The sequence below is a fragment of the Pipistrellus hanaki genome (assembly GCF_964339955.1).
Source record: "Pipistrellus hanaki genome assembly, chromosome: 3".
NCBI classification, from domain to species: Eukaryota; Metazoa; Chordata; class Mammalia; order Chiroptera; family Vespertilionidae; genus Pipistrellus; species Pipistrellus hanaki.
In genome coordinates this window covers 34,387,810-34,631,602 of record NC_140505.1, presented here as the reverse complement: position 1 = coordinate 34,631,602, position 243,793 = coordinate 34,387,810, and the positions used below count along the sequence as shown (strand labels likewise).

At 37.5% G+C, this 243,793-nt stretch overlaps 2 protein-coding genes across 5 annotated transcripts in view; one reads left to right on the top strand and one right to left on the bottom strand.

Annotated features, from left to right (window-relative positions):
* The first annotated feature begins 3,058 nt into the window (after positions 1–3,058).
* ITGBL1 (integrin subunit beta like 1) lies at positions 3,059–202,165 on the top strand. The gene is made up of 11 exons (XM_084880277.1): positions 3,059–3,376; positions 4,215–4,432; positions 92,492–92,638; positions 99,702–99,824; positions 103,717–103,857; positions 108,013–108,153; positions 115,855–116,001; positions 180,254–180,370; positions 192,815–192,961; positions 199,943–200,056; positions 201,016–202,165. Exons 1-11 carry the CDS (start codon positions 3,279–3,281, stop codon positions 201,105–201,107), a joined length of 1,485 nt encoding a protein of 494 aa, XP_084736403.1. The 5' UTR covers positions 3,059–3,278; the 3' UTR covers positions 201,108–202,165.
* A 4,400-nt stretch (positions 202,166–206,565) lies between these two features.
* Positions 206,566–243,793, bottom strand: part of FGF14 (fibroblast growth factor 14) — a 549,760-nt gene continuing 512,532 nt past the window's right edge. For all 4 annotated transcript variants that reach the window (XM_084880301.1, XM_084880300.1, XM_084880299.1 and 1 more), the window contains exons 4-5: positions 213,410–213,608; positions 206,566–208,693 (exon numbers count right to left, since the gene is read on the bottom strand). In XM_084880301.1, the coding sequence (XP_084736427.1) occupies positions 208,557–208,693; positions 213,410–213,608 (336 nt within the window). In that variant the 3' untranslated portion in view covers positions 206,566–208,556. The remainder of the gene's footprint in view (positions 208,694–213,409; positions 213,609–243,793) is intronic.

Sequence of the window (243,793 nt, the reverse complement as noted above, 5' to 3'; positions counted from 1 at the left end):
GTCAACAAATATAGTTTTGAATTAGATAACCTTTTGTTTTATTTTAATTTTCAATTTATTGATTTTTTTTTTCGAAAGAGAGAGGAAGGAAGAGAGAAAGAATATTCAATTTGTTGCACTTATTTATACATTCATTGGTTGATTCTTGTATGTGCCCAGAAGGAGTTCGAAATCAAAACTTTGGCATATCAAGATGACACTCTCACCAACTGAGCTAACTGCCCAGGACAGATTAGATTACCTTTTATCTTAAAAAAAAATCCTTTGAAACATCCTTAGATTCTGTGATTTTGTGACCTGTGGAGTCAAAGAATACAACCAAGGACTAAGATGTTTCCAATTCCTTTGAGTTTGGTTCCAGAGGCTGGGCGTCTACTAACCTGGCTTCTCTTCAGAGCTCTCACAGGGTCTTCAGAGTCCATGAGAGACGTGGGGCCTTCCATTCAGCAATGGAGCTCAACATCTGCTCTCACTAGAATGTGTGTTCTTGAAGTTTCTGCAAACAGGGAGATGGGAGATAGTAGGTATCTAGGGCTTAGGCAGAAGAACAAAAACACCAACAAAAAGTTTGCTAAAAGGAGAGGATTTAAGTTGGTCTTTTTATTTTGAGAGTTTTCATGGATCCAATACTTTCTACTGAGTCAGCCACAATGAAACTATTTCAACTTACTGGGAATATTATTTCTGAGTCACAGTAATATAATGATCAGGACATTTAAATGTTTTCAGTCACTAGTACATACTATCTTTACATCATAGCAGCATACTCTTAATGATAATATTTTTTATTGCACACCACTCTATGAAAATACCACAAGTTAAAGAAATTTCTTTTAATTCATGAAAGAAACGTTCCAACATCAGGTCTCAATTTCACAATGATTCTTTTTTTCCCCTCAGAAAATATGCAAACAGTAAGTAATTCATGACTCATTTATTAAAAGTCCCATGATTTCAGTGTAAATTCCTAGTGAGGCTTTGGAATTGAGGCTTCCTTTCTACTATTCCCATATTCTCTGAGTCACCAAGGTTTTTAGACATTGGCAGGAGAGCCTGTTCCTACGTCCTTGTAGTGTTACACGTGGCTAGAAAGGAATATAATGTCAGAATTTGAACTGTGAGTATAAATACCATGCATAGATCCAGGCATCTGTGGCCCCAGCCCTCAGCCCTGGGCTTTGCAAGGCTCCTCCAATGGTGATGGGCAAATAGATTTCTCAGGATCTTGTTAAAATACACCTCGTGATTCAGGAGGTCTGGGGTTGCGACCTGTGAACCTGCATTTCTAACAAGTTCCCAAGTGCTGCTGCTGCTGCTGCTGCTTCAGGTTCACAAATCCACTTTGAGAACTATTGGTTTAATGAGTCCCTCTGTCTTTCCTCCAGACACACCTCCTCCCTATAAGGTGAGTCTTTCATGCAATGCAGGAAACCTGCCAAACCAAAGCCTATGTCATTCCTTCTGAAGCAGGACTCCAAGAATTCCCTTCCCAGATCACTCTCTGGCCTATGCACACTTTTCCTCAGTCTATATACTCTATGATAGATCCAGCCACCAGCCTGTACATATCAGGATCTGAGGGCTGATGAAGGGAGAGTTATTTGGAGGAGGCTTAGCTGTGTGCGCTGGGATGTGCCCGGAGAGAGCTCCTCCTGGTACAGACTGAGGCTGAGGAAGAGAGAGGGGAGGGGTGGGCTCCAGCAGGCAAATGCTGGGATGGTCTTATGTCTGTTTATATAACTGACAAGGAGAAATTCCATCGTGTTATAGCTTAGTCCAATTTTAAGGTCATAGAATCACAACTTGGATAGTTCTGTTCATGAGGATCCTTGCATCCAAAGTGCTCTTCTGAGAAGATGGGAACAATCTTCCCTTGCATATAACCCTCCACAGCAATTTTCCCCAATGACGACACAATTTAGGGGACAGTGTGTAGTGTGTGGGGTTTGAGATTCCACAGATTTTAGCTGAAATCTCGCTTAAACTTCTTGAGTGATTTTGAGAGTGTCAGTTACTTTTGCACAAGAGGCCATTCTTTGCCCTCAGTTTCTTAATCTTTAAAATGAGAATACAAAATGAGAATAAAATGAGAATACAAATGCTTTCCTACTCTTTTGAACTACTTATCCTTCATCCATTAGCTCAAATGCCACCATATTGATTAGATCAGGTGCCTCTAGATAATCTGGAAGTCACTGCACTTTTTCATTGCACTTGCAAACCTTTGTCCTTTAATATTTGTCTTTTTGTCTTGTTTAATGTCTATTGACCCACTGGATATTGAGAGCAGGGGCCGTGTCTCCTTCATTTCCTTAATTGTGTCCTCACTATCTGGCACACAGGGAGGCCAGGACCTAATAGATGCTAAACCCATGCTTGCTAAATGAGCAAACAAGTGTTTGGTTATTGTCACAATTAGAGATAAAATATACTAAGTGACTGGCACATAGTAGGTGCTTCATAAATGACATGGGTGAGCTTCAGTGCAATGGATATTATAATTAGACATTTTATCTTGTTTCCTTCTACTTGACTCACGGAGGAAACTGGGGTGAATTTGGGACAACCACGATTTGAACTGTCCAAGTCAAGGAAAAAATGTGGTGTGATAAACTACTGGCTTGAACAACTAGAATCAGGATACTCTTTTCAAAGGCTCAAGAAATGAAAAAACCACAACTTAAAACAAAGGGAAAAAAGTACAAGTAAAAGTTTTGCTTGTCAATTTTGCTAGTTCCTCAGAGCTCATGCCCCCAATAGTGAATCTTCTTAAAAGACATGCGGTGTATAACTCCTTTGCCCAAGTCCTCACGCTGACATTCTCTGCCTCCTCCACCCCCACTCCCCTCACTTCTTGGGGATTATTTTATCTGTCCCTTCCGTATCAGCCAGCCCAAATATTATCCTGTCAAATATTTCTGGGGCCTCTACTTGAAGAGACATTTCTTTTTTTCTTTTTAATGTCAAAATAAACCATCTGCTTGTACAACTGTTTCTAATTACTTTCCTGCCTAAACTCTCCACTTGAGGGGTTTGGCACCAGCACCCCGCCCAGAGCGGTGCTGCTGCCCAAATCTTCGCAGGCATCTCATCAACTGCACTTGCAGCTCCCGGCAGAGCCCGGAACCTGCGCGCCTGAGTGTCCGTGTGTCCGTCTGCCCTGCCTTCTGCTGGTGGCACCTCGCCCTCCTGCAGCACCCCCTTCACCCCCCTCGCCCCCCCGCGGTGAGCCCCTCCTTGCAGAAGCACAGCTCGCCTCCACAGCCCTGGAGCTCAGCATGCGTCCCGCAGGCACCGGGAACTTCTTGCTGCTGGCGTGCTCCCTCCTCCTCGTGGTGCTGTCAGCTGTTCCTCAAAACTTCTCGCCATCTCTGAGGTGAGTTTGGTTTGTTATTCAAGACGGGCTTGCCCTGCTTTGTGTGGCTGCCCCGCGGAAGTTTGGGCACGGGATGAAGGATTTCAACCTGCTCCAGTTCCTTTCTTCCTATCTATGCCGCGTGTGGCTGCTCTTCTGTTTTTTTGCTTGTACTTTGGGGGGGGGGGGGGGGGGGAAGAGAATCATTGAATAAATAAATAAGTTCCTCCTGCGCCAATACATATCTGGAGGAATTTCTGCCATGAGTTAAAGGTGTTGCATTTTGTATTACATTTATTTGTATTTGTAAAAGACTGTGAGGCACATTGCAAAGCTAAGCTTTTAAAAAGCATTAGTGTATAAGCACTGCTTCATGCAACTTTTTAAAAAGCTGTTTGTCTTATGCCATCATAACGTGTTCAGCTCTCTCTCTATATATTCATTTCTTCCTTTTCATAAAATAACTGTCCCTGGCCACCAGGGCGTAATGGGACTTTTCAAAAGTAACTGAAAAGTCAGCTAAGTGTCAGACTTTGGATTAATTTGCATTTAATCTTAATGTGCATGTAGGATTCGGGTACAAACTTCCAAGGGGCAGGCTGGGTCACCTCTAATCAACCGGAAGATGGTCCTATTCCCAGGTTGGGCCGGTCATCGCTTAGACATTTTGGGTCAGGGTCATTTCTCAGGTGATAGCTTCTGGGGGGTGCCTAGAGGAAGCCTGGCCCCCAGAGCAATGTGGGGCCTCCTGGGGTTCTGCCTGCATCTGGGTGGGCACTGGGAGGAAACGTGGGCTGGGAGCAGCAGGAGCAGCGTCTGTGCTTGACCAAGGCCCTGCTGTGGTTTGTCGCCCATGCAGGAGCGGGCCAGGTGCCACGTGCAGGCTGTCCCGGGCCGAGTCCGAGCGCCGGTGCAGGGCGCCCGGGCAGCCCCCAGGGGGCGCTGTGTGCCACGGCCGGGGCCGGTGCGACTGCGGGGTCTGCATCTGCCACGTGAGCGAGCCGGGCGTGTACTTCGGGCCCCTGTGTGAATGCCACGAATGGGTGTGCGAGACCTACGACGGGAAGACCTGCGCAGGTAAGGGGGCAGAGGGGGCGCTGTCTCCTCCCTCTGAGTCCCCAGCACCCGCGGGAGCCAGGACACACTTCCTTCTGGGGCAGAGAAATGTAGGGAAAGACCTCTGTTGACAGCCCTCCTGGAAGTCACTGCCATCCCAAATGGATCCTTTTGTTAGGCAATTCCGGAATTATGCATGATAATACTCTCCTCCACCCTAGAGATCCAACTCAAGTAGGAATAGTATTTGCAAAACTCATCCACTTGACTTATCTCACTTGTCTCTATTTTTAGTTTCTTATTACAGACTACACCTCCCAACTTCCTCACAAAAGGAGTTCTTTGGCTGGGTCCCCCACTAACGTTAATCATAATATTTGCAGAACATAAGCCTGAGTTTTATTTTTACTAGGGCAATACAGGGAAATAATATTTTTCCTAAATTCCAGGGTGGGGCAGGTAGTGTCTTTGAACTCTGATTTGCCCTCTCAAACTTAGGATATCATTCACAGCTATAAGTGCATATCAGGAACTGTGACAAGGAAAACACAAGTCGTCCATATTTACTTAGAAGCCACTGCTTTTGTACTGTTTTAGCTGCTTGAAATTTTTAGCTGCAATGAAACTTGTTATTTTGTGAGGGTGGAGTGAAAATAAATTCATTACCTTGCACATTTAAAAAAATATATTTTTTTTATTGATTCAGAGAGGAAGAGCTAGGGAGAGAGAGAAACATCAATGATGAGAGTGAATCATTGATCAGTGCCTCCTGCAAGCTCTATACTAAGTATCGAGCCTGCAACCCTGGCATGCGCCCCGACCAGGAATTGAATTGTGACTTCCTAGTTCATAGGTCCATGCTCAACTACTGAGCCATACTGGCTGGGCACCTTCTACATTTTTAAGTGATTTGGGCCCTGATTTCAGAAAGGGTCAAGGTATTTATAGAGAACACCCCACCCTCTACCAGTTTCACCTAAATATGCCATTTACTTAAGGCCAAGAACCTCAATTAGGTCATTGTGAATGATACAGGCACTCTGTTAGTATAAGGACAACACAATGCATTCCAACCAGGGATTGGCATATTTGTAGGGGGGGAAAAGTCACAATTTATTTACCCACAATATGTCTAAGAATAGAGTCCAATGCTAACATATAGAGATCAAGAATATGTTTATAGCAAAATGCTTTTTTTCTTGGCACCTGGGCCCCGGAGAGCATAGAGGGAATACTTAATATGCAGGCTGCTTGGCAGTGGAAAAAATAGTCATAGAAGTAATTCAGATGGGCACAGGTGCTTCTATGTGATTTGTTTACGCTAAGAAGACTGCAGCTCAACCCTTTAAAAATAGTGAATGCCACAGCTTGTTATTTTAACTTCATCACTCCCATAAGCTTCAATGCTTAGCTTTGGAATGAAAGCTAAGTATTGTCTAATATTTCATTCCAAATTCAACTTCTACCCTGCTTTTCTGGATTTTATTGCCTCTGGCAAGGCCTCTTCAATATCATGAGCTCTGAATACTTTTTTTTTAAAGGACATTTTCTATTGCTCTTTCATTGGAAAAGAAGAGGTAAGATGCAGTCTTCAACCAGTGAAATAGTCATCAATTCATCTGCTAAAACCAGAAGAAGTTTCTCTGGTTCCTATCTTTAAAATGATGCAGACGGAATGCTGTGGTATACTGCGTTCTTTTTTATATCCCATGGAAAGTGATTTGTTGTTTAACCATAACATCTTAGTCACTGCATTCCTTCCTCCCTGGTATAAAATGCAGTAACTGCGTCATCCATGGCATTGCTTGTATGTTCATTTCTGCAGAAGGCAGTCTGTGTCTCTTCATTTCAAGGTCGAATGAAATAACTGCTCATTTTCCATTCCCATCACTCTGACTGACGCCCTCTGAGGCCTGTGCTACAGGGCCTGGTGCAGAATCTGCCCCTGCAGATGCTCTGACTATCTTTGCCCGGTCCAAGGAGGAAATCCTTACATACAGACCATAGGACTGCCTTGCCAGCTTGCCCACTTGTTCTTTGCTTTAAATTTAGCTTCTCAATTTCACCTTCGATTGTTCCCCCCTAGCCCGTTTGCTCAGTGGATAGAGAGTCGGCCCGTGGATTGAAGGGTCCCAAGTTTGATTCCAGTCAAGGGCACATGCTTGGATTGTGGGCTCAATCCCCAGTAGGGGGCATATGGGAGGCAGCCAATCAATAATCTCTCTCATTATTAATGTTTCTATCTCTCTCTCTCCCTCTCCCTTCCTCTCTGAAATCAATAAAAATATATTAAAAAAAAAGAAGTAGTTCCAATAGTATAGCTAATAACATTGAAACACACAGGTTGTCTTTTTAAAAAATATATGATATGCATTGCTGTAATAGTATTATGTTTTATACAGGCCAGGCTGAGGGACCTCTAGTAAAATGTAAAAGACAGCCTGCTGCCCTAGCTGGTTTGGCTCAGTTTGGCTCAAATGGATGGATGGATGGATGGATGGATGGATGGATGGATGGATGGATGGATGGATGGGTTGGCTTTGTATATGTTGGGCATTTGACTCAGTGAAGCAATTTAGTTTTCTTAGTGTAGTCTGGTCCTGTTGTTATTGATCCAAAACTCAAAAGGTCGAGCAAGGATAGTTATTTTGGCCCAGTCTCACAGCAGCTGTGTGAGATACACCATGCCCTTTTAAAGTTAGGTCCATTGGGATTCTAATACTGCGAATCACAAGAAACGTAGTTATTTTAGTTTGAGCTGGTTGAAAGTCATTGCATTTACAAGATCACAAATGGTCTATTTCTTCCAGTATCCACTTGTTCCTGGCCGTGCATGTTCCTTAGACTTTAATAGTATGAAGCCTGGCCCAATGATTGGTCATATGGGTATTATATTCTAATAAGGAGTAACTTAATTTTGATGAAGTATGTTTTGAAGAATAGTAAAATGTTTGGTTACATTAAAAAAAACAACAACACCTTTTAGTTAATATTTCAAAATATCCCTGGAAACACCTAATAGCTATGATTATACTTAAATAAAATAATTGGTTTCTTAAAAAATATTTTCTGATCACTTTTAATATAAGTAGATCTACAGTTGTATGTTAAACAATTTATTCTTATATTATTTTTTTAACTAGAGGTCTAATGCATGAAATTCATGCACTGGGGTGTGTGTGTGTCCTGATCTGGGACCCCTCGGGGATGTCCTGCACCCTCTCCAATCTGGGACCTCAGGGGGATTGGACCTAAACTGGCAGTGTGACATCCCTCTCACAATCTGGGACTGCTGGCTCCTAACCACTCATCTGCCTGCCTGCCTGCCTGATTGCCCCTAACCACTTCTGCCTGCCAGCCTGATCCCTCCCCTGCCAGCCTGATTAACACCTAACTGTTCCCCTGCCAGCCTGATTGCCCCCAACTGCCCTCCCCTGCCAGCCCAATTACCTCCAGCAGCCCTCCCCTGCTGGTCTGGTCCCCCCCACCTGCCTTCCCCTGCTGGCCATCTTGTGACAATGTGAGAGAGGCCATCTTGTGATGACATGGGGCAGCCATCTTGTGAAGACCATCTTGTGATGACATGGGTGCAGCCATTTGTGAGGGTGTGAGGGTCAATTTACAAATTATCTTTATTATATAGGATTATTGTATTATTTTCCATACTAACAACTGTAAACCTACTTTTGCCATACTGCGCGTGCGTGTGTGTGTGTGTGTGTGTGTGTGTGTGTGTGTGTGTGACTTAAAAGAGTTTCAGTTTTGCATAGCTTGTGTGGCTCAGTGGTTGAGCATCAACCTATGAACCATAAGGTAATGATTCAATTTCTAGTCAGGGCACATACCTGGATTGTGGGCTTGATGCAGGAGGCAGGTGATCAATTATTCTCTCTTATCATTGATGTGTCTCTCTCTCTATCCCTCTCCCTTCTTCTCTGAAATCCATAAGAATATATATTTTTAAAAGAATATATGTTTTTAAAAAAGAGTTTCAGTTTTAATAAATGGGAAGAGCTAACTGAATTTAGCAAACACTTTTGATGTGCTGTACATCTCTGTTTGCTATTGAAGGGGGGCAGAAAGTTGAGGAGAGCTTCCCATTGAGTAGGGAGGTCAAGAGGAATATCAAATACCTATAATTCAGCACAGAATATAATTTCTACACATATTTTAAGGATTCCTTTAAGGCAAAAATTAAATGTGATATTTTGGTTAGACATTCTGGAGAATGTGGTAGCACATACATCTTTAAGTTTAAGAAGGTTTTTAGTCCAAAAGGTTGATTGTAGGAATTCTGAGTGAAAAAAAGTTCAAGCAAAGACATAGAGGCAGAAAAGTATGTGGGTATATTTGGGGAATAGTGATGGACTCTAGGTTTGGCTTGGCTGGATCCAGGGCTGTGGGGAAAGTAAGGATATATTGAGAGTTATAGATGGACATATTGTGGAGGACTTTGAACCTGGATATGATGTTTGTGCTCAGGTAAACAGTGTACGGGAGCCATGAAGTGGGTGAACATGGGAACCGTGGTTAGTGCTCAAACTCATGACAGGTAATGTGGTGCCTGAGGACACAGCAAATTGGAGTAGACACTCGAGGGGAGGAACTCCGTTTAGATGCCACTTATATTGTAATCCAACTGAGAGAGAATAAGGTTTGAATTATGATGAATTTTAAACACTTTGAAACCTGCTCCTTAACACCCTCTCCAGTAAAGGAATGTATTGAACAGATGGACTCTGATTGCCTCCTTTCTTGTAGTAAGTATTTTCATCATGGTCCTACTATCTCCTGTTGTTTCTATTTATTAATTTTTTTTAATTCTCATCCAAGGATATTTTTTTTTAAATTCTCATCCAAGGATATGTGTGTGTGTGTGTGTGTGTGTGTGTGGTGTGTGGTGTTGTTGTTTTATTTTTAGAGAGAGAGGATAGTACAGAGAGAGACAGAAATATCAATTTAAGAGAGAAACATTGGTTGGTTGCCTTCCATATGGGATCCTACTAGGGACTGAGCCTGCTCACCTTTTGGTGTATGGGGTGACACTCCAATCAACTGAGCCACCGGCCATGGCTCCTGTATTTTTGGAGAACGCATTCAGGAGTCTTCCACTACTAGCTCATTCACCCACTTAATGCAGTCCTCTTGTTTGAGCTCTGCCCTCCCTAGGTTCATCCATTTTGGATAAGTGTACCTTTTCTTATGCCAAATGACACATAAAATTTGAAGGTTTCCATCTTCAGGAAAGTGCCAGACCTGCACACCACTTTCTCTCAACTGCACTGCTTTCTGTGCACACCACTCTGCAGCTCCACCACAGACACCAAAATACATTGGCTTTGAGCCAGGCCATTCCCACACTTTGATAATCTAAGAAGCATATTTATAATATGATGGTACTTAGGACAAATAGTGCCACTGTGACAAGTTCAGCAGTTATTTTTTTTATTAAAATTTCCCCAGAAAGAAAGAGGAGCATATGGGAACAAAATTATTAGTGTTACAGGTTTTACATTTGCAAAGCATAAGCCTCCTTCATAGGGTCCTCAAAATTCTATATATTTGGAGACATGATGCTAAAAGTGACATCCCATGTCTCTTGGAATCCTCCTCCCAAAACAAACAAACAAACAAACAAACAAACAAACAAAACAAAAAAAACCTGCTCAGCTCTCTGGGCCTCAGACACAGATGTTAAATCAGACCAGTGACTCATGCTGCTCAGGGTTTGGACGTGGGTAATCAATGCCATAGAAACAGAGATCACAGATATAGCCCTTTTGTCTGAAGAATTTCCTGTCTGAGGAGTTATGAAGTAAGACAAGACATTTTCCTAAGTTCTATTTCCTCTTTCATGGGTCAATGCTCAACCACTGAGCAACACAGGCCAGACCCTTCCTCATTCTTAAAGCTAAATATGGACATGGAATAATATCCTGGCCAAAAAGTTGTAAACGAATGGAGCTGACTTGCAGAGGTATTTGTTTTGCCTGTGCACCTTTCTCCACCTGGAGTTCCAGCAGTCCTTTGAATCAAGAGATGAATAAGGTGACCACCTGTGAGGATGGCTTAGCCACAAAACAGGAATCTGGCTTACACTGGGGAGCTGCCAGGCCAGTCCTGGACAGCTTGCTTCTGGACTGCTTTTGCACATAAGAATAATAAAACTATCGAGAACCCAGATATCAACCCAAATCACTATGCTCAATTAATATTTGACAAAGGAGGCATGAATATACAATGGAATCAAGACAGTCTCTTCAATAAATGGTGTTGGGAAAATTGGACAGATACATGCAAAAGAATGAAACTAGATCACCAACTTACACCATACACAAAAATAAACTCAAAATGGATATAGGACTTAAACATCAGACGGGAAACCATAGAAATACTAGAAGCATCCACAGGCAGCAAAATCTCAGACATATGCCAAAAGAACTTCTTCACTGATACTGCCCCTAGGGCAATGGAAGCTAAAGAGAAAATAAACAAATGGGACTACATCAAAATAAAAAGCTTTTTTTACAGCAAAAGAAACCATCAACAAAACAACAAGAAAGCCCACTGTATGGGAGAACATATTTGCAAATGTTACCACTGATAAAGGTTTAACCTCCAACATCTACAGACAGCTTATACAACTAAATAAAAGGAAGATGAATGATCCAATTAAAAAATGGGCAATGGACCTAAATAGAATATTTTCAAAAGAAGACAGAAGGAAGGCCAAAGGGCACATGAAAACATGCTCTAAGTTACTAATTATCCGAGAGATGCAAATCAAAACAACAATGCGGTAGCATCTCACACCTGTCAGAATGGCCAACATCAACAAATCAACAAACGACAAGTGTTGGCGAGGTTGTGGAGAAAAAGGAACCCTCGTGCACTGCTGGTGGGAATGCAGACTGGTGCAACCACTGTGGAGAACAGTGTGGAGTTTCCTCAAAAAACTGAAAATGGAACTCGCATTTGACCCAGTAATCCCACTCCTAGGAATATATCCCAAGAAACTAGAAACACCAATTAAAAAGGATATATGCACCCCTATGTTCATAGCAGCACAATCTACAATAGCTAGAATTTGGAAACAGCCTAGGTGCCTGTCGGCAGATGATTGGATCAAAAAACTATGGTACATCTACACAATGCTGCCATAAAAAAGAAGGAATTCTCATCATTTGCAGCAACCTGGATGGAATTGGAGAACATCATGCTGAGCAAATAAGCCAGTCAATGAAAGAGAAACACCACATGACCTCACTCATTTATGGATAATAAAGAACATTATAAACTGATGAACCAAAAAATAGATATAGAGATAGTAAAGCAACAAGTAGACTGTCAAATTACAGCAGGTAGGATAGGGAGATCTGGGGGAGATAATAGATCAACCGAAGGACTTGTATACATGCATATAGGTACAACCAATGGACATAAAACTCTAGGGAGGGAGGGTATGTATGGGAGGGGGGGGGCAATGTTAAAATATGTACACAGATAATAATTTAATAAAAAAAAAAAGAAGAAAAAAGAACAATAAAACTTTCATCTTGTTTGCCCTGTCATTTTGGGTTTTCTGTCATTGGCAGCTAAGTATAAACCTATTTGAAACAATGGTTTTATTCAAGAAGTTCAAAACCATTAAAATAAAGCAAGAGTAGAGTATGCATAGTGATTGAGAGCTTGAATTCCTGAGACCTAAAGGGCTGGGCTTCACACCAATTTACCTTATATTTAGACTTCATTAGTTTGGATAAACTCCATGAGACTCCGTTTGTTCATCTCTACAATGGGGTATAATTAACACCCTGGGGAGGGTTATTGTAAAGTTTAAATGATAAGTGAAGGACTTAATAAAATAACTGACACATAATCATCATTCTAAATGGTAGCAATTATGACTGTGTTATTACTACTAAACCTAGAATCTCAAAGAGGATTATTCTAAGAAAAAAGGGAAAACATCTATGCTTTAAATGTATAAGTAACAAGTAACTAAGTGAACAGTGATGGGCGTATATTCCCTGTTTATATTGGACAGATACATGCAAAAGAATGAAACTAGATCTTTTGTTTCATTTAAAAACTTTATTTGTATTGATTTTTTTAAAAACTTTATTTGTATTGATTTTAGAGAGGGAGGAAGGGAAGAGAAAGAGAGAAATTGATGGCTGCCTTCTGCACAACCCTACTGGGGATTGAGCCTGAAATCTGGGCCTGTGCCCTGACTGGGAATTGAATGGTGATTTATGGTGCCCAAGGTAACGCTTCATCAACTGAGCTGCATAGGCCAGGGCCCTTTACTTCTTAATATGCTTTATATATACTAATTTTTTGCTTAGCAGTGTTTAGAGGTTACTATTTCTAGGAAATTGTGATGTAATATTTTAAAATTTGGTTACCAGAAATGAAATGACCAGAAAGAAATAATTTATGTATTTAAATGCTTAAATTTTTAAAATTTATCTGTATATTTAAAAAATTATTAAAACATGTTTGCTACAAAAAGTCAAACAATATATATGTGCATGAATAAAAATTAATACAGTGGAGATGAATTTTGTGTAGAAAACAGGTTCTACATCAGGACATTTGAAGTTTTGTGGATTGTTTTTTTTAATGTGTTTTTATTGATGTTTTCAGAGAGAGGAAGGGAAAGGGTGAGAGAGAGGGAAACATCGATGTGAGAGGAACATTTACCAATTGCTTTCTATTAGGCAGGGATTAAACCTGCAAACTAGGTCTGTGCCCTGACCAGGAATTGAATGGGTGACTTTTTGGTGCATGTGGCAATGTACAACTAATTGAGCCATACATGCCATGGTTAGACATTTGAAATTTAAATTTTACCCTGACAAGTATCTAAATAAGGCTCTGTGTTTGAGTTCGTTAAGCTGTCTCCAGCACAGGAAACACTAGAAAATGACTGGAAGGCCATTGTGGTTTGGGGCTGGGTATTAGATAAGCATCAGGTGGATTGTTCTTTTGGGGCCCCTCAGCCTGGTGAGATGCTCAAAGTAGGAGATACACACCAAGCACCTCAACCCACAGAGGGGACATCCCTTTCACACTCCCATTTTACACCCACTTGGGGCCTCTGCCCACCAAATGGAATGGCAGAATGTCTACACCACATGTGTCAAACACAGGGCCCGCGGGCCAAATCCAGCCCGCCAGGCCTTGCAATGTGGCCCGCACCGCGCTGTCATCACTGCACTCCGCTGTCAGTTTATGACATTGTCAGTTTATGACTGTTCAGTAAACCAGCGTTTTTCAACCGCTGTTCCGCGGCACACTAGTGTGCGGCGAAATGTTGCCTGGTGTGCCGTAGGTGCAGACAAGACAAGAATTTTATAATTTTTCACTATTTTGTTTACTTAATATTTCATAATAAAGTAATTATAAAATACTTTCTTTGTGTTTATTTGATTCCTATTCAAGAGAATTACTTTATATATAGTCAATATAGGCACAGAGTTAAATTTTTTAACATTTTCTAATGGTGGTGTGCCTCGTGATTTTTTTCATGAAACAAGTGTGCCTTTGCCCAAAAAAGGTTGAAAAACACTGCAGTAAACCATTCGGCCCGCGATTTAGGCAAGATTTTAGATTTTGGCCCCTTCTCTGATTGAGTTTGACACCCCTAGTCTACACAGTTAAAATTGTTATTTCACCTCCTTTTATTGCCAAATATATACCTTAAATCCCTAAGCTCATATAATTGAATTCAGGTAAGTTAAATATGTATGTGTGAGACTCCCCTTTAACGTCCCTCTTAATCGTAACCTTTGGAAATAATCAACATTAAATTTAGGATGTATACTTTCATATTTACCATAGTTATATAAATACTAGGGGCCTGGTGCATGAATTTGTTCATGCACCAGTGGGGTCCCTCTGCCTGGTCTGCAGGATCAGGCCCAAACTGGCTCTCTGACATCCCCTGAGGGGTCCTGGATTACAAGAGGGCACAGACCAGGCGGAGGGACCCCACCAGTGCACAATTGGAACCTGAGAGGGATGTGGGAGCTTGGCCAGCCATGGAGGGATTGTAGGAGGGTTCCAGGGCATGTCCAGCCCATCTTGCTCAGTCCCAATTGGCTGGACTCTAGCAGCAAGCTAACCTGCTAGTCAAAGCATCTGTCTCCTGGTGGTCAATGCACATTATAGAGAGTAGTTGAGTGGCCTTAGCATATACTAATAATTAGCATATTATGTTTTGATTGGTTAAATAGGTGACCGGATGACCAGACACTTAGCATATTAGGCTTTCATTATATAGAATGTGTGTTGAGCACATACACACACATATACACACATACACACAGCTATGTTTTTCTCTCTCTTGTTTTTTCCTTTAAGAATATATAATATCATGGCCATCATTCTTGTTTAATGATATGTATAATTAGGAATTTTAATAGACATATAATGTTTTATAGTATGAATGTATTATTTTGTTAAACAGTATTACTGAACATTCTGGTTTTTGTTACTTTTTAAATAAATAGGTAGATAGATGATAGATAGATAGATAGATAGATAGATAGATAGGTAGTAGATAGGTAGTAGATAGATAGATTTTAAAAAGTATTTTCAAGTGCCAATTTAACATTGTACATACCTATTCATACAGATACATGTACACAGTTCTGACTCTTGCAACTACATGTAGACATTTCCACCAGGGGATGTTGGGTTCGAAGGCACAAAGGAGGAAGGAAGGGAGTCACCAGCCAATAGATATGTTAATAAAAGTGTCTTCAAACATTGCTGATCTCAGTAAAGGGAAACTTCAGATGAGGTGTACTGGGATATCTGAAGCCTTTTTCTTTAGGAAAATTTAGATTCCAAGCCTGGTGTGGGATTCAAGGTCAAGAGTCACATCTGAGAAGGGGAGAAGTGTAGTATTGCTGGTGCCAAGAGAACCAGAGGGATTTTCCATAGCATTTTCAGGCCTCCACACAGGTAAATTCTCAAGATATTTCCATTAACTCTTAAATTGTTAAGAATAGAGAGCTGCAAGAAGGTTGCAAATCTCATTTTCTTTGGAAAAGAATACTTTGTCTTTTCAAAGATCATATTTCCTGGCAAATAAGAAACTGTATTTGTAATAGAACTCATTCTTCTGTCTGCTCCAAATAATCTTAGTTAAGCCTGTGTAGAAGAATGACGGCTTTATAAAGGGGCAACAAAATAAGACCTTTTATAAGGTCTGACCTTGTGTCACCCCAGGCATAACTTGTGAGGTAAGATAATTTTCTATGCCAAGAGACCTATCATCCTAATTGTACCTAGGCTAGTTCAAATACGTAATTATTCCAAGTGGATAGCTACCCACTCTATTTTCCTGTTTTATTATTGTATCCACATACTTCCTAGGGAATGGCAGGCTAAAAATATATATTTTTTTAAAAGTCAGTGAGTTTTGGTATTGCTCAAAAACTTGTATGGCAAGGCAGTAATTGTAAATTTGTGAGTCAATTGGGGTGGTAAGAAGCAAAATTGAAAGTTAAAACATGGTAAATATATTTCCCAATTGGTTACTACTGCTCTTTCAAAACTCATTTTCTGCTGTGCAAAATAGTTAAACAAAACTAATTATTTTTCTAAACAAAGTGACTTGGCCATTTAAATATTTTCCTCTTCAAAACACAAAAACTAATTTTTTTTCTTGCTGTTTTGGTCAACACCATTAGTTATGTAAACTCCAAGAGCAATCTTGACATGGAAATAATTTATTTGTTTTAAGAAAGAAAATGTTTGATTTATTAGCTATGTACTGGATAGACTTCTCTCAATTGCTGCTTGGATGGATTTGAACCTTAAAATTAATGCCACATTATCAATGCAAAAGAATAATGGGAAAACGTCTACTTATATTTGAGTGTGCTTTGCTAGAAAATATTTTTGTACATATGACTTTATTCAATTCTTAAATGTCTTTTAAGAGATAGTCAAAATTATTATTCTCCAACTATCATACTATGTAATTGAGAAGAAATCATTAGAGGGCTGCTCTTCAAGCACATTAAAGTTGTTCTGAAAACACATACTTAGGTAAATATTTTCATAAATTTGAAGTTCTAAAATGACAACATAATTGGAGAAACCTTATTTTTACATTTAAAAATATATATTCTGTTGACATTTTTTCCATGGAAAAGCATATTTGGACCCTCATTTTTGTCTTATGCCAGAGAAGTACACATCGAAGCTCAAATAGTGAGCAGAACACCTTACTCATTTAGCATCAAAAGAAATTCAGGTAACAAAAATCACTTACATTTTTTGTCATACCAACAAAGAGCATTTTTCTTAGCTGCAATTGAAATTCTTAGAGTGACTGCATTTAGCACCAACTGTTATCCAAATAAGGATTCTCTGGAGTCAGCAATTGGAGAAATTTTTCCATAAACTTTGGTTTTCTTTGTCTATAGAAGTGAAAGAAAAAATAGATAGGAGAGTTGAACATATACGTTTGTTATTTCATGGATATTAACTACTGTTATTTTGTGTATTACATATTTGGCTATTTTGAATAGATCACATTAGATATTATCTTTTGCACTTATGAAATCTAACTATTTATAATATGAAATCTAAAAATTCAAATACATGGGTATTTTAATATGTATAGCCTTTTTGAGAACAAAGAGATGCAAATGAACAGAAATGCATGATGAGGGAAGAAAGGTATCTATATAGAACTGAACAACTTTGATTGGACCATCATGAGAGTTTACTTTGTACTTTGAAAATGAGTGTGTCAATCTTTGGGTTGTGACATGAAAGCTTCTGGGGACATCCTACAAATGTCACTCATCAATCCGCTTGGGATTCCTGAGATCCTACTGCTTCCAAATGTCATTCCTGCTACTTTGTCAGATGTAGGATTCTAAGAGTCATGAGTGGCAATGCCCTGATCTGTTATGAATATAATCTTCATTGAATTTAGTAATCTTCCCTTTGAGAAAGCTAAGTGAGCAGGTTTGGATAGGATGGAAATGCAGAGGCCGAGAGCTCTAATTAGTACTTAGGAACTGGAAAGAAAAACAAACTGTTCGATCTCCACTAAAATTACTTATTCTGTGACTTTGTGCAATCACTTGACTTCGCTGAACTTCAGTTATTAAATTTAGCAATAATTTATTAAATAGTTCCAAAATATGTCTAGAAGAGGACGGGGTACTGGTAGATGGGGAACTAGAACCATCAGAAAGAAGCAGGAGCTGAATCCAGTGAAACTGCAGGTTTAAGAAAGAGGTGGAAGACTTCCCTTGCCTACGGGCGGTCACTAAAGAGATAAGCCCTGTTACCTTCAGCTCACCTTCAAAACTCTACTATTTTTGAGAAATTTCAGAACTTTAATTTCCATCAATTATTATTTAATGAGTGCTCAATGTGTGCCTGGTATTGTAATATAGGCATTAATATTGTATAGAGTGGGTTTGGCATTTAATTCCCAACTATCTGCACAATTATTAAAGTACAATAAAATAATATTTATGTGCATATTGAAATTTGTACCCTGAGTGTGTAGGTATCAAAAAATTGTAGTATCTGCTACTCTTTCCATAGACAAGTTAACTAGTCAAAGCATCATGAGTTTGAAGAAAAATTAGTAAATAATAAGTATGGGGTATTGGGAGGAGAATAGCAAGGTCTAGAAAAAAATTCTTTGGAATACAGTTAAAAGTTGTTTAATTCTAATAATGTATCTCATATTGTTATGAAATTGAGACATGGTAATGATAATACAGTTAACATTGCTGCATGCTTCTTGTGTGGTGTTAAATTCTCACAGTCAACCCATTGGTTAGGTCATCTTGCCATTCTAGAGATAAAGACTTGAGCCAGAGAAAGATTAATGGAATATTTAGGATCACATTTTGTTTGACATCAAAAGCTATGCAGTCACTTATATTTAGCACAGTGCCCAAGAACATTGAATTCCTTTTCTGCAATTTTGAGTTAACATATGCAATATTAATACACAATAATTAAATGTGTGTGTTTTTCCAAATGTGGAAGTGTGAGAGGCAGGTTAGTGAGAAAAATTCAAAGGGAAAAATTCTGAGGGTTCAAAAATTGACTCTGCCCATTACGAACTATATGATCTTGGGAAGTTAATACACTTTCTTGTGCCTCTGTTTCCCCATCTCTGTGTTATTGTGAGAATAAGGACTAAGGAAAATCCCTGTATAACAAAAATAACCTTACTTTTTTTATAGATATTACTAATCTATTTCCATATAACTACAATTCTGTACTCCTCAAAGGCAGGATGAATTTTATCTAATACTCTGGCTTAGTTAGGGTTTTATTGTTATTGATATAAGAATGCTCCATTACAAACCAGCCCAGAATTTGGTGGCTTATCAAAAACAAAAACCAAAACTAATACTTATGCCTTATTCTTGGGTGTGCAGTTCAGCAACAACTCTGCTGGGCAAGGCTGGATATCAGGCTCCAGGTGGGACTCAGGTCTGGTCCACATTATCCTTATGCTCTTCGGGGTAGGCTTATATCACAGTTCACAGTAACACTGGAGGGTGAGAGAAAATACTGGATATTTCCTAAGGCTTTGTGCAACTGTACTTTATAATCATTTACCATTAAGCAAAAGGAGCCACATGGCCAACACTAGTATCTATACTGTGCCTTCCTTCTCCTGTGCTCTGCAAGATGGCATGGTTGGAGGGAGTCAAGTTGTTGACAGCAATACTTCTATCAACCACAGGATTTAACATAGGCTTCAAATATGGTGGCTTCTCAGTGAAATTAGTTGATTGATGTGATTGTGAATATCTGACTGACACTTAAATTTATTTTGGAGGTAAGAATGTTTTGTTTTTAAGTGTAACTAAATTAATTACATAGAAAATTATATTGGCATCCTGAGGATCTTTATGAAGAGGCAAGAAAACTAAGAAGCAAAAATATATCCTTAGCTAATATACATTGAGGGAATTTATCTTAATCTCATGAAAATGAATGCCTTAAACATAGACTTAATATATTAAGGGTCAAAGGTTAAGTGTTCATTTCTACTGTACTTAAATTTACTCAATATGTCATTTTATGGCATCTTCCAACTGATCTTTGTATAAATGTGTGTGCCAAATTCCATAAAACTGGTTTGGTCAAAACCAAACTCTTGACGCATGTCAATGAGAAAGGTTCAATAATTTTTGTTTTCATATGAACATTCAGTAAGCCATTATCTATCATTAGTTAAATTACTATCTTTAATTTTCACATTTTTCTACCTTAAAAGAATATTTTATGGTAATCATTGATGTATGAGGATTTCCTAACACCCTTTTATCTGTTGTTTCTGGTAACTCTGTGCCTCAGTTGGTTCTTTTCCTTTGTGTTGTATGTGGCTCGTATGGATCAGTTGATTAGAGCACCATCCTGTACATCAAAAATTGGCAAGTTTGATTCCTGGTCAAGGCACATACCCAGGTTGCAGGTTCAATCCCTAATCCAGAAGAGGTGGCCCATCAATGTTTCTCTCTGTCTCAGAAAAAAAAAAATCAATAAACATTTTAAAAAGAATATTTTATGTAGCATATCTTTGATTCCTTCAATAAGTTATTTTTGAAATTCCTTTTGTCTTCTGTGAACCTTTAAAATGCATAGGAATAAGTCAACATATTTCATATTATTTAGATTTCTCTTTTTCAAATTAAAAAAAAAAGAATTTACTTAAGAATAAAGGAGAATGTAAAGAGTTTTAAATTGTGTGAGCTGTCAACAAAATAATTAGTTGGCTAGCCAACCAGTGTAAACTAATTGACAACACTGTTAGGTAGTTAATTAACTGATTCAGAATGTATTTCCTGTATCTAATGAGGGACTGTAGGTCCTTTAGGGAATACTTTTTCATAATGTTTGATTAGTTTTGAAATTTAAAATACTTGGTTTTATTTGAAGCTCATAGGACTATAAATATTTTTGACAAAAATGTGTGTATTAATTGTTAGAAAGGTTGTATAAATTAGCCACCATCTTTAAGAGTTGAAATTCTGAAAATGCCCTGTTTTCTTATATATGAAGAGCCAAAGACTTATATACAGATATAAAATAAGAGATGTACATATTTGTGTTGTATGTGTACAATTTTATGTCATTTGTTTATGTCAAAGACTTATATACAGATATAAAATAAGAGATGTACATATTTGTGTTGTATGTGTACAATTTTGTGTCATTTGTTTATTCAAGCACCATCTATTTACTAGGCAACTGTTGTGGATGAGACCCTGCATTGGTAGCTGTAGGGATTATAAAGATTAAAATATATGATTATTTTTCTTGGGAAATGTAGTAATAGGTTTAAATTATAGTATACTGAATTATTAAAGAGGTAAAAGTGCCTCACACATGGGGAGTTTGAGCTATTTTGAAGATAAATAAGATATTGACTAGTGGGTGTGAGAGTACTGACATTCTAGTTAGGGGGCAAAAATAAGCAAAATTTGAAGGTAAACAGAATGGGTAGTAGTCTTGATTGTTTACGTCATTGGATTTTTTCTGAGAGGTTATCCAAAAGAAGCCTGCAAAGATAGGTGGGAACAGCTCATAGAGAGCCTTTCAGTGCAAAAATAAATAAATAAATAAATAAATAAATAAATAAATAAATAAATAAATGATTGGACAGCCCTTGGCAGGCAATGGTGAGCGGGTAATTTTCTTTTCCAGACAGGGAATTGATCTTGGGGTAAATGGAAAGAGAAAAGCCTTTAAATGGAGGGAACAATGAGAAAGTTATTTTAATAGCCAAGAGTGAACACTAATAATGTTATGAATGATGTTGTTCATAGAAAGAAAATAGAAAGAATGATGTTAACTACATCGTTATATGATGGAAATGACAGAGGTAGGAAACTGTACTGGGGAGGTGGTGGCAAGATTCAATTGGTAAAAGTAAACTATTATAGTCATTCTGCAACCTCCCAGGACTTCCTCCGGAGTCCTGGGACTATTTATCATTTGAAATTAAAGGGCTAAATCTTTGCATATGTAAAGCAATCTTGCCCTACTCTAGGGCTAAGTATTTCCTCATTCAAATACCAGCCACTTGAGGGATTGGAGGAAGCTATATTGGGGTTAGAAATAGGAAGCTGAGAAGGCAGTGTTTTTGAGAGCAAAGGGATGAGGAGCAATTGTTCATAATATAGCCCTCTGAAGGTGACAAGTGGTGGCCAAAAAATATATAAATTCCCAAAGATTGCCAATTTATCACATAATGAGCATGTCCTAGAAGCTGAGAAATTTTAAGAAGTTAATGACTGATCCCAACTCATTTTCTCTCAAATTTTACATCTAGATAAGTTTTTAGTTATTTAGATACATATTTTTATGTGTGGATGTCTAGTACACTTTGACTCTTTACTAGTAGATATGACCATATTTTTTTTTTTTTTTTTAGGATTTTGAAAGATGAATGAGAAGTGAAATTATAGATTGTATGGGAAACAATAGTTACAACTCTTAAGTATAGTACTCAAAATAAAACAATATTTCTCTTAATTATTTCATTATGTAAAAATAGCTTCAATTTTAAGTCATCAGCAATTAAATTCCTTACGGAAATATCAGAAACTTACACAATTTTCTATGGAAAAGAAATCTAGGTATTTTAAATTTTTTGTGTGTACCTCTAATATTTCATTACAAGATGCTATGAAATTTAATTTTAGAATATCATGAAGTATGAAAAAACCTAAATATACTATGAAGTCTATTCTGTGTAATAATTTCCTTGTGACTTCCCTTCTTATACTTTTAAATCTACAAGCACTAAATATGATGGAGTAATTTATGCTTATTTGAGAGTAGTTGTCTTCTGGATACTTAGGTATTGGATAGGACATTTTTGGGGGTCCAAGTACTAGAAAACCCAACCCAAACATGTGAAAGACAAAAAAAAAAAAATAATAATAATAATAAAAAAATCACCATTTATTGGCCCACTTAATTGAAATAGGCCAGTGATTTCCAAAATGTGGTTCTTGAGCCAGCATCAATTGGGGACTTGTTAGAAACACAAATTCTGAGGCCCCAACCCAGATTTACTGAACCAGAAAGACAGACTGTGAGGCTTAGCCATCTGCTTTAATAAACCCTCTGGGTTGTTCTGATGCATAGTACTTTCAACAATGAAGATACATTTAAAATTTTTCATTAACTGAGCATTAGTGGTCTAGGACTAAATCTTTAGGTGCAACTCAATTTAGGGCTCAAAGGATGCCACCAGGTTATAAAAGTGGGCTCTGTTACTCCTAGGATAGCCCATTTCCAGGTTTCACATGGTGGCCAGCGACAGCTTTAGATACTTGTTAACCCAGCACCCTGCTCAGTGGACAAGAGAAATTATTTCACCTTGAGTTGGGTGTTTAATACCAGACACAAATCTGGTTCTATGCAGAGATGTGAAGAAAACTAGAAATGATCACTACAGTGGGTCAATATATACAATATATTTTACTTGTATTCAAATCTCTTTTAAACAGAGCCAGAAATATGTGACTGAAGAGGGCCAAAGTCTGGGGTAAGATAGTGAGAAAAAAAAAAAACACAGAGATTAGGTTAGTGGGATAACAAAGACTATTGAGAAGTAGGGAGAAGTGTAAATAATGCAATATGCAACATTGGTTTCACATTTTAATAGACTTGCAGCTTTAAAACTTCATAAGCTATTTAAATGTCATGTTTAATATTATAAAGTAATGATAATTTTAATTATTCATGAAAATTGCTATTCTTCATGACTATATTACTATTCATTTATTTAATCAATGCATGTTTATGTAGCACTGTAAGGGACAAAGGCACACTCAGTATTCCATATTACACTTAAGTGAGTTTTACACATAAAACATGACTATATTAGGTTTTTTTTAATGCTTTCTAAATTGCATCAGTCAAATGGCCAAAAAATCTAGAAATATGTAAAGAGATACCAAAATATATTCTTAAGGTCAGTATTTTGTAATAAAATTTTCTTTATAATATGTCTTTTTAAACCTTGAATTTGTTTTATTGCTCTCAGGTACACCCAGTGTTTTTAATAACCTATTTTATATTTTGTTACTGTATCTTTATTGGGTAAAAATCCCCAGGTTTATCATATTATTTTAGTACATTAAATATTACAAGAGAAATCTATACTAGTACTTATGGCTCCAAGGCAGGTGTTGTGATCCTGTCAAATCACTCAAGCTAATTTCAAGCCATGTCAGGTCAGTTGCTGGGAGATGTTTAAGCAGCACAAAAAGTCATATGGAGCCTGTTGATAACAGCTTATCTTGTACTGTGACCCAAAATAATACCAAACCTGCAAATTTACCAACCCTCTCGTTCAAATAGGAGGCCGTTTTGGAGGTTTATAACATCACTAAAAGAAGAAAATTAGGATGGTTTTAAAATATGGTTGCAATTATTGAAAAGTTGGCAGTGAAAATAAAATTAGCAATCCTATCAATAAAAGTAATATGCAAATTGACCATCACTCCAACATACAAGATAGCTGCCCCCATGTGGTCAAAATTGGCTACCTCCTTGTGGACACAAGGTGGCCACCACAAGATGGCCAGCAGGAGAGGGCAGTTGGGAGGTACCAGGCTTGCAAGGGAGGGCAGATGGGGGCAATCAAGCCTGCAGGAGAGGACAGTTAGGGGTGACCAGGCTGGCAGAGGAGGGAAGTTGGGGGCAACTGGGCCTGCAGGGAAGGGCAGTTGAGGGGGACCCAGGCCTGCAGGGGAGGCCAGTTAGGGGTGATCAGGCTGGCAGGGGAGGGCAGTTAGGGGCAAACAGGCTGGCAGGGGAGCAGTTAGGCATCAATGAGGCTGGCAAGAGAGCGGTTAGTGGATGATCAGGCTGGCAGGCAGAAGCGGTTAGGAGCAATCAGGAAGGCAGGCAGATGAGCCGTTGGGAGCCAGCAGTCCCAGATTGTGAGAGGGATCCCAGATTGGAGAGGGTGCAGCTGGGCTGAGGGACACCCCGTCCCCACCCCATTGTGCACGAATTTTGTGCACTGGGCCTCTAGTCCTATGTAATAAAAGCCTAATATGCAAATAAACCAAATGGTGGAATGACTGGTGAAACAGCCAGTCGCTATGATGTGCACTGATCAGCAGGGGGCAGATACTCAATGCAAGAATTGCCCCCAGCCCATCATCCCCAGGTCAGCCAAGGCAGGGGCCTCCTGATCACCCCACCAGTCACCTGCAGATCAGTCCTGATCACCAGCCAAGCTTAGGAACCCTACCGATGAACAAATTTCATGTACTGGGACTCTAGCTGTAATTATATTTGCAAAAACATTCTTTTAAAATAAATATTGTATGTATAGCTAAATTACTTCAGTTGTATCTTACAAGCTTGGGTGATCATAGGAATTAACTGTGATGTTTTTCTGTCATCAGTTTCCTAAGCCCTTATTCTGGAGAAGTGCATTTCATAAGTGTACCTTTTTAACCTGTGTCCCAGGTAACTGAATGCTCAGATAGAGTATGTTGGCAAATCAGTGGCCTAAAATAAGGAATTTGTATACTTTTCAAGTAAATGAATGTGGGGAGCTCATATAAATATATTTCCTTTTCATGTTGTTTCCCTCAATATTTCCAGTACCCCAACTGGCACCAAACATAGGGAACACTATGTAAAGTATGTGATTTTCTAACCACTAAGCTGCATACCCGAAACCAGTAGAAATTAAATTTGAAAGAAAAAAATGCATATCTTTACAGTTCATTTAGGTCAGAAAGAAGGGTCAACCTTCCTGGCTCAAATAACACCTAGAAAGAAGGATGAAGGATTAACAGGTCTATGTTCAGTTGAAATTTGCATAGAAGGAGAGCTGTACACAGCCATGCAGAAAGATTGAGGCCAAGGAAGTGGTGATAATAGAAATACTGGGGTTTTGAGGAGAAGATCAAGTGGGCCACAGTTCATGATGAAAGAGGGGATAAAGAGGAGAAAATTGATCAGGAGCCCTAGTAATTGGAGATATTGATATTTCCCAAAGAATGTTTAGATTATACATGCCATACCTTTCAAACCAAAGAGCCAGCCCTTGCATTGCCATTTCAGGGGAGTGAACAATCCAAATGAGGCTGGTGTCAAATGAGTCATTGCTGTCTGTATTAGAAGTCATGGTTCTACAGGTGACCCACAGGTTGAGAACCACTAGCAGGGTTGCCTAAGACCTTCGGAAAACACAGATATTTACATTATGATTCATAATAGTAGCAAAATTACAGTTATGAAATGGCAACGAAAATAATTTTATGGTTGGGGGTCACCATAACATGAGGAACTGAATTAAAGGGTCATGGCATTAGAAAAGTTGAGAACCACTGTCTTAGAGGGATTGTAAAAAGTTAGATTATATTTTAAATGAAATATCACACTTGAATGACATTGTATAGAATAATTCTGTGTAAGTGCAAGTCTATCAGGTATCAGGTATCATATCTGAGGCAAAAAGAAAAATGTTTGTTTTCTGAAGTGTGAATGTAAGTAATGTTAGAATAGCATGTTTTTATGCAACATTGGATAAGATTAATTCTGAGTGAAGGAAGTTAATGAACTTTTGTTTTGTTTTTTTTCCACACTGCTAGGGATGAGGCCATGGACCTCAAAGGACTTTGAAAATACTGATGCATGCTGATAAAATAGATGTCAGTTTGCCTGACTCATTGGTCAAAAAATAGAAACCATTGAGAGGTGGACTAAAGGTCTAGGTGTTGGAATTGCTAGCTTTTAGAACAAGTGAAAAACAAAATGTTTTCATTTTAGACTTTGTCTCAAGAGCTTATGTACAGTGATGGGAGTACGCAATAAAGGTAATTGTTTTTTATTCGAATTAGTTAGCACTTTGTTATGGACTGAAAGTTTGAGTTTCCTCCCTTAAATTCATATGTTGAAACCCTCACCCCACATATGATGGTATTTGGAGGTCGGGCCTTTGGGAGGTAAATAGGGTTATTATATGAGGTTGTGAGATGGAACCCCCATAATGGGATTAGTGCCTTTATAAGAAGAGGAAGAGATAAGAGTTTTCTTTCTCTGCCAGTTAAGAATATGGAGGCAGCTGTTTCTAAGCCAGGAAGTGGGCCCTTCCCAAGAAGCAAATCTGTCTCTTGGATCTCTTGGATTTTTTTAGCCTCTAGAACTTTGAGAAATAAGTGTCTGTTGCTTAAGCCACCCAGTCTATGGTATTTTGCTGCAGCAGCCTGAGTTAAGACACACCTGATGAGCAGCTGCTATGCACAGAGTCCTTCTAAACAAAAAGGAACAGTCCAACCCTGAAACCAAGGAAGTCCAGAGTGATTAAGATAATGTTATAAACAGAGATATGAGTAATTTGCTGTTCAGGTTCAGTGTGGGAAGCCATTCATCAAAGGGAGGCGCCCTTTGAGCTGGGCCCTGAAGAATGAGAGGGATTTGTATCTTTGGGGTGTGATAGCTTCCGAGGGGTAAAAAGTGATAAATGAGTAAAGAAAGGAGGCTAAACTGCAAATAAAAGTATTGGCAATGTGTGCCAAAGCTAACGAATGTAGGTCCACCCAAATGTAATCGCTCTTGCTCTGTTTATCTCCTTGTTTCAGATTCTAGTTTAACAGATTTGCAGAGAGAGGGAAGAGGGTTCCTTAGTCATTAGATAAGTCGTCACTGAATAATATGTTGTTGTTGTTTTTCAGTTGGTGAACTGGGAATCCCTTAATATTCCCAGCATCAGTGTTGCCCAAATGCAAAAGACATTTATTGACATTCAGTAAAGACCTCTAACATTTCTTCTTCATACTGGCTTCATTGTTAATAAGTGGTAGGCCAACATATTGTATGAGTAAGATCTTTCTAGGTTTCTGGGTGAACCATTTGGCTCAAAAGTCAATAGGAGTGGTTTTTTTTTTTTTTTTTTTGGTTTTTTTTTTTTAGGTTTTAATGACTCTTTTGCTCTATAATTTGTAAGTGCCAATATCTCCATCTTACAACTATATAAATAACTGTGAGTTAAATGAGTTTGAATTTTGTTGTTAATAAAACTGTCTGGCTCCCTGTCTCCTCTTAAAGGTTGCAAATAAAATGTTCTTGTCTCGTTTGTAGCCAGAGTCTCCTCTTCCAGGTCAGCAGATGGCCGAGCTTGTTAGGGCCAGCCTCTCTTTCTGACTGGCTCCTTCGGTCACCTTATCTTCCCATCTCAACAACGTACCTTGTAAAGCTGATAGCTTCTAAATTAACCCACCTTTTGCCTTCTCATCCTGAGGAAGTTTATATAAGCAGGTATAAACTATGAATTTGTATCCACATTTTACACTTGAAAAGATTTTAAGATTAGACAGACTCATAGAGGGGCCCTGTCTATGCTACACTCATTCTAACACATTTCCCTCTGTCATGCTTTGCCATTTCCTTACACCTCACATTCCTTGATGATTCTACCTATTACACCTAGTCTTAAACTGACGAATAAGATGACAAACCTGAATCACTGGGATGAACGTTTTTTTTCCCCCTACAGGAGAATCTGGAATGTGGAACTTCTTTTTGAAGTTCAACTTCAAATATAGGGATGTATTGGTGGTCACGCTCAGCAGTCACACATTTTGTAGGTGGTTTTGCTATTTTTGGAGAAAAGGGAAGTGGAATAAATGGGGTTGCTTTTCGAGCCCAGAAATCCATTTGGCTCAATGGGGCTGACACACCTTATTGCAGTATTCAGGGCCTCTTTGTAATTTACAGTGGATGCTAAATTCCTGCTCAGGTTTCCAAGGGCAGCTCCTCTTGAGTTAAAAAGGAGGCCATGGCTGGTAGTTTTATGTGGGACAGCACCTTGAGAGGGGCTGTAGGTCCAGATTCATTCTTATGGCTCTATGCCCTCTATTTCCCCTTCTGGTCCCCTGTTTCTTTGCCTTTCTTTTCTCAGAATTCCTCAGAGCTTGAAAGGATGAGATTTTATTTTACTTCCCCTTCATGTGCTCCTGGGATCCATTACGTAAAAACACTAGGATTAACTTCACCAGCCTCAGATGCTAATAAATTAAAAGGAATTTAGAAAATCCTCTCTTCACAGAGCCTGGCTCTCACATTGATTGTCTTGCTGTACAATCCTCTTTTGGATGTCAGGAGCTAAATAATAATCCTAAACTTTCTCATTCCCTTTTCACCCTCCAAATTCCAATGGAGAAGCCTCAGGCTGCCTGAGGATAAATGCATTTTTGAAGAGAACAGTAATTCCTCCAAGCAGGCATTTTCTGGGAGTAAGCCCCAAGGATTCTGGGAACAAATCCTTTACTAAGCACTTGGTAGATGGTCTATAAAGTTTATTGCACAAATAAGTAAACAAATAAGTATATAGGTGATTGAGTGAAAGGGGAGGTGGAACTGACAGTTTTTGTAGAAAGAGCAGATTTCACCTAATCCTTAGAATTTTCAAAATTTGACTCAGGAGAGTTGCTATTTAGAGCTAAGAAAACCTCTGCTAGCTCATAAATAAAGGGTTATTTGAGTTCTCTAATTTCTTACCTAGTGAAAATGGTACTCATGCCTTTTGATCTTTTACCTGTATCCCAACAATTTGACAAAGGATGATGAATCCAAGGAGGACTGGGGAAACTTTAAGATGATACCAAGTTTCTCTTTTTGGAAAAAAAAAAAAAAAAAAAAAAAAAAAAAGCTATTTCCTATTAATAATTTTAATGTCCCTCTTGTTCTCCTTTTCACCATATGATTTATTGAGTTGAGCAGAGGCTGTAAGGTGGTCTTTTCCAGGCCTCCGAGGTGCCATATGAGCCCCAGCTATCTAATGAGGACCTGCCACCGAGGGAAGGAACGGGCCTCCGCCCCCAGAGGACTCCTGTTCTGAGGAGTCAGCAGCTGGAGCTCAGTGGCCGGTCCTGTCCTCCTCTGTCCTCACGAAAGCAGGGCCCTTGGAAGGTCCTTAGAAGCTGTGAGGACGCTCTGTGCTTTCTCTGTTGGTGCTCAGAGCTGTGCAGTGGGCCGATGGGCCGCCAAGGAAAGTTCAGCGGCCTCCCTCCTTCTCCTCCTCCGGCTGAAGAGACACCCACGCGGGGTTGGGGGTGGAGGGGTTGGATGAGTGGTTTTCGGATTCGCGCTCTCTGAGGCCCTTTCCTTCCCCAGAAACCAGCTTCTTGCTCAGAGTCCCTGGCAAGGCTTTCTGATGTGCTCGTGTTTGGGTTGGCCAATATCTCGCTGGTCCCATCTCACCAGATTGGTTACTGCGAATGGCCCAGTAGCTCTTTATATATTGTCCAGCTTCTAACCTGGGGGCAGGCAGGCCCTACTTGGTGCCCCGCCCCTGCCCCATCCCAGGGTGAGGGATGGAGTTTGGTGTATCCCTGGGGAGACCCAGGCTCCACTGGTCCCTTGAGGGTGGGGTCCAGCTTCCTTTGTGGTGGGAGCCGGGCCATGATGTTCGTTATATTAATCCCATCTTCTAGATGGGAGATTAAATTAGTTTGCATATTTAAGTTGGAATTGAAAAAGTTTAGGTCCAGTGTTTGCGTACCCTTCTGAAGAGGGTGAAGAGTGGGAGCCTAGAGAGAGAAATGGATCTCTTTGAAGTCAAACAGCTTAGCTCTAATGACGGCAATAATAGTCCTTGCATCTGGTTGGCCTGCAGATCAGTGTCTAACCTAGGCATCCGTCAGTTCCTCTGGAATGAATGACTGAATGGCCATTTGCTCTGATCACTTGAACATCAGCAGTGGGGCCTGACTCAGATCAGACCTATGCCCTCCAAGTGTTGTTGTTCTTCGTCAATATTTATTGTTGAAAGTATACATAGGTCTTCCTTTTCCCCCATTAACCTCTTCTAGCCTGCTCCCGTTCTACCTCCTCCACCCCAACCCTCAAACCTCTTCCTCACCACCCTATTGTCTGTGTCCATGGGTTATGCAAATATGCATACAAGTTCATTGGTTGATCTCTTCCCATCCACCTTCCCCTGTCTTGCCTCTGAGGTTCAACAATCTGTTCATGCTTCTACCCTGTTTCCCCGAAAATAAGACAGTGTCTTATATTAATTTTTTCTCCTAAAGTTGCGCTAGGTCTTATTTTCGGAGGATGTCTTTATTTTCGGGGAAACACAGTATGACCCTGGGTCACTTTTTGATCATCATATTATTTGGTTCACTAGATTCTACATAACCTCATGTACTCTTTATTATGATTCTCAATATTGCAATAAATTGTGTTTTGGGAGTCTTTGACTAAAATTTACATTTTGCTTTCACTTACATGTGGTCTGGAGTGGTTCTGATCTGTGGGTGCAAAAATGACATTGGAAACCAGCTCCTCTTTGTCCAGGACCTGCTTTAACTACACAACTCTCCTTTTGAGTGATGTGTGAGTTTGGCCTTCATCACCTGTTCATTCATTTTCCACATCTGTCCTCCCAGTCACTCGAAGATTTATTCTCTATGCCCTATGGCAAAATGTCCTTGTACCTGGGGGATGGAAGCCAGTAGAACATCCATCTCATCTTCTTTCTTTGACACAAGTCCATTAGCTACATCTGTCTTGAGGACAATCCCAGCTAAGAGCCTATCTTATTTTTCTTCTTTGGAGACCTTTCAGAATGTCAAGGTTATAAAGAAATTGGCTTTGTGCAAAGTATGTTACCATCTGTTGCTAGTTTCTAATCTCAGATCCATTTAAGAGATTTGCCAGGTTAGATTTATATAGACATTTTAACTAATTATATTTCATTACACTTACATCAAAAGTACATATTAGATTTATTTTTGCATTATCATTTACCTAACTATTCTATTATGCCATTTTTGGGGGGGATGGGTGGGTTTGGACATAGTGTTTACCTGGAAATAGTGTTGTGATAAGACATTATATATAGCATGTGCCTATTTGGTAATCATAAAATAATAATAAATGTGAATAGAGAGCCAAAAAGTAAGGTGGAGATTTAGATGTTTCTTTTTTATTAATGAGAAAATTGAAACCTACAGAGTTTATGTGGTTTCCAGTCAAAGTCTCAAAATTAGCTCATGTTTTGGATGAAATTTGCCTTGAAGTTATAAATAAACTATAATACTGAAGTTTCGTGACCATTTCCCCCCTCAAATTTTGTTTGATTCCTTGATTAATAAATGATTCCTTTAAGAGTTTTGGAAAGTATTTTCTAGTAAAAATGAAAGAGGCTAAAAAATATGACAACACTGTGGTCAAAATATACGAGTATAGTTTCTCTCCACACTGATATTGCTATATGTAGGGGGCTTTTCTGGGTACACATTTGTTGGGGGGTATAAAGTAGTACCTAGCAGAAGGAAGACTCCCCCCTCCCAGAAATGACTTTTGGTTTTTCCCAATCATCCCAATATATGAAAACCCTGTGTCATAATGACCAATAACTACCAGAAGCTGACCAATCAGAAGTCAGAGCTGGCCCGCCCCCAAGCAAGCATTAGGGGCAAGCAGGCAGCAGGCGGAGTGATTAGGAGTGATCAGGTAGACAGACCAGTGGTTAGGGGTGATCCGGCAGGCAGGCAAGTGGTTAGGGGAGATCAGGTAGGCAGATGGCCCCTCACAGGGCTGGTCCCACGCTCCAGCAAAGAAAGAGGGAGGCCCAGGCCAGCCAAGCCATTGCACCCCAGCCTGTCACCTGCAGAGGGAGGCCACCAGTGGAGGAAGTGGGGGGCAGGCCAGGCCTAAGGACCCTACTGAGGGGTCCCGGATTGTGAGAGGGTGCAGGCCTGGCTGAGGGATGCTCCCCCCCACCCTGCCCCCGCCTCCGAGTGCACGAATTTTCATGCACCGGACCTCTAGTACTGAATAAAGGGCCTACTTCACATAGGGTGGACCCAGGTGGGGTGAGGGTGGCTGGGGGGGGTGGGAGGGGGAAGAGAGAATTACAAAATCTTCACTTGTAGCAATCAGAGAGATATGTGGGATTTCTTTTCCGTTTGGGTAGGTAATTTACATTGCTTAACTTGCATAGCTTCTCTTTATCTTCAGACAGTGATTCAAGGTAAAAGGAATTCATTGAGATGAAAGTTTATTTTCTATAGTTTATATTTCATCATCAAGTAGTTAATTTGTAAAACTTTATTTGTGCTGTGTTGGTTTTCATAATACTCTAATTTTTTCCAGCAGCCTATTTCTACAATTTATCTGCAGGTAGACAACCCCCGTTCCAAATCTATATTTCCCAGCCTGTATTACTCCAGGTTTTCTATTTTTTTGCAAAATATTTCTACTTGGGTGATTTGCTAATATCTGAAAATGAACATATTAAAATCAGGGTTCAAAAGGCATTTCTGTTGCAAAACAACAGGTAGTACTCAGTATAGAAATTCACACTCTAATCAAACCTCATTTACTCCAAAGGTAGATAAGCTCCCAGCAAGGACACAGCCTGGGCTGGGAGTCAGGAGACCTGGGCTAGGTTTCTCTCTGCCTGAGGACAGCTCTGTGATCCAGTAAATCATTTAACTTTTGATATTTCAAACTCCCTGTTCGGGAAAGGAGTGGTTTGACCTATGTAATCACAAAAGCCTCTTTAAGCTTAAAAAAATCTGGTTGATTTTAATATTTAACAATACTCATAATTGTGCTTGTGTTGCATGATAATCAGGAATGAAGATAAATGGCTCACATGAATGACTATAATTAGTAATAATCTACAGAGAACAAATCTATTTTTAAATCTTTCCTCTTCTTGCTTGATTGGTTTTTCCAATATCAATAACCAGTATTAATGGCCTTTGCTTTTTCCCTTCAAACCTTGCACCTTTAACCATTACCATCCTCAACTTCCTTCTCTCCATTATTTTCTTATCATTATAGTCCTTGTGATCAGACATGGAGACATATGTTAAGGACTTTTGCATTGAATATTACTTCCACACTGCTGAATTCTCCCTCTTCTGATTCTATGGTATGTGGTGCTGTCCCATGCCCTTCATTCTCATTCCATGAAGATACTATGTTGGTACCTTCCTGTCCTAACCTGACAAGTGTGTCCTTAAACCCCTAGAGATGGAGGACTTAAGAACAGGACACTGAGGGTTGGAGTGTCAAGCATCTGGAACACTGTGGCCAAGGAACATGGTAGAGAGCAACACCCACAATGAGAAAAGCTTTGGAGCCTGCCTTCTTATGTCAGAGGGGAAGGAGATGAAGAGATGGCCTCACAGGATGGGAGAAGCTAGAATTGAGGCCACTACAGTAGCCTTCTGACTCTCTAAGTAAATTTACTTGACAAGCATCGTATTAATTATTATAACAAATGTTAATTGAGCACCACAAATATGGAAGGCACTATGACATGTACTTATTATTTTTTCCCTTCCTTTATTACTTGTAGGTAAATGATTTTGTAACCCCTAAATCATAGGTCAAGTTCTAAGGCCTAGAGAGTTAGGGTTAGGTTTAGTCACATGGGTAGGAGGTAACAGTGCCAGCTTTAGAAAATAGATGCTTTAGAAATGAGGAAAAGACATTTTCTTTCCCTTTCTCTTATCTCATGGTACCTATTCCTGTTCCCATAATGTATAATTGATATATTGATTTTTTTTTCTTGTTGAGTTGAGCAAAGACATTTAAATAAGGTAGGCTTTGAGACTCTGAAAGTTCTGTGTAATTGGATAAATTAGTCAAAAAGTAAATCTAAAAATAAAAGAAAAACTTTGATCACATGTGCTATATTTTAATTTAAATTGGCTACTTGGAAGTGCCTAACAAAGGTGGTCCATGTTCTGCATGGCCTGGTACTTGTCTTCTTGAGCTGGAAGAGCATCATGCCTCCTACTTCCTCTGTGACTCTTTTAGGTCCCCTTAAGGGCCGTCCCTTTGAATGAGGACAAGTGGTCTTGAGAAATCACCTGGAAATTGATTCTGGTGCTAAGGAGTCCTTGAGTGAAATAGTGTTTGTCTCTTTTGTCTAAGTAATTCAGTTGAGATATACTTCCCTCTCAGGAAGGTACAAAAGTCCTTGCTGTCAGGTTCAAGGATGAATGTTCCTTCTGTAGGGTTTAATTATTTGACAGTTTCAATAGAGGAGTGGGAGATTTTTATGTCAACCTCTGTTTGTGATGTTCTTTCAATAGTAGTATTTGGTTCTGTGGTAGGATTTCAGTCAGCAAGGTTTCTGTTCAGTTATATGATGTGGTATTTCCTGGTATTTACATCTTAATTTAATACATCTGACCCACCACTTAATTTTTTTTATTGCACTTTTATTTTTCTTTTAATTTGGAGCTGAAAAATAAAATGTTCTCTCCTTGAGACCTCATATGGTTTCCATTGGGAGTCGTCTTCATACTTTCAACTTGCATTTCCTTTGAAATTTTACTAGCTAGTCTTAGTTTCCCCGTGTAATGCTGAGAAGTCTCTCATCTAAAGCCTGGTCATTGATGTTTGCTCTTTTAACTTCTCAAATAAGATGTGTAGCCAAGACTGTTAAAATAATCTGTAACTATGCCCTGGCTGGGTGGCTCAGTTGGTTGGAGCATCATCCTATACACCAAAAAAGGTTGCCAGTTCGATTCCCAGTCAGGAATCATACCTCTGTTTCAGGTTTGATCCCCAATCAGGGCACGTACGTGAGGGAACCCATCAATGTTTCTCTCTCACTCTCTCTCTAAAATAGATAAAAATATATTCTTGAGTAAGAATTAAAAAATAATAATCTGTAATAATGTGTTTTAGGGTAGAAATATGCAGCATATTTTTTATAAACATATATATTACAACCATTTTTATATAAAGATACATATTAAAATCATATCATTTAGTACCTGTGAAATACCTTTATAAGTTGATTTGCTTCCTTAGGACATTTAGAAAAGGGTGATGTTAGCGTTGGTGTATGTCTAGAGATTAGTAGCAAAGTATTCAGTGTAATTCATTTAGGATTCAAGTAATTTGGATTCCTCATGGCTTAGTATTTTATAAAAACAAGAGAATTAGTTAAGAAAATGTCCTAGCCAATTTTCCACAGTGGATAGAGTGTTGACCGGTAGACTGAAGGGTTCTGGGTTTGATTCCGGTCAAGAGCACATAACTTGGTTGCAGGGTCCATCCCTGTCCCTGGTACAGGTGCATGGAGAGGCAACCAATTGATGTCTCTCTCTCAGATTGATATCTTCTTCCCCTCCCTTCCACTCCCTCTAAAAATCAATGGGAAAATATCCTAGGGTGAGGATTAACAACAACCACCACAAAATCCTCAAAACACACACAAAAAAAATGTAAAACATAATTCAATTTAAAAATATACAGGTGACCTAAATAATTTATTCAAATGTATACTTGTATACATGAGCATGATATACCGTGTTTCCCCGAAAATAAGATCTACTTACAGGTTTCCTTCTGAGTGAAATATAAGTCATCCCCCGGAAAATAAGCCCCACCCCCTCCCCTAGGCTAAACATGAGAGATTTGGTCCACTGATTCTGAAAGAAATGGAGTCACAAGAAATTCACCAGGAAATTCAGGAATTGGATTGTTATGATGATGTTCCAGAAGATGATGACATGATTGTCATTGAATAAATGAGTAAATTCTTGATACTATAGGATTCACAGTTTGTCTGGTTTGTGTTGACAACTACCGTACTACCGTACCATATACAGGTAATAAATTTCCTTTATTTTCATTTGACAATAAATGTGTATTGTATTCTTCTTCATGGAAAAATAAGACATCCCCTGAAAATAAGACCTAGCACATCTTTGGGAGCAAAAATTAATATAAGACACTGTCTTATTTTCGGGGAAACAGGGTATGTATGTCAGCTTATTAAATCACCAGTCCTATCTCCTTGAGCCTGGTATCAGGAATGGCCTGAGATGGGGATTTCACCTTGATTCACAAATGTTCTCTTTCATCACAATTTTGCCCTGCATTGTCTGTGTCTTTAACTTTTTTTCTGATAATTTCTTAACTATCTATTAAAACAAGCAAACAGCCCAAACCGGTTTGGCTCAGTGGATAGAGCATTGCCTGCGGACTGAAAGGTCCCGGGTTCAATTCAGGTCAAGGGCATGCACTTTGGTTGCAGGCACATTCCCAGTAGGGGGTGTGCAAGAGGCAGCTGATTGGTGTTTCTCTCTCATTGATGTTTCTAACTCTCTATTCCTCTCTCTTCCTCTCTGTAAAAAAAAATCAATAAAATATATATTAAAAAAAAACATACAAAAAAACCCCCCAAAAAACAACAACCTTCAAAGTCCTTCTGCATTTACCCCATGTCCTTTTATTGTGATATGCAGCCTCTACTCATGTAGGAAAGACAGCTATTGATGGACATTTGCCTTTGGTTCCTACTTTTCTCTCAGCTCTATCACCCCTGATCTCATGTCTCTGTATGTACACTTACAAAGCTGTACTTCATATAAAATGTATTGTACTGATGACACAGATGGCTGCAGTAGTGATTGCTTTACAGTGGAAGGTCACGTAATATTTTATGGTTTTATCTGGAGAAAGGAGACTGTTTACTAGCATTGAAAATATTCTTTTCTCTGTGTTCTTTGTGTTCATATTTTCCCTTTAACCTTCATTATAAAATGTCCTGACTCAATTCTGGAACCAGATAAAAGAGAGGAAGAAAAGTTGTCTAAAGTTGCAACTTCTGGTTTGGACAAAAAAGTTCTCAGATTGGCCCTGTCCCCTTAATGTGAGTCACATATAAATAAACAGACTTTGGCAAATGAGTTTTCTACTTGTAATCAGATGCCCACATAGGGATTGTTAATGGATGACTCTGAAAAAGGAACCCACATTTCTATGAGTTTGAAAAATTTTATAACAATATTTGGAGAAAAGAGAAATGAGAGGTGGTTCAAGGCTTGGGTGACTCCTATTTTGCTCCTCAGATGGAACCCTGGGCCTAGAACCCATTTCTGCCTTCTGCTGTTTCAGCTGCCTCTCCCCCACCCAACCCCCATTGCCGCTTAGTCTTCCTTCCCCTCAGTTTGGCTTTCCCCAGAGCCACTGACTGATGTGGTCTGCCTGCCCCTGCTTCCTTCCTCAGGTGCCATCTCCTATTGCCTCTGTGGCCTACAGGCTTATCCCGCAGCACCAATTACACTCAACAAATGTGGCCCACATTTTCAATTTATGTGGTCTCTCAGGGTAAAATCAGAAAGATAAATACAGTAACTTCAAAATAGCCTGGGGTTGATTGGTTGTGGTTAGGATAATTTTTGATCATTGCCTGCAAGCTTCAACCAACAAGCATAAAGTCCAATAAAATGTATCATGAAGTATCTCTTTATAAATTATTTTTAATAGTTATGAACAAAGTTCATTCCTATTGGATTTTTATGTATAACAGTGAGTTTATAGAGTTAAATTCCTGCTGGTTGATATTGGAAATATAAGTTTCATTTATAAGGATGCAGTGAAAACATTGCCAAGTTAAAAATGTCATGTCGTCCTCTGTCAATGAGGTTCCTTGTGCTAAATTAGTTTATTTGTCTACATCCTTTCTTCTAGGGAGCTGATTATTCTCTCTGAATATTAAAGAACTGGCAAGATTATTCTTCCAAATGACATAAAATTTAAAAAGCATTTCCTTATTAATTCTTCCAAATCTCTTAAGTGTAAGGAGAACTCAAACAGATATATACCCATTGAGAAAGGGGATATCCCCTTTTCCAGTGTTGTGTTCTTATTGCAGTATCCCCACAGTTATCTTTTTTTTTTCATTTTTTATTAAGGTATTATAATTGTACATTTCTTACCATTGTGCCCTCCCCCCTATACATGCCCTCCCTCCCCAGAGTTTTGCGTCCATTGGTTATGCTTATATGCATGCATACAAGTCCTTCGGTTGATCTCTTATCTCCGCCATATCTCCCTACTCTCAGTTATCATTTATGTAAGCAGTCATAGAAGCAGAAGAGGCATCCTAGTGGGTAATGGCATTTTATATCCTTCAAATTGCTTTCCCCAAACATATAATAATAAAAACTATATAGCCTCAAGGATTAGTTCTTGGGGAAGCCTGTTTGAATGGACTAGCAGAAGAGTTTGAATGGATTCCAATATCCCATCTGGAAGTGCCCGGGACTTTTCACACAAAAATAAATAAAGTTTGGAATCCTACACCAGTGTAAGTCACTCATAATTTATCTAACCTAATTGCTCTTCCTGCTTCCTCATGACAGCAAAAAATAATGAAAAGATATTTTTAAACATCAAAGTGGCATATATTTCAGTGGTTATTACTATGATTATTACCAGACACCACCTGTGCTGTTTCACTGTGGAAATGGTGCTTGGTTTGATATGGTTTCACCTCTTGGCTCCTGCTGCTTGTTTGATGTCTTCAACTTGTCCTGCCTGGCTTGTATTGTAGGTCCTGGAATCTGTCCTAATTCAAGTAGCTGGGATATAATTACTCTTCTGGAAAGAAAGTGAGTGAAACAGGGAGGTGGTAGGAAGTTCCCCCCATAAATCCTGTGGCAGCCAAACTTCTGGAAACTCCTGAATCACACTCCTCTACTGAGCATTTACAGCAGTGGTTGTACCATGGAATGGTGAGTTGTCAGCTGTCTCTGCCACTGACTGCTAGTGCGTGCTGCCAACTGTACTTGGCCAGCTCATCCTGTAGTTCTCAGGGTCCTGATGAGGTATGACAGTGTGGCATGCAGTGCCCTGTCACCCTTCTAATGATTTAGTTTCCAGGCAAAACTAAGGAAGAACTTTCCCATTGAGAGTCCAGCTGCCTGACATTGATATTCTCACTTGAAATATTGACTGCAGTAGACCGAATTGAAATCATGTGAAAGGACAAATGATGTTAGATGTTGTCTGGCAAGGAAACCACAGTGTTTCAGAGAATCGCAATGCCCTACAATAGCCCTTAGGGTCACTCACCTTAAGTTTTCTAGTTGAAAACTCTGTAAGTGGTGTATGACCTTAGACTCAACTCTCCAGGGGAGTTAGTTTCTTTCTTAAAATGTATTGGACTTTTCATTGTTTGGTTCTCATGAGGTCAAGATTTTCTCCAAGGTCTGTCCCCTGGGGGTAGGGCCATATGCTGCCTAAACAGCATTCTGAAGTTGCTCACGATCTAATTTTTGAAATCCCCAATGAAGAAATTGAGGACCAGAAGATCAGATGTAAGCCAGATTTGTTCTACTTAATCTATGTCTATTCCTCCCACCAAAGACTCTAGTGATTGGCCTGATCAGGAAGGGCTACTGGGACTAGCCCCATTACAGAAGGAACGGATGCAGGCATAGTAGCAAGAATGTGCACTGATATAAGAATTAATTAGGAAATGCTTTTTAAATTTTATGTCATTTGGAAGAATCATCTTGCCAGTTCTTTAATATTCAGAGAGAATAATCAGCTCCCTAGAAGAAAGGATGTAGACAAATAAACTAATATAGCACAAGGAACCTCATTCTTGCTACTATGTTTTTCCTTAGGAAAAACCTCAATTTAAGGGCCAAATGGATTTCATGAGTATTAAGTATATACGTAAAAAACAAACTTGATGCTCTTTGAAATATACCATTATATAAGTAAGAAAAGCACTTTAAGCTATTAAAGATCCTTAATTTTTATGCAGATTCATATTTTTATTCTTTAATTTTAAAACAATGTATCATTAAATAAAACACAGGTCAAGAAAATCACACAAAACCATGTCTGACATAGTGAGTGATTAGAACACTCAGGCCAAGTAATTGAAATCTGTGGCCATGCCAGAATTCCACCACTCTCTCTCCCTTCCAAAGTAATCATTGTCATGGTGCTCACTTCCTCATCTATTCATTTACTATTCAACAAGCATCGATGAAGGGCCTGGCATACATCAGCCTATTCTCTTTCATCTCAAACAGATAGAATGGCATTCTAGATATCTAAGACACAATTCTTAATAAATTTGAGTCTTCTGGCCTAGAAACGCATTCTCAAATACTGCTATTTATATGGTTGCTCTGATTATTTTGGCATAGAGAGGCTGGTTCATATAGTTACTAGTTAAATATGCTTTTATGGTAACTTTACACATTTGACACCTTATGTTGGCTATTATGAGAGATAAATATGAATAAACCACAATATTTGTTTCTATAATATTTATATTATAAGGGCAGCAGACATAATACAAAGGAAATGTTACAGTGGTGCCTCGCATAACGAACGCATCGCACAGCGAACTTTGGACAGGTTTTTCATGAAACCATCGGCCAAAAAGCAGAAAATGGATGAAGATGTGCAAGATTCAGTAGACTCTACTTAGTCTGTCTTAAAATTAAAAAAATGTGTGTTTTTTTTAAAAAAAAATTATGTTTTTAGATGTATCTACATAAAAATATGTCATCTTAGCATATTTTTTTTATGTCATCTTAGCATATTTTATGCTACAGAACGAATTATTTTTTTAACATGTATTGTTATGGGAAAATGATTTTCACATAAGGAACTTTTTGCATAACAAGCTTGCTCCTGGAACGAATTAAGTTCGTTGTGTGAGGCACCACTACTAGTAAAAGTATCAGAGAAAGAAATGATTTGGGATATTTTTTTTCCTCCACTAGCTATTCCCTGGGAGAGAAGAGAATAAGGCAAGATGAATTGGATTGTTCTTCATTCTTTCAATTATACTTCTCCATCTGCAGATTACATCCTCTAACACATCCTTCCTCTAATCTAAATGCAGTGCTCCTGGGAACTTATTTTATATATATCCAGTAAAACAGCATTAATCTGATAGTACTTTGTTCGAACTGGCACAAAATTCGAAGCAAGTGCTATTTTCAACTGTCCAGATGTCTTATTTGGTAAAAGAAATAGGGAATAATTGATTTTAAAGTCTCCAGGGTCTTTCTATACTGTGAAATTTAGGGGATATAAAACTCAGGATTCAGGCAGAAGGATCCAGGACACCAGAAGAAATAAAATTGTGTGTTTAGCCACTGCCCCCATGCATTCTTCCCCTGCCCCCCAAATATGAGACTATTTGTAGTGAGGGTGAGGAGTGAGACTCTCATCTCAAGGCCCACTTCAGAAACTATGGGATATAATAGGGTTTCACCATGTGTCTATTCCCTGAAGAGGTTGCTGCACCTGTAAAGAAATGATGATAAGAATTTGAGCTAATAGTCAAGGATAAAGAGGCTCAATAAATATACTTTTATTGGTAACTTTTAATATTCAATACCTTGTGCTTGCAATTATGAGAAAAAATAAATATGAATACATCACAGTGGAAAAAATGAAATGGAAAATACTATCTATACTAATAAAAGAGAAACATGCAAATTGACCATCACTCTGCTACACCCACCAGCCAATCAGAGCGAGTATGCAGAGTATTCACATTAACCTAACTAAGATGGCAGCTGCCATGGAGCTAGAGTGAGCAGGAGGCTTGGTTTGCCCCCCACCATGGAGGAAGCCAAGCTTCCTGCCTTCCCTGGCCTCCACTTAAGGCTACAAAGTTTCAATTATAGAAGATAAATAAATCCCAGATACCTGCTTCCAGCCAGCCCTGGCCTATGCTTGGGCTGCCAGAGGGGATGGGGGGGGGGCATGTCCAGCCTACAAACCACCACAAGTCCCTTGCCCAGGCCAACCTATGTGCCAAGGGAACCCCCTCCCTGATCCCAGACACCCTTCAGGGCAAACCAGCCAGCCCCCACCTGTGCACCAGGCCTCTATCCTATCTAATAAAAGAGTAATATACAAATTGACTGTCACTCCAACACACAAGATGGCTGCCCCCATGTGGTCAAATATGGCTGCGTCCATGTAGACATAAGATGGCTGCCACAAGATGGTTAGCAGGGGAGGGCCATTGGGAGGGACCAGGCCTGCAAGTGAGGGAAGTTGGGGGTGATCAAGCCTGCAGGGGAGGGAAGGTAGGGGTGACCAGGCTGGCAGAGGAGGGAAGTTGGGATGACTGGGCCTGCAGGGAAGGGCAGTTGTGGGGGACCCAGTACTTCAGGGGAGAGTAGTGGGGGGAACCCGGCCTGCAAGGGAAGGAAGTTGGGGGCAACTGGGTCTGCAGGGAAGGGCAGTTGGGGTGGACCCAGGCCTGCAGGGGAGAGCAGTTTGGGGGGACCAGGCTTGTAAGGGAGGGCAGTTGGGGGTGATCAAGCCTGCAGGGGAGGGCAGTTAGGGGTGACCAGCCTGGCAGAGGAGGGAAGTTGGAGGTTGACCAAGTTGGCAGGGGAGGGCAGTTGGAAGGGGACCAGGCCTGCAGTGGAGGACAGTTGGTGGGAGACCCAGTAGCCAGGGGAGGGCAGTTAGGGGCAATTGGGCTAGCAGGGAAGCAGTTAGGCATCAGGCTGGCAGGGGAGTGGTTAGGGGGTGATCAGGCTGGCAGGCAGAAGCAGTTAGAGGCAATCAGAAGGTAGGCAGGCAAGCAGTTGGGAACCAGCAGTCCTGGATTATGAGAGGGATGTCCGACTGCCCATTTAGACCCCATCCTACAGTGGGATGGGGCTTAAATGGGCAGTCGGACATCCCTTGAGGGGTCCCAGATAGGAGAGGGTGCGGGCTGGGTTGAGAGACACCCCCCCTACAGTGCATGAAATTTGTGCACTGGTCCTCTAGATTGGAAATAATGAAGGAAAACACATCATGATCCTACTACAGGAACTGGGATCAAGGCAAGATCTCCAGTGGGATCAAGGCAAGATCTCCAGGTGAGTCAAGAACTCACCCTTTAGCTGGACAGATGCACCTTGTTTGTTCATGGTTAGGGGAGAACATACCTGTGAATGTGACACTGACAAGCAGCTTTAAAATTACTTCCAACAGGCCCCTCGGGGAGTGTACCTCACATTCCTCCTAAAGTGAGGAGCCATTAGACTGAAAGAACTAGTTTCTTTTGGAGCAGCTAGGTTCCTGCTGGGAAAAAGTCTTACTTTGCCTCAACAGCTAAAACTTCCTTGCAAGCTAACAAGTTAGTCTGAAGGTTTCATGGATGCTGACAAAAGACATGAGATTCTTGGGTTGAGACTTTCCTCTTTTTCTGTTTAAAGTGACTAGATAGAGTCTTTGGACATTAGAACAATTAATAACTGAGCAAAAGCACATGATATATGGTGGTGGATAGTCAAGTCTGGGTAGCTGTAAATCCTGAATTATATTACTCTAATTTTGGTGGTCATTTTAGTTTAATGTGACCTGGTAAAGCAAGTATGAAAAACTCATACTTGCTTTACCAGGTCACATGAAAAACTCAGGATAATATGTGAAATAATGTCCTTTCCTTTAATCTATAAAAGATAAAATCAATTTTTTAAAAAAGCACTAAAATACCATTAATAAATAAAGTAAATGTTCTGTGCATTTCCTTAAGTATCCATGTATTCCTCAAGGATAGCAAATGCTATTATGCTTACATCACATAGTGTTTGCAATCAGTAATCTCACAAATTCACTTTATATATACAAAACACATCCTGTACATACATTTTATGTGGAAGAAGAGTATTCGTAAAACAAATACCAAAATAAGAAACATTGCATGAACATTCCACCTTAGCCAGAATTTTTTTTTGTACCTATTTTGGGGGAAAGTAATTTGAAGAAGCTAAAATAGTACATGGCAAATGATAGCTGGCTAGCTGACTCATTGCTTTAACTTGCTCTGGTGGCTGCTGCTTCTTTCTCTTCTATGTTTAAAGGGAAAAATATACCTAGCAAATTTCTCTAATGTGCATTGCACTCTACTTGAAGAAAATGACATAATGTCAATGAAAAAAGCAACATCGTGCAACCTTTTGTACAATTAGGGGTAATTCTACGTAAGTGGAAGAAGGTGAGGGCAAAATAGAATGTTCAGCAGGTCATCTCTCCAGGAAGTGTCTAATACCAGGACATTTTGGGTGTCCACGCTGTGCTTTAAGCTGTTACCAACTCTCAAGCTTGCCTACTTATTGGTTATAAACATTTAAACCTGAGACCTTCACAAAAGGCCAAAATTAACAGTGTGTGTATTCACACTAAAAAAATGAACTTGAATTAGATTTTTCTACTGTTAGATGGGTTGTCAGTAGAATTGTCTAAAACACATGTGTCAAACACAAGGCCCGCGGGCCAAATCCAGCCCGCCAGGCCTTGCAATGTGGCCCGCACCACGCTGTCATCACTGCACTCAGCTGTCACTTTATGACATTGTCAGTTTATGACTGTTCAGTAAACCATTCGGCCCCCGATTTAGGCTGGATTTTAGATTTTGGCCCCTTCTCTGATTGAGTTCGACACCCCTAGTCTAAAAGGATATTTGTGCTTATCTCCAAGTTGTTTGGCTTTGACAATCAAGAATATGAAGATAGTTATCGTAGGAATGTGCACATACATGGCTCTTCTTTAGGAGCCTACTATGTACTGGATATGTAGGTGTTTGAAGAGCTAGTCTAGCAGAAGATATCAATAAGTGGATACATATTTATTGTGTCACATGATAAAATATTTGAGGGAAAGGTGTTCTTTGTACTGGGAACCCTATGTAGGTTGTGGCTAACTCTGCCTAGAGGATTTAGGGAAATAATAATACCTAAAATAATGAATATTTTAAAGATGATATTTTTATGATATTCATAACTTAATTCAATCTTTATTTAGTGCTTTATTGTATGTAGGGCATGGTATTTGATGCAGGGAAGACACTAGTGACAAACATAACTGTGTCTAGAACATAAAGGGTCTGAGACTTTTACCCCTCTTGTGTGCTAACAAATTAGTTTGGTAGTTTCACAGGCTCTGACAGAAGACATGAGATTCTTGGGTCAGAGACTAAGCACTTTACTTATTATTCATGTCACAGCAGGCAGCATAAATTTCATATTCATATAAGTTTCTCTAGCTCTACAAATCATATGGGGAATTGAAGTGTGGGTCCAGGTGGATGTGTGTATACAAGTAAGAATTCATATTTTCTAATTCTTGAGTAAATCTTAACAATTTATACTTCATCTCAAAATTACTTGGTACATTTAAAAATTTTTAAATTGTATTACCACTTAATTATATATAGTTCTTTATTATTAGTAAAAATGTTTAAATTTTTACTTATTTTTTATTTTCAATAGTAATTTTATTATGTCATATGACCTTAGCTTTTTTTCTTCATAAATGTCTGAGTTTTACCTTTCTTTTGGTTAGATTTTAAAGAATACGCTATTAAACTTATTGATCAATTTTACTAATTTTAATCAATTTAATTCTTTATATTTATATTTTCTTCTTTTGTCTTTACTAAGACTGTGTTTATACTTTTTAAATGTAGAGCTTAATTTTTTCTATTCTTTTACTTTTAATTCATAATTATTTAACACCATGAATCTAATTGTATACTGATTTGTTAGTGTGTATATTAGGCCACAAGAGATTTATGAAATATCTGTCAGACATTTATGTATCCAAACAGATAAATTTAAAACATTGGGTGCTTAGAATAGCATTTCTAACCTACCTTTTGCCCTGAAGAGTAGGCTTTTATGATCAAGACTACTTGATCACAAATGACCTTCTTCTTTTCCCAGAAAGGTCATTCTCAGTAAAAGATGATAATAAATTGAAAAGATATAATAAATTGAAAATATTAATGTATAAAATATTATTATTCTTGTATTTTCTCTTAATCATAACAAATAGATCACTCTTATAAAATGGAATACAGTAGTATCTATCTATCTATCTATCTACCCACCTATTATCTATCTATAAAAGCCTAAGCTATCACCAGGGGGCAAACATTCAATACACAGGCATGGAAACATATAATAGAACAGACTGATGGATCTGGGTTAGTGCACCAGTGGGGTCCCTCTGCCTGGTCTGTGGGGATCTAGCTGAAACTGGCAGTCCGACACCCCCCGAGGGGTATAAAGAAAAAAGTGAGAGGTTCCCCCCATCACCACCACCATGGTGTCCTGAGACTCACAGAAGAAATCATATTCTTAATTCCCTGTTACCTCCCTTAACCATCTGTGATACCAACGAAATATCTGATCTAGGGGCTTTTTCTGGGCCTTAAGAACCATCAGTAGCTGACTTTACCACCCTCTTCCTGCTTGCTAGCACTCAAAGAAGCAATTATACCTCAGCTTTACCCAGCTACTGCACAGATGGACAAGGACAATTTGGGGTGGCAGATTTTTAGTTCTTCAGAAACTATTAAAAAAAATAAAGAAAGAAAGAAATTGGACTTGCTGGGACCAGGTCACTAGATTTGAAAGTTGTTTTTGCAGCAGAGCACCAGTGTCTGAGTTTTCTTTTTTTTGGCTGCATGTCATCCCCAGGATGACAGTGCAGTAGTGACATGAGAGAGCTCTATTACCAAGAGGCTCAGCTACTTCTGAAGAGGTAGGTTTTCCTGCCAAGTGAACATTCTTTTGATGATGAACCTACTGCAAGATGTTCAATGTGGAACTAACCTAGGGACATTTGAGAATATTTCTGATGTGCTAACATGTGATAATGCACTGCTGAGCTAAACAAGCCATTCCTGATGTGTTGAGTTTTACTCCTTAGATTGATTCAGGACAAAATACCAAGAGGCATATCTTTCTGTTTTTATATAGCTTCTGTGACATTGAAGAGAGAAGAAATGTTAAATGCGTTTTATTGTTAAAGACAAAAGTAAAATATGTCAACTATAATGCTGTATTTCCTTCATTTTGTTTATCCTGGGATAAATTTCTAGAGTTATGTGTAACAATAGCAATGAGGTTTTGGTGAATGGCAATTTTTCCATAGCAACCAAGAAAAGACCACAGGCAGCAGGATATGGGAACATGTGCCAAATCTTCCGGGTGAAGTATCCAGAATATGTTTAAAGAGTAATCCCGCTCCATTCCCCAGTTGTCTTCCCACACAATATACCATAAATTAACCTGTTTTTTTCTAACCTCATCACATCTTTAGGAAGGCATTGGTTTCTCATCCATCTGTTATGAATCAAAGCTAGCTGGTAGTGTCTTTGTTGTTGTTGTTTTTTCTGCTTTTCTCATTGGAAGTTCTTCCATGGGAGAAGGATGGCCTGTTCTATTATCTGCTTTAACATCACACTTAGGATAATGCTTGACATAGAGTGAACAAATAATTTTTATTTTATTTTTATGATTATATTGAACAAATAAACTATCTTTCCTTATTTGTCACCCCACTTCAAATAACACCGATTTTCTTGTACATATGCTTCAAAATTTTTTTTTTCATAGGATAAAAAAATGTAACAATTCTTTAATAATTTTAAAACAGAAAAATGTGAAGTAGGAAAAGCATAATTTCACCTACCTTTGGAAACCATTAGTTCTTTACATACTTCTTTATAGTAATCTTTGTACATCTATCTAATAAAAGCCTAGTATGTTCAGTGTCCAATCGTCTGGTCCTCCATTCAACCAATCAAAGCATAATATGCTAATAATATGCTTAGACCACTCAACCACTCGCTATGACATGCAGTGACCACCAGAAAGCAGACCCTCTGACCAGTAGGTTAGTTTGCTGCTGGGGTCCAGCCGATAGGGACTAAGCAAGATGGGCCAGACATGCCCTGGAGCCCTCTCACAGACCCTCCCCGACTGGCCAACCTCCCATGTCCTTCTCTGGCCCTGATCGTGCACCGGTAGAGTCCCTCAACCTGGCCTTCCCCCTCTCATTATCCGGGCTGTGGGATCCTTCTCCCCCCCCCCCCACACACACACACACACACCAAGTGTATGAATTTCTTGCACTGGGCTTCTTGTGTTGTTACATAGCTTTCTATTAAATGTAGCATCATTCCTACAGTCAACTCAAGCTAGTGTTTCCAGGAGAAATAGACATAACAAGCTCATTAGCATAACCAAGCTTTTATAAATAACTTCCATTAATCCTTTCATCTTTCCATATCTGCTTCATAAAACTGAGGTCCCCTGTGAGATATTGCTTTCAAGGGAGTCTGAGAAATATAGTTCTTATCCCATAAAACTCTTTCCTGTATATTGATTCTTGCACTTTTATTTTGCTTTTCTAGAATACTCTTCTTATTGCTATTCACAAAACTGACCCATTGACATATTTCAAGTTTCAGCTCAAAAGTCTAGTTCAGAGAAATCTCACCTGCCCACTTGGTCTCTCTCCTTTCCTCCACCCCTCCAGCCAGTTCATTTTCTTTGTAGCATTTCTGACAGTCTATAATTGCTCACGTGTGCCTCTTGGCTCTCTGCTCCACTCAAATGTAAGCTCTATGAGGGCAAGAGCTTGGTTTCACTTACTACCATACTCATAGTACCTAGTGCCTTGTCAGGCTTTACATACTTTTATACAAATTTGTTATGTAATGGATTTACCTAAAGTTGTATCTTCAGTTTCTTTTCAACTTTCCAACATAAGAACTGCAATGATGAGCATCTTTGCACAAAATACTTGGTCTACATTTCTGATAATTTCCTTGGATCGATTAATGGGATAGGAGCTATTGGATCCTCAGGACTGGAACATCTCACATTTTCCAAATTGCTTTATAAGAACACTGTTCCAGTTCATTTTTCTGCCAGCAATATGTGAGGACTTCCATCTTATCACATCACCACTGGAGCTGATTTTTTTTTTCTTAAATCTTTGCTAAACTTTCCCCACTGAAATTTAGAGGTGCATTTTTTAAAATAACTATCAAGTTTTTGTATATTATCAATATTTATTCTGGTCATATTTTTTGAAGTACAGTTTACACTGTTGTGTTCTATGTTAGAAGTATTTAGCATCTATGTGGTCAATCCAATTTGATTCTTTCCTTTGTAATTTCTTTCATTGTTAAGAAAGCCTTCATTCAGAGACCAGATGAATATTCTATTTTAAATTTTTTGATGTATTCATATTTAGATTTTGGGTATAATTTCTTTATCTAATTTATTTTCACAATCTATCTTTTAAGAGCTTTTTAAGTTGTCTTTATCAGATTTGAAACTGGAGCATAATAGTAGGTAATAAAAAACATGGCTCAGAAAACTAAACATAAATCACAGACAATAAAGACCATAAAATTGAAGTGTTTATATCTTATATATTTGTCTATTCTTATACCAGTATTAAGCAACTCTGAAAATCACAACCATGCATTCTCATTTTAACTATATTTACAAATATAAATTAACATTCTGTTCTTGTTCTAAATGGAATGATGACATCAAGTCTGGTTTGCACAATGTTGTCATTGTTCTAATATTAATTGTTATTGGATGGTATGATTATTAGATGGTAAGTTTTGTACATTGACCTCATTGTAGTTTTGAAACTGCTCACAGTGATGCCCCATAAGCGACAGAGGGAGAAATTTGATTTTGTTAGTGCAGGAAGCCAGTCACCCTCTGTGTCTGACTCTAGAGTAGAGGAAATAACATGCACTCTGTAATTCTTTTAAGGTACTAACCTATCAGCTGCCCTTAAGACTAATATCTTTGACAAGCACTCTTCTCAAATTTTCTGTTGCTAATTGCAGGTCAACCTGAAAATAGCCAATGTTTTATAACTGTGATTAGTTACTGCAATAATTAAATTTAGCAGCATGCCCTCCTAATCATAGATTATGAAGTGACCTTGAAAGAACAAAGAACATTAGACAAATTAAATCTGCCATATGCTGATTACATAGTTTTCCTTATTTATTGGCTTTTTGTTTTGAATAATCCTTCTCTTATACTCTATTTTGAAACAAAACAAAAACAAGTTAGAATGGGAGGAGATCTTAATTTGCAGAAACTATGGGTTTACCTATTTAGGCAGTATAAGTGAGTATTGTGAAAGGAATTTTAGAACAGAGTATAAAGGAATAGTGATTGAATATAAAGTAGTGTGGAGACACAACCTAAGGGGACCCCAATGAGTCATCCCCTTATATAATATATTCCCCTTGAATGGAACCTGGAGTTTCCTATTACCAACAGAATATATCCTAAGGGAGAAGTTGTCACTATAATAATCATGTTAGTTTATATGGCAAAAGAGAAAGATATTGCAGATGTATTTGTCACTAGAGTGCTGTCTTGAGCTCATCAAAAGGAAGATTATACTAAGTAGAACTGACCTTATCAAATCCTATATAATAAAAGCCTAATATGCTAAGTGTCCAGTCATCCAGTTGGCTGTTCAGCCAATCAAAGTGTAATATGCTAATGATATGCTAAGGCCACTCAACTGCTCATTATGATGTGCCCTGACCATCAGGGGCAGATGCTCTGACCAGTAGGTTAGCTTGCTGCTGGGGTCTGGCCAATTGGGATGGACAGGCTGGACACTTCCTGGAGCCTTCCGACAGTCCCGCCCTGACTGGTCAACCTTCTATGTCCCTCCCCTGCCCCAATTGTGCACCAGTGGGTCCTTGGCCTGGCCTGTGACCTCCTTTAATCTGCGACCCCTGGGGGGGATGTCAGAGAGCTGGTTCCAGCTTGATGGCAGAACGATTGGTTGTTATGACATGCACTGACCACAGGGGGCAAACACTCAATTCAGGAGCTATCCCCTGGTGGTCAGTGCGCTCCCACTGAGGAATGCAGCTTAGCCAGAAAGCTTATAGCTGGTGAGCACAGCAGCTTTGGAGGGAGCCACTCCCCACTTTGGGGAAGCACTAAGGATGCCATCAATCAAACATCCCCCAGACTGTGAGAGACTTCCCCCCCCCCCCCCCCACAGTGCATGAATTTCGTGCACTGGGCCTCTAGTGAGTATTATAAAGGAAGGGTCAGGCTTTCCTTGAAGTTAGAGATTCAAAGCAGCAGCACTCTCTCCCTTCCTCACTGGCTTTGAAAGAGAAGGTGTCATCAACTCTGTATCACCAGGAAATAAAGTTCACCAACAACAGAGAAGACTTGTAAGTGGAGCCTCCTTATTTGAGCTGCCAGATGAGAATACAGCCCAACATATTCCTTCACACCAGCTTTCTGAAACTGACCCGCTTATTCAGACTTTTGATGTACCGAGACTGTGAGATAATAAAAGGAATAAAGGGGTATAGTTTTAAGGCTCTCAGCATGTGGTAATTTGTTGTGTTGTAACAGAAAACAGAAAACTCAAAATTTCCTTGAGGTCATCAGCTAAAGGAGAGAGAGTTTCTTCTCTCAGACCAAAACGTGCAATCCCTCTCTCTATTTGTAGCTTAATTTGTATGTTGCCATTCTAATTTACTATGTCCATGCTGAAGAACTGGCCGTACTCCACTTCCTTTTTTGTGGACTATTTTATTAAGGGATATTGATAAAACTGCCAAAAGAAATATTCTTGAAATAATACTCCCTCTAATAGTATCACTTATTCCCGTGAATTTTGAGTTTCCCTGCAATTGTACTACTCTTCTAAGCTTGTCTATTTTTAGTTAAGTCATTTTACTTTTAAGTTCAAGTGGACACTCCTTTTCCATTTGCCATTGTGTTTGGTTTCCTGATCTCTTCTTCCCCGTGTTATTTGAACCTTGTCTTTGCTGGGTGATTCTGCATTTCCTTTTAGTTCTACAGGGTCAGGATGTTCTTTCCATTTTCATTCTGGGTCTACTCTTGACTCTCCGTGCCACTCAGCACCCAATAAAATTTCTGTCTCAAATTTTCCTCCTTTAAGATTTACCTCCACTGAAGAATTTCCATTATCAGCTTGACAGGGTTCAAATTTGGAAATATGGTGTTTAGGCCTATTCCTTTGTGAGATTCATGTTTATTTTCCTTGAGGAAAAAAGTGAACAAATTGGTATGCAACTTTGAATGAGTGTGAGGTTTTCATCATTATTAGATATGAATCACATATCAGCATTTTGCCTGAGCTCTAAAATTGTGGGACTACTATTCAAAGGCTGTTAGTGAACGTGAAGACCATTCCCCATGGATGCATGACCCCTTGAGAGCCAGAAGCACTGGAGGAAAAATGGTTATTTTTAACCAGAGGACATGTGCTATAGGCTGCGTATTTATGCCCTCCCCACCCCCAATATTCACATGGTAAAATTCTAATCCCCAATGTATTTGGGGGTTAGGCTTTTGGGAGGTGATCAAGTTATGAAGGTGGAGCCTTGCGAATGGGATTAGTGTTGGCCAAGCAAATTTGCTCCTTCTGCCACCTGAGGACCTAATGAGAAGACAGCCAGGAAGTGGGCCCTGAGCAGATACTAAATCTGCTGGCACCTTGATCTTGGACTTTCCAACCTCCAGAAGTGTAATAAATACATTTAAAAAAATATGTTTTATTGATTTTCCACAGAGAGGAAGAGGGAGAGATAGAGAGCTAGAAACATTGATGAAAGAGAGACCCCCTTCCCGGGATGTGCCTGCAACCAAATGCCCTTGACCGGAATCGAACCTGGGACCTTTCAGTCTGCAGGCCGACACTCTATCCACTGAGCCAAACCGGTTTCAGCAATAAATACATTTTTATTGTTCACAAGCCATGCAGTCTGTGGTATCCCACTATAGCAGCCTGAAAAGACTGTGACAACCCTTTTTATGCTCTGAGGTATATATATTCCTAGCTATAACTGATTACCTTCCCTTAAGCTTATCTGTGTGCCAAGGTCTCCCTCAGTTCCTGTATCTGTGCCTCATTCTCTCTGAAGCTGGATTCAGAAATGTTATAACAGAGTATGTTGTAAGGATTGCTTGGGTGTTTTCTACACCAGGACATAGCAGTGGCTTGGTGTCCTGCCCGTTTGTGTGGCAGGAAATACTTTTATTTGTTCTGGTGAACCCATTTGTCTGGGACTTATTCCCTCACTAAAATATTTTGCATTGTTTAATTGAAGAAACACATAGTGAGTAATTATGTTTTCCAGGGAGTGTGCAAAGGGCTGTCGAGGGTATAAAGATGGCCCTCTGAGAGGTAACAAATGTAAAATATACTGGGAAAATGACACATATGTGGTGGGTGCACATCTGGCATAAGGTCAGTACATGGTAAGACTTACTAAATCTTTTGGGTAAATTTCTGGCTATGGAGCTTAGGGATTCTTATGCTCACTAAAGTTTATTATTACCTGGTGGCAAGATAATGTCATTGCTGATAAAATACCACAAAATTCCCCATTTCTTATTATGTCTTTAAGAAAATATTATAATTTCAAAAGAGAAATCTAAATATTCTTCAAAATTGTTTTTTCTTTAATCAAAATTAGCTCTTGGGTTAAGGCTGTGCCTTTATGGTTCTCTTATACTTGTAAGTCTAAATCTTTTAATATGCTTTTTCATAATTATATTTCAGATTAATGGAGAACCATTGACCCTGTGAAATCAAGTTCTGAAATTGACTTACAAGTAATGAATTTTTAATCAGGATATATTATTCACATCTGTAGTAATTATTTTGGACTAATAATAGTTTTCTTTTATTTCTTTTATTATTGTTTAAAGTATTACAAATAGTAAATTCCCCCAACTGACCTTCCCTCAGCCTTCCCTAATCCCCAGCACATGCCCTCAACCCCCTCCCATTGTCTTGTGTCCCTTGGTTATGCTTATATGCATGCATACAAGTCCTTCGGTTGATCTTTTACCTCTCCTCACCCTCAACCCTCCCCAGCCTTCCCACTGTAGTTTGACAGTCTATTTGATGCTTCTCTGCCTCTGTATCTATTTTTGTTCATCAGTTTATAAAGAAAAAGGAACCCTCCTTCACTATTGGTGGGAATGCAGACTGGTGCAGCCACTGTGGAAAACAGAATGACGTTTCCTCAAAAAATTAAAAATGACACTGCCATTCCACCCAGTAATACCACATCCAGGAATATATCCCAAGAAAACAGAAACACCAACCAGAAAGGATATATGCACCCCTATGTTTATGGCAGCATAATTTATAATAGCTAAGATTTGGAAACGGCCTAAATGCCCATCAGCACATGAGTGGATTTGAAAACTATGGTACATCTACACAATGGAATACTATGCTGGACTAATAATATTTTAGATTGCAATGATCTTAGAAAATATTTCACAAGCAATATTTCCTGATCTCAAAGCACAACTTAATAAGGGATGATGTATAGTTACTTCTATTTTCCTGTGATAACTGGGAATGAGGTACTTGCCCTGGACATATACAGATGTATATATGTAGCATTCATTTACCCATTGTTTGAATGTAATTATATTAACTGTATTTATAGATTACTTTCTGCATTACTAACTACTGCTTTGTATCATGAGATTAAAAACATGTATAATGTTTAACATGTGGTGTTTTCATGTGATGATATGTAAATGAGGACACATTCTGAAATTAGAAGCAAAATAGCCTACATCTAAATATTCCATCCTACATATCACTATCCTTTTGCATTGTATGAAGAAGTGTGTTGATTAGTTTATACAAACTTAATAAGTAAATATACATTTATTTCTGGATTGAATATAAAGGGCAACATGTATCTATAAGTGGTCAAAGGTTGGCATTGGTATAAAAATTGCTAAGTTTTATCATTGAAATGGCCATGACATAAAACCCTCCAGTGAATAAATACCTTCCTTGGAAAAAAAACTATCACTTTTAGCACATTAACACTTCCAGGTCATAAGGATGCTATACATCTAATTTTTTTTTTTTAGTGAGGAATTAATTTTCTACAGTCTTTCATTCATATTTTGGATGTCATGTGTGTAGTGAGAGATAAATGTTTGTGTGATGATAAACTAAAAACAAAATAATCATATCTATTAATATTATGCATTTTCTATTTTTCCCTGCAATTGTTGTCAAAAGCATTTTATATGAAAGTTTAACCTTGAGTTTTAAACAGCCAAAAATATTATTTTAAAAACCTGTAGACATGTGAGCGTGGTGTGTGCACTCCCTCACTTACCTGAACTTGGGTGACTTCAGTTCCTTCCCACCCTCTTTGCTCCTGAGCCCTAGGCCAGGTGAATCTGGGTTGTACTAACAAGCCTTTAATATTGGCCACCAGAGGGCTCCCATATTCCTTCCATCTAAGTATAAAAACAGTGCAATTATCATAAAGTTCACTAAGTAAAAAGTATGTCAGTCAGAGAAAGATAAATATCACATGATCTCACTCATTTATGGAATATAATGAGCAACATAAACTAATGAACAAAAACAGAGACAGAGAAGCATTGATCAGACCATCAAACTTCAGAAGGAAGGTAGGAGAGGGTGAGGGTAAGGGGGAGAGATCAACTAAAGGACTTGTATGCATGCAGATAAGCCTAAACAATGGACACAGACAACAGGGGGGTGAGGGCATGAGTGTGTGTGGGGAGGGGCAATAGGGAGATAAGGACACATATGTAATACCTTAATCAATAAAGAAATTATAAAAAGTAAGTATGAATTTATAATATAGTTATCTATAAGGGGAAATATTCCAAATACACTGTGTTCTTTTTACACAGTGCTTTTAGTGGACACATGAGAAACTAAACACTTCTATTAAAACAAAGAAATTAAATTGTGCGGTTGATTTTGTTTCTGGAAGCCATGGCACAGACTTATAATAATACTTGGTGACTCCATTTAAAAACTATTTACATTAGTTAATTTGGATGTAAATCCATTATATATTTATGAGTGATGTTAAATATAACTGGTTCTAGCCATTAGAGTACAGTTGCTATTTTTTTTTTTTTATCACAAGCTAAGCTATGTACACTGAGTGGCCAGATTATTATGATATCTGAATGCATAATAATCTGGCCACTCAGTGTAAATCCTATATAATAAAAGGCTAATATGCAAATTGTCCCCTCGACCAGGAGTTTGACCAGCAGGCAGGCTGGCCAACTGCCCATGTCCTTTATCCCTGGCTAGGCTGGCTGGACACCACCCATGCATGAATTCATCCATTGGGCCTCTATATATACCAAGTGACCAGATTATTATGCGTTCAGAGATCATAATGATCTGGCCACTCAGTGTAGATTATCCTGAAATAAAACATTGGGTATTTTTATTACCCCAGCGTTTGATATTACACAAAGTTTTATAGAACAAGATGGTGGGTATCTTGGGGGAGGGGTATCAGTGGTAAGAAGAATAATGTCATGAGCTATAGATATTTCCACTGGAGAGTGAGGGAAAGATTGCTTCCTTTGTGGGTCTTTCTAGTGGTTCTTACTCAGCTGTGTTAGCCAAAAACCAGTCTCAGGAGCTAGGCTTGCCAGAGTAACCAAGGGATTCTAGAAGCAGCAGAAGTATTTGTCATTTTTCTTTCTTATTGTGGTCATTAGTCTGGGTTGGACAATCCAGGTGCTGTCCATAGAGTTTATGTATGCAGGGATATTTCCACCGTGAGATAGAATGTGGAGTCAGCTATTAATGGAAATGTTATAATTCACAGCAGAACCAACTCTGAAACCAGCATCTTTAGGAACTCTTTGGATCGAGGTGAAACACTTCAAATGAGTCATGACATTGCTCTTCTCTGTGATGTGTTTAAGCCACATTTCATTTATCATCAGTAACTGAAAATGCTATTTAGCCATTCCACATTTTTCAATTACTTCTTGTGGAATACATTAGTTATTATGCCTGCACTTAAATGTGCATCAAAGAGAATGACAACACGTAAGGCCTGATTAGCTCAATTATACTCCCACACCTACGTGCTGTCTTTTTTACTGTAAGACTGAAATATCATGTTATAGAAGAAAATAAAACAATCTGTTCCCCCTTTTATCCATTATGTTCTTCTGGTCTAAGAATTGTTTTGAGTATGTTTTAGAGAAAGAATTTAAAAATAGAGCTAATTTTGGTGTATCTTGCACTTGCTGCAATACTTGCAAAGCAGTGTTATGAATTCTGTTTTAATCTGTTTGTATTTGAAATGCTATTTTCCAGTGCAGGCTTTCTTTGAATCTTCCTGCATTTCAACCATTGCCTTTTTTCCGTAAGACAATGGTAAATGAAAAAACACTCTGGTCCTTAGACTTTGATTACCATGTCTAACTGAAATTTAGATGTGAAATTATCAGAGTATAAAACCTGTCCTGGAAGTTCAAGTACAGTAATAGTTGCAACTAGTAGTAACCAGTCTAGTCCCTATGATTCACTGAATTTAGATTTGACTCCATTGCTACTCAAGGAAATCCACAATATTGCAACTGAGAATTCACTGCATTTTAAGATCATTGCTAAACTCTAGTTCAAAACATGCACAAATAAAATAAAAAATAAAAAAAAACTTGATAGTGACTATAGCACCTAGCTTTTGGCTAATTATGTTTTATATTTCTCATGAAAGCCTTTGAATTAAAATCCAAGGAAAAATTTTCTGGATTAGAGAAATTTTGTTCAGGAAAGTCTTTGCTAAATACTATACTATTTCTAAGATCCTATTATTTAGTAATAAAAATATCAGAAATTTTTAAATTAGTATGTCCAAACAATTTCATGTAAAGTGATTGCTTCCTAGATTTCTGAATAATTTCATCAATTCTGAAATTTAGTATGTTTAGATACCGCTCCAATCGTATGTATTTACCATTTAGAAATAATTATTTTTTCCAATCTAGACCAGCGTTTTTCAACCGCTGTTCCGCGGCACACTAGTGTGCTGCGAGATGTTGCCTGGTGTGCCGTAGGTGCAGACAAGACAAGAATTTTATAATTTTTCACTATTTTGTTTACAATATTTCATAATAAAGTAATTATAAAATACTTTCTTTGTGTTTATTTGATTCCTATTCAAGAGAATTACTTTATATATAGTCAATATAGGCACAGAGTTAAATTTTTTAACATTTTCTAATGGTGGTGTGCCTCGTGATTTTTTTCATGAAACAAGTGTGCCTTTGCCCAAAAAAGGTTGAAAAACACTAATCTACTGTCTCAAAAGCGTCTCCTGACATTTATTTGCAAAGGTTTCTATGGCCAATTCTTGCTACCAAGGTGATATTAAGCCTTGTCGATCACCAAGGAAATGTAACTTTTCTCTTTGCTAATTCTGAGTGTGAGAAGAAAGGCACTACTTGAGGATATGCCAACCATGACTTGCCTCTTTCTGCTCCTAGCAATACATTTCAGGCATAAAAACAAAAATCTGAGTTCTCGGCATAGGTAGACAGTGATCAGGGAGAGACCCTGCATTGCTCAGCTCTTAAAAGCTACAGACGTACCTATTTCTAAGCCACTGGTGGTACCCAGAGACTTTTCTTTCTCAAGATGTTGATGCATATTATTCTTTACCCAGGATTTTGGGATCCCTTTAGCAAAAAAATAAAATGTAAGCATTATCTTAGAATACTGGTGCTCAATCTTGGCGACACACAGCAGTCTCCTGGGACTGCTTTGTAATTAGCAATGCTCAGGCTGCATCACAGACCAGCTACAGCAGAATGTCTGCAGCTGGAACCAGGCTTCAGTTTTCTTAAGTCTCCAGGTGACCACGACGTGGAGCCAAGTTCTCAAATCACAGTCTTATAAACAGACATCTCCCACTGATTTCATAATTATATATCCTGGCCTGCATGGTGGATGGGAATCTTAGTCTACAGGTCCATATAGTCCAGAAATACAGGTTATTTTTTTATAGCCTAATTTGATTTTGATTATGAGCTAGTCACACACTCTAGCTTTAGTAATTCAGCCAGTGTGGTGAAGAGCTGATTTTGGCCATTTAGGATTCTTTCTTTCTCTAGATTTGCAGGTGGGTTCCAAGTTATTTCTGTGATACTAAAGTGTTTGAGAGTGGGACTGGAGAGGGCTCTGTATTACCTGTGCTAGTTGCTGAAATGCACTTGAATGCATCTGTCCCACGATAGGCCGGTGGCACTCTGTCTCCCCACAGCACTGCCCTTCACCCAGCTTCCTCTCACCTGAAGGGCCTTTTCCTTCTCCCATGCAAATGATGGTGTGCATGAGGTGAGCTGACTCCAGGCTGCCTTGTAGTACCATCAATAGTTTCGCCTCCCCCTCTTCCCTATTCTTGAGACAATGGCTATGCATTTGCTGTTTCTAAGAGACTTAGTGTGATGTTGAATAAAGTGTTAAGAAATGGACCAATATGAAACTAGAGCTTCTTTCAGCAAAATCATTACAGATATCTTCCGTTACCTCTCCCACCCCCGATCCTCCCGCCATGCCCTGCCTGGCCCTAACTATTTTGTTGTCTGTGTCCCTGGCTATGCATCCATGCATATATATTATTTGGTTAATCTCTTCTGTTCTTCCCACCAGCTTCCCCTCTGAGACTGTTTTTTCTTCTTCTTTATGCAAATGCCTATAAATTCCATTTAAGTTTATAAGGAACCATAAATCATGCCACTTTTCTTGAAATGATTTTTTATTTTTTAGCAAGGGATCGTTGGATTTATAATTATTATTTAAAAGAATATTGATATAAATATTCAACACAAAATGGTTTTGCTAGATAAATCTGTGTCTGTCTTCTTCAGGTACTTTTGTAATCTGCCTAAACAGTATGAATCATCTTTAAAATTGTATTGACTGGTGCCACCTCCAACAGAACAGGGCAGAGTTACCTTAATTCTGTTAGGGCTATCTATTTTGTCACTCAGAACCTCTCCTTAATTTTTGATTTGAATTAACTACTGCATTTTAGTGATCCAAGGAGAGAAGAAGAACAGTTTATTGTTAGTACCAACAGCGAATGCATCTGTTCAGTTTGTCTAATTTAGGGAACCTCCACATTTGTATAACCTTGGCCTCAAGAAAGTATGATTCCTCCTTATAAAGTCCAAGTCAAATACAAGTAGCATTTATGTCACTATCATTGTAAAGACAATATGCATTAATCATGTGCTTATTATATCTTGAAACCACACTTATACCTTATAAACATTGCCTTGTTTAATTGGACAATCTCCATTTCACAGATGAGGGGATTACTCGAATCGCTTGTCCAAGTTCACTCACCTCATTAATTGCAGTTAGGACTTGCTTCATGCTCGTGCTCATTATACTTAGGCATATGAATTGAAGGCAGTTCTTGATGTTTGAAACTGATTATTTTAAACACACACATGTACACAATGAAGTGCTCCTTTTTTTCCCCCCCTAATAGGTACTCAGCTGAGAAAATAAAATTAGTGCCATGCACTAAAATAAATATGTCCGGATTCATAATGGAATATGAAGAGAAGCTTGGAAATAGTTGGGGAATAAACCTTTCGAAGGTTATGTTATAATGTTCTACTCAGGCTTCCACAGAAAGTGTCTAGATACCCATGTATGATACAGGGTATTGTGCTGAGGGGGCCATGATCTGACCCAGAGCCACCTGATAGAACTACATGCAGTGATGGAAATGTCCTGTATTTTTACTGTACAATATGATAGCTTACTGAGCACTTAAAATAAGGTTAATGAAAATAAGGAACTCAATGTTGAATATTGTTTGATTTAAAAATTATTGGACACTATTATCAGAGCTAAAACTTGACAGGAAAACAGAAGGCTGCATTACCAAATCCCATAAAAGAGGTTACTAATTAAAACACACAAACAAAAACCCCTTAAGACAATGTCCAATGTACAGAAAATGTGGCTCTTTTTATGTTAAGATGGTTGAAGTTGCCATACAGTGATTGCTGGGGTGGAGCGGGGTCAAGGTGTGGCAGGAACTTTTATTAAAGTAGCTGGTGAGGAAGATCCAAAATCTTATTTGAACATAATGAACCTAAATTTAAGTCGCCATATGTGGATAGTGGCTGCTATATTAGAAAGTGCAGGTTAACCTTCACTGAGCTTTTCTCTCTCATCTCTATCTCTATCTCTATCTCTATCTCTATCTCTATCTCTATCTCTATCTCTATCTCTATCTCTTTTTTTCTTTTTTTCTTTTGAAAAAACTTTGGAGTTAGACAGACGAAAGGTTAATTTCTAGTAATAATCTCCTAAATGCAAACAGACTTACTATTTGTAGGATGAGTGAGATAATCTACATGAAGCATCTAGTAGAGTTTCTGCTATAAATGATGACCTGATGATTATGATGGCAATGCTAATAATAATGGTCAAATGACTGGGTACCTTATGATACATTACTGTCTTATGCTAAGTCATCTATTTCCTCAGTAACATAGCAACATTTCCCATGATGTTAGCAATGTCGTGTGCTTTCAGTGGTTTATGAGTATGAAACAATTTGTCACCCATGAGATGTAAATGTTCTTTTGAGATAAGAGTTGAAATATTAGGCTTATATTGTTAGTGATAACATGAAAACATGGCAAGGGGAAGATTTGCAATAAGTTACTTAGAACTTTCACTCAAATTCCCATCTTCTGTTTCTGTCTACTTCTCTTACTGCACTAATATTACCTCTTTAAAAAAAATACTGTCCAATCGTTTGACCATCTGCTGGTAGCTATGATGCACAATGACCACCAGGGGGAAGATGCTCAATGCAGGAGCTACCAAGCTGCTGTGACTTGGCAGCCGTGGTTCTTGGGTGACGCACCCAGAACCAGAGAGAAAGGAGCCCGATTCTGGGGTGAGCCACCCAAGAACCACCCTCAGGCAATCTGGGACCCTTTGAGGGATATCAAAGAGCAGGTTTCGACCTGATCCCTGCAGTCCAGGCCAAGGCACCCCACCGCTGCACAAGTCTAGTAATAACATAAAGTGCATTGAAAAATATAAATACTTGTGGGATTATACTAAAGACTTTTGATATGAAATAAAACAAAAATGTATTAGAATCAGTGGTTTAGCAAGATCAAAATTCCAGATGAAATTATTTTTCAGTAATTAACAGACCACTAGCACTGCTTTGTAGAGGTAGTATTCCTTTTGTTTAATCCTGCATTTGGAAAGTTTCAACTACTTGAAATGAATGCAGTAGTGGTAAGTGGTAGAGGAAATCCAGTGTTCTTAGGGGATAAAAATTAAAGAAGTAATATTTTAGCCAGGAAACTTGCCAAGTCATGTATCATCTTCCATCTTCCACATTGTCATAGCTCCTTGGAGGAGACAGCACCTCATCATGTTTTTAAAAGATAATCATTGTTCTGCACAGGATGTCCTGCCGACTTCATGGGGACTCTAGCAGCATGTGAGAGATACCGCAAGGCTGGTTCACTGGAACCCAGGGATTTAGCAACTGTCAGGAAAGGATAAGTTTAAGCGAAAAATGCAAGTGATTTGCTGAGATACCAAAGCAAGAATAATGAAACCAGAGAATGGCTGGGCACCTTGCACATCTATGGGGCTTGGGGAAAGTTACAGGTCAACATATGTTTCTGATCAAACACTAGTGGCAAGGGCTTAAGACAGAAGTGGAAACCTCATTTATTAGTTCATTCATTCTTTCACTTTTTCCATTCATTTCTTGGGACTGTTCTAGAATTAGGAAATACAGAAAATAAAAACCTACAAAAATCTCTGTTTATAGACAGCTTTCATTGTAATATGGAGAAAACACAATAAGAACAAAATAAGCAAAAAATAAAGTATGTTAGGTGGTGATAAATACTACAAAAAATGTATATAGGGAAAGGGAATAGGGGCTGTTGGGCTGAGGAGAGCTGCAATTTTAAATAGAGTAGCCAGAAAGGCTTACAAATGTACAAGACCTTGCCTTCATATTCAAGGAATAGGAAGAAGACCATATGGCCGGAATGGAAGTATTGGGGGTAGAGGAGTAGGAGATGCAGTCAGAGGAGCAGTTGGTGGTAACGGGGATACAGTAGAGACTCACAGACCCGCACCAGAAGGCCTGGGCAGGATGAGTTCCCCGCCACCCACAGAAGCATCATCAAGGCCTCCTAACAATGCAGAAGAGCTTCCCATTCCCTTTTCCCAACATTATTCATCCACAGTGAGCACAAGTGAAATCATAGTCAAACACTGTACTAATTCTATCTGTCCTTCTAGTTATTTTTTTTCTAGATAACTACACTAAAATAAATAAAGAAAGGAAGGGAGGAAGGGAGAGAGGGAGGGAGGGAGGGAGGAAAAGAACCATCTATTATGCCATCCAACTTAACTCTATTGTTCCAGCTATGGAGGTTACAATTTCTCTTCTAATACATATCCAAAAAGAATTTGAGTTCAGCTGTGTGATGCCATTAAAACCCTCTCAAAAGTGAGAAGAGAAATAGCTTCGTCAGAACCATGATTTAGGGGGAAAAAAAATACAGACAACTGCTTCCTGGTGGAGGCAGAACCATTAGGAACGGGAAGACCAGCCCACCAACTTTTTGAGTACACTGAGAAAAATATGGTGAGGATCTTAAGTGAGACACTGATGGAGGTTTATTTAGTCAGCAAATATTTATTGAGTGTCTGCCATGTCCTAGTATGTTTTATGTCCCATCTGCGTAGTTGTAGGTGCCAGAAACAATTCAGGACTCCTTCACTCATGGTATTTACATTTAATGAAAAAAAATTTTTGAGAAGTTTTCAACACAGACACAGGAAAACATATTTTTGAACTAGGTAGACAAGTGTCAAACAGCAAGAGCAAAGATTAACAATGGCATAAAATGTCAAAGTTGGAAAAATGAAACATCTTCAGAGGTGAAGAGGGTGGTTGGTTATACAGCTAAAGGCAAAATAGTGCTAGTGGACAGACATCTCCATTCTCATTCATTTCTCATCCAATGGTTTCATCTCAGGTCATTCAGGGATTTTTTGTTTGTTTGTTTAAATTCAAAATGTAAACTAAATGGAAATAATGCTGCTTTATGAAAAGCCACTCTTTAGCTACCTTTCATAGAGCATATCAGTCTGTTAAAAACACACACAACAGATTGCCCATCCCAGTTTCTTTGTTCTTGAAATAAATATTTGATCCCAGATCCAAGATTTCTTAGGAAATTAATTTTATTGTTGGAAGTGTTTCAGTAATCTGTGAATAACCCTAAGTTACCTATTTATAAGAAGAAAAATGCCAGCCCTGTGTGGCAAACAAAGTAGCCTTTTCATTTTTATCATGCCTTCCTGTCCTTGGCAAACCATCTCAGTGTTCTTTGTGGAGAGCCCAACCCTCTGAATTTCTGGCCATTGAAGTTGGTGCCCACAGCACACTACCCACTGTATTGGAAGCTGTAAGTGTTTTTGTTAGCTGAATGTCAGATTAACTAGATTTTACTATCTAGAAATTATCTTTCGACCAAGATACTCTGTATGTGAACCTTCTGCTCTGGATTAATGCTAATTCAAGATTGCTTATTTTTCACCTCAGAAAACCATAGACTTGTTTTTAATGCAGGTGACTTCTAAAATGTCAAAAACTAAACACGATGTTGTTCGCATTTGGGGTTACTTATTTTTATTCTATTGACAGCACTTTGAACTTAAAATGGAAGCATATGAGAGAGTTTCAGAGAACCCGTGCCTGAGACTAGTAAAAGAAAATAGAACCATGTGCTCATGTGTCACTCTATCACAGTAATCTTTGATTTTTGTCCCAGACTCAGTGTGTGTCACTTCCATAATTCAGAACCAGCTTGTGGGAGGGACCATCACTGCACATTGCCAAGAGCAATTGCCACATCGACCATGATGACTTTCCTAAAAGCTTTACTCATTACTCCTCAGACCAAGTCTGTCTGTTGCAATAGAGGCAACATGTGATGGCTGAGAATTATGGACTGTGGCCAAATGAATTGTCAGTCCTCAGTCTTCATGTGGGTTCAAAAGAGAAGGTGACAGAATTGTTTCACTGCAGTTAAGGGTGATTTATCTATGCCTCCTAATGCGACTAAGGGAAAAGAAACTATTTCTCTCTCTCTCTCTCTCTCTCTCTCTCTCTCTCTTTCTCTCTCTCTCTCTCTCTCTCCCTCCCTCCCTCCCTCCCTCCCTCCCTCCCTCTCTCTCTCTCTCTCTCCCAGCTCTCCTCTACACTGTGAGGTAAGCAACATATTCTGCTGAAGTTATATAGTAGGGAACAATGGTTCCTTTATTGGAAATTTTCCCAATTAAAAGCATAGCTTTCCTTTCAAAAAACAATTAATACTATTGATGATAGTACTTCAGGTTATATACAATCCTTTTGCATGGCTACTATTGTGATTTATTTTATGTAGGAAGTAATTCAGTTCTTTTATTAGTGAGAGATAGATTATAGAACTCAACATTTTCTTACTTATTCTTTTTTGCAGTTATCCTTAAATCAAAAATTTAAAATATGACACCAGAGCTTGATACCTAAAGTAGCGATTTGTCAAAAAATGAATTCAATATTGTGTTTGGGAAGAATATGGTCATTAGACCAACTTACTTATATATATATCTATCATCGCTAATGTAATTTTACATGCGTTTGTATAATTTCTTGATTAACATCTGACTCCTCTACTTGTGTATAAGGAATATGAAGACAGGAGTCATAGATGCGCAGGCTTACCCCTACTTTCAGATACCTAATAGAGCCTTTGGCCCTCAGTACCTAACACAGTACCTTGACCCAGAGTCAGCACTCCATTTGAATATTAAGTTAAAGAAGGAGTGAAACAACCACCTCCCTCTAACTAGAGTTTTGTGCAGTTTTTTTTTTTAAATAATATTGTATATATTTATTGATTTCAGAGAGGAAGAGAGAGAAATATCAATAATCCGAGAGAAGCATTGATCGGCTGCCTAATGCACGTACCTTACTAGGGTTGAGCCTGCAACACTAAGCACATTGCCCTTGACTGGAATCAAATATGAAACTTTTCAATCCACAGGTCAATGTTCCATACACTGAGCCAAACCAGCTAAGGCTGTGCAGTTTCTTTTTAAAGAGATTGTCTAAACTATTTTGAACACTTTCAGCAATAAGAGAAACCCTTTCTTCACAAGGATACCCAATGCATTTTAAACAGTTTTGGCCATTAGATTTTTCTATTATTGAGCTGAAATATGCTGATGTATATAGTCTTTATTATACAAAAATAGAATGTGGTATTGTGTAGAGCAGAATGACTGACAGTGCTAATGTAAAAAAAGAAAAAGAATGTAAAGGCATATATTTGAAAGCACCCTGGAGATTTATTTTTCTTTTTTTATTTCCTCTATATTTTTCCCCTTCTCCTTTTAAAAAGGGGGATTGGCACTGCAATACGAGTTCCAATTCATTTAGGAATTCATTTTACAGGAAAATTCTGTTGATTTTCAAAACTTTTGGAGGTATATGGATAAAATTTAAACAGTCAAATTTATTAAACTTATTAAATTCATTAAATGCCTAAACCATATATTTAGTTTTACAGTCTAATATTAGTGTGTTTAATTGGGGGGTTTTAATATTCATGTAATGAAAAAATGACCAGGAGAGTTACTGAACAGGAAGTAGCATCATTGCTTACAGGAGGAGCTCAGTGCTCTGACCTTTCTGCTACTCCACCACTGGACTGGAATTCCTTCTTGTAGCTTAAAGCTGGTTTGAGCTTTTCACAATCAATAAAGTTTATTCACTTATTTAGTTGTTAAGTATTATCTAAATCCTATTTTACTTGAGTTAGATACTGGGCTGTTTTATAGCAATACAATCAATATCATGTGAAGTCAAGCTCATTGAGTGAGTTTTCACAGAATTGAAAAGATGACATGTGTGCTGAAACTCAGGGGCTGCTAGCCCTGCCAGTGACTCAGTGGTTAAGCATTGACCTATAAACCAGGAGGTCATGGTTTGATACCCGGTCAGGGCACATGTCCGGGTTGCAGGCCTCATCCCTAATAGGGTGTGTGCAGGAAGCAGCCAATAAATGATTCTCTGTAATTTTTGATGTTTCTATCTCTCTCTTCCTTTCCCTTCCTCTCTAAAATCAATAAAAATATATTAAAAAACAAAACAGGGTCTGCTAGTATCTGGAACATGCTACATCATTATGTGCCATAGCTTTGTTGAAAAAAATAACTTATCTATTAAGTACTTTAGGTGCTTTGTTCATGAGGTGGTCATTTCTAGAGGGTTTCATACATTTTTATTTGCTCTAAAATAAAATCCCAGATTTTATAAATAAAATGTACATTTAAATATAGGGTCTCTATAATAACAAACGCATAATATGCTAATTAGACTGGAAGTCCTTCCGGATGTCTTCCAGATGACCTCCCAGACAAAGCCTGGGCTTCAAGGGAAGCCCAGGACCCGGGTGCCAGAGGGAAGCCAGTGCCAGGAGCCAGGGGAAGAAAGGCCTACTCATATGTGGATTTTGTGCATTGGGCCTCTAGTACAATTATAATTAAAGAACTAATCTCTTTTTTTGTTAATTCTCACCTAGGAGTATTTTTTTCCTTGATTTTTTAGAGATAAAGGATGGGTGAGGTAGAGACAGAATGAAACACCTATGTGAGAGAGACACATTAATTGGTTGCCTCCTGCATGGGCCCATTCAGGATCGGGGATAATGCCTGTTGCATGCCCCTAACTGGATTGGAAACTTAGACCCTTCAGCCTGAGGGCCAGTGCTTTAACCACTTTGCAAAACTGGGTAGGGCTAAAGGAATAATATTGTCAAATTATTACCTGAAAGTAACTATTTGTTTGAAGAGATGTTAATTTTTTAAAAATGATTTTTGATACAATAAAGTGTATTTATATAAGCAAAAAGTAAATACATACAAAACTTGTTTGCAGTAATTCTCTGCTTATCTAAAATGCTAATTTCTATTTTAAGATCATACAGAAAGTAAATATTCATACACAGTCTGGCAAGTGATGGGTTTATTCATTGCAAATTAAAAACTTAGTTCATAATTGCTCTGCTTAATAGATGCTTAAGTAAATTCTAGCAGATTTCAAATATATGTTAATGTATATTTTTGGAGTTCAATATCAGCATATTTAGATGCTAATTCCCCATTCATCTTTCTTTTAAAATTTTAAGTTCCATTTATTATAAATAGCATCCCTATTAAACATTTTGTAAATACTGTTTCTTCCAGGAAAGTTCTTTTTACTACCTGATGCTTAACATTAGAAAGAGGAAAGGAAAGCAGGTGAACATATAAAATCTTTTTTTCAACATGAAGTTATAATAAGGTGAGAATGTAGAAATGCAAAACAGTTTTAAACTGTCAGTTTGAAAAATGTTTTGTTTTATGCAACATCTATATATATATATATATATATATATATATATATAAAACCCTAATATGCAAACAAACCAAATAGTGGAACAACCAAATAATTGAACAACCAAACAACTGGTCGCTATGACATGTGCTAACCACCAGGGGGTGTGCACAGGACATGGTGGGTGTCAGCAGCAGGCAGCAGAGTGAAGAGCATGATGGGCGTTGTCATCAGCAGGATGGTGGAGCAGGTGAGCAGGGTGCCATACCAAGACGGGGCACCAGTCACTGTCATGGGGCCAGCCTCTGGTGGTTACTGAAAATTTTTTGCTTCTGCATGCCAAAGTCCCACCTGGCACTCGAACCTGCTGCAGGCACCAACCCCACTCAGACCCACTGCCAACACCCCCCATTTGCACCCACAGCCAGCACTCACCCCATGTGGTGCTTGGCCCTGGTCCTGATCCCTCAGCACCATCAGCAGGTGTGAGCAGCAACTGTTGGCCCCAATTGTCCCTGAGGGCTTCTCCACCTCCCACTGCTTCTGAGGGGCAACTGGGGCAGCAGCTGCTGCTCACAGCCACTGCTCATACCCACTGATGGCACCGGCCCCAGTGGCTCTGAGCCATAAGCGGGTGCAAGTGGGGCTGGTGCCATCAGCGTGTGGGAGCGTTGGTGGCAGACAGGGACCAGGGGCAGTGGTGGGAGAGGCCAGGCGGGAACACAGAGGATGGGCCAAGACGTCAGCCCTGTGCCCACAACAGTCTCGAGGCTCACAGTTACTTTCAAGGTGCACAAATTCATATACTGGGCCCCTAGTTATTTTAATAAATTAAGAAGATTAATTAAAGTAACAAATCTAAATACTGTAATAGCCTATCATAAGGATGATTGTGGTTATCAGTGGAAGCTTAGAAACATTAGTCCCTAACTCCTAGGTGCAATTTTTAGAGCATGGTTATTTAAAAACATATAATGAAACCAACCTAAAATTCTTTGGGGAAAAAAAACAAAAAAACAAAACAAAAACGATTGGAAGCAATATGAACAATGTGATCAATACCACATTCTAAATGGCTGTGTTCATATCAACATTCAACTGAGTTTAAGTCAAAGCTGAATACCATAACCAAAGAACAAACTTCTATAATTACAAGAATAAATCTGGAAATTGATCAATAGTTTAATTGTATTAATTTTACCATTGAAAGGCTTAGTGGTCAAATTTCAAAAGTTATCTGGTCAAAGTTTGGTTTGAACTTTCAGCCTCTTCTAAGAACATTTTCGAACCCCTATGAAAATCATGATTGGAGACATTTTTCTCAACTTCTTTTCACTTGCTGGAATTTGATTTTGTATCTCCATATAGAAGTGGATGTTTTCCTATGCTGATGAGCAAAATCTACACTTCAATAAGTTATTCCCTAAACCTATTCTAGCATCCGATGTTTTCTCCCTGATTATGATCACACAGATGTTACTAGAATGGTGAGCATATAGAGGGGACAGTGTTCATATGGTATCTCCTGCCATATTCCATGATCAGTCTCTTGAGATATGGGAAATCATGATATTCTAATACAATTGACTAGTATGGCCCTGACTGCAGAAATATTACACCAGCTCTTCTGGAAGCACATCTTGGCGGTCAGACTGACTCTCAAGGATATCCTATGTTTTTATTTGGGAAGAAATAAAAGAGATTCTGGCCAAGTAACTTAGGCAATATATTAAACTAGAATACATAGCTTAAGTAACATAAATATATTAGATTAAAATAATTTCATATACAACTTAGTCTTTAGTAATACATAACATTTTAAAGAAAAGTTTTTATTTCAACTATTAGGACTGACAAAATGGGGCAGCTTGGAGATGCTGTGATGTGGCTTTGGCAAAAGTTAAGTTGAAGTGAAAATACAAATTCTGACAGCTGGGCAATTTATTTCATTCAACACATAACATTACAATAATCTCACTGAATTTCATAGATTCAAGGTTGATTCAATAATCCTAAATAAATACATTTTTAAAAATGTATTTTTATTGTTTAAGGTTAAAGCACACATTGTTCATATAAATCAGAAATGTTTGTCTTCCTTCATAGAGAATTAAAGTTGTCACGTAGATCAAAACTTTATGGCCATTATGAACATTATGGCCATAACTATTCATCTTAAATATACATATAACATTTAACTCATCAAGTTTACCTTTAGAAATTAATAATAAAATATTTGCACATACGTACAAACGAATGTTCATAGGGAAGTTCACTTCTCTTTTTCCTCTCCACATTATCTTTTCAAATATAATTGTTCCAGAAAAAATCCCTTTCATTTGTGATGAACAATAATTAATAAATTAGCATAAGAAAATATAACACAAGAAAGAAATATAAAACACGAACACAATAAACAAAACTCAGGTAATAAATCTACACCTGAAAGATCTTACTATAGAGCTGATAAAAATTATGAACCAGTTTTGTTATGAAATTAAAGAGTCCTTTATAAGCAGAATATATATATATCACTTCCAGCCAAAAGAGTTAAAAGGAAAGATGCAAATACTCTAGGAGGAAAGTACAGGAAAAGATAGAATTTTTATAATAATTTAATAAATACTCTTATAGTATTTATTAGGTGATAGTCACTGTCTTAAGCACTTTACAATTATCTGAATTAATCCTTATATTAACACTTTTATGTAAATACTAGAGGCCTGGTGCATAAAATTTGTGCACGGGGGTGGGGGTGTCCCTCAGCCCAGCCTGCACCCTCTCTAATCTGGGACATCCCTTTCACAATCCAGGACTGCTCGCTCCCAAACACTCACCTACCTGCCTGCCTGGTTGCCCCTAACTGCTTCTGCCTGCCAGCCTGAGCACCCCGTAACCACGCCCCTGCCAGCCTGATCAATGCCTAACTGCTCCTCTGCTGTCCTGATTGCCCCTACCTGCCCTCCCTTGCTGACCTGGTCATCCCTAGCATCCCTTCCCTGCCAGCCTGGTCACCTTCAAATGCCCTCACTTGTTAGCCTGGTTGCCCCTAACTGCCTTCCCCTGCAGGTCTAGTCCCCCCAAACTGTCCTCCCCTACAGGCCCATTTGCCCCTACTTGCCCTTTTCTACAGGCTTGGTTCGCCCTAACTGCCCTTTCCTGCAGACCCGATTGCCCCCAACTGTCCTCCCTTGCAAACTTGGTCCCTCCCAAATGCCTTCCTCTGTAGGCATGGTAATCCCCAACTGCCCATCTCTACTGGCCCAGTCACCCCTAACTGCCCTCCCCTGCAGGGTTGATATCCCCCAACTGCCCTTCCTTGCTGGCCATCTTATGGCAGCCATCTTGTGTGAACATGGGAGAAGCCATCTTTGACCACATGGGGGCGGCCATCTTGTGTATTGGAGTGATGGTCAATTTGCATATTACCCTTTTATTCTTTAGGACTACCAAGTTCCCATTTTACAGATGGGTATTCTGAAATTAAATAACTCAAGTTCACACAGCAAAGCTATATCGTGAGAATTTGCACACCAGCAATACAAAAAATACTTTAAACTTCATGCTATGCTGCCTATAGAAAAGTAAAATGAACTGATGTGTGCGTCGGGGAGTATATAAGAGTCTTTTAGAAAGTCACAGGAATGAATGCAGAGAAAAGAAGAATTAGACACTTCTTAGGTCAGTCAGGAACAAGAAACACAGGCTTGAGACTATTAAAAATCAAGTGAAAAATAACCAACCAAAGATTAGAGAGAAAATGACACACGAAGAGGAGGGAAAGGAGATCTAACATAATTGTAATTGGTGTACATACATAGAATTTGTATATCATAGAATTGGTATACAATAGAATTGACATGTAGAAGAGAAACAATAATATGAAACTGAATTATTTCAGAGATATAAATCAGGATTACTCAGTTTAAAATATGTTCACTTTAACCTCTAGTAAGGGAACAACATGTACCAGAAAAACATACAAATCGACTAACAGTAAAATATAATGTGGTAAAATTACTGAGTTGAAAAAGAAGGAATCCTGTGGGAGAATCAGGCTAAATACAAACAAGAAATCAAAGTCACTTAGTTCAGGGACATTTATATAACAGCCAGCACTTCTAGGTAGTATATATGCAAAAGACATATTTTCAAATGTGCAAAAACTGAGAGAATATATATAATCATAACTTTTTTTTTTTTTTTTTTTTTAAGAAACATCTAGAGAAAAAATTCTGTCAAGGAAGTAAGAGATGAAAGTGTTTAGTAAATTCCTTTCCTAAGTACTTTGAATACAATCATGAATAAGACAAAACTGTCTTGGTTCTCATTGAGTCAACATTCTGGTTATATAATGGTATGGAAAGAAAAAATCATAGGAAAGAAATTCTAGAGTATGTTCAAGAATATTTATAGTCAGTGTAGTAGTATACAGCTTCTATGTGCTGATTAAATTAGACTAGTTCTTAATTTTGAAATACTGCTAATTAGTGCATAGCAGGTGATAAGAAGATGTGGCCCCTGGGTTCCTAAGATCCTCCAGCCATTCTCTTCACTGCCAGACTTCAGCTGGATCAGTGGTTCTCAGCCTTTCTAATGCCACGGCCCTTTAATAGTTCCTCATGATGTGACCCCCAACCATAAAATTATTTTCGTTGCTACTTCATAACTGTAATTTTGCCACTGTTATGAATCATAATGTAAATATCTGTGTTTTCCGATGGTCTTAGGCGACGCTGCTAGTGATCCATAGGTTGAGAACTGCTGCTGCAGAGCCTAAGACCATCGGAAAACACAAATATTTACATTATGATTCATAACAGTAGCAAAATTCCAGTTATGAAGTAGCAACGAAAATAATTTTATGGTTGGGATCACCACAACAAGAGGAACTGTATTAAAGGGTCGCCACATTAGGAAGGTTGAGAACCACTGACCTGGAGCCTCAGAACTGACAACTAGGGTGATCAGGAAGAAGCTACTTGGGAGCTCCTAGGCTGGCCTGTGTTTAGACTTGTTGTTCATAGTTGTTAAATACTTCCAATATTTCTCCTACTTATAGTCACATTATTGGTATTGACACTACTGGAAACAAACCCAAAGTCCAAAAGCAGATGAAAATATAATTTTCGAAAATAATAATGCAATGAGCTATATTAAATGAAAATGAATAAAATACAAGTACATGTGACAAGATAAATGAATCTTACATACTATTAAGTAAAAAGTTGTTATAAAATTAAATATAACTTTGAGTGACAGAGTATTGTTATAGTATTTTATAAAAGAAAATATGTAAAGTTAAACCAGTACTTATGCATGTATACAAATGCAATAAAATACAAAGAAAATCATAAACAACATTCAACATAGTTTGCGCAGTTGCAGTTGCAAACAGGGGTTCAGTACTTACTGTGATCTTATTCTTCATTATCTGGGTAGTGAGTACAAAGCCATTCATGATTGAGTGTTAAATTGAAATTGGCAGACTGCTTTTACATTACACATTAGTGTATATCTGTTGACTTTTTCCTAAATTAATTTTTATATTTAATGTGATTAATACTTCTTTCCCCAGAGTTCCAAAAAATTATTTTTAGTATTAAGCTGAGTCTAAAGATAAATACTGAAAACAAAGGACACAAAAGAGACACTAAACCTACTACATATTTTTAAAAACACATTATTACAATCAAGCATGTAAAACAGGTTGGCATTCACACATGAATTAATAGAGATAGTAATATAAAATTATGCAGATTGAGAAAAAGATATGTAGTACTGATGAAGGTGATGTTTTAAATCAGTGGAAAAATAAACCATGTATTAGTTGTGTTGGAAACCATATATCACTACATGGAAAAATAAATATAGACACTTACCTTCTAGCACCAAAAGAATTCCAGATTTATACATAAAATCAGACTTTCAAGAAAAAAGCATCAGAGAATTTGATCATGTGATTTAGGATTATGAGAAACTACATATGTCATAAAAATAATTCCAATATAATGGTAGTCAGAAAACTAACTTCTTTAACATAGAAAACCTAGTTATGCTCTTAAAAATAATGAAAATGTTCAACAAATCCATAAAAAATAGGCAAAATACATAAGCATAAAATTCTAAGAAAATGAGACAAAAATATTTTTTAATAAAAAATTATTTGTAATACAATGAAAAGATACTGATCCTCCCCCACAGTTGACACATGGCCAACAAAGCTATCCAGTATGGTTTTTAACACTTAGATTGACACAGATTATTTCATAATATCCTGAGTTATTTGTTGGCAAGTGTATACTCACACATTGTTTGTGGGAGTATATTTAGTATAGTTTTGGAAACAAATTTGTCTATATCCATTAAAATTTTAATATGCATACTCTTTTATCCATAAACTTCACATCATAATAATTCCCTCAAATCTATTCACACTTCTGTACAAAGATACATGTGTAAGGAAGAAAAATTATGGACACATTGTTTGTAGTGGCAAATGATCAAAACTACTTAAGTGCATACCAATAAAGGAAAGCTAAGTTATTGTGGTTATTATATACAATGGAACATTATGCATCTGTCAGAAAGAGTAACAGAGGTGTTACTCTTTGAAGAGGTGTTAGGAGATAATTTCCCATGGGTCTCTTCTGTTTCTGTAATTTTTTGTTACACAGGCACTCATATTTCTTTTCATGGATGTTTGTACAGAGAGTAGCCTTGGAAGTTGGACCTGGTGTTTCCCTCTGGAGCAAAGGAAAATTTATTTACAATTGAGTAAAATAAAATAATGCCTCCTTCTGGGACATGTTCAGGCATGTTTAATGCCCATTATACAAGAATTGGGATCCCTGTCCTAGGGGTTCCTCTCCTGCATACAACTCACCATGTGTGCAAGCATCCCTGGCCCTTGCCATGTTGTCCTGTGGGAATTGGGGGTGAGATAACTGACTCAAATTGATTTTTCAGTTACTGCCATTGATATGAGTAATAAAATCCTTTGACTATAACCCAAGACTCTCCTGTCTTCTGCCAGAAACCAGGGAACTTTGGCAGGTTAATTTATTAGTTTCAAATGAGGGGAAATTGTATCTCAGTTCCCTTTCACAGTTCTTGACAAAAGTTCCCCAAAATACATTCTACTTGGCAAAATAATTGTCTCAGAACAATTCATATGCCATATTGATAATTATAAGAAGACTGCTAAGTGTGTGTATGTGGTAGATTCAACTATATTATCTTGAAACTTGGATATTTAGATATGCAAAGGAAATTTTGCTTTTAATCCTCCCCCCTTTTTTTTCCTGATGTTCCTTATGAGCTTTCTTCCCTACCCTTAACTGCTCATTAAGTACCAGGAGGGAAAATTAAACAAAACAATAAAACATAACCATTTAAGCCTGCTTAAAACCTAATATGATTCAATAATATAAGGATTATCTTTGTTTAATTAAATCTCTTTGGAATAAATGCTCCAGTCTTTTTTATTCTACTTGTTTGTCTTATCTTTTCTAAGATGCATTGGGAAATATGGATTTTATTGATGCTATGCATTTAGACATTTTGGGAGAAGCCAAGGAACCAGAGAAGAGTAAGAAAAGGGGTGAGGAAAAAAAAATAGATGTCAAAAAATAGAGAAGTAAACAATATGGCTATGACTTAAATATCAATTGAATTAAGGAATAAAAAGCATGTTAGTTATCTTAGTAAGGAACATATTGATAGAATTGTGGAAATGAAATCCAATTGTAGAGAAAAGGTGAGACTGAGAGAGAGAAGTTCCTTTTTGGAGATTTGAAGGAAAAAAGGAGAATTGAGTTGGAATAGAGACTAAAAGTAGGGCCATGTGTTTAACAGAGGAAGTATTGATTCTCTTCTGTAAAGACCAGGTGACCCTTATTCAATTTCATGGTATAAGGTGAAGGTGCTAATAATAAGGCCTTGCTTGTAATAGAGGAGATAAAGGAAGTAAGGCCCCCAAAGAACCAGAAGGCAAGGAAGTCAAGGCTTCTTGAAAGGATGGACCTTGATGTAGACTGGAGAGAAGGAGGCAAAGTGTAGGAGGGTAAGGTAAGAGGATGGAAGGACAGGAAGTTGGGAATTTCATTGCTCCTGAGTCTGAGGGTACCCAAGCTGAGTGGATGACTTGGGAGCTTGGTTAAAAATTTGGAGGAATCATTTAAAGATATTACCTGTAGGACTCTCTTTCATGGCCCCAGTAGAAAGAGTTCCAATTCAGGGTTCAGGTTCTGGAGAAGGGCTGCACACAAATGAAAATACTTGAGACTTGAAGAAATTCAATATGGGAGAACTACTACTGCTCTGGCCCTGCCATCCCCTTTTATTGAGGCTTTGGGGAAAACATCTTAGGCAGGAAATAACAGAAATTTACACGGGACAAAACAAGGTGGAGGCTGCTTCAGCTAACAATATCTCAACTAATGGTAGAACAATTAAGGTTGTTGACCAGCCTTCCTGGCTTCCTGTCAACATCTCTTTGTTTAGTGAAACTGACTTGTTTTCCAGCAATTACCAAGAATTTCATCTTCTATAATGAGACTGATAATACTTGTTTTCTCTCTCTTTTTTTTTTTTTTTTTTTTTGTGTGTGTGTGTGTGTGTGTGCATCATTTGTATAACCACGTAAGATAATATAAATTGAAGTGATTTGTAACTCAGAAGTTGAATGTATGTTTTATGCATTAAGGTGTAGCTTGGTAATGCTATTTTCCAAAGTAAATACCTGTATGCCAATGGAAAAAGAAAGACAAGATACATTATCTAGAATTATGTAAAAATGTGTTACCTACAAAATTTAATGATAGGTGAAGCATATCTATCATGAGTTATAATAACTATAGACTTCCAGAATGGGGAATGACATAGCTCATTAGTCAAAAACAGGAAGAATATCCTGGACAGGGATTTTTAAATTTTGAACTGGTCTTATTTTCATATGAAGATGTTCCTTTTCTTTGGAGCAATGACCACTACTGTTATGTCCTTTTCTCCACCTCCAAATGCCTTGGTTTAAATGGTTTCATGACTACTGAGTACACTGGCTGTTATAGAACCTTTTCCTTTCTATTTTTATCACCTAAATGCACACCTAAGTGTGGTTTGCTCTCCTCTACAATATATGTGATTTCAGTAAGAGTGCTACTTCAGGCGACTGATCTTTGTATTGTAGAAAATGTCATGACTTAAAGTGCTTTTACCTGCTTGCAAGAGAATTATTTCATTCTTTCCAATCAAGTCAACCAGATTGTCAACAACTTTTATTAACTACCCACTTTAGAACAGCTGAGAGCAGAAATCCCCAGGGAGTTACTGAGTTAATAGAAAAGCCATTGCAATTAGAAAATTTACAATAAAGTTAACTGAACATACAAGTGTTTGTTAATTTTTGAACCTAAGTGAGAAGGAAATAAAAAAATAAATCATTGCCATCTGCTCCTTTTTAGTTGGAATAGGAGAAAATAACATTCCAAAGAATTGCTTGATCATAATATTTGAAGATCAGGAGATGATCATAGATGATGTTCAGTTTAGCGATTGCAGAGACTTAATTAAGGAACAATAAAAGAGTTTTTTCTTAAAAGTACATTTTATAAAAAGTATGCTTTATAAAAACTCTCAGGCTTATTTTGGAACCTTTGACTAAGGAGCCTTTACAAGCCGATCGGAATTTAGTAATGGAACTCATTTTAACCACAGTCCTCTTTAGCTAATGACCTTGCCTCTCCAAAATTTTGTGATTGACCTGCTGTGCCTGGCTGGGTCTGTAGGACACTTCAAGGCCTGTGTCAGATACTTGCTGCTTTCGAAACCTTTTCTGTTTCTATTGAAACTGTTTCAAGCTGGTCCAGAAAAAATTGGCAAAGCTCTCCAGAGATGCACAGTTGAATCTCCAACCTGTCTCTCTGTGTCCTCTACTCCACCGCTACTGCAGAGGGCAATGGACAGACCCCTTCCCTGGAGACCCACACAGTTTATTGCTCTTGCTAGCACCTTGCATACAGCATGTATGCATGTATTTGTATGAACAGCTGTGTCCTCCCAGTCAGACAATCAAGTACATTCTATCATCATAGGCCCTCAGGCTATGAAGATTTATATTACACAGTCTGTCCCATTTAGTGTCTTTTGGTCATGATTCAAGATTGTGACATCTCCTGAATGCCACTGAAGTTCCTAAATGTAACTCTTTGACATCATTACTTATATGAATGTTGATTCTGACAGATGTATTTTTTTCTTTTTAATTTTTTGAGTTGAAATAGTATCAAGAAGTGTAAAAGGTGACAAAAATGATATTCTCTACCACCTTGCTTAAGAATCTTCCTTATAACTTTACTAACCTATTGCTTTAAATCAGTTGTCTCAAAACCCTGATCATACATTTAAAAAATGAGTTTGTCCATATATATGTATACTAACTTATAAATTATATAGACATTTTTCATATCAATATATTACACATTTAAAAATCTATAAAATTATTTTAAAGACAACATGAAAATAGCATAAATATTAGTTTTAGATATGTTCTTGCATCACAAATATCATCTTGAATGATAGCTGTCACATTTTGGAAACTACCAATTTGTCAGGAGCTTTGCTCTGAAGCTGAATAAAAAAAGACAAACATTTTTGCTGCTTTTTGTATTTTTGGTGCTTTCCCAAAGGCATGTAATGCCAAAGTGTGGTATGAATGTGGGGAAGTTTTAGGACCTTATAAAAATACATAGATGCACATACATAAAAATAGGTATGTATTTATAATATATATATATTTGAAAGCACATTAGCACTTTGAAGTGTTTAAATTATTATTCAGCCACCATTAGCCATTCACTTAGCTTGTTGGTCAGTGTGCCTATTAGTTTTGTAAAATGTGGACACATCCAGGAAAAGTTCTTTTCCCTGTAATCCAGAGGCACTATCAATATGGATCAGGGATTTTTCTCTGCAGTATGGGAGAGGAAGAAACATGAGTCAGAATTTGTACTTAGCATCCACTTTTTACTCTCTAAGTTTAAAATTGCAATAATCACGACAGTTGTGTTAGGGTGACCTGCTCTCCCATATCTTCAGTATAGATTGTAATAGCTAACATTTTATTGATGGGCAATGTTTTAAATGATCTGTGGGAGTGAACTCATTCTATCCCCATAACAACCCTGTGAAATAGGTGTTATTATTTTATCCACAATTTACAGATGAAGCAGAGATAATGAGAGGAGTTATGGATTGAATTGTGTCCTCAAAAAAGATAATGTTGACAAATCCTAACTCCCAGGACTTCAGAATGTGACCTTGTTTGGAAATAGGATCATTGCAGATGTCCTGAGTTAAGATAAGGTCCCACTGAAGTAGGGTGGTTCCTAATTCAATATGACAGCTGTTCTTATAAGTAGAGGAGAGGAGACACAAACAGACACCTGGGGGAGAAGTCCAGGTAACAACAACAGAGGCAGAGATTGGAGCAATGCAGCTGCAAGGTAAGGCTCTCCAGATGTTGCTGGCTCCCACCAAAAACAGGACAAGGCAAGAAAGGGTTCTATTTAGAGTCTCAAGCGGCTTTGATCCTGCTGACACCTGCATCTAGAACTCCTAGCCTGAAGAATTTGTAAGAGAATTAGTTTCTGTTGTTTGGGGCCCCCCAGCTTGTGGTACTTTGCTAAGGCAGCCTGGGAAACTAATTAAATATTTGCCAAAGGTTAACTAGGTAGCAAGTCATAGAACCTAGGCAGTCTGTCTCTGGAGCCTGCACACAGAGGCCCTGCATTATACAACCTCATGGAGGAGACAGTTGTCTCCATTTTGATGCACAATTCTTTAATGCTATCAGGAATAAGGACATATGCAGAGTTTGTACTATGGACAACCAATAGAACTTGAGATGAAGGTTAATATAAATATTATATAATATTTATGAAAAATTCTGGAGAAACATTTCAACATTGGGATGGGTACTAAATGCCATCTTATTTGGTACTTTCACTTTTGAGAACCATATTAAAAAACAAAGTTTAGAGTCTTATATATGCATGTATTTACATATGCATATGAACATACACACATATATATAACACAAACACATAATATTCCCAAGACCTGCATTGTATCCTATTTCATAGTAGATTCAAACGTGCTCATTTCATAACAGACACATTCAATTTTTCTCCTAGTTTTTCTGAGCTACTGTAGATTCCCCAGCCTTTTATAGATACAAAGACATTGGTTAGATTATTCATTGGACATTTATAATGTGGGAGGAGTAAATGGTAAGGGTGGAGCTTCGTTTTTAAAATTTTTGTGTGTTCATTTATTTTGTTCTTTAAATTCCACATATAAATTATATCATATGGTATTTGTCTTTGTCTGACTTATTTCACTTAGTATAATATCTTCTAAGTCCATTCACACTGTCACAAATGGTAAGATTTCATTCTTCTTATGGCCAAGTAATATTCCTCTCTTTCCCCGATACAACTGAGAAGATTTCACTAGTTCAAGGTCCCTGCTCTGGTTACCATATTCTGAGGTTCTTATATTCCAGTTTGAATAAATTCATTTCCACTAAGTGTTGTGGAGTGGATGCAAGTGAATGACCACTGCAGCCCAGACCAAATTAAAATTTAGGGAGCCTTTATTAGTTAGCCAGCTGACCAGGTGACTGCTCTGCCATTTTCCATGCAGGGAGACCAGAGAGCAGCAGCAACCCTTTTTTTTTTTTTTTTTTTTTTTTTTTTTTTTTTTTTTTTTTTTTTTTAGCTACTAAATGAAAGTTTCTTTTGCTGCTGGTGTATATTTACTCAGAGTACTCAGACTTGGCTGCACCAGACTTTACAGAAGACTGGCAGCTAACCAATGCTAGCATAACCAGAGACATGGTTGAAGAAGTAGCTTCCACTTCTTGCTTTTCTACTTATCAGCTGAGCTTCAGTCATTAATTTTTCAAATGACCCTATGTTGGGCACCTCAGTCCCTTGCGTAGCCTTTCAATTCTCAGTCTTTTTTAATGAAGGGACAAGGAGCTTCTCTGGGTCTATTGTGGTGACACACGTAAGGCTCTGGCACCCACATTGGCTGGGCTGCTCCTTCTTCCTTGCCCTTGGTCCTGGGCAACCTGCATTGATGCTCAGCTGCCGACTGCTTGCATGGCAAGGCATCTTCACCATCTTTATTTCCAGAATGTTTCTCCTCCATTGCAAGCTGGGGGGGGTGGGGAGGAAAGGGGGAGCGCACTGCTTATTCTGTGGCTGGAACAGTCCTATCAGGTCCTTTATTGTTGCAGGAATCCATATGTTCTTGGGAGTTTTCTGGAAATATAAACATATTCTCGACCAAAGGTTAATAAAGAAATCTTTTCTATAAATTAAGACTTAGGATCCTTTTGATTTTTGCCCAAACGATTTTCCTTTGGCTTATTTTGACACGATGTGTGTTTTCATGGGTGTCTTGCCATCAGTATTACATATGAAAATTTAATTTTCCAAAGTAAAAAATTTTCTTGATGTAATGTACTTACAGGATATTATGCTACTATTCCCCCTCTTTTTTTGATTTAAATATTAGGAGGCTTTTGGAAATTTATAATGCAGTCTTGATAACTCTTAATTTTAATTTTTTGCACCAAAAAATATGACTGCTTTGGATTTATTGCATGTCAAGCAAGTTCACTGAGGTGAATTATCAATAAAATTTTTTGTTAATACTTCAGGAACAGTTTTTGTCCAGTACAATTAAGTTTTTATGAATATTCTCTTATTTCAATTGGCCAATTTAAGTTAGTCTCAAATAAGATTAACTTATTTACTACTTTAACTTTATTTGTCCTGGGTTATGGACAGTAAATTACATTAATTAAACCTGCAACCAACCTTTGAGTAATTTTACACAAACTTTGTCAGGATGGCATAAAAACACAAATCATTTACTTCAGTTTAAGAGGCCAAATATATTGACTTTTAACTACAGTTTTCTTTTTTTTTTTTTTTTTTTAGTTTTTTTATTTTTTTATTTTTATTTTTTTTAAATCAATCTTTATTGTTCATATGATTACAAAGGTTCCTCATTTCTTCCCCCCTCCACCAGGTTCCCACCCCACCCACTGCCCCCTCCCCATCCCCCATTGTCCTCATCCATAGGTGCACAGTTTATGTTCAGTCTCTTCCTCCCTCCCTTTCCCCAATAGTAAATCCCTTTTCAGATAGTAAATCTGTTACTTAGCATTTTCTCATATCAATAATACCTCCACATGCCCAATGATACACTTCACACAAAAGACATTTTCAAATAGGTCAACCAGCCTCATCCAGGCCCCACCCAAGGCACTCACAGATCAACACCCCAGCGCTATACTAACTCAACACATCCAGATCTAAGCCTTCATCACTTGATTCAGCAAATCCTCAAGTTCCCGCAAAAGTTTCCAGCCATGTCTGAGAGGCAGCCGTGGGCAGGTACAGGCGAGGAGCGAGCTGTTTCGGGCCTGGCTGCTCCGGGCCTGGCCTCTGTTGCTCTGGTTCGTTCCACAACCAGCTGCTCCGGGTCTGGTCACTGCCGCTCCCGACCTAGTTGCTCTGGACTTGGCTGTTGCTGCTCCGGGCCTGGCCGCACCCGACCCGGCTGCTCTGGGCCCGGTTGCTCTGGTCCCGGCCGCTCTGGGCCTGGCCGCTCCCAGCCTGTCAGCCGCTGCTTCGGGCCTGGCCGCACAAGACCCGGCTGCTCCGGGCCTGGCCGCTTCCAGCCTGGCAGCTGAGCAGCAACCCTTTGTGTAGCACCGCTTTTAAGCACATTAACCACATCCTGATCTTGCAGAGCAAGCAACCCAAGACAAAACAGCTTTTCTTAAGCTACGTCAGGATCATGCCATTGAGGACCATGTTATTCACAGGGTCATCCTGTTCTTCAGAAAGCTGATAGTGTTTTGTGAAAGAAGTCCTACGTGCTGGGAGGGGGCCATGAGTCCCTATCTAAAGGCCTGGCCTGGTGTCAGCACGGACAGCTCTGTCTGGGGCATAGTCCACGGCCTCTCTGGAGTGCTCAAAAATTTCCACTCTCTAACACTAAGAAGTATCATTGGTGGATGTCAAGTTTCGAAGGCTTGAGTGGCTTCTATCAGTTGAAGTATTTGACACTGACACTCCTGAATCAATAACCCAACAGAGGAAAAAAGGCCAAGGCAGAAACAAAAGGAAAAGAGGGCTCTTTATGCATATTTTAATCAATATATTTTTATTGATTTCAGAGAAGAGAGAGGGAGAGGTAAATAGAAACATTGATCAATAAAGAGAATCATTGATCAGCTGCTTCTTGCATGCCCCCTACTGGGGATATAGCCTACAACCCGGATATGTGCCCTTGACCTGAATGGAACCTCGGACTGACTTCATTGGGCTGATGCTCTATCCACTGAGCCAAGCCAGCTAGGGCTGTATTTTTTTATTGTAGAAAAAAGTAAAGGAATCTCTGTAAAGCTTTCTGACGAATGAAATTTTACTAGAAGCTAGAAGAGGGAAAGAAAATTGAGCACTTATGTCATTTAGTCAAATGGTCTTTCCTCTTTCTTTCCCTTCTCAGGACACTGAGAAATGCAACTTAGGCTCTTAGTATCATGGATTTTCAGATAGGGAAGGGAGTACCAGCTTCCTCGGAAATGTAGATAAAACAGGGTCTAGGAGACAGGTCTAAGAATGCCCCCTTAAAGAAACACATCTTGCATCCCTTGAGAAATACTGAGAAAGATGTACATTTTTAATTTACCAGACAAAAAAAAAAAAAAACGAAGCCAGAAAAATTCAAAGATTAACCGGTGAAGGTGACAAAACCAGCTGTAGAAGAATTATAACAATTAGGTTTCCTAAATCCACAAGTGTGTGTGTGTGTGTGTGTGTGTGTGTGTGTGTGTGTGCGTGTGTGTGTGTATAATTCTTGCAAGAATTTGATATATAATTTTATGGTTAACTTCATAAAATGGGCTATCAAACAGTCAGCCAAAATATTATACAGAGTTTGCTATATAAGTTTGTATTGTTTGCTATAATTTATATTTTATACCCCCTTCTAAGTTACTACAATTTTAATTTTAAATCCATTAATTTTAGCAGTACTGAATGATGCCAAACCCACTTTAAAAATAAGCATATCATGATAATCTGCAATATTGCAATGGGTGCATTTAAAAACAAATAGGATTTTAAATGCTCATGATTGTTTTCAGTAGCAAACAAGATTTGGCAACAATTAATATCCACTGCCATTACCTTGTACTGATATATTGAATGCCCATTTGAAGAAACCACCTTGCTTTGTTTTGAGACAAAGAAACTAATTGAAGCTATCTTATGGGGTTTTTGAGATGAAAGGAATCTTGGAGTTAGTCAGACCAATTTTTACTTTTGCAGATAAGCACACTGAGGTTTAGATTCCTGAACTCTTTTACCTGACGCTGTGGCATTCTTTCATCTTAAACACTAAAGTGAGATAATTTCACTGTTAGAGTTCTTTAACCAACTACGATGAATAATCCTATTCCATGCTTGTGAGTCCCGAAAGGAAACCACCAAAGCTCAAGCAGTGTTGTCCAGTCACCAGTCGACACTTTTACTGACATCACCTTTCCGAGAACAAAAGTCCTCTCAAGTCCATTGTAGTGCAACTAAACAGATAATGGGTGTAATGGTGAAAACATAGCTGTTCCATTTACAAACTATTACTTTGAGCAAGTAAATTATACTTTGTCCTCTTATTTGTATAACTTGGAAACAAAATCCATCTCACTGGCTCCTTATAGAAATTAAATAGATCAAAAAAAAAAAAAAAAAAGAAATTAAATAGATCATCCTGTATAAAATACAATCAAGTACGTAAAAGCCTGTTATTACTGGGCTTCCTGTTTTTTCTTTTCCATTTTCCTGACCAAGGTCACATGACTGATTAGTGTCCAGACAGGAGGAGAGAACAGACCATTTAATTTCTTAAGGCAAATGTTCCCTCTCCACAGAATTCTTCTATTGTCCATATTGTAATGTTCTTAGGATTGACAAGCAGATATGTTTAAGTCCTTTTTTGTTAGCCTGAGAAGCAAATGGGACTGATGCCCCATCTTGAAAATGGTCAAGTTGGTATCACAAACTATGATATTGTAATATTATTTAAGGGATCATTTCACAAACTTTTCATAGAATTCTAGATGTGGCATAGTTGTTAGTTAGTTTGTTTGTCTTTGTATCTATAAAAGGCTAGGGTATCTATAGAAGCTCAGAAAGAATAGGAGAAAATTTGAGTGTGTTTGTTATTAAATGAGCATGTTTGAATCTACTGGGAAATAGGATACAAGGCAGGTCTTGGGAATATACATATTTGACCAAAGCCAATAGATTTGTAGGGCCAACAGGGTGCTCAAATTTCAGGGGTATCACAAGGCTCCACCAGTGGTATATGTTGATAATTTAATACCTAGAATCTTCCATATGATAAAATTGTTGTCAGTGGTAATGAATCATAATTAATAATCAGAACTTTTGCTGTTTTATTGAGATATGATTGACATACAGCACTGTGCAAGTTTAAAATATACAGGATAATGACTTGACATACCTATATTATGAAATAATTTCCACAATAAGTTTACTTAATATCCATTATTTCATAGATATACAAAGAAAAAAAGAGCCGAAACCGATTTGGCTCAGTGGTAGAGCGTCGGTCTGCGGATTGAAAGGTCCCAGGTTCGATTCCAGTCCAGAGCATGTACATTGGTTGCGGGGACATCCCCAGTAGGGGGTGTGTAAGAGGCAGCTGGTCAATGTTTCTCTCTCATCGATATTTTTAGCTCTCTATCTCTCTCCCTTCCTCTCTGTAAAATATCAATAAAATATATTTTTTAAAAAAAGAAAAAAGAAAATAACCACTATTTAAAAAAAAAAGAAAGAAAAAGTTTTTTCCTTGTAATGAGAACTCTTAGAATTTACTTTTTTTTTCTTTTTAAGGAATTAGTAGTTTTTTTTTTGTTTTTGTTTTGTTTTAATATATCTTATTGATATTTTACAGAGAGGAGGAAGGGAGAGAGATAGAGAGCTAGAAATGTCGATGAGAGAGAAACATCGACCAGCTGCCTCCTACACACCCCCTACCGGGGATGTGCCTGCAACCAATGTACATGCCCTTGAGCGGAATCGAACCTGGGACCTTTCAGTCTGCAGACCGATGCTCTACCACTGAGCCAAACCGGTTTCGGCTAGAATTTACTTTCTTAAAAACATTCAAATATACCAGATAGCAGTGTTAGTTACAGACCATGTTGTTCATCATATCCTCAGTGCTTACTTACAACTGGCAGCTGGCACTTTTTGACCACCTTCACCCATTTCACCTACTCCTCACTTTTTGCTACTGATAACAATCTGATTTTTTCTATAGTTTGCTTTTGGTTGTTGTTTGATTATTTTTTAAATTCTACACATAAGTGAGATCACATAGTTCCTGTCTTTCTCTGACTTACCTCTTTTAGCATAATGAGGTCAATCCAGGTTGTTCTAAGTATTATAGCAGGATTTCCTTCTTTCTAGTGGCTGAATAATATTATCTTCTTTATCCATTTACCCTATTTCTATACCTAATCTACCAATTATCTATCTATCTACCTACCTACCTCAATACCTATCCATCTACTTTTTACCTTTTAAGACTTCAAGAGGACATATAGCTAATCCAATAAGCACATTCATTTTGGCAGTTTATTTCCACCTAAAATATCAGTAAATTTGAAAAGAGAGATAAGGGCTGTCTCTATTTTTTTTTCCTATATATTTTCCAAAGAAAAGTATAACTTTTTTTTAAATTTGTATTTAGTGAAGGCTGATTGATTTTTAAAAGTTTTCCATACTGGTAAAGTCTTTATTTCCATTTTGAAACAGCTTGTTTTCATTTAAAAATAGTGTCAACTCCCCTCCATGATGCACTAGTGGATTTTAATGAGTTCATCACCATTGCCTTTGCATTACCCAGGTGAAAGGTGATATGAGGAATGGTGATGCTGCTGCTGTTGCATTGTTTAATTTAAAATTGCAAATTTTTATTCAGTGTTTGTTGAAATGTCTTTCCTATATCAGTGAAGATCAAGGCCTCAGCTTACTGGGAAACACTGGAGAAAGCCAACCACACCTCTGCCTTCTTATTGAAAATGAGACTAAACTATTGGATTTTACTTTCCACAGTGGTTTGTCTTCCCTCCACCACTGAAAGCCCTGGAAACAATAGCCTTTTACTTTTCCATCTTCATTATTTTGGCTGCGAGCTGTTTTGGCATTTCTCTGACATTCTTGTTTTGTGTGCTTGTTTTCTTTTGATTCCTTAGGCAATTTATTTGAAGGGTAACAGATTTATTGTCAAGCATGTTGGATTGTTTATTTTAAGACCACATTTTGTGGAAATTGACTTATCTGGAGAAGAACCAGACTGGAATGATCTTGACCAGCGATTTTCAACTGCTGTGCCACAAAAATGTTTAAAACATGCAATATTTGATTATTTAGTCAGGGGCACTGACCTCTTTTCCTTTGGATTGTGAAATAAAATTTAAAAATGACAACAGTGAACACAACAATAGCCTTCCAGTGTGAATGAATCAAGATTATACCCTTTTTATCTGAGAAGCAAAAAATATATTTTCAGTGTGCCACAGAATTTTAGTAATTTATGTGTGCCATGGATGAAAAATGTTGAAAATTGTTGGTCTAGACAGCCAGGAATGATGAATGCTGTGCTGGTAAGGATTTCATGTAGCCCTAGGCAAGGGCAATCCTTTTATATAAATTAAAGGTCCGGGGCACTAAAATTCATGCACTGGAAGTGGGGGGGGGGGGTCTCTCAGCCTGATCTATACCCTCTTGCAGTCTGGGACCCCTCAGGGGATGTCCCTGGGGGAGCAGGCCTAAGCCTGGGAGCTCTTGGGGGATGTCCAACTGACAGCTTAGGCCCACAATCAGTCGGACATCCTTAGTGCTGCCATGGAGGTGGGGATGCTACTGACCCTGTGCTCCCAGCAGTCAGCCCAGCTCGTGGCTGAGTGTAGCTCCCCCTGTGGTTGCACACTAACCACAAGTGGGCAGTTCCTGTGTTGAGCATCTGCCCCCTGGTGGTCAGTGTGCATCATAGTGACCGATCATTTGTGGTTATTCTTGGGTCAATTTGCATATTACCCTTTTATTATATAGGATTATTATATAAGATTTTTTAAAAATTGATTTTAGAGAGAGAAGAAGGGAAAGAGAGAGAGAGAAATAGAGAAACCTGGATGTGAGAGACAGACATAGATCTGCTGCTTCCTACACACCCCTTACTGGGAAATAGGCACATGCCCAGAAAGGAAATTGAACCATGATCTTTGGGTACACTGGAGAACATTCAACCAACAGGTCAGGGGCCATCCTTTGGCCAGTGCAATGGAGCCTTGTTCTCAGGCTCATGATTTAGGGGTTCTGCTCTACCTCTTCTTGGTCCTTTACTCCCAAGGCCAGGATGTGGCCACCTGGAACCCTGGACACCTGCCACCTTTGCTCTCCTAGGTTGAGGTGTTGGGGACCTGGGTCCCTTCACCCCAAAGGTTCCCAACTTTCTTTGAGAGCTGGTTGTGTCTTTTCCCTGGTCTATGGCAGTTCACTTGTCTTTAGGCTGGCTGGTGGTTAAGGAGCAAGTATTGTGGCAGGAACAAGAGAGGGGAGGGACTGGCAAAGCAATGGAATAAAATATGGATTTAACAATGGGTATCTGTACAAATTTTCAGGCCCCTCCCAATGTAGGACAGGAGGGAATTGCTGCCAGCCCAAGCCAGTTTGCTTTCATACATAGGAGAAAAAAATTGCCCCATCTTTTACATGAAATAAAGTTAGGAAAGAAAATAATTAGGATATATTATTTGCAACAATTATAGTTTGAACTACATACCCCTAGAAGATATGTAAAGTCCTAGCACTGGGAGCCTGTGACTCTGACTTTTGAAAATAAGGTTCTTGCAGATGTGATTGAGTTAAGATGGGCTCTAAATCCAATGACTGCACTTATAAGTAGAAAAATGTGAAGACACAGACACAGAGGCAAAAGGCGTGTAAATAAACAGAGATTAGAGATAAGCTGCCAGTGAACACCAAATTTGTAGGAATAGACCAGTATGTAGAGAAAGGTGTGGAAGAGTTTCTTTCTAAGATCCTCCACAAGCAACCCATTTGCCAACAACTTGTTTTTGGGTTTCTGGATTCTGGAATATAAAAGAGTTATTTTGATTGTTTTATTCCATTCAGCTTGTGGTACTTTGTATGGAAGCCCCAGAAAGCTAATATACAATGTATATATATATTTTTAAATGTGATATTTTTAAAAACCATGTTATTGATATTTTAATGGATATTACCACAATAATGTCATCACCTTATTCCCCGAGGTTTTCCAAAGCTCTTCCTAACTGTGAATAAAGAGTAAAAATCATCTGAAGATAATTTTCTTTCTAAAAAATGTATATGTTTATCTCCAAATATGGTGTCCCGTCCGATATAAAATGAGCAATGACTATTCTTTTATTCCAGATTTAGCAAATCATAGCTACCATATTTCTTGTTCTTCTAAATTATTTCTATTAACATTGCTGTTGATGTGAAGACTTTCACATATGGAGATGAAGATAAGAAATAGCTGATATTCAACTTAGAAAAGTGATAATTTCATGTGGTTTAACCTAATACCAAGAGTCCTTACAGTTACCAACACACTTTGCTTATCAAAAAGGCTTAGCTCCTTCAAGAATGTGGCTTAATACATTTATAAATAGACTGAACGGTTGGCAGGAGAGATCACTTATGTTTGTGAATGATACCAAGTTGGTGGAGATTAACATTATCATGTAGGACCAGACAGGAATGCGAAATGATACAATCAATTTGAAAGAGTAATGTGCACTGGATGAAGTGAATTACAATTACGGTGCATGCAAGATTTTGTTTGTGGAGTAGAATAATTAATTTGAAAAATGCAACAGGAATAGAAACATTTACATGGACTGGGTCACACACAGAGGACTTTTAAAGTCACAGCCAATCACAGATGAAGGCTCTGTTGAACTTGCCCAAATGGGACCTCTGAGCCATTCAATCTGACGGACCATCTGGACCTCATCAAGTGGATTTTGGCAGCCACACTGAAAAAAATGTTAGCACCAGATCATTGATTCCATTCCATTGTAGTCTATGAATTTCAGACATTAAGACATCCTATATAATAAAACCCTAATATGCAAATTGACTGAATGGCAGAATGACTGGTTGCTATGAAGCACACTGACCACGAGGGGGGGGGGAAGATGCTGAACACAGGAGCTGCCCCTTTATGGTCAATATGCTCCCACAGGGGGAGCACCACTCAGCCAGAAGCCAGGCTCATGCCTGGCGAGTGCAGCGGCAGTGGTGAGAGTCTTTCCAGTCTCTGCAGCAGCACTAAGGACCCCTAGAGGGTGGACTGCGAGAGGGTGCAGGCCAGGCTAAGGGACCCCTTTCCTCCCCAGTGCACAAATGTCCTACACCAGGCCTCTAGTAATATTATAATACAAGCCAGTCAGAGAAAGATAAATGTCACATGATCTCACTCATTTGTGGAATATAATGAACAACATAAACAGATGAACAAAAACAGATCCAGACAGAGAAGCATACATCAGATCGTCAAACCTCAGAGGGAATGTAGGGGAGGGTGGGAGTAAGGTGGAGAGATCAACCAAAGGGCTTGTTTATAAGCATATAAGCCTAACCAGTGGACACAGACACCAGGGGTGTGAGGGTATAAGTGGAGGGTGTGTGTGGGGGGGCATTGGGGCGATAAGGACACATATGTAATACCTTAATCAATAAAAAAATAAATAAAATAAAAAAGAATACTATCCCTGCAACCCATTCAAGCTCTCCTCACCTTTAAAGGCCTATTTAAAGGTCAATAAGTCCAGAAAGTCTCTTCCTTATTATTTCTATAGGTCACAAACGGTATTGCTCAAACTTAACAGAAAGTCTCACATCAATTCTCTTCACAAGTCAGTCTCAATTTTGAATTTGTAGATTCTTCGGGCGAAGAGCCAAGAATTATACAATTTTGTTCTTCAGTCTAATTAATATGTAGCCAATAAAAAACATTAGTAGCCGAAACCAGTTGGCTCAGTGGATAGAGCATCGGCTTGGGGACTGAAGGGTCCCCGGTTCGATTCCGGTCAAGGGCATGTATCTTGGTTGCGGGCATATCCCCAGTAGGGGGTGTTCAAGAGGCAGCTGATCGATGTTTCTAACTCTCTATCTCTCTTCCTTCCTCTCTGTACAAAATCAATAAAATATATTTTAAAAAATGGTTAAAATGAAAAAAAAATGGTTAAAATGGTAAAGTATATATTAAAACAAACAAACAAAAAAAAACATTAGTAGGTTTCATTAAGCAGATTTAGTAAAGTTAATGATCCCAGCAATAAAAACAGCAAAATGTAGGTTTGGGAGCATGAAAGGTTGAGAAACCTGTGTGGCAATAGATGAATGTGGGTCTTATTCTTTTGATTCTTGAACCAAATTTCCTCAATGGGAAACAAGCTATATACTTAACTTTCATGTCAATCTTACCCAAGGTGATATTTATATATCTACACAATTTTATTATGTTAGATTCAAATTAATAGAAGGCCAAAGTTTAATTCAGTGGAGATTCATGTAAAATTCCTTACTCATAATTTGTAGTTTCATGTGCTATAAAATGTACTTACATAAAAATGATTTTTACTGGGCTTTTGTCTCTGCAATGTGGAGTTACTGAGGTGTTTTTGTTTTTTTTCTATGCTAGATTTCTTAATGTTTATTACACTTCTGATTTATTAACTATCCTAATGTCACTATAAATTAATGTTTTAGCATGATTTCTCAAAGTTGGTTATTTAAATAAATTTTACATACTCCATTATACTGTATATAATATCATTACCCTTTAGTCACTATAATGTTTGAATTTATTATAGCTCAATCTTGAACCAACATTACCCATAAGTCTTTTAGTTATAATAATCTGTGGTTTTTTTGTCTTTTGGAAAACAATTTGAGTCTAACTGGATGTTGTTAAATCATTAGGCCATGGTAAATGTGACTGTGGAAAGTGCAAATGTGACAAAGGATGGTCTGGGGATGCTTGCCAGTATCCAACTAATTGTGATCTGACAAAGAAAAAAAGTAACCAAATGTGCAAGAATTCTCAAGATGTCATCTGCTCTAATGCAGGTAAGAATTTGATTCTATGAAGATTCTTAAGTGAAATAATCAAATTTGGGTTTGTAATTGAAGTACTTATGCATTTTGGAATATTGAACCTCTGAATGAGACTGCTTCTGAGTATATTTTTTAGAAATGAAATTCAGATAAATCAATAGAAAAAAAAATGCCATCTTGCTGAGACTGGCAAGTTTGATATTCGCCAGCTGTTCCAAATGCCTCCTTCAAGTAGGAAATTCACTGGAAACAGCACCCCATAACATTTGATGTACATCATCAGCCCTGATTTTGAATGGTGAAATAAATCTTTGAAAAATTATTTATATAAACTAATTATTTTCTGTTACAGATCCAGAGTTGTTAGCCATAAAATAAAACCAAACCTTTTTAACTGAATAGAAGTTTTTGATGCACTATGTGACACTCATTAAAGAATATAGTGACAGCAAGCTTTTTTGTTTGGTCAAAATATTTTTACCTCTCACAGAAATCATTTAAAAATATTTTTTTTTGAAATTTATAGAAAAACTGTTACAATTAATAATCCAAGCCCTATTAAAAAATAAAATAACTACAGTTTCAATTTCAATGGTTTTCAGCCAATCCTATATAATAAAAGCCTAATGACTATTATGGCATAACGACCAGAACGACCAATGACCAGACCAACAGCTGGTAGCTATAAGGAGCACTGACTTAGACCTTGCTGTCGGCACCTTGGCAGCCCCAAATCCCATTCATCTGCACCCCTGACCCTGACAGCAGGGAGGTGGGAGCCCCATTTCTCCCAGAATCGGCTGTTGGTCAGCTTGTTGTCCATGCTCTGACAGCCCCAAATCCTGTTCACCTACACCCTGAACCCTAACAGCAAGGAGGCAGGAGTCCCATTCCTTGCAGAATTTGTGTTGGTCAGCTTGATGTTGATACCCTGATGGCCCTGAATCCCAGAAGATTCACTTCCCAAACTGTACCATGAGAAAAAAATAGGATTGACCCCCTATCCATCTGGGATAACATCTGATCCAGAGCCCATTATTCAAGAATGGACAGAGGTGATGAATAGTGATGTAGCAAAATATGATAAACCAAAGCATTTCTCATTAGAAAGGCCATCTCAAACCTAATCTTTGTCATCAATACATTAACATTTTACTGAGGACAGAAAAAAACAACTATTATGCTCATTTTCCATTGTTCAATGATCAAAACAAGTATCCTAGAGCCAAATTGTCTAAGTTCAAATCCCACCTCCTCATTTTATTAGTTCTGTTACATTGGGACAGTCAATTAATCCCTCTATTCCTCATTATTAATATTTTTAAAATGAAAATAGTAATAGAATCTGTCTTTGATTTTTACAATACTAACTTTTAGATTTCACAGACGACTACCTGACACAGATTAAACCTTACAAGTAAAATATCTCCATTGGCAAGTTGTATAATATACAATTCTGTTAATGTTTATTTAATAAATTGAATTGATAGTATTAAAGAAGCAAGGTTGTTGTCCAAAACTAAACCCTAAAGGCTTTAGTGTTTCTTGTCTACATTATAAAAAGCCAGTGGCCATAACACTGGAAGGCTGGAACAACCAAATGACAGGTGACCAGGAGATGCATGGAGCACCTCTTGGTCCCTCCCCCATAGCCCACAGGTTCTGATCGCACAGCAAGGCTGCCAGTCTGTGGGCGGGCAGGCGCAGCAAGGCATGTGCAGGTGGGCGGGACTGCCAGCAGGGAGAAGTGTGCATGGGTGAGCGGGGTCACATGACTTCATGTGCTGGGCCTCTAGTATTACTATAATTAAATACTCATAACATTTGGTCACTTGGAGCCTCAAAGTCAGCTTTTTTGCAACCTGATTAAACTTGAGAATGTTGATGTCTTAGGGAGGCTGTGATTCAGTTGTCTCAGGGTATGGTCTGGACTATCATTGATTTTTAAAACTCTTGTGTAATTCTTATGTACTTCCAGTGATCTGAGCCTTTGCTCTTCCTGTTATAAGCAAGGATTTGACTACATGCATGAATATCTTCCCTCCTGAAGCTCACTTTGTTGGTCGAGTCCTGCAATCAGAGATAAGACTTTCCCACAGTTTTTTGATTTGCAACGAATTGCTCTTGTGCAGCCTAAGTGCAGTGAGGTTGTTTTGCTCCTGCTCCCAGGAATCAGAGCCATATCCAATGCAAGATGTGAATGGGCCAATCAGAGGCCATGACTAATGGTCTCAGCAGCCAGGCCACTTTCTGTGTTTACAGATATTCTTGCTTCTTTTAGTCTTTTTCTTTTCTCTCAATCAGATTTCTCTACTTCCAGTTCATAATATTCACCCCTCCAAGTGTGTGTGTACCCAAACACTCAGCCCTCACATCCCCACATAGCTTATTTTGTTTTGAAAACTTTATGCTTTCCAAACTTCCTTAAATAATAATACTTGAATTTTGTTTGCTTCTTTGTTCTTATTTATTTTGTTTTCAAGTTAAATTTAAGATATTGGGGTGTTTTTCCCCTTCTTTTTAATAATATACTCAACAAGTAGATTTTAGCTTAGGAATCCAAAGAAGTTTCAACATAAGAAATCTAAACATGTGATGCAATACATTAAGATATCTTTAAGGAGAAATTTTACATAATTCTTTTAATAGATAAAAACATTTAGTGAGGTACAAAACATATTTCTCGGGTATCTGTATCCCTATATTTTTTAACATTAATACAATTATTTTATGCAATCTGCCATTCATATTCCAGTGTTTTCAATTGACCCAACAATGTTCTTTATAGCCTAGAGTCCTATTTTGACCAGCCTAGTTCAGGACCACTCCCCTCAAACTGCATTAATGTATGAGTTCTTTCTACTCATCTTTCTTTCTACTTCATATTACAATGTGGTTTTCTGGAAGTAGCTTGGAGCAGAAGGGGGAAAAGAGGTAAATGGAGTGGGGCATAAGACTGAAGGGCAGGATGAAATGAAGCTGGGGACTAATGGAGTTCCAGAATCTTCTGACTCTGTAGGGGCCCAGAAAGGCAAGCACAGTCTGCAGGGTGAAGTGAAGTGTGATGCCATTGCACAGGGGTATAGGCCAATATTCAAAAGTGGGAAGCTATCCTACTAGAGATAGACAGCTATATTAGTCAGAATATGACTGTGCTAAAATAATCTAACATAAAGCAGAAGACCAGTCTTAGACCCCGAGTTAACTGGCAACCAAGAGAGAGAGAGAGAAGCAGTATGACACAGCATGAACACCAGAGTCTGGCACTTTTGCCTAGTCTTCCATATGCCATATCTTGGAGCCTCAATTGTGATTTCTACTTGGTAGGTGAGACAGGAAGTCTTTGAGCTGTTGTAAGCTTCCTGCATCAGCCAGGAATGGTTCCAATGTGTGGATGGTAGTGAGCCTGCCTGTGGGAGATGTCAGTGAGAAGTTGTAGAATTCAGAGGAAGAGACTGTTTCCTCCCATCTTTCCTGAAGATAACTCATACATTCCTATGTTATACCTCTTTCCAAAACCACAAAGACCCCCAGAATTCCAACAGATAAATTCTAAATTTTCACTAGCAGTCTTGATCCTCTACTATCTGGCTTCAACCTACCCTTTTCTCCATACTCAGGTCAGATGCTTCACTGTTCTTTAATTCCCCACTCATAATCCTTAGCACAAGTTCTTTCCTCAATATCACGTCTTTTCTTCATTTTCATGTGTTGAAATTCTATCCATGCTTAAATGCCAACTCTAGAACTTATTCTTTTATTGTGCCTTTCCTTCTTCACAGAGCCAGACTAGGGTTTAAGTTTATACTTTCTATAAAGTGTTTGTCACAAATCTATTGCAAATGTCTTTGCCACATCTGGTTTATATATATATATATATATATATATATATATATATATATATATATATATGTAAAATATTATACATTTATACATATACACATACACACACATACACAAAGATTAACTAAAGTAAGTTTACAGTTGTATATGAAACAGAGTTTATTCTTGTATTACTATTTATTATCTTTTTGTTACAACTATAAGCCTACTTTTGTGCACCCCTGTATAAATTATTGATCATCTAGCTCTTTCTGCCTGGTCTATGATTTACTTAGCCTTAATTTTATCCATCTTATTATCTTCTATAATTTTATTCATCTCATTATCACCTATAGTTTTCCATCTTATTATCTCCTATAATTTTCCCGTAATGTAAAGGGAACAAGAAAATTTAATGAATTCATATGTGGATGGTTGAAAGACAGCATAAATGTGACAATAAAAGAAAATTAAAGAAAAAATTGAAATGAGGCAGTACCATGAATTATAGAATTAGATTTGAAATGAAATTTTATAAGTTAAAATCATTTTCAGAAAAAAGCACACAAGAATATGAAGTTTAATAAAAGTAAAATTCATACATGCATTCTCCAGGAAGAAAAATAACAAGCTCAAAATCTACAAAATAACACATTTATATGTGACTGCAAGAAAAAATGAGTATTATAGCTAATAATAAATTTCAAGTGACTAGAGTAATAGCATCATCCAGAGGGTATGAAAATAGGGGTGCATAAATGTAAAGTGTACCTGGAGAAATATACCAAGTATCTTAATGGGAGGAGAGGAAAAACCAAATTTTTCTGAAAAACTACTATATACTAGACATAGTAGTGTTTTTAGAAAGATGACTGGGTGATATTTATCACTTGATCCTCACAGCAGCTCTAGGAGGCAGATATAATTTGTATATAAGGAATTTTGAATTAAAGATTAAAGTAATGACCTCAAAAAGGTATAGCTAGCCCTGGCCAGTATGACTTATTTGGTTTGTCATTGTGCCATGCCCCAAAAGGTTGCTGGGATTGATTTTTTGGCAGGGCACATGCCTAGGCTGTAGGCTTGATCCCCAGTAGGGGGTGTGCAAGAGGCAGTGGGTTAATGTTTCACTCTCACATACATGTCTCTCTCTCTCCCTTTCTATTCTCTCTCTCTAAAAATCAATAAAAGGTATACTTTTAAAAAATATAGCTAGTGAGGATTAAAACCTGGATTTGCCTAGACATCTACCTAAATCCAAAATCTTTCAAGTAGGTCACATATAGAATCTCTAGTATCGAGTGGCTCAAGTCAATTATCAATATCATCTCTAGTTCTTCCCTATTCTTCACCAAGTCAAGCCCAATCAGTCACCAAGTTTTGTCTATTCTCCTACAGAAGGTGTATTTGTTTCTTTCTAAAGTCCTTGCCGTCACCTCAGTCAGCTTCTACCTTCTATACAATAATTATTTCCTCATATATACTTTTTCCTCATTTCAGTTTATTTTTCATATGACAACTAGAGTAATCTGATAAAAATTCATAAATTACCAAATGACTCCATTGTTGTAAATATATGTTTGGCTCCTTATTATTCTTGGATTACAGTTCAAAATTTTAAATATGACATACTAGAGGAGGAGTCCCTAATCCCAGCCTGCCCCCTCTCACAGTCCAGGAGTCCTCAAGGGCAGAAGGTGACCCAGTGATCAGAGAAAAGCAATACTCCATCACACCTCTGCTGCTGCCACTGCCAGCAGCGCAAGTCTTGACTGGCCCTGGTTACCTGAGCCTCAGGCAGCCCTGGGTGGTTGGGCAGCTGCCATCTGAGGTTTGCCTGTGCCTCAGGCCGGCCCTGGGAGACTAGGCCGGCTGAGGGAACTGGGGGACTCCAGAGGCTGACACAGGGAGCAGCCAGGCCTACCTTGGATTAGGCCTGGCCTTGCCATGCACCTGCTGCCCTGGCGGGACTAAAGGGACTGGGCACTACCATCTTATGGTTGTGGACACCGCCATCTTTGAGGGCAGGTCAGTCAATTAGCATGTCCCTCCTTATTGGCTCTGGGTACCACCATCTTTGCAACAGCATCAGGTTCAATTAGCATATTCCCTCTTTATTAGATAGGATAAGACTTCCATAAATTGCAACTTTAATTGCCTAATTCTTTTTATGCCACTTTTAACATTGTTGTTCTTCAGTATCTCTCATTTTTTTAGCTTTATTTTGGCTGGGTTTCAGTTTTCAACTTAAATAAGAACTACTTTCCCAGGAACCCTATCTTTGACTCTCAGGTGTCAGTTAAATCCCCGTGCTATGTGCTTTTGCAACACTTTGCACTTCTCCATTTACTTTATCACATTGAGTTCTGCTCAAATAAAAAATCTGAGAGAAGGATTTGACTGAGTTGATCTGTTATATTCTAGAGTCTAAGGTGGTGTCTGGTGAGTGGATAAATCTCAATTTGTCTTGAATGTTGTGATGATCAATTAAGTAAGTATTCAAAAGGAAGTTCCTTAAATGGACATTCTATCTCTCAGTATCATTTAAATGCTGTTTTGCTGTCAGTGAAATCACTCTCAGGAGTTGTAGTTAAATCCTCAAACTTGGCTGAGTATGTGAAAAATGATAGACCAGATAACACTAGTGCCTCTATCACCCTGAGCTGCCTTGTGGTTCTGATGAACTCCTAGGCTTCTCTGCCTAAGAAAGCCCATTCTTGTCCCTTGTCATTACAATATGTATATCATTTTGACGCTGTGGATACGAAATTATTAGGGGCAGCTACATTTTTCATTTATGCATTTGATAATGAATTCCCCAAATGTTTATTACACAAATAGTATGCTCAAATATTGTACCGAGCATTGAGTAAATACTGGTGAGGCAGATAAGTAAGATTACTTTCCTCACAAAACTTAGAATTTTCTGCTTTAGTTCACTTCGCACTCAGGTAAATCAGAAGGTATTCATTCATGCATTGATTGGAAGGACATTAATAAGCAGCTTTGCACTTAGGAGGTCAAATTTAAATTCATGAAACTATTAGAGGTCAATTATAATGGCTGTGCTAGAAAAAATAATTTCTGTGCTACAATAATCTTAAGAATGTATTATTACCTATCTCAGCATATACAAAAAGTACATAATTTCAATAGTAAATTAACTTGAATTTTCTCTCTTTGAAAGAGGTTAAAATTAAGTATAATTTATATGCATTTGACAAATAATCTTTGCTATGTTTTAATGATTTAGGTACATGTCACTGTGGCAGATGTAAATGTGATAATTCAGATGGAAATGGACTAGTTTATGGCAAATTTTGTGAGTGTGATGATAGAGAATGCATAGATGATGAAACAGAAGAAATATGTGGAGGTATGTATATTAACTGCAGAAATTAATAAATGACTTGATTTTTCTCCTGTTTTATTGTGATTTGATCTCTATGTAAATTTCTGTACCAGCTTCATGAATTTTATCTGAACTTACATTATTTGAAAAACATTTTACATAAGGAAAGTTATACTAAGGCATTCAAAGTAACTTGTACTTTTAAAATGCAAAATCAGATTATTGCTGGAGGAGAGTCAGATCTAGAGTGAGCAGGCCAACTAGTACATAGTTCTGAAGTGGTCCAAGTTGGACTTCATCTTCTCTGTTCATCTTATATGCTTTTATTGTCTCTTTTCTCCCAATCATTCAAGTGCATATTTTAATTTCATTCTCTTTCTAAGTCATTGACCTTTAAATAGTCTCAGGTCCTATTGGAGACATGAGACCAATAGGATTATTAGCGTAGTATTTATTTACACCCTCCCCCAATATACACACAAATAACATTTTTCATAATCTTTATTATGTACCACCATTACTCAAATTATTTTTTTCTGTTGTACCAGTGATTGCATGCTTGCTCGTGCCAATCACTGCTATAAGTATTTCACATTCATTAGGTAACGCTAAAGACTGTACTTCTGACCCTTCACCAATGAGAACTGCATCAGGGCCCAGGAGGTGGTATTCTATGAGATTTCCTCCTTACCACCCATAGTGTCCCTCTCTTCTGTTTACCTACCTGCAAGCCTGTTCCTAGAGTTTCAATTTGCAACCATGACTGACACAGGAGAGGAAAGTAGAGAGCAATGAAAATCCCTTTAGTTTAGGTAAACCCTTCTCTGGAGTTTATAATTTATTTTATTGTGAGATCACCTTTCTGTTAACAAGCAACTGCTTATTTCATTTATCTCTGACAAGATTCCTGCCCATGGAATCCTATTCTGATTGCAAATTGGGTGATTTCAGAAGAGTATTTCCTTGGAAGGATCAGGGCCAAAGGGGGTCAGGAGGAACCAGAGGCCATTGAGGAAGTGTCAAAAACATAAGACAAAGTGTCCCTTTGCTTAGGAAAACAAATTAGAGCTTCAATTCCTGTGGTCATCCAGATATTCTTATTTAGGTCTGCTTGGTTCTTTTGTTCTGGTTTCATTGATGGACAATCCACCAGAATAAAACAAAACAAAACAAAAATGCAAAAGTCTTCTTTTTTTCCAAGTCAGTGACCTAAGCTAGATACTGCACAGAGAATTCTGCTAAAGGGCTCAGTCCAAAATAATTCGAACAATTAGATAAATACACCCACAAATATGATGTATTTGTCCTCCTGCTGTTTCAGTTCCAATTTTTACAAATAAATAAAAAAAAAGGAGTGGAAGATGCTTGGGGCCAAGGTGTTGTGATGCAGATCACCAAAGCAAAGTCTATTTACCTTTGTAAATGTAAACATTTAACTTGAAACAACAACACAACAGGATATTCTTAATTCTCAGCCTTTTAGATTTCCATTTATTTGAAGCTTAAGCAATTTCATGATGCCAACTCTCTGACCACAGACCCCACTCTCTGGTAAATCCTCTGGGGGTGACATTGGCTGGGCTATTAGATCTTCCCACCTGTCATTCACAGGAAGCCAGTTTGCTGAGAGGTGATTCTACAGTCCATCAGTGAAGCAATGCAAAATGACAATTTTTTGCTCCATCAGTGTACCCAAAGCAAAGAATGTTTATTGTCCAAAATGTGTATTGTCCTGAAGCTTTTATTTTATCTCAATTGTTCAGATATGTCTTCTTTCGCATTTTAAACATACATAAAGGTGTAGCTTTATATGATTTTTCTTTTCTTTTTCACCTCTACCTCAATGATTTTTTTTTAGTAAAACTGAAATCAAATACTAAATTTTATAAATATACAAAGATTTTGGTGTGAAGAATGTGTATATTATCATCATTGGTTAATGTCAAAGTAATCCTTACATATTTAGCAGCTTACATAAATTTCCTGAAATTACAGAAGAAATAAATTCTGGTTTAAGAAGTTAATCAAGTTTTTTTTTTAAAAACTGACTCATAGGAAAAGTTTTCAGTACACTGTTGTCTTGCTATTTTCCAGGTTAGCCCTTAAGTTTCTGAGTCTTGTGATATAGCATTTTAATGTCATATTGTGTGTGTGTACATGCAGAGATATTCTTAAGTTCATAAATAAAATGTGTATAATATATACATATAATATATACATATAATTATAATATGTAATTATAAATATAAATGTATAGTTAAATAGCCTTTGTATTTGCTTATGTGAATAAATTAAAATTTAATTATCATATTAGGTTAAAAAAAGGTGTGTGTGTGTGTGTGTGTGTGTGTGTGTGTGTGTGTGTTTAATGGATTTCCCAGTTACTGCTTACTCAGACAGAAAACATGGTATTGTATGCATGGGTCTCTTTCTCTGTATTTCATTAGAGCAGTTTCTCTTCACGTGTTGTTCTTCCTCTTTGTTTCTCTGATGTGTGTCCACCTGGAAGAAGTCTCATCTGAAGGACAAGAGTTACACAAGAAACCCTACTGATGTTCTTGCCATCGGCCAGGAAAACCATAGTGTTTAGAAAGAAAAGTAGCTTCACAGTCAGTTTTCCATGGATCCTCTGGGATTATGGCTGTGGGGGGAAAAAGAGGGAAGTACAAAGGCTTTAGCCATAGACTCTGATAAAACATAAATTCCTATGTTACAGAAAAAAATAGACTAAAAGCACATTGTGACCCTGGTTTTTATCGTATTTACAAGACCAAGAAACACACATTCATGTTTGGATGGCATAACTACAAAAAGGAAAGACATAAGAAGGATTTTAAAATCCTGACTCATAGGAAAAGCTTTTAGTACACGGTTGTCTTGCTATTTTCTGGGGTAGCCCTCAAGTTTCCGAGTCTTGTGATATAAAAGAATTGCCATCTTTGGGAATTTGTAGAAGGATTGATAGATACAGATACAGGAAGTGATGACGTGATGATTCATTACAGATTTGTTGGTTGCAAATACAAACAAGTAAGGTAACAGTTTGAAAGGGTGTGGTGATATCTGGACACATATCATTTACCTATCATTTGCGTCCCCTTCACAATTATGGTAGGAATTTGAGATCCGGGGCCTAGGATATTTCATTGATCTAATGCAGGGGTCCTCAAACTTTTTAAAGTGGGGGCCAGATCACGGTCCCTCAGAGAGCTGGAGGGCCGGACTATATGAACTACTAATTCCTACTGTAACACTTTGGCTGCGCTCACTGCCCAAAAAACCTGGCTGGCAGGATCAGACTCCCCTGGGGGCTGCATGTGGCCCGCGGGCCGTAGTTTGAAGACCCCTGATCTAATGAGTTCTAAACATTGATTTAGCTGAAAAGCTCTTTTCCATGTGGTGGAACACAACAGCTTGTGGGATACAGTTGAATGAAAAGATGAAACATTTCCTCTGGTTTAAGTTATTAATAATATGCAGCCAAGTAAATACACACCATTGGCTTCTCAGTCGTTGATTTCAAATAAAATATTTTAATGACCAATTCAAGAAGTGCCCTTAGAGCAAATACTTAAATATCATTTGAGTCTGGTGCATGCATTTGAGATTTGAATGTAATAGACTTTCACAATCTTTCCTATCATTTCTTTAAATTGCATTCATTTTAATCAGCTGCCTGGCTAGGACAAGTTAGAGGACACTTTGACTTGCTCAGGGTGTGTGTGTGTGATTATGTAAGTATAGGCATAGCTATACTGTTTTGGGGAGAAGCTACTTAATTTGATTATTATAAGCAATAAGTATGAAACAGATATATTATTTCAGAAAGCAACAATGATCATAAAGAGGTAGAAAGTTAATTCTGCTTTTAAAGTTGATTTTTCCCCTCACTGTATATAATTCATTTTGGGTAAAGGCCATGGAAAGTGTTACTGTGGAAACTGTTACTGCGATGCTGGTTGGCATGGAGATAAATGCGAATTCCAGTGTGATATCACCCCCTGGGAGAGCAAGCGAAGATGCACATCACCAGATGGCAAAATCTGCAGTAACAGAGGTGTGTCATTCATACACATTACTATGGGTTTGGGAGGCAAACAGAGCTCTTAATGGTTAACACTTCTTTTCTCTGCATTTCCTTCTGTGTGGGAGGAAGTCATCTTTGATAGTCATTGACGTTGATGAAAATCAACATCTATTATACCAACAATTTTCTCTTTTTTTGTCTTTTATTGAGTAGAAAACAGAAAAATTAGAAAGCTACTGTCATTCATTAAGCTTCACTGAACAAACAGTTAACATAGGAACTGTAATTTCCTTGGCGGCCGTCCAGAAATAGCATAGTGCAGCTAAAAGGCAATTCTTGTAGACACTTCTGTTAAATGTCTCTTGACTAACAGAACCATCTACAGCATGAGCATCTAATTATCCAGAGAACATTAAAAAAAATAAAATCTCCTCTTGATGATGAGTCAATTGAAGTCTTGGTGGAAATACAGAATTGACATAGAGTCATTTAACTTTTACATACAATAATAGAAATGTTATATTGAACACAATGTATTTGGAAATGGTACCAAAAGCAATATGAAATTTAGACTGGCCTTATGCATACATTTAAAAAATACATTACTATTGACAAAATATCATTTAAATTGAATTAACTGTTAATATAAACTGTAAATTCGTCAGTTGGGCTGATGGATAAAGAGAGTCATGCTTTAGGTGTTTGTTGCTTACCTGATGAAATGACTAAGTGGTCATATTTCCTTTTATAAAAAAATATAAAAATCTAGAAACTGGAAAAATATTTTTTTCATTTCTATAAGTCAGAGGTTCTCAACCTTTCTAATGCTTCAACCCTTTAATACAGTTCCTCATGTTGTGGTGACCCCCAACCATAAAATTATTTTCGTTGCTACTTCATAACTCTAATTTTGCTACTATTAATGAATCATAATGTAAATATCTGTGTTTTCCAATGGTCTTAGTCTCTACAGCAGCGCTTCTCAACCTGTGGGTCGCCTAAGACCATTGGAAAACACAGATATTTACATTACAATTTATAACAGTAGCTATAAGTGAATGGTGCATTTTCATAGATAATGCTTCCAGGGAAAACCTTAACCACACAACCAATTTTCTCCTTTTAAAGACTGACAAGGAATAGTAAAATGTGCCATGTATCTGAACATAGAGGAAAAAAAAGGAAAAAACCTGAACTTGGAACAAAAACCCTTTAAAAGATTTCTCTCTTCAGTTTATATAGAATAGATCCGACTGTATAATCCTACTAATTCACGCTATGTTTTCCTTTCATATATAAGGACCCGTTTCTGCTTCAGTTCTTTTATTCAGTAGGGTCTGTAGTCACTATAAGAATGTCAGTGTAGGAAGCTTGAACTGTGTTACAGTGGGAAATAACCATTTAGGTGGCGAAGAGAGAGGAGCAAAGTGGAGCTGACTGGACTGTGGATCAGGTCCTGGTTCTGCAGGGATATGTGGGCTCTGAGGCAGACTTCGTTCACAAACACACACTATTTGCCACCTCTCCGTCTCACCTCCTGCCCTCCTGCCTTCCCTCTCTTCTGGTGCTAAAAGTTTTCTGATTTGGAGATCAGGCAGAGGCAGAACAGGAAGTGGCATGTCTCAATGAGGCTGATAGCAGGTGAGATTCAGTAGTGTGCGAAGGCAGGCCAGGACAGGCACTACAATGAGTTTTTTTTCCCCAGAGGTACCACTTACGTCTACCCTAGGTCTCTCCTTATCATTGCTCCCTGGTAGGAGAGAGACATTAATCCTGCACATGTCTACCTCATCTTCCTTTTCAGCCCATCTTTAAGGACCAAAAACCCAATGTTGTGAAGACAGCTCATCAGTGATAGAATAAATGTCCTTTATTGTCCACTTTTGTTTAATCACACATCATTTAACTTATTGTGAAAGCAATGCATATTCATCTTTAAAATGCAGATAGTAAAGAAGAAAATGATCCATAATCTTAATATACAGGTATAACCTCCTTTTACATTTTGGTACATAATATTTTGGTCTGTTTTATTTATTTATTTTTTTTGAATTTATCATTTGTGTGCTCCCTGTCATGTATTTTCTTTTCATTTAATACAAAAATTAAGACATATTATTTTTTAATTTTTAAAAATATATTTTTATTGACTTCAGAGAGAGGAAGGGAGAGAAACATCAATGATGGAGAGAATTACTGATCTATTGCCTTCTATTGGGGATCTAAGCATGCAACCCAGCCATGTGCACTAAAAATTGAACCCTAGCCAAAACCAGTTTGGCTCAGTGGATAGAGCGTCTGTCTGTGGACTGAAAGGTTCTGGGTTTGATTCCAGTCAAGGGCATATACCTTGGTTGCGGGCACATCCCCAGTGGGGGGTGTGCAAGAGGCAGCTGATCGATGATTTTCTCTCATTGATATTTCTAGCTCTCTATCCCTCTCTCTTCCTCTCTTTTAAAAATCAATAAAATATATTTTTTAAAAATTGAACCCTATCCTCCTGGTGCATGGGTTGGCACTTTACCCCTGAATCGCATTGGCTGGGCTGTAATTTTTTTTTTCCCATTTAATCATGTATTTTGGGTATCTTTCCATGCTCACAGAGGAAAAACCTAATTTTTACCTTTAATGGCTGCTTGCTAATCCAAGCTACACATTGTACTAACTCCTTTTTGATTGATATTTATGTCATTAGTTGTCTTTCAATAACATAAATACCATCATGTTTAATATTCCTGAACAAGTACTTTTATGTACTTTTCCTTTTCTGGGGATATATCATTTGAAGTAGATTCTTATGCTAAAATTCCCACATTTTCAGAGTACACATTGTGAAAAAAAAAAAAAAGGTACATCCAGAGTTGTACTATTTTGTACTTCATACCTCACCAATCTTTGTCCTAGCCATCTTTTTATCTCTACCAATCTGACATCCAAAATAATTCTAACTCACTATTGTTATACAGATTCCCCACTCCTTAGTAATCATAGGTTGAGTGGTAAACATTTGTATGTTTGTCTATCCTCAGTACACCTCTACAAATTCTCTGATTGGTGTTCTTTTTGCCTTTGTCGATTTCGCTTTAGGCATATTTGTCCTTTACATATTGTTTTCTAAGAATTGTTTATGTTTGTGAAAGTAATTCTTTGTCTTTTGCACACATATAATTATTTATTCCAACTTTTTGTTTTTGGTGTTTTGTTTGCAACCAACTTTTTACATTTTTATATAGATCTATTTCTATTTTTCTTTATAGTAATTTGATTTTGGGATTTTGAATAAAATATTTATTTTATAATTTGTGATTTTAGTTTATACTTTTAAATCTTCAATCTAACTATAATTTGCTCTGATGTGAGAGGTAAGAAAGAAATTCAACTTTATCTTTCCCTCAAATGATGATTAGCTGGTTGCTCTAAAGATGATTATTGATAACTCACACAAAGTAAATATAATTGGCACTTCCTCTTTGTAGATCTACATGTGACCACAGTTATATTTCTTCGTCTCCAACATACTCTATAACTTGAGCTCATCCTAGCCAGCAAAATTTATTCCTGGGTTTTCTTCCACTCACCGTCTGCTCCAGGGATTCTTTAGGATCCCTATACCCATCCCTGCCCTTCTTTGCTTATTTTTGCTTTCTTGACTTTTCTTGATTTGTCCTACTTCCAATCAATCCTAGAATATTTCCCAATCTCTTTACATATCCAGACCATCTACCTTCCTTCACCCTATATGTATTTCTTCTTCCCAAAACTCTTACAGTATTTCTCACAGTATTTATGTCCTAGTTTACAAAATGCTAGTAGTCAGATGTTTATTGTTTGCTTATTTTTCTTTCATTAGCTTTCTTTTTTGTTAAGTATATTGGAAGCTTCATGAGGACAAGGATTTCATCCTATGCTGTTTTAATTTTGGGGATACTATCTTTGAGACAAACCAACACAGAGCTAACAACATATTCCATAATCCCATATAAATATTGACCTAGATAGTAACTTTTGTTTATTAAAAAAAAATCTCTGCTATCAATTTTTGATGGAATAAATTTTTTTCTGAATACATGTATTTTTTTTCAAATATAAAGTAAGTCACAGATTTTTTTTTTAAGTAATATATAAGCCTTTTCTTTTCATGAATTTTTCTCACTAGACTCACATAAACGTATTTTTCCCATGTAGGAACTTGTGTGTGTGGTGAATGTTCTTGCCACGATGTTGACCCAACTGGAGACTGGGGAGATATTCACGGAGACACCTGTGAGTGTGACGAGCGGGATTGCAGAGCTGTCTACGACAGATATTCCGATGACTTCTGCTCAGGTGACTGCTCTTCCAATTCCTGTTTGAAATTTTAAAAATATCCTTTTTCCTATTTTAAGATTCATTCTGATTCTCACAGAAACTATAAAGGAACTGAATGTGCATTCTGAAACATTGGATACCCACAGCACTCCTATTAGTCACTTGGAAATCTTTAAGATAATTCACACTTTGAGCAAAGACTGGAGAGGAAAATGCATCACTCCCTTAAAATTAGTCTAATTTTCCACCGAGGTAAACCATTAGCTCTAGATATCTATTGCTTAACTCAGAGAATTCAAAACGGGCAGACCTTATGACAATTAACAGAATAGGTACCATGATGAAAAGCTATATTAATATATTGCAAAACTTAAGGTAATGCAACTCTCATGGATATTTTAATGCATTAATTATTCAATATAATTTACATACCAAAATTATTCTGCAAATTAGTTTAAATTGAATATCATTAGTGGGTTCAAAAAATGTTTCATAAATATTTATGGAGGAAACAGTATTTGCCAGGGTCTGGACTGCATCTGGGCTTCTGGGCCCAGCAATGAAGGAGCTAAACGTGATTCTTGACTTTATGGAGCTTGAGATCTAAATGAAAAGGGAAATATATGACCTGACAGACTTTTTAAGGGTTTGATGGGGAAAAAATAGTCAGATCTGTCTGGGAAAGTGTCATTTAGCAAAAATGGTTTATGGGTGTGCAGCCCAGTTAGGTTTGATAATCCAGAAGGCAGAGACATGTGCACAGACATCTCTTTAAGCTTGACTTCTTGGTTGGCGCACATTGATAGGAAACACCACTGGTCTATTCAAAGCAAAGGGAGATAAAAGAGCTGCCCTATCTAAGTGTAAATGTACAACTACAAGACCTCTGGCCTCGTTGAGGAGAGCCTGTTGTGTAAACTTCCTACTATGGAAAGTTCCCTCTTCTGAAGAGCCCTCGTGTTCAGGAGGATTTCCTAAATATTTCAAGAATCCTGTTCACTTGAGGGGATGCTGTTCTTTTCAGATTTTCTACTCTCATTAATATGAATGTTCTTTATTATCACACCAGCATATTGCAGGGCTTGACTCTATTGTAAACGCAAGGGGGAGTTTGTTATGGTTTTACGCAGTGAAGTGCTGTAGTCACAGGACTGGTTGTCTGGGTAAATGTTACTGAGATGGGGAATATAGAAAGAAGTTGTCAAATATATCAGTCATAAAGGACAAATGGCAACCTAACATTTATTTATTTTTTTTTTAGCTCATTAAATATGTAAGTCTACAGGATCAGCACTGAATGTGAGAATTTGGTGATAAGCACAGAGTTGGTAATGAAAACTATATTGAGACTCAGAGAGCACCATTTAAGAATGTCATTTTAAGCCGAAACTGGTTTGGCTCAGTGAATAGAACGTCAGTCTGTGGACTGAAAGGTCCCAGGTTCGATTCCTGCCAAGGGCATGTACCTTGATTGCGGGCTCATCCCCAGTAGGAGGTGTGCAAGAGGCAGCTGATCGATGATTCTCTCTCATTGATGTTTCTAACTCTCTATCCCTCTCTCTTCCTCTCTGTAAAAAATCAATAATAATAATAAAAAAATATATATATATATATATATATATATATATGAATGTCATTTTAAGATTGTGAGACAAAATATTAATTTTCACAATTTAAAATAAGAAAATAAAAGATATACTCAATTTTTATGTATAAAAATGTGTGTGGCTTTCTGATATATTATATTGCCCATAGGGTGCACTCTTGCTTGTTAAATTTATGATCCTGATTTGGGAGTGAGGTAGAAAATTTCAAAATAAATACATTATAGTGATAATTAAGGCTCTTGTGAATTTGTCTATCTCAATTGTGAGGGACTAGGACCATGAGGTGAAAATGGGTATTGGCATTTCAGTTGATATCTCCTTCCTTTTATAAGGTCACAATTCATGTTGCTTGTTATTAAGCTTAGAATTAATATTATATGTTGGACAGATAAAAGCCATTAAAAAGGAATACTTGGAATCTGAAACTTTGCACTTCATTTACTCTCTCCCTTCTTCCTTCTATCTTATTTTTCTTTTTCTCTCATTTTTCATTCTTCCACATCCTATGAGATTTCAGACAAAAATGTCAAGCAATTGAGGTTTTTCATGGAAGGCAGTTGGAAGAGAATAATTAACTATTTTTATGTGGTTTCCATGGTGTGGGTAGAGACAGTTAGGAATAGGCAAAAGTGTTAAGGTAATAGGCTGCAGTTTGAACAATAAGAAATAAGTCAATGAGACGTGAAATCTGTAATAGTGATTTTATTTGTCATTATTTGAGAGGACTGAATGTGTCCAGTTCTCCACAGCCTGCCTCTCACAGTTAAGTAGACACATTTAGGAAAGAAGAAACATTAACAGAGATCCTACTCTGATAGATGCTTACCAAGTTTGTTCACATATCTCATTCCATTTTGGACTCACACTAACTCAGAGAGGGAGACATGATTATATTTTAACAGAAGAGGAAACAGGTTCAAAGAAATTAAGTAACTTGAAAAAGTTCCCACTGCCTTTAAGTGCCATTTGAAAACATATGGCCCAAATACTCATGTAATTTACTCTCCAAGTGATGAAAATATCAATAAAAGTCTTCGATTTATTTTAATAAGGAAAAACTGTCCTTCTTGGTGCTCAAAACTCTTATAAAACTAAGCTTCTCTGAACATAATTATGATCTTGGGCAGGCACCAAGATCTCAGCAGTATTTCTTTATTCTTACTAAATCTGTGTAATTTTATATATTATGCTTAGTGAATTATTAGTCTTTACAATCTTTCTAATTGCCTAAGTCACACCATAGGAAGGGTGCCATGCAGCTGATTACTGAGTATGTTAATAGCTTAGTTTTATGAGACGAAAGTAATCCAACTACTTCAATATTCTCTCTAGATTTATGCAAGGCTGGAGTGTAATACGGTTCAGATGAAATGCAGCTTTATTTTTAGCTTCTGTTCTTGCCATCCAGAGAGTGTTGGTCTTGTTAAAATCCAAAAGAAATCTGATGGATTGGCTCTTTTAATTGACATTCTTATTTTATTAATGCTTTCTCACTGTTCATTCATCTATTCAGTAATACACTTACATGTAGATATTTTATGCCTACTCCATCATGGGTATGGAAGTACCAATATTTTAAAATCCAGTCCCTGTTTTCAAATAAACTTGCTTTATTTAATTTTTTTATTGTTATACATTTTCACCATTCACATGGTGCTGCATGTGTTCATGGGTAGTTAGTCATACACAAACATCACGCACACACTCACACAAACACCTCAAAGATATTATTGACAAAACTTGGGTGTAACTAAAATGGCTAGGACATGACCAGGAATCCTAAAGTATACCGACTGTTACTTCAGTTCTGTGAGCTGCTCCATTGAATTTACTTTCTGATTCTGAAATATGCTTCTATTTCTGATGATTGCTTACCACCCTGGTCTCTTTCTTAAATTTCAATAATTGAAAAATTATGCTGCAGTGTGACCCAAACTCCATCTTTCAGCTTGTGTTGCCTACCAAAAATAATGAAAATATAAGATTAGTCCTGGCTTACAGTAGTTTGTAAAATGGGATCTTTTGATAAAACCTATATTATGTGGGAAATTTTATCATTATGTATTATGAAAACACTAAGGAAAGAAACTGAAGGAAATGATTAAGTATGTTCAGTTTGCATTATCTTGAAGGAAAATCAATATATTGAATGATTTTTTAAAATAACAAGTACTGATTAGATCTAATTTATTCCCCAAAACTTTTCTCTATTGATTGTCTTCATATTACTTTGTAAGAAACTACTTGTCAACATCAGATTCCAACTCATGAGCATTTTAAAAGAAAGGAATGTCCACTATAGCAGAAAAATGTTTGTGTGGAGTGAATGAAACTGCTTTTGTCCTGTATTTCTGAGTTTAGATAGCTTAAATCAAGGGAGAACAATAATTTCAAAGAACCGAAACTGGTTTGGCTCAGTGGATAGAGCATTGGTCTGCGGACTGAAAGGTCCCAGGTTGGATTCCAGTCAAGGGCATATACATTGGTTGCAGGCACACTCCCAGAAGGGAGTGTGCAGGAGGCAGCTGGTCGATGTTTCTCTCTCATGGATGTCTCTAGCTCTCTGAATCTCTCCCTTCCTCTCTGTAAAAATCATTAAAATATATTTAGATAAAACATTAATGAAAATGATTCTCAGTTTAAAAATAAAATAAAATAAAATAATTACAAAGAAAAAAATCAGTTTTGGTGTCAACAGTCTCTAATATCATGGCTTGAGAGCCTTTTTAAGTTCTACCTGCCCAACCTAACCATGATGACACTGGATGTCTGGTCTTGCTGCCAACTCCCCACCCATATGGTACAGATTGGGCTGTGATCCCCTAAACCGTACATATTAACATTAAAACCATGCTGTTCTCCCATTGTTGTTGTTGTTATTGTTGTTGTTGTTGTTGTTGTTGTTGTTGTGTGTGTGTGTTTTAATGTATGCTTACAGATCTTTTGAAAACAATTCTCATATTTGATATCAGGAATAAATAACAACAATCTGTATCTTTTACTTCTGTTTTGTTATCCTTTGCTTGCAGAGTTTAAAGGAATATTTGTTAGAAGCAATGACATTAACTCCTGCAGGCATACTCTATAAGCTTGATAAACTAGCATGGAAACATTACATATCTGATCAGAATGGTGAAGTCAACATCTTTTAGCTCTCTCACTCTTAAAGTCCAGTGAGATGAGGCCCCAAAAGATGAACTAGTGACACATTTAGACCAGGGACACAAGTTGTCTAATTTCTTTTATGCCCTTTCTTCTATTTGTGTATAAAATACTCTGATAGTGTATGTTATGGTAGTCTCAAAGATTTTGATGCTAAATAAATCTTATCTTTTCTAAACTTTTCTTTGTGTGTCAAAACCATGCATGTTCATCTTCTTTATTTTATCCTTATAAAATGATTCCTTCTCTCTCTCTCTGTGTGTCATACCTTTTATTATAAATTGGGAAACTAGGAACTCTAGAAGAAAAAATTGCAGTTTCCTTTATGACTGGAGGTGAAGCATAAATTCATAGGATTCATCCTTAAGATGGTCCATGATATTGCATTAAATGTACAGGAAATAGAAGTATAATATATCATAGGCTACATCTTCCTCTAGTGTTTATAGCAGAGCACAGAAATAACAAAGGATTAAAAAAATGAAGCTACAATAATAACATAGAGCTTTTTCTAGAACGGCTGCATTTTCCCCTAATTTGTTAATGCATCCACAATTAATCTGACTTATTTTGATATTAATTTGGACCATATTTTAACTTTAAAAAAACTTTACTAATAACTTTTGACTGTCTTTACAAATTTGTTTTATTCAACCACAATTATTTTAATATTTCCATGTGAATGATCCTCAGATGGACAATAATTACTACTCTTAAATCTGTGTCCCAACTATAAAACTTAAGACTGTTCTCCCTTCAGTCACAGGTGTCCCCAGCACAGGCTCCTGTTTCATTTTAGGTGCCTAGTTATCGGGACCTTCACTCTGGGCAAGGATTGCTGCCTGAGGATTCCAAACAACTGCAGCAGCGGGTGGCATCCTCCTGGATAGGGATTTCCTGGCATCTGGAACCTACTGGATATTTTGTTCTAACTTTTACAGCTATTTTACACTTTCAACAGTAAAGTTCCCCCCCCTTTCAATCTAAGTCTCTTGTTCAAATTTTTATTTTGTTAAAGTGTCAACCGATTTTCCACATAAGACAGCATGTTCTGTACTTTGCCTGGCATCCTCATGGCAGATCTAAATGTTCTTGAAATGAAACATCTTGTCTTCAAGAATTTCAAAGTAATTAACTCTTATAAGATGGCAGAATAGATTGTGCTTTAAATTTAAAGATTTTGTTTTAAAAATTGTTATTTACCTATGCATTTGCAATACAGCTCTCTTTGCAAATTTGGCTTGAAATTGCATGAGCGATGAGGAGAAGAGTAGGAATTTCTTAAGCTGGGATAAATGGCAAAAAGCCACAGGATCTACAACCACTGAAATCTAATTGCTAATAAATTAAACTAGTAAAATAAAAATTCTCATATTTGAAGGCCTAAATGATCCTATTCACATGTTTTATATATACAGGGTATCCCCAAAACATATACAAATTTTGAATGAGTATTAATTCCAATGGATTAAATCTGAAAGGAACATTAGCATTAATAATTATTCAAAGTGTGTGTATATTTTTTGGGACAGCCTATATTTAGTAGTAAGCACAATTTTCTTTTCCTTTAAAATTATGAGATCTAAGGCAGAGTATTAATGATAACAGCAATTTATTTTTAGACTTGGTTACATGGTAGATACTCAAGAAATATTTTTTGAATTGAAATTAATAATATCAATTGCCAATGGAAAAATAGCATGGATTTTCATCCATTAACATAATACTTGATTAACTTTAAAAAAGTGTAATTTCACTTTCTTTAAAATTCTTCATGCATCTTTTGCAGCTATTGTAGAAATCCACATTATTCTGCATCTATAATGAGTACCTGAATGTTCCATAGGAGTTAGGAAAAGCTCAACTGAAGTTATCCTGCTTTTCTTCCTATTCCTACTTGGTTACATATGTGGACTCAAATAAATAAAAATAATAACTCACTTTTATGTAGCATTTTAAAATATATATATTTCTTGATAAATATGGGTATATAATGCATTATTATCCCATTTAAAGATGAAGAAACTAAACTTCAATGAGGTCATTTAACCAGCCCTACTCTGTAGGTAGCAGGATCAGGATTTGAATACAATTATTTGATTGATAAAATTGGCATTTTATTTTCTATCCCATACCACTATTTATCATAGTTCTTTAGGAGCTCTGTGTCCATATAAAAAGAAATCAGTATCTTACCTGACCTCGTTTGTGTGTGTAATTTGGTCTTCAAGAGTGAGAACTCCACACAGATGACTGGTTTTAAGGATAAACATGTAATGTGTGGTTAAAAAAAAAAAGAAAAGAAAAGAAAAAGAAAAAGAAGTGAGCCCAGCCAGCATGGCTCAGTGGTTGAGGGTCAACCTATGAACCAGGAGGTCACAGTTCAATTCCTGGTCGGGGCACATGCCCGGTTGCAGACTTGATTCCCATTGTGGGGCGTGCAGGTGGCAGCCAATCAATGAGTCTCTCTCATCATTTATGTTTCTCTCTCTTACTCTCCCTTCCTCTCTGAAATCAATAAAAATACAAATAAATAAATAAATAAATAAATAAATGTAATGAAAAAATGTGTGGGTGACTCCAAAAGATAAGACCCTGTTTCACAAATTATTTTCCATTTCCAATGCTTTCTTCCACATGAATTAATTGTCAAATCCATCAAATAATCTATTTAGGCTGTAGCAGGCCAATACAATCACATGCATATGAATTTTGATAAATTCACATTTATAGCCCTATAAGCTTGTTAATCATATCTGGAGTTGTTGCTTGTCTTTATCCCTTATGAGCAATTAATATAAATTAGGTATTTAGGATCTTGAGAAAATTGTACTTTTGTTTTAAGGTTTAATATTGTTAACTAAGATCCAGACTCATTTATAACATTCCCTGTTGAAATGAATTCTGACTTCAATATATATATATATGTTTTACTGCTCTCCTTGTGAAGGTCACGGACAATGTAACTGTGGACGATGCGACTGCAAAGTAGGCTGGTATGGGAAGAAGTGTGAGCACCCACGTTCCTGCCCACTGTCGACTGAGGAGAGCATCAAGAAGTGCCAGGGGAGCTCTGATCTGCCCTGCTCCGGAAGGGGTAAGTGAAGGCTCTCAGGCCTTATCACCTCCTCCTAATCCTATGAGACAGATGGATTCAGTTCACATATATCCTCTTGAAAATAAAGCTAAGATTCCTGAATGAGAGATTAGTCTTTTAAGAACTAATAAAACCTATAGATGATGTATCAGAATTGTACACTTGGAAAGGTATATAATCTTATTAACCAATGTCACCCCAATAAATTAATGGAAAAAAACAACAACAAAAAACACACACAAGTTCCATGAATGAAAGTACCTGGAGAAATATCATCTCTCTTTTCCTTTTTGTCCCACACACACAGTCACACTAACAGGCTATCAATTCACTGTAACTTTGAGGTCTGCTCAATTTTAGTTCATTTCAACTCAGTTCAATGATTCATTAAAAAGAAAATAAAAATGTTTGAAAATTTGCTCAAAATTTTCTGAATGAGAGCATCTAATAGTTTACTGCCATTTCTGAAACTCAATAACATTGGTGTATTGGGGAGAGTGTTGGCTTCTGAAAGAGCATTGTATGCCCAGATAGTTCTGAATGGGCTTTTGTTGTCTGAGAAGGCATGTGGTCTCAGGTGCACTCTTGGTACTAGATCAGTACAAATTGAAGAAGGAAGCATTCATCTAGTGGAAAGTTGGTTCCATTCTTTTAGATTTATCAAAATAAGAAATACAATTTCACCTCTAACTTGAAAATGGCAACAAACATTACTATAAACTATGCTTTCAGAGGAACTGGTAATGGAAGTTATTGTAAATTTTATTCGTGAGAGAGTAAAAGGAATACTTCTTTTACCTGAATGTTAGATCAGCTATTTCATTTTATGGTAGTTTTCTTTCTTTCTTTTTTTAAAAAAAGTATTTCATTTTTATTTTATTTTTAATATATTTTATTAATTTTGTATAGAGAGGAAGGGAGAGAGATAGTTAGTTAGAAACATTGATGAGAGAGAGTCATCGATCAGCTGCCTCTTGCACACCCCCTACCGGGGATGCGCCCGCAACTAAGGTACATGCCCTTGCCCGGAATCAAACCAGGGACCTTTCAATCCGCAGGCCGACGCTCTATCCACTGAGCCAAACCAGTTTTGGCCATTTAAAAAAAAATAAATTTGTTATTGAGATATAATTAAAATACCATAAAAGTTGCTTTTTTAAAGTGTATAACTTAATGGCTTTTAGTATATTAACAGAATTATGCAACTATCACCATTATTCTAGAACTTTTTCATCACTACAAAAAGAATATCTGTACCCCTTACCAGTCATGGCCCATTCTCCTCTCCCTTCAACCCCTAAACACCATTAATCTATAGATTTTCCTAATCTGGGTATTTCATATAAATGGGTTTATAAAATATGTGACCTTTTTGTTTCTGGCTTTTTCCCCCCACTTAGGATGTTTTCAAGCTTTATCCATGTTGTAGCATGAACTTCATTCCTTTTTATGGCTGAATAATATCCATTTGTATGGATAGGCCACATTTATTTATCCGTTTATCTTTTAGTGGACATTCGGAATGTTTCTACTTTTTGGCCATCTTGAGCAATGTTCTATAAACATTCATGTATAAGTTTTTGTGTGAATTGTGCTTTAATGTCTCTTGGGTTTATATCCATAAGTGGGATTTCTGGGTCATATTGTAATCTAGGTTTAACTTTTTGAGGTACTGTCCTTAAGGTGGCTACATCATTTTGCATTCCCACCAGCAATAGTGAAGGTTCCAGTTTCTTTACAATTTCCCATTATTTGTTATCATCTGCTTTTGAAATTACATATAGTTTTCCTCATGTAGAAAACTCCCAAAGTCGCCAAGATTATTTGTGCCATAGGTATTTTCCTATATTCTAATATTTGTTCCTAATGATTATAAGTAGGGAGATAAGAAAGATATGGGTAGAGGAATGTTTTCATTTCACAAGCATTTTTGACTTACCTTGTCTTTCACTGAATAAGCCTAGACAAAAACCAGTGTTCTGCCTGCATTAATACAGTATTGCCATTGTAGTACTTGAGTCTCTCATGCTTTTAAAGTTGCAAAGATTAAAAGTTAGTATCTTTCAGACTATTATTATTTATTTACTCACACATTCATTTGTTAAAATAACAAACATAATGGGGAAAAAACATACACAATATCTCTCAAATAGAAAATTACTCTAAATATATATATATATATATATATATATATATATATATATATATATATATTTTTTTTTTTTTTTTTACCAGTTGTTTTCCATTTATCCCTAAAGTTTTTAATATAATGCTATTGCAAGAAGGTTCTTATGGGCTGCGTCTATACATTTTCAATAAAGTCCAATAAACACATCTTTGTCTCTTACATTCCTGGAGATTAACTAATAAATTTAGCTACCATTTGAAGAAGTAGAGTGTATCTAAAGTTTATTAAAAATGTGTTGAATATATATATGGATTAAGTTATGGTCACTTTTGTTTCTTATAATTCATTTAAGTCTTTTGAAATACTTTACAGATAAATAATAAGTTTTTCTAGTTTCCTTATGGAGAAATTGAGGTATTGATGAGTGAGGTGATTTCTCAGGGAACCATAACAAACTGTAAGAATATTGAGAGTGAAGACCAAGGGTTTATGGGAGCCAGTACTCAGACCAATGACCAGAGACCCTTCCTTTTTCATAGTGCTACATCTGCAAAACCATTGGCATGGGATGTTTTATAGCAAATAGCCAATATGAAACTTGTGAAGGATTAGTTTTGTAATATACTAGTGACAATTGCATCAGTGGTTACATGAGTGAGGAAAGCAATTACAAGGCCCATTGGTTCATAAGCCAGAGAGCCTCTTCAGCTTACCAGCTGGGGCCAAGAAAAATAAACTACCCTGGAAGAATGTACTGAAGTTCCTCAGTCAAGTTCACCTCAAGGGCCAGGTGAAGGCATTTTCCACTGGAAATTAAATTAGATGCATTGCTTCTGCTGGTGATAACTGAGTGTGACCCTTATGTCTTGAAGGAAGGGGGATAATTTACATTATCTCTTACATTATCTGCTTATCCTCTGATTCCTAGATTTCTATTTCTTATTGCCTAGGAATAACTTTTCATTTAATTTAATTGACTCTCATGTAGTCAATATGGATATACAGTTGTTCATCCTAATTTCTACTCCTGGGAGTTAGGCATGGCATGATGTACAATTTTATTATACCAATGTTCTGCTAAAAACTGAAATGATAGCTTACACATTAGTTTTAAACTCTTCTTGACTTAGAAATACATTTATTATTCTTATTATTCAGATTCTCTTCCTGAGTCTGTTTGGCTTTGATTAAAAAAAAAAGTGAACAAAATGATGTGTTCACTTCAGAGCAGAAGCTAAAGAGGCAGTGAGAGATTTGCCATCTCCATTTTCCTCTAGCCCAGGGATTTGGGTATTTGAGATGGTGGCTGATTGTGTGGGTCTCTGAATGAGGATAATTAGCAGAAACCTCTGCTGACACCACCAAGGGACCTGTAACAGAAGCAAGAAATAAACCTATCTTTTATGAATCAGCTCAGATGTTAGGGTAGTTTGTTACTGCAGCTGAACTCCTGGCTCATACTGTCTGCCATGTACAACATTAAGGGAACACATTTAAACCAAAGCAAACAAACAAGCAAATGCAACAAAAATCACATTTCAACACATAGAAAACAATTGAAGTTAATACTGTATGTATATTATATCAATATCTAAATCAAAATAAATATAAACATGCACATATTTTACAAATGATGTATTTATGCTATTCTATCAACAGCATGCTATGCACACTTATTCAATGGGTAAAATCTTAAGAACATTGAATGCATTGTCTTTTTTGCTATCCCCCAAATATAATGAGGTAGGAAAAAGAACAATTATTCTTCTCTTTACAAAAAAAGAAATTAGAAGTTTTAACAGTCTGACATCTCACATACTAAGTCCCAGAGGTGCAAGTTTTAACACAAAGTTTTAGCACAGGCCTTCCGACTTCAGAGCTGTCATTTTAGGATGATTTACTGGTCCTTTTATTATACCAATTTGCTGAACAATATAAAATGAATTTATTTATTTCTTTGTTACATTCTTATGCAAAATCATCGGTATAACTTCGTGGTATTCCATAATGATTGTAATAAAAGAACTTTCTTTTCTTACTCATCTAAATTGTCTCATTTCATTCACATTCTAAATATTATACTTTATGCCCTAACTGGTTGACTCAGTGGATAGAGCATCGGCTTGCAGATTAAAGGGTCCCGGGTTTGATTCTGTCAAAGGCACATACTTCGGTTGCAGGCTCCTCCCTAGTCCAGGCTCTGGTCAGGGTGCATGCAGAAAGCAACCAATCAATGTGCTTCTCTTAAATTGATATTTCTCTTTGTCTTGCCTTCTCCCTCCAACTCTCTCTGGGAAAAATATCCTCAGGTGAGGATTTGAAATAATAATGATAATAATAATAATAATAAAAAATACAATATTGTGCTTTACATTCAGATAGCCGAAAAGTTGCACAATATCTTAGTATTAATTCTGACATGTAGAATGCATAGACCTAAATGAATAAAAATACATTAAAGTTTTTCAATTAAAAACTGCCCCAACAATTTATATTCTCTGGAAAAGTTGTGCCAGTACAGCCTCCCACCAGGAGCATATCTGGGGTCTCTTCACCCTCCAATGCTGACAATTTAAATAATCAGTAGCTCTTCTCAATATACTTTTCTTTTGGTGTTATGCACTTCTACTATTTATTAAACTCATTTTATTGACTCCTATAATTGTAAAAGAGTATTATTTATCTGCAGGCATTATTATTTAGAGGCTTGTGTTTGAGGCATTTCCCTTCTTTGATATTTATCCTTGTACCCAAGTCATCTTTTTGTTTGGTACTGAAATCCTGCGTGGTTCTGTTGCCTATCCTCCCTGCCATTTGGTTTTCTTCTATTAGACTTGTTCTATGAGGTATTGTATATGTGTTAGTCCTTCAATACTCAAAGGAAGGTGTGAAATGGAACAAGAATGATAAATTGAGGTTAATTATTTAATATTATAGCTTCTAGAAAATAGAAAACATGTCCTCATTTTTATCAATTTGCATGTTTTAATTAATGAATTAAGTAAGTTGGTTCAATTCCCTTACCTAGGAATATCCTTTCAAAGAATAATAGTGTGCCAAATTCACACCATCTGGAGATTTTTCAATTTATTGTTCATTCCTTTTTTTTTATACTGCCAAAGCACGGTTTTAAAATCTCTTCCTTTTATTTATCAGAGAAGTTTTCCATGATGCATATAATTTTTAATTCTATGTATTAATTATTCTATGTGATGTTTTATAAGTGATTATTTTTCTTATTTGTGTATACAGAGAAGTTATTATTAGGAAGTGATAAGCAGTTTTAAAAATTGAAGTCCTCACTATATATTTATTTTTAATATGGGGAGAGAAAGGCTTTTTATTTTTATTAAAAATTTTTTTACAGCTTTATTGAGTTACAATTGATATACGTACAAAGAAAACCTGCACTTATTTAATGTATGCAATTTGATGAGCTTGGATATGTGCATACATCCATGATACCTTCACCACAATCAAGATACCTGCAAAAAAAATTTCCTCATGTCTCTTTGCGTGTGTGTGTGTGTGTGTGTGTGTGTGGGTATGTGTGTGTGTAAGAATACTTAATATGAGAGGCACCTAAGACAGTCAAACTCATAGAAGCAGAAAGTGGAATGGTGGCTGCCAGCGGATAGGGAGGGGATAGGGGAGTGGCCGTTCCATGGGTCTAGAGTTAGAGCCATACCAGATGAATAAGTCCTGGAGATCTGCTGTACCATCTAGTGCCCACAGGTAACAATGTGATATAGTGAACTTACACATTTATCAAGAGGATGGACCTCCAAATATTTTACATTAAGCACCAGACCACCTATTGTGATTTTGATTAAATTTAAAAAAAATTCTCAGTAGCCTAATTGAACGTCATTGTAAGTTAATTGCAATGAGAAATGCACAGAGTTTTCAAGTGGCAAGGAAACCTGTGTGCGACTTCAGCAGTGTTTTAAAACAGCGAAGGGGATTCAGATTAGCTCTGAGTGCAAAGATTGGTCAATCCACTGCTTCTATCAGTGCTCAAGGACTCTGGAACAGCCATGCACTCTTAGGGCATTTCAAACAGTGGTTAAGGACCACAGCCGAAGGAGAAATGACCCTGTAAAATCAGTAAGTTTTCACTTTTTTTGTATTGTGACATTAAAGGTCTGTGTATCCGAAGAGTCTTCCAGGGATCTCTGAGCATACTTTGAACTTACAATGCTCCTTCTCTGTTGTTTTTTTATATGTTCTATTACCATGGAATGACCTATAATAGTAGTATGGTCTATAGAAATATATAATAGCCTATTTATTATTTGCTTTCTTTGGACTCAGGAAAACTCATTAGAATGTTATAAACTGTATATGCAGCCTATATTTCACAAAATCTCTGAAGTTTAAGTGTTATTTATTATGACTTTATTAAAGGTAGTATGGAGATAAAATGATTGGGATTCAGAGAGAACTAAATGTGGTGCCTCCTAGCATGGTTTCTCTATGTCCTCATGATGTGCTGGGACTTCTGTGTGTCTGGACATTTTCTATCCTCATGAGGAGGCCAGTGGTGCAGGTGCCCAGATGTGGTGGTATACTGGATGGTATTGATTAAATCTAATATTAAATCTCTCACTCATATGAAGAAGCAGCATTTACTAAACTAAAACCATGATCTGCATATAATGAAGGGGATGATTAAAACAACTTGAAAAGAGCCAAATTAAACAGAAAAGAAGATCTCATGCAAGGTGTCTCTTATTTCTCCACCTTTATTTTATCTAGTCTTTCTTCTTGTTATTTTTATATTCAACACAACAGATAAAATAAGAAATTCAGAAGCTGAATTGTGTATCTTCTTTGAAGAATGATAGAAACTATTTTCATGGAAAATAAAAATAGTATTTTTTCAATTACCTGACATTCCTCTAATTTATAGTCCAAAGTCTGTATTATTCTCAAGAGAGTATTTTATTTTGTGTGTTCCACTCAACGACTTTGTTTAAATGTTTCATCTACAGCAACAGAAAATTTTGTATAAAAAATTAGAAACTATCCAAATCAATAGATAGTTTTTATTACATTTTGCATAATATAAATTGAAAACCAGTGAAATTCTTTGGCCAAGAAAACTTCCTAGTAAAGGCTGCAACAAATATTGTCAAAATCTATTTGAAATGAAAATAGAAACTTGGACAAAAATTCAATCCTAATTTCTTTAAGTGAGCTTAAAATGAAATGTGTGACAACTGTGACAATTTTGTTACCAAAATTGTATATTTACTAGCAGCCCAGTGCACAAAGATCGTGCACTCGGGGGAGTGGTCCCTCAGCCTGGCCTGCACCCTCTCACAGCCTGGGAGCCCTGGGGATATGTCTGACTGAAGGCTTAATGGGGCTAAGCCTTCAGTCTGACATCCTCAGCATTGCCACGGAGGTGGGAGAGATTCCCACCACTGCCGCTGTGCTCTTCAGCCGTGAGCCCCGCTTCTGGTTGAGTTGCAGTCCCCCTGTGGGAGCACCCTGACCACCAGGGGGCAGCTCCTGCGTTCAGTGTCTGCCCCTGGTGGTCAGTGTGCATCATAGTGACCAGTCATTCCGCCATTCGGTCATTTGCATATTAGCCTTTTATTATGGAGGATACACTGTAGATGAGGCCCCTTAGAACCATAAGAAATGCAAAAATTTCACAACTCATTCTCGAATTGCCCCCACTTAAAATCAAACTATCCCTCTCCCACCCCCCACCCCCCATGGGGCATGTGCTGTATGTACCTTGGGAACCACTGGGCTTGGAGCTTTTGCTCTCTGAGTTTCATTTCTGAATACATACGCATATACCATGGATATACCATGGGGATTGTAATGTCTTCCCCGCCTACCTCACTAGGTTGTCATGAGGAGGTTCTGAGCTAATAAACCTAGAAATGTTTCATCAAGTAAGTGATGTCTATACGGGAAGGGATTGTTATTTCTAAGCTCACGGGTACCCTCGCAGGTAGCAGGTGCTGATTAGGGGAGGAGGGCACGATTGTCTCCTGGGACTGTAGCTATGGAAGCTTTGCAGAGGGTTCCACAGGCCATAAAGGGGTGGGCTCTGGCCAGTGGTCATCCCTGGAGGCACTGGTGGGGAACAGGGCAGTAAGGGGGCTGCTAGGGAGATGGCAAGGCTGAAGGGGAAGTAACTGTCGAACCTTATTGCTTGGCACCATTCTTTAAATTGAACATGGCTACAATCTCCTGGAGCGGGGTGGGAGGCAAGCCAGGGTGGGGCCAGGTGGGCTAGGAGAGCAGGTTTAGCAGTGCCCCCAGCGAGGTTCAGCACACTTCTGTTGCGAAGAGAGTGCTGCTGCTGTAGGGGAGGGGGAGAGGGTCTGAACCTGGGGTGCTGCTCAGACCTGACTCCACCGGGCCCTGGAGTTGTAGGAAGGAGAGGCCCAGCAGTGGCAGGCTGTCGCCCCGGGTCCCTGGGGATGCTGAAGGGTGCTATTGTGGTGGGTGCCACTGGCGGGAGTGGCAGGGAAGAGATGGATAGTGGGAGCAGCTATCCCTGAGCTGGGTCTTCTCCTGGCCTGTCAAGCCTCCCCATCCACCCAGGGGTGCGGGGGCTGGGGTAGGGTGTCTGTGCAGAAGGATTGGAAAAGCTCCCCATGGCCACTTCCTCTTCCTTCTTTGCAGGCCAGGCTCAGGTCAGATGCTCTCCTCAAATCCCCCTTCCCCCCACTTGGCTGTGGCCCCTCACCCCCTGCTGCACAGGCAGCCTCCTGTATGCAAATTGGTTGTTACTGGGACACCATATTACTTCTTTATATGTATAGATTTCTATTAAAGCACTAAATATATAGTGAAGGATGTAATGTGGGGCTCTAGTGTTTATTTACTTGATTTTACTCATATAAACAAGCATACCAGATACTTTTAGTGGAAAACAATCTGGAATGGTTATTAGACAAAACCCTCATGGAACCATATACTCTACAGAGAGTATATGGCACACAAAGTCTAAAATATTTACTATCTGACCCTTCACACAAAAAGTTTGCAGACCCCTGTGCTAAGCCTTTGAGATAAATGTGAAAATGTGGTGAGAAAAGGGTTTAAGTGTCTAGAGTATCAGAAGAGGAAGATAATCTTTTTCTAAATACAGTTGGGTGCAAAAATATGATTTCATGAAGTAGGTGAAGCTAGACTTGAGTCTTCAGGGATGAGTAGCAATAGACAGATGATAATTTAGTTAAAAAGTGCATTCCAGGTCAAGGGAGCAGCATAGAGAGACACTGAGTTAACAAGGGAATAACTTTCACAGGAAACATGAAACAAATTCACTTTTGATATATAAAGAATAAGAAAGTGATGGGAGACAGACTAGGGGCAAAGGTCATCTCATCTTCTCCCATAACCCTTCCTCATACTGAGATACATTTGAGACAGAAGAAGCAACTTATTTGAGAGCTCTTGTTCTCATAATTGTCTTCTGATCTCAATTGTTAGTAAGGAAGACGCACATTGGAAGTATGGATTATAAATACACTAAAATGACATCATAGAAATGCCAGGTTAACCTTGCTTAGTGCCCATACCATTACGTCGTTGCTCAGATACCACGTTTAACATAACTAAAGTTACCAAGATCCAAATCTTTCCATGAAACAGAAAAATGCATTAGTATCCTCTCATGTGCCTTTCTTCCTCTTTCTTGCACATGAAATCACGCTTACTTATTTACTGACGGCATATGAGAAGACAAATACAGATCTAAAGTGGCTGTTTTATTAAAAGCCCTTCATATGAGCAAAGTAGCAAAATGACAACAGTTTAGCAGTCAGATTAGCATCTGAGGGTTACATTATCTGTATTGGCTATAACATATACACATGCCTACATGTTTTAAATACAGAGGGAGGTCATGTCACAGTGAGGCAAGATTGGGGGTCATTGGTATAGGAGTGAGAGAATGTAGACTTAGGCTGGGCTCTGTTAGATAAGTGACTGAACAAGTCACAGGCTACAATAGCAGCAACATCCTAATGGTGGGACTTTGAACTTAGTATCTCCAGGCTACTTTCCCACCTTCTCTTCTCTCTGCAGTATGTGAACTTGATTCTGTGTTCCAATTCATTTGGACCCCTAGATTTTGTATTTGCCCTCATGGGTTCCATGCTTTTTATTCCCAACCCACTTTTGCAATAGACTGCATATCTGGTTTGGCATAGTTAATGAGACATACTGAGAACTGAATACTCAGGAGAATCAGGTGACTAGCCAAGCTGTCTTTCTCGACTCTGCTCTCTACTACCAACTGACTGTTTTGAGTATAGGGTAATATATTCTTCAGTTACAGCATCCTTTTATGGGAATAGAAAAGTTGAGATGGATGAGTTTTTGTTCTCCCAAAGTATTTATTTCTCATGTGATTCCTTTTATTTGGATACATGAGGAAAATCAGGATTATTTGGTTTCTTGACGTTTCTAATTTTGGCCTATTTACTCCTTAAAATGTCCATGGCATGTGGTTGCTTGTAAATAGTGCCAAATGGTCTGGCATAGTACAGTCGTGAGCTGTAAAAGGTTTAAATTTACAATCAGAGTCCCCAAAGATGAAATAGCAAATATTTGAGGTCATAAGTAAAGTCCTTTGTAAGGACATTAAATCTTTTGCCAAGATTTCTTTCTCTGAATTTCTTCATAAGACCCTGGATTGCACAATAGTTAACCAAAGGAGCTTTAGAAAAGCATGAAAAATGCAAGCAAATACGGAGTATATAGTGACTGGAGATGTCTCTTGTTTCATTTGATTATTTTGCTGGAAGTCTGGGTATGGTTATATGTTACTAGTGAATTATTGTTGCATTGGTGAGACACAATCACAGAACTTATACTCTTGGATGTAGTTTATTGTAATTGTAAAGGAAGTAGTAGCCAAACCCAAGTGGCATGATGCATGGAGATTCTAGATCCACTCTTCTGGATGGTTCTAATACATAAAGCAAGAAATTTAGAGGAATTTTTGGTAAATGAGCTCTTGGATGTGTTATGAGGCCTGAAGTTGTGTGGCTACACAAGGGTATGACAGGCCTACTATATGCTCATGTTGTCCAACCCTCTTTCCAAATGTTATTCCCATCCTTGTATAATGCCTGAGAAAACTATCAACAAACTTCACTCTCCTCGTTGGGTAGAGAGACTCAGACACCCTGCCAATATTGTGCTTCCTTTGAACATCTAGAACCTTATCCAGTTAACCCCTCTAATTATGAGGACATATGCTTTTGAGGGGAAAGCATTAAAGAGATGGCCACATGGCTTATGACATCCATACAGGGCCGATGTACTCTCACCATTTATTAGTGTGCCCCTATAAAGATATTTTTCTTTTGCTTTGTCTCTGGATTTTTTTTTTTTTTTTTAGCTCTGTGGAACCTCAGTTTTGTTATCCACAAAAGCAATATTATAACTGCTCTGTTTCTTCTAAAAAGTTATTGTAAGGCAAATTAATATGGTACATAGGATGTTGTTTTCTTGACTTAAACTCTTGTAAGTTTAAGAGTTTAAGTCATAAACTCTTTTTTTATAATTGCATATAGATTATAAATATATAATATGCAATTTTAAAGGGATTACAAGAGTTTAAGTAGTTGACCACAGATGAATTCAAGGACATAGAGTTTAATAGAGGTACTATGTCCAATATTCATTCACTCATTCATTCATCAATTCATTTATGCATTCAACATATACTTATTGGAATTCTACTATGTGCCTAGAACCAGTCCAGGTGCTGAGGATAGAATAATAAACAGGGCATCCAATGTCAAGGGTGTCATAGAGATTCTAAAAGTTTGGCTGGAGAAGTTAAACAAGAAAATAAATAATTGTGGTTAGTGCTAGGAGAAGGAAGTCAAGACATTATATTAGAGTGGCCCAGATGGACTCTCCAGAGGGAGCTGCTTCAGATGAGGTGGTCAGAGACCCTCTCTGAGGAGATCCTATTTGGCAAGATCTGAGTGTTAAAAGGGGACCAAATAAGAACTGAAGGAAAATGGCTGGAAATTAGAGGGGGAGAGGGGAGGGAAAGTGGAATAGGTTTGCACAAAATTTCAGAGTTGGGTAATGAAGGTTTCAAGGAAGAAATCAAAGTTCAAAGTCAGGTAGCCTTTGTCCTTCAAGAGTCCATGGAGGAGACTTAGAATTTGTTGAAGAAGTATCTTTGAAATACCAGTGCTGAGCTTCCACCTGATTTAATTTGTCTGTGATGTGGCCTGGGCATCGGGGATTTTAAAAGCTCCCTGGTGCTTCTTTCCTGCAGCCACATTAGGAATCACTGCTCTGCGAGGTTGTGTAATGGGCAGCAGAACGGACTGAGCAGAAGACACTTTCGATTTTGCCCTACTTCCCACAGAGCAAATGGGGCTTCAGGGAGTGCTTAAGATTGCAGAAAAATTACTGTCTTGTGGGGTCTCTTCCGATGCGCTGTTGAATATGCAGGAAAGCAATAAGGCAGGGGTGGAGGTTTGGGGGAAGATATGCTCTTAGGAAAGACGGACAATAGTTTCAAAAACATGAAATTGCATCAGAAGGCACAGAAATAAGAAAGAATATGGTACTTTTGTTCAGGGAACAAAAGTTTTTATGTATCTGTGGTGGGAGTGAAAAATCTGCATTTTTTAAATAAATCTCCAGTGTAATTATGAAGCATTTGGGTATGAATGCTGGGGGAATATTGCGTGCACAAACATGTCCTTCCATGGTCTTTAATTGCTCAGAAGTCATCGTTCTGCTTTCAACCTTCAGAGTCTCCTTAGAACTAAACTGTGATGTGGTTCCTTGATCAGAATAATTTGTATTGTAAAGAAGTCTATAGACAGGGATTCTCAACCTGAAATTCATGAAACTTTGGCAGTTGATGGTTGGGTATCAGGGCAAAAAGAATCTCTTAAAATGGCACAAATACATTTTATGTGTCTTTCTGTTTATATTTTTTATGAATAGAGGGTCCATAGCTGTTTTTTAACCAAATTTTAAAAGAACTACATGATACTGACAAAAGGTGACAGCTATTTAGATATCCTATATAATAAATAGGTGATATGCAAACTGACCACCACGCCCTTACAAGATGGCAGTACCAACAGTGGAGGTCAGGCTGGCTGCTCCATGCACCTGCTGCTAGAGTCCCCTCAGCCCCACCAGGGACCTTGGGGCCTCCTGCACCCCCCACTGATTGACAGCTTACTCAAACTCCTCTAACTAGCTGCCCATTCCTCTCCCTAAGCTGAAGCCTGACTGTAGTGTCCAACAAATTGAAGTTATAACTCATGTTATTGAGCGAATCCTCTATTCCTCAGTTTGGGCCTATTGCTCCATGCGCCTGCCACCAGAGTCCCCTCAGCTGTGACAGCGGCCTCAGGTCCTCCTGCACCTCCCACTGACTGAGGCTCAGGCAAGCAGGGCTGGCCTGTGGTGCAGGCAAGCCTCAGATGGTGGCTGCCCAGCCACCCAGGGATGGCCAGAGGCTCAGGTAACCAGGACTGGCTGAGGCTTGCACTGTCTGCAGTGGCAGCAGCAGAGGTGTGATGGGGATGTCACCTTCCCCTGATCACTGGGTTGCCTCCTGCCCCTGAGGGCTCCCAGACTGTGAAAAGGGGCAGGCTGGGCTGAAGGACCCCTACTACAGCGTATGAATTTTCATGCACCAGGCCTCTAGTAACTGTATAAAACCCAAACAAAACTCTGAGAGAGGTATGACAGATTGTTAAGGAACATATTTTGAACTAGATGTGCCTTTACTATACGCCAAATAGTTTAATAATTAAATTAGTAAATATTTCAATAGAGATAACATGTTTAATATTCATTTATGCATTCATTCATCAGTTCATTTATGCATTCAGCATATAGTTGTTGGGACCCTACTATATGTCTAGAACTAATCCAGATAAAGATAAAATATATAGAGACTTTGTGATACCTAGTTGTATATGGAACTTATGATTTGGCTTATTTTTTTTTTAAATGTGTTCCTATGATTCAAATCTGGAATGAAAGATGAATCAAACTCAAAACTATTTTATTCAAAGTCATGATAATTTGTCATTGAACATTTTTATTAGGATGGAAACAAAATTACATTCATGTTTTTCTCTCAGAACAGAATGACATTTCTTCTTTAATGCTTTAGGTTTTAGTTTGTACCCGAGAGAGTTGTTCATTCTGAATAATATATGTTGAATACTTGTAATAGTAAAACCTCGCATTCTAGAAATAACAGGAGTATAGGAACAAAAACAGAAGGCAATTTAATTTGTATGCTAACCAAGTTTCATTTGGAATTGTTTTAAAAAGACCAATTTCATTATGAGAAAATAGTTTTTTGTAAAAAGTTTTACAAAGGAAATATATAAAAATTTAATAAGGAAATATAATAATGGTTTGCGATTCTTATATGGTTCCAAACTAAGATTTAGTTATTATCAACTGATTTCCAATCAACACTCAGCCACATTGTTCTAGTTTTAACTGTGGCTAGGTAATGTCCCCATAGATCTTGGAAATGTGTGGAATAGGGCTAAGTTATCAAAGAAAATTTCAAGCAGTGTTACAGAGCACATAATGTGAGGAAATAGTAGAGAAGGTAGACAAACAGATTACAAAGCAGCTGTAACTGCTGTTTATTAATATTCAATGATCCAGGGCCTATATTCTGAACTTATCACTGTTTTTCATCATACATGCATTCAGTTATTTATTTTTCAATATAATTAATTATGTTGGTAACGTAATATGATAAGGAGGATCTCCGTAATATTTACTTTTATGAGCTAATCTGAGTAGTTGTGTTTGTTTGTTTTCTTTCTGATGTAGCTTCATCCTCAAGTTGAGTCCAAGGGCTTTATTTCTATATCATAAACTGGCCACACTGAGGGGAATGATGTTAAGTGAGAATATTTGCTATAACTTGTTTAATGTAAATTTTGAAGTGTTCAAGAGACCATGGTTGATGCATTCCATAGATCAAAGATGCTGAGCTACAAAAAGGTGTAGTATGACTGCCACCTGATCACACTGAACAGCAGTCTCCAGTTTGGGACATGTAAGAACAGCTTTTTTTTTTTTTTTTTTTTTTTTTTTTTTTATGTCCTGAAAGAACTCTAGCTTTCCTGATTATGCTTTTAATTTCTTTGTCATTAATTACAGTACTGAGGATAAAGCAAAATCACACAGCATCTATTTTAATTAAGACTTATTTGGATGCAAATGGCAGAACCCCAATTCAATCAGAATAAACAAATTACTTATGTGCTCACATAACCAAGGACAGGGGGTAGAAATGACCTTTAGAATGAGTGGAAAGGGACGTAGACAACCTCACAACAGTTTCTCTCTCTAACACACACACACACACACACACACACACACACTCACCTGCCCCCAGCACACACATTTCAACTTCTGTCAGCTATTTGGTCTCAATGTTGCCTACTATAGAGTGAGTTTTGTCCATGTGAAAGGAATATGGATTTTTAGCATCAGTTAAAGTTATGTTTTTACTGTAACCTGATCAAATAGGATGAGAGACTCTTTCTTCCCTGGCAGTTCATGGAGGAGGTGGGGGAAATCTGAGAAAAATGCTGATTGGCTTAGCTTGGAACAAAGACTAAGTTGGAACCAATCATTGTGTAAACAGAGGGATGGTAGACTACTAAACTTGGCCCACCTTGGGGCAATGCTGGAGTGGTGAGATGTAAGATTAAGTGACATAAGCCAGTCAGAGGAAGATAAGTATCATAAGATTTCACTCATATGTGGAATCTAATGAAGAAAATAAACTAATAAACAAAATAGATCCAGAGACATAGAAGCATGGAACAGTCTACCAACTTCAGAGGGGAGGGGCTTGGAGAGAGTATGGGGAGGAGTGATAAACAGGGAACTTACTAGTATATGCATATATGCATAGCCCATGGATACAGACAATGGAGTGGTGAAGGCCTGGGAGGGGAAAGGGGAGGGAGTCAATGAGAAAACAAACAAATAGACAAACAAAAGGGACATCTGTAATACTTTCAACAATAAAGATAAAATTTTTAAAAAGACTTAAAAGAATCTCCATGAGCAGACAAAACAATTTTTACTAATTACAGCTGCCTTTGAGGTTGATATCAATCTTGAGAATCTTTTATTGCACAAAGAGCCTTCTTGGTGTAGGAAAGATGATATATAGTATATTTTCAGATTTATAACTAAAGGACAGTACCATTGGACAAGTCAATTCATTAATGATTGTGGTAAGCAAAATAATGGGTTTCAAATACATTCATTTCCTGACCCCTGGGACCTATGACTATGTTAGATTACATGGCAAAGGGAGAAAAATTGCCTGTGGAATTAAGATTGCAACTCGGGAGATTATAGCAGATGATCTGGGTGGATCAGTTATAACCACAACAGTTTTTTCAAGTGGAAAGAAAAGGGGAGAGAAGAGGATTCAGCATCAGAGCAATTCAATATGAGGACTTTGATGGTGTTGCTGACTTTGATGACAGAAAAATGGGGGCAGAGAATGCATTTTGCCTCTAGAAACATGAAAAGGCAAGGAAAAAGATTGCTTCTAGACTCTAGGAATCTCCAGAAGGAATGCAATCGTGCTGATATCTTGATCTTAGCCAAGAGAAATCCATTTAGGTCTCTGATCTCCAGAACCATACACTAGTATGTTTAAGTTGTTTTTAGTCACAAAATTTGTGGTAATTTGTTATAGAAGCAACAGGACACTAGCACAGTCTTCTATGAAATTAATTCTTTGGCCTACTCACTAGAATTATATCAGAATCTGTTACTGAGCAGATTATGTATTCCTGGGAATTATTAAAGTCTTTATACAGATAATCTGAAAAAGATTACTGTTAAAATGCTTATCTCTTTTATTGCTAGTACTTTAACTATGGGCATAAACCTAAAGATATTAGCCAAGGCACAATTCCCTTGTTGACTTCCCTTGCATGATTTTTAAATAATGGAAACTTTTCTCATTTTTTTTATTAAGGTATTATATGTGTACATACCTTGCCAATCCCCACCTCCCACCCCCACTCCCAAACATGCCCTCCCTCCCCAGAGTTTTTCATCCATTGGTTATGCTTATATTGGAAACTTATTTTTAAGCACAACTTTATATCCTGCTTTTTTGCATTTATATGAAGTCTTACAGTTTATTCTGTGTTGTAATATAGTCTGGATACATTGTTTATAAAAGCTGATGTTATATTAAGGAATTTTGCCAAAGCATAATAGGCAACTTTGTTCCACAATTTAATCCATTATTCTATGTAAATGGCCCATGAATACAATTATAAGAGTTTAGTACTCTGATTTCCATTCTTTCCTGTTTCTCCATTGTAATTCTGCATTGTAATTTGGATACACATTATTACCTAGACAGATAGGTAAGTCCAAGTTTTTCAGGACCTACATTTTAGGAGCCCTTTAAAAAAAATGAATTCAAAATTGCAAGTACAAAATTAGTTACGATGAATATATATTTAGGATTAGAATGTAAATCAACACAAATGATAATTTTTAAAGCAGGCAAATAGCACAACATCACAAAATTCAGAATATTATATAAATATAATGTTATGAATCTGTTTTAAGTAGCTCTGTGTACTTTAAAGGTTGTTTCTTTTCAACAACTGAGCATTATGGAATGTATTCAAATTATGAATTGATCTCTTCCCTAGCATTGTCATGACCAAAGGAGGCTTTACAGAAGCCATTCCTACACCCTGAAAAACTATGGAAGTCATTCTTCCCCAACTAACTGAGAGTAAATGTATCCTCAATTCAACCTCCCCTTGGCTGAATTCCAAAAGTGCTGGAGTCATCCCAGAGCCACTTCACCTGAGGGATAGTATGACTGAGTGGAAGTTGGGAAAGAAAGAGAGAATGCGCTAGCCAGTTTCACTGAGTGGATAGAACTTTGGCTGAGAACTGAAGGTTTTATGTTCAATTCTTGTCAAGGGCACATGCCCCAGTTGCAGGTTGATCCCTACTGCATGAGGCAGCCAATCAATGATTTTCTCTCATCATTGATCTTTCTATCTCTCTCTCTCTCTCTCTCTCTCTCTCCCTATCCCTTCATCTCTGAAATCAGTAAAAATAGATTTTAAAAAAAAAGAATGATTCTTAGTGATTCAGTTAAAATTTTCTATTTTTTGAAATTTTCAAAAATATATGTCACCTCTTCCAGGATCCTCCCCCGCACCATGGAAAAGACTCTCACACATGAAGAAAGCTGAGGATTCATTGTCATTAGCTCCATGGTCAGTGTAGTCTGACTCTTTGATGATTGACACTGAAGAACTGCACTTAGACTATCCCTAAAACAAAGTACACAGAGTTTTACAATCTGTCATTGACTTTCTATGCTTCCCTATTCAAAATAAGAATAAGCAAATCATGTGCACAGATGAAACACCTGCTGTGACTTCCATCCTTCTTGATATCACTATATAAAACAAAGTATGTCCGCAGCTCTTTAGGGTGCCCCCTCCTCGTACCACGCCCCCTCCCAAGGACTGTTGACACCTCTGTAGCCTGGCAGCTATCTGTGTCATGATAACATTATAAACATTCTTCTGAACTATTAACAGGACACTATCTGTTCAGAATTTTGTTACATGTGGGTGCCTCCATCTCAAGCATACTTCCATTCCCTCGACATGTGAGGAGTTAGAAATATTTGTCACATGATCAGCTCCCAAATAATTTTTTTTTAAAACTGAAAGTACATAGCCTGGAGCCTCAATGTTTCTATTTTTGTTTATTTATTATACAAGATGCCACTTCTTGCCCAACTCCTTGCAGACATTGAGCTCTTCCACCAAAATCTAATATGACCTTGAGTTTTATTTCATGGTCCATGACATGCTAGATTTTTGGTGATAGAAATTCAGAGTTGGAGCCCTCACTTAAAAAGAGATAAGGAAGCTGATCCATCGCAGACTGATGCTAAGCCTAAGCCTGAAACGAGCTTTGCATCCTCGTTGAAAGTGCTCCCACACTCTGGAGTCCTTATTCCACCTTTTGAAATGCTCTTGTCCATCTCTTCACAATACTTAGGAGACAGGAAATTTTCAGTGTATTAATGATATTAAGATAACATAAAAAGAAAGTTTTTCAAGACTTGTTTATTCTCTACAACTCTAGAAGAAGAAAAAGCAGACCTTTATCTTTGTCAAAAGGGAATAAAACTATTGTCATGACAAATGAAGGATCTAGGGGATAAGTGAAATAAGGAAGTGGAAAAGTTTGGTGGATTATTCCCAAAGCCTGGTTCAGACAAGAAAATAAACCAGAGGCAGCACAGATTGAAGTGAAGATGTATACCCTCAGGTCAAGGGCATGGGCTGGTTGAGAGAAAAATGATAGACCAGAACAAAAAGAAATGGGAGGCTCAGCTGGCATGGCTCAGTGCTTGAGCATCAACCTATGAACCAGGAGGTCATGGTTCAATTCCTAGTCCAGGCACAGCCTGGGTTGCAGGCTTGATCCCCAGGGCGGGGCATGCAGGAGGCAGCCTATCAATGATTTTCTCTCATCATTGATGTTTCTCTCCCTTTCCCTCTCCCTTCCTCTCTGAAATCAATAAAGAAATATATATTTTTTAAAAAGAAGTAGGAGAAATGTCTTAAGACAGTCATGTGTGTGTGTGTATGTATGTATGTGTATATATATATATATATATATATATATATATATATATATATATGGCTTTTGAAGGCAATGGTTATGCCCCCTATTTCTTTGCATAGAATAGTACCTAACAAAGTACAAGAAGGTTATAAGTATTGATTGAATTAATCTTTCCCTCCCTATAAGCAAAAATCTGTATGATTAAGCTTCTGCTCTTATACAGTACTTTTAATATTAGATTTTGAGTGAGTGGTAGCACTTAATACTTAATGAGTACTTACTAACTGCTAGTGCTAGGTACTGTCCTCAGTGCTTGATATATGTATCTCAGTATTCTCATGGCCGTATAATGGTCGTACCATGATTATCCCTACATAGCTAATAGCAACAGGTCTCTCTTTTTTTCTATGTAAATTCCATTGTTTCTATTTCCTTAGATACTATTCCAGTCCAGGTTCTGGTGTGTGTCCTTCTCTCTACCTAGGATATCCCCTGAAACCTTACATGCTTATGTGAATCAAACGCCACATGTAAATGTAATCATTTTTCTCCATGTTACAGCTAAACCTGTGGGATACCTTTATTTTTGCATATAGCCTACTTTACTATAACTATTTATGTTAGTCTCTCTTACTCCTGGCTCCGTGAGTGCTGGTATTTATATTTCTAGGTACTAACATCCAGCATGTCCTTGGCTTCAGAGTAAAGAATAATTATTATGAAATAAATGACTAGGTGAATGCATACTGGACTCCAGTATTCCCTCTTTTAAATAACTGATCATGCACAAGTAATTAAAGAGCAGGTTCTCAGCATGGGTTTCTAACTGGTTAAAGACTCATGAGTGAAAAATGTTCATTTTAATGAATACAGGGTATGGGTTTAGCTCTATATTCCCTAGCAGTACTCTGGGAAGGAAAAGGAAAATTGAATCTGGAGTGTGTGTGTGTGTGTGTGTTTTCCTGTACTTGTGACTTAATTCTAAGGTCAACTAGCAAAATATATGGAATTTTCCATCACCTATGCTTTGTTCTCTGATTGAGTTTAGACTACATTTATATTTTGCACACACATGAACAAAATTTTAATTCATCGATGATATGTAATTTCTATATATCACTGGCACTCATTAACATTTAGATGGATTTTATTCTCCATTTAAATTGTACATTTTAATATTTTTATTAAAAGTAATTCTCGACAAATTTGAAGAAAACTTTAACATTTGATATAGTAACGCAAACTATTTAGTACTTTAACTTGATTGTGTGATAAAATGAACTAATATATAATCAACAACCTGTAAGAAATGTTGATAGGTTACCTGTTAGATATTCTAATAAGGGTGATAACTACTGTTTTTGTTAAAAGTTAAGAAAAAGTTTTTAAATAAATTAAATATCATAGTTTTATACAGAATTTTTTAAAAAATTTCTAACCATATGCCTAGTCCATAGCTTTATTTTATTTCTTATTCTACGTGGAGAGACATTATGTCATCCTATATAATAAAACCCCAGAAACCGAATGATGGAACCACCAGAAGGATGGCTCCACCAGTTGCTATGACATGCACTCATCACCAAGGGGCAGACGCTCCATGCAGGAGCTGCCCCCTGGTGGTCAGTTTGCTCTCACAGTGGGAGCAGCCGCTAAGAGGGTGGGTCCACAGCTGCTCGGTTGCCCAGAAATGAGCAGCGCTCACAGAGAGGCCAATCCCCACAGGCCATGCCACCCACCCACCAGTGCACAAATCCTGTGCACCAGGCCTCTAGTTATTTTTTATAAAAGGCACAAAAATACATTTACTTCCTCCTTCATTATTGGTTCCATACAGATTCCTGACAATATGATTCTATAAAATTATAAATTCTCCTGTTGACCTGCATCTGAGGACAGGTAACAAGGTCACTTGTGAGTCATTGTAGTTAGTTCAAATTTCTTCAAATAACTGATCATGCACAAGTAATTAAAGAGCAGGTTCTCAGCATGGGTTTCTAACTGAAGAAATTTGAAGAAATCTCTTGCCATCACACTTAACCTCCACAGGGGGAGATGCCAGATGTAAAAATGGGCAATTGACATAGAAACTTTCTCCTTCACATTGAGATCCATCAGAACAGACTGGTGAATAGTCTGATTATAGGTCATTTTAAAGGAATGAAATATTTTTTGACTATACATTCTATAGCCTTTTGATCCCAATTTAAACCTCATTTCAAAATTTCCCACTGCATGAAACAACTAAAGGAACAAATTTCATAAAAATTCCATTAGTCTGGTTAAACATGCCCCTCTGCAATCTATTTAAATAGCAGTGCCCGGCTGGTGTGGCTCAGTGGTTGAGTATCAACCTATGAACCAGAAGGTTATTGTTTAATTCCTGGTTAGGGCACATACCTGGGTTTCAGGCTTGATCCCCAGTAGGGGGTGTGTTGTAGGCAGTCAATCAATGGTTTTCCCTCATCATTGTTCTCTCTCTCTCTCTCTCTCTCTCTCTCTCTCTCTCTCTCTATTTCTCTCTCCCTTTCTCTCTAAAATCAATAAAAATGTATATATTTAAAAATAGCACTAGCCAAAACTGGTTTGGCTCAGTGGATAGACATCAGTTTGCGGACTAAAAGGTCCTAGGTTTGATTCTGGTCAAGGGCATGTACCTTGGTTGCTGGCACATCCCCAGTAGGGGGTGTGCAGGAGGCAGCTGGTCGATGTTTCTCTCTCATCGACGTTTCTAGCTCTCTATTCTTCTCCCTTCCTCTCTGTGGAAAATCAATAAAATATATTTTAAAAAACTAAAAATAACACTATATATAGTCCATTGTGTTCATTCAGAGTTGTGATGTGCACAGGCTGGCTAGCCCCCACCCCCAGGATTCCTAGAGCTATTTTCCAGAGGTTACTTGGGAGAGAAAAAGGTCTGGGTCTGTGGCGAGTTGCCCATTCCTACCTCTTGCTTCCTCCAAGGGGTATTTCATTTATGTATGGTTTATTTACCAAGGGCCTTTTAATGGCTTATTTTGGAATAACATGCTTTTGCAGGTTTTTACTTGATCGCTCAAATGTGAAAACCTTTGCTTTAGTGAAAGCAAACACCATGTCTTCCCAAAGCACATCTCCACTCCAGGCAAACATTTACATTCTGTGCTCCAGTGACCACAATCCTTTTAATTTTCCCTGATCTGAGCCTTTACAGGTTCACCTGAAAGCATTTGACCCGTCACTCCAAAAGGAAAGGAAATAAATGTCCCTGGAAGTGTGGCTTGGGGAGGGCTCAGGATGGCAGGTTTACCTGGGCTTGGTCAAGGATTGAGGCTGAAAGCAAAGCGAGGTAGAATGACATCAAAGGGAGAAGAACGAGCATTTGTGCTTTCTCTTTGTCCAGTACCGACACATGGCTCGCAGCTGCTGTGCATTTTATTCCTGTTAAGTCAGTGACTTTTACTGAGAAGCAGGCAGGAGATTTCCAGCATGGAGGATTTCCTCTCCCTTCAAAGCTTGGTCTCTGCAACCTGCTGGAGCCAGCCACAGATTCCCTTTGCTGGTAAGTGGCTCAGGGAGATAAGGGAAACCCTTCCATCAGCAGGCTGCAAATGAACTGAACTGCAGCCCAGCTCATGACAGGAGGAACATTCACCCTCATTTTTGTAGGGGATGGAAAAGGTATTTTTAAATAGTAATAAGGTGCAACCTGCAAATCCTGCCACCTGCCAGATTAAAGGAGCTCCTGCTGGTAGAGCAGTGCATGGAGGGAGAGAGGAAGCAGTAGTTATTCAGAGATAATGCTTCTGGGACAAAATGTTGTCACCACATAATGGTCCCCTGCGGGTAGGTATAGAGGCAAAGGCAGTGTACTTATTTTTTTAATGCCAGAGACATTTTTGTCGGCGACACAATCACAAGCTCTTGTGATTACCTTTCCTCCTTTACCAGATGAAAGGTTGTAGTTGTAATCATCACGCTTGACGGAGGACTGGTGTCACAAAGCCATAGAAGGAAGCCCAGTGACAATGGCCTGCTGCGTGTGGATTGACTTAGTAAACATGTTTGGAGCAGGCGTTGGCCATTGAAGAACTATTTAGTTATAAATGGGGTAGATTCTTAAGTATGCACCTTTTAAAATTACTAATCCGTTCTAGTGCTGCCAGGTAAACGTTACTATGTGTTTGCTTTGTCAGTGAAAAATCATCTGGCCGGTGACATATGAAAGGATACGTTTAATTTGGTTTTAGGATGACTGTTTCATCTCTAGGTTGAGGGTTATGTAGAGTGGCTAGATCATTCTATAAGGACAGTGTGCTGCAAGAACTCACCTGGTGTGTCCAATAATAACATCGAATTTTTATGGAGTACTTTACTTACAACATGTTAGACACTGTTCGAAGAATTTCACATAAAATTTTCATTAATCCTACAATAATTTAAAAACATGCAGCATTTTATACAGATCAGTGCATTGGAGAAAGTGGGCCACACGGTCAGAGAGGGAATGAGAAGCAAAATACTTCAGGGCTAGGTCATGTTAAGGATTTTTGCTTTTATCTTGAGTGATTTGAGAAGCCATTTAAAGGTTGTGCACATGAGTGGTAGGTACTCAGCGTGAGCAGTCCACGCTGTGTTTTGTGACAAGACACAGAAGAATGACAAAGGGAAGACAAGGATGCCAGTGAGGCATTTCTTGCACTATCCCAAGAAAGAGATAACTGTGAGATAAGTTTGTGGCATTTGGGGTGATGATGAAGTGCTGGGATCTAGGTATTTTCCTAAAAATAATATCAATAGGATTTTCTGACTGAAAATGGAATACAAAATAAAGAGGTCAAGAGTGGATCAATAAGCAAATGGAGCCGAAACCGGTTTGGCTCAGTGAATAGAGCATCAGCCTGCGGACTGAAAGGTCCCAGGTTCGATTCCGGTCAAGGGCATATACTTGGTTGTGGGCACATCCTCAGTAGGGGGTGTGCAGGAGGCAGCTGATCGATGCTTCTCTCTCATTGATGTTTCTAATTCTCTATCCCTCTCCCTTCCTCTCTGTAAAAATCAATAAAAATATATTTAAAAAATAAGCAAATGGAAAAGAGTTGTTAGTAACTGAAAACAAAATGTGCAGTAGATATTTTCATTTTACCAGGAAGAAATTAGAACTCAGGGGAATGACTTATGCAAGGTCACATAGCTAATACATGATGGGACTATGACTGAAGTGAATTGAATGCTGATACCTGTCTTCTTAGCCATTGGATCTTTGCTTTTCAAAGTGTGGTCTTTGGCGTGGTGGTAGAAGCATTCTATCCTCTGGGAGCTCATGAGAAATGCAGACTTTCAGACCTCACACCTGACCTACGTAATCAGAATCCGAATTCTGTTATCCTTTGTGATTGATATTCACCATGTGGCTTAATATGGACCATTCTTTGGTACATGTTTGCCCATTTGTCTTGCTCTGTGTCTGAAAGGAAGTGTTTTGAATGTCTGGGTGGGTGATAACGACTTTCTTGAAAAATCATAGCAATGCCTGAGATTGAGACTTTTATCTGAATACGGTGGAGAATATGATGCTTCTGGTTTTAATAACAAGGGGCAAGATTACCCTAGGAAGTATCTCTATGAAACCCTAAAAAGAAAATAATGGAAAATTCAGACAGAGATTTAGAAGTACCCATGCATATTCTCAAAATAATTTCCTCTTAAAATATTTTGATTCTTAATTACCTCACCTCATGTCCTAGCACTATCGTGGAGTCCACTGGAGTCACATTTGTAGGATCACATGAGGTCCCTACATCTAAGTATGCTGAAGCCAAATTACCCATGAAGGTGTTCTGGCCCCTTCCAAACTAAATGGCAATTTAACAGAAATTTGAAACCTGTAACTTTAATACATACATTAGTAATTTGCTTAACCATTACAGTTCTGAAATGCTTTCTCAACATGCAACGTGGAGAAGCTATTATTTCAGCATTTGGCAAATCAATGTTTAAAAAGGAGAGGACAGGGAATATACTTCCAATAGTTTGCCATCATCATTGGGTAGTATTTCAATTCAATATTTTGAATAGGCCTAGAAGCAACATAAATACATGGTTTTAAATTAGAAACAAAAAGCTGTAAGTGCCTGAAAAATAAACCTAATTACTATGATCATATTCCATTATATTACTTTTGTTGTTAACTTTAATTATTTGAAGAAATGAAACTGATATCTCAGGTTTTATGATGCTTGTCAGCTTCAATATTACCATCCTAATAAAACAAATCTGAGTTAAAGTGTTCAGTGAAATAAACACAGATTGAAACTTTGAAAACAGGTGAAGCGGATGGATATTGATCTCTTTCATGAAGACAGTTGTCTGGAAAGGACTAGAATGGTCCAGGAAAGGAACTGTAACATCCCCCTATGCCTAGCCCAACCTATTTTTCTACATGTAAAATATTCAATGATAAAGCATACTGATAATTGGCAATATTTGAATTCAGGTTCACACATAGGAACACCATCTAAAATGGCTAGATTTTAAAAAAAATGAAAATAGCAAATATCTATTATTGTTTCCAATAAAATAAAATTTAATCTAAGCCTTCTTTATAAACAGTGACTACAGACTCTTTGGAAACATTTTTTTGTTGGTGTTATTTTAAGATATGCATCACTATGGCCCATACATTTTTATAGCCTTTTCCATAATCCTTGATCCATTAAACATTTTGAAAATGACACTATAGTTTTATGGCACAAAAAAGGAATAACAGAGTTTTTTTTGTGGGCATTTCACGTTTTTCAGAAATGGAATTGTAAATGAATAATTTTCTCCAAGCTAAGCCACTTATCTGAAAGGTTAGTTTGTCACTGATTAGTTTTAGTTCTTGAGTCATGGCTCTTTTTAAAAAATATATTTTTAAATTGGTTTTAGAAAGAGAGGAAGGGAGAGGGAAAAAGAGGGAAAGAAACATTGATCAGCTGCCTGCTGCACACAACCCTGACATCAAACCTGCGATCTCTAAGTACATGTGACGATGCTCAACTGACTGAGCCCTATTGCCTAGGACTGGGTGATGGCTCTTTCTCAGCTAGCTTTAAAAAAATACCATTTACTCCAGGAAACCTGGCATTTTCTACTGCCATTAACTGCATTGATTTTTGTTTTGCCTATGATAGTCTTTTGCAGGTACAGTAACTTTCTTGTGCTTCAATGATTTGTAAAGATATATTAAATACAAATGAAAGATTTGAATTGAAATTAAAACCCCACTGCATACCTTCTTGTTAAAGTTCATAATTCAATTGAAGAGAAAATCTAACCAGTAAATTTTCTATTGATGTTAATTTGCCTATTTTTAGGCAATGTAAGTACCGAATTTTCCGGCATATAAGATGACCCCCTAATTTTACAGTTAAAACATAGGTTTAGGCCTATATTCGCTGTATAAGACTACCTCCCACTTCCGAGGCAACACCGCCTCTCTAACTCAGCCAATCCAAGCAGGCTTTTTGTGCATGCAAATTATACATGTTCTGTACCCGAAGCTACACTGTGTTGTAGTAAAAAGCCTGCTCAGATTGGCCAGAGTCAGAGAGGTGGTCTATTAAAAAAAGAACTGGTGTTGCCTCGGAAGTGGGGGGTAGTCTTATACAGTGAATATAGGCCTAAACCTATGTTTTAACTGTAAAATTAGGGGGTTGTCTTATATGCTGGAAAATATGGTACATCATTTTTTAAAGAAATAAATTTAATTCACTCTAATTTTAGGAAAATTAAAATATGAAAACGTAATTTAGAATCAAGGGACTAGAATTTAAATACTATTTAGTTATTATCTTAGTTATTCAATAGAGAGCCCATGGAATATCTTGAAAATGGCCCTGGAATAAGAGATGAGATCTGGGTTGAAGTCCCACATCAGCCAATTTCAGGCTGGGTGACTTTGCAGTGATCACTTAACCTTTCTGAATCTCCTTTATCCTGTCTACAAATAAGAATAAACCTCTTGTTAGAATTAAGTAGGGATTAATTTGTAAAGTTTTCTTTTGTTTGTTTTTACAGCTTTATTGAGATACTAGAGGCCTGGTGCATGAATTCATGCACAGGTGGGGCCTTGCAGGCCCACCCAGATGGAGGCCATCAGGCTGGGACAGCTGGGAGGAGGGGATAAGGATGGTTGGCCAGCTGACCCCAACCCTGGTGGGGGTGTTGGGGGCCAACTAGGGACAGGGCTGGCCAGGAGGAGGTCCTTGGGCGGTTGGGGCCGGATCATGCTGGTTGGCTGCAACAGTGCACATCTTAGCCACCTGTCATTCTGGTCATTCCACCATTCCAGTCACAGGACTTTTATATATAGAGATTATTGACATGCAATAAACTACTTATATTTAATATGTACAAGTTTGATCCATGTTTACATATATTATATATAAACATATGAAATCATTACAATCAATATAATGAACCCATCAATCTCCAAAGTTCCTCATCACTCTTTAAAACCCTTTCTAGACCCAACACTGCTTTCTGTCACTATAAATTAGCTTAGATCTTCTGGGACTGTACATAAAAAAAAAAATCACACAGTATATAATGTTATTTTTTTATTTGACTTCTAACCTCTATGACTGGATTTATGTTTAACTTTTATTTTCACTGCTTCCCAAAGTGTGGGATTTCTCTTTCAGTTACATTTGTTTTGAGTTGTTTCTTTCTAGCTTTATGATATGATCACAGAATATAGCTTATAGAAGCAATGTGTTAGAATATTTCAATGATTTTTTTTGTGTGTGATTATATGATGCAGATAATTTTGGTAAATGTTCTATGGATAGTCTTAAAAAGTTGACATTTAATAAATTAACCCTATTGTTTATTTTGTTCAGATCATACTAGTATATGATGATCTTTTGATTTAATCTATCCAAAACTGAAAGAAAAGTATTAAATTCTCCCTAGCAATAATCAATTTCTCACTTTGTTTCTAGCAGTTATTATGTCATATGTATTGAGAATGCATGACATGGACAAGAAATTCATAACTTCACATATTCATTAACATTGAAATTATAAAATAACTAAATAATACAATTTTCTTATTTAGTTTAGTTGTTTTGTATTTCTACTGGCTCTGAAATTTATGTTGCCATCTGTTTTTGTTTTGTTTTTCTATATTTTTGATAAATCTTTTCCGTCCTTGTTACTTTTATCCTACTTCATTCTTTCAAGTCAAATTTGTCTGTTGTGAACATTACACATTTGGATTTATGATTTTGTTTATTCTTTGTGTAATTTGTGGATCCTTACTCTAAGAGGGTGGGGATTAAGGTATTTGAGGTTATTATAACATACAAATACATAACTGATATATTTTATTTAATTCCTGCTAACTTGTTTTACCCTTTCTTCAAGCCATTTTTTATTTTCTGTTTTGTTTCAATCCCTGCATGAATCACATTTTATTGATTTCTATTTGCAATGCTTTGTAAATAAATATATCAGTTTTTATTTATCCTAATGATTGCCTTATATAATTTTAAAACTATTGTCAGTATTAATTTTGCTATTATTAAGATGTCAGGTCTAATGGTATCATTTGTCTTTCATCTATTTAAAATGAAAGATTTAGCATCTCTTTATTTTCCTCTAATCTTTACTCACTGGAGGTTACCATTTGGATTCCTAGTCAAGGCATATGCCCGGACTTTTGGCTTGATCCCCAGTAGGGGACATGCACAGGGCAGCCTGCTGTTGTTTCTCTCTCTCTCCTTCTTCCCTCCTCCGTCCATCTCTAAAATAAATAACAACAAACAAACAGGATTTAAGAACTAGATTTTAAAAAATGGCCTATGACTATTTCATAGTACTTCTGTTTCAAGAACTATTTTTGACATTTTCATTGAATGCTGTAAGCATATTATAATGGCCATTAAATCTAAGTACTACAAGTAATGATTATAGTCCCATTTTCTACTTATCTTCTATTTTTAGTTCTTTTATTCACATTTCTCCATTATGCATTTTAGAGTAAAATTTTACAGGATTACATTTGGGAATTTTTTCCTCCAAAATTTTGAGTAGCCAACATTATATTTTCTGTAGCTTCCAAACCTGAGCATTGATTTACTTTTGGAAGTCAATATCTTGAATGGCAATATTGGATATCTATATGCCCATTTACTTCTGGTGTTTTGTTTTGTTTTTATAACTTTTTTAAAAATATATTTTATTGATTTTGTACAGAGAGAAAGGGAGAGAGATACAGAGTTAGAAACATCAATGAGAGAGAGTCATCGATCAGCTGCCTCTTGCACACCCCCTACTGGGGATATGCCTGCAACCAAGGTACATGCCCTTGACTGGAATCAAACCCGGAACCCTTCAGTCCCCAAGCCACGCTCTATCCATTGAGCCAAACCGGTTTCGGCTACTTCTGGTGTTTTAATTATAATAAAATCTGGACCTTTGTAGATGATCTATGCTTATTTCCCACCTACATATTTAAATTCATCATTATGTGAATTTCTTTTCATTGATCTTTCTATGGAGCATGATAAATTGTTTTAGCTTTATACTCAGATGTGAGTTTAGGTACAAAATGTATTATTTAATGATTCATTCAATATCCCTTGTGGTATGTTGCGCTTGGTTCTTCCTAGATAAGAGACATGATTCTTAAATTGGATTTTTCTACATCTAAGATCATCTTTCAATAATTTGGTCTTTATTCATTTTTACTGAATTTTGGGAGATATTATATTTGTATTACAAATCACTAGTTAAATTGATCCCTTCTTGAAAATGCTCTTCTTGATTGTTTTCTTAGGATAATTTAATGTTACAGATATTCTTTAATTTGTTCTCTCTTTTTTAAAATATATTTTATTGATTTTTTTTTTTTACAGAAAGGAAGGGAGAGGGATAGAGAGTTAGAAACATTAATGAGAGAGAAACATCCGCTCAGCTGTCTCCTGCACACCCCCTCCTGGGGATGTGCCCGCAACCAAGGTACATGCCTTTGACCGAAATCGAACCTGGGACCCTTCAATCCACAGGCCTACACTCTATATCCACTGAGCCAAACCAGTTCTCTCTTTCTTAACCTGTTCCCATCACTTTTCCTTTTCACTCCTGTTTGGCTTTTTCAAAGAGAGTGAAACAATGTATGTTTATTGCAATCAATAGAAACAAGAAGAGTCTTCTTTCAGTGCTAAAACACTTTTCCAATGCATGTATTTTCTTAACTTGGAGTTGTTGTTTTCCTTGTTCTGTTATCTTACCCTCCCTATGTTGATTACTCTGGCCTATTCTTAGACATACATAATCCCCAACAGTTTGTTATAGGCACTGATACATCCTGCAGTAAGAAAACTCTTTAACTATCTCCATACCAATATCTCCTAAAGGTAACAGATTCTAGAACATTCTTCTTGGTGAAAAACATCACAGAGCAAGTGTTTCATGAAGTTATACTTTATCATAAATGACAAAACAGGTCATTAAAGTCTGTTAACTTTATGAGAAATTTTTGATTCTATAATTATCAATTATTACTTATTTTCACCTTAAGGATAATTTACTTTCTTTTTGTTCTTAGCAGTGTCATTACAAATGAAAAGAAATAGCAATGAAGAGTTTCCCAATGTTTTTTCCTGTTATGCAAAAATAATATGGAGATGTTAAGAATATATCTTCTAATTATTTAAATGAGGATGAAAATCACTTAATCAAATTTTTATAGACACCCACACAAAGAAACTGCAGAAGAAAATTGCAAAATTTATCACACGTTATACTATCACAGATCACATTTATTGCAAAAGAGTGCTAAAAGTTGTCAAAACAACTAATTATAGGTTGTGAATTCATGATTTTTTCTAACTTTACCAATTGGAGGATTCCATGTCTAGGGTTGGAACATTTCAAAGAATCTTATTTTTTGTGTGTATCTTATAGCTCTATAGAATATAAAAGTTGTTTGCACAAAAGTACATAAAAATGAAGAAGGAACTGCAATTAGTTGCCAAGGCAAACCAATGAGGATAGGAAACCTCTTCAACAAATGTTGCTGAAACAATGAAATAAATAAATAGACTACTACTATATGCCAGTTATAACCCAATGTAAAAATTAGATAATAACATTGCTATAAGAAAACATAAGACAATATTTTTATGACCTTGGTTTGGGCTGATATTTTTATAGGGGACACAAACCATAAAATAAATATTGATAAATTGAACTGCCTCATAATAAAAACAATAAATTCTATTATCAAAAGAAACTCTTAATAAAACAAAAAGGAAAGTTGCACATAGGATAAAATAGTCTCCTATATGTGTGTGTGTGTGTGTGTGTGTGTGTGTATATATATATATATATATATATATATATATATATATATATATATATATATATACTAGAGGCCTAGTGCACAAAATTTGTGCATGGGGGGAGGTTAGGGTGTGTGTCCCTCAGCCCAGCCTGCACCCTTTCCAATCTGGGACCCCTCGTGGGATGCCTGACTGCCCGTTTAGGCCCCATCCCAGGATCAGGCCTAAATGGGCAGTCAAACATCCCTCTTGCAACCCAGGACTGCTGGCTTCCAACTGCTCGCCTACCCTCCTGGATGATTTCTCCTAACCGCTTCTGCCTGACAGCCTGATCACTTCCTAACCACTTTCCTGCCAGCCTGGTTACCCCCAACTACCCTCCCCTGCCAGCCTGGTTCCTACCAACTGCCCTCCCCTGAAGGCCCAGTCACCCCTATCTGCTCTCCCCTGCTGACCTGGTCCCCTCCAACTGCCCTCCCCTGCAGGCCTGGGTTCCTCCCTACTGCCCTCACCTGTAGGCCTGTTTGCCCCCAACTGCCCTCCCTTGCAGGCCATGTCTCTACCAAGTGCCCTCCCCTGCTGGCCTGATCACCCACAATTTCCCTCTCCTGCTGGTCTTCTTGTGGAGGCAATCTTGTGTCCAGATGAGGTGGCCATCTTTGGGGTCAGCTATCTTGTGTGTTGGAGTGATGGTCAATTTGCATATTACTCTTATTAGATAGGATATAATAACTTGTACCTACAATACATAAACAATCTTTATTAATAATAATAAAAAATAAACAACCCAATTGCATGGGGAAAAACTTGATTATACTTCACAAAAGACAGTTGATCAATGTTATTATCAAAGAAATATAAATGAAAATCCCAGTGAGAGTTACTCCTACACAAACACTAGAATGGGCAAAGTTAGAGACTAGAAACACCAGACATTGGTGAGGATATGAAGCCCTGGACTCTCAGACATTGTTATTGAAAGCATAAAATGCAACACCTAATTTAAAAAAAATTATACTATATTATTTGATTCAGCAATGCCATTTAGGTGTTAACCCAAGATAAATGTCTGCAAAAATAAGTTGTAAGTAAATAATGCTAATTCTTAAAATGGAGAACTAGTCAATAAAAGGGAATACAGCCTGGCCGGTGTGGTTCAGTGGTTGAGTGTCAAACTATGAACCAGGAGGTCACAGTTCTCTTCCAGGTCATGGCACATGCTCAGGTTGTGGTCCGGATCCCCAGTGTGGGGCATGCAAGAGGCAGCTAATTCTTTCTCTTCTTCTTCCTCTCCCTTCCTCTGAAATCAATAAAAAAAAATTTTAAAACATATATATATATATATATATATATATATATATATATATATATGCCTAAGCAAACATTCGACTGTTTGACCATTAGACTGGTAGCTATAATGCACAATGACCATCAAGGGGCAGACACTCAACACACATGCATGGAAACATGAAACAGAATGATGAATTATAGAGGGAAGGGCAAGAAGAGATTAACCAAAGATCTTATATCTATTTGACTTGAGAAGTTGAAATCATGACAAGTTATTAAGCTACTAGAGACCTGATGCATGAAATTTGTGCAAGAGTAGGCCTTTGCAGCCCCGGCTGCTTCAGCCCTCACAGCCCTGGCTTTATCCAGAAGGTCATCAGGATAGTTGCTCCCTTGTTTGGCCATTTGGTCGATTTGCATATTATGCTTTTACTAGAAGCCTGATGCACAAAGATTCGTGCTAGCATGGCCTTTCCTTTCCCTGGCTGCTGGCACTGCCTTTTCACTCTGGCCAAGCCCCTTTCTGCTCAGGCTCTGCAGCCCTCTTTCTGCTCCTGGAACTGCCTCTTTTAGCTCCAGCCCCGCCCTTCCCACCCTGCCCAGAGGCTCTGAGAGACTGGGTGTGTGTGTGTGTGTGTGTGTGTGTGTGTGTGTGTGTGAGAGAGAGAGAGAGAGAGAGAGAGAGAGAGAGAGAGAGAGAATGCCTTTGTTGTCCGCCACGATGATGCTAATTTAAGTGTCCTATCCCCAGTCACTTGGTGCCTGTGTATGCAAATTAACCACCATCTTTGTTGGGTTAATTTGTATATCACTCCTGATTGGCTGGTGATGTAGTAGAGGTATGGTCAATTTACATGTTTGTCTATTATTAGGTAAGACTAGAAGCCCATTGAACAATATTTGTGCAAGTATAGACCCCTGGCATCACTCCCAGCTTCCCAGAGCCGGGAAGTCACCACTCCCCAGCCGCCTGCGAGCTGGCAAGTCCCTATCCCTGGCCACCCGGATTTAGCACATCCTCACTCCCACATCTGGGCACCAGAGCCTGCCCATCCTCACTGTCTGAGACACCACTTGAGGAGCTCCCTTGGCTGCCCCCCTTCCCTTCACAGCAGGCTTCACTCTGCTCTGTGCTTGTGTATGCAAATTAACTGCCACCTTTGTTTGGTTAATTTGCATACTTGCTCTGATTGGCTGTGGGTGTAGCAAAGGTAGAGTCAATTAGCATTTTTCTCTTTTATTAGGTAAGAATATTATAGATGTCAGTGATTTATTGAAAGGGGTGGGATGGTGTGGCAGATTTTATTACTGTGCCCAATTCTTTCTTTCATGTATGTTGTCATATGATTCATATCACTGTATAGAAGGGGACACGAGAAAGGATGAGAAAAGATACTTTTTCATCTGACTAAAGCTTAGACAACTGAGTTGTGTTAGCCAACAAACAGTGAGTTCTGAATGGAAGCTTTAAGAGTACTCCTGTGATTTTTCAACTGTTTTCCTCCCTTTGCCAGAAGAATAGTATGTTATAAATAATGGCTGCTCCTTAGCTAGAATGAGAAAAATATGTGCAGAAAGTTATAGCCAATATGTTACCTGAGCAAGAAATGAGTATTTTTTTTTATTATATGTCAGTGACATTTGGGAGCTATTATTGTAGTAAAATTTAGAGAAAATTGTTGAATTACCTCCTACTTGATACCAGGTATCAGGCAAGGCTGATCATGAATAGTATTTAAATTTTAGTTACCACAATAATCTTATTACTTAGATACTCTTAATAAGTGTATTATAGAGAAGATGATAAGGTTTGCAGAGAGTTCACCACACTAATTGCTAGGAGATTTATATTAATTATACTAATAATGCATAAGATGGTGAGATATAAGTAAATAAGATTATATCCAAAGAAAGTAAAATTTATTAAGAAATATTATTTTACCCCTTTTCATCCCAATATGTTAATTAATGTGCAGAGTTAATGTAACAATAGAATATATCAGAAACTTCTCCACTAAAACTGGTTTTTCTATTCCAGAATCAAATATATCTAACCACTCAGAGCAGATACCTCCAGTTAACAATATTTAATCTCCAGAACTCTATAATTTTATTGGCTTTCTTTTGCAGTAGATGGGCTAATCAAAGAATGGCCTAAGGTTTTGATGTTTGGATTCTGAAGATAGACTCCAATAAGTTGAATGTATGGGGAGATAACATTAGCCTAAATTTAAGAAAAATTTAGTTGAGTTAATAAGCATGACAACTTAATAGATCATTAAAAGATTGGTTATTTCCCTAACCGTTTTGGCTCAGTGGATAGAGCATTGGCCTGCGGACTGAAGGGTCCCAGGTTCAATCTGGTTAAGGGCATATATTTTGGTTGCAGGCACATCCCCAGGAGGGGGTGTGCAGGAGGAAGCTGATGGATGTTTCTCTCTCATCAATGTTTCTAATTCTCTATCCCTCTGCCTTCCTCTCTGTAAAAAAATAGTTTTAAAAAGTTTGGTTGTTAGTGATGCAGTCAATGAGGAACTCAAAGGAGAGATGATAAAGGACCTGGAATTCGAGTTTTGTGCTCAGTAAACTTGTCTTAGTGAAGAGTCTGTGATTAGGGATGTACAAAGTAAGATACTTTTTCATTAAGGTGAGAAAGATGTTTTATGAGGAAAGATTAGAGAATACACTGTGATTTAGGGATAGTTTTCTCATATGTTTCATCCATTAATTCTTTAAATAAGTGTTTACAAAGCACCTGCTCTCTGCCAAGTGTATTAAGTGAGGGTTATATGCAGTGAATAGGAAATAAACCTGCTCTCACAGGTCTCTTACTTTCTTGGGGAAAGTAAGGTGGGGGAAACAAACAGAAGTGTAATCTTCTGGAAATTATAAATACAATGAAAAGAATGATAAAGGGAGACTGGATTGAGTGTGACTATTTGCTAGTAGGATGGTATTTGCAGGAGAGGCAGATGGAGTTATCTGGAAAGGACACTGAGGAGAACTTGATGTTTGAGCTAAGACCTGAATGAAAACAAAACAAAACAAAACAAAACAAAACAAAACAAACAAACAAAAAAAACTAGCCAGGGAAATGTTTTCAAGGATACTGTTTCTGTGTGGTACCCACAAGGGGAAAATGCCTTAAACATCAATGAGGTCTTCATGTTCCATAATATCACCAAGGCCAGTGTTTCCTACATTTGAAAGGATATACAGCCTGGTCGGTGTGGCTCAGTGGTTGAGCGCCAACCCAGGAACCAAGAGTTCACAGTCCGATTCCTGGTCAGGGCATATGTCTGGATTGTGGGCTCAATCTCCAGTGTAAGGCATCCATACAGAAACTGATTAATACCTCTTTCTCATTATTGATGTTTCTATCTCTCTTCATCTCCCTTCCTCTCTCTGAAATCAATAAAATCATTTTAAAATAAGGATATATAGATATAGATACTATATATATAGCCTTTTGAATATGAATGTCTGTGTTTCATTGTTAGGCTTCTTTTAAATAATTATTTTTATAGGCAAGTATTTTCAATTTCCTGTTTGATTTTTTTTTTTACTTTATTTTGTTAGCTTCAAGGGCATGTCTTGACTATAACAGCTATATTTGGGAACATGTGAAATTATATACTAAACAGTCAGAAAGAAAATGAGAAAGTATAATTATCTGGGAAGTTTCATATAATTCATACAAGCTTTTTAAAAAATAATTTTTGTTGTCTACACTTCTGTGCTGCACCTACATATAAGTATTTCTTAAAATGTTTCTACATATAAAACTTTCTTTTGTGAAATGTTGACCCCAAATATTCTATGGAGCAAAAGATTTAGTCACAGGACTATTCCCATCCATGATTCCCCTCAATAAACTCCCAAAAAACCTCAAACCAAAGAAAATAAAATGTGTGTTAAATATATGGATAAATAAAACAAATTAAAGAACCCTGAATAACAACTACTTCAGTAGAATGACCAGGAATAGCATCTGTTTGAAAACAACTCCAATTTAGTCATAAGCAAAGTGCTTTTGTTAGTCACAACAATGTTATTCTATATGGCATAGTTGTGTGCAGTTTTTAAAAGGTCAGTCTGAAAGCCTATTAAAGGGAGTACAATTGTGTTATTTGTGCAAAGGGTTAGAAATACATAAAACATGGCCCCTTTTCAATTAGGGCTAGTGTATGTATATTTCACTAATGCCCATGGTGGGGATAGAAGACACATCCCTTAATCTAAATGCACTCAGGTAGAGAATATTATATGCAACAGCTCTTTGTGCTTTTGAGCAAGGTTTAACTAAGCTATATGGAGATAGCGATTATATCTGAATAAAGATGAGTATATTAAGCTTTTCCAAATACTCTCATATGAGTATATGAACTGAAGGAAATTCAAACTATAAAATGCTTCATCATTTATATTCATCAGAGCTTATTTTGGCATAATTCAATCAGTATTTAAAGAAAACTAAGAGGAAATGAATATTGTTCATCTAATCATCAAAACTAAAAAAACAAAGGTATTTTTGTCTTAAGTGACATATTTTCCAATGACTATGAGAAAATAGAAATCATCTAGAACTCTAAAAATTAATAATTTACTCAGTGATAAGATTGGATGTGTTTTCCAATGTGTAAGAGACCATATTTTGGTATTTTTCCTTCTATTTTATCTCTTATGTGGTACATTTTACAATTTCACAATGTGCTTCTTTTTAGCTTGTCCCTAATGTTTGCCAAAAAATTCCCAATGGCAATTCAGCATAGAAGAACATTTAAATTCAGGAATATAATTTGGGGTATCAGAAACCTTTTAGAAATGATTTTCTTTTCTGGGAGAAAGACTACTGTCTAATTAGCCAGTGACAAGAATCTAATTAGCCAGTGGCAAATCCACCTGATCTTCTAATCATCAATCACATATCTTGTTAGTGGGAAAGTTATCTTAGTTTATTATCATTTAATCTTATGATTCATTTTCAAGCTGAGTGAATCAGACACTTGCATGACCTGTTGTTTAATGAAGGGCTCCTAGAAAAACCAGCATCCATAATTGATCGTATTATGCTATAAATTTTCAAACACTTATAGATGAGTAACTTTTAGGTATATTACTTATATTTCCTCATTTTTTAAACAAAAGAAAATTATTTAAGTATTAATTGGAATTTTTTCTTTGGATATGGTGAATTCAATTCTGAAGTTAGCAAAGTATAGTTCAGTGCATTGAATCACCTAAAAATAGCTTTTGTGTGTGCTCTGCAGAGGTGGCAAGGCCAAGCTTTTGCAGATAATTATTCCTCGCTTCTACTTGGTAATAAACTGGTCATGACATTTTTTAGTACTTCAGTGTGTTCCAGCATTTCTGAATTTCCTAGTCTTGATTTAGCTATATCTTCTACTGGAAATATCATGTCATGTTATTTGTTTGGATGCCAAAATTCCGGCCTTCAGCTTTGATAAATTTGTTTCCTAGATCATTACATCAAATATGCTTTATAAAAGAATTTATTTAGAGCAATTTCGTATGTGACATAACTAAATAATCATATCCAACTTACTTCTGCAATTCTTCGCTGAGGATTTGGTTTGAATCTAATGAGTCTAGAGAATTCCATGGGTACTATTTAAAATTTTGTCTTAGTCATAAAGAGTTTTATGTGTTCAACACCAAAAACAACAAATTGAGAAGATATATCAAAAGTTGTTTAGAGCAGATATTGCTAAAACTGAATTTTTGGTACACATTGGCATTTTCAATGACTTATAGATGTTAAAATAATTTAAAAACACTTCAATTCAATGTGTTGTATTTGTATATTAATATGACATATGTATGCATATGTGTGTGTACACACATTGACTTTGAAATCAAATCAAATCAAAACATGGGAAGCAAAGTAAAACTGAATGGAACAATGATTTTAAGACATCAATTATTGTCATATTAACTACATCACACACAAAGAACTCACACTACTCTATGCCAAGCTCCTCTTCTAACCTTAGTTCACATGGAAATCCCATATCTGCCTAGAGAGAAATATATTTCCTAGAGAACCAGCAGTACAACTTCCCATTGTCCAATACTGCTGGCACTTAAATTAACCTGACATCCTTTAGCACCTCATGACTGTCTTGAGTTGATTTTGTGCAGGAAGACTTAGTTCTACAACAGAAATAAATCCTTACTTACTTGTGTTGCACCATTTAATTATTACCAAACAAAAAATTCATTAAAATACAATTAAACTATTTTTAAAAGAATATTCCTAGTATACCACTAGATATATTACCAAATATTAATGTGATGTTAGAAGAAAGGAGAAATATGAAATGAAAAACATATTTTAAAAACATTTTACTTGAAATAGAAAATTTAAGAATATTTTCAGATATTCTTATGAAAGTATACTGCTCATCTTTGGAAGTTCAATGCCCTTCCCCACTCCTCCTCCCCCATTCAAAGAGAGTCAATGGCATTATTTTATAGAATGTTTGGTAGGAATGAAATGTAATCTAATGCCATACATAATCACAGCATTATATTTGCAATTGCTATGTAGTGTGTACACTAAAGTTGTTGCTTCCCTTAAGACACAGCATTGAAGTACAAAGAGAAGAGAATACTGCCACATCTTAGTGTGATTTGAGGCTTAAATGAACAAGCACGTTGCTTAGCATATATTTGGCTTTCAATATGTTTATTTTCCTACTCAAAAAAAAAAAAAAAATCAGCCGAAACCGGTTTGGCTCAGTGGATAGAGCATCAGCTTGGGGACTGAAGGGTCCCGGGTTCGATTCCGGTCAAGGGCATGTACCTTGGTTGCGGGCACATCCCCAGTAGGGGGTGTGCAGGAGGCAGCTGATCGATGACTCTCATTGATGTTTCTAACTCTCTGTCTCTCTCCCTTCCTCTCTGTACAAAATCAATAAAATATATTTTTTTTAAAAATCAGCCATTGTTTAGAATAATTATTATGAAAGTCAAAATTTGATAGAACTGAAAAATCTTTCACAGTAATTTCTTTTGCAGTTAAAAACTAATTTTGTAATTCAATAATGAACATAGCGTTGCATGTTTTACTTAATTGTTTGCATTTATTAATCATTTAGAAAAATTATAAAAACAACTAATTAGGAAAAAAGAAAATGAACAGTGCTATATTTAAGGAGATAATCTGGTTTTCCTCCACAGGGGCCAGCCCCTATCTCCCATCTGAGAACTCACCACCAGGAGTTCAACCCTTGCTTTCTGAAGTCAAGACCTAAAATAGCTATTAACATTTTAAAGATATTATTATAAGTACCATTCTGTTTTAAACACCTTACCTAGAAATGAAAAAAAAAAGAAACTTTTTTTTTAAGTTCAGATATCTCATACATTTTCTATACAATATTTTTCAACCCATGGCCAATGTTTTTCTGAGACAAAATTTTTTTTATCCTGAGTTTCATGGGGTTACATAGCTTGAAGAAGTGATATTTGAAGGTACTGGTGAATGTTTCACAACAAGCAAGAACAGACATATTTCATCGTCACTGGCAGTTGGGTGAATTGTGTTCAAATTATTTCACATTAAATATGATCAAGTCAATTATTGAAAGGATAGCCTACAGATCTGGGGACATTGCTATCCTTTCAAATACAGTATATTAAAAATTGAAGCAAATATTTAAATATTTATTCTAAAACAAAATATTTTACTACTTGGAATAGATGCAAGATTTCAATTTGGGTTTTTAGGTGTAAGGAGGGCTTTTCTCACTGGTTTATGCTTTAAAATGTATTTTAATTGTGTCTTTATTTGTCTGTATTTTAGGCATAATCTCTACGTGTTTCTAATTATAAAACATTGAATTTTTTCAGTCTTTTACAGAGTTTTGTTTTCATTTTTGAGATATTTTGTGGTTGCATCCTCCCTAAAATGCATTAAAGCAATTTTATTTAAACTTCAGATCTTCCAATTATCAGAATAGCACTATATAGACAACACATGGAGAAATGAGTCATTCGCCCATCTCCCGTCTTTTGTTTCCTTTCCTGATTGAAGGGTTCAACAAATTGCTTGGGCTGGTAATGACTATGAAAGTTAAACACTATTTTTATCCATTCAGCTGGGAAAGTTTCAATACAACATGTGGACCCATCATTCTGTCCTGGGCAGAAGCTCTGAAAATTCTTGACAGCTTATAATCTTCCTTGCTCATATTCACAAGTGAAAATGATTATACTTAAAAGCAGGAACTTTACACACTAATTTTTGAATCAGCTTTCAAAAAAGCAGCAACCCCATGAAAATCACTTGCACTCTATTGCTTTTGAGAAAGTACTTATCTCAGAGAACAAAGCATTCAGGCTTTAAGGATGACATTTACTTGTTTGTCATAATTTAAAGAACAAAATATATGAAATCTATGTATTTGTAATAACACTTTTGATTTACTTATATGTAAATGTTCTGAGTAAAGTTGAGTAAAAATGTTGAGAGTCTCTTTGGTTGAAAACATTATTTTCACATTAGAAGTATACAAGATCTGGCTCACTCAGGCTAATCTATATGGACCACCAAGCCTCCTCACTGGTGTATATTTTTTTCGTTGTTTTTTTTACTACCTGAAATCATACATTTTTGTGTTTGCTTCTAGGAGTCTATTTCACCCATTAGAGTAGAAATCATAAAAGAATGTACACTTTTCTTATTTACCTCTGTGCTCTTTAGCCCTAGACTAGTACAGGGCACATCAAGAGCTGTGGCGTCCCAATAAATAGCTGATGACTGACTGAATCAATGAAAAATCCCTTATCTTATTTGTTTAGTAGGAGTCTACATTTTGCTACCAAATACTTTCCATACACAGCAACTGTGACAAAAGGTTTTAAAATCATCTCTGCAGAACTTCACCATGGGTCTTTATGTCAGTCAGTACAGTTTCTTATGCCTATTTTCTGCATGTAATTAATTATTCATTAGTGTGTATATATATATATATATATATATATATATATATATCCCCAAGTTCCTGCATATGAATCTTCTCAATTAGAATGGAAACATGCCAAAGGTAGGTAGAAACTTGCAATATCTTCATCTTATGAGTTCATCTTAATATCTGACATAGATAAGGAGCTCAATGACTAGTATATGGTATATGTCTGAGTACCTGGTGGGTGTCAAATGATGGTTATTAAATAAACGCTTTAGTTAAAAAACAATCTACCTATTCATGAATAAAGTAACACTCTCTTATGTTTATGTATATACCTGTATATACCTGTATATACACATATCCTATATAATAAAACCCCAGCGACCGAACAGCAGAATGACCAGAACAACCAGTCAACCAGTCGCTGTGACACACACTGGCTACCAGGGGGAAAACGCTCAATACAGGAACTGCCCCCTGGTGGTCAGTGAGCTCCCACAGTGGGAGTGCCTCTTAGCTAACCTGGATGAGCAGCTGCTCCCACTGCGAATCCTGGGCTAATGGGCAGGAACCCAGGTTGCGATCATCACCTTCTCTCCCTAGGCTCCTTTTCCTCACTACCTGCTGCCTCCTCCAGACACTCGTAGGCCATGCAGCATCGCTGCAGCGCTTGCAGAACTGACCCCAGAGTCTGGGAGGTGGGTTCATGGCCTCTGTGGGACTGAGATCTACTCCGCCATCTCTCAGTGCTATTGTACCTGGGTTTGGGCTCTGACTGGAGATGAGTGCTCTGGCTCCACGGAAGATGCCAGACTAGGGAGCAGCTGCTCAGAGGGTGGATCCACAGCCACTCAGCTGACCTGAATGAGCAGCACTCCCACAGAAGGCCAAACCCTGTAGGTCACACCACCCCCACCTTTGCACAAATCCTGTACATCAGGCCTGAGGATATTTTTCTATTGATTTTTAGAGAGCATGGAAGAGAGAGGGAAAGACAGAGAGAAACATCAATGTGAGAGGGACACTTTGATTGTTTGCCTTCTTCATGAGCCCTTACCTGGGCCCCTGCCAGGGAGGAGCCTGCAACCTAGATACATGCCCTAAACCAGAATCAAACCCGGACCCTGCGATCGGCAGGCTGACACTCTATCCACTGAGCCAAACTGGCTAGGGCAGGATATGACATTTCTAACTCCTCCAGCAGCAGACCTTTGTTTTTTCCTCCAGGAGTGAGGTGGAAAAATCCTAGATCACTTTCTTGGATTCTCATTACACAAGTTACCAAGAACACTGCCTGTGGTATACCAGGAGCTTAGTGAATGAGTGGTCAGAAAAGGTGTTTCCTCTGAAAAATTAGACAAAAATTTTAAAGGACACATTGACAAATTAAGTGATAAATATAAATATTAGAAATAAAATTAAAAATTTAAAGTATATGCTAGCTATCCTATATAATAAAAGCCTAATATGCTAAGTGTCTGGTCATCCAGTTGGCTGTTCTACCAATCAAAGTGTTATATGCTAATGATATGCTAAGGCCTCTCAACTGCTCACTATGACATGCACTGACCACCAGGGGGCAGACACTCTGACTGGTAAGTTAGCTTGATGGTGAAGTCCAGCCAATTGGGACTGGGCAAGATGGGCCAGACCCACCCTGGAGCCATCCCGCAGGCCCTCCCTGGCTGGCCAACCTCCCACGTCCCTCCCTGGCCCCAATTGTGCACCAGTGGGGTCCCTCAGCATGGCCTGCACCCTCTTGCAATATGGGACCCCTTGGGGGATGTTGGAGAGCCAGTTTCAGCCTAATGGTAGAACAACTGTCACTATAACATGATTGACCAATAGGGGGCAGACGCTCAATGCAGGAGCTACTGCCTGGTGGTCAGTGCACTCCCACAGGGGGAGTGCCACTCAGCCAGAAGCCGTGCTCATGGCTGGCAAGCACAGAAGCAGTGGCAGGAGCCTGTCCTGCCTCTGTGTCAGTCGGACATCCCCCAAGGGCTCCAGGACTGCGAGAGGGCACAGGCCGGGCTGAGGGTCCCCCTAGAGTGCACAAATTTCATGCACTAGGCCTCTACTAGTTTATAAAAGGCTCAGTTACTATTATCTTCTGGATATCTTCCTAATTATAAAATCAATTTATTATACATGTGGGTGCTTTCTTTTTTCCATTTTTGAATTAACCATGGTTCTGATTTTCTATTTAATGAAAATTCAGTAACTCATTTGACAAATAAAGGAACCAATTGGGTGGTGCGAAGTACCTGATGAGATATTAGACTGTATAAATAAAATGAATTTTTAGTCATATGGTATGTTAAGCATTAGATTTTGAGAAAGTCTACTTAGTTGCAGAGGGTACACTATTAGATAGAATAAAATGTAATTAAAGTAAAGAGGCAGCAGAAGAAAGCAGAGATGAGTTGAATGAGTACTTAGAGAATTGCATCAGTCAGGAATAATTTTTGGTTCTGATTAGCAGATACCTCTCCTCCCAATCAAATAGTAACTTCAATGAATTTTGGAGACCTCATTCTAAAGGACTTTGAGTGAAGGTAGTGTATCCAGCATGACACTATCCAGTATAGAAACTATATAATGTCATCAGGGGCCCAGACTTGCTTTGGTTCTTACGGTGGGATCACTCTTGCCCTCACATTTTCAAGATACCTGTTGAGACTGCAGACATCATGCCTTGTCTCAGAAGGATGAGAGTGAACTACCAAGAGCAGAAAAGTTGATTGCAACACACCTTTATTAAAGGCACTTTCTCAAGAGCCTACTCCGTGGGTTCTGCTTGTATCTCATTCTATTATATTTCACTAGAGACCTGGTGCACAAAATTCATGCCACTAGGCCTGGCGATCAGGGTTGATTGGGGTCTTCTGGCTGCAGATCAGGGCCTTCCTTCGCTCTGCACCACCCCTTGGTGGTCAGCACACGTCATAGTGAGCAATCCAATTCCTGAGGGGACACTAGACAAGATACTAGCTGTCCCTTGGCCTGGCCTGCACCCTCTTGCAATATAAGACCCCTTGGGGGATTTTGGAGAGCCGATTTTAGCCTGATAGCAGAACAACTGTCACTATAACATGCACTGACCAACAGGAGGCAGACACTCAATGCAGGAGCTACTCCCTAGTGGTTAGTGCGCTCCCACAGGGGTGTGTCACTCAGCCAGAAGCCTTGCACACAGATGGCAAGCACAGAGGCGGTGGCAGGAGCCTCGCCTGCCTCTGTGTCAGTCAGACATCCCACAAGGGCTCCCAGACTGCAAGAGGGTGAACCTTGGAATAGATTGTTTTATTTAGTCACATTGCAAACATGAATGAAATAGGAGATTTGTCAGTAAGACATTAGGTTACCATTATATTGTATATACCACTAGCTGTATGTTACATTTTTCTCATTTGGAAAAATTAATTTAAATATAATATCTTGATAGATAGCTGACAGTCTCTTTGCAAGAAACTTACCTGGTTTGGATCTAGCAATAGCCATGAGATAAAGTCAGAGTCTGGGCACAGGCCCTTAGAGAAGAATGCGAAAAGCTCAGGTGTGGGTTATAGTATGGCCACTTCAAGATTTAGACTCTGCCTCCTTCAGGATGGACATACGGTCTTTTCTCTCCTGTGTATAAGGACATTGAATTCCACTAAGTAGGTTTTATAAGTGAATCTCTCATTTCCCATCTTTTATTTTCTGGAATAGTTTATTTTCACTTTTTGAAAATTAAGTAGGAGGGCAGCCTAATATTTAGCTTTGGATGTTAACAGTTTTCTCTTTTCTTCCAATTGAACTTCTCTTCCACCTGAGTCCAAAAACAGTCTCTAATTTTGCTGCAGGAGCAATATAATGCTGTTCTCCACCTAATGAAGAAAGTAGCTAATAATGATTGATGCTAGTGAGTATGTGTTCAGTGAGAGGAACAGAACTGTTGGATATTTTCTTCAGCTTTCCATTAGATTGATGTGTTTCCACCGGCTTTAACCCTCTGTTTTCTTATATTCATAACTGTGTGAACTTTAAGCACTGTTCTGAAAATAACATGACTTTGTATAGGGCACCAATTTGGAATGTATTCCACCCCTTCACTGAGTTTCTCAGTGAACAAAGAACAATTATGGAAATTTGAATAATTACTTTTTGTGGTTAGAGTTCAGTAGAGAAAAAAAATTCTTAATATAAAAAAGCCCAAATTTTATATGAAAAGTACACATTACACAAAAAGAATGGCCGGAGGACATAAACAACTTATCCAAAGGAAAAAACATAATAAAAAATGTATATATAAAATTTCCTTTGAATAGGAAATGTAAACTTTTCAACATGTAAATTGGAAGGGTGTTTTCATGATACTTAGTGTTGATAAGGATTCACTATGAGGAACATGCTTTGGCTTAGAATTTCTTAGAGTAAATTTGCCAGTGTCAGTGAAAGAATCTTCAAAATCTATACCTATTGACCCAAAAGTTTTATTTCAAAGGATTTACTTAAGCAATTCTCCAAAAGGCAAAGATTTATATGTATAAAATTAGTCTTTTCAATTTTAATAGTGAAAAAAGGAAAACTACCTATACATCTAAAAAATAATATTAAATGATTAAATGAAATAAAATATAGAGCCACACTAAAATAAAAAAGTTTTCAAAGGATAATCGAAAAACAGGGACAATGGTCATGTTGTAATAAGTAAAATAAGCAAGATTAAAAATATATTCTTGAGTATTATGTTGTGTATATAATGTTTAAAAGAAACAAAATAGGACAAAAATGTGAAAGTGATAAACTGAGTGGTGAATTTCACAAATTTATATTCATTCAGTCATTAAAGTATAATTAAATGTACTGGCTAAGATGATATATATTATTCACTGAACTATTTGAAGTCAATTTCTAGGACAAATGGTAGCAAAAATGCCACATGATTCTGTAAAATAGTTTTTACACCCCTATTTGTCAAAATGAAAGAAAACAAATAACATCGAGCAAGTGATTCAGTAATACTATAATTACACGAATTAATATTTTCCATTTTCAAAATCCTCTGTGATGAAAAAATAATATTTGTCTATAATTTAATATAAGATTTTATGTGGCAAAACTTCAGTATAAACACATTTTAAAAATTAACATGTAGTTCTGTTTCTCACTATAATAAAATAGTTTTAATCAACCAATGATATGGTCAAAGACAAGAAAAGCTTGAAAAATACCCTCAAAAAATCTATTTGAAGAAATTGGAATGCTCTTGAAACACCCAGGGCTTGAGAAACCAAGATCTCAAAGAGAAGAGAAGCTAATTTAGGTGTGAACCTGGTTTCTGTGCAATGCTTTCCCCTCAGATCATTTGCTGATTTTTATCTTGTGCAGGGAAAGAGGGTAAGAAACTAGCAGAGGGCTTAGATATAAGAAGAAAAGATAATATAACTTTCTGGAAACTTAAAGGGATGGCAACTAAATTTATAAGATTGAACCTACCAAGAATGCCAGGATTTGAGAGGTCATGATCTTGTAGATAAGAGAGGTGCAGAAAATGAGCCAATACTTCACTCTAGTTTTTTCTCCCAGGTGTTTACCAGTTCACAAGCAACTAAGACTCTAAGAAGAAATGGTTTAACCAGCTGATTAGGACTTCATGGAGTAATATGGTGCTTGGGAGACAAAAATTGAATCTATGGAACTACTAAGAGCCTGGATCCCAGATTCTCATAGAAGCCTGGGGAAGTGTTGTTGAATCAGAGACAGATAAGACCTTGCAGGAATTGCAAAATATTTGGAATCAACACAGTCCCTGACTGGAATGGGGATATCTACTTCTAATTGTAATGCCTACTGGAAAATAAGATAAATTATTTCTGGATAAGTATTACACTACTCAGAGCCTCTTAAGTGTCCTGCATTCAATAAAAATGTCTTCAAGAAAACAAAGCAGCTCTAACTGGTTTGGCTCAGTGGATAGAGCGTCAGCCTGCAGACTCAAGGGTCCCAGATTTGATTCCAGTCAAGGGCATGTACCTTGGTTGCAACCACATCCCCAATGGGGAGTGTGCAGGAGGCAGCTGATCGATGTTTCTCTCTCATCGATGTTTCTAACTCTCTATCCCTCTCCCCTCCTCCCTGTAAAAAAAAAAAATCAATGTATATTGAGAGAGAAAGAGAGAGAGAGAGAGAGAAAAGAAAACAAATAAAAAACCAACCAACTAGGACCATTTGGAAATAAGGACTTATAGGGCATGCTGGAATATCAGATATATTAAGTCTAAGTTTAAGAAAATAGATGACAAACTGTATAATTTAAACATTTATTTCTAATCAATATAAGAATACTACAATGAATTACAGTTCCTAATATTGAGAGCTCAAATGGTGGATAAACAGAAGATTTCACATAACAGAGGAGAGTATTAGTTAAAAAGAACAAAAAACATATTTAATGGTGAAACGTTTTAAACTTTCCCCCCTGAGATTGGGAACAAGACAAGGATTCCTGATAGCACCACTTATGTTTATCATTGTTTTGGTGAACCTAGTTAGTACATAAAGGCAAGATAATTGTAAAAAGATTTAGCAATGGGAAAAAAAGAAATAAAACTATCCCAGCAACAAAACTAGATACAAAAGGGTGTGCTCTGTATGGTCCCATTTATATAAATTTCAAAAAATGTTCTATAGTAATAGAGGCTAGATTAGTTGTTATGTTTGGGCTCTGACTAGTAGGACAGAAGAGAAACATCTGGAGGTATAGGTAACCTTGTATTTCTTCACTTGGGTGTTACACTTAGTGATAATTCTTTGAGTCATACACTCCTGGTTTGTGCACTTTTCTGTATGTATATAAGACTTTAATACACTACAAGTAGACACCTAAGCAGGATTTTAAAGATTGGAATAATAGCCATAATTAAAATTATGATTAACATATTTTTCCTCTTAATAAAAAGGCATATGCATATGAATCAAGAAAGAGATAATTTTAGTTTTAGAATCTTGTTGGCTTTTGAACATCTGCTCACTTTGGTTACTCACAGGTTTTTAATTTTTATTGAAATTCAAATGTGAAAACACATCTGTTTCTCTGATTCATATTTTATGGTGAACACTGAAATGAGACAATTGTGAACCAAGAGATCATTCAAAACAGGGAATGTGTCCTCATATTTATAGGGAAGAAGTACACAATAAAGTTCTTAAATATTTAATGTAAAATTTCACATAAACAAGCCAGACATACAAGCCAGACTGTATGTCTGGCTTGTTTATGTGAAATTTTACATTAAATATTTACTTTTTTACTTGTATATGTTAGTCTTTCTCAATTAGAATGTGACAGGGTCCCTAAATAAATGATTGGGGGAAAATGAAAGCATGGAGAGCCTGGTTATTGTGATAATTTTTCAAGGCAACAGATGCTTACTAGACTTAGTGTGGCAATCACATTGTAAGTGATATAAATGTGGAATCATTATATTTCACATCTGAAACATATTGTGTATCAACTATACTTAAATAAGATGGAATAAATAAATAAAAATAAAGTAATATATTTTTAAAAGATTTTAAGATATTGGCCACGTGGGTGATAATATTTCTTATGGATATCTTATACTTGTTTAGATATTCTGCTTTCAGTTGACTGAAGAAATATCTCATTCTCTACACACCTCTGGTATAACCTTAGCACAGATCATCATCTCTAAGAACCTGTCACCTGGTTCCTCTATTACTTGTATTGTGCACTTTGATTTATGGTTTCTCTGTCTGCGTCAAATTTGCCTTTCCATTTTTTAGCTTAAAGTGTATTAAGCCTTTAGAAAAAGTCTAGACCCCTTTCCTCCTCATATCCTCTTAGGCTAACTTCAGAACTCACCACAGGTGTCACCTTTTCCAAAAAGCTGCCCAAGTCTCTGTGTTCTCCTTTTATCACATTCTCATAATACTGTGCTCTAATATATAAGCCTCTTTGCTCTTCCCAATAGAGTATAAGATACCTAAGGAATAGTATTGAGAGAAACAAGATTGAGAGGAAGAGAAAAACTCATAAGCATGTCAAGCTTACTTCAGGCCGAGAGTTTGAGAGTTTGACATGCTTGAAGGCATGGGGTCTCTTAGTTCACAGAGCTACTGGTTCCCAGTCTTCTCATCATGTCCTCAAATACCCCAAAATACTTTTGATTAAGGTAAATACAGTTGATGCCCAAACTATGGTTTTACATTTTGTCAGTTATACTAATAGCATTAGGAGATATGCGCTTATTTTCTTTCCTTTATGAAGAAATAATAGGCTAGCTTGTTTCTCAAATGGACAAACTGGATTGCAAATGTGTTTGTAAGGAGATGGCACAAAGGTTTTTGTTTTCTTCCCTCCTAAACCTCATAGTAGATACTTGGATTTTTGCATGAGACATTTCCCCAGTAACTCCCCTTGTATTTAAAGTAACTTTTTTTTTTATCATGACCCTTAGTCTATTTTGAAAAGCAAGAAATACATTTATGCTAACTGATAATGTCAATTACTTATCCTTGGCATTGGTCCAAAATAAGGAAGAAATACAACCTAGATAGGTGTTTTTGACTAAGCCAGATATTGGATGGAATCCTGGCTCTGCCTTTTACTGGCTGCATCACTCTGAATAAATTACCTAAACCCTGTCAGTCTATGTGCCTCATCTGCAAAGCGTAAATAAAATCAAGACATTCATCCAGGGAGTCTCCATGGAAAATAAATCACATAATGAACGGGGAGTGCTTAGTACAGTGCCAGGAAGCGTGTGTATGGTCACAGTCACACAAAGGCAGCAGGCTGTTCCTATATGTAGAAAACACAAATTCATTGTCTAAGGACAATGGAGTTCTCATTGAAGATTTACTCCCCTACATGTGATTTCTTAACAATTATTTAAACATACCAACTCCTAGATGGGAAAAAGTGGAAGTGTTCAACCCAGAAACACATAGAACGCATGAGAAGGAAATGGAAACTACCACTTTGGTTGATGGCATAGAATAGGTGTTTGGTTTATCTTTTTTATCTCATGTAGGAGGGAAGGACATATTTATTGCAAAAAGCAGTTGTTAGACATGCATATTTAAATATCGATATGACAAAAAGTGAGGTGGTAGACAAGATAAATTTAGTCAAATTAACTCACTAATAGTTTATCCTCGGAAAATGCAAACCCCTGTGGTAGTTCTCTTTCTATTCCTACAAAAGTAATTAAAGCATTGGTGTTGCAAGGAAACCAGAGAACTGGAATTGAGAGCAGCCTGGTGTATGAAAAAAGAAGCATTGAAAATTGTATTTTTAAGTTCCTCTCTTCTGCTTTTTAATTAATATTTGTATATCTATAAATCCAATTTCCACTTTCCCTTCTTAAGAAGCTAACTGCTAGATCTTATGTCTTTACCTTCATTTAAAATATCCACTCTTACCTTAAAATTTATTTGCTTCTCCATTGTTTAATCAGGTGGTCACAACATCCCACTGATGTGCCATGTGGACTAGTACATGAGCCAACTGGTTTGGTAACAGTTCTTGGTCACAGAGGTGATGTCTTTTTCTATTAACTGCCACAAGTGAAAATTAAGATCAGCAGTTGCAAGCCTTCATATTCAGAGAATGTAATATATACTCACAGAGCAAATTGAAGTTCACCGTATTAACTCCCTCCTTTTTTAAATCCTCATCTGACCAAGGGCATGCTTTTATTAATTGAGAGAGAGAGAGAAAGAGAGAGAGAGAGAGAGAGAGAGAGAGAGAGAGAGAGAGAGAGAGGGAGAGAAATCTCATGATTGCCTTCCATACACCCCTTAACTGGGGTTTCAAGCAACAATCTTTTTGATGTACAGGACAACTCTCCAACCAACTGAGCCACCCACTCAGGACATTGACACCATATTTCTCAAAATGCACTTATATTCTACTTTGTTTTTAATAGTTGGCAATATTTTCCCCTCCTTTGTAAATAACTAACCCTCACCCATATTGAATATCTCGTTTGAGAATAATTTAATACTTTTATTGCAACTCCAAGTCTACATAGTCTATGTTTACATCCTTCTTATTTACTTCTTTTACTTTGTGTCAATAAAATACATCTTAGATATATAGTCAGGCTCCTCCTTAGTTCAAATAGTGTGAGGTTGATTAGACTGTGTCCCCAGTATTGCCTCTGATGGAAAATTAGCCCATATGCAGGAAGAATAGTGCCTAGATTTGGCCTGAACCATAAGGAAGTTGTTATAGTGTTCATTGTGTTTTGCATTTGGATGTGGATGTAATTGCTACACTTTATTGAACTTTTTAAACTATGTTTTCCCCAGTATATCTTCAGTTTTAATCCAAGATATATAAAAATTCATTATTTTGTTTTTTAATAAAAATTATTTATTGTTAACATTTTATTTAATTCATTATTCAAGCCTTTATTAAACATGCCCTTGTCTGTTAATCTGATGTCATATTGGCCCTGGGTAAACAGTTTAATCTAACCCATATACCAAAGTCTATAAAAAAAAAGTCTAATACATACACCAAGGGTGTAATTCTATCTTCCCTTCACCTGCCCATCAAACATAAACCAAAAAAGAAGTTTAAAGCATCATATAATGTGTTCTTATCTTTATTCTATTCTGTTTTTTGTTGCTGTTTGTTTTTGTTTTTCAAGAAAAACAACTTTAAATATAATAATGTTACATACAATAAACATAAATATTTCAAGAAAAACAAGGATTTTAAGTAAATAATATTACCAAAACTCTCTATTCTGCACTTTACTATGGGTCCCTTTCTTTCATTTTGATTTGTTTTATTATTTATGACACCCCTTACACATTAACTAAACCTACTCAACCCACAATAATGGTTTTCTTTATGGTTACAAAACAGTTGGAGATCTGTTTTCTTTCTGTGAAAACTGGAATTCCTATTGGAGGGGGTAACTTTCTCTTCCTTCGGGTCGTCAATCTTCATAGACTCATCAGTTTGATTTAGATGTTAGACCCTCTCCTGTGTGCTGTCCACATGGTTGAATATTAGTTATCTCAGCAGATATGAAAGAAGAGAGCAAGTGATTCTCTTTTAATAATCCACATTAGAACAATCCTGAATGAAGGGAGCAAAGGAAAGAGTTCCTGGGACCCCTACATTTCTTCTTATTTTGGGGCGGCACACAAGGCAAAGAGCTTATTTGTGAGTTCATGGGCAATGTTAAAGGAGTGGTAGAGAAAGATTTTTTTTCTCCTAGAGATAGCCTAATTACAGATTTAAGTGATTAAATCAGCATTCTCTCTCTTTGGGCATGAAAGGCCAATTAGTCAAGCTCTAAGTAAATTAATGTACACTTGAAGTCGTATCAGCAGGAGGAATTCAAATGTGTGCAATAGAGGTCAAGGCTCATAACATACACTCTCTGCTCCCATGAAAAAAATAATATTGTACTTTAGGATTAAGTCTAGCCACAGTTTAGGTCATGAGAAGGGCTACTAAAACAATTTTCTTAATTAAAATGAGTCCTCTTAAAAGTGCTCCTAACTGCCTAAACCGGTTTGGCTCCGTGGATAGAGCATTAGCCTGCAGACTGAAAGGTCCCAAGTTCGATTCCCGTCAAGGGCATGTACCTTGGTTGCGAGCACATCCCCAGTGGGGGGTGTGCAAGAGGCAGCTGGTCGATGTTTCTCTCTCATCGACGTTTCTAGCTCTCTAGCTCTCTCCCTTCCTCTCGGTAAAAAATCAAATAAAATATATTTTAAGTGCTCGCTTCGGCAGCACATATACTAAAATATATTTTAAAAAATAAAAAATAAAAAAGTGCCCCTAACTAAAATACTTATGTTGTAATTTTAGATAAAATATATTGCATTGTTTATTCACATATGTAAAAATAGGTATAGATAAAAGACTAGAATGAAATTCACTGCAACATTAACAAGAATTGTCCCTGAAGCTGAGTTGAACAGGGGATTTCCTGCCTTATGCATATGTATTTTCTTTTTATTTACATTGATCCTATACTGAGTTGTGATTATTTATGCATTGCTTTATATAATATATTTTAAATCAGTGAAATCATAATTTAAAAAGTAAAAGGCACTTAGTATTTCAATATGTGCGTGTTTATATGCAATATTTTAAAATCTTGATTTGAAATTAGGGAAGTGATTCTTAATAAGGGATAATAGAGAGATACATTAAAATATAGTGAATTGGTGTTTTAGGAAATGGCATAAAAATGCTAATGATTTGCATAAGCACCAGATGCAAGATGCAAATGAACAGTTTAGATTAAAAAATATTATATAACAGATTTCAACACCATGGAGCACAATTCAGATCAATCAATATCTGCTGGAACAGTACCCAGATTCTATTTTAAACATCATAATGATACTATTCAAGCCTCCAGTGGTGATTGAGTGTGTGGGCTGAGGCAGTGGCAGGCATTTTTCTTCCACAATGCTTTGGCTATTTTTTCCCTTTACATTTACATACCATTAATGGTATCTGAATACCTAGGGATACATTCAATCTATATATCAATTAGTGGAGAATTAATAATTTTTGTTTGTTTTGTTTTTTGTTAATCCTCACCCGAGGATATTTTTCCATTGATCTTTTAGAGAGAGTGGGAGAGAGAAAGAGGGAAACATCGAAGTGAGAGGAACACATCAACTGGTTGCCTTCTGTATGCACCCAGACCAGGGCCCAGGCCGGGGAGGAGCCTGCAACCAAGGTATGTGCCCTTGACCAGAATCGAACCCAGAACCCTTTGGTCCACAGGCTGATGCTGTATCCACTGAATCAAACTGGGTAGGGCAACAATTTTTAGGTCCTAATTTATAAATATAATACACCCTTCCTTCTATGTATCCCATAAAGCAGTTGTCATTTTCTAGCAAAAAAAGAGAGAAACATGCATATTAAAATTCCAGTGGCATTCATGTAACACATCATGGACTTGCAACCAATCCTTTGGATTCTCTAGCAATCAGATGTATTTAAGTCAAAGATAACTCAAGACAAAAGTAATCAGGGTCCTCTAACACTGCTTTTTGTATGATGTAGAGCTTATCATTGTTTAAGGCATCTCACTTAGCCTTTTTTTGTTCTCTGTTATTACCTCATTTCATTCCCTGAATAGCTTTTGTGGTATGATGTTAACTATTATTGCGAAGACTGATTGAAGAGTTTATTTCTTGTGATACATCAGGTGAAAGCAAAAGTCATTTCACTGCAAAACTGATACTGCAATTTCCTGTTACTTCAAAGAAGACATTGCTTTTCAGATAATGGCAGGAATGTTTTTGACAATTAACAATTACATGTGATTTTGTTTCGTTTTGTTTTTATGTTCTGTATTCACTTCTTTGATTTCATTGAAGATTTCAATGAGAGAGACACATAAGCACAGTTTAACTCATAATATAAAGGACCCAAAGAAAGCTCAGGTTCTATTTCAAACAAGTGGTTATTTATTTTACTCTTTTTTTTAATCTTCACCCAAGGACATGCTTAGCTAGAGAGAGGTAGAGAGAGAGAAACCAATTGGTTGTCTTTCTTAAACTCCCAGACTAGGGCTCAAAGCCACAACCCAGGTATGAGCCCTCACCAAGAATCAAACTACCAACCTTTTGGTACACAGGGCAATGCTCAACCAATTGAGCTATTCTGGCTAGGCTATCCTACATTTCTACACTTAAGGAGATGTGAATGCTTACATAAATGGCCTGCATTTCAAATACCTTTATTTTTCTGACATTTTTTTCCATTGGCTACATAGAGGATCACATGTATTTGAGTGTTGTTTTTCTTTAAACACCCCCCCACACACACACACACACACTTAATTGGAAGCATATATCCCTCTCTTTCTTCATCTTTACACTAACCCTTTGATATTCTTACTAAAACAAAATGTTTTATCTGATAGAGTCCAAGGAACATACAGGACCCTCATTTATTTGGTCATCAGAGAGTTTTTCTAGTTAGCTAAGTTTAGCCATTGAGGTCTCTTTGGTCTCTTGTAAGAATAAGTATTTAATTATCTTGAAACAGTGGAAAAGATGGGCAAGGATTTTTTTTCATGTCTTCCCACACTCTCTGATCTTTCTTATGATTTTTTATTACTCTCTTTGGTCTTTACAAGTAATATTTATTTGTATATAATTTGAGAATATACGTATTTCTATAAATCTGGATCACTATGGTCCCAGTAAGTCCCATTACTTGAAACTGTATTTCTATACTTAACTACCTTTACTTTGTAGTCAATGGTAGGAAGTATTTCTCTGTCTAGGTTTCTGTATTAATGAACATTTTGAAGATAAGTTCTCATATGGAATTTCATCATCCTCTAATTTAAATGTAATATCCACCTACATCCTCGTGTAATAGAATGTATACACTTATGTGTATAAACTATATTCTTTCTATTGTTTTATGATTTGGAGAAATCAATATTGGTACATTTAGAAACAAAGAATAATAAATAAATGATCAGTAGAAAATAATGTTTTATGGACTAATTTTTCTTAATTGTAGAAAATTAGCTTGTTGATGGAAAATATAGTGTTTACTGTTATATGGATTTCACTGTTCAATTTAAAAAAAAATAATCTTCTAATTATTCCTGATATGGAAGAAAGCCCACACTTGCTTTAAACCAATTTAATTAGTACTGCTTAAATTTGTACTAAGGAAATGATATATTCACTCATACTTTTGAATTTCTTTAAGTAACAAAAACCAAGAATTTAAATGTGACTCAGTCCTGATTCCACCCCCAAAAAGGTTCAACAACTTTTTATAGAACCATTTCTCTAATTATAGCACACAGAACACTGTCTTGCACTGGTGAATATTTGTTTCCTGTGTCAATCCTTTGGCATTTGTCCCATGGAGTGTTTCGTTGAGAATTACAGTTGCATGTATTTATTTATTATTTAAAATTGAGTCATTGAAGTCCAAACCAGGAATAGGTCCATGTGTGACATGATTTATGTTTGCAGAATCCCAAAACCTTATTTCTGAAGCAGGTACTGCCCAAGGTCCACTCTATGAGTTTACGAGGGAGGAAGGAGATTCTTATTCTAATGGCTCTTGGCCACTTCATGATGGGCACATTAATTAGTTCCTTAAGCTCCATATTTCCCACCTTAGTTCATTTATTGACTTTTTAGCCCTGGGCTTGTCACTTAGTTTTTTAGTTAATTGGTAAATTAATGTGATATTGCCACCTAATTGTATCTCCACCTATTTATGATATTGCTAACTATATTCATTAAAGTGAATCAAATAATTTCAGTTTTTATTTTAGGAACTATCTTAAGGTTGAAATAATGAGATAATGTAACTTAGATGTCTAATAGACCTCCTCTGTGATATTTTTCGCCATACCCTAGGAAAGCTTTAAGGAAAAGTGAAGCCTAGTGCTCCCATTTTCAATTGTAGACATTCTGGGGCAGACTACAGAAAATTATATTAGCACAACATTTGCTTAAATGTCTTTTTCTCTCTCACATAGTTCATGATTGATCACTTTAATCCGTTTGTACTAAGAAAGCACAAACAGAAGGATTGACATTTATCTGTGCCTTTAAAAGGCATGAGCCATTCTTCATTGGCTAGCAATTGTAATGTCGATGTGGCTTAAATTATGTCTCACTGCCCATTTTGAAATGGAAGGTGAGAGGTGCCTCTTCACTTTCAAATGATGGAAAATTACTTGATTCTCAAAAAAAATATTTGAACCTGGGATGAAATTGTACAGAATATTACAGTTCTCGAGTGCTTAATTCCTTCTCATAGAAATTTCAAGGGAATTTAGGATGCATTTGGCAGGAGCTTTTTCTAGTGCAATCAGGTTGCTATGGTAAACCAATTATTTTGGGCAAAGGAGGACTGTGTTAGTAAAGTGCTAATCTCTTTTCTGTTTTATGTGAGGCTCTAATTACTCTCCAACTATTGAGCATGTACCACAAGTGTGGTTTTTCCCATTTTAAAAAGCGAAAGAAAATAAGGTCATAGAGAGTGTGCCTGCTGTTACCATGCTGGCAGGTTCATTTGATCATATAGCGTTTTTCTTAAACAGTCTCATTTTGGATCAAGAAATGTAGTTGTTTTTAGAGAAATGCAATGAGAAAGAAGAGGTATGAATTTTATGTGAGCAATTGAAATCCAAGCTCCCAACATGTTTTTATTATAAAAATATAAATAATATCTATAATTTATTAAATAATATTTGGAATTAGGCCCTGTTATATGTATTACAATAATTAGCTTTTAAAATAATCTTATGTTATCATTATTATTGAATTCCCATCATGCAACCATGAGAAATGAGGTTTGACTTACTCTTCCAAGGAAACATATTTAACAGTGGATGTGTCAAGATAAAAATCCATATATATATAAATTCAGAGCCCATGCTTTTAGTTAAAGCTGTGCCATAAACTTTATTATTTTTCCTCTTTGCCCCATTGACATTTCACAGACAATTTAAGACTCACACCCAGGTCACCTTTGCCAGAGAACTTCTCTAATCCTACAGGGTGTGCAAGTTCATGTATTTTACCTTTATTTCCTCTACTATTGAAATTTTTAAATGTCCTACTTAATTTTGTGTCTTTAGCAACTAGCACAATACTTAGCCCCTAGCTGATATTCCAAAGGGTTTGTAGAATGAATGACTAGAGGGAGTGATCAAATCAATGCAATTTTTCAAAGTTGATGAGCCTTATTCTTGAATAAGAACACATACATGTTCTCTGTAGTGTAATTTGAAGGAAGTTAAAATCATTCTCCACCCCTCAAATGTGAGCAGAGAGGATAGAAATGATTTGTGATTGTGTGTGTGCTGTATTTTTACTTATGGCTTCTGGAGATGATTTCGGTTTTTAGCAGCCATTGTTCAGGTCCACACATCTACCATGTGGTGTCTGAAAATTCCAAATTTTTACTCTTTTACAAATGCCTAATGATATGACTGGTGGTAAAGAAGAAGAGAAGACTGAATTGGTTGCTAACATTTAATGAGATATGAGTTTATCCAATTAGTCAATCAAAGGATTCTCCCTATTAATTCTTGAGATTAGGATAAAAATAATGAGAGAAGGAGAAGGCAAGTTTAAAGATTGAGAACTTAGTTATGGTTAAAACTGTGCAAAAAGAAGAACCCAAAAATAAAAGACATACAAGAAAGAGGAAAGGAGAGGACATGTATGTATGCATATGTGTGTGTGTGTGTGTGTGTGTGTGTGTGTGTGTGTGTGTGTGTGTGTGAGAGAGAGAGAGAGAGAGAGAGAGAGAGAGAGAGAAACACCTTTTCTCAAGCAATGCTTTGACATATCTCTCACCCATTTTCATTAGCATAGAGTCACACTACCATTCCTAACTATTAAAAAGGAAAGCAACAATAGGTATAGAAATGATTGAGGAGTGCCCCTTACTTATTCTGTGACCTCACGAGGTGATGACCTTTGGATCCCTTGTTTTCACAATGTGACTTCGAGTAAGACACACATTATCTCAAGCACACAGGTTCATTTTCTCTTCTGTAAATTGTAGGGTTTTTTCTCTCTGTAAATTGACTTTTACACCTCCAACAGTCTCCAGTTTTGTGAAATAAAAAATTATTATTTATACTATAATTGCACTATAGCAATTAATACGAATGGAAACTAGTGAAATTACTCAATAAATTTTTGATATTTTAATTTCTAAAAATGAAAATGAGGCAATCTACATTTTATAAAAATATCAGGTTACTCTTTTTTTATCTTATCTTATAACTTAGTAATATTGAGTTATCCTATATATAAAATAAAAATTTTGCTTTTTTTTACTTTAGTGTTTTTGAGTTGTTTGTTTTGTTTTTGTGTTTGTTTTAATGTTTGGCACATGCCTTACAGCATCTTGTGGGCAAAATCCAACAAACAATAAGTGAGGTTTTCTTCCAGGATATATGAGGTAAAATATTATTAATTAAAAAGATTTCAGAAATTTTATGTATTTTAATTAAAACAGTTGACTTCTCAACAAAACATCGTTATTTTAAATGAGTGGATTATTTCCATGGGATTTACTAAAAGATATAAATAATTCACCATTGATAGTAATTATCATTTATTATTTGTATTGTGAATGTTCAATTTTTGTCCTTGGTCTATTTTCTTTGAAGATGTACATCATTTCTTACTTACATATGAGCTCTTACATAGAGTAATTTTTACTTATCTGTCTTATTTATACAAAAGTTTTATCTCAGTTCATTGTTTATTTTTAGTCTTGTGCTATTCATTGCTTTAAATAATTTAAATGTCATATTTTATGGTTAAATTTATCAATGGTTAAGGTTATATTTCTGGTTTGTTGTCTTATGTAGTCTTTCCCATCTTAGGGTTATGAAAACTCCTACCTATATTTCTGTCTAGCATTTTATGTTTTAAGCTTTTACATTTAAATGTTGAATCCACTGGGAATCTATTTAGTTGTAAGGAGTTAAGTAAAGGAACTGATTAATTTTGCAACATGGCCCACCAGATATACTAGCCTTGTTTCTTAAAAAGATCCTTCATGCCTAGAAAAGTATATGGTGTGTTAATTTATAGCATTATGAAGTTTTGTAAAATAATCACACATCAAACCATGACTGAGGTGCAGAAGCAGAGTAAAGCCAGAATCCCAAAAGCAACCTCTTATCTCTTGCCAAATACCCCACATACCCACCCCAACCCCCACCTGAAAAGATGACCATTATTCTCACTTTCTTGGTAATCAGCTCTACACCTGTCTTTAGTTGTCCAGCTAAGCATATATTCCTAAACATTAAGGTGTTTGGCATTGCCTGTTTTGAAATTAGATCATCTAATAATGTTTATTATTTGTGGCTGGCTTCTTACACTCTACATTTTTAAGATTTAAGCATGATGTGCAAGCAATGGTGCTTCCTTCATTTTAATTGTTGTACAGTGTTCCATTTGAGAATATAGTTGTTATTTATCTATTCTATTATTGATAAACATTTGGGATATTTTTCCTTTGAGACTACTTGGAATAGTGTTTCTCTGATTCATCTGGAATATCTCCTGGTACAAATGTGTATGCTTTTCTTTAGGGAATATAGCCAAGAATTTAGTTTCTAGTTTATATATTATGCATATTGACTTACCAGGGAATGCTAGTCTTCCCAAATATTATACTAACTTATACTTTCACTAGCTGTGAAAACATATCAAACAAAAACCTGTTTTGTACTTCCAAAACACTGCCAAACTTATGGTCATTTTTTGAATGCTTGTTTATCTAATTAGTTAGGGGAAGAATCTCATTGTGGATTTAGTTTTCATTTCCCATATGCTCAAGAGGAGAAGGTCATTATATATGTCTAGTGATCATGTGAATTTTCCATTAAAACAAATATTGAAAAACTTTAACCATTAAATAACATGACTTACTGTTTCAGAATAAATTTTTATTATAAAAAAAGCCAATAATTTTGCTCAAAACAATTTAAGATTTTGATACTTAGAAATCATTCTACAAAATTTGCATTTGGAGTTAACACTTAGCGAAAATAAATTGTAAATTATATAGCATAGCACATATCTTTTGTTTAACATTAATAATATTATATAATCAAATTATTCACACAAAACAGGTTGTTAATAATTATTGAATTTCCTATAGGAGATATTTTAGAGTAAGTGCAGCAAGACTTTAAATTTTAATCTAATATTTGTGGCAAACATAAACACATCTTAATTATTGTGAGAAATTTTAAAGTAAAAAGATCTAAATTGAGTGAGGTGTATTTTATTTATTAAAATGATTTCTTGCACATAGAGCTATATACTGTGCTTCTTGTAAATGTATTGACTTAGAGTATTTTGTATTTGATATGAATATCAAATTTGAAATGTTTGAGTAAAATATATTTTGATCAAAAATCATAGATATTTACTGTATTTCATTACTCTTCTTTGCTAGTAGTTTGTCTCTGTCTCCACAGTCTGGATTATTATTATCATTCACACATCCACTTATGCATGCCAGAAGGTAACTGGGGCTCAGAAGATCTGGTTTCTAGCACCAACACTGCCAATGTCTACTTCTCTGGCTTTAGGCAAATCCTTTAGCCTCAGCATGCTTGAGTTTCCTCATCTATTAAATAAATTACAGCAAGTCATGGACCTTCCTGACATTTTACAAAAAAAATAAATGTATGCTGGTATGTTCTTCCAAGGAGAGATCTGAAGTCTACCAGTTATAGTTCTTGATAGCAAACAATAGAAACCAATTTTATGAACTGGAATGAAACAGGATTGAATTAGAAGGGATTAGGCGCAGAATGCAATGCTGGACAATCACTCCAGCTAAGCAAGGCACTGCCAAGACCAGGCCCTGTTGCCACCACTAGCCGCTGTGTGCCAAGCTCACTGCCTCTGGACACTCACTACTGTGCTGTTGCACAGACCCTGTGCCCTTGAAGTCACCCTCAAAAATCAAAGCCCTGCCAAGAGTATCTGATGTGTCCTTGTCTTGGCCACTGTCAAGTTCTGCTGAACTTGGGACTGTCTCCAAGTAGAAAAACAGACAGGTTGAAGGGCAGCCAGAACAGGAGTATCTCTTACCATGTCTTTCACCAGTTTCTCCAAGGAACCGCGACCCCCCGACACTTTTGCCAGAAAATATAATGAATCACTGCATTGGATTATCTTTCATGACAGCTCTGAAATTATATGATTCTAAATACTAATTTTCCCTTCTCCCACTCTCTACCAACTCGGAATTTTTTTTAACAAGATACAAATGCAGCAACAGAATGACTAACCACAGTGTGGGGTCAGCCCTGAAGCATCTCATGATCATTTCAGTGGGTGTATAATTATGATGGCTGGCTAATGACAGAGAGTAACAGATGTCTCAAAGTAGTTACCCAGCTGAAATTTTGGCAAACTAGTCCAAATTCCTCCAACAAAAGGAATTTACTCCTCGTATAGTCTTCTGGTGCTCTGTTATGAGCATACTAAGGTGTAGCATGGCTCAATGGTTAAGTGTGCACACTTTAGCATTAATGAGAATGGGCATAAGTTTTGAATCTCCCCCTTATGAACTGGATCACCATGGAAAGTAACGTGGCCTTAATATGTTTCTGTTTTTTCTTGTTTAGTAAATGATAGTGGTTAGTCAATGGGTGGTATTAGGAAAACAAAATGATGGAATTTAAGAAATTATAATGGTTGATACATTTTTATAGCCCAGGAAGTGATGATAAAAGTCATAATGATAATAGTTAAGGCAGTTCTCAACTATGAACCAAACTCATTCCAAAAAATATTTATATGTTTATTTTTTAAGTCAAAAATGATAAAGATATTTAAGTCATGTGCAGTGACATGTGCTCCGTGTTAAAATGTGTTTAGAGAACTATAAAATTAATGCAAAATAATCACTAACATGCCATATTGCAATGTACCAATGAACATGTTTTTCTTCATGTGGTGGATACACCTAAAATAAAAATATTTTTAAGTGACCACATTAGGCTAAATTTCTCAATATATGTAAAGTTGGTTCAGTTACATTCAATGGTACCATCAAACTAAGATGAATATAAAATACCCAGAGAGTTTAATAACTAAATTGGTCTTCAAAGATGAAAGAAACAAAAGGTGGACAGTAGTAAAGGTGACTGACTTCCGAGCCAGCAATTGGCACTTTCACTCTCTACCACCTGGGTGTTTATGTCTGACCTTCAGCTTACCATAGGGGGTTCAGAAAGTTATTTGCTGAGCTAGAATCAGGTACGGCCTAGAAGTGGTCCGGAGGTCTGTCTGGGTTTAATAGTGTGCTTGTTTCCTTTGAAAGCCTTCCTGGTTCTGTGACTCTCCTGATGTACGTGCTCCCCCTTTGTATTTTGCAGGTAAATGTGAATGTGGCAAATGCACCTGCTACCCGCCGGGGGATCGCAGGGTTTATGGGAAGACATGCGAGTGTGATGATCGCCGCTGTGAAGACCTCGACGGCGTGGTCTGTGGAGGTGAACAATTTATCAGCTTTCCGCTACTGCATGCAACATGCTTCGCCTGCCTTCCTTATTCTACTTATCTTTTTTTTTTTAACTGTTGAAAAGAAGATAAACAAAAATTAGTACACAATTCAACCTAAAAGCAATATACAGTTATGTTTGTAATGACCTATATGTTCTTAGACTCTTGATTTAAGAGCATGTGAAAGTACACAGTGCACTATTCATAAAAGGTGGTTGAGACCAAACTAAATTCTATGGAGATAGTAAAGGCTTTGCTGCCACTGAACAGTTTAAGGTGATTCTTATTATTGTGCTCATAAATCCTGGGGGAAGTAGGTATCACCCATAAACTTGAAAAATAAAACACACACACACACATACACAGTAAGATAGCTTCCTAAGTTTAATTACAAAATCACAGGATATACAATATCTCAGTTCCCATAATGGCTCTGAGACCCAAATAAGAGCTTATGAAAGCAAGAAACTGCAAAGAACAAACGAGACAGATAAAAGGTAATCAGCAAAACTGAGAGTCCCAGAGGTAGAAGGTTGACAATGTCTATCTGGTCTTCATCCAGGGGAGGGAATGGCAGTCAACATTATTCTCATAGTTCAGTGGAACCAGACTAAAAGAACATAGCTGTCTTTCTTCAAGATAGTTACCATAACGCAAGTGGGCACTTTACTGGATAAAATCAGCATGCAGGTGCAACATAGAAAAGGCAGGGACATTATCACTACCATCTGTCTAATATCCATGTATATCTACCATAGTATTATCTCTCCAACCAACCATGAAACACTTGCAAGTTAACCAAAAATGTCTTCTTTCTTTCCTTTGTGAGCCAAGGTAAAGGCCCTTTTTAAGGACTGTGGTGCCAAGTGGTTTATTTCACGCAGCCCTCAAGGCAGCCACCTTCAGGAATTGTTCCTGCTTTCTTCATCTTACAAATAGAAAAGTGAGTGAGGTTTGAGGTGTGGATGTCCCATAGCTAAACAGCGGCAGACCCACGATCTGACACTGATGTTAGGTTCACAGATCTTTCCCTATATCACAGTTTTCCCCAGCGTGACATTAAACTGTTTAGACTTCATATCAATATTACTTTTAGTTGAGATTGTCCCGTCACTGGTATTAGTTACCAGAAGTATCTAAGCAGAGTACCGTCTTTTTTGTTCAGTACAGTATGTGTATTGACTCATTTTGTTTTCACAATGCGGTATAGAAAGCCTGCCTGGCACCTACAGAAGACCTTGTTATCATTGCCATTTTCTCTGGCATGCAGTGTCTACCTCACCTGGGTCTCCTTGCCCAGCTGCTCTGGTGACTTGTTTGAAATGGTTGATATTGTAGAAACCTCTTATATCTACACATCCTTTACACATTCCAGTGAGTACATTTTTTGTTTTCCTTGTTATTGATCTCTTCATTTTTTATCATGATGAAAGGGCTCCAGGAAGGAGAGGAGAGGGTGAAATATCTCCACACTCACGTTTATCCTAAATAACACAGCTTGTCAATACCTTTCATGAGCTTTCAAGTTTAAGGGTGATACTTACTTCCCCCAATGTATTCAGAGCTGTGACTGTCTGGTCTTCAGTTTTGGGTGGCATTGATGATTTCTCCTTTCTGGTCATTCTTATCACACTTGACACTGAGCTATCAAATCAAAGTGACTGTCATTCATCTCAGAAGTATTTTTAGTGTCTCTTACCCTGCAGTGCTTCTTCTGTGAAGAAGTTTCACATGGATTCACCCAAGCATGGAGGAGCACAATTAAGAAGACACTGGCCATTAGGGTTCCTCAAGCCAAAAAAACGCACTGGCAAAGTTTCTGTATTTCTCATTCTATCTAAAAATACCCATTATTATAAGGACACCTCTCTCATTTATTTAATAATATCCTATTATGTATATAGCACAAATTTAATCATATCAGCAAATACTTACTGCATACTTATTCCACATAAAGCCTTGCATTGCACTTTAAATACATATGCCCTTAAATATTATTAATCACTAGATGTCATTACCTCTAACCTTGGTTCCATGGAAACTTGCTCTATCTCCAGCCAGTTCACATAAGCAAATCTTCCTAAATTTATTTAATAATTCCTAGCTGCCCAGTTTCTGGTTGATTTTTAGTTCTCATTCTATAATGCATGACCTCTTTTTAGCATAGAGTTATAGTTACTCTACTCTGAAAGCCCCATGAAATGGTCTCCTCCCTGGGCCTCAGAAATACCTTCCCCATCCATTTCTTCTCAGACTTCTCTCTTAACTACAATACTTAATTTCTTATTTTTGCTCATCTCCCAGAGCTTACCAAGAAATCTGTTTCCCTTAAAATGGATGTTGTTGGATGCTATTTCTGCTTGCTATTTGTTGCCCTTGAGTAATCTCAACCACTTCCACTTTCATCTTTAGTTTTCAACTAAGTTGGAACAACATCTGTGCAACACGGATCTCAAATCTGTGCATCTGAATTGTGTTATCTGAAGAGAAGGTAATCCCTAGACCACTATGTTGAGTTGTCATCTTCATGAATCCTTGCCAGGATTCCCATGGAGAGGATGGCCCAATATTGTCCATCTGCCCGGATGTGGTTCCTACCCCATGTCCTTCTAAGGAGACTAGTGCCGAATGGCAATCTTAAAAAGCCCCACTTGCTCCTACTGCTGCCCTAAGGGTACAAGCAGCATTTATAGAAATTCATGGTTTAATAATCTGAGTAAGGGGCAGAGAGGAATCAAGGATGAATCTTGATGGCTTCAGTGATTGGATGGGTGAAAGAGACTATGCTTTTATTGGTCTAATTGCCTCCATTTATTGAAAAAGTGAGTTTTTTCATGGAGGGCAATAGAGATGGACAAACTTAAGTGTGTTAAGATTTTGTTCCTTTTACCTGCATTGTATTCCTTATCTTTGCTTCTCCTTCTAAATTGCTCCTTATCGTTTTCCAATTCTTCCAAATCATCTCCTTTGGAACGCCTTTCTGAAATTATTTTATACTTCCTCCATACTGTAATTCCTTCATTAAAATACCAACACCTTTTATTGTAAGTTCTTTTCTTCAAGTCTACACAACTCTCGTGGATATAATAAAACCTTTTTCCTCTGAAAAATTATTGTATCCTCAAACTCAGGAAAAAAGTTGATGCTTAAGAACTTTTTAGAATAAATTATAAATTAAGGGAACCACAAGTAAATTAAGGAGTATTGACTCCAGTTTTGGATTAGAGAATTCTTCACGTTGGAGTTACCATTTGACGTGGACCTTGAATGGCTAATACCTAGAAGTATGAAAAAAGGATGTGAACATTTTAGGCCTGAGAAAGTTAAGCAAAGGTGAAAAATATTTTATATGTTGAGGGAAAATATTTATTTAATTTTTTTATATCAGAAGTTTTTCTCAGCTGCTCTTGAATTCATCCTTGGAAGGATTTTTTCAAACTATTTACTCACTTATTATTTATAACAGATATTATTCCCTCCCTTTATTTTACTTTGTTCATCTTTAGATATCAGGACATTGTAAAATATTTTTATAATAATGTTTTCCCTTCAATACTTAATAAAACTAAAATAATATTTTAAAAAAATAAAAATCACCCACAACTCCACCATCCAAAAATAATACCTGATAACATTGTGTTGTATTTCCTTCTAGTTTTTTTTTTTTAAGGGGTAGATCTCTTTTTGAATCTAGACTTATGAATCTTCTGTGGGTATTTTGATACTTTGTGTAAGGAAAGTCCACATTCTATGGAATGTTGAGTTGCTTCAGTTTGTGTTGGGTACACTCTGCTACATTTTTTTTTTTTCACATGAGATTTTAGTGGGCAGAAGGAACCATTTTCTTTTAAACAAAGTGAGGCAACACACCCTGCAGCAAAATGAATGTGAACCTCATATCAAAAAAGACCAGCATTTGGTTTCTGGCTGTTTCCCACTAGTTGTACCCTGTTTCCCGGAAAATAAGACAGTGTCTTATATTAATTTTTGCTCCCAAAGATGCACTAGGTCTTATTTTCAGGGGATGTCTTATTTTTCCATGAAGAAGAATACAGTACACATTTATTGTTAAATGAAAATAAAGGAAATTTATTACCTGTATACAGTACGGTAGTATGGTAGTTGTCAACACAAACCAGACAAACTGTGAATCCTACAGTATTAAGAATTTACTCATTTATTCAATGACAATCATGTCATCATCTTCTGGAACATCATCATAACAATCCAATTCCTGAATTTCCTGGTGAATTTCTTGTGGCTCCGTTTCTTTCAGAATCAGTGGACCAAATCTCTCATGTTTAGCCGGGGGGGGGGGGGGCTTATTTTCGGGCGGATGTCTTATATTTCACTCAGAAAGAAACCTATAAGTAGGTCTTATTTTCGGAGGATGTCTTATTTTCGGGGAAACATGGTAGTAACTTGGAAGGGCCATTTGGTCTTTCTGCCTTGATTTACTCATTTGTACAATAAAGATAATAATCCCCAGCTATTGGCTTTATGTGAGAATGAGACACACAGAATGAAAAATGCCTCTTACTATGTGATAAGCAGGCAATCAGTGAATGCCCTATGTATGCAATGCAAAGTAGAAGATTCAAGTGTCCATTGCCATAAGAGGACAAAACAATTCATTTAAGATGTATTGAGGCACCAGTTACAAAATGCTTTGGAAGGAAGTTGGGATCCTACAACCCTGCATTGCTGTGTCAGGGAAGGAGTGGCAACTAGTTTGTTCGGAGCCTTTAGTCTCCCATCACTTGGCAGCTGATGGTGAACAGATCTTACTACCCCGAGTGTGTGAAACTCACTGACATCATCCCTCTGGTGTGGCTTCAGAGGAAGACAAAATTGAGAACCACCAATTTGAGTATTTTTCTCAGTTCACCACCAGACACTGAGCCATCCCTTCTTTAGCCTCTCACCTGGAGGGATGAACTAGAACCCCATGTATCCTCTGTGTGTTCAGAGCAAAATTCAGGTCCCTAACTCCATAGCAGCATTTCAGCTAACAACAAATAACAAAACCAAAAAACATCCATAAACCTACCTACCGCATTTTCCGGCGTATAAAACAACTTTTGAAATGAAAAAAAGTCAACCGAAAATCGGGGCAAAAGACCAAAATTGCACAAAAGTTACCTGCAGATCTTGACAGCAAAGTAAGTCTTTTCTTTGAAGTGGGGGGTAGTCTTAGACAGCGAATATAGGCCTAAACCTATGTTTTAACTGTAAAATTAGGGGGTCGTCTTATACGCTGGAAAATACGGTAATCAGCTTATGCGGGAGAACTGATAGCCAGTTGTTTCTCCACCTTCCTAACAATAACCCTGAAGATGATTAAACCAGTTCTGGCAGGCTGGGATAAATTAGCAATTGTACCTGAAGGTGAATGTACATAATTATGTAATTCTAAGCAGTTCCGTTTTGATTACACCAAAATTACAACCTGAAAATGACTGGCAAAAAGTAAGTCAGTATGAAGACTTTTTTCCATTTAGTTAACTTATCGGAGAGTCATGCTCAATGACCATAGAAACATTAAAAAAAATCTTACATAGCCTATATATGCATGGATTTCTAAAATCAGATAAATCGCTGCTAAAAGAAAATGCTTTGTCCCAAGTGATAGTCCTTAAGATAGACTCATTTTTATTAGCATATGACTTTAATATTTCATAATGAAAATAAATCTACAGGTTGGCTCATGTGTATTCGTTTGTAGCCTAACAAACTCGACCAGAGCCCTTCCTCCTGCACACCATCTACCCAGGGCGAGAATAAGAAATGGACTGCTTATTGTTTGCCTTCTTCCTTCTATGCTCCTGGAATAGCTGCCCACGAGTCCAATTTAAAAAACAAGTGGGGATAATGAAGAGCCACCTCTTAATCACACAATCCATTTACATTTCTCTGGGGAGTTCTTTCGTTGTAGCTGCAATTGGAAGGAGCTCCTGCAGCCTGAGTGTGTGAGGGCAGGGAGCCCAGCACCACGGGGTTTCTCATGCTGAGGAGGACATCAGGCCAAGTCTTTCTTAGCTGGACAATAGAGGCAGTAGTGGGATTGTCTCCAAATTACATGTCCAATTCACAAACCTCTTTTCTGTGTTTGTGAAGTGTATCAGTTAGGACTGTGGTGGGCTGAAGGCAATTTAAACAAATAAGTCTGCCTGTTGTCACTTCAGAGATGGATGCTGAGGTGACTACCCACCCAGCAACACCCCTCACCTCTCCTAGCTCCCCTCCCACTCTGTCTTTCCAGTGTGACTTTTATTGCCATGCTCCTAGAAAACCTCCAGCTGCGTCCATCTTCCAGGAAAGAAGAAAGGGGAAGGAAAACGGACAAAGGACACTTGCTAACTGAGTCTGTCCCATTTTCTTTGGAAAATAATCACTTTCCTGGAAACCTCACCCACAAGGTTTTCTCTTATATCTCAACTAGTAGCTCTGCACATGAATCCATGCACTAGTAGCTCTCTGCAGGGCCTGGCAGCTCTGTGCCCACTTCCCAGAGGCTCTCGGTGGCTGGCCCAAAGGCCCTCCATGGCCAGGGCAGGATGCTTCCCTTGTCACTATGGTGATGAAGCAAGCATTCTGCCAGACCACTCATGCTACCTGCTCTCAGTGTCTCCCCCCACCCCCCGCATCTCCCAGGACTGGGGGATTCTGGTGGGGCTGAGGGGATTGAGCGCTACTATGGGCACCACCATCTTTGTGATAGAGTGATGGTTAATTTGGATATTACCCTTTTATTAGATAGGATTATTAGAGCTCTGTCCTAGGGGCACCTCTAGTAAAAAGGAGCCTGGGTAATAAAACATCTTCCATATGGACATATTATCACTTCCCTCAAAAACAAACAAATAAACAAACAACAATAACAAAACAAGTGCTCTCCTAATATTAACAAGGGGAAAAGAATGTCAGCCAGGCAGAATATCATATCTGACACAATCAGTATCCATTCATGGCCCAGTTTCCCAATTGAGAACCATCATTGCAGTGTTTTAAGGAAAAGTGTCTCTGAGCCAGTGAATTTTATTAGAAAGGGTCATTGTCTTCATTGTCTAGAGCAGCACTGTCCAATAGGATTTTCAAAGATGATGAAAATGTTCTAACTCTGAATTATTCAACACAACAGCCTTTGGTCACATGTAGCTGCTGAGCACGTGCAATGTGACTAGTGCAACTGAGAAGCTGAATTTTTAATTTTGCTTAATAAATTTAAATTAGACCACACAAGGTCTAGAGCTTTCTTAGGGAATATTTTGGTGTGGGGAAAGAAATAGGAGTAGGAACAAAAATCACTGATGGGGGTAAGTATTTGGGACAGAATGGATGGCACTGGAAATGGAGATGGAATGGAAAACTACTCACCTGTCTGAAGATTTGAGAAGTCAGGTGAAGGTAGATTTAGTGTACTTCAAATGGTTCATTAGGCTGCTTCTTCCTCCATCTTTGTTCTAGGTTGACCTATTATTGTACACTTATAACAATATAATGTATCACTGGATTCTTTGGAATCTCCCACAAAACAGAGACAGTGTTCTCACTGAAATCTGTATATTTCTACAATAGTTCTGCAACCCCTAGGAGAGCTATTCAGAGACCTAAGTGGCAATAGAGTAGGTTTGGTACAGCAAAAGCTGACTGAAACTACTGTTATAATCTTATTTTTTTAAACCAATTTTCAGGAACATTCCACTTAATAGGCTTTCTTAATGGCCTTCTTTGTCATTTTGAGACAACACAATCATTTTATTTTTCTGCTTCTGTACTTAAGGTTCATACTTTGTCTGGCTTCTCCTCCTCTATGTTAGCCTTAACTATTGGAGTTTCTTCCTAAGTAGGTTCATTCACTTCCAAAGCTTTAAATGCCATCTTCTTGCAGAAACTGCAGCATGGATATGCTTAGCCCTCACCTGTCCTCCCCACCAGATTAGTGCCAATTGCTTCCTTAACTTTCCACATGGTTGTCTTAGAAGTATCTCACGTAAAAAGGTAAAAAGAAAACAAAACCAAACATTAATAAAATGACAAAATAAAACCACTGACAGCACCATTTACTGATGAAGGTGGAGAGCAATTGAACTTCCATATTTTTATAGTTTGTATAGCTTCTTACAACCACTTTCAGAAACTCCTTGTAGTATCTTCTAAAGATAGACTTACATACCCCTAAAACCCCCAAAGTCCACTCTTAGTAAATGCCAAAAAAAAAATTCCTACCAAAAAAAAAAAAAAAATCTCAATCACATGAGGCTCAAAACAGCTGATTTGCTGCTCTCAACCTCTCCCTCCTAAACTTCCTTAGATAATCAAAAGCATTATTCAATCTATTTTGTAGCTTTCTTTCTGTCACCTGCCACATCCAATTCAACAGTAAGTCTCATTAGTGCCACTAACAAAGTATATCTCCATTTCCTTTTCATTTGCTCTTACACCATCCTATTTTAAGCCTCTATTACCTTTTTCTTGGGCTATTGCAATACTATCTCACTTTCCCCGTATTCACTTCTTCCCAGCACACCTTAATTTCTCACACTTAACTGTCAAGTTAAATGTACAAATTGTAAATTACATCACATCACTCTTGCTTCACACTATTCTATGATTTCCTATTTCTATTGGAATAAAATTCAAACTCCTTACCAAAAATAAACAGTTTGTTATGCTCTCATTCCTGAATATTTCTCCAACTTCATTATTTATTCCATTTTTCTTACTCATTATTCTTCAAACACATTGGCTTTTTTTTTCACTGCCTAAAACATGCCAAGTTCTTCCCTATTCCAAGAAATTTTCATTAGCTTTCCTAGAATATTGCCTCTATGGCTGCTTCTCATCCCTTGGTTATCACGGATCCTTCCCTAACAAGCCCAGTAAACAGCATTCTCACTATTGAATATAAGAATGTCCTCTCTAATGGCTCCATAGCTCAAATGCATTTGTTCCTGTGTTACTTGTTTTTTCCCCTTGTGCACTGAAAACCCTATAATGGTAGGTTATTATAATGCCTGGTGCACCACAAATAGCTCTTGAATTGTATGGCTACAATTATAAAAGTTTATAAAGAAGATATTACTGAAAGCATTTAATATGTTTTTAACTAAAGGGAAGTTATGTAAATGGTGAATGAAAGCATGTAAATACCAATGCATTTTGACTATTGTCTAGGTTAGATGCCAACCTAATGCTATAGAAAGATGTGACAAATGAACTAGTAAGTAAAGACCAATCACCTATCCTTACATTGAGTTATTCTCAATGATATTCTAAGTCAAAGGCAGAATCCTTTTCTCTGAAATAGAGATTTAATTATTCTAGTTATGCCAAATTGATTATAATTCTTACTAACCTGAGTCAGTAGGAAACATAGACATTTAAAAAGTCCATAGCTCAATGGGTTTGGTATTAGATGCTCTCTATTGCTTTCTTACTTATTGTGTACACCAGATTATCTACCCCCAAAGATTTATACCTTTTTTTTTTTGAATTTCTTAAGTAGACCTCACTTTTGTTTTATTGGCAAAGTCAAGATACCATCTATTATTAACTATTGATTGATTGTGTAGCTCTTATGGGACACCAGTTCTCTAACTTCACTCCACTTTAGAGAATGTAGAAACAAAATAGTCAACCAAGAACTGTTCATTGGTCTTGACGGACAGTTCTTTAACCAGATGACCTGTAAACATGTCCTGGATTCAGTTTACAGTTCTCAGTTGTGATTAATTTTGTGAATGAGGAGATGTTGTTTAAAAAATAATCTCAATCTAAAAGTCTTTTGAAAATCTGCTATGATTAAGGCAGTGTGCTTGGCACTCTGAAGGCTACAGTGATGATCAGAAGTGATTCTACTCTCAAGGAATTCACAGTCAAGGAAAAGTTTTATTTAATAAATAACTACACACTACAAGGTAGAAGACATCCAGTTCCACCATTGAGGTGAGAAATAAGGTGGTGCTGAAATTCAAAGGATAAGACGAATTTCCCTTGGGAGTATTAGGAAAGTTTTCACAGAGGTTTGAAAACTAAGTAGGATCTGGATGTGTGAAGTAGGAGGACAGAGGACAGCATTTTTTTTTTTATTAAAACAAAAATATGAAATCAAAAAAGTGCAGGGAATGCATTGAGAAGAAGGAGTAGGTCAACTTGGTAAGATCAAGAGGTATATGTAAGAGGAGAAGAGGAGAGATTTTAAGGTTGGAAAAGTAGCTTGGCACTTTATTTCAGGAACATAAAACAAGGAAAGTGGGTGAACTTCATATTATAAACATTGGGGAGTCATACAGCACTAGATATGAAGGCTGTGATGTAAGTGGTGAAATAGGAAGCTGTGGGCAGGAATATTGGAGAAGACATGACAGGAAGGTTTCTCAAAGGTTTATGATGGTGATATGAGTGGATACGTTGGAGTTAGTTTCAATAGATCCTGGCAACTCTTTAGATGAGGGGAGTAACAGGGATTCAAATGTGGTTCAAAACATTTCAAACTGGTTGACTGAAAGTTATATCCTTAAAATAAATGGACAATATAGAAGAGCAGCTTTTAGAAAGAAAATTTTATATGCAGGTTGAGAAGTATCAATGTTATATGCTGGTAGAACACAAAGTATGGAATCTCAGGTGTGGTACAGTCCTTCGATCATTGATTGAGGTTATTAGAAATTCTGTGAGGTGATGAATTATTCAAAAAAGGAAATAATAGAGAGATAAAATATGTTTGATGATAGACAATTAGGATGCCCACATTAATTTGGGTCAGGAAAAAAGTAGAATAAATAAACAATGGAGGAGTGTTGAAAAGATAAGGAGAGTCTAATGTCATAAAAACCAATACAGGAAACACTTTTCAAAAAGTAAGAGCCCATGAATGTCAAAGTATGCCTTCTAACTATGTAGCAGCTAAAAAAGATAGCAATTAAGAAAAGGTTTCTATTTGTCTCAAATTGATAGTCATCATTCATTTTCCAAAATGAAATATAGAAGCAATGTGAATCAATGTAAAAAGATTGGACATTGAAATCCGAGAAATTGGCATCAAGGTCTGATTCTGTGTGGTTGAGCAATGCGCTTGGGGTAAAATTGCTTTGTTTCCCTAGATCTTAATTTATTGACCATAAAATGGAGATGATACTCGAATCAAAGGGCTGTGAGATTAAATTTAGTAAATCAACATATGGATAAGAAGAGGCTGTTGGAAACAGGTCTGTTAATCCAGTTCTCTTTTGAGTTTGCCTCCCATTTGCTTTCCATGAACTTCCAGATGATCATGTGTTATGGAAAAACTTACCTGAGTTTGTGGGAGTTTAGGTTAAATTAATCATGACCACAAATTGCAAAATATTCAGCCTTGGCCCCTAATCCCTCCTGTGCAAAGCTGAATACAGTAGGAAGCAGATGGAATAGGTTTACTCTGAAGGTCCTGCCACAGCAAATGTTCAAGACAGAATGGTGTCAAGAGGTTCAGAGGCTGAGCAGTTGGAATGACAACAACTGTGTCCTTGATGCTTGCTTTTGCATACCCTGGTGCTTAGCAAAATGCTCTGTTCATAATAGAGACTCGGTAAGACTCAAAACAGCCAAACAAATAGCTGTTTTGTCCTGTTTGGAGAGATTTGGCTCTAATACAATTCTTAAAAAAGGATTTTTTTTAAAAAAGATAAAGCTTTGATTGGAAACAAGAAACATTTTAGGAGGATGGTGCAATCTAATGGGTATTGGTGGCAAGCAACTAGACAGATGTGTATGCCAATGAATACTTGCCACAAATACAATGTTGTATATATTGACAAAAGATAAATATCCCCTAAACCAGGAGTCAGTGATGGAAACAAAAGGAAAAGAAAGTTGAAGACATAAATCAAAGTCTCATGCTGTTTCTAACTTGTAGACAACAACAGAGAGACAATGGTTACTTACACTTAGATCTGTTCTTATTAATAAGTAGAGAGGCACACAAATAAAGAAATATAATACCAGATGCCATTTATTTCTTGTGAAAATTAATAGTTTCTTTTCTTTAGTAAACAGTAGGATTGTAATCGATAAATGCTACACCAACGGTCACGTGACTAGTCTTGCCTGTTGCTCTGGGTCTCATGGTGTGCACAGCAAAGAAAAGCACAGATTCCATACTGCTAAAAACACAAATGACGTATTTTGTATTAATAAAAGATAGTAAAATTCCATGTCAAATTGTTTCAAGGTTTCTTTCTCTCTTGAGTCCATTCACATGCACTATGTAGAGCTGGAACTTCCTTGTGAAGTTCTTTTCAGCAGTCACACGCCCTATGACTATGCATAAAGGGAATGAGTGTTTGCTAGATGGGAAACCAAAACTGTGGTTTACATATTTCTTCCTTAGACACTGCAATCAGCCAGATATTTACCGTCTCCTTCTCCCTCCCCGCCCTGTGGTTGCTTCGTAGGCCACGGCACGTGTTCCTGTGGCCGCTGCGTGTGTGAGAGAGGATGGTTCGGGAGGCTCTGCCAACATCCCAGGAAGTGCAACATGACGGAGGAACTGAGCAGGAGTCTGTGTGAGTCAGCAGATGGCATACTGTGCTCCGGAAAGGGTGAGTGTCTCTGCCAGAGCTTGGCCTGGATCCCTGCTGGGACACGTGGCTCCTACAGCAGCCCGTAGCAAACACCTCTTTCAGACTGCACTTTGCTTGAATGAAAATCACTCCATCCTCTGTTTGTACCAGCCCTTATTAAGTTTGAAAGTGAACCAGGTGAAGTGTAGTATCCAAGAAAATGAAATGCATGAGATGGGTTGCATGTGAAAAGATTCTCAGCCACTTGTATACAACCTGATGGTGAATGAAATGCAATTAATAATTGTATAAAGAGCCAAAACCGGTTTGGCTCAGAGCATAGAGCATCAGCCTGCAGACTGAAGGGTTCCAGGTTTGATTCCGGTCAAGGGCATGTACCTTGGTTGTGGGCACATCCCCAATAAAGGATGCGCAAGAAGCAGCTGATCAATGTTTCTCTCTCATCGATGTTTCTGGCTCTCTATCCCTCTCTCTTCCTCTCTGTGAAAAATCAATAAAATATCTTTTTAAAATAATAATAATAATAATAATAATAATTGTATAAAGAAGAAAGAACTATAAGATATGTTGGGACCTGAATGGGCCCCCCCAATCATTGAGTTCACCTGTGAAATAGCAGAGCCAGGGACAGCTCTGCATAAAACGCTCTGGAAGCTCATGGGATTCTCACCAAATGTTAGGGAGCTGCCCCGTCTGGAACTGAATGTCATTCTCCAGCTCTCCTCTTCGGCTCAGTGACCTCCTTGCAGGACAAACCACCTCCCTTTTCAGACTTTTAGAGCTGAAGCTACATCTACTCTCCAACACCTACCCTGGGTCAGGAGTGCAGGTAAATATGTTTCTGAAGAAAAAAACAGCGAAACAAAGTCAGTCTGCTGAGGAGGTCTCAGCAGAACTCGCCCCTGGGATGTGCCCCTCAACAGTGGCTGTCACTTACTGATCATCACCAAGGCCAATGCTCTCCGGATAAAAAGGGCCTCTTGACGTCATTGCAAAAAATAAAATCAGATGGATGTGGTGACCATATTTGGTGCCAGGAGGAAGGTTGAAAAAGGATACAAACATGCTCATTTTAATAGACGAGCATGTCCTTGGTTTCCAGGAATTCTTTGTTTGAGATTGGTGTTTACAGAGTTCTGGCAAGGAGGCCTTGCCTCCCACCTAATGCAATTACAGTGGCCAAGCAGCACTTAAATGCATCTAAAGCAATCACTTTGTTCCCCATTTGTTCTCGTATGGAATTCATTCTAATTCCAAGTCCTAATCAAATCTCTCAACATTTCAGTTCTCAGGGGCCCTCAGGTCCTGATACACTCGCTCTAGGTTCAAGGAGTTCTGTTGGCCCTGGCAGGTTTGGCTCAGTTGGGTGGGCATCCTCTTGTGCACTGAAAGGTTGCCAATTTGATTCCCAACCTTTTGGGAATCATCCCAGGTTTTGGGCTCCATCCCAGCTAGGACGTCTTGCTCTCATATCACTGTTTCTTTTCTCTCTCTTCCTCTCCCTTTCTCTCTCTCTAAAATTCAATTAAAAAAACTTTTTAAAAAGAAAAAAGAAGCTCTGTTGGTAGAAGGAAGGAAAGGTTAAAAGGAAGAGACAGAGAAGGATTTGCCTAGGAAGAGATTAACAAAGATAACAGTAAAGGTGGTAGGAATAGAATTAACTATCAGGGAGGAAATGGAAGGAGGGGGCGGGAAGAAATTTTATCGGGTCAGAAGGGACTGTCCTGTGTATAAAAAAATACTAAGAATGACTAATTTGTTTGAATTAGAGGGTTTTTTTTGTTGTTGTTTTTTTCCCCCCTGAGTATAGCTTCAAACACAAAGCTAGCATTTAGATCACATGTGTCAAACACAAGGCCCGCAGGCCAAATCCAGCCCGCCAGGCCTTGCAATGTGGCCCGCACCGCGCTGTCATCACTGCACTCCGCTGTCAGTTTATGACATTGTCAGTTTATGACTGTTCAGTAAACCATTCGGCCCGCGATTTAGGCTGGATTTTAGATTTTGGCCCCTTCTCTGATTGAGTTCGACACCCCTAATTTAGATACTTTTGTTGTTGTCGTTGTTGGTTTTCATGAAGGCATTATCCTTGAAATAAGGCTATTAGCTTTTCTGAGAAATTCTACTGAATGAAACTTTTGTATTAGAACATTGGTGTGCTTATTTTAAAAATCATTTTTGTGTGTGTGTGTGTGTGTGTGTGTGTGTGTTTCCTAGACAATATAAAATCACTAACATTGTTCATAAGTGGGTCTTTGCTAGTCATGTCCAATTGCCAGTATAGGAAGAGAACACACACACACACAGACACACACACACACACACACACAGAGAGAGAGAGAGAGAGAGAGAGAGAGAGAGAGAGAGAGAGAGAGAGAGAGACAGCCGTGCTCACCTGTATGGTAAATACCATTCTGTCATTTCTTAGCTGAATTTCATGCAAAGAAGAGGGGTAGTTTGTTTTCAAGAAAAAAACGTTTCATTAAAGTCATTACATTCTGAGGAGAGATTTTCAGCATCATAAATATAGAAAAGGCCCCCCAAAAGGGGGTGAACTCAGAGGCATTTCCCTCAAAACAAAACGAGAAAATCTCCCTAGTTAATGCCTTTTTCAGATTGCTTGCTTTAGGCGATGGAATTATATCTACAGATCAATGAGGGTTGAAAGCGTATATTATAAACTGTTTGTTTATCCTTCAATGGAGAGAGTTCTGTAAAAGGAGACTGGCTGTAAAAGCTGCCTCAAGGCTGCATGCTTTCAAGCTGGCGCTGGAGAGGACGGTGGGCATTCTGTTTGCAGCCGCTGGCTGCAGGCTCCTTTCTTCCCACTCATTCTGGAGACGTCAGTGCTGGATTCTAGAAGAACAGGATTAAAACCAAGACCATGGAACTATGCTCTCCCGGAGGCACAGAGAACAGTGGGGATGCAGCTGTTATTTTTGACTCCTTAGAGGTTACCATGCACCCCTCACCTCAAGAACCAGAGAAAGAGCTTTTGCTGGTTTGGCTCAGTGGATAGAGCATTGGCCCTTATACTGAAGGGTCTTGTTGCAGGCTTGAAATCCAGCCCCAGCTGGGAGGGGCACGTGTGGGAGGCAACCAGTTGATGTATCTCTTTCACATCTCCCCCTCCCTTACACTCTCTTTAAAAATCAAACCCCACTGAGAATTAACAAAACAAAACAAAACAAAACAAAAGAACAATAGAAAGAGTAACTCCTGAAATGGACAACAGGTTTTGACAAGGTAGCAGAGAAACCTATTCCAAGTTATTTGATTGGCGCCGGGTATTTTTTTAATAGGTTTCATGGACTTGCCAGAATTCCATATACTTTCCCTCCACGTGGTAAATGAAAACCCCTCACCTTGATCTTCACAAAGGAAATTGGAGTGTTTTTCTTTCTCTGAGGAGGGGACAGGGAGGAGCAGGGGGCCTGAGGTCACTGCCTGGTAGCCTGTACCCAACTGTTAGCACCATGCACTGCTCACGATCCGTGAATAAAGCCGTCACCTCAGGAGATGATGAAGAAATAGCGTTTTATTTCTTTACAAATGTAGAGCCAAGACAATAAATCACTCCATAGAAAAATTTAAAACTAGATACATTGTTGTGACCTTCATGACAGATGGAGTTGTGAGTACAATGGTGGAAACTGCCTGCTGGGATGTTGGTTGCAGCATTTCCTGAGGCTTGATGAATGGAAAAGCAAGTCCACTTTGTAAATGGGGCAGCTAACAAGGGTGCTCGCCCTTATGCTCAGGCTGTTTATGTGAATAACCAGAGGGCTGACCTTAGAGCCAGGTTTAGCTCCTTTTGCAGAATCCATGCTGTCATTCGTGGGCTGTTTGCTTGCTTGAGTATTTATGTGTATCCAAGAGTACATAATCACCTTTCTGAAGACGCCTGTAATTACAGATCACTAAATATCTCCTTAGAATTCTTGCAATGGCACTGTTGAGTCCCACATCATCCGAATGAGTCCATGGTACACCCACCCACTCACGTATCCCTCACTTACACCCCATCCTGGCAGGTTCCCCATCCCTGAAAAGAAACAGGGTAAAGGTTAGGCTTCAAAAACCAGAGTTGGACCAGTGTTTCAGTTGCCTCACCCAATATAACTGTCAGTAGGAACACACAACTCATTATTTGAAACCATATGAAGGTTTTCCTTGTGAGAGGCATCACAGATAGGCAGATAGGTAGATAAAACAGTAGATGGAATCGGATTTTTGCCCCCGTGGCTCTGGGCAATTCCATTTTCTTATCTTTGAAGGCAGAAGAATATTTCTTTCCCCTTCTTAAGTTCTAAGAATGCTCTGAAGACACATGAGAAAATGTGGCTGAATCCCCAAGGAATTGAAGCCACTAAAAAAAGCAGAAGGGGATGGAAGCATTCTTAAGGGTCCTCACACTGAGAAAGAAAATAGATTAGTGGTGTCGTGGTCATGAATTTACCACCCTAGAGTTCCTGCCAACATGGACCAGCTTCTCCCTACTCTGGACCGAGTCTCATGGGCCAAAGTGGGTGCCAGTCCAGCTGAGCTGAGTAATCGGTCACCTCCTGGCAGCCATGTGGCTTATATTGGTCTGACAGAATCCTTTCCCTAAGATTTTCCCTTTCCAGAGTGGGCGATTTGACCCCTGCTTATTGATGAAGAGGTCCAGGTCGCTCTATAACAAAGGCGCTATAAAACATCCTAATAATGACCACGCTGTGTTGTTATTACATGCTATGCTACTCCTAGTTTCACAAGCAGTAGAAGAATTTCCTACCTCTGAGATGCACTGAGAATTCACAAAGAGGAAAGAACAGCCCAGCTGGGGAAAACGCTGATGAGAGAAGCTCGTTTTTCATAGCACATACAAAAATCAATCCCCATTTTTCACTCTAAGTATTTCAGTGACTAGCAGACTTCTGGAAATGCAATGAACTTGTCAAATGGCCTACCCGTGTATACCACACTCACTTTAGCTGAGCTGACCAGTTTTAGGAAAATACTATACAATGGCCTGAAGCTAAGCATTGGAAGTGAGAACAGTGATCGGAATAGTTCTAGAGCCAGGGGACAAGTCTAAAGATGAAATGTGATTTTTTCCCCCATGAATTGTGGCCAAAAAGTATATCCTAGGTGTAATAAATATTATGGACATATAAAGTCATTTACATCTCCATCTGTTGTAGAAACAATTTTGAAATATAAAGGGGATAGTATTTTAGAAACAATTAAAAACAGTGGAATTCTTCAAATAAGCTTCCTCCACTCATAAAGCACTAAATGTGATACCTTCTGAGGATATGCTAATGAAGTCATTAGAATGCCCCAAGTTTTCCAATATTGCTCTATCCATTTGCAAAATGTACAGTTGACTGTTGAACATTTCTCTGCCTAGAGATTTGACAGACAGTCTTTAAAATTAGAATAAATAAATTTCTAAATAAAGGAACACTCTACCTGAGTGAGACTACCAACTCTCACAGAACTGGCCTGGGAGGCCCAGGTATAGGCCCTAAGCAATGGGTAGGGTACTGATTACTCATTAGAATTGAAAGTTGTTCTTAAAGTTGTCTATTTTGCAACCTAGCCCCTCAGTAAAACAAGTTTATGGAACCATGCTGCGGTTAAGAAAGAAGTTAATAAATGTAAACACAATTCTCAGCATGTAACTAATTCTGGCTGCTCCCTTAACCTGAGAAGTGTGACAAGGAATATCAAAAGTTTAATTTGGCCATTGGGGATTCTTGCAGCTAAAATGCATATACGAGTTTCCATAATATAAAATAGCATGGGGTGCTTAATGTCTGGGACACCTTTATGGGCATCCTTTCATGACAGCAGTCATGCATAAAAGTTTCTTTCTCTAACCATTTTTTAATTGCAATGTTTCATAGAGACACTAATGATTGATTTCTGCCTCCTCCCAGCATATTTTGAATTTACCAAGTCTGTTATTTTATTGAATATGTCAAAATAATTTTTCCACTTCACAGCCTTTTAAAAGGATAGGCATCTTTGGTAAAAAGAAATCACATGTAGAAAGAGCAATCAATCCAAGGAAATAGAAGGAAGAGGTAGACTATTCTGTGTGTTTATTTTTAACTTGAAAACTTTCTTTACTGCTATTGTAGAAATAATTTTGCCATGTGAAAACGTTTAGGCTGAGAGAAATTTCTCCTCTCTCTGACATCATTGAATTCAAACATTTTCTTTTCTAAATGTGCCATTAACAAAAGGGTTTTTCAGCAAGCCGAAATATCTTTAATAACCAAAAAGGAAGTTTTTAATTAGGTAGGAAGTAAAAAGAGAGGAAATGAGGGAAGTAATGGAAAAGGTGGTTGGATCAAGAGCCTCATAAAAGATGGACATTTGAGGGGAGGGATTAGAGCTCTCCTGGATTATGGCAGGAAATCCCAAAGGTGAGATTGGATAAATTAAATATACATGAGTGATTGTATGTGTATTTTTAGCACTTTAATGAGCCACCCAGTAGGCAGGTGAGTCCTTACCCTAAGGAAAATCATGTAAACAAAAATCCAAAATTATAAGCACAATAAATTTAGTAGTTGTTTTAATTATAAGTTGCACCCTTGTTTAATAGAACTTACTATTCAATTCCTTTAAAAGACAGACACTTTGAAAACATGATTCAATTCAGAAAAAAAATTAAAAAACACATACATTTTGAACACCTTTTTGGAAGGCCATCTATAAAAATCAGCCACATTCCGCCCTCATTGACATTTCAACCAGACTGAGCCACAGAACATTTGCTCAAGGCTAATTGCAACTGTCTAGATCCATAATGAAGCCTTTCCGGTTAACCTTTGTGAATTACAGTAAGGAAAGCTCCCTTTTGAGCAACTGGCTGTTCCATAAACGTTCACCTTTGGAAGGTAGGTTATTAGAAGCCGATTGCAAGTATGTTGATGGTATTCTACTCTGGGCGGAAACCTTTAGTTGTGTGGCAACAATCAATAACACTCTCTGTGATTTCAGGTTCTTGTCACTGTGGAAAGTGCATTTGTTCTGCCGAAGAATGGTACATTTCAGGGGAATTCTGTGACTGCGATGACAGGGACTGCGACAAACACGATGGTCTCATTTGCACAGGTGCGGTCCTGGCCCACTCTAATTGATCTATGCCACATTTTGCAATAAAGGTGAATGACACTCATGGCATTTTGCTGTGGATCACTGGGCAGGAGAGCTTTCCTGTACGTAAAGGGAGGTGGGCATTTCAGAATAAGCACCATCATTATTCCCAGGCATAAATAAGAATGCACCCAAATTATATGATTTGGGGGGAAATTCCATATAAAGTAACTTCCCCCAATGTACACATACGCAGTTTTATATATTGCACAAAAGAAAATAATTCTCTTGACAACTATATCACTTTTAGCACGGTGTAGGGACTAGAATATATTTTAAACAGGAGCCAGGCACCAAAGCTGTTTGATGTGTTAGTTTGATTTTAGGGAAGGGAATATGTGTGTTGGGGGTGGTGGGACTATGAAAACAACTTAGGAATATAATAGACACTGCTATCCTGAGTTTCTGAATCCTAATGACTGGTAATAAAATATTTTCTTAAACAATGTACAGGGGAAATAGAGGCATATATTTACTCTCCTTTTTTTGAACTACAGGTAAAAGATGAGTATGTGTGTGTCATTAAATTAGACATTCATGTTCTACCCACTCCTACTACACAAGGCTCCTATTCTAGCTAATTATTCAGCCTACTTCATCCTATGTCAAGGATCTGCATGTTCTTTAGCATTTATTGTTACACATAACCTGCTCTCCATAGAAAAACAAAATTATACATGGAAGCCCAGCTGAAGTGATTCTGATGGTCATCATTAGATTGATACTAACTGGATGCTTAAGAGGTCAGATTTCCTACAGCTGCTTAATAAGATAATAATAAGATGGCTGCACAATAAGAAAGTTTTCAGAGGATGAATGAAATTGCTTTGATTATGAACAGTTGTGTTTTATAATAACATATATTAGCTTGGTATATTTCAATCATAATAATGAATCTCCTGTGTATTTTACTGCAGGGAATGGAATATGTAGCTGTGGAAACTGTGAGTGCTGGGACGGATGGAATGGAAACGCATGTGAAATCTGGCTTGGCACAGAATACCCTTAACAATGAGAGAGGACTGGGTTCCTATTTGTCTAGGCCATTAGAGATATAAATGCAGAGGAAACCATGTATAATCACCGCGAAGACAGGTCCAACAGACTGTTGTATGTTTTTCTATTTCTGAAAGCCTGAATGAAATCTGGATACCCATTAAAAAAGGAGTTAAGCAAACTCAGATGTAAATAACACCAGGAAAGAAATTTTCTCCTACAATTTACATCAGTGGTTCTCAACAAGGGTGACTTTGTCACCCAGAAAACATCCGGCAATGTCTATAGGCGATTTTGATTGTCACACTGGGTGGGGCTGGAAGGTGCTTTTCAGGCATCTGGTGGGTAGAGGCCAGAGATACTGCTAAACACCCAACAGTGCACAGGACAGCCCCCCACGAAGGATTTTCTGACTTCAAATGTCATTAGCTGCAGAGTTGAGAAAAGCTGAATTACATGGTGGTTAAAAATGTACATCCCTACACAGAAAGGACCATTTTAGACTCTAAGGAAAACAGCCTTACATAAATCCATTGATCATATGTTGCCAGGATTCCACATCACTCAGTGTTTCCATATGGAAATGAAGACATACACACTTGAAGTACAATGTTGAATTGGGGTAGGGGGTGGGAGTGGGGGCCAGAGGCCAGATTATCAATGCTTTTAGTCATTAAATCATTTCTCTAGTCTCACTCTAAACTCACAAAAGAAGTTCTTTTAAGATGAAGGAAGAAATTATGGGAAAATGTACAATTTAACACTTTTAATAAATAGTGACATAAATTGTTTACACTGTGTCAATATGTATTTTACCAACTGATGACTAACAAAAAAATGACTTGCTGTTCAAGAGCATCCATTTTTCTGTCATTTTTCTGAGCATGTTTTAAACTGGACATGGGTTATATGTACAAGGAATCTGATTTTTCCCTAGAAGTTACTGCATAGTAACTTGCCTTTCAAAAAGACAATATCTAGTTAGGTCTATGATTGGCTGAAATATGCATTCATTTCTCTTAAAAGACTCTTATTTCTAAGGATACATTTCTCACTGGAAAAGTAGGGCCATACATGGAAGTCAAGAAGAGACATTGCAATAAAATGGTACCAGTCCCACAAGCTCAGAGGATAGAAAGAAAAATCTAGAAATGGCTTAAATAGAAGTTACAAATATTCACTTAATGATAGGAACAAAATGTTTATTTTCATAATGGTGAAATTTTGCTCTGTATGAAATTCACATCAACTTATGAAAATGTACAATAATTTGGATTTCCCTTACATATTTGCAATCAAGTCTACTTATAGGCATTAGTTAGGCAATCTTTAATTATTTAGAGCTAAAAAAAACCCACTTTTTATTTAATGTGGATTATATTTTGTAAAATCCTGCAATATTGTAATAAAATCATTTTCTTATTGTTTAAGATGAAAAATTATGCTTGGACATTTTACTTGATGATGTAAATATTCTAGACTCATGGCTTGGACTTTCTAAGTCAAACCACCACGAGTGAGGAAAATGTGTGCCTGCAGAGTTACTTAAAATTTACAATAAAAATGATTTAAGAGAAATTTAATTGATGCTGATTTTTAGAATACTGATAGTGTTCTCGGACTTTAACGGGTTTATAAAATTGTTATCTCTGTCCTGAGATTAAGGAGTGCAACCACATCAGTTGTATCTTGATTGTTCAGTGCATCAATTGAAATATCAGTTTTATAAATGAGGGAAGTGTAAGCAGCTAAGAAATTATATATACATATATGTGTATAATATCCTTTCCTCTTATCTACCTAAACATGTTAAGCCTCAAACAAACCTATTTTAACTGTTGAGTAGCAATTTCAATGCTGATTGATTTGGTGATGGACACGTGGGAATTCACTACATTATCATAGTACAGTGACATCCAGATTCCTTACTGCAGAGCTCTGCTTTCCATGGAAAGGACCAGATAGTAAACATTGTAGACTCTGTGGGCCACACACATCTCTTTTGCATATACTCCTTTGTTTGTGTTTAAAACTGTATAAAGGAAAAAAAGAAAAAAGAAAAAAAAACTCACTCTGAGCTCCTGGGCCATACAAAAGCCAATTGCAAGCTGGGTTTGGCTCACAGCTGAGAAATAAATGACCAACCTGTGCTTTGATGGAACTGCCCTTAATTTCCTGTTTCCTCAATAACCCCAGGTGTGTCTTATTTTTCTTATAATTATCTATATTTGTTATCCCTTTTCATTAACAACCACAACAAAAATGCTTCTCTTTTTAAAATTTGATAAGAGTGTTCAGCATTTATGTTTTTAAAGAAAAAGTTTAGGTATGGAGAAATGTTAATTATAAAGTTCAGAAAGGGATTTGTCCAAAAATTTTGACAATGAAAAATATACTACAGTCAGCTATATTCTGGGTTCAATTAGTTACAAATTATTGAACCAAAATTTTCATATTTCTTTTTTGTGTGTGTATATATGTGGTGTTGACTCTAGCTTGCAAATATCAATAGATCTATTAAGAATTTAATTTATATGTTTAAATTGGAAAAGTTATAGTTACATATAAAGACCTACATTCTACCCTTCTTAAATGTGATTTTGTACTTTGACTTTTAATTCCATTACTAAGATAGAAACTCCCTCTTTAAAAAAAAAATGCCAAGACAAGAGCAAATTTGTAATAGGAGGAGGGGAAAATGTGCAAATCTCATTGGCTGGTTCAAGTTTGTTCCAAGTTATAGTGAGATTAATGTGAATTGAGAAGGATACAATAAGTAGTGTTGGCCATAACCCTGCAAACCATCACTGAGGAATCATCCCAGAGGGACTTCTCCATAGAATTCGACCAACATCTTAAGACCTAAGAAGAGAATCATTATATCCTATTTCTCTCAGGACTACTTGAGCTAATTTAGATTCCTTCAACACTTTGAAAGAAATGACCTCACCTACCCAAATGCAAATGCAGTGTCTGCCAGCAGACATCAGGATTAGACTGAATAGTATAGAAAAATGGGAGGGGGGGGAGGAGACACGTAATTCAGCCTTTATTTTCAGACTATGTCAAAACTTTGAAACCCAGTTCAGTATTCAAGCATCAACAGATTCTATGTACCAACTTATAAGCTAAGGAATTTAAGCTCTGAAATGTATTTTCTCTAAAGTAACACAATTCACATCTAGATTTTTATATGCCTACATTTATTTTTTTTTTATATATTTTATTGATTTTGTACAGAGAGGAAAGGAGAGAGATAGAGAGTTAGAAACATCGATGAGAGAGTCATCAATCAGCTGCCTCTTGCACACCCCCTACTGGGGATATGCCAGCAACCAAGGTATATGCCCTTGACTGGAAGCGAACCCGTGTTCCTTCAGTCCCCCAAACCGACACTCTATCCATTGGGCCAAACTGGTTTCGGCTGATATGCCTACATTTACCTGAACTGCTTTCTCTAGATATAGTCTTGTTCTGAAATGAAATTAAAAATAAATTTCAAATATTTTCACTTCCTTCTAAAATAGAATTTTAATCAAACTGATTTCCCCTTGAAAAGTTATTCTCTGATTTAATATTTGGGAGAAAACTAAATGAATTGATACTTATCTAACATTCAATACATATTTAACCTATGTTCTGTTTTGTCTTTTTAAAGAGAACCTAATTTGATATTAGTCATACTAAAAACATCTGACTGTTTTAATACTTTAGGTACTAATTAAGCAACTAGGCAGATGTGATAAAGAAACTGTGCTTACTCTTCAAGAGGCAATTAGGCCAGGTCAGTGTAGCTCAATGGTTGGGTGTTGACCTGTGAACTGGGAGGTTGTGGTTTGATTTCCGGTTGGGGCATGTGCCTGGATTGTGGGCTCAATCCCTAGTGTGGGGCATATAGGGGGCACCCGATTGGTGATTCTCTCTTATCATTGATGTTGCTGTTTCTCCCTCTCCCTTCCTGTCTGAAATCAATAGAAACATTTTTTTTAAAAAAAAGAGGCCGTTGGAAGGACTGTGGCAGAAATTTTATGGGCCCAGTATATGTCTCCTGAAGTCAACCCCTCCCCCAAAACACTCAGGGAAACCTAACATTTTAAGCAATAATTTCTAAATTCTCAGGATTTATAATGAAATGATGCTTAGTTTCAACTTACTCTCTACAGAAGGTGGACCATTTGCATCTATTCTATAATTTTCCCAAGTAAAGTTTTAGCAAAAGATTTTAGAAAGCAAACTTATAAGAAAATAAAAATAGTGTCACTTGAAATATCAAAACTATTAAATATTAAGCATTGCTGAGGAATGTGTGAAGCAATCAGCTAACATAACAAATAAGTAAAAATAACCCTCCCACACCAGATATGCATGCAAATGGAAGGTGATAATAGACTTGATACAATCAACATATATACACGTAGGTACAGAACACATGGTCTCTAAATACAAATTAATTCCATCAGATTTACTATATAGGACATCATTGGTGACAGATTGCACTTACTTAATAACATCAAACTTGATTTTGAGGGGGAAAAGGGAGTCTTAAAACAGAAAAAAAAAATAGCAAGAGAGGTATCATCAAAGAGCTAAAATTTTCTTTGGCATGATAAAGGGGAAAATTGAGTTTACCAACTTATTTACATGACATGTCTATATTTGTGGGAGATGCAATGCCATTTCATTACATGAAGTTGTTTTTGATGTTTTATAATATGCCTTCCTATAAATATTTTATTCAGTGTGTTGTATTTGTGAATATAACAAATGACATTAAACACAGAAACTGCACAAAGCAGACACTCTCTGTATGTAAATTGAGAAATACATACTAACAGTTCTTGATATCCAGGCACTCCTACATGCAGTCCATCAGTGCTGCCCTTGTCCCACGCAATAGATGAGACCAGTCACAAAGGAAGTGATCACACTAATTTACAAATAACAAAAACCCCTCTGCTATATGTCTAAACATATTTTGGAAGAAAATATTTTGACACCCATTCATAGGGATAAAGGCCCTTATAGACAACACAACACATATAAAAATAAAAAAAAGACAAAACAAAACAGGTGTGCACATAAATCTCACTTATTTAAAAAATAAATATTGTCTTAATTTTAACCATTACGCAGGCTTGCAGGGGAAAAGAAACCATCAGATGAGGTCTGATCACCAAAAGCAAATTGGTGGGGTTGTTTGATGTGTGTGTTGGGTTGGGGTGGGGTAGGGTAAGCCCATCTAATTGAAATTTCAAGTTAAATTATTCACTTTGCCACATGTTACGAATTATATGTATTCCCTAAATAATTAGTTAATGAAATTCATCTAATATTGTACATTTTAACTTATCCTGTTAAAAACAATAGGCATTAAAATGGTATAACAAGAAATCAAGAATGGGAGGAACCATTTTTTTTTTTTTTTTTTGCATTTGTACTTAGGCATTATCAACAATAAATCTACTCAAACATTCTGCTAACTTTTTATTTTATTAAAATGGAATCCAATATGAAAATGAAATAAGCATAAACAGTTAAATTTATACTAAATCTTTAATAAGCTAAGCAGGACAATATTTTAAAATGCTGGGCAAGGGCTGTCATGGAGACTTAGAAAAGCAGTGACAAAATAATTTCCCAGTAAATACAGTGCAAATGTGGGTAAATGGCCACTAGGTCATCCTCCCACATGGAAATAATAACAAGAGGCCAGGATAAGATCCCACATATACTTTTTCTATAAATGAGGTTCAGTTTGGTCTCAATTAACTCTTCTGAGAACAAGACATTGAATTTTATTAAGTATGCACAGAGTTAACAAATATATTCCCAAACAGTTTAGTATTAAACATTTTGAAACTCTTTATATCCAATATTGAACATTTTGCGTAGTTTCTTCACTGTGTAGTCAATAGTCACGGCCTTTCTTGCTAGTTGTCTTCCCTAAGCTCAGAGTTATTTAAAAGGAAATTGAGAAAGCAAAGAAAACAAAAGCAGATTGGTTGAACGGACCGAAAACCTGATGCCTGAACGTGTTGGTTTGCCTTTGATGTGATCTAGAACAATTCGACAGACTGCATTCTGAGCTCATGGCAAGGCACCTCTCTCCCAGCCCTCGGGCAACTCGGGCCCCAAGAAGCTGAGGTAGAGGTATGGACTGGTGAAATACACAGTACCTGACTCAGCATGCTGAGCTAAAAAAAAAATAGTATTTCCTAATGTGTCCGGTTTAAAAACTTGTCGTTAAACACCAAAAAATATTAAAGTCTAATTTGTAACTAAGGTTTGCGTTGCTGCTTCAGAAAAGAACACAACAGCCGCCTTGCCCATGCTCTGCTGAGTGTGAGTGGAACGCAGCCAAAACCCGGATGGCAATAAGTTCGGTTCGTTAAAAATAGGAAGGATTATACATCTGGAATGGATTTAGGTAGCGCACTCTTGTAGGTTGTAATTGTTGTTGTTGGTTTGTTTGTTTGTTTTTTTCTCTCTTTTTCCAAATAATGAGGATTAGTAGATGAAAAAAAAATGAACCTTAATCAGGCCTACAAGGCCTACAGAGTTCTTTGGACCCACTTTCTCAAAAACCAGTGGGTCTTGCTCGCTGGGCAAGGCAAATGTTACCATTACCAGTAAGCTTGTGATATGTATAAAACACACACATACACACACACGAAGAAACTAGAGGGGCGTGTCAAACACATATCCTGGAGAACTCCCCACGGACTGTGTTTGACCCATTTCTCGCCCCCGGCAACGCCGACCTCAGGAGCACAGGACCTGCCACTGAACGGACCGTATATGTGTGTTTAATTGATCGTGGGAGCCACAGACAACACTCTTAATCTTTATGATGCAATTTTGTAATAATAGGTTTAGAAGGCTTCCTGATTCCCTGATCGCTCTCCGAACTAAGCCAACTGCAACGTTTAAGATTTGGAGGAGCACAATCCCTGCAAAAGGTCACAGACAGTGGAGCGCGCAGCCCTGTAGAAAACGGGAGGAAGAGAAATCCATAATAGCACAGGTTTTACAGCTTCTAACTAGAAATTACTCAGTAGTATCCGTGTGCTACAAAAGTGAACTTAAACACATGGATGTTGCTGAAACAGGACTCAAAAAGGATTATGGGTAGCTGTCAGCAGGCAAGGTATCTCGAGAGTACTTGTGAAGTATGTCATTCACATGAAGTGTCACAGTCACAGAAAAGATATTAAAAAGGCATTCCGTATCTGGTAGGGCATTCCATGGTCTGAGTTTAGCTGGTTATCCAGGTGTCTTCTTGTTGTGGGAGGTGCAACAGGTTGAGATTCATCCTCTTGCAACCAAGAAGTTCGAGACAGCAGAGAGCAAGCATCCGCTTACTTCCAGCTGCTCCTCAGCCACGGGAGCAGAAATGTCTGGCAAGGATAAATCACTCAGCTGTGCTCGGGACCAGTAAGTCACAACACCTGTGAGGATCTGGCTATGTGGTCTTACTTTTGTTGACTGGTTTGCCTCCATTCATTATTGCAGACGCGCTTGTGCTTTTACTTGGCGTCACCCCAGCCTTCGGGACCGTTTCCCCGACGTCATGCAAAGATGGTTCTCGGTACATGGCAACTGGTGACAGGAAGGAGGGCAGGAAGAAAAGGGGAAAAGGAAATGTTACCAAGTTCAGGTCAAGAATTAGTACAGGCACGCTCCGCAGCAGTTTGCCCTGTCCTGCTTCCCTGAAGTAAAGCAATCCCGGCGGGAGGGATACCTGTTTTAAAGCAGCAATTTCCCGCCCCCAAATAGAAGCTATTACTACCTGCACATTCTCTGGCTTATGTAACTAAAGCATGCACATAGATGTGCATGATGTTTGTCCAGGAAAGAAGGTTTAAATGGGAGACATAGCCTCTTTGAGGGCCTAAGATATGAAACACACACACACACACACACACACACACACACACACACACATACACACAGAGGATGTACAGTATAGGCAAGCTTAAACCTGATTCTCTTTGCATAGCGAGGAAAACTCAGACTTCCCTCACACTGCACACAGTCAACACTTGTACCACTCATTCCTATTCATCTTGTCAAGTATTTACACCCTAGATCATTAAGTTACTTTTCTCTCAACTCACATAGTCACACTAGTCTCAACATCCAAGCTATACAAAGCAATAACAAAGAATTAGCTTTCCTTAATCAGGGCCTTCAAAGGTCATTGTTTCTATTTTCTCTCCCAGGATTATGAAAAAAGACCCTTAAATAAATGAAGGCAACTGTGTGGCTGTTTCTATTTTTACGCCTCATTTTCTGATATATTCTTAAACATTTAATAAGTGATGTCATACAAGGCAGAATCACAGAATGGCAAGAGAGCGAGTGGGACTGACATCTGGTAAGCTCTGAGAAATGGCCACACAATTAACCACAAGAGTTCATGTGGCTTTTTGGAAAATGATTCTCAGGAATCCTGGGGGAAAAAACATTTAAGAGTGACTGATTCTTGGGGAAAACTAGCTGAGTTAAAATCATCTGCCATCAGAAACACAGTGTATTAGACTGCTTTTTTAGGCTTTTGAAAGTTTATGATGCAGCAGGTCCTAGAATAATGTAATTTACTTCCAGTTCATCCTATGTAATAAAGAGGGAATGTGCTAATTGACCATCACTCCATCATAAAGATGGCTGCACCTACAGCTGAGGCCAAGTTCCTTAGGGAGTCTTGAGCAATCAGCAGGGACCCGATGCTACACCCTCTTCCAGCCCCATGGGTCTTGACAGGGGACCTCAGGCCATGCCCTCCGCCCTGGTGTTAGGCTGGGGGACCTCAGGCTGCGCTCCCCACCCAGTGTGGCTTGATGGAGGACCTGAGGCTGTGCCCCCCTCCTGGTGCCAGGCCAGGGGAACTAGGTCACACCCCTCGCTCCAGCACTGGGCCAGGGGTCCTGAGGCTGTGCCCCCTACCCAGTGGGGCTTGACAAGGGTGGTACAGGTCAGGTATGGATCTAGCCCAATGAGGGGGCTGGTCTGAATCTCACTCGATTTTGAGGTCCATGTGGGTGAGTGGGGACTTGACTCTGGGTCCCCCTTTTAATGTGCACAAATTTCATACACTGAGCCACTAGTTTCATTATAATGTTGATGGGAAAAAATTGATTCCCAGCTGGGGCTACATCTGTGTGGAGTGTGCACATTCTCCCCATGTCTGTGTGGACTCTCTCCGGGGGACTCATGTTCTTCCTGCATCCCAAAGATGTGCACATGAGTGGACTGGGTGTCTACACTGTCCCAGCCTGAGGGAGTGGAGGTGGGTGTGAGTACTCCTGTGATGAAGGGGTGGGTCCCAACTTGGGCACTGAGCTGCAGGGTTAGGCTCTGCCATCCTTGACCCTGAACTGAAATAAGTGGGTTGGGAAAAAATTCTCTTGTTTTTATTCATCTTTCTTAAATGTATGGGTAGCTCAAATTCATTTCATTGTTTATTCTTAAATGTCTAATGGGTCTTTATTTAGAAGTTTGGTGATATTTTTGTGACCAGAAATATGCAGTGGAAACTAAACTCTTAGTTATACCAATTATCTTAAAATTGGTTTCATTAAATGCTGTTTTGCTTAAAATTTCAGTTTCCAAGAACTTATAGATAATGCAAAGTGTGGTCTTACTGTACTTTATGAAGAGATCTTATGTTTAGTTGGGAAGAACTACCACATACATTCTCCATGTTCAAGGAAGTAGAAGTTTATCTTTTGCATCAATGGATCATGTGATTTTTTTAGTAGCACACATTTGAAAGTGCTTGTGTACATCAGACCTATATCAAATGACTTGGCAGGGTGGTAAAAGGGATTCATCCACAGTCCTTGAAGCACTTTCCAATTGCTTACCAATTCAGTTAGGAGACAACAGCATCAGAGCATTAACCTTGTCTAGTATGAAATTGTATAAGATATGAATGTCCCAGAGCATTAAGGATTAATTAAATAGCTAATTTGTCCTAACATTCCGATGATATAATTTATATGCTGTGTGGGTCTTGAAAGCTTGAAATTAATTTCCTCTATCAATTGCACTATGTGATAATCTCTGTCACTCCAATACACTCTTAATTGTTTATTTTAGAGTACTTCTATCTGATAATTATTTGAAAATACTGTTTCCCTCTTCCTCATATATACATATAAACAACACATGCACACAACAACAGTTCAGTGTGTGATTAAAGTACAAGTGATATTATTACACCACACCTTTAGACTCTCAAGATATTTCTTGTTGGTTATACCAAAGATCTGGTTTCTAGAGTTTGCTTCAGATAAGAGAAACATAAGGGACATTTTTGGTTTTCATTACATTTATGCAGCTAAGAAATAAATTTTTAGAAATTTAGTCAATTCTTAATTGCCCATATTAAAAAAGTTAATATAAAGAGACAAAGTTAGGAAGTGAAAAAATCAAGATTTCTTTAGAGCTTCCATTGACAGTCTTTAAATTTTTCACTTGCTTTTAAATAGTGGTGAGTCTGATGGTTTCAAAATTCACTTAAAAGAGTAAAGCAAATGCGCCAGTGTGGTTTAATGTTTGAGCTTGACCTATGAACCTGAAGGTCATGGTTTGATTCACCATCAGGGTTCAAGCCCAGGTTTGCAGGCCCATGCCCAGTGGGGGTGTGTGCAGGAGGCAGCTGATCAATGATTCTCTCTCATCATTAATGTTTCTATCTCTCCCTCTCCTTCCCTCTCTGAAAACAATAAAAATATTTAAAAAACAAAAGATTGAAACAGATCATAGAGATGTTATTTTAGAACAACAAAGAAACCCTCTAATTCGTTATTTAACCTCTAATTTGTCTTATGATTTATCATATACTAGTAATAAGAATAATTTACTAATTTTTCAGAATCTGGAAAATTTTTTCTTTTCCTAGATAGGCCCTGCTGATTAATCATTTGGGTTTTAATGACTTGTTCTCCAGGCAAATTTAGTTAAGGGTGATAGGAAGTCAACAACATTGAAATTATAAAGATGGTATTAATCAACAAGAGTAGTTTCCAAACTTAGGCAAACTGAAAGATAATTATACATTGACATATAATTAATATTTAACTTTCAATATTTCAAATTATCTTATTCCTATGTAAAGAATATTGATTATAAAACCAATGTGGATTTTTTTTTCTTTATGGTTAAGGCTTTCCTGTAGGAATAAAAAAACAAACAGAAAATCAAACCTTCTAAACTAGTTTAAAATGTTTATTTAGTTATTGTAGATCAAATTTTCTGTGAATTTATTAAATATAAAACATTTTTGAAAAGCCTGGGTATCAATGTTCTGTAGTTCCCAAATAAATTTATATAGATAAAAGTAAATGACACTTCTGGCAGAATCCTTGATGAAAAGGTGCAGATATCTCTGATTAATTAACAAAAGTTTATAGCATGCTCTCTGAGAATCTGATAAAAGTAAATGCCTTCATTGTTTACAGGAGAATGTAAAAAAAAAAAGGTAACACCACAACTAAGAATATTAAACAATTATGCAGTGTGGAAAGAAGATATGTAAATCAACAAATTCTTTAAAGGACAAGTTATTGACTCTTCATTTTCTGTATTTTTTTAATACTCTTTATTGATTTTTTACAGAGAGGAGGAGAGAGGGATAGAGAGCCAGAAATGTCGATGAGAGAGAAACATCGACCAGCTGTCTCTTGCACACCCCCCACTGGGAATGTACCCGCAACCAATGTACATGCCCTTGACCGGAATCGAACCTGGGACCTTTCAGTCCGCAGACCGATGCTCTACCACTGAGCCAAACCGGTTTCGGCCATTTTCTGTATTTATAATCATTCATAAGAATATGGTTTTACTTTAATCTAGATAACATAAAAATGAGTAAGTGTATTTATCCTGTAATACTCAAAACTAAGTTTTTCTAATATGCCTATTATCACAGTCACAGATTTGTAAAGTTATTACCAATTTTTTAAATGTTAAAGTTAATTAAAATTTTCTAGGAACAGAGAGGTTGAGGCAGTGAGAATTTGAGACTATAGACATAGACAGAGATAGAGTTTTGCTGGAATTTTTTAAATTAATGGATTTTATATGTGTATACATTCTATCAATATGTGTAAATATGTGTCCATATACACATATAGACACAGATATACCTATACACAATGAAGTGTACAACTTAAGTAGACACCTGTGCAACCACCATGTAAGTCAAAATAAAGAGCATTTCCAGAGGGTTCCTGTGGCCACAGCAGAGCTGTCATGTGAAGAATAAATGTGTACTAAATCTGATAAGTATAATACACACAGAACGCTCACCTTCCAATGGTTTGGGTAGAAAATGAGCTGCTGGTTTCGTTTTCTTTACTCTGTTTCCTTTCATAACTTGCCCTTCTTTATTCAACCCCAAAAACCAGGCTCTACCAGATTCTTGTTGTCTGTACAGCATAGATGAGTAGATTACATAATAGTTTTCAAAAACAGATTCTTTAAACTTGCATTCAGGGGTAAAAAGTTCCTGCCAAGAGAAAAGGAAGAAAAGAAGGTTAGAGGAAGGAATGGGGTTTTCACTGTGGTTTCTCTTCTTTCCTCCAGGAGTTTGTTCACCAAGTTAAAGGAGTCAGCTCTGGGGCAGGGATGGCCACATGCACCTCTTCCTACATGCACAACTTATCCATACACTTTTCCAATACACAATATACAATGAATAGAGAATCTGCCGTTATCAAGAATATATTTATAGATAAAAGTACAAGTGTTCTTTAATAAGAAAATTTAAGTCATAAGCAAACTCAAAACATCTTTTTACTTAAACAAAAAACAATGCAATCAGAGTATAACCAGAAAGAAGACCACAAAGCAGTATCATATCCACAATATACTAAACAAATATCAAATATATATTTCAGGTGTTTGTAATCCATAGGGACAGTATATGATACCGTAATAGCAGCCAGTTGTTCATTAGATCACTGATATTAGAGGGTGATACATTTTACCAACAGAGACAAATGGAAACCCCAAACTAAAATCACAACTATCAGCTGGCACACCAACTAGCTCCTATTGCTGAGTCCAGGTGGCACTAGCTGGTCAGAGTGACAGAGGTGAAAATAATTACCTAATTCCATGGTTTGGAGCCACATTGGAGAAAAATATCCAAAGGTGCCCTAACTGAAAACAATGAGATAAGTGCTATAACTCTCAATGCCATGATCTATATTGATTGATGAGTAGCACAAAGCTTTACTACTTTATGATTATCATTGAGTTTTATTGTCATTTTTAAAAATATCACTCTACTTGAAAAAATTTTTTACCTTAATAGGTTTTTATGACTACAGAAAAAACTAACTTTCATTTTTCTTTTAAAACATAATTTTCTGTTTTATTTATATTTATATTTATTTATTTATATATATTTTTAAAATATATTTTTTAGGGCCTAAAAATTAAAACTTTTAAGAGTAGAAGTTATGTAACCATATAAGGAATGTGATATAACTGCCAGTAGAAACTTTCCTTCAATATTTCCCATGAGAGTATGAATTATCAACTAGTGTCTCTTGCAGGTTATAATTTATGCAGAATAACCCATAACTCTAATTAATCTACTGAAAGCAAATAGTTTGCCAAGAGGAAGATGCTTTTTATGACAAAAGTGGAAAATCCAATTATTACTTGATGATAGCATAATAGCCAAAAGATAGGCTTAGCCTCCTTCCAAAGGAATTATGTAGACCTTCACTTTTTCTAGATGATTCTACCTCAGGCATGATGATGATCCTGTCAAAATAAATGTTCTGGCCTTCCACTAAATTCTATTTCTCCAAATACCCTCTTATTGGATCTCTCACTAATAAATAACACTCTCTCCCAGTCAATCTCCAGACTCGCCTCAGAGGAAAGACTAGCAAAAGGGGGCTTGTTCATACATTTGTGGTGAGGAAAATAAAATGAAACACTGTAAATCTGGCTTATCCTCAAAAGGCTAATAAATATAACATACTAGAGACCCAGTGCACATAGTCATGCACCGGTGGGATCCCTCAGCCTGGACTGCGCCCTCTCCCAATCTGGGACCCCTCAGGGGATGCTGGACTGTCAGTTTTGGCATGATCCCCTGCGGCAGTCGACATCCCCTAAGGCAGGGGTCTTCAAACTACGGCCCTCGGGCCACATGCGGCCTGCAGAGGAGTCTGATCCTGCCCGCCAGGTTTTTTGGGCAGTGAGCGCAGCCGAGGTGTTACAGTAGGGATTAGTAGTTCATATAGTCCGGCCCTCCAGCTCTCTGAGGGACCGTGATCTGGCCCCCACTTTAAAAAGTTTGAGGACCCCTGCCCTAAGGGATGTGGCAGTGCGGGAAGTGGCAAGTGGCCAGGGAGGAGCCCAAGCCGGGGCCAGGCACTGCTCACATTCATCCCAGCCCCACTGTGCCTGCTGCTGCCACCACCACCACTCGTTGGTAGTGCTGCCACAGAGGCAGGAGAGGCTCCACATGTGTAGCTGTGCTCACCAGCCTTGAGTCCAGCTTCTGGCTAGGTGGCATTTCCACTGTGGGAGTGCACTAACCACCAGGGAACAGCTCCTGCACTGAGTGTCTGCCTCCTGGTAGTCAGTGAGCATCATAGCTACCAGTCTGTCAATTGGTTATTTGCCTGTTCATTCACTTAGGCATATATATATAATTAGAGGCCCAGGGCACAAAGTTCATGCATAAGGGGGTGTCCCTCAGCCCAGCTTGCACCCTCTCCAATCTGGGACCCCTCACATCTCACAATCCAGGTTGCTGGCTCTGAACTGCTTGCCTGCCTGCCTTCCTGATTGCCCCTAATTGCTTCTGCCTGCCAGCCTGATCACCCCCTAACCACTGCCCTGCCAGCCTGATTGATGCTCCCCTGCCAGCCTGTTTGCCCCTAATTGTTCTCCCCTGCAGGCCTGGTCCCCCCCAACTGCCCTCCCCTGCTGGCCATCTTGTGTCAGCCATCTTGTGTCCACATGGGGGCAGCCATTTTGTGTGTTGAAGTGGTCAATTTGCATATTACTCTTTTATTAGATAGATGCCTGGTGCATGGGTGGGGACCAGCTGGTTTTCCCTGAAGGGTGTCCTGGATCATGGTGGGGGTTCCCTTGGGGTGTGGAGCAGCCTGGGCGAGGGGCCTGTGATGGTTTGCAGGCTGGCCATGACCCTCGGTGACCTGAGCAGAGTGCCTGGTATCTGGGATTTATTTATCTTCAATAATTGAAACTTTGTAGCTTCGAGCAAAGGCCAAAGCAGGCCAAGGCTACAGAAGCTTGGCTTCCTCCATCGCCATGGGAAACTCAAGCCTCCTGCTCTCTCTGTGGCCACAGCCATCTTGGTTGGGTTAATTTGCATACTTGCTCCTGATTGGTGTGGCTTGTGGGTGGAGTGGAGTGATGGTTAATTTGAATATTTCCCTTTTATTAGATAGGATAGATTGGTTGAAAGTGCACCTTCTAGGACAAACAGAAGAGATTTATCTTTTTATTGAGATATACCAAGACATCCAAGTATATTACTTATATTACTTATTAGTTAAAACCTATATCAAATCTAGCTTATGCAAGCTGAGGTCATTTAGGGGTCAGAGGAGCTGGCATCTGCCTTCTGAAAACCAGCTCTCTGCCCAACAACTGGCTCACCTTATTGAAAGGATCATTGATGACTGATTTTTTTTCCTAGAGAAACAAAGGCCTCCAGCTTTGGAAATTCAGATCTATAGGGTAGTCAATCCTTAGTCTTATCTGATTCCCCCTGCAAAAATGTAAGAAACATGGAGGATACTGCTTGTATTAGCATTAGAAAATTGGAAATGTCTTGTCTTCACTCTAAGTTGACTACAAGGAATATTAAAGAGAAGGAAGACAGTTGATGTGGAAGAAATTACTCTTGCTCTGAGTATACCTTAAGGACATCTGACAGTGAGTATTTTTACCAGTAGATAAAATACTGCATCTTAATATTCTTAGGTAGCCAATTCCACACCCCGTTTCTGTGAGCGGTGCCAGAGGTTTCATAAATAGGTGATTCTTTCAGTCTCCTTCAGTGAGAGCCATTCCTTCAGTTGCTTGCAATGGTAGAGACTGGTCAGTATATTTTCAGTCTTCTTTATTCTTGGTTAAATAACTAATATATGCACAAATGTACTACATTCAAAGGCACTATTCCCTAATACATTTTGTTAGACTACTCAAGAATTTAATCTGCTCATCAATTATTGGAGCACAGAAAGAATCCCTGCATTCCCAGAAGTACTTAATGAAAATTAAGATTACTTATTATTTATTAGTGGTCATAAGGGACAAATATACATAAATGGGAGGCAGTGAAGTAAAGTGTCTATGAACACCATCTGTGCAACCAGATCTCCTGGGACTCAACCCTGGCCCCACTTCTTACCAGCTGTGTCCTTGGGGAAATTACTTATTCTCTGGCCTTCAATTTCTGCCTCTCTATAAAGAGTACAAACCCATAGAATAATAGAATGCTTGGGAGGATTGAGTGAATTAATACATGTTATTATTTAGAAGAGAATGTGGTATACAGTACATACTCACTACTTATTAAAAAAAAAATTCTCCATCACTTATAATCTAAAATACAACTAGTATCAATTATTTCAATTCTATTAATATTTCAGTAAGTGAAAATTTAGGTATATAATTAGTCAATGAGCACAGTTAGGCTAAGTATCAGATACACCAAAATGAACATATACAAAGCAAACAAGATTCTTCACTGGTAGAATGTTGTCCAAAGTCTTGTGATTAGAAAATGACAGTACAGTGTAATATCTGTTGTGATAGACTTACCTTCAAAATGCTAGAGGAATGATAAGTGTAATAAGTGGTGTGAAAGACAGTGGTGGGAAATGCCATTGTACATTTGAAGAACTATAATTAATCCATTACTAAGGCTTTGTGGGGGCAGCACTGGATAGTAAGATGGGTTGGATGAATGTGACAAAGGATCTTGGACACTCTGTTAAACAGACTAATTTCTTAGAAGCCAGAGGTAGATGTAAAGGGTTCTTAAATAAGCAAGGGTATAATGGCATAGCCTGATTAGAAATTACTTAATTTCTGGTCTTCAGTTTCTGACTCTCTAAAAAGTGTACAAAACCATAGGATAATAGAGTGGTTGGGAGGATTGAGTGAATTAATACCTCCTATATAGTAAAAGGCTAATATGCTAAGTATACGATCATCCTGTCCTACATTCAACCAATCAAAGCATAATATGATAATAATATGCGAAGGCAGTGGTTCTTAACCTTTCTAATGCCATGACCTTTTAATACAGTTCCTCATGTTGTGGTGACCCCCAAACATAAATTTATTTTTGTTGCTACTTCATAACTGTAATTTTGCTACTGTTATGAATTGTAATGTAAATTTCTGTGTTTTCTGATGGTCTTAGGTGACTCACCCTGCTAGCAATTTTCAACCTGTAGGTTGCCACCCACAGGTTGAGAACTGCTGTTGTAGAGCCTAAGACCATCTGAAAACACAGATATTTACATTACGATTCATTAACAGTAGCAAAATTACAGTTATGAAGTATCCCTGGAATCCAATTATGCACCAGTGGGGTCCCTTGGCCTCTCCTGCACCCTCTGGCAATCTGGGTCCCCTCAGGGGATGTCGGAGAGCCAGTTTCGGCCTGACCCCACAAGCCAGGCCGATGGAACCCACTGGTGCACAAATTTGTGCACCAGGCATCTAGTGTTATATATTTAGAAGAGAATGTGGTATAAAGTAAGTACTCACTACTTAATCTAAAAAATATATATTAAAAAAATCCCCATTTGTTTTATAAATACCAACCTGTTGTCAATTTGGAGGATGACTTTGAGAAGTTAGTGTACATACCACTTACATACTGATATGCTGAAGCCCGATCTCTTGCAAAATGGACTTGAAAATTGTAGAACATGTGTATGGGTGTGCTCATTTTAGTAATTAGTATTAATGCAATAGTCAAGGATGCATAAGGTAAGGGAGAAAACCATCAGAATTATGACACATTATAAGTTGAGTTCTGAACTTCCTTGTAGCCAAAACAAAGAGACTGGCTATAGGTTATAAAAATGATGGAAAAGAGAAAATATTTTCTTTTTCTTGGCACTAACTTCCAAAAGGCATTCCTTGCAAGGAAAAAAAAAAAAGTGATATTCACCAACATAAACAAAAAGATAATCTTGATAGTAATTTGTGTTTGAGTCCTACAATATGCTCTAAAAGATAGATGAAGTGAAAAGTCCTTAGGTAGGACATGAAGTAATTGTAATTGATGAAAGGCCCAGGAATCATGTACACAGCAGGGGCCAAAAACTCAAATGCCTTTACTGACCAGGAAGATACAAGAGTTGAAGCAAGCTGGTATAATCTTTTTTCTGAGGATAAAAGACCATTACTCAGGCTAGAATGAAGAGACCGAGAAAATAGTAGAAATAATGGTTCTCACTTGAAAATAAAAACCTTAGATCTTCAATAGAACTGATTTTTTTTAAAAGGAAGTAAGAAATCCAGGTTTCTAGATTGTCACTCTTTTCAAGGGTGACAACTATTTCTTGGTTCTTGTTTTTGTTTTTCAATAAAACATGGACCAGGGGGCTGAGATGCGGCCCAAAAGACTCCAGCCAGTGGAGACCTCCAATGTGGAGTGGCAAAAAAAGTCCTAAAAGAAGAAGGAACCCCAGGTGGTTTGGCATCAGTGCATCCCCAACCTCACTTGTGGTTTTTATACTTTGAGTAATAATCATGATTGTGCCAGTGAAACATCCCAAAACAGGCAGAAATAATAAGAGACTGCTTATTTAAATGTAAGCTTACATACACACTCTTCAAAATTGCCGAAGATAAATAGATAGAAAGTGTGATATATCTTTTTCTCGTCTTGCCTGTCTATATTTAGAACCACCAACACCAAAACAACAAAGTCAGCAACAGTTGAGTTCCAGCAGGAGCTTAAATATTAATTTGCATCTCTGCCAAACTAAATCATCAAACCATAGAATAGGAAAACATAACAACTAAACAAAAATTTCATATCTCCTTTTATGTTGTGGTTGTTTTCGAAATGAAAGCGCCATCTGTGGTGTACTTACTTTGTTAACAGTAGTAGCAGAACTCCTCTTCTAAGGGAAATGTTTTTGTTTAGAAAATACCTTGATGCACCATTATCATGTACACGGCTAGGCTTCTGGGTTCAGGATAAAAGGAGAGGATGGAGGGAAGAGAAGGCCCAAGTTCCTTAATTTATAACCAAGAAATTAGCCATAAGCCCAGATAATTAAGCATAAGAAACTTGAGAATGTTAGTGCTTGGCAAACTGCAATCCAAGGGCCAAATCCAGTTGCTGTCTGTGTTTTGTAAATTCACACAGAAAGTTCAGAAGTGACTTGTTGAGACAGTTTGTATGACCTGCAAATCCAAAAATGGTTACTGTACGATCCTTTGCCAAAAATGTTTGTCAGCCCTGTTGTACGATAAATTTTGAGGGTTTCCAACCGATGTAATAGGAGAGAGGTTGTTATTCTGATTTCAAAATTCCTAAGGTGCTAAGAACCCCCAAATTAAACTTGGGCTGCACTTATTTTCATGTATAAATATGCATTCAATTTGAATCAGAATTTTCATTAGAATGTCATTCCCGGAAAAGCCTTTATGGTATGTTATGAGCCTGGGCTTCTGGCAAGAATATGGACGTGGCATCCCATACATTCCATTTATGTAGTTACTTCATCTTTGGTGTAATCTGTGACTAAATAAAAATAAAAACTATGCTTGGTTAATGTATGCCAGTGTACCTAGTACCAGCTCCATTGTTTGAAAGTGAAAATTTCAGAAGTCATCAAAAGATTTGGCTCTTTTTCATCATTAGTAATGATCCCTACCCTGGACTTATGAATATTGCTCTGCAGGCTTAAATTGAGTTCTTACTTAAATAACAAGTCACAAATATTTTTTTTGCAAATATTACATGAGATAATAGAGGTGGGAAATGATTTGTAAAATATAAGTTTAGTTGGAGATTATAATTATATTTATAAACTATGACTAAATCAAAAAGTACCAATTGAATGTTGTTATCCTCAACAGGGTAGTAGTTATTCAGTTTTTCTTAAGAGGTTTCAACTCACTTAGCCATACCTTTAAGTGTGAATCCCAATGATCCCCTTAACCCATATTCCCAGTTTTTCTACTTTTTGGAGATGTAGTCTACTAAAGTATATCCTGCAATCAGCAGAGATTTATTCTTCTTTCCTCATTTTTATAATTTTTAAATCAATCACGTCCTTTAATGATATTATTATGACACTACCCAGTGTCAAAAACTGCAGAACATTCTTAATATTACATATAAAGGAAAGAAAATTCTGACCTTTTAGCAGATTTTATACTTATAAACTCTGAAACAAAGGAGGATTTTTACTTAATATTCAAAAGTAGAAAATTTACTTTTGCTTTACTTATCTGAAATTCTACATAATCAAATATTTATAATATTGAACTGTAACTAATTCCTATAAGATAAAAAATAGTAAATTGTTTGTGAATATACTTCAGATTAAAGTATATAGAGATTTTATTTCATTATAGGAGCCAGTAATTTTCATTATATTCCCACTATCAAAGTAGTTTCTATCAATACTTTATCTTTAAAGGGCCAGAAATTGTTACTTCAATAGTTTCTAGAGGAAACAAGATTTTAAATGACCACATTTTGGCTTTATTTGTTTTTTGCTAATAAAGATATTATTTGACATTTAGAGAAGTTATATATGTATAAAGCTACACATATGTATCTTTAGACATGATTTTATGTAATAAATATATTTTTAATTTATTATATCATATTTATATACCTTTTTTTCTTATGACTTATTGACATGGCTTTTAAAATTATGGCAAGAACATTATTTATTGTAAGGATTAAATATTAAACAATTAATTACTTTAATTTATTTAATATAAAATGTATCTTTATAGATTTTAATACACATCATTTAGACACAAATACATAAAATTTTTTAAGTACACATAATTTATTCAGGGACAAATAGTGACTTCTTCACTTGGTCACTTACTGATGCAGAACCACAGGCCCCTTCAGACTAACAGATCCGGAATTTGTATTTTAACAAAACCCCAGGTGACTTGTATGGACATTACAGTTTGGGAAGTGTTGGCACATGTTCCTGTTACCACACAGAACAAATTAATAAATGATGACAGAATTTTTGGAAATATCCATTAAATTGGTGGTATCCATTAATCACCATTTCTTTCTTAACACTGGTATAAAATGTATTAAAGTAAGAAAATTAAAATAAATAAAAATGTGAAGTATCTACAATACATACTTAGAAATTTTAAGATTATAAATAAAAATATGTGCCGACTAGCTCTATAATGTTAAATGTTTTCTCTAGAATATAGATATGTAAAAATTCCCAAAATAATACTGCTTGTCACATGGTTCCTGCTATAAATATTAACAAGAAGTATTACAAGAGAAAGCAGTGATACAGCCATATACCAACCTCACATAGAGCTCAACAATGAATGCCTAAAAATAATAACAATAATAATAATAATAATAACTATACCTAACACTTAAATTGTGCATTCTTCTCTACCAGGCAGTGTTCTAAGCCCTTTACATACTAACTAATTTAATCCTCACTCCAATCCTATTGGATTGGTACTGTTATTATCCCCGCTTGAGAATATGAAGAAACTGAGCACAAAGGAGATTAGAAACTTACCCAAGGAAACTTATTTTCATAAATATATATATATATATATATATATATATATATATATATATATTCCTACTCAGTTTTCATATTTCTTATGTATTTAATTGGGAAGATTTATTTTTGGATATGTGATCAATTGCAAAAATGACCCTCCCCTGCACCAATGCTCTTCAGCATTAATTTGGTGTGTCTTCCCACCATGAGCTAAGGTGGATAAAGTAGAGGCTTGATAAGCACTGTTGGGTTTTCCCTGTCTCTGCCTCCTCCACTGCCATGGGAACATGCTTGAGATAGCCTGCCAGAGAAGAGACACCTGGAGCAGAGCTAAGATGCCCCAACTTAAAGTACCCTATTCCCAGATATATAATCAATCTTGTCAATATCTACAGAGCCAGTGCTGCCTAGCAGGCTCCACCTGACTCCAGATGCACAAACAATCTATGCTTACAATTATATGTTATATGAGCTTTGTAGTGGCTTGTTACATGGTATCATTAAGACAATTGATAACAGCGATCACTAATTCAACTGAATTACTGATGCAATTAAAACACAAAAATCTGTTCCTTATACTACTGCTCTTTATCTGCATCTATACCACATATGGACAAAATATATCAATAGATGGAACACAGTAATGGATGATATATGCTATTGTTATCGGTGGAAGTGTGGTATCCCTTTCCCTACTGGGCGCTTGGTGTCAGGTCCTTATGATAGTTTAAGGAAAATAATTTTCTGGGGGAAAATAGTGATTTTTATTTGTTTGGAGTTATATCCTTGGGTTTTAAGAGTCCCATTTCCCTTAATTCAGTCCTGGAAGAAGTGCAGCTTGGGAATTAGCAGAGCTAAAAGCAAAATCAGTGTCCAGCCTCCTTTCCATGGTGGAGAGGGTCCCATACTGCATCAGTTGAGGGCTTTAGTCCATTGTGAGGGGTCCCCATGGCCATGAGCTATGTGGATGGATGCAGGACCATGAGAGCTCCTGAGAAATCAGAAGTTCAAGAGCAACACACCAAGCAGAGAATGAACTCCTTTACTTAGATTATCTCAGATCGTCCAGTGTTCTCAGTGGCCACACCTACTCCGGCCAATGACCTGTTCCCAGGTATGACTGACAGACAAGTACCTTCCCTATTTCACCCAGACTTGGATGGACATGAGTCTATTCTCCTTCTAGTTAGTTCCTTCCCCCAGCAATGTGTGGGGCATAGATGGGTGTCTACCTGGGGATGTTAAACTGCAGCTTCCTGGCAAAGCTGCACAAATGACACGCCTATAATATTTGGCCTTCACTGTGTTCCTTCCCTATTGTTATTAACTAGATTAAATTATAATGGAATCACAATTAATGATAGGCTGCCGCCAGCATACCCCACACTGGAAATTGAGCTTGCAATCCTAGCATGTGCCCTGTCTGGGAATCGAACTGTGATCTCCTGGTTCATGGGTCTATGCTCAACCACTGACTAGGCACTCTTTGAGCTATATTTTAATAATATTTCTACAAATCTATATGCTTTTCTCTGGCCTATTTCTACAGGCATTTTCAAGCTTTTCTACTTTTATTACCTTAATTCCCATTCTATTCTTTCCTTTCTTTAAAACTCATTCTAAATTAGACTTTAAACTTGTTGTTGTATTAAGCTTATGTGTTATAGATGTCTCCTAAGAAAACCAACCCAGCCAAAAACCTAACCAAATCAAACAGATCAAAAGTACCTATTTATCCAACCTTTAAAATGCAAGCTTCCATAGAAAATGAAGGAAGCTAGATAAACAGATCCTACATTACTCCTAAAATACAATATTCATTGAATAATATTTGCTTCTTTGGAGCTTTTTTGTTTTCAAAGACTATTCACATGTTTTGATAGATTCAATAAAGCTACAAAAATGCTTTCAGAAGAAAAATAGCATTACTCCATGTCACAGATGATGACTTTCAGGCTCAGGGGAAACAAGTCCTAAGAAGTAATGGATTAAGAATTTTTTTTTAATGCATGTGATATTTTTACCTACAACATGCTGCTACTTAGCACATATTTATTAGTTATAACACTGTTGAAAATATGGACCAAATGTAAAAGGTTTATTTTTTCCCCCAAGCAGCAAAGAAATAATCTTACTAAAATAAGAGAAAAGTCAGTATCTGATAAGAATTATTAAAGCTAAATGTGTGGAACATGGAGAAGCACAGAAGGTCCTAAAATTAACACCTCAGGATTGTATTCTCTTGATTTTGCTTTATTAGCTAGAAACACAATGGCTGTGATTTCTGGTAACAACTTGTTTAATAATTCCAAAGGTTAACACCAAAGAACAAACATTGAACAATGAAGCCAGAGGCCAAGAAAGTAAGAAAAGAAGTCATAGCAATACCTTCTAAGGAGGAGAGAAACATGTCAAACTGTTGGCTAAGTAACTCTAATTAAGTGAAGCTAAAGCCCCTAACGTTCATTTCTGCTATGAACTTCATTCTCTCTAAATGAGCCCTGAATTATTTTAATGTTACATTATGAAATATTGCACACATTGATGGAGATATTGTCTCAATTCATAGGTTGTTGGTTGAGAATGTGCACTGTGAAATACGTAGAATTATTTTATTTAAAATTGGTTTTTAAAAAGACTATTACAAATAATAAACTTTCTGCCCCAGAAATTAGATAATAAATTTTGGAAATTAAATATTATGAGTAAATGGAAATAATTTTCCACTTATCCTATAAGTCAGGGGTCTTCAAACTACGGCCCACGGGCCACATGCAGCCCCCAGGGGAGTCTGATCCGGCCCACCAGGTTTTTTGGGCAGTGAGCGCAGCCAAGGTGTTACAGTAGGAATTAGTAGTTCATATAGTCCGGCCCTCCAGCTCTCTGAGGGACCGTGATCTGGCCCCCACTTTAAAAAGTTTGAGGACCCCTGCTATAAGTAATGAAGTATAAAATTCATGCCATCATTTACTTAATAAATATTTAGCAAGCTTTAAGTATTTGAGAGTTACTGTTCTTTTTTAAAAATTGAACTTATTGGGGTGATGTCCTACCTAATAAAAGAGTAATATGCAAATTAACCACCACTACACTACACTCATCAGCCATGCTCATCAGCCATGCCCACCAGCAAATCAGAGCTAGAATGCAAATTAACCCCAACCAAGGTGGCTGCCACCACAGACAACAGGAGGGAGACTTGGGTTTCCCTGGCAATGGAGGAAGCCAAGCTTTCCAGCACTCTGGCCAGCCCAGACCTCCACTCAAGGCTACAAAGTTTCAATTATAGAAGATAGATCCCAATAAAAATGGTGGCAGCCACAGAGCTAGAGAGAGCAGGCTAGGGTTGCCCCCGGCAACAGAGGAAGCCAAGCTTTCCACCTTTCCTGGCTGGCCTAGGCCTCCACTCCAGGAAACAAAGTTTCAATTATAGAAGGTAAACAAACCCCAACAGAAATGGCTGCAGCCACAGAGCAAGCAGAAGGCTTGGCTTCCCTCCAGCCTACAAAGTTTCAACTGTAGAAGATAAATATATCACAGATACCAGGGCCTCTGCTTGGGTCACTGGGGCGGGGGGGGGGGGGGGGGGGGGGGGGGGGGGGGGGGGGGGGGCATGGCTGGCCTGCAAACCACAACAGGCCCCTTGCCCAGGCCACCCCACACCCCAAAGGAACCCCCATCCTGATCTGGGACACCCTTCAGGGAAAACCAGCTTGCCCCCACCCATGCACCAGGCCTCTATATCCTATCTAATAAAAGAGTAATATGCAGATTGACCATCACTCCAACACACAAGATGGCTGCCCCCATGTGGTCAAAGATCCTGCCCCCATGTGGACACAAGATGGCCACCACAAGATTGTCAGCAGGGGAGGGCAGTTGAGAGGGTCTGGTCCTGCAAAGGAGGGCAGTTGGGGGTAATCAAGCCTGCAGGGGAGGGCAGTTAGGGGTGGCCAGGCTGGCAGAGGAGAAAGTTGGGGGCAAACAGGCTAGCAGGGGAGCAGTTAGACATCAATCAGGCTGGCAGGGAAGTGGTTAGGGGGTGATCAGGCTGACAGGCAGAAGTAATTAGGGGAAATCAGGAAGGCAGGCAGGTGAGCAGTTGGGAGCCATCAATCCTGGATTGTGAGAGGAATCCACTTGGAGAGGGTGCAGGCTGGGCTGAGGTTACACTCCCCCCCCCCCCTCACCCCGTGCATGAATTTTGTGCGCTGGGCCTCTAGTTGGTTAATAAAATTATATAGGTTTAAGGTGTACAAGTCTATAACACATCATCTGTATACTGCATTGTATATTTACCATCCTGAGTCATGTCTCTTTCCATCACCACTTATCCCCTTTTACCCTCTCCTGCCTCCCTCACCTGCATTCCACTCTGGTAATGACCATACTGTTGTCTGTCTCTGAGTTTTTTCTATAATCCCTTCACTTTTTTCACCCAGCCTTCCACTCCCTCTGAGAGGTCTGAGTCAGTTTCTGATTTGTTTGTTACTTTATTTTGTTCCTTAGATCCCATATATAAGTGAAATCATATGGTATTTGTCTTAAACTTCCTTGCTTATTTCCCTTGGTGGAATACTCTCCATGTCCATCCATGCTGTCAAAAAAAAAAAAAAAAAAGCTAACATTTCCTTATTTTTATGACTGAGTAGTAGTCCATTGTGTAAATGTACCATAGCTTTTTTATCCGCTTATCTTCTCATGGGCACTTGGGCTGCTTCCAAATCTTAGGAGGGCAGTTGGGGGTAATCAAGCCTGCAGGGGAGGGCAGTTAGGGGTGTAAACAAAGTTGTAATGCTCATAGAGGTGCATATATTCTTTTTAATTAGTGCTCTGGGTTTCTTCGGATAAATTCATGGAAGAAATAAGGCAGTTCTATTGTATTTTCAATTCTTCGAGGTAACTCCATTGCCCGTCACTGTTCTCAATTTTGAGATATCACAATGCAAAAAAAGTGGTATAGTCTGTCCTCTCTTGGAGTATGATGTGTACATTAATGATCATAGCATTACAAAATACGACAACTTCTTACATGGAGAGAATAATTTCTACGAGAAAACACAACAATCTGACCAAATCTTGGTTGGTAAGGAACAACATTAAACTCTGACCTGAGATCTGAAGCATCGGTATGAATTAACTAAGCTTAGAGTAGGAAGAAGACTATTCCTAGAAAGGATAATACTGTGTGCAAAGTCCCTGTGGCAGGAACAGGTGCAGATCATTTGAGGGACAAAAAGGAAACAATGAAATCGGAATGCAGAATGGGAAGGAAAGAGAGACAGGAGTAGAGATCTAGGTGTTAGGTACGAGCTAAGCCCAGATGTCATGTTAAAGGCTTTTGGTTTTTTTAAAGGCAATGGGAAGACATTAAAAGTTTTTATGCAACAGCATGAAATAATCAGGTAGGCATATGGAAAGACCACTCTGCCTAATGTATGAAGAAGGGAGAGTCAGTTTGGATCCAAGAAGGCTGGTTTAATTACTGCAGTGCCAAGGCAGTGCATTGGCAGTGGTGATGGAGAAAAAAGGGCAGAATGGGGGAACATTTAGGAGGTCAGGTAGTCACTGCTATGTGATTGTACTTGGCAGCTAGGGAGAAGGAATGTCAAGCACGATGTGTAGGTTTCTTGCTTGTGAAACTGGCTGATATTTGGAATGTGTTCACTGCTGTTTCTGAAAGGTCAAATACTGCAGTTTTGTATTCTTGGGCAAAATAAGCTTACGTGTATAACATACATTTACACTGTGCTTTCTGTCCCTTTGTAAAGTACTTGAGGCCTGGTGCACAAATTTGTGCACAGTAGAGTCTGGCCAGCCTGGCCCTGATGGGGGCTTATCAGGGCTGAGCTGGCAGTGGGGAGAGGCCAAGGGATGTCTGCCAGCCCTGCCTTCTATCTGGGTGATAAGAGGCCAATCAGGGGCCCAGCCAGCCAGGGGGAGGGGCAGCAGGTATTGTGGGGTGGTGATTGGGGACCCAATTTGGCCAGGTGGCCACAGCAGTGCATGTCATAGTGCCCAGTCATTCCAGTCATTCTGGTGTTCTGGTCGCTTGGCATGCATATATATATATATATATATATATATATATATATATATATATATATATATAGTGCACGGGGAGTGTGTGTGTGTGTGTGGGGGGGGTGTCCCTTAACCCAGCCTGCACCGTCTCCAATCTGGGACCCCTTGAGGGATATATATGGCTGCCTGTTTAGGCCCTATCCTACCCTATTTCAGTTTCATTTTAGTGAACCAAATCAATATCCAATCAGCAACCACAAATCAGGCAGTTGGACATCCCTCTCACAATTCAGGATTGCTGGCTCCCAACTGCTCACCTGCCTGCCTTCCTGATTGCCCCTAACCGCTTCTGCCTGCCAGACTGATCACCCCCTAACCACTTCACTGTCAGCCTGACTGATGCCTAACTGCTTCCCTGCCAGCCTGATTACCCCTAACTGCCCTCCCCTGAAGGCCTTGTCACCCTAACTGCCCTCCCCTGCAGGCCTGGTCCCCCCTAACTGCCCTTCCCTGCAGGCCATTTTGAGGCAGCCATCTTGTGTCCACATGGGAACAGCCATCTTTGATCACATGAGGACAGCCATCTTGTGTGTTGGAGTGATGGTCAATTTGCATATTACTCTTTTATTAAATAGGATAGAGGCCTGGTGCATGAGTGGGGTCAGGCTGGTTTGCCCTGAAGGGTGTCCTGGATCAGGATGGGGTTTCCTTTGGGGTATTGGGTGGCCTGAGCGAGGGGCCTATGGTGCTTTTCAGGCTGGCCACACCCCCTGGCAAACCAAGTGGAGGCCCTTGTATCTGGGATTTATTTATCTTCTACAATTGAAACTTTGTAGCCTTAAGCAGAGGGCAGGACTAGCCAGGGCAAGCAGGAAGCATGGCTTCCTCCATCGCTGGGTGCAACCCAAGCCTCCTGTTTGCTCCAGCTCCGTGGCCCCCACCATATTTGTTGGGTTAATTTGAATAGTTGTTCATGATTGGCTTGTGGGTGTGGCAGAATTATGGTCAACTTGCATGTTTTTCTTTTATTTGATAGGATAGATTTTTTTTCAAATATCCATGGGGTAATTTTCCACAGTGTTGTATTTTAATTTTATCCTGAAGTAGTCTGTTACGTGCGTACTTTCAATTCCAGATTACTTTTATAAAATATATTTATTCCTAGTACAAAAATAAATTGCAGTTGGGGAACTATTATTAGTTGCAGAGCAAATAAAGTTGGAGGAGAAAAAAAAACAACTGGAATTTGATGGAAATAGTTCCTTAAATTCCTTATAGTTTTTTTTTTTTTTTTTTTTTTAAGTCCCAATTAGTAAACAAAGCTGTTCCCTTATCACCACTAAAACACCAGAGAGTGATGACCATTATAAACTTCCCCATTGAGGGCAGAACATTGCAAAAAGTTTACCTCATAAATGTACTACAATAAGAAACTATTCTATTCCCAATCAGTCCAGTAAAATACATAAGAATGACCCAAAAACATTGCTAAAATAAGTAAATGTTGTGACATTTTTAGAATAATATGAAACACAGTTATTCTTACTTGATGCCAGAGCAAGGGTTGAGAGGTGATCACCTATTTGTTTCCTTAATACATGTTATTTATTCATCACTTATGAATTTATCTAGCCCTTTAATAATAATTTTCACTTTCACATTGTATTACTATAAAACAACACAAATTCCATCCCTGTTCTCTGTATTAATCTATACGTGTTTATCCTGACTCTCCACATTTATCATTCTGCATTGAATTGTGTAAACTTTCAGGTCTCGTTTCATAGATTAGTTCTTCCATTCACTCAATTGGTCCAATTTGCTTTTTCAACTAAAGAAACCAACAAAAAGGTAGGTGCTCCGAGGAGGAAAACTGATAAAGGACCTATTTTTCTTTATATTTTTCCAATGCTATTCATTCATTCATTTATTTGACAAACATTTGAGTGTCTCTGTGCCAATCATATATTGGTTACTGGGGGGTGAAAAATAGCTAACATGTAGTCCCTATCCTCTAACAATTTTCAGTTTCATTTTAGTGAACCAAGTCAATATCCAATCAGTAATCACAGTGCAGAGCTTACAGTACTGTGATGGAGACTAGAGAAGGGAATGGCTATTTCTGCCTAGGGGAACAGGAAACATTTTTTTTTCTTTTGTTTTTTAGATATTCTGCTATTTTATTGTGATAAAATACAAATAACGCAAAATTTATAATTTTGACCATTTTTAAGTGTACAATTCACTAGCATTAAGTACATTCACATTGTTGTGTAATGATTAGCATCACCCATTTCCAGAACTTTTTCATCATCTGAAACTGAAATGTAAACGAGGTACTATTTAGTTAGGGCTTGAAAGGTAAATTGGCATTTTTGAGGTGAAAGAAAAAGAGTTGAAAAATTTACTTCACCACAAAAACCAGCATATCAAAGTTTAAAGCAACTTCATTCATAACTGCCAAAAGTTGGGAGCAACCGATATGGCCCTTCAATAGGTGAATGTATAGACGGGTAAATTCGTACAATCAAACATGACTCAGCGAGAAAAATAAGTTATCAAACCATGAGAACCTAATGTGTATATTAAGTGAAAAGATGCCAATTCAAAATGTTTACATATTATATTCCAACTTGATGATATTTTTGAAAGGTAAAATTACGGAGAGAGTAAGTAGATCCGTGGCTGAAAGAAACTGTAAGGGAAGGAGGGGACAGGTGGAACATGGGATTTTTAGGGCAGTGAAACCATCTGTATAATGCTGTAGTGGTAGACATGAACTTTTATATGTTAGTCAAAATCTACAGAATGTAAACACAAAGGATCAACTCTAATATAAACTATAGACTTTAGTTCATAATAATGTATCAGTATTGGCTCATCAATTGTGACATTTGTACCATACTAATGTGAGATATGAATAAAAGGGAAATGGGTAGAGGGTGATGATAGTAAGGGACTATATGTGAACTCTCTCTACTCTCTAGTTTCTACTCATCTTTTTAGGTTTTTCTATAAATCCAAAACTACTAAAAAAATAAAGGCTATTTTTAAATTAATAAAGTCTATTAGTTAAAAATAAAACAACAAAAAGAAGAAACAAAAAATTTGACTCAGGGTGAAGGCTGATTTTAGTCCAGAGGAGGACATTGCAGGCTCTGCATAGGTCCCCCCATTAATGTCTTAATATATTCCACAGGAGCCAAAACCGGTTTCGCTCAGCGGTAGAGCATCGGTCTGCAGACTGAAAGGTCCCAGGTTCGATTCCAGTTGAGGGCATGTACATTGGTTGCGGGCACATCCCCGGTAGGGGGTGTACAAGAGGCAGCTGGTCGATGTTTCTCTCTCATCGATGTTTCTAGCTCTCTATCTCTCTCCCTTCCTCTCTGTAAAAAATCAATAAAATATATTTTTAAAAAATATATATATATTCCACAGGAGAAGTTCTGAGCTATCATGAAATCAAGAAAGATTCACATAGTAACTGTTCTCAAGAACAATATTTGAAAGGTCAGGTTAGTAAGGCAGAACTGAAACTTCTAGACCAGGAACAAGCAAACTACAGCCTGCAGTCTAAATCCAGCCAGCCAAAAGTTTATGTAAATAAAATTTTTGGAACACAGCCAAGATAATTAATTTACATATTGCCTATGGCTACTTTTGAGCTATGAAGCAGTTGATTACTAGCAATTGAGACTGTCTAACCTACAAACCTAGAACTTTCATCTGGCTCTTTATAGAAAAAAAGTTGGTCAAAGCCTGCACTGGACTCTGAATTGGGGTTGGTGGAATACTGCTTTCATAGGGTTCCTTCACTTTAGAATTAATAATTTTAAGATATTTCCTTCTCTTAAAAAAAGAAAGGCAAAGGAAAGAAGGAAAGAAGGAAGGAAGGAAGGAAGGAAGGAAGGAAGGAAGGAAGGAAGGAAGGAAGGAAGGAAGGAGAGAAAAGGGGAAACATTTTTTTCATAAAATTGAAGAATAAAAACAGTTGGATAAAAGTAAATAAATGAAGCCTTAAACTTTCAAGGAATTCAGATAAATTGGGGCAATCTAAGCTTAAACTGGGGAAAGAACTAAAGACAGGGCCTGATGAGTACTCTCCATATGCACAGGAACTGTCAAATCTTAGCAGATGACAGACAATTAGTCATATTCATCATATAGTTTAGTCATAGTGTACACTTGGAAGCAAAGTCTGAGCGGCATCATCATGAAGTAATTGAATGCATGTCTCTCTTTTAACTCTAATTTGCAAATGAGAGTTTAGTTCCATATCATCTTTAGGCTGTGTTTATAAGACTATATGCTTCAGACAGACAACAGTATATTGGTTAGCAGAGGAAAGGGGGCAGAGGGCACTAAAGGGTACAGGGGGCCAAATATACGGTGACAGAAAATGGTTTGACACACAATGCAATATACAGATCATGCATCATAGAATTGTACAGTTGAAACCTATATGATCCTATTAACCAATGTCACCCCAATACATTTAATAAAATTAAAAATCATGTCTAATAAAAGGGTAATATGCAAATTAATAGTCAGTCCGTCACAAAGATGGCGGTGCCCATAGTCACAAGAGGGCAGGACCCAGTCCTCTCAGCCACGCTGGAGTCCCTCAGTCACGGTGGGAAGGCTGTGGGGGGGAAGGGGAGAATGCTGAGAGCAGGCAGCATGAGCAGCCTGGCAGAATGTTTGGTTCGTCACCATGGCAACGAGGCAGGAGTTCTGCACCTGGCCGTGAATGGGCCTCTGGCCAGGCTGGGGTGCCGAATGCTTGCATCATCACCCTGGCGACTACGCAAGTGTTCCATGCCCAGCCACGAATGGGCCTCTGGGTTGCAGGGAGCCTCTGGGCAGTGGACGCAGAGCAGCCAGGCCCTGCAGAGAGCTATGGCACATGGACTCATGCACAGGGCTACTGTATATAAAATAAAAATAAAAATAAAATAAAATAAATAAAATAAAATAAAAACAAAATTAATAAAATAATAAAATAAAATGAGTTTATGCTTTTACAAACTCCATGTACTTTTCAAGAATGTCTTCTACAGTTTTAAAATGGGAGTTATTTAATTAATGCAAAATACCTAATCTTAAACATAGAAGTAAATGTTAGCGGATAAATAATATATTTATACTGGATGCCCCTTTCTGCAATAGGACTTCCTGCTGCAGTCTCCACTGCCCTGCCTGCTTCTCTCCCTTCTCCCCCGCCTGGCCTTCTTCCCTTCCTTCTCCACAGCCCTGCCCCCGCTGGCTTCTCACCCTCCTCCCTACCCCACCTGCTTCCCTGTCTTCTCCGCTGCCCCGCCTGCTTGCTTCTCCACAGCTTCACTCCCTTCTGCAGCACTTGGCTTCTTTCTATGTTGTCTTCAGTCTTTTCTCTAGCCCGGATATGCAAATTAACCGCCATTTTGGTTGGGTTAATTTGCATACTCACCCTGATTGGCTGGTGGGCATGTCTATGGGTATAGCAAAGGTATGTTCAATTTGCATATTTCTCTTTTATTAGAGAAGATTATGGAGAGAGAATTGCAAAGTAATCATAGTAGTTCTTAGCAATCCCATCTAATAAAGACAATATGCAAATTGACTGTAACTCCAAAACAGAGATGGCAGTGCCCACAGCCAATAAGGATATGCAAATTGACACAACAAGGCAAGAGGCGAAGGCAGCTCTAGCCAGAGCAAAGGTGGAAAGATGGCTCTGGGCTGGAGCGAAGGCAGTGCAGGCAGCCAAGCTAAGGAAGGCTTATTCTTGCATGAATCTTCATGAATTGGGCCTCTAGTTCTATATAAAAACACATGCAACTATATATAGACATTATTTCAATATACACCCACAGCAACCTTATTTTTTTCTGGGAAGAAAGGTTTCAATTCAGACTGCGATCTGTTTCTTCAAGAATATATCAATGAAAAAACAAATGATAAGACTTCTTTCTCTCTAAAGGCAATCTCTTTTAAAATATATATATATATATATATATATATATATATATATATATATATATATATATATTATTGATTTTTTACAGAAAGGAAGAGAATTAGAAACATCGATGAGAGAGAATCATCGATCAGCTGCCTCTTGCATCTCCCTACTGGGAATGTGCCCTGCAACCAAGGCACATGCCCTTGACCGGAATCGAACCAAGGACCCTTCAGTCCGCAGGCCGACACTCTACCACTGAGCCAAACCGGTTTCAGCTAAAGGCAAACTCTTATCATAAACTGATATAAGTTAAAAACTAAGTGAGACTAATTCATGCCACAGAAATTTTTTATTTTTATTTTAATAGGTATGCATTTTATAATGCTGCATTTTGGGGTTTATAGAGATGGATAACAATGAAAATCTGTACATGAGAACCCGAGTTTAATTACTATGGTCTTCTTTTGCATGAGGTTAATTGATTTCCTTTTTGGGGGAATAACTATCATGTGTTCTATATTTTACAATTATTTTACAATATTTTGAGAAAATAATATTTTACAATATTCTGAGAAAATAAGCAAATATTAGTACAACCTACATGTTTTAATAGCATTAGCACTATCCTAGACTAAGCTTTTTTATGTTAAAAATCACTGAAAATCAAAGTAGAAAACATCTAGTATCTAAACCATGTAGACTGAATAAATATTACTTAAATTCTTCATTCTGCAAAATGTTTAGTTAATTGTACATGCTACAAAAAGGTATTTAATAAGATGGTTTTTAAAAATAACATGGAATTCTGATGTCTAATTGAAGATTTTTAGCAGTTATTATAACATTTACAGATATTTTACTTTTTGAACCTAAACTGTGAAAAAGAAAACTCATCTGGTGGTCAATATTAATTTTTTTATTATTTGACTGAAACTGAGCTTCCTCATCCTGACTATGCCCTTGTTCTTTGGTAAATATTGCAGAGAATCTGTTTGTCTTACTTTTTAAAATCACAAAATGGAACTTAACAATATCCTGTAGCCTTTTGTTTTATTATGTTTTTATAAATCAAAGTGAGTTTTCTTTTTTCATATTTTCACTTGTACCTTTTTTTTATGGGGTGTAGGGAGGGACTTTTGAGAAGGGACATTGAGAAGCAGAATTGAAACAGGTAAGCAATTTTAAAATTCAGACTTGCATTTACTAATAAGAAATTTCAGCCTAAAACATAAACGGAGGTTATGCGACAGCTCAGTTGTAAATGCCCCCATCAGACTATTAGATGATTTAGAAAAGGGCAGTCCTACAGGTCTGAGATGGCCTGAGAGATGCCTTTGGACTCTCCCTGGCCCTCAGTAAATCCAGCACAATCTAATCTTGGGATGACTGCAGAGGATGCCCTCAGTACATCTGCACCCTGACTTAGATAAAGGTCACCCTCTAGTGGGGTTGATACGTATTTCAATCTCACTTGGAGAAGAAATGTCACTTGACATTCTTTGGAGTTGAAAAAATATTGATTTGGAAAATCAAAGGAAAATCCGGATTCAGGGATTTTTATCTGGGTGTCAAAGATAAAGAGGTAGAGATTTTTGTGCTTAGTGTTCAAAACCTGGTCCGCACCTAGGAGTAAGACATTGAAAGGCCCAGTAAGGCTATTAATACCATGTTAATCACCTGTGACTAAGTTTTAAATTAGTAAATGCAAGTAAAAAAATAGACAGACTGGTCCTAATTTTTAAAATGGGGAATAAAAAAACACATCATTTCCCTTGTTAAGTACCACAATTTTACAACATCTAGATCCCTTTTATATTCTTTATATGAAACCTGTAATATAACTGCTTGTATTATAGGCAACCTATGGATTCACCTGAAATTAAACAATTAGAAAACTGGAGCAGCTTTAAAAATTAAATATAGATTCAATGATATTCTATGTGTTGAACACTTACCTTGAGCCAAGTGTGTGTGTGTGTGTTTTTTTTTTTTTTTTTGGTTGGTTTTTTAGGTCCATTAACATAGTTTAATAATATTAGAAAATAATACAAAGAAAACTATGAGGTATGAATAATTATTTTTTAACATTGTTATTATATTATAGAAAAGGAAGCTTAGAGCAACAGACTCAAATCTGGCATGTATCAGAACTACCAAGAAAGCTAATTAATACATAGTTCTGGTGTGTGTGGGGTTCAGACAAGAAGTTGCATTTCTAACACATTCTCAAGTGATGCTGATATTGCTTGCATGATACCACACTTAGAAAGTCACTGCACTGCCCTGGCCAGAGCTGCTCAGTGGGTAGAGCATTGACCTGCACACCTGAAGGGTCGAGGGTTTGATTCCAGGCCAAGAGCACATACCCAGATTTGATCTCTGGCCAGAGCATGCTTGGGAGGCAACCAATAATGTGTCTCTCACATCCTCACATTTATGCTTCTCTCTCTTCCACTTCCTCTTTCTTTCACTCTCTGAAAATCAATGGAAAAGCTATCCACAGGTGAGGATTAAAAAAAAAAAGAAAGAAAGAAAGTCACTGTGTGGATTTAGAATACATATATGACTTTTGCAAAGGCAGTACCTTCAGCATAGATGTGATAAATGCATGGTAGAGGCTTCATATATGTTAGTTTTCTTCCCTTGCAGACCATAAAGACATAGGAACTATAAAGACATAGTGACCACAAGACAGTAATGAAAAAATTTCAGGGTCTCTACATACAATAATCTAAAGCTAACCTTACTCTCCAATTCTGGATCTAGTTGCTGAATTCTCTAGTTCTCTGTGTGACTGACAACAAATTGGGGGAGTTAGTGAAATGATGAATTGCCCTTACAGGATGTAGATAGTTGACCTGAGTATAGATCAGTGGTTCTCAATTCAGTGTGCATCTGTGTCTAGGCGAATTTTGATTCAGCAGTTCTGAGTTGTGAAGAGGTATCTACTTTAAAAAGCAGATGATTCTGATGCAGGCAGTATTCCAACATGCTTGGAAACACTCTGCCTTATAGATTTAACAGATGTCTGGTTGCTTCTAACATGAGAATAACAACAACAATGACAATAATCGCAAAAGTGCCTTTTGTATCAGGGCTGCAATTTTGAGCCAAATCTTGGTTCAAGCTGCCTGATCACGCTCTACCCAAGCCCTGGGACTGCTTTAGGAGTCAAGTGCAAAACAGAATTACATTGCAGAAATGTGCGAGGTGTACTGGGTATTGATCATATTGACTACTCCAAACTTTGGGGGGGGGGGGAATCTCAAGATAGGCAAGAAATGGTGACCCACTTGCTCACCCTTCACACTCCTTCTCCCACTCCTAAGCACTAGGGCACTGCATATAATATAAGGTGGCCGGTCAGATGTTCTCACACCTGAGTCTGAATCTGGAGGGAATGAAGCACATGCCCAGTGTGTTAGGGAGCCTGAGTGGAATAGAAAATGAAATCACGAATGATTATGATTGTGATTGGGGCAGCTAAGGACCACATATTATTAACAGACAGGAAGGGTCAGTGGAAATGGTGTCAATGGTAATGTTTCTGGACAGGATATGCTTCTCTTGGCTCCCATCAAAGCTTGGTTAGCCGGCATATATCTGAGTGCTTGCTATGATGCCAATACATTTCTATAATTCTTACCCTCCAATCCCTAGGTTGGAGTGGCAGGTTGACATCATTCAGTGAATACATTTCTCACCTATTTCAATTTTACATAAGACCTTTCTATTGGTGTTACTTTGAGAGACAGGATTTAAACTTTTGGGTCTCAGTTTGCTCAACTGTAAAATTAACAGGAGGAAGGACTCAATGATCTAAGGCATTTCTCAGTCCTCAGATTCTGTCCCATTTAGCCTTAGATTAAATGCCCTTGGGTGGGAACTATTCCTGTGGAGGAAAGAGAATCAGATTTATGATCAAGCTCTTTTCTGAAGCAAAAATGGAATCTTGTAGATAAATGAAAGGATCAGCCTGGAAAGTTTCAGAGGCTGCTCTCTCCTTTTACACGCTAAATTTAGTGGCTGCTAAATAACCTAATAAACTCCTAAGACAGAAGAGGATTTCCCAACTGACAGGGAAATTCCATTTCTATTCATCAAGTACAAAAATAGGGGTGACTCCAGTGCTTTTTTGTTTTGCTTTGTTTGACATATGACAGCCCTAGCAGCTCAAGAGAAAATCTACATTTTAGTCAAGGTAGTATAACCAAGTATCCTTAGAGGAAACTATTTTTGACAGAGACACATCTGAGTAAAATATGAAGAAGTTTTGAGAATGAAAGGCAAGACTATTCCAATTAAATTCTTTGGAACCATTTCAGTTTCTTAAATCATGGAAATAAATCTGTCTGGGGCTTACTAGTACTCTATGGTCATTGCTTCTTGTCTAGCTTCTACCTTTGATTAAGAAGGCCTTCATCTAAGACAAGGGTGGGGCATGTCTGGCCTGCAGGCTATATAAAGCTAGAGGAGGAATCATTTGGTCTGGCCCTGCCAGGGCATTAGGGGTAAGTTAATTAAATGTTTGAGTGTATAATTTTGTATGGCCCTCCATTGATGTTATAAATATCCAAATGGCCCTTGGCAGGAAAAAAAAAAAAAAATTCTCACTCCTGGTCTAAAACCTCAGGTTGTTTGGTGACTTGATACCCTATCAATACCTATTATTGCCTATTCATATAATCTCCAGATTCACAAAGACTGTTACAAGGAAAGTAACAATGGCATCAAAATCTATGAGAAAGAAGCATAAAGTGCACTTTAAAATGGCTTTCCAGTGCTTCCGGCGCTCAAAGCACTGTTCACGCCATTCCCCTGATGGAAAGCCATCAGTGGCTCCCCACAATTTACAGTCTAAACATCTAAATGTCTTTTGACATGCAATGTGATAAAATTGCCTTAATCAACCACCTCATCCATTCATATATTTATTCAAACAACTAACAGTAGTTCCTGAACACTTTCGTGTGTTAATTGCCTGGCAATATTATTTTTCTTTAATTCTTTCTAGCATATTCCTTATACCCCAGCAAAATGTCACTTTCTCATTACCATGTTTCCTTCATCTGAGTCATCTTCTCATTTAAAAATATATATATATATATATATATATATATATATATATATATATATATATATATATATATTTTATTGATTTTTTTATAGAGAGGAAGGGAGAGGGATAGAGAGCTTGAAACATCAATGAGAAACACTGATCAGCTGCCTCCTGCACACCCCCTACTGGGGATGTGACCACAACCAAGGTATGTTCCCTTGACCGGAATTGAACCTGGGACCCTTCAGTCCGCAGGCTGATGCTCTATCTCAGAGGTTCCCAAACTTGTTTGTGCCGTAGACCCCTTGCCATGTTTTTCGGTTTTGGGTAGACCCTCTACTTACCTGATATTGATTTTTTTGTAAATTTCTAACTGTAGTGAAGTTTAGTGTTAAAATTTAATAAAAAATAATGTACCTACTTTTCTCCGGCATTCTCAAACAAAATAACACTGATTCACTATAATTTGTATGATAAACTACCAGTTTATATTTTTTTAAATATTTTCTCAGCACTTTCCTATTCAAGATTCAGGAAACGAATGAAAGTATTTTTCTCACATTCATATTTATAAAGTAACGGATTGAACAAGTCGGTGCAAGTTCGCGAAGCTTTGAGACAAAAATTGGCAAGAATGTTTACTGCGTGTATGCTTGTAACAAGATGATACTGGTATATCATTATGTGCAGGTTTTTATCCTACAACTTACACAATTTTATAAACATATATAATAAATTTTTTACTTCATAGGTACTTTTATAAATAATTTATATGTTTTTATATTATAAGATAATATGATGTAAGTAAATAGGTACTATCAGTGTATGTTGAGATCCACTATCGTGGACCCCCATTTTCATTTCATGGACCCCCAAATTTTTTTTTCGCTGACGTAGACCCCTTGCAGGTTGTCATAGACCCCTGGGGGTCGATATAGACCACTTTGGGAATCACTGCTCTATCTACTGAGTCGAACCAGATAGGGCCATTCTCTTTTTCTTCAACAATGGCAATCCTCCAAGCCTCAGATCATGCCACTTACTCTATGAATCCCTCTATAATGTCTCAACTGTAATGAACAATTCTGTGTATTTCCCTGATGGCAGTATTGAAATTGTATTATAATAATGGGCTGGGTGAAAACATGAAAGAAGAAGGCAAAACAACAATAATAACAACTCATAGACACAGACAACAATTTGGTGATTATCAGGGTAAAAGGTGGGTGAGGGAGGTCAAAAGGGTAAAAGGAGGATAAGAGGTGATGGAAGGAGACTTGACTTTGGAGGTGAAAAAGCAATACAATATAGATAATGTATTATAGAATTGCACACCTGAAACCTACATAGTTTTGTTAACCTATGTCACACCAATAAAAATTCAACAATTTTTTAAATTAGATTTTATCAGAGAAAAAAATACTATTCATGTTCTGAGTTATTTTATATTTATTACTACCGTACATATGTTTTATCTTTAAATCTGGATTATAAACTCTTGGTTTATAAAGAAAATGTCTAGAACTTGCATATGGTTGCTTGTAATCAATATCAATACTAAGTATCTTGAAAAATAATTTCCTTTGAGGATAAGGAAAGAATCATAAAATTTGTAGCCCTATAATCCATTTTTAAGTATCTCTATATCCTAAGTCATTTGTTCAAAATAATGCATGTCCCACCTACCTATGGCCACTTGTGTGTTCTTCCAATTCCCGGCATCCAAAGGGGTCAAGTCCCTGGATGAAAAACTTGGACCTGACAGTGCTTCAATTGCATTTTAGTCATCTATTGCCACAAAATACTATTTTATAAGTTTGGTTTGTTTTTTCCTTCAAATGCCCTGTAGGAAGTCTGATGGCAGATTAACACTTATTTAGGTTTCTTGATCAAGTTCACAGTAAAAGCTTCATTATTCCTCATTGGCTACAAAGGAGTGGGCATTTCTCTGAAAATATTTAGTTCACAACCCAAAGACTTTAATCACAATTAAAGTCCCCCATCTCTGGAGAAGTAAGCCAACAGAAGAGTCTGAGTCAGAGACAGAGACAGAGAAGAAAGAGAGAGACTGTGACAAAGAGTTACAATTGGGGAGAAACTTTCTGATTCTGCTGATTTCAATTTACATTTGAATACAAACAATATGTACTGATAATCTGTGTAAGAGGCAATGCTAGATACTGTATTGTACTGTAGGTTGGTCAGTAGCAAGAAGACAAGTAAACTTGAAGCCAAAATCCAAATGCTGTGTCATTTGTCCAATTGCTAATTGCCCTTTTGAAAAAGCTTATAGAGATGTGTGCTATCTTGAAAGAATGTTAAATTATGTAATACTGCATAAAATCGCACCCAGTAATGCAATTATAGATGAAATAGCATGTCCTAATACAAAATTGTTGATATCTACCTTTGTCTGGATAAATTTTTCAGTGAACATTTCTAACTCCACTGTGGAAAATCCAGGCTTTCATATTGAGTTTGAGGTCCTACACAATAAACTCACTAATTTATTATACCAAAAGAAATTTTGTTCAGAGCATTACACTCAAATAAAAGCAGGCATTGCTACCCTTTTCACTCCCAATGCTTTTAGCTATGCATTTAAAGTCTAACAAGAAATATAACCTTTGGTAAAAGATATAAATATAACACAATTCAATCACTTCATTTGCATCATTATGTAACATGAGTAAAGAAATGAAAAAACAAACAACAACAACAACAAAAATAGCAAAACCGAAAGCAGCTGGCCCATAAGGCTCTGTTGTAAATGATACTCTCCTAGTTAAATGGAGATAACCATCATGGCGCCATCAAAATAATTTTAACACTTTTCTTTTCACATTAATACCTATACAGTTTCTATATACTTAAATGCCTTTTAGGAATCTGAAGTATGCCAGTTTTCATTAAACTGTATGGTATTAGCATTTGTCACATTTCATTTCCCCAGATCTGTATCATGTCAAATCCTGCCTCTCACCTTGTCATATTTTTCCTCTTAGCCTGAGAAATATTTTCATGCTAGTCAAGGAGTTATATTTTGGCAGGCTGATGACACAGCCATAGGGAATATTTTTTAGTGCTGTGCCAAAATACACACCCCAACTCCAGCTTTTAGCCTTCTGTCCTATCATGAAAAGGTCAGTGGTTAAATTTCAGACTACCAACTGCCATTTCTCCTTCTCATCAAAAGGAAAGTCAAATATAGGGCATTGAGTGTGTTGTAAGTTTGCAAAATACACAAGAAGTAAGAGCATTTGGCCTAATGAGTTTGGTTTGAAGTTGTGAGAATGAAGACTGAGGAAATGGAAGGCACCGAACAAGGACCTGTAATTACAGTTATAAACATTATTTTACCTGTCACAAAATAAATGACCCATAAAATCCCCCAGCCATTCATCCCCAGCAGTGGCAAGGCCATCAGAAAGGCAGGAAGAGTATTCTGTATCACTGATTGGTCTAAAAAGGTTAGTTGACCCAACTGGACCCAATGTACCAACTATGAATATGTAATCTGTGCAACCTATTGGGTTTAACAGCATTTCTATGTCTTTTTTCCTTAAAAAGGTATACTACTTCAATGATAAGATTTAGATTGGGATGTTGAAAAAGCTTTGCCTGCATGTAGAGACACCAGGTGTGAAATTTGATCCCATATCTATGAATTGCCCTTTCCCCTCTAGTTTTGGAGGGGTAAGGTACCTAACTTCCCCAAACAATGTCAGACCAAGATGGGAAGCTAGAAGAGATCTGTCTCCTGGGAAATAGTGTTTCATCATTGACATCGTTTAGAATGGCAATTCATTCAAAGCAGAATAAATTGCAGTAGGTTTCATTATCACAATTTCTTAATCTTCTACAGACAATGCACTCTCCTATTGTCTGAACCC

What these genes read in the sequence shown, in the direction of transcription:
- ITGBL1 (XM_084880277.1), top strand. Translation starts at nt 3,279, where the DNA reads ATGCGTCCCGCAGGCACCGGGAACTTCTTGCTGCTGGCGTGCTCCCTC. An exon ending in CGACGGGAAGACCTGCGCAG is followed by an intron (nt 4,433 to 92,491) that starts GTAAGGGGGCAG and finishes TTAAATCATTAG; the next exon opens with GCCATGGTAAATGTGACTGT. An exon ending in CATACTGTGCTCCGGAAAGG is followed by an intron (nt 192,962 to 199,942) that starts GTGAGTGTCTCT and finishes CTGTGATTTCAG; the next exon opens with GTTCTTGTCACTGTGGAAAG.